At 37.8% G+C, this 288,358-nt stretch overlaps 2 protein-coding genes across 4 annotated transcripts; both read right to left on the bottom strand.

Annotated features, from left to right (window-relative positions):
• Positions 1–71,786: 71,786 nt before the first annotated feature.
• LOC131040062 (uncharacterized) lies at positions 71,787–222,070 on the bottom strand. Of its 3 annotated transcripts, none has more exons than XM_057972953.2 (7): positions 221,813–222,070; positions 160,913–161,103; positions 128,783–128,998; positions 128,518–128,674; positions 113,075–113,123; positions 112,890–112,949; positions 71,787–72,042 (listed from the first exon to the last, which is right to left on the bottom strand). In XM_057972953.2, the coding sequence occupies exons 2-7, from the start codon at positions 161,051–161,053 to the stop codon at positions 71,802–71,804; spliced, it is 864 nt and encodes a 287-aa protein (XP_057828936.2). In that variant the 5' UTR covers positions 161,054–161,103; positions 221,813–222,070; the 3' UTR covers positions 71,787–71,801. The 3 variants fall into 3 exon arrangements, with proteins under 3 accessions (XP_057828936.2, XP_057828937.2, XP_057828938.2); XM_057972954.2 differs by having other exon boundaries at positions 221,817–222,070; XM_057972955.2 differs by lacking the exon at positions 221,813–222,070 and adding an exon at positions 221,724–221,801.
• Positions 222,071–283,680: 61,610 nt separating this feature from the next.
• Positions 283,681–287,995, bottom strand: LOC131040058 (small ribosomal subunit protein eS8). Its single transcript, XM_057972945.2, has 5 exons — positions 287,774–287,995; positions 287,554–287,626; positions 287,101–287,434; positions 284,100–284,269; positions 283,681–283,982 (listed from the first exon to the last, which is right to left on the bottom strand). Exons 1-5 carry the CDS (start codon positions 287,775–287,777, stop codon positions 283,898–283,900), a joined length of 666 nt encoding a protein of 221 aa, XP_057828928.1. The 5' UTR covers positions 287,778–287,995; the 3' UTR covers positions 283,681–283,897.
• Between the last annotated feature and the right edge of the window lie 363 nt (positions 287,996–288,358).

The following is a 288,358-nucleotide window of genomic DNA, read 5'->3' as shown; positions in this document are numbered from 1 at the left end:
ACTTTCTGCATTTAACCGTTTACCCGAGAGGGCAAACATTTGGCGCCGTTGCCTAGACGTACTCGGGAACGGAAGACACGGATGGTGCACAGACACAATGGGCCTACCCGTTGGTGAAGTAAACCCGGAGGCCGACGACGCGTGGATAGAACTTTACACAGGAGAAGACACGGCAACGCGAGAATTTTCGATTCGGGAACGGGAGACACGGATGGCGCACAGACACAATGGGCCTACCCGTTGGTGAAGTAAACCCGGAGGCCGACGACGCGTGGACAGAACTTTACACAGGAGAAGACACGGCAACGCGATAATTTTCGATTTTGCTCCAGGTAGCCATTCAGACATACGTTCGACGAGAAGCGGCGGAGGCAGAAATCCCACCAAGTGCCGTGTGGACAGCGCTGGAGGTTAGCCCGGTAGTAAACCTGGTTAATGAACCACCTCCCCTGGCTGCTTGCACAGGCATCGCTGGCACGGCAGTAAACCGGTTAATGAACCACCTCCCCCGGTTGCTTGCACAGGCATCGCTGGCATAGCAAGCCCACCTGGAGGAGATTGCCCAGGAAGAGCGACAACAACAAATCCTGCAACGCTACGAAGAGAACAGCTGACGGGAAACGGAACGAGATGGCGCCAGGCCAGGAGGAAATTGAACCTTTGACTTATGCCCAATAGACTAAATAAGGACAAAAATAAAAAGATACAGAGTGACGAATGGGAAGTGGCACAAACCGCATTGAATCTCAGACAGCAGATAGAATGAAGGCGTAGGCTAAGGCAGCTTGCCGAGGGACGACCGGCCGAGGGGTTGCCCGAAGGGAACCCAGGAAGAGCGACGACAACAAATCCTGCAACGCTACGAAGAGAACAGCTGACGGGAAACGGAACGAGATGGCGCCAGGCCAGGAGGAAATTGAACCTTTGACTTATGCCCAATAGACTAAATAAGGACAAAAATAAAAAGATACAGAGTGACGAATGGGAAGTGGCACAAACCGCATTGAATCTCAGACAGCAGATAGAATGAAGGCGTAGGCTAAGGCAGCTTGCCGAGGGACGACCGGCCGAGGGGTTGCCCGAAGGGAACCCAGGAGGTGTCACGGAGGTTGCGGAGGCAGAGATAAATGGAGAGAACTACACTGTCTACACTGTTGTAGGGCTGCCAGAAGGAGTCACGGAGGGTGCCGAAGGAGAACTCTATAGTTCGCCAGAATACCACCGTAGGGTAAGAAGCCGCGAAGAGTTGGTGGAACAAACAAGGCGAAGTCTAAACCTGATCAACGCTACCAGAGACTTGCTAAAGAATTTGTCCATTTCAGAGGACAACCGGAGGGAGACAACCAACCGGAGGGAGACACCGGAAGGTGACGGTACGACCGAAGGTGCCGAGGGAGCACAAGGGTACCGTACGGGAGGCAATTTGGTTGGTTCGGTGTCAGCAACTTTTTCCAGAGGACCCACGAGTGGAGGTTCAGTTGCAGGAGGCGGAGGATCGCCAGGTACAAGTACACAAGGAATTAGAGGAGCAAGACCCAGCGGTGGGATGGCGAGTAAACAAAAATTGCCAAAGTTCACAGGGGAGGGCAAGGAAGACCCCTTACGGCACTACCGTACATGTGAAACCATTTGGTCCGCCAACGGAGTAACAGACCAGGATGACTGGGTACAGCAGTTCCCAGCCACGTTACGAGGAGTTGCCATAGATTGGTACTCCGATGTGGACAAGCAAAAAGTGGTCACGTGGGCCAATCTACAGAAGGAATTCACGGGGGAGTTTCGGTTGCTCCGTGATGACAATGAACTTGTAACGGAGATATACAGTCCCAAACAAGGTACTAGGGAGACAGTACGGGCATACACTCGGAGGCTGAAAGAACTCTTGGGTAAAATGGAAAGCCAACCCGCATATGGATTGAAGAAACGATGGTTCGTTGAAGAGTTGAAATCCTCCCTACGGAGGAAGATGAAAATTGTACCCCCAACGTCATATGATGACGCTTATAATAGGGTGATGGACCTGGAGAGCGAACACAAAACATCAAAGAAGAAGAAAAGTAATAAATCCTCATCTGAGGACGATGACTCTTCACAGGAAAGCAGCAGTGACGACGAGGCTGGCAAACGGGTGCAAGAGCTCCAGAAAGACATGGAGCGAATGAGAAAGGAATTCAAAATAATGAGAAGCACTAGTTGGAACGAAGGGGACATATGGTGCACTGAGTGCAAAGAGGAAGGGCACACAAAGGGTACTTGCCAAAAGAAGGCATTCTGTGAGATTTGCCAAGTGATGGGACACTCCACCAAGGAGTGCCCATACAACATGAAAACTCGAGGTACGCAAATGAACCAGGTGTTGTTCACGGAGCAGGCCACAACATCCGCACCAGCGGGTACCGGCCAACATACTAACACAACAGCATCATCTGGAGGATACCGGGACAACAGACGCGGCGGCGGAAGGAATAGCAACAATAACAATAACGGAAGCCGTATCCAGTATGACGCCAAGGGCCGGCCAATTATCCAATGTAGGGCCTGTAATCAGTGGGGGCACTTCGCCCGTGATTGCACGAAGGAAGCCACCCCTCAGCACCTCTGCCGTTGGTGTGGGCCAGGCGACCACGAGGACGCAAATTGCCCGCAGGCAAGGGTTAATCTCCTCAACATTGAGAAGGCTGAGAAGACTGGTGAGAAAGAAGTGCTGGCTATCACCCGCGCCCAGACGAAAAAAGCCACTTATCCCGACCCCCGTACGGAGGAGAGATTACGAGAGGCAAAGGCCAATATTGAACGTGAGATGACGACCAAACGACGGGACAACGAGGTGGCGAGTACATCATCCCGTAGGGAAGCGGAAAATAACATCATTGGGCAAATCTTGCAGATGGAGGTGCCAATAAAGGTAAAAGACCTTCTAGACTCTATGCCACAATTGAGGACTGCCATCCTCACCAATGTGCAAAGCATCGCATCGTCGAGTACACCACAGGTAGGGGTTCCCGCCACCGCAGTGTCGAGTGCACCACAGGTAGGGGTTCCCGCCACCGCTTCGAAGAGTACACCACAGGTGGAGGTTTCCATCAGCCCTTCGACTGACCCGATGTTACTAGCCTTGAGCAGTGGTAGACACCCAGCTATGGTAGAAATGGGTATCCGTGGGACCATTCTGAAGGACACCATTGTGGACGGTGGATCTGGGGTGAATGTACTACCAGAAGAAACATGGAAGCGGCTGGGGAAGCCCACCCTGTGGCCACCCACATTCAACCTGGTGGGAGCGGACCAACACGGCATTAAGCCACTCGGCCTGTTGATGGCCCAGCAAGTGACAATTGGTACGCAACCATTCTTGTTAGATTTCGTGGTTATTCCCTCGAAGAAGAAAGGCTATGATGCCATCCTGGGGAGAGCGTGGTTGATCAACGCAAGGGTAAACCACAACTGGAAGAAAAATACACTTTCCATGGAGAAGGGAGGGCGGAAATATACCATTGACCTACACACCCAAGATGTCGGCGAAGAGCTCGCCTCTTCAGACTCGGACTCAGAGGACTCTAATAAAGGGGAAGGGGGTCCCGATGAAAGCAAGGGCAAGAACGTGATGGAGCCGAACAGTGAAGGGGTGCTCGAATTGGAGGGATGTTCTGAAGATGAGGTATGCTCACTTAACGGGCTCTTCCACTGGCAAATGGAGGATTACGAAATGTTCCAAAGCTACAGGCTCGAAGTAGAGGAACCAGAGCAACCAACAGAGGTGTACCTGCCGGAATACAAAGAATATTGGAAGGGAGATGCCCCAAACCCTGGCAACGCAGATAATCCGAAGAGTGTTGGCAACGATTGGAACCCTGTGTGGAAGACCGCAGTCTTCAAAATCTTTATCATTCTTCTTCTTCTTATGTACGGGAAGGAGATCGTGGTCCCTATAGAATTTGTGGTTCCAGGTCTTCCTATGGCCATTGAAAATAGACTTGCCACCAACGGGTACAAATTGAAACCCTACCACGCGAAGCGCACAGGGGACCCGAGAGGCCGGACGGACACCCGAGAGCCCGGAGGGGGACCCGAGAGGATGGAAGGGGACCTAAGAGGCCGGGCAAGCGACTCGAGAGGCACGGGACAAAAGCAGGAGACTTTTGGGGGAGGACAACCGAGAAGGATGAAGAGCGATCCCAGAGACAGGGGACCCGAGCCGAAGACTCTCTAGACAACTTAATAAAAAAAATAAAAATAAAAAAAAAGAAAAAGAGAAAAAAATCGCACGGTCGTACGACAGCGACCGTATGGTCAAAAAAAAAAAAGAAAAAGAAAAAAAAGAAAGAAAAAAATCGCACGGTCGTACAATAGCGACCGTACGGTCAAAAAAAAAAGGAGAAAAAAAGGCCACCGCATGGTGGGGAAGAGAAAGTGGCCACAGTACGGTGGGCCCACCGAAGGTGGCATCACCGTACGATGGAACCACTGTGCAGTGAAACCACCGACGGTGGAACCATCGTGCGGTGGGACCACCGACGGTGGAGCCACCGTGCGGTGGAACCACCGACGGTGGCCCCACCGTGCGGTGGAATCAAAACCACCGACGGTGGAACCATCGTGCGGTGGGACCACCGACGGTGGCCCCACCGTGCGGTGGAATCACCGACGGTGACACCATCGTGCGGTGGTCACACCGTGCGGTGGGAGCCACCGAAGGCCGCGCAAAACGGATAAAACGCCGCACGAAGACACTGCCGCGCAAGGATAAAACGCCACGCAAGGGAAAAAAAGGAACGCCGCACACCGAGGATAGGAGGAAGCCACCACGCTGCACGAGGAAGTCACCACGCCGCAAGAAGAAGCCACCACGCCGCACACCGCACAGCACCGGACACCGCGAGGCGCGAAGGGTAAAGGAAAAGACCCCGCACACCGTCGAAGGCACATCACCAGCCAGGGAAAGGGACGCACCGCACAATCAACACGCACAGCAAGGGTTACGCACACCAACGCGCAGCAGCCGCAAAAGGAAAAAGAAAAAAAGAGACCAAGCCCGCACAATCCACACAGCCACGTAAGGGCAAAACGACCGCCACAGGTAGACCAAGCAGCCGCACGATTGGAGGTGTCAGTGTTGTTGTTGACCGGAGGTGTGTCCATACGATAAGGGTGTCGACCGCACGATTGGAGGTGCTAGTGCTGTTGTTGACCGTACAGGGAGGTTGTATGGCCGGGGTGCCATCGAGGACATTACAGTGCCAAAAAAAAAAAGACGACGACGGCCAGATTTAAAATGATTTGCTGAAGTCTGGAGCCTAGACACTGAAAATATTGGAGTGTAGAAGAAGGGTTTTGACATCATAAAATATCACAGAAATGATGCGCGCCATGGACTTTCGTGGGGTTCTGAAGGTTGTAAATTGGTGTTGGCGGCGGGGGCGCTGCCCCTCGACTCTGCCCTGTACTGCGACAGGGAGCGCACCTGGGGCGCTGCCCCAGGACCCCGCGAGGGGCACTGCCCCTCGACCCCGCTGGGGCGCTGCCCCAGACCCCGCGAGGGGCGCTGCCCCTCGACCCCGCTGGGGGCACTGCCCCCAGACCCCCAATTTATTTTGAGCTACAGAGTACCACGGGAAGTGTTGTGGTTGTTCGTACTGTGAGAAAGAAGCCTGCAGCTAAGCATTGGCGGGGAAGCCATAAGTCATAGAGGGAGACGGATTTGGAGGTTGGGAACAAACAGAGTTCGAGGGAAGGCATTGCAGGTCTGCGCAGTTGTATGACACCAGGGAGTTATTCAGTTCAGTTTTTAGCCTTTGGGGAGTGTGATGGAGGATTTGAGGTGTCTCTGTAATGTCCCAATTTTGCGAGCATTAGAGTTTGTAAGAATTAGCCTATCATTTGACCCTCGTAGGCTAATAATTATTGATAGAGGGCCTCGTGTGGCAGCTACTTGGTGATTTGAGACATTACTCTTCAACTGGATTCAGGTTTTGGCCTTTGCACAGGTTTTTTTGACTCAGATTGGCACACTTACTATTTATAGTAAGTTACTATTTTGGGAGAGTCAGGGTTCCTATTAATAGAAAGACACCTGATCAGAGCTTATTGGCAGTGTCGACCTTGATTGGGCCTTTGCAGCTATTTCTAGACTTAGTTCCACATACTTACTATTTATAGTAAGTCACTATTCAGGGTTTCTATTTTTAGACAGGCATCCAATCACATGGAGAACAGGGAGAGTCGACTCCTGGCTCAGACGGCTTAGCAATCAGACAAGTACATCAAGAGATATTAAAGTTTAAGTGACTTAAGTGATTTATTTAATATTTTAATATTATTATAAAGTTCTAAAGTAACTTTATAATAATAAAGTCACTTTAATATAATAAAGTGCGTTAAGTGAATAATTTAATGTGGGAATAAATCTTTTATCCCACATTGGCCAGGAAGGTGTTTGAGCTCTCTTAAGGAAAGAATAAAAGGAAAGGCAAGAGTTCATTCTCGGCATCCAGTTGATGAATAGTATTTTGATTGATTTTTATTGTGAAGCCTAGGGCTTTCGCAATTTTCTTCTTTGATCATAGGAAACGAAAACTTCCTATTGATAGCAATTTTGAAGGTGTGAAATAACATCTGAATTATTGCAGTTGTGGGAAAGAATACTTCGGTTCTTTCATTTGTGCAAATTGGTGAAGTTTTCTACAAGGGTTTGAAGTTTATTGTTGAAGAACATTTATAGTTGGTTGTGAATCATCCTTATTTGGCAACAAATTATTCAAGGTTTTAAGAGCAGATTGCAAGTTTGTTCTTGCTGCTACAGTGCGCATGAACAGTGCACGTGAACAGTGCGCATGAACAGTGCCGTGAACAGTGCGCTATAGTGCCATGAACAATGCGCATGAACAGTGCCATGAATAGTGCGCTACAGTGCCGTGAATAGTGCGCTACAGTGCCGTGAATAGTGCGCTACAGTGCCGTGAATAGTGCGCTACAGTGCCGTGAACAGTGCGCTATAGTAGTTGGAGTTCTATAGAAGGGGATTTAGAGAGGTTGAACAGCTATATATATGTGACAAGGGATTTGCATATGAGGAGAATCAAACCAATATATCAAGGCAGCCATTGAAATACCAGGTTTTCTATCTATGGTCATTGTATTAGAAAATCATTACTCCATTGCATCATTTTCTATTATGATTATATCATGAAATATTTGGAGGTTGCATATGTTTAATGGAGATATAATTTGCATATTCCACATTCAACATTGATCAGCCATTTAACTTTCATGCCAATTGTTTGCTTAAATGCCTAATGGCTGTAGGTGTACTTTCGGATGCATGACAAGTGTTTGTCTTAATGTCAACTAGCTGTACTAGTTAATTTCAGTCATTACATATGTGTGGAAAGGTCTAAAACAACTAGTATATCATTTCTATAACAACTTTGCATTGTTAGAAGCTTTCCATAACTTCATTTGCAGCCTACAAACCCAAAGAAGACAAATAAAGAATTCACTACAGCGGCTTCAAACGTTGTATGCCAAATGTTTGACAATATTCCTTGGTGTTCATATAAGCAAAACAGGGTCAGATTAGCCAAGGGATATTACAGTCTCCTAGCATTTGTGCCAGCGGATTGTGGCCACCTCCAGGCATGACTGGTACACTTTAAGGAACTCGGAGTATGTCTCGGTTGGACGTGAGGTTGCCTTGGTGGATGCACAGAGGGCTCGGGAGGAGCTGACCACCAAGTTGGAGGCAATAGTCGCATGAGACTTAGTTCAGCGTACCCAGGAGTTGGATGCCGAGAGAGCAGCACGGGTGGCCATCGAGGAAAAATTGGCTAGGGAGATAGTATCAATTGAGTAGCAGTTGGTGGAAGCTGAGACTGAAAAACGTGTTTTGCAGACAAGTTTGGGTTAGGCACAGGAGGACTGTGATGGCAAAGGAAGCAATATTGGTGAAATCCGCACTTGAACATCGGATGGTAGCAGAAAAGGGTTTTCAGGCGAGGACGCAGCAAGTGTATAAGATCCGGGCCCGACTGGCGTCAGTAGTTCCTGCCGTTCATCTCTATTTTGTATTAAGTCGTCGGAGTCGACTTCTTTTCTTGGGGGGGATGATGTTGACGGGAATAATCATTATGTTATGTTGTTATATTATGTTTATGTTGTCGTCGGTAATAATGGGTTACGGCGGTCAGTTAGTTAGCCGATGGGTAGGTAGTTGGAGTCGCGACGGTTGTATCATACCCCTTCGGGTATTATATATTTTGTACCTTTTCTTCGAAGTATGATCATGTTAGTCGTGTCAGATGTAATGTTATAAGCACTTATTGTACATGGACTGTTGAATTAATATAGAGACTGGTTATTTAATGTATTTCCATTATGTTCTGTGCATTTACTTTCTGCATTTAACCGTTTACCCGAGAGGGCAAACAGAGTTACCTCCGCTTGATGAGGAGGGTGAGTTGGTTTTGGTTCCTAAAGCTATCCTTGAATTCAGGGAACGATCTTTGAGAAGAAGCGTTATCAGGGAATACTTGATCAAATGGAAGAATCTACCAGCAGAGGATGCTACATGGGAAAATGAGGAGATTTTACTGCATCCAGCCTTACAGTTACTTGAGGACAAGCAATTTTGGGGAGGGCGGACTGTAATGTCCCCTTCTCATTGATGACCTTCCAGTGGTCCATTAGCCTATCCTTGAGACCCGTAGGCTAGGTGGAATGAAGAATGAGCGGTCCAGCATTGATGAAACAAGGACTTACTATTTTTAGTAAGTCAGGGAATGGCTATTCTGGTGATACTGTCCTACTGAGCTCTCCATGCTCTGTCTCTGAGCGCGAAGATCATGCTTTTCGGAGCATTAGTTCTTGACTTACTATTTTTAGTAAGTGACAATGTGGAATAATTCTACTTTTGGCAATGGACAGGGTCCTGATTCTGCAGCGGTACAGTGGTCTTCCTGGCTCAATTTCATCCTAGTTGTGATAATAATCAGTACGGGAGTCTTATGTGACACGATTAAATATTATTTCCTTATCCTAAGGTTTAATATTTAATTAATCTGATTATTGGTTGCTGATTATTGAATTTGGGATTAATGTCTATTTTTTCCTAAGTATTTGGCAAATTTCATATTAAATAAAGAGATGTTGAAATTATTGGAGGAGATATTATTTTATGACTTATCTCTAATGTGCCAAGTGAAGTTCGTGGGCCCATGCTTTTTGGCATGAGGGTTGTGTTGAGGATATGGCGCCACTCTTGGGGTCCACGTAGAGTGGAATGAAAGGCAAATGAGAGAAGTGAATTTGAGGGAATTTGCATTTGGATTTGAGGGTGTGAAGTTATAAATATGAGACTTGGGCTCCCATTTGCATTATCTTGAAAAATTGTAATGTTATGTTGCTGGTTTGGCAACAGAAGTAAGACTTCGGAGTGCATCTCCCTAGTGCTTCCCGGTTTCGTACTTGAAATACAGTACCTAGTTGTGCGTTGTATTCTTCTACATTCTCAGAGTTTGCTTAGGCATTTTTGGTGTTGAAGTGATGCTAGAGACTTGCTGGTTTGCCTGTGGCTGAAGTATCTTTTCGCTCATACCTCTCTGCTGAAGCGACTTACGATTATTGGTATCATCTCCTTCTTCCTTCCCAACACTTGCGATAAACTTTGTGAGTTTATAGCATGTTTGTTTGAGTTTTGAATTTGTTATGCTATATCGAAATTCCTAGGTATAACGTGGGTTTTTGTTTTTGCATTGGGATGCATGCAAAATAAATAAGGGGTTGTTTGAGTTGTAGTTTTGATTGGTTGTTGTTGTGAGTGATATATTGTGGGTTTGGGACTAGTTTGAATTGATTCGGATGTATAATGAGGGAGTTATGAGCATTTTGGCATTTCCATAGGCTACTGATTTGTAATTTCAGCCTGCAGATTGGTTGTAACAAAAATTTATGTTCTTATTGTGGAAATCTGCATTACTCTCCTTCTCTCATCTCTATTATTGTAAGGTTAGGTAGTAGTACTACTAACGAGTTCTATTTTTGTAACTCTCATCCCACTAAATAAGTGGAAGAGGCTGGCTTGCTTCCTAACATTCAGCAATTTTGTAACTTTCAGTCCTCCCACTGAATAAGTGGTCGAGTGATAGCTTGTGTAATGGTCCTCCCGCTGCATAAGCAGTCGAGTTGAGGTTATTATGTAATTGCAGTCCTCCCGCTGAAATATTGCGGTTGAGTGATTCTTATTTTGTGTATCTCACTTGGCTGGTTTACCGCCAAGTTTCCTTGTTCTCCTGCTGGATAAGCGGAAGGAGCTGTCTTGCCGCCCAAGCATTGCATTATGTTTCAGTTTCTTATACTAATGATTCCCTCAACACCGTATGCTCTCACCTTCCCACATTGGGCACTTGGTGGTCAGAAAGTGGAAGGGTTACTTTCCAGTATGGTTTCAGTTATGTTTTCTAACCTTAATGGGTTAATTCCTTGTTGATGTTATTGTCGGCCTTGAAAATTCAAAAAATAATTACTGGGATATTACAATTTAATTGCACTTTTAAATATTATTACATTATAATTAAAGTGCACACTTGACATCATACATATAATCTCCTTATCTCACCATAAAATCTTGTAGACATTAAATGTGAAGCCACCAATATCTACCAAGTCGACCCCCTAATCAATCCCCTTGGCCTACAAGGGTCAAGTAATAGGCCAAACTCCTCTGCAGAGTGATCCTCATGAAAATGGGGACATTACACTAGATTCATTATGTTTGTAAGATTTGACAAGATAGGAACATTTGGCGTTGGTGTTTAAAATGAATGAAGTATCTTAGAATTAGTAATTGTGCTATATCTCATGGTTATTATTTCTATGGTTTAAAATGAGTACGTTCTTATGCTATGTGTATTGATTAGACATTAGTTTAAGTAGGGATGTTTCATGTATCTTTATATTTGATGCATTGTCAGTAATGACATTAGGATACCTTAGAGGACGTAGATATAATATCATGAGTTTATTTCCGCTGGTGCATTGATGTTACGTAATCATGTTAGTGTAAATGTATGAATTTCCTTTAAGAATAATGTGATCTTGCATCTCTTTTTTAAAAAAATTATCTCTAAGATGTTTAGTTAGGTTGTTAGTTGGCTTAATTCTCTCTAGGGTTTCTTGGTGGGCATTACAGCCATATACACCATGCATTCCATTATGAAAATCCACACATGCTAAATACATCGAGCATCATGTTTGAAATCTCAACTATGCTACTACGATTTATGAGAATCTTAATGCAATTCCATAAAATACTAGTGTATAGAGATGTGTTAATTTTTCCCTTCATATGAGAGTTGATAAAAATCCTATGCTACCCCGAGTTTCTAGAACAAGGACGACAGGGGACGGGGGTACATGTTTCCAGGACAGTGATTTTTTTTGCCAATTTTGGGGACAGCTAGGGGACGGCAAAGGGGAGGACTATATAAAAATAGCAAAAATTAAAATATATAGAGAAATTTAAAATATTCATATGAAAACATGGATAAAGCATTGACATATACATTAAAGAACCTTAACATATAAGAACTAGCAGAGTTCTCATGCCAAATTTGTGTTAAATTGAGAGTCAAAGTCAAATTGCTTATAGAATTCATTGTCAAAATTCACTATCAAGATGTAAAATTTATGGGGACGTCCCCTAAGAGTCCACTGTCCTCAGGACGGGGACACCTGAAAAAAAAATAGGAGATGTGTCCCCTGGTAACGTAGTAAAAATCCCAATTGCTTTTAGGAATTAAGCATGTGCTTGTCCGCATACATTCAACCTATTTCTTATGCTCCCTTCGGTGTCCAAGATGGTGAATTAATTGTAGTAACTGGAAATATGCAACCATAGAATGCAAGAAAGCTCCAAAAGAGTGAAACATGCTACTTATACCCACTATGTTCTTTGCATTTTTACAAGCTTACTGCCTTATTGAGGCCTTTAAGGATACAAAATTTCTTCAATAGCATCCTAACACTTGCAAATGTTCTCTGCAATCTACAATGGATAACTTGCGCTCTCAAAAAACTTGACTACTGTTGGTTGAAAATTTTGTAGACTTGGGGAAATATAGAAAATTGTGGTTTCAACCACAATGTGAGTATGATACTCTCCTAATTAAGGGAAGGCTCCCCCTATCTATCTAATACTAAAACTAAAATGGGATGGAACAACAGTCTTTCTTCTTTTTTCAAGAAAGCCAATATCCTTTTCTCTCCATAGAAAAGTGATAGCAATTTAACGTAAAACAGCAGTAACAACTTTTGAAATGAAATGAGAGAAAGGAAATAAAGTTTCTTGAAAGCTCAAAGACTGTCATCACTTCCTTCGGGACGGGACAGCAATATCAAGCTCAAAGTCTTGAATATGTGAAGTCCTATCTAACCTTTTCTATACTAATAATAACAAGAACAAAATATGACAGCACAAAGTCTGAAATAACTTATTCCTTTCTACATAAGACAACAAGAACTAGTGTGAGCTCAAAGTCTCACGGCTATTTCCTATTATAAAATTTACTTCTAATCTCTCTCTCAAGAATAAGTGTGAGCACAAAGACTTACAACTCTTTCCAAGAGAATATTTACTCTAATTTATAATAACCTCCAATACTTGCAGCACAAAGACTACAAATCAAATTCGATTAAGCTCTTTAAGAAACACTTGCAAGAAAGATAATATAAAATACAAACTCAAGAATGTAGCACAAAGACTCAACACTTGAGTAATCTTCTTCTATTTCTTTCAATTCTTCAATTTACACATCAAAGCTCAAAGACTTATTTGCTGCAAATTTGGCAGAGTTTTTGCTTGCTTTCCAAAAAGATAAGAAAAATACAATAGACCCCCTCAAGTATTTATAGGAGATTAATCTTGAGAAAAAAGTGGGAGGATCCTAACTAACTTGAGAAATTCTCTCAACCACCAAGACTTTTTCAATAACTAACTTTGACTTATTCAAAGTTACAAGTCCTATTCTAAATTGACTTGTAACTCATCTACTTGTAATTGCAAAAGTGCAAGTAATGACTTGACTTGCAATTTACAAAATAGTTTTACAAGTAAACATGTCAAAAGAGAAATTACAACTAAGAGATTACAATTCTGAAAATGCAACTAAGTTTTGAAAAACAATTAGGTTACAGCATGTGTAGACATGAATCCTTCAAACTTCTGGATGATTATTTGCAGCTCATCAGGATTCGGTTCATGGGTATTCTTTGCCACGATCATGGTTTTCACACTAACATTCGCTGCAACAAAGGATTGTGGCATTATTCTTCTCAAAGGAAGACTGAATTTCTTGTAAGAAGACTTGGTATGTAACCAAAGCCTAAATAGATGCAGCTGAAAATGGTTCACTCTTCCACTCATGATGAATCTTCAACTGTAGATCTGAGAGAACCCTTTCTTCTAATAATAATTCTCCATTCTGATTCATGATATTACAAGAAACTTTCTCACAACGAGAAACAATATCTTGAAATACTTCCACTCGCAATCTCATGGCATCATCAATGTCTTCAACAATTGACTTGAGAACAAGGGCTTTGTTCTCCAAAAGCTCCTCGTATTCTAGATACACAACCCTCGAAGGAATCACCTGATGTTCTAGAAGAACACTCAACTTTGTTGAGGAATCTTGAGCCATGTTGTCAAGCTATCTTCTACCTTTCCCAAGTTTTGTTTGAAAGTGTTAGAAACCTGGTTCAATTGTTCCTCAATGGTCTTCAATTTGACTATCATTTGAAAAACGTCCTTCAAGACCTGTGCACATAAATCATGAAGTTTATCTACCCAAGATTCCAATGCTTGTACCTTTTGAGCAGCTCTCTCAACTCCTTTGTTTATTGCTACAACTGGTAAATTAAATACATGAAATAATAATGTACATGACAATGCATACCAAACACGGCAGTAAAATATATCTTTATTTGCACATTCAATTATTACAGAGAAGAGACCAAAGATGGTTGGCCAAAGATTACAATAGATCCAACAATACCATGCCACTTCCTTGACCTTACACGACATATTTAAAGGACCCGACGGTTGCCAAGACGTACACAACAGTCAACCAACCAACACATAACTACCTGAGACTGACAACCCACTAAATACAATTAATTAATACCTTCTTGGATAACAAATATTATCAAACATAACAATAGGCAATTTATGCCGACAACATCATCTCCCCAAAAGAAAAAGTTGTCTTCCAGACGACAAGCAAACATCAAGTAATGTTCGGGAAGACTAACAACAAACAACGACTTCGACTGGACAACCCCAACTTGTAGTGTACCTGCCAAACCACATGGAGGTTTGGGGACAATGCCTCCAGCGGGGGTCTAGGGGCAGCGCCCCCAGTAGGGTCAAGGGGCAGCGCAACCTTCAAAACCACACGGAACTCCATAGCGCACATGATTTTCGTGATTTTTTAAGACGCCAAAAAAGAGCTTTAACCAACATCTGCAACATGTCGTGAAGAAACCACTTTGATGTACGGAATGATGGCATTGAGAGGATTGTACCATATATGACACAATAAGAACTCCACACGCAGCCTGAGGTTGATGATGTACGGCTGATTGGTGTTCCCGTACAGGATGCAACCATTGTTGTACGATGTGAAAGAAATGCTATGGCCGTACGGTGTCAACAATAGGCATTGTCCGTACGAGATGAAGTATCCTCCGTATGGTGTGGGCAATATGATCTATCTGTACGTGACGGAATTGAGGTACAGCAATAACTCCTTGGAACTTCAAAATGTGCGTTGGCAGTAGCGAACGATGCACTAGGTGTCGTACGGAAGGAATGCACATGTGATACCGTACGAGATGAATGAACTTGCCATGCCGTACAAAATGAGCTAAAAGTCGTACAATACAAAGCAATGACCGTCGTGAAGTCCATACGATTATTCCACAATTATGTCATACAGTTGGAAGTACGGTTCTGAGGTGATGTACGTGGCAAGGAGGTGGTCGTACGGTGGTGATTCCCTCATGGGGGTTTGATGTCCGTTCGGTGATTCCCTCTTGGCAGTTTGATGTCCGTACGGTGGTAATTTCCTCCTGGAAGTTTGATGTGATGTCGTCTTGGTCTTTACTTGCCTTCGTGTCTCCTTCCATACGGACTCCTTCGTACGGGTTGAGCCTTATTCCCTTCGTCCAACCTTGGACCATGCCAATGTACGGTTTGTCTATGTGGCTTTTCTGAATTTCACCTCTGTACAGATTTGTGGTACGGAACTCTTCTTGGGTAGTATTCAACAGGGTGTACGGATCCTTTCGAGGTAAATGGTGTGCTTCCAAATTCCGTACGGATGATGTGCTTTCAACTTGTACAGCCTTCTCTCATACAACCCCTCTATAGCATACAGATGACGTGCTTCATTATTCCTGCAACTTTTTTTCTTCTTCTCATACGGCCTAACCCCATACAATTCCTTCGAGCCTGTTGGACTTTGCACTTCCTCAATTTCACCAATCTGTAGCATGTTACAGTCGAGGTGGAAGACTTCATAATCCTCCATCTGCCAGTGAAATAATCCATTAAGAGAACTCGTCTCATCCTCAAAGCATTCTTCTAGTTCGAGGACCGCTTCATCGTTGGGTTTCATGCCTTTCCTCCCTCTGTCCATACTTAACTCTCCACCCTCAGACTCAAAGTCCGAGCATGCCAATTCTTCACTCACCGCCTGGTTCCTCAAGTCAATGATGTGCTTCCTCCCATCACTCTCAATCGAGAGTGTGTTTCGCTTCCAATTATGATTCGCCTTGGTAGTAATCAACCATCCCCTCCCGAGGAGTGCATCGATGCCTTCTTCTATAACCGGATGACTACAAAGTCCAAGAAAAATTGTTGTGACCCAATCATTACTTTTTGTGCCATCAATGTTCCCAATGGTTGGATGTCGTGTTGGTCGACACCTACCAAGTGGAAGGTTGGCAGCCAAAGCTTTGGCTTCCCCGGACATTTCCATCTATCTTCTGGTAGTACATTTACTCCCGAGCCTCCATCGACAATGGTGTTTGTCAACTTCTTCCCCATTATTTCCATCTCGATGATCGCCAGCTTCCACCCGATGCTCACCATCAACAACATTGGATCACTGGACTCATTCCCTTCGGCTGATGGTTTTCCCGTCAGTTCCTCCTCGTGTGGCTTACATTGTTTCTGGATAACTGTGTCGTCACTGACTGTGTTGGCAATTGCCATTCTCAGTTGCGGCATAGTTTGAAGAAGGTCTGCCACCTTGATGGGTACGATTGTTTGTAGCACCTATTAGACTATGTTCTTCTCTGACTCCCGCAATGACATACTTACAGTTCCATTGGAAGTTACTTGTTCCTTCGCCAACACTTGTTCTACTTCGGCTTGTTCCTTTTTCCGTACCAGAGTTTGAATACATCGCCTTCTTTGTTTGTGCTCTTGTGATTGCCAAAACTACGTCCTCTTGTTCCTCCATGTCCAGCATATGAATACCCTTCTGATTCGGCCTGTTGGTGTCTTCATGGTCACCTGGTCCACACCATTTGCACAATAATTGTATGTTGTCATTCTTGTTATGGCAGTCTCTCGCAAAGTGTCCACATTCACTACATTGTCAACACTGTATGATAGGACGTCCTCTGGAGTCGTATTTTATTTGGTTTCACCCTCATTGATTTCCATAACCACTTGGCGATACATTCTGTGATTTCAATGGGCTAGACTCTCCCTGTGTGAAGAGTACTTGTGTACTTCTCATCTTCAAACTATATGGGCACTCCTTGATTGAATGCCCCAACACTTGGCAAATTTCACAAAACATATTTCTAGGACAATTACCTTTCGTGTGCCCCTCCCTTTTGCACTCAATACACCATAGTTCATTACCTTCATTGCTGGTTCCTTTCTCAGCCTTCAATTCTTTCATCATTTTCAACATATCCCGTCAAAGGGCTCGTACGGTTTTGGATTCTTCGTCACTGCTACCTTCGGTGCTCTCATCATCATCGGTCTTCCTCTTCTCTCAAGAGGAGGTTTTATTTTCACTCTTGATGTCCATAGCTCAATTGTACGCATCGGCGTATGAGGACGAAGGCACTACTTTCATCTTCTTGCGCAGTGAGGGTATTGTTGACGTGTATTTTGTACACAATCATACACAGAATAAAATACCCAAGGGTACCTTATCCTCTCTTGAATAAAGTCTCTGATTGCTGAAGATGTCGCAAAAAGGATCAATCAGGGTGACTCCAATGTTCTTTTATGTAGGGTCTCTACGTGTGGATAAGCTCTTTGTGGTATGATGTGATTTGCTGGAATCACAAGGGGACTTACATTTGATGCCTGAACTTCTGATTTGCTTTGAATATTGCTGGAACACAGGATTTTCACTAGCTTAGATTTGAAAAAATGGAAAAAGGATGAGGGCGAAGAGAGGATCTAATCCTAATACTAAGAATGTAGGAGCAATGATTGATCTTTGATGAAACTCTAACTAGGTCTTGTTTTGACATCGCAGGACCATCTCCACAAGGCTAGTGCGATCTTCGAAGGGAAGCTTTATGATGTTCAAATCATCACTGCAGGCATAGACACCATCAGGTTGATGCATATCAATGAAGAAGCGACAATTGAAGTTAGGCTTAAGCTGAATGATTCCAGTTGACTACGCAAGGCAAGTCTGCAATCAACAAACTGCTAGTAGTATGGATGTACGAATTCCACCATCAATCAAGCACATTTCTTCCACTCATCTAATAACATGAAATCAAATACGAGAAGTATAAAGACCATGCAAATTGTCGAATCGACCCATAAATTTCACCATTTCTTCAATGAAGTTACAAGTCTTTTACAACAACCTCTTGGCAACAATCTTTGCCTTCTCTCTCTACTCTACTCTAATTGCTATTCTATTTCTATCTTCTAACTATTCCAACTATCTTCTAACTCTCTAGCTATTATCTAACTATTGCTAATTAGCCTTTACAAATGAAATGCCAGGGCTTATATAGTGCCCTCAATACAATTTGATGGCTTAGATCAATTCGAGATCAATGGCCAAGATTTTACAATGAAAACCCTAATTAGGGTTTGTTACAACCATTACATAACATTTAATACTTGACCAATGATAAAATTGTATTGCTTGGACACATGTCCTCTCTAGAAAAATCGACCAATGGATAGCCGGGGTAGGTACATCGGAGTTTGTGCCACCTTCCATGAGTTAGGTACATTGAATCTGGACATGCTGAGGTGGACCACACTGACTGGAGGAGTGATGACTGGGATGCCACCTCATCTGACACTTGTAGCTTGCTAGATATTCAATTTGATGTCGTTGAGAGGCTATCTTTAATTAACTCTTGTTCTAACTCCTTTTGTCCTTGATGTGCAAGACGATTGATGTACCTTGCCTTGGAATGCTGGATTTGGAAGAGGTCGCCCTTGATGACGTTAGTCCAAAGAAGGCCGTCCTTGTCGATGCTAGGCTGGAGGAGGTCGCCCTTGATCTGGCTTGATTTTCCTTGAGAAGATCTCCATTTGATGCCTACACAACATTTCAAAATTAGAAACATGATTTTGCAATATATAACATAGATTAGATTAATTTTTAGGAAACTTCATAATAAATCCTTGAGTTATTATTTCCTAAAAAACGATTGAGCTATTACAATTCAAAATTCAAAATTCAAAATTTGAAGGCTATGACGATCAACAATCAAAATCAAAACAATAAATCCATATCGCCATACCTCACTTGAGAGCTAACTCTAGAATGCAAAACAAGGAATTTGCCTAGGCAAAATTTGAAATTAGATGGCTTTGACGTGATCTTCAATGTCTTTGGCAAGCTTGCCTTAACTCTAACCAAGGTCCGCACGTACTCTCCTTTTGATAATGCTTCGCACCACCATGCTTTAATGAAATTCGCACTCTCTAAACACAATTCGCACTTCTCCTTCCAAGATCGCATGTGAGATGATAAAATGATAATGTGAAAATAACAATTTTCACCCTCCCTTTATAAGCGCTCACCTCATATTCACTTTAAGGCCGACTTGGTAATTAAAAGCAAATTTTAAATAAAATAAAAGACCGACTTTTGTAAAATAAACAAATAAATACCAAGCGCTCCATTTGATTTTAATTAAATTAATAATCAATTAATTAAATGCCTTTGTTTTTTAAATTAATAAACTCGATTTTAAAAGGCAAAAAATCAATTAATTAATGTCCAAGCGCAATTTTAAATGCTAATTAATTGAATTTTTTGAATTTGTCGATTTTAGCATTTAAAATAAATTCAAAAAAAAATTGCCTTAGCGCCAAAAAATTGGAGAAGTGGAAAAGTACAAACCTCATCGCCCTGGTCCCTGACTGAGGGACAGGAGCGATCTACCATTTTAGCCTGGAATCTCGTGCTTTTGACGTTCAAAATCTTCATCCTTACGTTGAAATTGGCATTTTCGTTGGGAAATTCGAGCTTGATTGACTTGCTTGTGCGAATGAGTGCCTCTTGAGGTGATATCGCCCTGGTCCCTTGGAGAGGGACAGGAGCAATCTTGGTGTTTTCTCCTTGATCTTGCTTGTTCGATCTTCAATCTTCACTATATGGCAAGTAATAACATTGTTTCTTCATTCCACTTTTACTTCACTTGGCATCTACAAGGCATTTTGATGTTTAAATAGATTATCGCCCTGGTCCCTTGGAGAGGGACAGGAGCGATCCTGAAGTTCTAGCCAAAATTTGCTATCTTTCAACCTTTGTTCTTTGTTCATTGCTTCCTAAATGATGTCCTTGATCTTGTGTATCCTTGTACAACCTTGACTTGGCGTGAATTTTGAATGAATTAGCAAATATAGTAAATATCACCCTGGTCCCTGACTGAGGGACAGGAGCGAACTTCAATGTCCTGGGCTCATGCTTGCTTTCATCAACTTGCCATTGCTTTCATCGTGTAAAATGAAGTCTCTTGATCCCCCTTGGACACTTGATACTTGATAAACCTTCAAAATTTAGGCCTTCATGAAAATTTCGCTCTGGTCCCTGACTGAGGGACAGGAGCGAACTTGGGTATATAATGAAAATTTTCCATCATCTTAACTTGTAATTGTCTTCAAAGTGCAAAACGATGTCCTTTACTCCCTTTCAAACATTCAAAATGTGAATAGCAACCCAAATTTGGCCTTATTTGAACACTTTCGCTCTGGTCCCTGACTGAGGGACAGGAGCGAACTGGGACATTTGGTGTAATTCTTTCAATATTGGCGACTTTTGATACTTCGTTCTTCATTGAGACGCTTCAAAACGTCCTTGCCACCTTTCACCTTGACTTGGAGAGGTTAAAACTTAGAGGAAAGGCAACATAACCATCATATCGCCCTCATCCCTGGCTGAGGGACAGGAGCAAATTTGTACTTATAGGCTCCATCACACTTTGCTAACTTCAAAAATTATCTTCAATAGACTCGTTGTGTCCCCTTTCATTCATCCTTGGCCGGGAGTTTGTTCAAACTTGGCGAGAAATTGGCCTAAGGCAAAAATCGCTCTGGTCCCTGACTGAGGGACAGGAGCGCCTAGGCCAATATGGGTCTCATCATGCATCTTGCAATCTTCAATTTGTCTTCAACGGGTTCATTTCACCCTCCTTTCTTGCTTCAAACTCAAAACTTGCTCAATCTTCACTCAAAGTTTGCCCTATGAGGAATTTCGCTCTGGTCCCTGGGAGAGGGACGGGAGCAACACTGAATTTCGCCCTGGTCCCTTGGTGAGGGACAAGAGCGATTTTGCTTCTAGGGTCAATTTTCCTCATGATTGCGCTTTCAAGTTATATTCAACTGATAAAATGCATCTCCTTTGATCTTCTCAATTCGCGAAATCGTTCAAATCTTTCAAGGACAAGGCAATTCTGGATTTCAAGCTCCGGTCCTTCAGTGAGGGACAGGAGCGATTTTTGTCCTCCAGGCCCAAATGCTTCACTTTTCACCATGAAATGTCTTTGCTAGGGAAGATATCATCCTGCTTCATGCTATGAATAAAAGTTAATGTCCAAACAAAGTCTAAAAATGTGCATATGAATAAAATCGCTCTGGTCCTTCAGTGAGGGACAGGAGCAAATTTGACCTTCTAGGCAAAAACTTCATCATTTCATTGCTTTTGATCAAGTCTGGATGCTCCATCATGCTCATTTTGCCCTTCACCATGCCTTTGATGTCTCAATTCGTCCAAACAAGGTCAGGAATGGCTCAAATAAGTATTATCGCCCTGGTCCCTTGGTGAGGGACAGGAGCGCTTCGCCTTGGTCCTCCTAGGAGGGACAGGAGCGAAATTCGCTCTGGATCCTCAGTGAAGGACAGGAGCGAAATTTGAATTTTTGAACTCTCTATCAGGATAACTTTTATGGAATATAACATTTAAGTATAAGTTTAAGTTATATTCCATATATACTTTCAGGATGTTTGAGAGTGGTTTCAGACCTCTAGGAGTTATATTGCAAAATCTAGTTTTTTGAGGTTTTTCAGTTTCCAGACTTAGTCAAATTTCAGGATCAGGACATTCCAGACTTAGCCAAATTTCAGGATCAGGAATTTCAGACTTAGCCAAATTTTCAGGACATTCCAGACTTAGCCAAATTTTCAGGACCTGCTATCCTATTGATCTCCCCGACAACACTCAAAATGCAAAGGCTAACTAACAAAACCCTAAAAGACCTAGAAAACAAACCCTAAAAAGCAAAAAAACATGGGTCCCCATTTGCAATGGGGCGATGTGTGAAAACGTCACAACAGGTATCAATCCCTCCGTGAACCACCTCTTCTTCAACTCGTCGGCTGGCTGGTTTTCCATCTTGTTCAACAGTTCTTTGAGCCTACGGTTGTAAGCGCGTACACTCTCATTTTTCCCTTCCTTAGTATTATAGATTTCGGCCACAATCTCATTATCATCCCTCAAGAGTTTGAATTCCTCCTAGAACGCCCTCTTCAGATCACTCCATCTCGTCTTGTGTTGGGCGTCGAGGTCTGTGTACCAATCAATGGCGATCCCCCGAAGGGTGGTGGGAAATGCCTTCAGCCAGTAGTCCCTGTCATCTTGGCCATTTGCCTTCCAAATGGTTATGCATGTTTTGCAATGCCGTACCGGGTCCTCAGACCCGTCCCCTGTGAACTTTGACAGTTTCTGCTTCTCCTGAGTGTTCAACATTGTTTTCACTCGGATGGTACGTGTGTATTCGCCTTGTGTGCCGGACTTGGGTGGACTGTTTCGACCACTACGTTCCAGTGCTTTCCCTGCACTCTCGGCCACGTAGGCATCCTCTACACGTCCACCTTCAACGTCCCCAACACTCCGAGTATTTCCAGGTGTGTCGGACCTGAGTGAACTATTACGACCGCTACGTTCCGGTGCTTTCCTTGCGCTCTTATACATGCGCGCGTCCTCTACACGTCCACCAACAGCGTCCCAACACTCTGAGTACTTTCAGGCTTTGACTCGTCTCTGTGCTCCCTCCTGTCGAGGGTTGGCAGATCACCTAATCGCTTGGTCCAGGGCCTCTTCTCACCTTTGATGGGATCTATGGACATGAATCACTCAAGACTGACCCGATTTCTTTTAGGCAACGACGCCAAAATGTTTACCGCTACAACTGGTAAATTAAATACAAGAAATAATAATGTACATGACGATGCATACCAAACACGGCAGTAAAATATATCTTTATTCGCACATTCAATTATTACAAAGAAGAAACCAAAGATGGTCGGCCAAGGATTACAATAGATCCAAAAATACCATGCCACTTCCTTGACAGTACACGACATATTTAAAGGACCCGACAGTTGCCGAGAGCTACACAACCGTCAACCAACCAACACATAACTACCCGAGACTGACAACCCACTCAATACAATTAATTAATACCTTCTTGGATAACAAATATTATCAAACATAACAATAGGCAATTTATGCCGACAACATCCTTGAATTGATTCTTATGGACCGGAAGAACTTGAAGGATTGCTCCCTTCACTAGTGGATTTGGTGATCTTTTGAACAACTGCAACAAGTTGCCTATTCTCCTCTTCTAGCTCATCCTTCTTGGCTAAAAGCTCATCATATTGTTGTTCTTGTGAAGCTACGGACTGCTGGGCATCATGCTCGACTACTTCATGTGTTTGCTTACCCAACCCTACCCTTGTGACCCTGTAATCAGCAACTAACATCTCCTCATGTGGCTTGTCTACAAGAGTTTCAACAATTTCAGCCACCTTCATCTTGTTGTTGTCAACTATTACCCTTGAGATTGTCTTGGCTCTTTTAGCAACCTTAGGCCTAGATTACTTAAGTTGCTGATAATCAAAGACATCAGGAGAAATTTCCTGCTTCTTTCTCTTGGGAGTGAAAGAACTAAGCCATGGAGGTAAAGCCATTAGCTCTCCTTTAGTAGCAGCTAAAAGCAGAGGAGAAGCAGTTTTTGTTTGAACAACCATGGTCATCCTGGGGGAAGTATCTATCTGGATGGCAACCATGGCTTGCTCGGTAACCAAAGGACATGAAGATTGTCTCATAAACTCCTCAAAGCCAGAAGTAGAGGTATCAATTTCTAACAACTGGATACCTGCAGGAGTATCCTTGAAGATTTCTAGCAAACTCTCTTATGGATGATCAAGAGGTGGCTCAACTGTTGAAATGGGAATGACGTTTTGAGGAGACTCGTCCACTACTATAGGAACATCATGAATAGTGGAAGAAGCATCCACAACTGTGTCAGGAGGAGATAAAGGTAGCTCCATGGGGATTGAGGAAGGAACCTCATGAGGTGACTCCGAAGCTGGTGACTTAGGAGCATCATTTGACTATTGTTCTTCCTCTGGATTTTCAAGATCAATCACATGAATTGAAGTTGGGATTTCTCCTTCCCACGAACTGTCACCTCTTTAGGAGGAAGTACCATTGCCCGACTCACCCGCAACTTAATTCTTGTGCCCGAAGATGATGCACCTTCCTTTTTATCTATCTAAATCTCAAACCTGTGACCAAGGGGTCCTATAGAGTCATCTTCCTTACCAATTTTGATCTTGATAAGTTTAACACCATTACCTTTGAGCCAAGTGTTGGTGTTAGCTAGGATAGGCTGAAATCTCTCAAGAATGGATAAGCATTCTTTGTGTGACCATTGAATTAATGAGAGTGGGGATTCATCAACTCTTTGTGAAACATAGTCCGGATCAAGCACATTCCCATCATCAATCTTTCCTTGCCGAATGTCCACCAGGTTCAAATCAATAATCTGCTCAAGGGTGAGCCTGCAATAATCGATCTTATGAACCTCCTTTTCTGTACGAAGATCCGCCAAAATGACTTCTATCCGATGCACATGTATAAAGGATTTTTTGATCCTTTCTTTCATGCCTTGTTAGTCAAAATCTGCCCTTGATTTGAACCTTTTGAGTTTTATCCCTTGCATTTCGGTCTCCATACCTTTGGCTTTGGTGGATGTAATGAGGGAGTATCGGCCAATCTTCAATGGGTTAGTTGTAGAAATCCCCATCCCAACCTTATGCCTAACAAATTGATGTGCATGAACGGCCATGATCTGTCTTCCCAATTCCATAAGAATAATCTTATCAATTGGGAATCTAGGAAGCATGTACGGCTGCCTACTGTAACATCCAACTCTCATGTATGTGAAAGTTGAGAACTGAAGGAACAAACAGCCATACTCATTCACCTTCTCCCATGCTTCGTTTGACACTCTTCTATTCTTTAGTGTCTTGTCAAATTGACAATAAAATAACCAAAGAATGCATCCTGAACCCTCCTGTAATACAATCTGCTGGATCTCAAAGGCAGCTGATCATAGTACTCCCACACAGGTATAAGCAAGCGATCACCCTTGGTAGAAAGACCAGGGAAGTGTCTAAGTGATGCTGCTAGATACACAAGATATGAGTTCATATAGAACGTCATGGTGATAGGAATTGCCGCAAGTTGTTCACACATAGCGTCACTAATGATTTCACCCCATGAGATGTGATGGGACTGCCTTATAAACATGATAAACTGATACATCCAGGTTTCAAAAACATTAGAATTCTCTAGACCCAACATTCTATTGAGGAGAGTAATGATGTCTCCAATTTCCCACTTGACGTCACAACAATATAACTTAGCCCATCTTGTGAAAGCAGCTCGTGGCTCATGGATCCACCTGTTAATGTGGTGTTTGCAATCCTTTTCCCTCTTGACACAGTAATCAGTTGCACTACCTTTGGAAATCTGCATATACACAGGGGCTGACAGTATTCTGAAAACTTTCTCAATGGTGTCCGTGTCAAGACGGATTATGGCTTCTCCATCATCATTCTTGATAGTTCTTGTCTCTTTATCAAAATGGTGAGCACAAGCAAGAACGAACTCGGGTTCTAGGGCAGCTACTAGAAAAGAAGAAGCATGGTGAATGTGGCTGTCCAACAATCGCTGCATATTGCTATCCTGCGGATCCTCCACGCTTTTGATGAAATCTAACATGTCAACATGCCATATTTTTGTATCCTTGATATGATCCATAGGAGAGGAAACTTGTGAAGGGGAAACCTCATTCTGGTACTTATCAAATTTATATTTCACCTTCTTTGGAACGAAAGATGATGGTAAATCTGACATTGAAGAACAACCTGATATGCTGCAATGAAGACTCAAAAGTGTCAAAGCAACATCAAGATCAGCTGCAACTATCATCTTTCCTCTTCAAATGGGAAAAATTCTAACTCTCGCACTTCAAAACTTTGTGAGGGGAAGATGGGAAATAAATAAGGATGCTTGGAACTTGGCTTTTCACCAATTTCAGATCTTGGGGAACGTTTTACAAGTATACAAGTGGGGAAGAACACACATGCAATCGGGTTTTTAAAACCCAAATGCAAGTATACTTGTAAAAAGGAGAATGGAGTAGTGAGTGAAAAATGAAATTTTGACATGTAGGAAATGGTGGGAATGGTATGTACGGATGAAGGCAATGAATATGAGTGAAAATGTAAAGGTTTTGGGAAGATCATTTTTATAAAAATGGGAAGAACTTTCAGCTTGTAATCAAGTTTTAAAAACCCGATTTTGAAAGGATGAGCATTTTCCAATTTTGAAACTTGGAATCTCAATCAAAGATGGTTAAGGTTTTTCAACCAAAGGGGTAGATCAACTATTTTCATCTCACTTGCAATCAGGATTTTAAATCTCGAATGCAAGCAAAGAGGGAAAATGGGGAAAGACAATGCAATTCAATAATTGCTTTGCAAACTTGGAACAAAGGGGAAAATCTCTCACAAAACCGATTTTAGGCAAGAACAAAACAAAACTAACATATATACAAATTGATGAAGAAAACCAAAACAAACTAAAATAAGAAAAGAAAACAAGAACAAGGGAAGAAAGCATACCTTGATCAACAAAACGACCTCCCAAGAACAAGAAGCAATCCTTGAAAGAAGAAAAAGAATCTCTTAAATAGACAACAAACTAAACTCCAAACCCTAGCCATGTTTTTGAAAAAACGCCATATGTAGCAAAACGCCTATCAAATGCATGAAGAATTGGTCAAATAATGCATTCAATTTCCACGCCTAGGTACAAGAAGCCAAAACGACTTAGGAGAATCAAGATTCGTGGCACTTCATGAAGAAAATCATGGCATTTCATGAAACACGTGTTTGCTGTTTGAATGCCATTAAATCAGCAAAACATCTTCTGAATGGCACAAAAAGAGTTTCAAAATGCATGAGAATAGTTATGAAGTCAAAACGCCTTCCTCCTCCTTGAATTTCTCCACAAAAATCGTTGTAATCTTTCAACAAATCCAACTTCTATAACAAGTCACGTTCTTGGTGAAGGCCAACAAATTTAAAATTGCAAAAAACATAAAATCAGGTTTCTAAAACCCATTTGCAAGTTTAAAAATGTTCACTTTTCATGCATTAAGGCAAAATCTGGTTTGTGAGAGCAAACTACAAGTTTAAATACATGTAAACGGGAAATAAAACTCCCTTTACAAGTTTTAAACAACTCAACAAAAGACAAGAAAAGGGAAAATAAAATTCCTTTTACAAGTCACAAAAATAACTTAAAAATAAAACTTGTAATAGGAAAATAAAATCCCTATTACAACTTAAAGTGACTTTATAAAACTTGCAATGGAGGAGAAAAAACCCTACCATAACTTAAAATCACTTAAGTAGAACTTTTTAAATGTATTACAAGTTTTGTTTTAACTTTAAAATTTAAAGTTCACTTGTAATATGTTCAATAAGTTCCTACAATGACTAAAAAGCCAAAAAGCAACAAGAGGGAAATAAAAAGTAAGTTACAAGTTCTATTTTTCATAAAGTGAACTTGTAATTAACTTAAAATTTCCCTACAACACTAAAACAAAGGAAAAATTAAAACTTGCAACTCAAGGAAAATGTCCCACCTGCAATCACGGAGAAAAAACCCGAAATTAAAAGAAAAACAAAAAAAACAAACTTGAAACGCAATGAAATTTGAAACGTGGTTTGAGGATGGACTGGGGATTAGTCCAATCCAGGTGTAGAGAAAAATTCTACCTCGAGAAGTGTGCCTTAGAGTAAAATTTTCATTTTTTGACAAAAATTTCAATGTAATAGTCCATATTTTTGAAAACAAAAATGAGGACAACAACTACCATCCTCCATCTTCAATGTGTAGTATTCGCCATATTTTCTCAAAACTTAGTTATGAATTGTATTGCATACATTACATTTTTTTACCTTCATAAGATATTCGGCATACTTACAACATGCTTTAGGGTAAAAAAAAAAGCTCAAAAGTCCAATACGTGAAGACAAAATGTCCATAGGCTATTCCTTATCACATATGCAATCATTGGAAACGAAATCACTGCATTAAGAAAGTGATGAAAATGAACATAGGTGAAGGAAGCAAAACCACCTCCTTTTGCAAAAGGATTGTTTTGTGCAAAGTTACAAATCCATCTCTTTATGTAGGTGTAAAAAATGAAACTGCCATTGATGGGGAAAAAATAATAATTGCCACTTACCTATTCTAAAATTCCTACCAACTTACAAAAAAGGCCATAACTTTTGCATATAAACATGAAAGGAGGCATCATTTATTTTTGAATGGCATGAACTTTTCAAGCAGAATCCAAATATGTGATGAAATTCCATTTAAATATCTCCCTTCTACTAGTTTTGTGCCTAAAACACACCTGTATTTATGACCCCATAACATGTTGAAAAGATGCATCAAGCACCATTCATGCAACACCAAGATCATGTTGCACATTCGTGCAGGACTCCTCAACCATGTGACACCTGTGAAGTGCCAAGGACCATGTGACACAACCCATTAAGAGGCCCTACAACTCTTGCACTACCCTTTGCATCATGTTCCACTCCTGCAATGGCAAGGAGGTTGCACAACTTCATAGACAATTCTATCTGATATTCACACGACACTTACATCTTTGTTCACTACCATGGATAGATTTAAACTCAACACAAGAACCTTGCACAGCATTTCAATTCATACAAGAAACAACTTTATGCAAAGTTTGGACCCATTTCATAACAAGACATCTATTAAAACAATGAGCAACTGGAAGTCAAAGTGTAAAAAGACAAGGTTTTATACATGGGAGTTCAATTTTCATCCACACTTCGCCACCTAAGTTGATTTCAGTGGGAATTTCTTTTGGCAATGCCACTAGAATTGTGTGCTTGTTATGAAGTTCGTTCTTATTTTTCCTTAGGCACACTTCACTTGGACCTTTGACACTTATTCTATGCTTGCAAGGGACCTCCTAGTGGCTTTGCCACTCCAAAATAGCAGCCAACTTCAGTGACTACTTCTTGCCCTTATGTGCACTTTTCCAAGCTCTCTTCCACACTTTAAACTTGTTGAGCAGAAAAGACTCTTTCAAGCCTTGGGCATGATTTGACCATGATTTTGCCATTTTTTGTTGACTATCTAGCATGACTTCTGAATAGTTTTTCCCCAAAGAAAGTGCACCTAACTCAATTTTGCTTTTCTAAGGTGCCAAGTGCAAATTTATCTTGTTCATATCCTTGTTCTACTCCTTTGCCCTTGAACAACAACTTTGTTGTTTACTCCCTATCAAACTTGGGGTGATCATCTTTACACTGCAAAAAGCATTAGTAGGAAAGATGAGGACACTTGCAGACTAACAAGGGAGCACTAGCACTGACAATGACTTGACACAAAAATGATGATAAAACAATGAAAAAAACAAACACTTAGTAGCAATACTACAATCATTGAGTTTCATAAGGGTACCAAGAAGTTCATCATGTATAACAATTACATTTCAGAGATTACTATATAATCCCCAGTTGATTGTTTACAATTGTGTGAAATTGGATCTCAGAAATAAATTCTCAAAAAGGGGTTTCCATGGTTACCTCTAAATATAGATGAGAATTTAAATTTACTCTTACCTTAAGTTTAGCTTATTATGGAGCATGCAAATGATTGCATTGACAACAAATGGTTCATAACAGTTTACTTACTGTAATATCCCTTGGCTAATTTGACCCCGTTTCGCTTATTTGAACCCCAAGGAATATTGTCAAACACTTGGCATACAATGTTTGAAGCCGCTTTAGTGAATTCTTTATTTGTCTTCTTTGGGTTTGTAGGCTGCAAATGAAGTTATGGAAAGCTTCTAACAATGCAAAGTTGTTATAGAAATGATATACTAGCTGTTTTAGACCTTTCCACACATATGTAATGATTGAAATTAACTAGTACAGCTAGTTGACATTAAGACAAACACTTGTCATGCATCCCAATGTATACCTACAGCCATTAGGCATTTAAGCAAACAATTGGCATGAAAGCTAAGTGGTTGATCAATGTTGAATGTTACCATGAATGTGGAATATGCAAATTATATCTCCATTAAACATATGCAACCTCCAAGTATTTCATGATATAATCATAATAGAAAATGATGCAATGAAGTAATGATTTTCTAATACAATGACCATAGATAGAAAACCTGGTATTTCAATGGCTGCCTTGATATATTGGTTTGATTCTCCTCATATGCAAATCCCTTGTCAAATATATATAGCTGTTCAACCTTTCTAAATCCCCTTCTATAGAAATCAAACTATTGTAGCGCACTGTTCACGGCACTGTTCATGCGCACTGTTCACGGCACCGTTTATGCGCACTGTTCATGGCACTGTAGTGCACTGTTCATGGCACTGTAGCGCACTGTTCACGGCACTGTAGCGCAATGTAGTCTCTTTCAATCTGCAAACAAACTCTGAAATAAACCCTCCAATCAGCTCAATATTGACTTCTGAATGAAGCCAACTCTCACAAGCATAATCAGATGATATTGCACACCCTCTATATGCTGTTACAATGAAGAAGCCACGCTCTCCAATGCCGACAAGCCTTGAATCCTGCAAAAACCCTTGGTATTCTACACTTCAATGCTCCAGAGAAACTTCAATCAAAAACTCCAATCACATAATCAATCCCCCTTCTCTTCTTTTCAAAAGCCTTATATATATTTCCCATGAAGGTTTGATTTCTCCAATAAGGCATTAAATCAATTAATGATATTAAATGACATTTAATGATATAATATTTTCACTTTGTCATTTAATATTTCACCTTGGTAAAAGAACCACAATTAATTAATTAAGTGGTCCCCTTTAATGATACTTGGACCCTCATTTAAGTGCTTTATAATATAAAGTTATATTATAACTTAATAATATAAGCTCAAAACATTAATGTTTATTTAAACTAAATAAACATTAATATCTCCATTAATATTCAACATTTTTTAATGCCGTCTGAACTGGGAGCTGACATGATGAAGCTGCATATGACCATACCCCCCTTTACTAAAAATAGCAGGGGTCCATCTCTAACATCCCAAGACTTACTAAAAATAGGAAGTAGAGCAAATGATGTCCGAATGATGCCAAACAAAGACCAAACTGAAGCACTCTAAACACTGGAGATGATACCAATCCTCAAAAGCCCCTCTATCCAACACATTAGCCTACGAGGGTTAGGATAATAGGCTAATCTCACAAAATCCAAGTCTGCTAAAATGGGGACATTACAGTCCGCCCCTCCTGAAATTGCTTGTCCCCAAGCAATATCGACTGCAAAGAAACTCCTCCACCTGGATCCCAAATGAAGACCTGTGTAATGTCCCTGGTATTACCAAGCAACTCCTGTAATGCCCACACCAAGGGCACAACTAACAAGACCTGCCAAACTAAATTAACCTCAACAGCAGGTGTGACAAGAACATGAACATCAAGTGGAAGCAACTCTGAAAATTGACAATGTTTGCTTCCCAAAACAGGGAACATTAACCGGAACTCGGATGCACACAAAGGATCCCTCAACATACTTGCTAGTGTCCCACATAGTATACCTGGATTCCAAATCCAGGGTAGAAATCTGCCATGTAAACCTCCCTCAGACTTTCGCTGCTCAACACTGATCGCCACTTCACCATGCGAGATCTGGTGAAGCCAACCCATGAGACCTATCCAAACTGCAACACTAACTCTGTCATCACCTGGATCCCAGTGCAATCTATACACACATCCATCTGTACTGTGAAGATAGGAGTACCTGGAAACATCTGCTATGCAACATCTCTCCACAACCTTTGCTAAACCCTCATGGATGTGATATCCAACCAAACCATCATGCCCATTGTCACCATAGTCTCTCTGAAGCCATGTATCCAAAGATAGCCTCTGTGTCATAGGAGTAACAATCTCCACCGGATACACATCAACATGATGGGAAACTGAACACTGCTCGAGCAAGTAGCCACCAACAATCAACTGAGTCTGGTACTTGCAACTACTAGTTCCATTTACTGAAAATGGTAACTCTCCATCCCACAATGGATGGTATAATCCTGAAGCCAATCCACATCGATGCATCATCAAGTCCTCCACGTGTGGATCAAAAGAAAAGTGATGAGCACTCCTCACTATGTAGTTGCGATAAAACGCTCCAACCTCGGTCAAGGGCTCATCTCTAACAATACTGGAATCATGAGATGGCTCCAATCTCTGACCCCGAACAGTTGATTGGGTAGGGACTCTGGTAACCCTCTCTGCAAACCCAATCACAAAATCTCTATTAGGAAGCATTGTAGTCAGAGTATCAATAATTACTCCCACGCCTGATGGCGATAGAACCTCGGATGAGAGTATCCTTGGTGGCTCCAAACGGACCCTCTCGAAACTCAGGACTTTCAAGAAGGTACTCAATAAATGAATCTGTGCAGTAAAAACAATATAAGGCTGAGTCAACCTTATCCTCTAAGACCTGCAGCTGATCACTCTGACTCTGAGAAACAACAAGTTGGCGTCCAAAATCAGCTGTATGGGATGAAGTAACAAATTTGCTTCAAGGAGAGGGAAACAAATCTACATGAGAGCCATACTCCCAACCAGATGACACTATGCGAATTCCATGTGAAGTGGATGGAATAACGTCGCGTACTAACACACAACTCTTTGGAGAGTCCACCACTACCACACAAGAGCTATCAACAATCTGAACTATATCATTTGTCATAGCACTAACCTCGGGAGAACCTGATGCAACAAGTGGTTCTCTGCTACTCTCAACCCAAATACTCATCCCAGCTAAGTCACCTGTACCTGCATCAATGACGGATGTAACAACATCCTCAACATACCCATCACTACAACCCGTGGGTGTAAACTCATCACCAAGTGATGCTATAGGAAACTCAACTGTATCCACAGATGGTGAAGACTGTGCTAAACTCAACGCCATGGTAAGTTCCTCAACCTGTGACTATGACTGACGAAGGGCTGACTGAGCGCTCTCCAACGAGTCCATAGTCACCTCAAGCTCATGGGTGAGCTCATCAACCTCCTCCTCCTTTCCCTTCAGTGCATCGTAGCAAGTGCAATCCCACTCAAGAAGATAATCCCTATCAGCAAGTAACTGCAAGTAATTTTGTTTCATTATCCCAATAGCTGCTCGGAGTGCATGGAACTTTGCTAGGGAAAGGCTACTATCACCGTGCTCATATGTCTCAGGAATACTCCAACCAAAGGTCGCCAACATTTGTCGAGCGACATCAAAATGCTCCAAAGCTGTAGCAATCATATCATCATTAACCTTCAACTGCCCAACCAGATGATGATACCCCTGTGACTCATTCTTTCCACCCAAATCTGCACTATGGTATGAAACTGAATCAACATCACTCACCTCGTGATCAACAACATCATGTGTGCAATCAATTGTGCACACATCAATATCTAAGGTACTGCTGCTATGTACCCCGTAGGATGGCTCAACTGGCAAGGTAGAAGTTGTTGTTATGACAATATCTTCACACACTTCCACTTCCAATGTAACTACATGGCCATCCAACTCATGATTCTGGGATCCTATGCCAAAGCATGAATCTTCAAACTTGTTTTCTAAGGTCTGATCTGAAAAATCAGACTCTAAATGACATGAATCCACATCACACATTACCCCATTAGTACCCAAATCTCGAGTACCTTTATGCGGCAACTTAATAGAAGCATCTTGCACATGTGTAGTCACTGCTCTCTCATGCTGATGCAAAATTTCATCACTGTTGTCATGTAGATCAGAACTCTTATGAGCCAAAATTCCCATGCAATCCTCATTCTTGACACTTGTATCACGAGTGCCAATACTCAAGGTCACTCCCACAACACTTTCTGAACTTTCCATGACTTTCAAATCATCATTACGCTCAAGTGCAAGGCTGCTGTCATGAAAATCAGACTTGTTATCATGACTGTTAACAACTTCTTGAGTGCCAATAATCACCACATTCTCTTCAAGTTTCACCCTTTTATCCTTAAAAATAGATGTCATATACCGAGCAATTCTATCAAGTTTTGCAGGGTGTGAAATCAATTCATCCAGCTTCTTCTGGTTTTGTTTTAACTTTTCCAATGAGGAATACACTTGCTTCATATTCTGGTCCCATTGATTCTGGGTACTTGAAGTAACCATGATTAACTAGCTGAACCAATCTACCCAACAAGTTGGCAGGAAACCGTTCTGATACCACTGTAATATCCCTTGGCTAATCTGACCCCGTTTTGCTTATTTGAACCCCAAGGAATATTGTCAAACACTTGGCATACAATGTTTGAAGCCGCTGTAGTGAATTCTTTATTTGTCTTCTTTGGGTTTGTAGGCTGCAAATGAAGTTATGGAAAGCTTCTAACAATGCAAAGTTGTTATAGAAATGATATACTAGCTGTTTTAGACCTTTCCACACATATGTAATGATTGAAATTAACTAGTACAGCTAGTTGACATTAAGGCAAACACTTGTCATGCATCCCAATGTATACCTACAGCCATTAGGCATTTAAGCAAACAATTGGCATGAAAGCTAAGTGGCTGATCAATGTTGAATGTTACCATGAATGTGGAATATGCAAATTATATCTCCATTAAACATATGCAACCTCCAAGTATTTCATGATATAATCATAATAGAAAATGATGCAATGAAGTAATGATTTTCTAATACAATGACCATAGATAGAAAACCTGGTATTTCAATGGCTGCCTTGATATATTGGTTTGATTCTCCTGATATGCAAATCCCTTGTCAAATATATATAGCTGTTCAACCTTTCTAAATCCCCTTCTATAGAACTCAAACTACTGTAGCGCACTGTTCATGGCACTGTAGCACACTGTTCATGTGCACTGTTCACGGCACTGTTCATGCGCACTGTTCATGGCACTGTAGCGCACTGTAGTCTCTTTAAATCTGCAAACAAACTCTGAAATAAACCCTCCAATCAGCTCAATATTGACTTCTGAATGAAGCCAACTCTCACAAGCATAATCAGATGATATTGCACACCCTCTATATGTTGTTACAATGAAGAAGCCACGCTCTCCAATGCCAACAAGCCTTGAATCCTGCAGAAACCCTTGGTATTCTACACTTCAATGCTTCAGAGAAACTTCAATCAAAAACTCCAATCACATAATCAATCCCCCTTCTCTTCTTTTCAAAAGCTTTATATATATTTCCCATGAAGGTTTGATTTCTCCAATAAGGCATTAAATCAATTAATGATATTAAATGACATTTAATGATATAATATTTTCACTTTGTCATTTAATATTTCACCTTGGTAAAAGAGCCACAATTAATTAATCAAATGGTCCCCTTTAATGATACTTGGACCCTCATTTAAGTGCTTTATAATATAAAGTTATATTATAACTTAATAATATAAGCTCAAAACATTAATGTTTATTTAAACTAAATAAACATTAATATCTCCATTAATATTCAACATTTTTGAACGTCGTCTGAACTGGGAGCTGACATGATGAAGTTGCATATGACCATACCCCCTTTACTAAAAATAGTAGGGGTCCATCTCTAACATCCCAAGACTTACTAAAAATAGGAAGTAGAGCAAATGATGTCCGAATGATGCCAAACGAAGACCAAACTGAAGCACTCTGAACACTGGAGATGATACCAATCCTCAAAAGCCCCTCTATCCAACACATTAGCCTACGAGGGTTAGGATAATAGGCTAATCTCACAAAATCCAAGTCTGCTAAAATGGGGACATTACACTTACCTTCTTTCCTCGGCAAAGCCTCCCTCTCTTTCTCTCAATTCCCACAATGCCCTTTTATTTCCTCTCCAATTGCACTAAAACCAGTTCTGTAAATCTGAATGTGGTTTGGTACAATTAGTTGTGTTGCATGGTTTCTTCTTGGCCATATCCATAATGGTTTTAAAAAAATCATGTTTTTATTTGTTATTAGATGTCAAGATGGTTTTATGTTAATGGGTTTAGGCAGTATGCATTCACTTTGCATGTGGCATTTCATTGGCAGTCACAACAAATATTGGTGATTGAGTCAATGTGAAATGTTTCCGATTAATATGCATTTGCAGACAGCATTGGGATGGTGGAGAACCAAAGATTTTTCAACGATCTCCAATAGGCCCCGATCACTACACCATCCAACACAAAGAAACTATATGCCAGATCAGACAGCCCTTTATAGCCATGAGAAGTAGAAAGCTGCAAACAGGATTGAAAAGCATTTGTAATTGTCTATTTAAGCTATACACTCCAGTTGAAGAGAAAATGTCTCTACTAATTGGGTTTTCCATCCTTTATCTTCTGTTGTGTTGCTTCTTTTGATTTCAATGCTTCAATTCTTGTTAACAACTCTGTAATTCCTTCCAGGAAGTTGAATTTCCAAGTAGAATGGTAATTTATCTGCTTGATTCCCTAGTTTCTAACTAAATTTAGTGGAAATTATGCATCATTTTCGTTTGAGTCTTCTTCTTGCTTAGAATTTTTTTGATGAGCTATTTCAAAAATTGTAGAAAACATTAATCTTTTGAGATCAGTGTATGCATTGGTGAGCATAGATAAGCAACACGCAGCAATCTCAACCACCCATTGACTCATATAAGCTATTTCAAAATGGGTTAGATGTAAGCCTCACAACTTTCACTGCTTAACAATTGTGTTTACCTTTTTTTGGTCAACAATAATAAGAAGACTTGCTGACTAGAGATTGCAAAGTGAATTCATCAGCCAGCATTCAGAAGGTGCATTTGGTGGTTGGCCAAAGGTCATGAACTAGGTCCGATAATACACTTCCAGGATTAATGTGTTATGCCATCACCAGTAATAGGTGTCATGTTTGATAGTGAACAGTCATTATATTTGTTGGTGAATATCACTTGTGTTTCTCCCTATCTAAATTTTCTTCTTTATTATCAATATAGCATCGTTATTAGTGTTACAGGACTCACCCAAACTCAATGAGTCCTGAGGCGCACTAAGGCAAAAGTGTCCTAGGGACTCGATACTCAGGTCTGAGGCGAGTCTGCAAGACTCACTAGACCCGCCGAGTCCTGCTGGAAAGATTTGGCCATGATAGCTGGGTCTAAAATGCAATTGAAAAAATAAAAATAAACGCTTAAAACTCAAAACAAAAACGCTTAAAGTCTAAGTTACCGGTACTTCAAGTTTTGCCCCCAAATCCGGATACGATACATATCGGATTCAGATTCGCCCCGGAATCCCTGTGGATTCGGACAGGGTACTGATTTTTGCCTCCTGAAATGTATCTGTTTTTGGAGTCACGATTCCAGACGCATCCGATGTAGACGTGGCGATTCCATAGGGTTTTTTTGACGAATCCGCATCGGTCACAAATTTCAAGGGTTTTTTTACGGGTTGAATCATGTCTTTTCACGTTTTAAACCCTAAAGCAAAGCTAAAAGTTAAAAAATGCGAAACCATTCCACGCGAAATAGTGAAAGGAAAACCGAAAAACGCAGGTGAGAGAGGAGGTGCAACAACAGAGGTGAGAGGAGGCGCTAGGGCAGGAGGCGCGACGACGACACAGAGAGGCGAGACGGGAGGTGCCAGGCAGGAGGCGCGACGGCACAGAGGTGCGACGACAGCACAGAGAGGCGAGACGGGAGGTGCCAGGCAGGAGGGCGACGGCCAACGACCAACGCCCATTCTTTCCAGCGCATCCTCCATTTTTTCGGGCGCTGCAGGTTTTAAATTTTAAATTTTATTAAAGTTTGTTAAAATAATTATCATAGTTTGTTAAATAATTAAATTTTATTATAGTTTTTAAAAAAATTTATTAGTTTGTTAAATATTATTATAGTTTATTTAATAGTTTATATAAAATTAAATTTAATAATTTATTTAAAATGAAAGTAATTAAATTTTAATTTTTAATTACAAAATTTATTATAGACTATAGTTTGTTTAATAGTTTGTTAAATTGTTTGTTTTCATTTAACAAACAATTTAACAAACTTTTAAACAAACTATAGTCTATAATAAATTTTGTAATTAAAAATTAAAATTTAATTACTTTCATTTTAAATAAATTATTAAATTTAATTTTATATATTTAACATTTATAATCTATTGTTTACTATTAATTTATTAAATATTAATAATTATTTTTTAATTTCTTGTAGAAATCATAATGGCAACGACTACTAGCTCTACTCCTCAACGGACTTTCAAAACTGACCCAAATTCACCTTTATGGAAATATGTCAAAATAATAGACCAAGTAAAAGGTGGTGGAACATTTTTATGGATATGCAACTTCTATAGTACGAAAAAAACTAGCTCCTACAGTCGTGTCAAAGCCCATTTTTATGCCATTCCCCAACAAGGAATCAAACCATGTCTAGGAAAGGATGGAAATGGGATGTCACCTCAAGAAATAGCAGGATATATTAGAGAGCAAGAGGAAGCAGATGTAAGAGTTGGTCGTGCCTCAAACCATCCTTTGTTGACAGGAAGAGGAAGTAAATCAAAGAGGCCCCCTACTTCTCCATCTTATAGCGATTTTCCTGATATCGTGGTAGAGAGCCACCCATTCTTGGACCCAATTAGTGAAGAACCTGTTATTGTGAAGAGAAGCAGGGGACCATTAGAGAGAGCATTTAAGAATGATGCTAGAGAGATTACAGATCAATCCGTTGGAAGATGTCTATATGCAAACGATTTGTCATTTAATGTGGTACAATCACCATATTGGAGGATATGTTGAGAAAGGTAAATGAGGCTCCACAAGGGTACACAGGGTCAAGTTATGAGAAGGTGCGTAGAACCTTACTAGCAAAGGAGGTAAAAAGCATAGACAATGCATTGGCTCCCATTAGAAATTCATGGAAACAAACAGGGGTGTCCATCATTTCAGATGGATGGAAGGATACTAAAAATCGGCCATTAATTAATGTAATTGCAGTGTGCCCTAAAGGGGCAATGTTTCTGAAAGCTGTGGATTGTGAGGGACAGGTGAAGGATGCACAATTTATTGCTAACATCCTTATACAATGCATTCAGAATGTGGGACCTCAAAATGTTGTCCAAGTAATAACGGACAATGCAAAGAATTGTAGAGTTGCAGGTATGTTGATTGAGACACGGTTTGAACACATATTTTGGACACCTTGTGCTGTCCACTCTCTCAACCTCATGCTACAAAAGATAGGCAAGAAAATACATTGGATCAAACAAATTTATGTTGAGGCTGAAGAGATCCAATTGTTCATCACAAACCATAACATGTCACAGGCCATTTTCAGATCATTTTCACAGTTGGAGTTGCTAAAGGTAATTGAAACACTTCAATTTTTAAAATCTACATTTCACTTTGATGGTTACTTAATTTTTATTTTTTTATCATGTCTTCTTTGTATTCGAATTTTTATTTTTAATTTTTTAATAGGTTGCCGAGACTCGATTTGCATCCAACACAATCATCTTGAGGCGACTTGTGAAGGTGTGACAGCCACTTGCTAGCATGGTAATTAGTCAAAGTTGGTCCCTATGGAGGCAATCCAATACTGAAAGGGCAGCAAATGTAAAGCGCATGATCCTAGATGACACTTGGTGGGATCGAGTGGAATATCTTTTGAGTTTCACTGAGCCCATCATGAGTATGATCCGTTATACTGACATGGATCACCCATGTTTGGGAGAGGTATATGATGGCATTGACTCGATGATTGAGAAAATGAAAGCCATCATCAATGCAAAAGAGCAAGATCTCGAAGAAACTTTCTTCAAAGAGGTTCAATCAATTTGTGTTGGGCGGTGGAACAAAATGACCACCCCACTACATCTTCTTGCATTTGCATTGACTCCCAAATTTTATAGTGATGAAATGCTTGCTAAGGCATCAAGGGTACCACCATATAGAGATTCAGAAGTCAGTGAAGGGTGTAGGACAGCACTTACTAAACTCTTCCCCGATTTTGAAATGGAGGATTTAATGACAAGTGAGTTTGCTGATTTTGTAGCCTCCAATGGTCAAAGTGTTTCCGCTCTCCGTGACAAGTATAAAAAGGATTCTCATGCTTGGTGGTACCTCAATGGCCATACATCACCAAACCTTCAAACTCTTGCAATCAAAGTTTTATCGCAAGTAAGTTTCTTAATTTTTATTGCTCTCTAAATTTAGATTTTTTACTATTTTATAATTGTCACCCTCTCACTTTGTGTCAATTATTCAATAGGTTGCTAGTTCCTCTTCATCTGAGCGAAATTGGAGCACATACTCCTTTATCCACTCAGTGAAACGCAACCGACTGGCAGCAAGTAAAGCGGAAGAGCTCGTTTATGTGCATTCAAACTTGCGCCTTCTTACTCATAAACAAAATGAGTATAAGGATGGGAGCACAAAGTTTTGGGATGTAGATCCAGAGCGAACTGATTTGGATTTTTCGGCTGCCACACAATCTTTATTTTCTGGGGAGTCTAATAGCCAATGTGCTGCTAGTGCAAGTGGCAGTGAGGCTGCATGTGGTTCCAGCACTCTACCTACATCATCTAATGTCAATGATGATGTTGATCTTGATCTTCCTAGTGACCCATATGATGCTATTGCTGATTATTAGTTGTGTTATTTTATTGTTGAACGGTTGAGCCAATGAACAATGAATTCAATATCTATCATAACATTCAAAGTTTGACGAATGGATATTTCATATTAGATTAGACTTATAGTAAATTTGTAATTTTGTTATAGTTATATCAATATGAATCATATATGATAGTTCCAAGTTTTGTTTAGCATATGAATGATATGTGGGATTCTAAATTTAATTTTTGTTTCTACTTATTAGACTGTATATATGTATATATTTATGATTTTTACATTTTTTTGTACGGACGTACCCAGCCCCCCCTTAAAAAAATTGTCGTACCAGCGTACCGTACCCACGTACCCGTGCCCGTACCCGTACCAGCAACTTAGCTTAAAGTTATCTCCTCCACCCCAAGAAGCCATTCATTTTGTTTTCAAACACAAGGAGAGAAAAACAACCTTTTAGCGAAAATTCTATGCCATTGGAGAGAAAACAAACAAATTGATTGAGGACAAAACAGTGAGTGGAGATCATTTAGGCAGGTTCGTAGCTTCCATTAACGTATCTAGAGGGGGAGCTTAAAAAGGATTTGGAAGAGGCCACCACCGATTTGGAGCTGCATTTCTTCATTTCGGAGAAAACTTGAAGAGATAAGTTAGTATTTTTTATTATTATTTGTTTTGTTTTTTTCAAATTTCCATTGTGTTCTACATTTGTTTAAGTTAATCAAAAAAACAAGAAACCCTACCTATCAAATAATCAAACCCTAGCTGTTTTTTATTTTTTCTTAAGTTTTTAGCTGCAAACCCTAATTGTTCTTAGTTTTTTCTTATTTTTTATTTTAAATTAATGAAGTGTAAATGTTAATTTTTCTTCATTTATAATTTATTGCAGCTTACTATTCATTTATAAATTGATCCAAATTTTCAAGCATAATGTCTACCCCAGTTAGAAAGGATCCTTGTTGGAAACATGTCATCCCTAGAAAAAGAGAGGTGAAGTAACATGTGTTCATTGCAAAACAAAATACAATGGGGGAAGTATTAATTAGTTAAATTATCACCTTGCACACATACCATGCCATCATGCTAAACCATGCATGGTAGCACTGCTTGAAGTTGTATGTGAAGTGCAAAGTCCACTAAAGACTTTTGGTCAGCAAAAAGATTTAAAAAGAGGCAAAGGGAAGAAATGGCAGCCATTGGTGGAGAGAGTTCTTCATTTCCTCCATTTCCTAGATCTAAGAGTAGTGAGAGTGGTAGTGGTGGCATAATTATTAGGCCTTGAATTCGTAAATCTCCGTCCAATATATATTCATGTTTTGATCCACACACTACTCCAGGTTCCCAACCATTACTTGAGAGCATGGGTTAGAACAAGTTCAAGCATGAAGCTACAAAAAGTGCAATTGGAGACTTTTGGTTCTGCTGCACTATTCCATTCCATGCAGCCAAGTAATTATTATTATTTTGGTTTTAAAATACATAGTTTGATTTCTCTGTCTATTGACTCTTTTGCTTTAAAGAGTATGTGGCATTGAAGATTTTAAAGTTAATACTTATTTTATTTATTTAATTTGTTTTAGATCTCTTTGTTGGCCAAATATGATAGATGTCATTACTATTTGGTGAGGGGTTCAAACCCCTAATGATGAGGAGATAAAAGGCTCTATTTTGACTCAAAAAGTGGGTGATGTGAAAGCCAAAATTGATGAGCAGCAAGACAAATGAAGGAAGAAGGATTGCACCATCATGACTGATGGTTGGACCGATAGAACATTGTCGAATTTTCTTGCTTTTTCCCCAAGTAATTGTACTTTATAAAATCCATAGATTAAATGATTAATGTAATGTCCCCTTCTCAACAATAATCAGTGTAGTTGACCGTTAGCCTATTCCGAAGACCCATATGCTAGTCGGAAGCAAAAATTAGGGTTTCCTACCTCTAGGAGGATATTTTTGCATTTTCGAAGGCTTGCATGTTTGAGTTTGTCAGTTTAGGTTTTGGATTCCTTCTGCGTTTTCAAAAAGCTTCACAATGAGGGTACATGCATAGCTAGTAATGGAGTTTGACTGACTTACTATTTTTAGTAAGTGGAGGCAAAAGCAAATAAGTTTTCTGAGTTTTTCTGGGTTTTCTGAGACCTCTGCGATGGTATAACATGCAAACCAATCTGAGAAATTTTTTGAAGGCTTACTATTTATAGTAAATTTGGCAGCTGCTCAAAATGTGGTAAAAATTACTTTGGAAACACTTACTATTTTTTGTAGTATGTTATTTATGGTAAGTACTATTTTTGGCAGTGCTAGTTTTGGTAGGGGTTCTGCAGTTCAGCGCAGTGGCAATTTTTGATAGTATTATTTTGGCAAGATCCTATGTTCACTCAGATGACTATTTTTAGCAGTTCAGATTTGGTGATTTCCAGGCTCCAGCACTTCAATCTCTAGCCCAATTTGGCAATAATCAGTATTTGAGGAGAAGGTATTTTTAATATATTAATATCTCAGGCATAAGTTTTTATATCTGATTATTTTATGGATGGATGACTTAGGAAAAGGAGAAAATGATAATTTTATCCCAAGTCTACTTGGGCGAATTATTTCACCCTCTTGTTGGATGCCAAAATGCAGTACATTATTATTATTTTATATACTTTATGTTATCTCCAAAAGTTCGATTTAAAGGGGGAATTTGAATTTGACTTTGGCTGTCGAAAATTATAAATACAGGCATTGGGCTCTCATTTTGGTAACCATTCTTGTTTGATAACGAAGTGTTCTTGAAATGATGTCAAACATTTTACTTCGAGGGATACTTACCTCCTAGTGCTTCAGTTTCGTGCTTGAGAGATAGTGCCTAGCTGAATCTGAGATTGTTTCTCATCCAAAAGAGCAGATTGGAGATCATTGAAGATGAAGTTTTATGGATTTCTGATTTTTGGGAGTGTTGTAGTGTGTTCCAAGTTGCTGTTTTCCAATGTAGCTGAAGCGTTTTTGTGTTTGTAGCTCCTTGTGTGTGTGTCAGCTGATTCTGGGTGTTTGTTTGATCAATCCCTTTGTCTTGGGTGATTCATCCTGTAAGTTTTTGTTGATTTCCTCAAAGTATTGGATTTCATATTGCAAATCGAACTTTTCTTCTGTAGACGCGCTTGCTGGGAGGTTTTTGGGGTTGCGTGTTATGCTGTTTCTGAATTGTTAGTGTCATTTTCTCAGTTCTGCATAATCGTTGAATGTCTTGGGTCTTGGGGGAAGTGATTAGAGTCGATTTGGGTGTGTTTGGAGTGAGATAGAAATGTTTCTGGGGGTTTTTATGTTGCTGGTCTGCATTTCCAGCCTTCTGTTCATTAAAATCAGATTTAGTTTCTGGAGTTTGAAGTGGGTTTTTGGGTGTGTGGAGAGAGGTCTTGGTGATTTGTTGCAGCTGTTGGTCAGGTTATTAGCACTTGAATATTCATTATGAATCATAATGTAATGTTGGTTAGTAGTACTAACAACAATTTCTCTTGATTTCTCTTAGTCCCACTGCATAAGTGGAAGAGGCTGGCTTTGCCGCCTAGTTTTGGACAGCGATTTCTAGTAATTCTGATAATCCATGTTTGCATTCTAAAGATGTTTAGTAGTACTAACAGCTATCTACTTGGATTGTTGCTCTTAGTCCCACTGCATAAGTGGAAGAGGCTGGCTTGCCGCCTTCTTATTTGTTGTAATGATGTCCTCCCATTGAACAAGCGGTTGAGTTGATTGTATTTTCATTTTCAGTCCTCCCACTGAATAAGTGGTCGGGTGATTGTTGTTCTTTCAATTTTGTAATCTTCTAATTGGTTGGTTGCACCGCCATACAGCTGTAGAAGTTCTTACACCCGCTCGATAAGCAGAAGTGGTTGGCTTGCCGCCCAATATTGTATTTGAGATTTCATTTCCAGCAGTTATTTGAGCTAACGATCCTCTTGACACCGTATGCTCTCACCCTCCCATACTGGGCTCTCGGTGATCAGAAAGTGAAAGGCTTACTTTCAGCATTTCCTTTCTGCACAAGTTTGATTATCCTAACCTTAACAGGTGAATCTTGTTGTGTTAAAGATCAAAAAAAAATTGAGGGGCATATTTTAATTAATTTTTTTAATTCTTAATTTACTTTGTTTTGGATCTCTTTGTTGGCAAAATATGATAGATGTCATTACTGTTTGTGGTGCGAGGTTCAAAGCATCTAATGATGACGAGATAAAGGGCTCTATTTTGACTCAAAAAGAGGGTGATGTGAAAGCCAAAATTGATGAGCAGCATGACATATGGAGGAAGAAGGGTTGCACCATCATGATTGATGGTGGGACAGATAGAACATTGTTGAATTTTCTTATTTCTTCCGTAGGTAATGTACTTTATAAAATCCATAGATTTAATGATTAAGATTTTTAATTTTTGATTTACTGAATCAATGATTTTTTTTCTTTTTTAGGTGGCACAGTGTTCTTTAAGTCAATCGATGCTTCAAGAAACACAAAAAAATGTTGAATTTCTTTGTGAGGCCTGTTGACGAGTGTTTTATGACCACATCAACACAAAATAAAATACCAAGGTATCTTATCCTCTCTTGAGCAAAATCATGTGTATGCTAAGATTGCGAAAGATCATATAGGTGACTCCAAGGTTCTTCTCTGTCAGGTCCTGATGTGTGGATAAGCTCAATGGTTGTTGTGATATTCCGGTAACACAAAGGAACTTACGTTTAAACCGTTCTTCACTTCTTTTGCAATGCTAGTGTTAAAGTTATATAGCTTCAGTCGGATCCTTCAGGCCAACATAAATGTCTAAGTGGCCTATCAGCCTTAGACATTTATGTGGATCGATTTAGACTTTCATATTTTTATATTGGCGATTTCATGAAGCAGTTTGTTAACAAAACATAACTAATTATAACCCGCCACCTTGGAAGTCGTGTTAGTGATAATGAAACCAATCTTTGATTGAGTCGTGTTATTTGGCATTGAATCAATTCTTGAAGAAGTAGTTATGATTAAAGAAGAGCCAACTTTTGGTAGAATTCGTGTTTCTGGAACAAGACGTGATTGGGTATTTAGTTCGGTTTCCTCTCTCTTCACACTACATCGAAAAACAATATACTTCAGCAGATCCTAGTCATCCATCAGCAGATCGGCATCCTTCAGCATATTGAACATACACCTTCAGTCGTTCGATAACCATTTACAGCAGATCAAACATTATCTCCCGCAGATTGTGATCATTAATTGGATTGTGTCATCAATTGGTTGAGTCTAGCTTCAAGGAGTGAAGCGAGCCTATTGTAAAGATAAGTTGTAAATATGATAAGAAACATTTATTGCTGGGTTTTTCACCTTCAACTTGGAAGGTTTTCCCAGGGTATATACTGTGCAATTGTGTTTGTATTATCTTCTATCTAATCTGATCATAAAATTTAACAACTAGCTGGAACTTCTTCATCAAATATTGCGATCTTGTGATGCTTCTTTTTTAAACGGACACAACTGAAATGAACTAAAATTAAAGGGGAAAGGGTTAGAAGGATCTAAATCTACTCCTAAGGACAATGATATCAATGGATAGGGCTCTAATAGACGAATTCCAAATAAACCAAGTTCTGCTTCGCCAAGATCAACTAAAACTCCACAAGAACCGGTGCAATCTTCCAAGGCTTTTGCAAAGAATTTTCATATCATGATGAACACCATCATAACGAAGAATGCACATTCAATGATTGAAGTTAACCATCCATATAAAAGGCTCAGACTAACTTTACACTGCAACTTATAATCAATAAGATGCCAAAAGTATGAGCCATGGAAATTCATCAAATACCATCGCATTCTCCATTAAAACCAAAGTAATTCATCTAACAATTGAGAAATTGGAAGAACACCATGCAACAAGTTGAAATAAACGATGAATCCACCATATCTTCAATGAAATCAAATTTCATTTCTCCAAGTCTTACAACAATGTCTTCTCCTTCTCCTACTCTACTTCTACTCTAAGCAGCAAGAGCTCTTCACTTCTAATGAGCTATCTATGAATTACAAATGAGAAGGTAGGGCCTTTTATAAAGCTCCTCCCACAAATGAACAGCCAAGATTGATTTGAAATCAAGGGCCGAGATTACAAGGTGGAATCCTAATTAGGGTTTTACTACCAATAGCCTCTATGGAACAGAAAAGTGGGGCCAAGTCAACCAATGAGAAAATTACATTTGGGGGTACTTGTCCTTCTTTCAAATATAAACCAATAATAAAATATTATCAGCACCTTCTAGAAGCTCTTTTGGATAAGTCAGATTCATTGAATCAGGTCATGTCGACTTGAATACACGTGATTGGCCAGTGAAGGTGAGTAGGCACCACATCAACATGTTGGGTGCCATTGTAGACTTGGTAACTCATCACGGGCAATATTCTCAAATTGTGTCATTTTGTGATCAAGGTTTTAACTTTGATTAACTTTTTCTGAAATTCTCTCCTTGATCATCTTCTTCCTTCCATGTACTTGTTGGGATTTCACCTTCTTGAAATGGATTGGACTCCCTTGTCGACAATTCCATCATTCTTGAAACCTTTCACACTTGAACTTTTTGACTTTTGATTTTGGATTCCCGAAGGAAATTCTTCCTTCTTCATTTGTACTTGAACTTTGATCTTTGAGGTTTTGAACCTTGAATGCCTTGAAATGGATTGTTTTAAATTAGACTTCTTCACATTGGGTCTCCATGCTTCCTAATGTCCTGATGTTTTCTTTGGATAGAATAGATGAATGATGTTTTATCATTTTCTGACTCATCAAGAATGCCATCTTTTATCAAAATATCTCCTTAGGAACTTCAATTTTATGTTTCCAATCACTTCTTTTCCATGGGCGCATTTGAGATAGCCAAAGAGATTATGTCTTTAGGTGTAAATCCACTTGACAAGGGAAATTGCGCTCCTAGGCGCAATTGAGCAGTGAAGAAGGATTTTTGAAGCTGGGCGAAAATCCTTGGCAATGAGGATTTTGCACCCCTAGGCGCAATTTGAGCAATGAAGGAGGATTTTTGAAACTGGAAGAAAATCCTTGGTAATGAGGGATTTGTGCCCCTAGGCACAATTTGAGCTGGGAGGAGAATTTTGAGATGAGGGAGGAATTCTTGATCATGATGAATTCCCTTTCCTTGGCACATCTGGGAGGCAGTGAAGTATTTTTGGATGGTTGTTGTGCCTTAGCCAAATTTCCTCACTTTAGTCCTTCACTTCAACTGACTTGGACTGGATATTCCCTATTCCTTCATTATCGACGTTCATTTGTAGCCCAAAAATAGGACTTACTAAAAATAGATACTACTAAAAATATTAAGTTTGACCAAACTCAAAATTAGGCCAAATGGAGACCCAGTGAAATTTACTAAAAATAGCCATTGCTAAAAAGTGTGTCCAAACTCCAAACTGGCCAAAACTAAGACACGCTAAAACTTACTAAAAATAGTAAGTGCTAAAATAGACTGCTAAAAATAGAAATTTTTCCAGAAGCCCTGAAAAACACCACCACCAATCCCCATGAAGGATTTGTCCTTGCCTTGGAACAAAAACCTCCTTCCTGCCTTGCACTGACACTTAGAGCGCAAATAAGACCCTACGGAGGATTTTGTCCTTGGGGTCAAAATCCTATTTATGTAATGAACTGCTTCCTTGGGCGCAATTTAGGGGTGGAGAAGGAATTTCTATCATGAGCGTAAATCCACCTTTGTGAAGGATTTTTCCCATACAGGCCTTTCAACACTTAGTCAAAATTCCATCAATTCATCCTTCTGCTAGTGAATTCCTTGTCCTACCATTGTATTCTCTTCCTAGACGATGATATCATCCACTCAACAAAGTCCTCTTCTCAGCATCCAAAGTCTTGTTCTCGCATAAGTCCTAAAAAGACAAGAAAACGTTGTAATCTTACAAGTATCAATCAAGTCACAAGTTAACAAATGCAAAGTTCAAAGGATAATCAATAAAAGCAATGCAATTCGAAAATATTTTGAAAGATCTAATTCTCAACTTGACGCAACTGTCAAGGCTCTATACTCTTTAAAATCCATTCCATACTTCGGCATTTCATCACCTCCAAAGGCCATAATCCAAATCAACAAGACCTTATAACTCATTCCTTAGGGTCAGGAAATGACACTGACCACAAAAGACTTGGTTTATTCAACGAGAAAGGGGATCCCCAATTGCAATAGGGTGATGTGTGAAAACTTCTCAACAAGGCCTTGGAGGCAATCTTGGCCGAGGTGGATGAAGAGAACATAGTACAAACTATTACAGATAATACAACAATTATGTTCCTACAAGTAGACTTCTTATGAATAGGCGCCCCTCCTTGTGTTGCTCATTGCCTTGACCTCATATTAGAGGAACTTGGCAAACTCCCCTAGATCAAAACATGTATAGAGAGTGCAAGAAATATTTGTAAATATATATATATATATATATAAAATCATACTTGGGTCCTCAACCTTATGAGGAAATTCACAAGAAAGAGTTGGCTCATCCAAGAATAAGCCTTCTTTGCAACCAATTTTATCATGTTGCAATCCTTGCTTCAGTCCAAGGCCACTTTGAGCCGCATGTTTGTAAGTGAGGAGCGGTCTATATCATCATATGCAAAGACCAATGCACGGGTTGACATGGTTGATTGGATTTTTTATTAGCAAAGTTTTTGGATACTGGCCAAGGAGATTGTAGAGGTAACTTTCCATTATATTTTTGTTCGTGTTTCCATTTCATTTTCTTATTTTTGTTCACACTTATTTAGGTTCATTGTTAATGTTTCACAATGATTGCAATTCACAAAGCCTTTAATTGTTCTCCAACAAGTTGTTGATGGAGAGAAGCCCAAATGGGAAAAAACATATGAGAGCATGGACGAGGCAAAGGAGGCTATTAGATCTATTTATTCAGGGGTTGAGGCTGAGTACTATTCTATAAGGGAGATCATTGATCAATGATGGCACGTTGAAATATCCCAGACCAATTTTTTCAATTTTTCAATTACAAAAAGTAATGCAACACACATCCGTTAGGGTTAGCACTTAAACCAAAACGATGTGGAATACAACTCTAACCAAGAATGTACACCAGGATCCCAGGTTGGGCAAGGCGTGAGCATATGGTCAGAGGGTCTTAAAGCATTCTGAAAGTAACTCTAACCAAGAATGTGCCCAAAATGGACTAACATATGGTTAGAGGATCTTAGTGCATGCTGAAAGCAACTCTAACCAAGAATGTGCCCAAGATGGACTAACATATGGTCAGAGGATCTTTACAATTACAACTACTGGAAGGAAAACTCGACACCAAGCATGCGCTTTCAAACCCAGGGTGGGAATGGAGCTACCATATGGCGGAGATGCTAAGAACTTAGAAATGGAATTAAATGTAAATAACAAGCGTGAAATAAAAATGAGAAGAAATGCTGCCAGTACTACTGTTCAGCTTACAATATGATAGTGAATGCTTGCCAAGATCATAAGATTAAGACTATACAATGCTACAACAATATAGAAGACTCTCCCGGGCTTAACAAAAATGATAAGTCCAAGAAATTCTACTCAAGGATCAATCTTAATATTCTGATTTACGACAGACCTGCACTTGAAATGCTTAATCAGCAACACATGGAATCACTAAAATGCTCATTACTCTCTCAATACTAGTCCGAATGACCCAAAACCAAAAGCAATGGCTTCTTATGGAGGAGACGAACAAACCAATACCAAGAAATCAGACATTAACCCAACAGATTATTTAACACGAACCCCAAGGCAATTCCCAGCAGTGACGCCAAGCAAGAATGGCGATTCTTCTCTATAAAATAAAACACTTCATATTAGAATCTGCAAATTTGCACAAAGAAGCGCCTAACCAAAACAAGAGGAAATATGCAATACCCAGACTGAATATGTTTTCATTTTGAATTATATGAGTGAAACTACGAATCTGCCCTGCTAACCGCAACTCCCGAAAATGAAATGAAATGCAAATAACTGAACTTCCACCACACATCAAGCTACAATGCAATCCTCACTACAAACTCTCACAACTACACTAAATCACCACTAGTTGCTATCTTTCAAGCAAGAAGCAATGCCAAGGCTAGGAGGCATTCATTCCTCAAAGCAACCCCAATACCATTCCGGCAGAGTAACACTTCAATAGACATCAGGTCCTAAAATGAAGGGAAGAGGCCTCCATTTATAAGTTTAACAAGGAATCTCTAGAGGCTTCTAGAAAGTGCGCCCTAATTTCACATTTGAATTTTCCTCCAAGAGATGGCGCCACTTTTAAAAGCTTTAATTAACCTTTATTTTAATTCCCTTCCCTTCATAAAGTTGGCACCCCTTTTCATAAGCAAGATTTTAGACCTTAGGAAATATTAAATCCCTTCCATGATGCGTCCACCCTTGAAGACCACCTTTTAAAACAACTTGAAGTGATGAAGCTAGGCCAAGGGGTCAACTTTAAAATATAACATTAAAACATAACATTATTTAAATGAAATGAACTTATCTCTCCAAAAACATCCCAAGGCCAAAAGTGACGAAGCCAACTGAACCAACTGTGCCGAAATAATTAAGACCACTGCCAAAAATAGAATTTACTAAAAATAGTAAATTCCAAAAAGTGCTCGAAACGCAAAGCCAGACATACCACTGCAAAGCCCTCTGAAAACCCAGAAAGAATCCGTGATCCAAACTCTAATTCACGAGCAACAAGAACCTCCAAAACTGGAAACCCTAGTTTCACCCATTGAGTAGCCTACAAGTCTCCGAAATAGGCCATCGGTCAACTGAAACATCACGCCTGAGAAGGGGACATTACACACGTTCATCTTCACAAGCCTTTACATGCAGTTGCCTACTTCCTTAATCCTACTCTCCAATTTCACTTAGATTTTAAGGTTGATGAAGACGTGTTGAGTGGGCTCTACACAGTTATAGAGCGAATGGCAGCTAATTAATTAGTTGGAGCGAAGATAGTCAATGAGATAGAGATCTTCACACTTGAACAAGAGATATGCAAGGCAAGTCGGACAACATTGCAACCAAGAAAAAATCTATCAAAGACAATTAAATTTAAAAATTAAACTTTTCTCTCTTTTACCATTTTACGTTAATAACTTAATATTCAAAGTGAAACTCAAAGTTACAAAATGGAATTGGTTTTTATTTTTTCTCATTTTAGATGTGCATGTTGGGAGATGGTTGGTGCTAAGATGCCAAATATTTAGAGGATTACAATTCGTGTCTTGAGCCAGCCATGTAGTGCTTTAGGATGTGAGCACAATTGGAGTATGTTTAATCACACTCTCCAAAAAGTATAATAGACTGTCAGCACAAGGGTTGAATAAGTGTGTGCATGTTCATGAGAACTTTTGCCTCCGTCAAATAGATCTTGGGCCTTGACTTGTCTCCTATCACTTTAGAGAAGGTTGATCCACAGTCAGAATGGAACACTAAGGTTGATGATCCCACCTTCAGCGATGATGATTTGGAATGGGTTAATCAGGTGGATTGAAAGGTAGAGGCAATAGCCATGGTAGAGGAGGAGGACAAAGCATGAAAAGACTCCTTCAATGTTGGTGTGGATGTCACTGAGTTTAAAAAATAGGTAGATATCATAGTTGCATCATCATCCAAGACCTATCTTAGACACCCACTCAGGAGGGCTGACCAGTCAAGTAATATAGGCTCCTTTAAGCCACAGATGTCTATAACTTCTGTTTTGATATTTGTTTCGAAATTTTGATGCTATCGATTTCATACTCAATGAGTTTCGTATAAATTTGACAATATTTATATATCTAAATGTTTTATTACCTTTAGCTAAAATTTGTGTTTATCCTTACGTGATCAATGTATACTTGTGTATGTGATAAATGTAGCTTCTATTTGATGAGATTATTGTGTCTTTAAGGTTTATTTATTAAAGGATGCATAAAACACATTTTAAATCATTAACAATATCTAAAAATCTTGGGTTTTTCAATTTGCCAAGTCTGGGCAAAAAGTCTAAGTCCGAGTCCACCGAACATTATACTTATTTTTAGTATAACTAAAATATGATTATGATTAAAAAAAATCAAAGGTACTGAATCAAAACAAATTAAAACATTAGCTAAGGAGTGCCTACAAGATATTTAGGGGCAAAATATCACCCTTTTGTATAAACAAAAACTCACAACATCAATGCTTATCTTACATAGGCAAAGCTTGGACAACCTGAACATTTTAATGACAGAGTTGTGCTTCATAATCAACTAAGACACATTATATCCTATTTATAGAAAATACGAGGGAGGCAAACTAGCAATGGACAAAGCAGATTTGATCACATGGATCACTAGAGATTAGACTATGATCATAGATTTCTTATAGATAGGTGGAAAACATTCCCATAGATCACTTATAAGTAAGTATAAACTATAACCATTGTTTATAACTCTGAACTTTGAATTGACATGAAAATATATACAATTACACTAACCGCCCTCCATAAGATTAACATGACGATGGGAATATAAATTGTCTTTTATAGCCAAGGCATTTTAAAATATTAATTTTGGTGGACATGTAACACTACAAATTTGTACTGAGGTCAAATCAAAATAGTGTTTTGTGACCATGATGATCAAATTACGGATTTAGCCATATATGATCAATGCAAGGATGCCCAAAGGAGAATCATAATGTGGCCTCTATTAATGGTCAATAATGAAACAAGTCTCACACAAGATATGCACACATGTTTTAGATCTCAAATTTCAGCTTTTGTTGACCTGTTTCACCCTAAACTGAGTTAAAAAGGCCTTGGTAGCAATTGAGAGAATAGGAAAACATTAGAAATGTCCAACTTGCCTCAAATATACCCAATTAAATTTGCTAAAACCCTTGGGACCTGTTGTGACCATTTCACACATCGCCCCATCGCAAATGGGGACCCCCTCTTTTTGCTTGTTTTTCGCTCGTTTTCGCTTTCGTTTTTAGGGTTTTGTTAGTCAGTTAGTTGTCTGGATTTAGGGCCAAGCCTTAGGGTTTTAAATTTTGCCTCTTCAAGCCAGAATCCAGTCGTTTTTTGAGAGCTTTTGAGCTTCTTTTCTAGAATGCAAATTTTGAATGCAATGATTTCGCCAAAATGGTCTAATTTTCAATTGGAATGTTCATGCAGAGCTTAAATTTGTCTAAGTGTTGACCGTCAATGTGAATTTTTGTCTGATTGAATATTTTGACCAAATTTTGACTTTTTTGAAATTTGATCCTGGGCATTGGAATTAATTTGTTTTCGCCTCGTGAAGTGTTAAAATGTGAAAAATCTTGTTATTTTGGCCTGTAGGAGCAAAATCGCTCCTGTCCCTCAGTGAAGGACGGGAGCTCAATTTCAAATATCTCATCATCCTTGCAGAGTCCAGACAAATTTTACGTTTGAAGTGATGGAGAACGGCGAGATCTTTCCATTGAATATAAATTGAAGATTTTCATGAGCACAGAAATGCCTCCAGGAGGAAAATCGCTCCTGTCCCTCAGTGAAGGACCGGAGCTACAATTCAAATTTCGCCTTGTCCTTGCAAGATTTCGAGAGCTTAATGATTTGAGGACGTCCGAAGGAAGATACTTTGCCAAATGAATATAATTTGATATGCAAAAACGAAGGAAAATGACCTATATTGACTAAATCGCTCCTGTCCCTCTCCAAGGGACCAGGGCGAAGTACCTGGTAGCTCTCGTCCCTCTCCCAGGGACCAGAGCGATTTCCTTCATTTTGCAAAATCCAGACAAGGGTCAAGGCAAGTTTACATTCAAAAACAAAGGAGAACATGAGATGAACACATTGAATATAAATTGAAGATTTTTGGGACGTCCATACCAGTGTTAAATGCCTAGTTCGCTCCTGTCCCTCAGGAAGGGACCAGAGCGATTTTTGATATAATTGCTTTTCTTGCAAAGTTACAAATGATGTCGAGGCATGGACGAATAGAGTAAAGAAGGACGAGTCCATTGAATATAAATTTGGGAGATGACAAAGTGAAATGAAGGCTACAAGAGAAAGTTCGCTCCTGTCCCTCTCCAAGGGACCAGGGCGATACAATGGTTGTATTGCTTCTTGTTCATGTTTAAACCGATCCAAGTCAAGACGAAGGGTGGCGAAGACATTTTAGGGCATTTCCATCAAGCGCAAGGTTGTAAAGGTCATCACATGGAAGGAATGTGCACTCTAAGACCCATATCGCTCCTGTCCCTCTCCAAGGGACCAGAGCGATATTTCCATTAAGGCATCGATTTCAAAGGACTAGCAAATATTAAGTTACCAAGAGGACTTAAAGGACGTCATTTCACGCAATGAAGATAATTGCAAGTTGGTAAAAACAAGAACAAGCTCGCAATGATGAACTTCGCTCCTGTCCCTCAGGAAGGGACCAGAGCGATGTTAGATGTATTGATCATTTTGAGCAAAATTTACGTAAGGACAAGATTTCGCAAAGTCTTAGAGGGTCCACGGAAGGGTAGAAAGGTGATGCATGAAGATTTCAAACGTTAAATAATCACCAAAATGGACCTAGGGATCATATCGCTCCTGTCCCTCTCCAAGGGACCAGGGCGATTTGCTTTGGATTCCTAGTTTGTTTCAAGTTCAAGCTAAGTCAAGACGTCCTAAGATTGCATATGGTCCAAGGCACCGTTTGAAGATAATTCGCAAGGGTTTTGAACGTTCAAACATCGCCAAATAGTGTAAAAGCTCCATATCGCTCCTGTCCTTTGGACAAGGACCAAGGCGATACTATCAAAACACTCACGTTCCTTCAAAGATCAAGGCGAAGTGAGGTTAGGAAGTGCGAAGGACGACGTTTGAAGGACATTGCAAAGGAGATCGAAGTTTAAAAGTTGCCAAGATCAAGGAGAAATAATGGATCGCTCCTGTCCCTCTCCAAGGGACAAGGGCGATGGTCCTTTTAATACGTCCAAACACATAATGAAGACAAATGGAATAAGCGCGAAAGGACATGAGCATAGAGGTTGTTCGCCCTACAATGGAAATTCGAAGATCAAAGATACAAGATGAACGTGAAGACATGGAGATCGCTCCTGTCCCTCTCCAAGGGACAAGGGCGATGTTAGGCAAAACACATGATATTCTTTGAAAATCACGTTAAGACAAAGACGCACAAGGTTTTAAATAGCATTTGGAAGATGATACAAGGAAAGGATCGTACCAAAATGGAGAATTTCAAGCAAAAACCTTAGGATCGCTCCTGTCCCTCTCCAAGGGACCAGGGCGATGATGGTCAGAAGATGCATTTGCTCGCACAAGAAAGAAATTCAAATTCGAAGGACCACCAGATGATCGATTTGGAACGTGGAAATGAAGGAGTTGAACGTTGAAAACGCAAGAATCAAGACCAAGATCATGGATCGCTCCTGTCCCTCTCCAAGGGACCAGAGCGATGAGGTACGTCCCTTTATTTTCATATTTTTGGCGCCAAATTAAACAATTCAAATTTCCTTAAATGCTAAATCGATTTAAAAATTGAAAATCCTATTTAAATTGGCATTTAATATGGCGTTAAACATTTATTAATTATTTCGCCTTGATTAAAATCGAAATTTGCAAATTAAAAAAAAAAAACGCAAGGCATTAATAGTTAATTAATTAATAAAAAATCGAATTGGAGCGCTCATATATGGAGGTCGGCCTTGTTATTTAATTTAAAACTCATTTATAAATCGTTTGAAATCGTTATATTTTATCAAGTCGGCCTAAGGGGGGAAGGATGAACGCGCTATATAAGGGGAGTGGAATTGTCATTTTCTACATCATTATTTTACCTTCCTTCATGCGAATTGAGAAGAGGCGAATATAGTGCGAGTTTCATTCATCCAAGGGTGGCGCGCTAAGTTATCAAAAGGTGGTGCGATTTCAAACCAAAGGTGGCGCTAGTATCATCTTGTGTGGAGTGCGAAGTGTGTTTGAAGAGGTGCGAATTCCATCCAAGGTGGCGTAAGCAATCAAAAGGTGGTGCGAATTTGAAGACCACACCAAGTGCGAGCTTGAGGATACATTAAGGCGAATTTGCTAAGGACTTGGAGACCACGCCAAAGTGCGAATTTGAAGATCCATTTGAGACCACGTCCAAGGCGATAATTGAAGATCACGTTCTCTCCAGAGGTGGCGAAGTCAATTTTGAGGAGATCATATTGAAGATTACTTTATACCTCAAATTTTGCCTAGGCAAATTTTGTTTTTGCATTCTAGAGTTAGCTCTCTATCGAGGTATGGCGATTTAATTGTTATTGTTTTATTCATTCATCGTCATATTTCAAAATTTTGAAATTTTGATTCTTGAATTTCTCTTAGCTCAATCGTTGTATTTTAGGAAATGATAACTCTAGAGACTTATCATGAGGTTTCCTAAAATTTTATCTCTCTTATTTACGTTATTTATTGCAAAATCTATTTCTTATAATGAAATGTTGTGTAGGTATGGCGACCCCAAAGGCGGGAGCATCCACCAGTCGCTCGGCTCTCATGAAAGAAGATCAGAAGACCGAAGAAGTGGAGACCAAGATCGTGTCCAAGTGGAGCAACATTGGAGATACCAACTTGGGGAACTTTAGCACAAAGAAGTTCCGAGAGGTCCCTTACATCGGCAAGCCATCACCTGTCGCCCGGAGAATAATAGAGAGTGGCATCATTAAGGCGGCCGGTTTTCCTCCAGCCATTCAGTGCCACGAGTTAATGATCGAGTGTGCCCGTCATTACAATCCACAGTCCAGGACAATTGTGTCCAATGAGGGAAACACTTTGGCGTACCTTTCAGAGGAAGCCATAAGTGAAGCCTTCCATCTTCCAGAGCACAGGGACATGATATACAAGAGCATTGAAGGAGCCAGATCAGTGTATGATGATGATCCAGATGCTTGCCTAAGCATAATCAACAAGAACTGGCTACTTAAGAGTCGTCCCCGTCTGAGCAAAGTACCGAACACACCACACAGGATTGATTTCCAAGAGGAGTACAGAGATTTAATTACCATGCTCAACAGAGTCACAGGAGCACCTCATGCCTTCTATTTTGAGAAATGGATGTTTTACTTCATCCAGGTGATTGTTCAAGGAAAGGGTACAATACATTGGGCTAGGATAATTAGCCATTGCTTGGACGTACAGTTGAGAAGACTCAGGGCTACTAAGTCCTTCCACATGAGTTCATACGTCATCTATGCCTTAATCAGGAGCGTTGAGTACGTAGGACTACCTCACAGAGGAGTGATTGGAAGAGGACCCGGCGAGGTCAGAGTTTGTGAATCCTATACCTACTTGCATCATCCACCAGGGAAGAACTACAAGTTAATCAATGATACTTTCACGATGAACATCACAAGAACGTTGCAAGGAGGGATTCACAACAGATTATCTCAGGATGCCCAGGAATTCATCAAGAGGTACGGTGCTTGGTTCATTCAGTTTCCCAAGTTCACTTACATTAGAGTGCATGGATGTCCTTTACCTCCATACATGTTGCCGAGGTACCCGACAGATAGAATTGTGTTACTTGAAGTAACAAGGCAGTTGGCAGCATATGTGAAGGCATTCAGACACAGACATCAGAATGGAGTTCAGGTACCTATTATTTTGGGTAATTCAGTTGAGGTATGTCCTAATGTCTTAGCCATGGATGACGCAGAGAAGGAGTTAGCCTTGTATCCTTTTCATCTTTTGCTTGGAGGAATAGTTTTGATCCACATGGACACTTAGAGGAGACGGTCGGTAGAAGATTTAGACATGAGTACCAAATTGAAGATTTTATGATGAATCTCCTAGATGATCTCGAAGTGAAACGAAAAATACATTCTAGATTGCCTTTGGATTTCATCAGGAAATGTAAGATTTACAGAGTAGCCGACCAACCTCAGGACAACGGCAGGCACATCCAATCTTCATATGATAGAGAAAGCAAGACAATAAGTTTGAATTGGAATGAGCCCGAGGCCGTGGATTTAGATGATTTGATGGCACCAGTCTTGTCTTGTACTCGCAGATGGGTAGACGTTCAGCATCAGAAGTTGAGAGAACAAGGCATAGCCATGTCTTTTACTTTGGAAGAGAAACCAGCCGAAGGTGGAGCCAGTGTTAGTGAAGGCAATCCTAATCCTAGGAATTCAGGTGAAGGTAACCTTCGATGTGCCAGTGAGGGCAATCTCCATTCGAGAGGTTCAAAGAGAAAGGAAAGATCAGAAAAGAAAGAGCCTTCCAAGAAAAAGCAAGGTGTCAACAAAGATCAAACACCAGGTACTTCTTCCAGGCCAGAGGATAGAACAGTTCGAGTGGAAGAGTCCATGGAGTCGATGGTACAGAATGACAGACAGGAGGAAAGACAGGCACAGCATGTTTCATCCGATGGATCTCTCCAAGACTATGATTTAGATAATGATAATGAAGTAACATCTCCTCCCAGACAAGAAGAAATAGTACACAAAGAAATTCAAGTTCAAGAGACAAGATCGAATATCCCAGATTGGTTGAAGGAAAGATTGACTAAGGTGATCGTAATTGAGGACGAGGACAGTGCAATTGATTTAGAAAGCCTCGTGGGACATTCACATGTGACAACAGAGAAAAAGAAGGCTACAAAGATATCCAAGATGATTCGAGATGAGACTGGATCTAGAAAACTGCAGATAGCTACACCGGCAGCAGACAAATATGAGGGTGAGATCCTAGCAGAAGACTACCATATACAGACTATTGAGTTAGGACCATCCACAGCAGAGCAGACTTTAGATGATGCCACCGACACATTTGAGGCATTGAAAGACAAGCTTAGAGAAGAAGTGGAAAAGAATAGAAAGCTTGAGAGAGAGAGAGGTGCATGGAGGACGTATTTCAGTCACATCAATGAACCTTTGGGACGTCAGGATCCAGTTAGATCACCATTGCAGGCATTGCCCCTTCAATCAATCAATGAAGCAGAAAGATTCAGGAACCTGGTCCAGCGTACATGTAGTTGGATGGATAGATCTCACACGGTGGCCATTGAGTTTGTTACAAGGATGTCGAAGATCACCCATCAGGCTATCCAAGTTCTTGGGATTATTCACAGATTGATGGCAACAGTAGCTGCATTTGCTCATACCAAGGACGTTGTCATCCCTGTCTTGAAAGTTATAAGACACACATCCAGAAGAATTTTAGCACAAGAGAGGATCTTAGAAGGTGATTCTCACAGTTTGTTTCAGTGGTCAACCTTACTCCATATAAAGAGTGTTCTCTTTGAGGACATCAGTGTTAGATGTGGTCAAGTTGAGGAGGTGATCAATCCGATCCAGGACAGAGTATTTGAGGTACTTCGTACCATTCTTGGCAGAAGGATCGAGGTCGAGACAGATGTGGATTTACAAGAATTTGAGGATAGAATCAAGATCATCTTTCGCAAGGACGCAGATGTTACAGATGAGCAGTATGATCAAATGTATGCCACCATGCTCCTGATTGATAGAACAAAAGAACTTGAACCTACTTGGGACACAGCTCTTCTAGATGCATTTGATCAGGTTATCCACTTAGAAGAGAGTATCAAGAATCTTCCCGAGATTCCAAGCACAGAAATCGAAGGAATCGTGACAAAATTCATTGCATATGCTAAGAAAGAGAATTGGAAAGGGAATAAGATTCTAGATGAAAGGTTGTTACAGATGACATGACATCTTATTTCTCATTGGTTGATACCTCCTAGATTTTTGTGCCAAATTTAATATTTGGCTATGTATTTAATGTTGTTCAGTAAAAAGGAGGTCATTTGTAACAAACCCTAATTAGGGTTTAGGTGTCATGATCTTGTCCATTGATTTATTTTCAATCTGGACCTTTCATTGTAACTGGGGATGCTATTTATACCCCCATTTTTCATTTCATTTGATAATAGAAAAATAGTGAATAAGTGTGAGAGATAATAGTTGATGTAATAGAGAGATTAGAGTTAGAAGCAATTTTTATTTTGTAGCAAGATTGAGTCTTGAAGAGAGAAATTCAAGCAATTGTTGTATATGATGACTTGGAAATCAATAAAATATTGAAGTTATGGTGTTTTGTTGCAAATTTCTTAAGTTATCTTCATGGTTGTTGGATGTACTTGAATCACGCTCAATCAAAGTAGTTTGTTAATTTGAAAGGCTAAGTGTGAGATTTGATATTTGGTAGGATTCGCAATCCAAACCACTAGCTTCTTGCTGATTGTAGGAACGCCTTGCGTGGTCGACTGGAAAACATTTTGAGTCCTTAACCTTCAAGCATTTTCGCATCTAGGATATGTACCTTCGTAGTAGTGTCCTTGGTCTTTGATGCATTGAATACCATTATTACCTTAGAAGATCGCACTAATTTCAATTGAGTTGTTATCTTATGGCAAAATTGAAGTTGGTTGAGTCTTGCCAAATCTCATTCATGCTAAGTCGTTCATAGGGTTAGGCTAGATTAGACTTACTTAAACCCTGTCCTTTTTCCATTTTTTGAAAGTTCCTTTTAGTTTAGTAAAATCTTCGAGCTTTTGAATCCGTAAGACGCCTTGAAGGAAACAGCAAATCACATCATACCACTAAAAAGCTTGTCCACACGTGGAGACCCCACTAAAAGAACCTTGGAGTCCATCTAACTGATCCTTTTTGCAGATCTTCAGCAGTTAGAGACTATTTTCTCAAGAGAGGATAAGATGCCTGTCGGTATTTTATTCTGTGTATGATTGTGTACAAAATACACGTCAACAGGACCTTGAAGTGACTAGTTTAAAATATAGAGTCTATCAAAAATAAACCTTGATGTCTGCTAGCTTTAGTCAAAAGAAAGGGAAGTGTGATACCACACTCTAGTAGTTCATTTTTCCATAACAAACAAGCCAGCACACACTATAGTCTATCTCTTTTGGAACATCCATTTCTTGAGTAAATTTGGCAATGAAACTCTCCATTATAACTCAAATTTTGGGGGATAATGCAAAAAACAACTCAAAGAGAGAAAATTCAGCTCAAAGTAGTAATCAAAACTAAAACCCATAAGCTTCATTGAGTTCAACTGAATGTTTCAAATTGTCTAGATCATTGACCATAAAATCTATGCATAGGACTCAAGTATTAAATTTTCTGCTCTATTGAATAAGTTGCGAATAGCTTAATCCTCTATTTGCCTTAGTTATCACCAACACCTTCAACTATAAAGGGAGAGCATTGATTCACTCAACACACTAATTCATGTTGAGATACACATGGATACCCAACCAAGTCTATCCTACAAAGATCTTCTTTTCTCAAACACTAAATGCTCATGGTTGAGATTACAAGATTCAATAGTAATATCATGCTATCGTATCTTTCATAACAAGGCCTGCATTTCTCAAGTTGTGCATCGAGAAGCTTCTTAAATCTGCTTTGGGAGTAGTCTAGAGTACATGTTAGTGAAGCTCTTGTTTCATAGAAGATTGAACATGTGACTTTTCTCAACTGTTCAATGGAACACCCCACTGTCACTAATGAGCTATACTTTGTCACTTCTATGAAGAATAGCTGACATAAGACCCACACACTCATCAAAGTGTGAGAGTACACGAAGCTATCTTAAGGCCACCACCACCTTTTCCCTATCAAGCAATGGTAGATCCCAGGACATTTATACATTTCTTGGTTTATCTCCTTGCATTTTCAGTTTAAAAGAGATATGTTATTTATTTCCTTAAATAAAGCTTTCTTATCTTGCATGCAATTAGTTAGCTTTTCTTTCCATGTTTAACACTTGATCTCAATAAGAATCCCTCCTAGAATATTGAGCATGTTTATCAACCCAAGGGTGTTTGATTTGGGAGGTTCATCTTGCATCTAGCACCAAAATTTGGTGAGCCATTGCAGATAGCAGTGACAGAGTAAATGCACACTGATTGTTATAACTTCCTACTCATGAAAACAGGAAACACATAATATTAGAATAATGATATCATAGAGTATATTTACACTTGTATGTAATAAATAAGTTTGTTGCAGCTCATTGATTAGGTTTTTGAACTTCCACTAATGTGGTAGTTGTAACGGTAAATTTCTAGATATATATATTGTTTTGCTTTCTCCATGAGGAGTCAATCTTTTTGTTTCATCTATTTTCCTTGTTCATACTAACATTTGTATGAGAACCACTATTTAGTCTTGTCGAAGAAGTCAAAAGAGAAAATCATGGGTAGCTAACAAGGCATCTTCAGAAAATCATAGAGAAGAATCGAGGCATTTCTTGTACTTTTAGAGATTGCGGTCATTAGGGCACAGTTTTTACACAATTGCAAACATGTCAGAAACAATTTAAAGGTCACACAAGTCATATTTTTCTCTTTAGACATAGATCAAGCACAGAAAATCACGAGTATTAAGGATTGAAAATTTGCAAGCAAAAAGTTGTGTAATCATTCTCAAAGGAAGCACAAAGATCACAATCACAAGGGTAGGCGAGAATCACAAAAAAGGGTTAAAGTTTAATCAATGCATAGCTAACGCACACAAACAGTGCCAACAAGTTCAAAGTATTTCCATATTTTATTATCTGCCCTAAGTCTAATTTTTGTGTAAAAATCCAAACTTTGTCAATAAAAACTTAAAGGATTTCTATGTCTGAATGGGTTTTGCAAAAGGATTAGGGTATTGGAAAAAGTTTATTTTCTAAGGTACTATGTAAATGGACAATATACAAACTTTAGTACTGCCAAAAGCATAGAAACTTACCAAGAAAATTAATATCTAGTGTAACAAGATACTATCATTAAGCATTGGATGGGTAAAGATCCTAGGCATTGAAAATAGGCTTGGCAACAACCTACTTGATATTGACAAGCGTCATAGGGAAGCTGTATTATTAGTACAGTTATCCATGTCAAATGATTTAATCCCCTAAGTCTATAATGCTACATCTGCATTTACATTATGAGATAATCTGAAAAAGAAAAACTTATTTATTACAAACACGTGTAAATTCACTTTATTATATCATTATTCTAATATATTCTAATACATAATTAATAGTAAATAATCAACTGAGAAACATCGCCATAGAGCCACTATCTTACCCTAAAGAAGTATTAAAGATGGTTACCATATGTCCTTATCAAGAGATCTCTATAAATAAGAAAAGGTAGCACAAAAAGAGATCATTCACTCTTCAAGAGAAGATATGTAATGTCCCCTTCTCAAGAATGAACAAATTAATTGAAGACCCGCAGCTATTTTATTTCCCATAGGCTAAAGGTCATAATAAGGGAAATAGTAATTAAAAGCATTGTAAGTTGGGCTAAATCATCTTCTCATAAGGGCAATTTCAAAGTTATTGTACAAATGAAAGTCCGCATTGTTGTGACCTAATCACACATGACCCCATTCCAAATGGGGACCCCCTACTTTTTAGGTCCTCTTGGTCTTTTGGTTTTGGTTTTGTGGGTCTTTTTCGCGGTAGTCTCTTTGGTCTCCTCGGTTTGCAAGTGTTTTGGGTGAATTTGATCAAATCTGCAAGTTGTTTGGGTAAATTTGACTAAGTCGAACTCATTTGGTCCATTTTAGGATTTTGCCTTTCACACTTAGATTTGAGGTCTTTTCGTTAGGGTTTTGAAAAAAACTGAACATTGCATTGGAATCAGGACCCTTCAACGAAGCAACTAGTGAAATTTGAGCAAATTCTAACCAACTTTCTATTTTTTGAAAGTTCCTATTTTTTAGGGAATTTCACTACCTCCCGGATTGTCTATATTTTGCCAAAATTCAAACTTACTATTTTTAGTAAGTTTCTATTTTTGGTAAGTGTCATACTGTCTTGATTTGCCCTAATTTTGATGTTTTTAAGTACTTACTATTTTTAGTAAGTCTATTTTTGTTAGGTTCTCCATAGGCAGGGGTCCCAACACTGAAGGCAAAACATTCCTGAGAATATTCGTCTAAATCTGGAAAATTGAAAAAGCAGACGGTTGATCAAAAAAATGGCTGTGTGGAATTCTTTCCTGAAGTGGAAAGCATTGAAAATCTCCTAAGGTAGAGAAAATCCACTTCAATCCCAAATGGCATCCAAATCTGGAAAATGAGCAAAAATTGGCCAAGTCTGGTGAACAATCAATGTGGGTTCCAAAATGGATGGGTGCCAAATTTTCCTCCAAGACAAGGAATGCTTCAATATGTCATTTCAGCACCAAAGTCCAAGAGTAGAGCGCTAGATTGGGGTTGTGAGGAATTTTCCTCCCACCCCAAAATTCCTTCACTATGTGGTTTTGGCGCTCATGACTGGGTATACAACACCAAAATGGGGTTATGGAGGAATTCTCCCCTCGAGCAAATTCCTACAGACCATGAAATCCACACCTAAGCGTGGAGGGTGGGCGTTAAAGTGAGGATTTTTCCTCCACAAGTAAAAATTCCTGCATACCATGAATTCAGCACCCAAGGTCAGGTGGATGGTGTCAAACAAGGGTAAAGGAGGATTCTTCCTCCATATGAAAATTGCTCCATGGCATAGAAATGGCACCCAAGGTTGAACTGGAATGATTGATCAAGGAAGAAAACAAAATTCCTCTCCCACACATGGAAATTCACCAAAGAATGAAGAAATTTCAAGACGAGAAGAAAAATTGGTCAAGTGAGAGAAGTTTTCTCTCTCCTGAATTCTAGAGCTAAAAATGGAAAATTTCGTTAAAAAAATAGGAATAGTAATGAATTGATGAGAAATCTCCCTCCGAACAAGATAAATTCAAAAAATGCGAAAAAATTCTTCCCGGATAAAATTCTCTCTCCAAGAATTCTCTCTCCAAAAAGCCCAACAAACATGATTTCTTTCCAAGTGGATAAACTTTTCAAAATTCTAAGTGGAAAGGCAAAATCTTTCAAGATATCCTTTTGAACTGGAAATGGAAAGATTTTCACAATCGGCGAGTTGGCAACATGCAAAAGGAATATTCTGAATTTATGACGCATGACTTAAGGAATTATGGAAATTTCCATTTTTGAACTCAATGATAACGGCAAGACCCGTTTGCATGGTGAGTTGTCAAGGAAAGTATGACGCATTTTTAAATGCAGCTGCCAAGTTTAACCTCTCGCCAACTTAGCAAATTGGTGAGGAGAAATTCTATTTAAACGATGAACCTCAATTCATTTCTCACACGCGATTTGGAGGAATTTGAAGTTAGAGAGGTGGAAAAAATAAGATTCGAAGAATTTATTTATTGTCCAGAAATTCTTGTTCACGGAGGTTCTATTTTATTCCACATTGGGAATTTACATGCTGGAATTTCTTCTCCATCATTTTATCTTAATTCCTTACAACAATTTTAATGTTAATTTATTTTGTTTTGTAGGAATGGCGAAACTCAGCAAGGGTGCGGCTACTTCCTGGCAGGTGCAAATTAAAAACGAGATGAAAGGATTCCTTCCAGAATCCAAGATTATTTCTAAGTGGAAGGAGATCAGCGATACCAACCTAGAAACTTTCCCGCTAGGAGCTTTCCGGAACAAGATTTTTGGAACAGTTGGACGTTCTCCGTTAGCCACTGCTATCAAATTTATTAAGAGCGGAATCGTCTCAGCCGGTGGTTTCCCTCTAGTCGTCCAATGCTCAGAGTTGATCTTAGAATGTGCAAAGCATTGTAATCCTGAAAGAAGAACAATTCTAACATCAGACAACAAGCTTCTAGCCAATCTGACCGGGAGGCAATTGGAGAAACGTTTGGAATTCCAGCATTCCATTCCATGACATACAAAACCAAAGATAGGGCGGCAGTGGTATATGAGACTAGTGTTGAAAGATGTCGGGATTATTAACAAAACCTAGATGGTGAAGTCAAGGCCCCATATTACGAAAATGCCCAAGCAGATCACTAGTTTTGATTTCAATCAAGAATATGTCGACCTGATGATGAAGTTGAATAGGATTATGGGATGTTTGCATGCCTTCACATTTGAAACTTGGATGTTCTTCTTCATCGGTGAGGTTATGAATGCCAACGGGATAGTGGATTGGGCAAGATTGATCAGTCATTATGTGCATGAACAATTGAACTATTTGAAGGAGAAGCAGACCCAATACTTTTACATGAGCTCGTATGTGATTTATTTGTTGGCAAGGAGGGGGAACTTTGATGGCTTGCCAAGAAAGGAGCACATGGGATGTGGGCTAGAACGATTCAAAGTCCACGAATGCTATCTCCAATTGCACTTGTACAACACTGATTCTTTCAAGCTGGTGAATGATACGTTCACAATGTATTTAACCAGACTGTTGCAAGGTGAACTTCACACTAGCTTGTCGCCAAAAGCCAGGGCCCTGATACAAAAAATTGGAGCCTGGTATATCCAGTTTCCAAAGTTTATTTACATCCAAATCCAAGGATTTTCCTTCCAAACGCACAAGCTACCAAGGTATCCAACAAACAAAATGGTATTGTTGGAGCTCACTAGGCAGTTGACTGCTTACGACAAGATTTAGAAGAGGAAAGGGAAGCTATCCATTGAATTCCCTATTGTCCTAGGTGACTATGTGGAAATGTGTCCGACATTGGCAACGGCTAAAAAGTCCCTTGAAGAGTTGGCATTTTATCACTTGACATTCCATATGACCAGATCATACTTTGATCCATATGATAAAATCAAGATGGTCACCGGAATGAAATTCAAACACAGATTTCACCTGGAAGACTTTTGGGCTAATGCCAAGGATGATCTTGATATCAAGAAAAGAATGTTTTCCAGATTGCCCCTTGACATGATCAGAATTGGTTAAATTATTCAGGTACCAGATCAAGTGAAGGAAGATCCAGATGTGATTCAGCCATAATTTGAAAAGTTAAAGGATAAGCCTATTCAGGGCCCGAATTGGTCAAAACTATAAATTGATGATCTAGATGTATTGGCTAGACCAGTTTTGAAATTCACAAGGTATTGGAATCATCTACACATCAAGACGCTGAAGGAAGGGAATGTTCGCCTGAGCTACCAACTAATGGGAAATATGGATTCCCATAGTGATGCCACAAAGGATTCATCACTGGCCCATGCTGAGGAAGGTGAAATCCAGCAAGAATTGACTAAGCATAGTAAAGGAAAGAATGTTCCCAAGAAATCAAGAACAACGAAGAGGAAGGAAGTTCAACTAGAGGAGCCTCAGTAGAAAAGGCCAAGAGTAGAAGAAGCGCAATCGCCAACCAATTCATCCAACATACAAGAGGTTGAGATGTTTGAACAGGAAGCTCTAAGAGGTCAATCTCAGGATAATATTTTTGTTAAGGCACCAGCACAAGATGTGCTCAGCTTCAGTGCTTCTCACAAACCTGTCCAGCCAGCAGCTCGAAGGCAAGAGGTTCCTTCACATCAAGAAGAGAAAGACCAAGATGGCTTCATTGAAATCATTCTCAAAGACATGGAGGAAGTTTCACAGGAGCAAGTACACATTGAGGTTCAGGATCAGCCAATGGCCACTCCTAGTTGGCTTAGGGAAAGAATGAGAAGAGAGACGGAAGAGGAAATGGATCCCGCACAGGAATTGGAGAGACTTCTGAGCAGGATGGATAAACCAACTGAAAAGAAGGCAGCTAGAAAATTTTCTAAGATCACACGGGATGAATCTGGATCCAAGAACACTTGGCCGAGCCTATAGTAGACAAAGATAGAAGTGAGATCATGCCTGATGAATATGTGATCAAGGAAGTCAATTTGGGTTGTGCATCCACAACACAGGTAGTGGAAGATTTTGAAGAATCTTCCTTGGCCAAGAAGGAGAAAATGAAGAAGATGAAAGAAAAGATTAAAAAGCTTAAGAGTGAAAATAAGGTGTTATGTGAATATGTATGGGGTTTTAAGCACCCACTCAAAGAGGAAGATCCATTCTTTGTACTACCCTCCTCTCTTCCTAAGGAATCTATTGATGACATTGAAGAAGTCAGGAAAAGAGCTCAATACTCTAAGGAGTGGGTAGAAGATGTTTTCGCTTCAGCTGGAAAGTTTGTTGATGACCTGGTTCGTTCTCATTCTAGAATTCTTTCTATCTTGAACAGGTTGCAAGTTGCGGATAGTTCATGGGACGATGTGCACATTTAATAAGACTTAATTATTCTACGACTCAAAGCATTAATGAAAATTCCCAAGTTGACATTGATTGACGGCAAAGTTGTCCAAGAGAATGATGTTTACGACTTCCCGCAATGGTGTTCTGTCGTTTGCACTGGAAAGGGATCTTTTGAGAGATTCAGCAATGAGTCTGCTTCTTTGAAGGACTCAATAAGGAAAGTACAAGGAGAAGTTCTTAAGGCTGTTGAAACATTATTTGCGAGAAGATTGACTGAGGAGGCATTGACAGTTGACTTCCTGAGGGACCGGTTGCATGAATATTCCTTTGTGGAATCATTTTCCAAGGCACATCTGGAAAATGTTTCCTTGTTCTCCAGCACGATGCAAAGGATTCAAGAAGCGACGGCGGATTGGGAGAAGTTTTTCTCCAAGTGCGAAGAGGAAATTTTCTTGCTAGAATTTTCGATGGAGAATGTGCCAAGTGTCTCCATAGGAGAATTGGAGGTCGTCATCACCAGATTCATCACATATGCCATTAATGAGTGGGATCTTTTGACTATATGACATAGTGGCACATTCATGACAGGAATCCTTGACCAAGTGGCGGCTGAGTTAATGCATGTTGAAGTAGTGGAGCAACTTTTGCATGTAACCATTGTGTTTTAAGAAACGATGGGGCATTTATGACATTATGGACGAACTTGATAGATAATGGTGCATTTAATGCATAGTGGATGCCATTTTTAACCGGCAGAAATTTATTGTAAATGGGTATGACGGGCATTTAATGTTTATTCCCACCTTGTTTCATCATGTGTGTGGAATCTTTTGGGTCAAACCCTAATTAGGGGTTGCATGTAATCAAGGCTGGAGGCCTAAATAAAGGGGTTATCCCCTCATTTGTAAAGGAAGGAAAGATTGTCTGAGATTGTTGCGATAAGCTTTGAAGTAGTAAACAGTAATACATTGTTCTTTGATGGTGTATACTTGTCCTATTTCACAGCTTGCATGGTCTTGCTTTCCTCACTTAAAAGTAGATTTATTTCAAGCATTTTAGCGAACAAAGTTGATTGCATTGTTCTAAGGTGGATCATTTGCTCATACCTTTTGTTAATAGCTGATTGTTATTAACAGTGCAAGGTTGGACTGAGCTATTTGATGTGTGCATTTAATCCAAATCATTGAATGGATATTGTTCTCTGATGGTATTCGTTGGTGATTTGAAATCTTTTAAACACAGCCCTTGAAGATTGCACCCGCTTCATGTAGTTGTCTCAACATGGCGAAGTGAAGTACGGTTGATCCTACCCCAAGCATTGTTGTCTGTCGAGTTCTTAGTTTTAGTATAGATTTCCTAAATCCTTCCTATTTTATTTTCGGCATATTTCAATCAAAAAGTCCTAAAAATTGAACCATTCATTGCCAAATCATTCGAAAATTTCCTTGAAGTTATAAACTTGCTAAAATCTTCTTTAAGTGTGTGTAAGTCCCCTTGGATTACCGGCATATCACATCAAGCCAACTGAGTCACATCCATTGCATAATCGAAACCTTGGGGTCAATTGTTTGAACTTATCGCAATCTTAGCATACAATTGAACTTTGATCAAGAGAGAATAAAGTGACCATTGGAAAACTTTATTCTGTGTTGGTGTGTATAGTCACAAAACACATGTCAACTCACATGAGATATAAGACCTATGTAATACTTTATTTTAAAAGTTCTTTTAAAGCACTTCAAGGGAGAAAAGTAAAAATTAAATGTAATTAAGGGCCAAAAGGAGGCACCTATAAAGGAGAGACAAACACTTGAGGCAAATCATCTATTGTCATTATTTTGAATTCAGTTTTCAGATTCAATCATTCAAGGATGAAACCCCTTGGTGTGTGAAATACGAAGAATGAAAACCATCGTAGTTTCTAATTCGGGCCTAAGGACGAATTCCGAGGAAAACCCTCATGCTCTTTGGTGGCAATTCTATTCATAATTCAGGGATCACATTGAAGTTCATTGCAGCAATTTATTCCAGCTAGAGACGATTCACATTTGTATGAAAAACAGAATATTATCATTTTTTGGCAATTTCAGCAGGGTTTAAGCACTGTATAGACACCACCCTACATGTTAAAGGGCTACCATACAATCCTAAGTCACTGCCCTTGGCAGTCGTCATACCGATTCAGATATTTAGTAACTACTGCAAATTTACCTATATCCTGTGCCAGATCCCTACAGCAGCATTGTCCAACAGCTGGTCTGATCTGTACAGTCTGAGTGTACTGCTAATATTACATGAAATAAACTGTCATTTTCGGTGCCCAATTTCAGAATTGTTTGCTGCTGCTAAATTAATGTTTAGTCGCTAAAATTTGTCCTTATTAATTGCTTTCACCAACATAACATATGAAGAATATCTTAGGGATTTCTATACTGATTTATCTCTGGTTTACTCATGTGCTGTTCAAGGGTTAATGCTAACAATTTTAGTTGTTACTACCAATCATTATCATTAGCAACCAGGTCTGAAGGTTTTCATGATACCTGATTCGCTGGTTAATCTCTGTCATTTCAATGCAAGAATATTTGAACCAAATTCTGAAAAATTATTCTTGACATATTTATTGGAATCCTCAGTTTGCATCATCATAAAATACCATAAAATTACTTAGGGTTTAGGGCATATTCAGTATTTCATTTGAGTCTTCTATTAATCAAATAAAATTCAAATTACAAAGAGTTAGCATTCATTTTCATCTTCTCTCATAACATAAAATACTTAGGTTTTAGTTACATAGTTCAGCATTTACTTCCAGCATTTGTTTTTTGTCTTTTCCATAACCATAAAATACAAACAAAAAAAGTAATATCTATTTCCAGGGTTCTCAATAGGGGGTACCACAAGATACTAAATACATGTAGAAAATTCACCATGTGAATTATTTCATAAAAACTAAACAGTATATAATCCACCTATAACAAGCCAATAAATCCTAAACAAGATATAACAAACTTCTAAGGACATGCAAAAGGTTTATTGGCAATCAAAGACTTATTATCGTATTAAATGTTTGAATGTTTCTATATTTTCAAAAGCTGTTGAATCTTTATGTACGCATAAGATTATTGTAACATATATCCATTGCACAAAAAATGTTAGATCAAGACAAGTTACAAAGAAAAACCTTTGGAATTTGCAAGACTGAAACTTTGGAGAATATATCTCTTGGAACATTTGCCAATTCATTCACCAAGAATTTGTCAAGTTCTCCCCATATAACAGTCACTGGAATATTTAATTTGACTTGAGGTTTCTTTCTGAGCCAATATCCCCAGAATATTGCTCGATAATAGTTCATACTAGAAGTGACTGATCCAGGTACCGACCATGCTTGCACATACCTGAATTCACATCAAAATAGCAATTATACAAAAATACAAACTACATTTATATTACTGTAAGAGTTATGAGCATCCTTCAAAATTTTAATTTTTAAATTATATTGTTCTTTAGATATGCACCACAAAGCCCAATGTATGCATTTCTACTTAGCTTCATATGGGTTTTACAAGATATCCTTTGGAAAGAAACTCTCTACACTCGCTCTTACAGAAAAAAAGCTATCTAGTTAGCTGTTCATTGTGGTTGCAGGCTGTGGGAGAGCAATATGGCTATAATATCAACCCCAATAAGTTTTCCATGTCACACAATTCCACGATGCAAGCTTTTATTGGGTATTTCACCTATATTTATTATGCCTTCTACACTTTTTATAAACTTTTTTGTAGAAGTATATTTCTCAATGTTAATGAATATAATCAAAAGATAAGTTTTTTCTATTACCAACGTAATTTTCTTTATTTTTATTATTTTTAAACAAGTGCTTCATAAAAAACTTCCGAGGAATAGAAAATTACACCATTGCTAAATGGTTTTAGCATCTAGAAAATATTTAACTTCTCATACAACACATAGACTTATCATGTTAGTAAACAATTTGTTTGATAATTAGAATGTTAGGTCATTCTTTGAAGGTTGATCCATAGTTCTGGACAAGTTACTAGCTATTCACCATGGTGGTGGAGCCTATTAAATATTTAGCTGATTGTAAACTCAGTTACAATGAATCACCTAAGATGTTAGAGAAAGTTTTTGTAAAGGGAGTTTTTCCAAATACCTATTATACAATAAACTCAATTTTCCTTTTCGTTGAGTTGCATCTCTTTCTTCATAAATAATCAAAATTCCTTAAAATTACTACGTATTGTGAACTTCTGGAAATTGATTAATATCTTGTAAACCACAAATGTATCCCTTATATCAGGATAACAATTATTTGTTAGATTATTTCTAGGTCAATTAAGAAATTGATTGGTTGAACCACACACTTCTTATGATTATGGAGATTGCCAAAACACAATTGGCTAGTAAATCAAACCCTAATTGTGTTTGATTCATGCCTTTGTCAAATATGATAATATCTGACTTTGCAATGTTTTCTTCAATATCAAAAGTTCTATTTTAAAAATTTGCAATTGATAATGAGGGTTGGGTTTTCTTACTCTATCAAAGGAGGCAAAGAAGGCAATTAACTTCCAAGGCTAGCTAATTTTAAGCAAGCTTATAAATCCCTTAAAGGATATGCAGTGAGAAAGAAAGATAAAACACATTAATGATTATTACTAGTTGAAGTAGATTGATTCATATGCCGTTACAATAGTTAATTAGAACTTCTCAAAAGGAACTCCACCTAGTCTAAATAAAATATATAAAACTAAATCTAGGAAAATTTTGAACTCAATATCAAACAAGTTAATTCACTCAAAACACCAAATACAAATAAATCATTTGAAATGGTGGTACACGGGAACAAGTCCCCGGGGGGTTTAGCCCCTATCCCCGGTCCAAGGACATCCCATGGACGGAAACGTGTTAGGAGTCCCCAAAAACATTTGCATGGGAAATGTCATGGGGATGGCCCCAAGACACATTGGGGACTTCTAAGACAACCATCTGTCCCCCTTTTTTCATTTTTGCTTCACCCAGCACCCCCTCAATTGTTGGGTTTTTCTCACATCTAACACCTCATGCATCTTATCATTGTTGCCCCTCGAACTTTTGGGCTATCGAGTCAAGTCCAAGTCTGAGTCATCAAACTTTGCTTTTCATCATTATGTTTAAAGTTTTTGACATTTGTAGTGCAAACTTGTAGACTTTGGGCATTTTGCTGTATGCAGTACTCCTATTTTTCATATGCACATTGACATGAATTATGGAAGCAATTAAGTATTACTATTAATTTGTCCAACTCTCATGTGAACTCTATTGTTGTGTTTTACTTTTGATTCTATAATGTATATGTCAATATGATTACATATGCAACCTTATCAATGTTATAAATTATCATATGAATATCTGAAATTTCTCTCATATTTTTATAATATATATATATAGCCGTCCCCTATCATCCCCAAAATGGCCTAAAAATATTCCATCCCCAAAACACGTCCCCCTATCCTAGACACTTGGTAGAACATAGATTTGAAATGATAGCCCCTAGGCAAAAGAAACAATAGATCCGAGGGAAAGAACTAATGAAGAGAAAAAATGCTATTTGAAATGAACTTTTACCAAAAGAATGGCCAGCATCTTCATGGATCACCATCAAAGGGAAAATACAAAGCTAAATGATATCCCTTGGAGAATATCCTCACAAAAAATACCCTAGTTGAGCAACTTCAAGAGGAAGCAAGGCATAGGATACCTAATAGGTGCATCGTAAATAGAATATATTTACATGCTGAAATGTAAAATTTATAACAGTCATGTAAATGTAAGGACTACCTTTGAAAAATGTATGTTGAGTGTGTTACCATGGTTTTTCACCCCATGTTCAAAACCATTGCCTTGCTCATTTATGTCAGCTAAATGAATGCCTAGAAGTCTCAAGTTCTCAAGTAATATGCCTTTGTTCTTAAGAAGTCCTTGTAAAAATTCAACACTTAGTTATATTTGTGTTTAGTTGGACATTGCACACGGTTTCAAAAACATAGTCAAACTCCGACGCAGTTTTCACAACCCGTTTGGAGCCTAACAAAGTTGTGTCTTCACCTTTGCTTTCTTTCAAAACTTTTAAAGGATCTTCGTCGCCTTTTACATTCAATTTTAAAAGTGTTGTCGGACTACAACGGGGTTTCCACAACTTGCTCGGAGCCCGACGAAGCCTTTGTCTTAGTCTCATCTCATCTTTTCAAAGCTTTTAAGTCTTCATCGGCTTTTGTCAATGATTTTGAAACCACTGTCAAAACCCGACAGGGTTCTCACAACTCATCTAAGACCCAACGAGTCTTTGTTCTCTGAAGGCATTCAAAACAATGAAAGTTCTTTTCTTTCCTAAAGTGGCGGATATAACATGAGTTTTGAAAAATTGGTTGGAGGTCGTTGAGGTTTTCAAAACCAAGTGTTTTTCCGAAAGCTTTCTTCATTATAAAATTTTTAAAGCGAGGGAAAGAAGGAGTTTCCAAACCAATGTTGAAGGCCGACACGGTTTCCACAACCTTGTCATATTCAATGAGAAACTCAAGTGAAAAGGAAACAAAGAAGAAAAAGAAATAAACAAGGAAAAAGCAAAGAAAAGGCAAAGAAGGAGAAAAGATGCAGAGAACTCCCTTGTTCCTTATGGGCAGGTGATGTGACCACAAACTCCAATATCATTGTGTTTCACAGGAGCCTTCTCCTTTGTGGCAGACTAGCAAAGATTGCTTATGTGTTCGATACCTGATTTGTTGGCAATGTTTTGCGGGAGGTTTTTTCTTCACTAGAGTTTCTTTCAGGCTTCTGTGAACTACCAAAAAAGATATATGCATCCAACCTAGACATTGACCTCGGGGCACAAAGTGTCACGAGAGCCTCCACCTTTGCTAGAACCTTTTGGTAGCCCTCACAAGGACTTGAAGAAGGAAACATGGATGATGTGTATGCCTCTTTCCTTTTTCGGTGGTGCACAAAGCTGACACCTGGCAGCCTCCACGTGAGCCAAAAGACAAATAGTATTATAAAGCTGACAATTTCCCGACATGTCCAAAAAAATCTATGGCTCAAGATCTTTGCACAGTTGCACAATATTAAAAAGGTGACCAAGTTGCATTTTGTGCACTCGTGCACAAGGGGTTTAATTGACAAGAGGGTACAAAGAGATCGACGATCTACATTCATTGCGCAATTGTGCATGCTCAAAAAGGAGATGAAGTTGCATCTCGTGCTCAAAGCCGAGGTGAACCACATGTCAAGCACATGCAAATTCTACCGAGCCCAGAGGCTCAAATTTGCAGTGTGGTGCCACGATGCCACGTAGCAGCCTCCATGTAAGCAAATACAAAGTGACTATGTGCCCACTAGTTTTTCTCAAATCAACAATCGTTATTCATTGCGCAAATGCACAAAATCAGAATTCTTCCAAAGCCGCATGATGCGCACCCACGCACAAAGCAAATATCAGAAATGCTTGCCTTCTCCCGAAGAGGCGCGAGCTTGACACATGGAAGCTTCCACATCGCAAAGGAATTATAAAGTCCATGTTTATTATTTCAAATGTATTTTTAGGACTTTATTTAAATGATTCTTTCAAAGGAATCAATTTCAAGAACGTTGGGCAGTTACATATCTGGACATTATATGTGTATGGTTAACGGACTATTGAAGGGTTTGAATTTTTGATCCCCATTACACTGTGATGTAAGAGTGAGAATCATCAGAAGGAAGATCAATAAAATTTTGTTGTCCTAGAATGAATCTTATTGTCTATTTGCATTAAGCGTTGAGTTTTTGCTTTACCATTCATATAAAATTTGTGAGTTTTTGCTCTACTATTCATATTAAATTTGTGGGTTTAAGTGAATATATGAATCTCGATACTTCTTTATAACTGAAGTATTCATTTAAAGCAATACTTGTTTCCTTTTGGAGTGCAGTAAAATCTGTTTTGATCCCAAGTTACCTGCTTGTGTTGATATTTCTATCTGTGCGTTGGTATCAATAGTGGTTTATTTCAGAAGATTGAAGGTCTTTGAGCCTTGAAGTTTAGTAGTTTGTTTTCGTTACTTCATTTCAGTTTTATTATTCACATTTGTTACATAATGATGCGCAAGTGTTAAATACCTTTCCTACTTTCTAGTTAAAAGTATACCCATTTTTAATATTCTTAAAAACAAAAATATTCAATCTTACTAAGGGAGTTGTATCTTTACAAAAAATTTAGAGGGAAACTAATTCATACTTTACCCAACTGTTGTTAGCATTTTTGTCTCCATTTTTGGGCAAACAAGAGTTAGTTTATCTATTATTTCTATAGAGATAAATCTATTAACCAACAGAGTGTATGGGCATCTAGTGTTTGATTAGCAAATATAACAACTCACGGCTATTTTATATGGGCTTCAACAATAACAGTGAGGAAACAAATAAAGCTGGAAATGATCAGACTATTGGAAGTTTTCTTGTTAATAAGTCATGTAACAATTTTTCCACGATGAGATGTGATTGGTTCATGTTGAATGTAAAAATACTTGCAAACCATTTCACACCTACAAAGAATTTTACAAATCTCATATTTGTAAATCTAATGGAACTGTCTCCTTGGTGTTATTTGTTGCTCCTCGCACTATAGATTCTAGACACGATTCAATACTCCTGAAAGAATTTAGTTTTTTAATTCCTCATTCTATACTATTATGACCAAGGATGAGAAGCCCCCAAAAAATCTCTTAGGGGATATTCCAATCAGAATGGATGTGGACTCTAAAGACTTAGTCCTTCTCGAGGAGAACTTCAACCAATTTTTCATTGCGCAAAAAAGTTGTTCTTTGGTTTGCAATTTTTTAGAAAAGACAACTTCAATTCAAGAGATCTACAATTGGATGGAGATTGTTTAGGGCAATGTTGCTTGCCCTTCTCTAGTGTTAACATCAAAGGGCTTATTTTTGGTGTAGTTTCAATCAAGCAATAATCCCAAATTTGTTAGGACAAATGGACCTTGGTTTTTTATACCCATGGAAATCGTTTATTGATACAGGTAAGGATAATAATGCCAAGGCTCACATTGGTATTCACCTTTATAGACTACCTTTCAACCTAGAAAATTCTAAAATGTTTACATCGATGACTGGAGTAATTGGAGAACTTGTTAAATTCGAAATAGAGGAAGCTGAGTTTTAGATTTTTTAAGGGTGTGTGCTATTGTTGATGTTTATAAACCTTTATACCACTCCATTTGGGTTATTCCTATGCTTAGATCTTGACTTCAACTTGTAAATTATAAAGGTAGAATTAAACAAGATTGTGACATTTGTCTTAATCCTATACAATGAGACAACAAACTTAACAATTATTAAATGACCTAGGACTCAAGAATTAAATGCTAAAAGATAAAATAAGATCTAATTGACAACTAAGACTTCTAGAAAGATTCTTAAGACCTAAGTAAACTTAACATGTAAATAGGACCTACTAGTGAACTAGATAGGCAAAATACCTTATTCACACCAACACCACCCCTTAAGTGCAACGTAGGGAGTAGTAGACATATGAAAATGATGCAAAACATGAAGATTATTATGGGTCTCGTCTACTAGGCCATGCTAGGTACCCATTTATAATGCAACATCTTACAAGCAAAGGAAAGGAGAAAACCCTGTGAGAGAAAACTCCTCTCCAAAAGAAAGAAAAGATACAAACTTGAACAAGTCATAAAAGAGTGATGAATGCAAGACTCAATGATAACCCCAAGGACTACATCTATCACAAAATAGTAAAATACACTCAGTTATCCCTCCATAGGAAGGAAAGGGAGAAACTATTTAGCCCCCAACAATGTGTAATGTCCAACAAAAATGAAGGCTTAAGGCAAAACATGATCCAAGGCCTACAAACAATATTTCTCCCTTTGGGTAGAAGATAGAACAAGTACAAATGTAGAAATGCTTCCCATTCCGCATAGGAATTAGTAGGTAGAAGAATCCAAACATACAAAGATTGTCTCTCTATAAATTTGCTTATGTGTCACCAAGTTCTTGGTAGATGATGCCCCAATTAAATTAGGTGCATGCCCAATCAACAAAGAATGTGATGAACCAGGATCAAGTGCTAAATGTTGAGCTAGATCCAAAGACAAAGAATATGATATGACAACAGTTGTGTCGTGATTGTCATCAAAGAGGAGATAAACCCTCAAATTGTTCCTCTAAATCTGAAATGTGAAACTCCACAAACAAGTCTAAGATCCATGACAAGTATTCATTCCACAATATTGAATTTGAAAGGCTATGATTTACCTACAGAAAAGAATCTCTAGACACTGATGTAGCAAAAGAAGATGGATGCATGATCTCATTTGGAGGAGTTAAAGTTGCAAGAGATGTCTCTTGATCATTAAGACGCTCAAGTGCTGGATCATATTCGAGATCCTCTAAGATATCATCATCAAAGTGTAGATTGTTAACATCAAGTGGAATGAGGCAATTTGATGCAGGATCATTTGGGAATGGAGGATTACATGGATCTCTCCCAAATTTTGGTCCAAACTATGTGTGAGCACTTGATTCCTAAGATATGATTGTAGGGTTCCTAAAAGATGCTTGCATTAATGCTTCTGCCAATCAACCCTATGATATGATCATTTGTATTACCCCAAACTGATTTCTTTCATTTAGTCTCTAGCTCAAGAATGAATCCATAAAGATAAGGCAAAATATTGAGCCACCTACAATGTGTCAAGTTGCCTTTTTGCCAAGACTCATAATTGGCCTTAGTCAAAATTATTATAGAAGGATGAGTTGCATTACCCATAACAACAATGATAGACTTCTCAAATGATTAAATCAAAGATCAATACATGAAATGGGGCTGAAATGAAGTAATTTGATCAAAACAACACCCTCCTAAGTGTCAACATGTCCAAGTAATCCTCCAAAATGAAAATATGGCAAAAATTAAATAAAACGTACTTGGGGCTGAATCTTGAAAAAGTGCATAGATGGCTTGATAAAGATCCTAGAGGTCTTTCCAACAATGCAAGAATAGCGAAAATTGGAGATAGTGGCAAAAATTTATGAGCTCGAGAGCTAAACAGCTAGATCTCAATTCAAATAGAAAATCATTGCACCTACAAAAAAAATTAGCAAAAATGGCCTACACCATTGCGAAGTGCTCAGAACCAGCTTTATGTCGATATCTCATTTGCAAAATTTTGACACTTAGGCAGGAAGTTACGGAAAAATGAAAAAAAAAGCCTATTTATGCACCTAGGGGGCCAAAATAATTGGCCTTGGGGGCTAAAAACCCAATCATCTTGCGCTCCCCATATGATTGTCTATGGTGATCTGGATTTTAAAAAATCCTACCACCTATGTTGGCGGATTGGCAATTAGACATGCAATAGTAAACGTGCAACCCACTTAATACTCATTGCTTGATTATTAATAGAACCGGAACCAAAAATAAAAGACACTAACTTTTAAAAACAATGAAATGAAATATTAATCATTTTTTACACAGTGATTAAAAAAATTTGTCGGTCATACCATAATGGTGTTAGCTAACAACAATACTCTACAGACGCAAAGCTGGCACAAAGCATGACAAAGGGAATCCTAAGAAAATGCGGTGCAAGTAGTGACAAATGTGGCATATTTGTGCAATGTTGAAAGGAAAATGGTTGAGAAAGCTTACATGCATATTTTAGTGGACTCATGGTTGTATGCATACCATGAATAATGCACTTAAGAACATGGGAAAAATCAATGGAATCAACGAGGTGGTTAATGATGTTAGAGAAGCACAAATATGTATTTGCAACCACTGTACTTCACATGTACTCTCTAGACCTTCTCTAAGAAATTTTTGAACTTGTAAAGACTAGATATGCATCATACTTCATTCTTCTAAAGAGGATTCTTGAGTTGCAAGAACCATTACAGCTCCTAATCATGATTGTAGAGTGGAATTGGCAACATAACTTTAAGTCAGAGTAGGGAAGGGTGGTAAAGGAGGTGGTGAAAAGTAACACTTATGGGGCTGATGGAAGATACATCATTGCCATCATCACTCTAAACTTCAAATTTATTTAATATAAGGATGCTAATACACCTAGCCTTGGAGAGGCGTATGAGTGCATTGACAATATGCTTGGCCAAATGAAGGCCATTGTACAAGAGAAAGACTCCACATTACAATTCTACAATAAGCATATTCAACTAGTCATTTATCACCAACGAGAGAAGCTAGCACTTCCTTACACATGGCTACCTATGCATTGAGCCCAAAGAAGCATGTGCAAAATCCTAACAAAGTCACCCCTATACAACATGATAAGATGAATGCCGCATTCATGACGGATACTCAAAAGATGTATGATTCTAAAAAAGCCAACATCGTTCATATTGAACAAACAAATTTTGCCACTCTCAGAAATATCTGAGTTGTCAAAAAAAGTTAACTTTATATTAAAAGACGACATACTAATTATTTAAAGTAGAAAAATAAATAATTAAATTAAGTTGTTGAATAGTAAAAATTTAAAAACAACTTATACTATTTTAAAAAGTTTTTAAAAATATTTTTTCAAATTATCTTATTTTCTCAAGAAAATTTATAAATAAGAGGAATATTTTTGAAAAGGGTGCTCATACTTTTTGAAACAATCTCATTCTTTTATGAATGAATGTGTGTTCGTCTTCTTCTACTCTTGAGGATGAAAAGCCTTTGGATTTGTAAAGTTTTGAGGATGAAAAACCCTCATAGTTTTCAATGCTCTTCCATACAGGGATTGCAACTGTTCTTGAATCAAAAGAGATTTCCAATTTTCAATTTGGTAGTTTCCAAATTTTGGTCGGAGGTTTCAAGCTCTGCAATTGCTTGTTTTGATGTGATGTTTCATAAGAATGAAGATAATTAAATTAATATTTTGGTTTGAAAACAATGTCTATTTGATGACATGATGTTGCAAATTACAATGATGTAAAAAGCCGTACCAATTTGCAATTTTTGAGTGCAACCCTTTTAGATTCCATGATGGCTACACCTTTGTTCAAACAAGTTGTACCTTGTTGGAATTATATTTAAAAATTTCTTAATGTATTCAAATTGTTGAGTGCTAACATTGTTCTTTGTAATAATTAATTGCTCGTCTCCAAGAAAGTCATACACTTGCAATTTTATCTAAGGATCTGCTCTTCATGTCCACCATTAAGACACTCTTCAAGTCCAATTGATGGACTTTCCAACCAAATTGTGCTAATATAAGTCTCCACATAGTCAATACCTTCTCTGTGTGAGAACCCTTTAGCCACCAACAATGTTTTGTACTTGTCAAGTGTACCATCAACTTTCTACTTGACATTTTAAACCTGTTTGCAATAAATGGGTTTCTTCCTTGCTGGAAGATTTGAAAGAACCCAAGTCTTATTTTTCATAAGACTAATATTCGGTTTCCATGGGCTTTTCCCATTCGGGTTTACCTTTTGCTTCCTCAAACACCTAAGATTCATAAACTTCATGAATGTTAGCCATACGAGAAAAGTTAATTGTGTTTTTGCTCTTGCCCATAGATGATCTCCCATTAATCATTTCATCATCCCAAACATCACCAACAAATTTTTCCCACCACTTAAGTCGCTTTGTAGAAACCTCTCCATCCAAATCAACTTGGCCATCATGACTTGGGCTGCTTGGTACTATATCATCTGGATGCTAATTCAAGTTCTCCTAAAGAAAATCTTCTAGCATTGAAATGGGTACAGAACTAGGAGATTCCACTTGTTCAAAACCATAAGAGTCCTCCCCTTTAACCATAGCTCATGGCAGTTGGACACCTAAATCTTTAGCCTTCAGAGGCTAATCTTCAGTACTCTTGATTTCAGAAGAAAGCTGAAAGGGCCCAATTTCTTCATCAATCACAACATCCCTACTAAATGTCAAGCAATCATTGTCCACATCAATCAGCCTCTATGCTTTAGGATTGTCACTACACCCTATGAGCATCAACTTGTGACTCTTTGAGTCCAACTCAATGGTTCTCGTTGCATCTAGAATCCAAACATATGCAATAGAACCGAAAAGCTTAAGATAGTTCACTCTTGGTTTCCTCCCAGACCAAGCTTCATCTAGGGTCTTCTCCTTCACTACCTGCATTAGCGACCTATTGAATGAATGAATGAATGTTTTTAATCACGTCCACGAGACCAAGAAGCCTATGGGACCCACAAATAGCCAGCGAAGAAAACCTGTCCATCTAAAACACAACACCTATATTTCCTTTTCTTTCTGCATCTTGGATCTTCTACTGTGTATCTTGACCAAAAAATCTACAACCCTTATTATCTTCTCTTCTTCGAACAACACCTATATTGAGAACATAAACTACCTCTGCCCAAAACATATTGGGAACACGCCTATTCTCCAACATATACCGGGTCATCTTTGTAATAGTACAGTTCCTTCTTTCAAAAATGTAATGTCCCTTACTAGATGTAGGCCTTTTTAACAACAATTACATAATTTCAATCTACTTATGACTTCAATTAATTTGCTTGATTAGGAGACAATTTCCATTCTTAACTTGCTATCAGTATATCTGAAACAAATATTCATCACAATACTGAATGTAATTATCCTTGAATCTAATATTCTACTACAATCAAGAATTCATAAATTTATAAATCAGAAATAGGGCTTGAGACTTACCTTGTATTAGAGGAGTGGAGACTTATAAAGATAACCTGCACACACAAGGAAAGGCATACACCTACAAGCATATCCATTCTTAATGTCATAATCTATTCTAAGGTAACGATAGAAAGAGTGGGTATATGAGACATGAAAGGGTTGCTTGGGTCCATTGTCTACCAAGTTCAAGGAATGGTTGCTTCTAACCTCCTTGCTAGACTTGGCGGCCCATGTTGTTGTCCCTTCCAAGCCCATTACCTATACACTAAGACATGAAAGGGTTGCTTGGGTCCATTGTCTACCAAGTCCAAGGAATTGTTGCTTCTAACCTCCTTGCTAGACTTGGCGGCCCATGTTACTTGCCCTTCAAGTCCATTACCCATACAAGTCTTACCTTGTGGGTTTGGCATAGAGGGTGCAATCTGGCTCCTTGACTCCAAGGGTCCTTATGACCACTTGTGAGCCCCTCGTTGCCACTGGATTACACCTCTATCCATCCCTCACAAGATGCACAAACAAAACTTATTCATTACATATGAAACCAATCTTTATATCATCAACAGTTACAGTCTAATATGGTTCATATTACAGACTTGTTTCCTTATGGCTAATTCATATTCTAGTGGATTAACAGAGATACCATTCAATAGAATTTACATTTAAATTATTATGTCTTCATTCAGATATGCACAGTAAAGCAACAGCATATTGCTCAGTAAATATCTATTTCTAACATCTGAACATACCTTAGTTTTTATGCAATAAAGGCAGGGTGGGAGAAGTAGATTCTCACAGTTGTGAGTATGCTGAATAGGCTCTTCCAACTGAGCCTATTGAAAGATCCCTGATAGATCTTTGCTGTTAACCTGCTGTAATTTTTTTATTTTTAATTCTGTTTTCCTGTTTATTTAAGTTTTTCTTACAGAACTAGACAGAAGTGCAGAAAGGGTTGTTTACTTTTGTGTTTTTGATTGTTTTATAGCATAGGAAGGAATAGATAACAGCAAATATGAAGCCATACTGAAATAAATGAGTTATACAGCAAAAGTCAGAATTATTGCAAATCGTACCAGGCAGATTTGTCTGAATTACAAAGCCAAACAATGAATCCAATGTATTTCCCAAGCTCTCATACAAATTCGAAGTCAAACTGGAAGATGAAGAATGTTCTCCAAACCCACATACACTGGAAGTGAATACAAGCAATACCCTATACACCACGTGGTGTATTTGCTGCAAATGGCATTCCTCCAGCTGCAATGAACCACGTCTCCACTGGAAAGATGGTAGGCTACGCTGAAACCCTACTGAGAATTGATGCCTCTGTCCTTAATCACCACGCACAATGCCTTATAAGTCCGGTGCCAAAGATTGCTGAGGGCTACGTCCCAGCCAATCCTAATCCTGGGGTTTGCGTCCCAGTCTAGAAATCGCTCTCCAGAGCAAATTCATACAAGTTGTCAAATATGCAAAAGATGATCATAGAATGAAGCTCCTATCCCCTTATAACCCCTCTCAATTGCAAATCGAACCCTAATTATCTCCAAGTGGCATGGTCTAGTGGAAATGTTATAATTTCTTATTTTAAAGTGGTCATGTTACTAGAAAATGACCTTTTTCCTCATAGACAGAAATCCGCTCACTGAATTGCCCTGAGACCAAAGAGAAAGATTTAAAGAATTTCAAGATCTTTCCAACGAGCTATCACACAATAGGGTGCGCATCCAGATGAGGCCAAAAATCCCCTTATTACTCCAAAATGGCTAACAACTTAGCCTTATTTAATTATTAAACGCTAACTTAGGAAATATTAAAAATATAACCCAAATAGCCATAAAATGCCCAACTGACATTACAAACCCTAAAATCATCCTGTCACCTGTCTGTGACTGAAGTCGGAAATCAAGGATTCACTGGTAGTCTCATCCCTAAAATCTAGGGATGCTCCTAAAATTTAGGAAACAAGCCCGATCTCTCTGAAACTGAACCCAAAGAGGCATCTCATGGAGACCCAACCTTGGGCATGATCAAACCTCCTAAAAAGTAGGAACTGCCTCCTAAAAACAAGGAATGTCTCCCAATTGATCAATAACTGCTAGAACACCAAGTCTCCAACACTGAATAACCATACCGGGTCTCTGTCCAACCCTGTCAGCCTACACGACCCCATAATAAGCTGACTCACATGTCTCTGCTAGACAGAGCTAAAGAGGGGACATGACACCTATGCTGTTGTAGTATTTCTTCCCTCCTTGGACTTGTTTCTGCCTTCTTTCTTTCCTTCTTTTTATGTCTTCAGCGATTTCCACTTTCTTTATTTTCTCTACTATATCCTTGTGTTTCTTCGGTGCTTACTGATTGTTGCCTTATTTAATTTGTTGTCCCTTGTGTTGCTCTTAATATATTATTGTTGCTGTTCATTGCTTACTGCCCTTAGGATTTATCTCTGCTTATGTCTGCTCTTCCATCCTAGGATATTTTATTCCATTCCTTTATATATCTCAATGTGAGGGAGAGGTCACACCTTCTCATCATGTATGCCCTTTGGCAAGAGGCACACCCTTTCACCATTAGCACCCTTTGAAAGAGTGCAACTCTTCATTATTTATGCCCTTTGAAAGGGACACAACCTTTCACAATTCAGATCTGAACTTCTTATTTAAATCAGATCTGCACTTCTGGTTGTAGATTCAAGTTGTTATTTCAAATGAAGTTCTCTTCTCCTTTTTATACCTTATGTTTGAGGGAGTCAACTTTTCATTTCATGCCTTTTAACCATTCATTAAACTTAACTAAATTTTAATTATTTTAATTTTATTTTTATATTTTAATTTTATTATTAGTATTTATTATTAAATCTTATTTCAAAATGGGGACATTACAAAAAAACTCCATTCCACTATGAAGGATGTTGTTGATTGATGTTTGCTACCGTGTTTAGCACAAACGTCTATGAATTTGTGTGAACAAAATTCATCTCAATTATTAAACCTAAGAGCTATGATTGAACGACCAAACTCTTTATTCTAATGACTTGAGCTTCTAAAATTCTTTAAACAATTGTGATTTTTCTTTTAGGAAAAACACCCACATTTTCCTACTGAAATCATCTACAAACAAGAGAAAATACCAAGCACCAATGACCAATGTTGTATTCATTTGTCCACAAACATTTGCATGAACCAAGTGAAGGACCTATGCCATCCAAGCCTATCCTTTGGAAACAAAGTTCTTTGCTACTTCCCGCTTGGCAAGCTTCGCAAATACCTTGTATTCACTGCTAAATTTAAAGTAATATCCAACCATATTCTCTCATGCCAACTGAGAGAGATAAGATAGGTTGAGATGCTCATAACACTGATGCCAAAGAGTATTGATAGAAGAACTCTTGGTTATCAATGCACACTCCTAAGCCTCTCCCATATCAACAAGCCAATACAAACCATGATCTTCTATGCCAAGTGCAATGGTTTTCTTGGACTACTTATCAACAATATAGCACTTGTATGTGTTGAAAATTATGTCCAATTTGGCACATAATCTGACTCACTAAAAGCAAATTGAGCTCCATGCCTGAAACATAGTATATGTTGAGAAAAATAAGATTTTTCCCTTCAAAGGTTATTTGAATGGTGTCTTTGTTAAAACCAATATACTCCTAACCACCACCAAATATCATTGAATTGGAGCAAGACGTATACTCTATGAACCAATCCTTCTTGTGAGTAAAATGTCAAGACAATTCAAAATCAATATATCACACAGAAGACTTTGCTTGATTTGTTGGTTTCTTGTCCATGAAAGCATAGAAGGTTGACTCCTGCTCAGAATGCTCTATGACATGAGCCTTTGTTTAGAGCCTCTCTAGTTGGATTTCTGATCAATCAACATTTTTTTGCAGTGCTTCTTCATGTGATCAAGTTCACCACAACAATGACATGTGACATCTTCAAATTCTTCAAAGTATCATTAGAATTTCCGTGACCTTTCTTCTAAGGCCACTGGCTTAAATGCCCTTATCCTTGGCTGCAAAGCTTGTCTCGCACTAGGTGAATCACTAATACTACCAAACTACTTCCATCTAGCTTGTTGCAAGAGGGTGTTGCATAAATCATCAAACATCAAGTCAACATTAGTAGATATGATATTGAGTGTTTCTATGAGTATTATATGTCCATAGCAATCTCATCTTATTCTTCCATATTGCAATCAATAGCTACCAACTAATTGTGAATGTCCTTGATTTTCGTCAAATGTTTCAAGAAGAAGGCCCTACCTTTATGCGATGTCTCTTGTGAATCTTGCAAGTTTCTCCAAATCTCCATAGAGATTTTGCCTAAAGGAACTTCCAAAGCATGTCATATCTTGCTAATAATTTAATGAGCATAACAGCTTTACAATTACTCTCATCAAACTTGTCTTGGTCTTTAATTGCAACCATTGGCAGAGTTTCAGTACCATGGACGATCTTGTCAAGACATTTGTACTTGAAGACCGTGAGCATTTGTTGTTTCCAAGTGTTAATTCTTGCCAATAAATAGTTGACTACCTTCCAACATTATGTTGGGCAATGAAGCCATCCCTCCACGATGTGAAATCACGAAAAACAAAAAGCTCGTTGCTTCTAAAAGAAAACCATAGAAATTTTTAGAAAAAAAATTGGCAAAATCCTAGCAACAAACAACACCCACGATTTTATAAAAAATCAATAGCAAAAATGCTTGAAAATGTTTGTACAATCAATTGAAACCCTAGCCACTAGTAAAAACCCACAATTTTGTAAAACAATCCACCAAAAATTGCAAAAAAAAGACCCATAAATTTATTGAAAAAATTCACCAAAAACCCTTGTACAAATCCATACAGCTTCCCTTGGCACAATCCTCTGCGTGTTTTGCACACAATTCGTCACTACCACAAATTGTGGAAATCACACACTCACCAGTCCCAAGAATTTTCAAAACCTGAGCTCTAATACCATATTATTCAAAGCAATGATACAGAGAATGATTACCAAGATGTTTGATATTAACAAAAGAGCAAAAGTCTCCTTAAATAAGACTTACAAATGATTTATCCGATAAGGATAAGATCAACAACTAAGAAAGCAAAGCATGAGAGCTTATTAATAAGGATAAAGGAATATTACTACAACTTAATTGACCATTATAAACTAATATAACAATATTACTTTAATATCATCTTCCTCATTTGTTAGCTTAGATGTTTCTGCAGATTATGCCAACCAAGAGTAGTTCCAAGAAATACCAATGTTGTATTAATCAATAATAAGGCTGAAAAAAAGGTACACAAATATTTAAAACATCTCTTTCACCCTTCATTCCATATTTCAGCCCCTTTAATCCTTCTCATCAGCTCTATCTTCTATCAAATTATGCCTTTGATGATTACCCTCTTGGACCTGGAACCCCTAACCTTGGAAACATCCAAATCTACTTGCTATTCTTCATGAGATCTCCAAAGCTATTCGGAATCAAAGCAAGAATCTAAAGGATGCCTGCAGTCAGAAGTTACAACAAATTGAGGGAAACAATCCTTTTAAAGATTTTGCAGGTGGTGCACAAGCAACAGGAGCACATTGAAACAACGAATAACAATATATCTAGCTGAGTACAATCACTAAGAGCCATGAAAATATGCTGCAAGTAATCAACTCCTTGCTCTTTCAAAGAACACATAGCACCAAATTATGGAAATAATTTGAACTCCCCAACTTCCTTGCAAAATGTCAACATTTTTTGACAACAACATTGCAATAATCCAGCAAAATAGAACCAATTTGGTAGCAAGTCCCTGTTGGGGGCACATTGAGACAATGAAAAATTCTAAAGATAACCTAAATGCATTCACTAAAAACCACGAATATACTTTACAAGAAATCAACTTATTGCATCTTTCCGAAAATACATGCACCAAATTATAGAAATCATCCAAAATTAGGTTGCCCTCTCCCCCACCAACCCACCCCCCGCCACCTCCCCAACCAAACATAACATTTTACATAATGGCCTAGGCAAGACAAATAGCTCAAATCCATTAAATTTTAACAATCAACTCAAATCTCAACAATTTCTAATCACCAAGATCTCAATGTGGGCAAGGTGAGAGCATACAAAGACTAGAATGAGGATAATGAACACATGCAACTTATTGGCAACTGGCTGACCAAATTACAAAAAATATCAAACTAACAGAATCAATCAATGCCAAAATAGTAGATAATAAAATGCAAATTATGATGAATACTGTAATATCCCACTAATTTTTTTTTTGTTTTTAGGCCAATAACAATGCATCCACAACAAGTAACTCGTTAAGGTTAGAGAAATAAACCCAAACAACTGAAAGGGAACCCTTCCACCTTTTGTTCACCGAGAACCCAGACTGGGAGGGTGAGAGCATATGGTGTTCCGGGGATCGTCAGCAGCAATAATCAAACTGAAAATTACAATGCATGGGCGGCAAGCCAGCCCTTTCTGTTTATCCAATAGGATAGAAACCAAACTCTTGGCGGTAAACCGACCAAGGAGAAACCACAAGGAATTGAAGTAGGATCACTCTACCGCGTATTTCAGCGGGAGGACATTACATTAAACAATCACTCTACCGCATATTCCAGCGGGAGGACATTACATTAAACAATCACTCCACCGCATATTCCAGCGGGAGGACTGAAAATTACAAATTTGTTGCATATCAGGCGGCAAGCTAACCTCTTCCACTTATTCAGCGGGATGAGAATTACAAAGATAGAACTAATTAGTAGTACTACTACCTAACCTTACAATAATGGAAATGATAGAAGGAGAGTAATGCAGATTTCTACAATAAAGATATAAATTTCTGTTACAACCAATCTGCAGGCTGGAAACACAGACCAGCAGCCTAGAGAAATGCCAAAATATTCATAACTACCTCATTTTACATCCAAATCAGCTCAAACCAGTCCCAAACCCACCATACATCATATGCAATGGCAACCGAACAAAACAACACCCCAAACATACCCTTATTTAATCTGCACGCATCCCAATGCAAGGTAGAAAACCCATGCCTAGCCTAGGAATTTCGATTTGGCATAATAAATTCAAAACTTAAACAAACATGCTATAAACTTACAAAGTTTATCGCCAGTGCTGGGAAGGAAGATAGGAATGATACCCATAACTGTCAGTCACTCCAGCAGAGAGGTGTGAGCAAAAATGTGCTTCAGCCACAGGTGAAACCAGCAAGTTTCCAGGATCACTTCAACACCAAAATGTCTATGGCAAACTCTGAGAATGTAGAAGAATACAATGCACAGCTAGGTACTGTATTTCAAGTATGAAACCGGGTAGCACTAGGGAGACGCACTCCGAAGCCTCAAGTTCTGTCGCCAATCCGGCAGCATAACATTACAAATTTTCAAGATATCCCAAATGAGAGCCCAAGGCTCTTATTTATAACTTCTCACCATTCAAATTCAAATGCAAATTCCACTTCCTATTTGCATCGCACTTCATCTTCATGTGGACCCAACGTAGCACCCAATGCAAGAGTCAAACCCCACGCCCAAGACTTGGACCCACGTTAACCAATTTTGGCGAAATTAGAGATAAGTTATAAAAAAAAACATAAGATCTTCCTCAATATTTCGATATCTCTCTAATAAAAATGAATTTGCCAAGAACTTAGGAAAAATAGGCATTAATCCCCATTTATAATAAATCAGTCGTCAATAATCAAATTAATTAAATATTAACCTTAGGATAAGGAATTAATATTCAATTATTTCGCATATGGCTCTGGTACTGATTATTAACACTGCTAGGATGAAACTGAGTTGGGACAACCACCAAACTGCTGCAGAATCAAAACCCTGTCTACTGCCAGAAATAGAATTGTGCCAAACTGCCACTTACTAAAAATAGTAAGTCAAGAATTAATGCTCAGAAAAGCATGATCATCGCGTCCAGAGGCAAAACATGGAGAACTCAGTAGGACAGTAACACCAGAATGGTCATCCCCTGACTTACTAAAAATAGTAAGTCCTTGTTTCATCAATGCCTAACCCTCATTCTTCATTCCACCTAGCCTACGGGTCTCAAGAATAGGCTAATGGACCACTGAAAGAGCATCAATGAGAAGGGGACATTACAAATACAAAACTAGCTGATAACAAGCAAAAATGCATCAATGCAAAAATGGTAGACTATATCATCCAATAATGATTCAATGCCACATTGGCAAATAAAAATATACAATCTAAAATGGATGAGGGAGTAAATTATCCAGGATCTTTTTACAATACCATGGATTTAGTGGTGAAACATCCAAGATCTTTTTACAAAAACAATGCTTATACTAACTAGCAGTAAATCGTCCACTTTATTGCAAATTTGAAAAACAAGCAATTATTTCACTTCAATAATTAAATCCAGGGATTCTATCAAACAATTGTCCAACAAATTGAAAGTACATATTTTGTCAAACAGCTGGAATGTAAACTAAAAACAAATAAAATGAATACCCAAATTGAAATAATATAAATGAGAGATGAACAAGTGTTGTAGATAATCTGAATATCTAATAAACTATTGATGAATTCAACCCAAACTGCTATAGAAAATAATCAAAGTTGTTGTAGGATCATCCACTTGTAATTAACTTTAGACATTTCGTCAAATAAATGGAACATAAACTAAAAACTGAGTATTGCAGCTGAATACAAATCTTAAACCCAAAGATAGTACTAAATGATAATCAACAATTAATGTCTACAACAAAAAAATATTACTCACAAAAATTCACCAAGTCTGATGTATATGAAGATATATGGCAATTAGAGAATCCTGCTATGATACGGCAAGCTGAAACTCAATGAAAAGTTATAGTTGATAAATATTATTGATTCCAAATGAAATATTAAATTCTAAACGGTTGTGGTCAGGCCTAAAGGACAGCAGATAACAATCTCTTATGGCACAGTTCCACTCAGTAAGCAGCATACTCTATTTTATTGCCTTCAAAGGCATCAACCCAAATACTACCCAAAGATGAACACCTCAAGAAAGTGTATGGCCAACTTACTAAAATTTTCAAAACATATTCCAATGTCCAATCATTTCATGGTATACCAAATTAACTCCCAAGAGCTACGATAAAGAATGTTTTGCCACTTTTAATTTCTACGGAACGTCGGAACTTTTTAGCTTTAATCTGCAGAAATAATAATATAATATATGACTGGTATCAAAACAAATAACTAGACAACCCGCAAATGGTACAGCCAGTAGTGGAAATTGTATGGCCAAAAAATGAATTCAAAATTATCACCACAATAAATTAAAATATAATAGACAAAATGAGAATCCCCTTATTCATCAAAATCTGAAATGAGTTTTCAGTTTTATCAAACACACAACTCCATAGCATCAAACTCTAAAATCTGTAAGCATTCACCACTCTATTGTTCTCTAGATGAAATCAGTCATATGGTTAAGGGAGTTTTTACCCTAAACTATCATGCCAAAAGGGTTTTCATCCTCAAGATAATATGAGCAACAGAAGTCCTTTTTAACAAAACCAATCCTCCTTATATAACTTTTTCAAGGGACCACGATATAATTATATATTCATTTATTTTATTTTTTATTTAAATTTTTAAAATAGAAGTGTCATTTTAAACAATCACTTTAGCACATTGAGTTCAACGGTACTTTTTAAGCTCACTTATAACCAAGGTTGGAGGACTCGGACTCACCAGCCCAAAATAGGACTCAAACTCAGGACACAGTGTAGACTCACAAAAATATCAGCTAGGACTCCGCCAAAAAAAAAGGTGGTTTTACAAAATAAAAAATAAAATTTAACGAATTTAGAGAACATAAAAGCCTAATTTGATTATCATTTGTCATAATTCAAACCATAGTTTGCAAACTTTGCGAGTACTATTAGAGTTGCCAAGTGCTCTCTATTTTTGTAGACGCAAGAAAAACGTGTGTAAAAATGTTGATGTAGGTAAAATGTTGGTTAAAACGTGTCTTTCACATGTTGCTTTTGCTATAAAACCATGTATTCTCTTTTAAGAAGTCAATTTTTATTTTAATACATTTTGTAATTGAATTTTGCATATTCACAATTTTGCATAATGAATATGTCTCTTTAAGAGATTTTCATTTTTAGTACTTTTCATGTTGTTGAGTTTTTGCTGAGTTTTTATCGAGTTTTTGGCCAGTTGAAAATGTTGGGCTTGCTGAGTACTCTTTGAGTCCGAGTCTAAGAACTAAGATTTAAACATTACACGTCATATGATTTTCAAACACTCAATATAAGAAATTTTGTAATATCCCCTTGTTCAAATAGGATTTATTAATAAAAAATAATAATAAATTATAATATTAAAAAATAAAAATAAAAATTAATATAATTAAAATTTAGTTAGGTTTAATGAATGGTCAAAAGGCATCAAATGAAAAGTTGTGACTCCCTCAAACATGAGATATAAAAGGGAGAAAGAGAACCTCATTTGGAGAGAAAAGGGATAAGAAAGGAAGAAGGGAGCAAAGGAATTAAGGAAGCATTAATGGGAAGAAGATAAGGAAGTGACTCTTTCAAAGGGGCAGCAATGATGAAGGGTTGTGACCCTTTTGAAAGGGTGGTGATTGTGAAAGGTTGTGACCATTATGAAGAGGTGTGACTCTCCCTCACATTGGAGGATATAAAGGGGAGAAATTTTCATTTGAGGAGAAAAAAAAAGGGGAGATCAATTTGGAGAATAATATATTATTCTCAAGGGAAGCAATGCAAAGTGGTGACTCAATTCTTATGAAAGGTGGTGACCCTTCCACCAATAAAGCATAAAGGAGAATTCATTCAATGCATTGAAGGGGACTTATCAATCAATGGAGAAAATCAATACAATTAACATCATTTCTCTGAAGAAAGCAAAGAATCTTCAGCAATCAAATACAGATCAACCATTCGGCAATAGCACTCATCCAAGAGGGCACCATTCAGCTTTTAAAGAGGGAAACAACATTGAATTGAATCTGTCTAAATTACCACAACAGACTGAAAATACATCACCTGCAATAATTTTGCAAGTATAGTGGGCAAGATATAGTGTCCTCCCTAAAGGAGACATTACAAATGGTATCAGAGCATGATTCTGCTTGCCTATGGGGCAAACATACTTTGACAATCATTCTCTTAAGGCCAACAATGCATTTCTATATGTTTAATGTGTGTTGAGTATGCTTATGCCATGTGTATTTTATATGCATGCTTTTCTCATGTATGATTTGTGTTACTTCAGATCTGATATGTTTTTAGCATGTATGCCTTGTGACTTATGTGTATTTATGTGTTCGCCTTGCAATTGATGTGTCTTCAGCATGTTTACTCCATGAGTAGCTTTCTAATGTATACTTTATAATTTATGCATGTATGCTGCATGCTTTATACATGTATACAAGTGTGTGATTCATGCCTTGCGTGTATTGAAGTGTGTGAAACATGCCTGCATGTATTCAAGTGTGTGATTCATGCCTTGTGTGTCTTCATGTGCATGATATTCATGTGTATAATTAATGTCTTACATGTATTCATGTGTATGATTCATGCCTTACATATGTTCATGTGTACACTTCATGCTTTATGCCTTATGTGTATTCATTCTTTATGCCTTATGATTCATATCTTACGTGTATTTGTGTGTGCACTTCATGCTTTATGTCTCCTATGTATTTGTGTGTATGACTCGTGCCTTGTGCATATTCATGTGTATTACATGCACTCGGGCTTCATGCCTTATTACCTTACGTGTATTGCTACATGTAAATTTTTCATGCCTTGCATATGTCTATGTTGTTATGGATATGCTTGTATCTCATGTGAACTTATATGCTTGCTTCATGTACAATGTGTCTTCAACATGAATACTTCATGGGTATTTTGCATGTGTACCTTTCTCATGTATGTATATTGTATGTATGCTTCATAATTTACACTTATTTATGTGTTTGACCTATGTCTATCATGTTTTCAGCATGCTTAATTCACGTGTGTGTGTGCCTTCCTTTAATATGCTTAGTTATCCCATGAGTCTATTTCATGATACTTATAAATGTTTTAAGAGCTATACTCTTACATCCCATCTAAAATGAGGTGTATGTTTTAGATCACTAAGGCCCTCCTTCTGCAAAGATGAGTCCTATACTCATAATAACATGGGGAGGACAACCTAGGGATTATTGAACATGACGATACTATGAAAACCCATAGGAAGGAAGAATGTGTGAGAGTACAATTGCTCAAACTGCAAAAAGTGTAATGTCCCCTTCTCACTGATGTGCATTCAATGGTCCATTGGCCTATTCCAGAGACCCGTAGGCTATGTGGAAAGGAGAATTTAGGATTTCCAACTTTTGTGGAGAATATCATTAAAATATAACTATTTAAATCATTTTGAAATAAAATAAAACAATTTATTTTTTGCATAGATTTTATATTAAATTTTATTTTATTTAAAAATATTTTATTTTTATTTTATTTTACATATATTGTTCATTTTATTATTTGTGAAGAACTATTTTTGTTTACTAAGAGCTATTTATCCATTTCGATATTATTTAATTTTAATTTAAAATTATTCAAATATTATTTAATTGGTAATAAAATTTATTTTGATTTATAATGTTGAATATTTTCAATTTTTTTAAATATAAAAAATTAATACTAATTAAAAATATAATGTATCTCAATTTATAGATATTAGTAAATATTATAAATTTTAATTAATTGGATGTTATGTTAAAAGTTACAAATCTTATTTTATATCCATCAAAATAAATAGTTAATTGAGTAGTTTAGAAAAAATAGAAAGTTATATTTTAACTCACTCTATATGCTTTTTATAAAGGACAAAAATTTTATTTCATTTTCATATATTTTATTAATTAAATAAATGTTAAATATTATGATTATTATACTTCACACTCCTCATTAAACAAGACATCTAAAAAATAATAGAATAATTCTACAATAAAATAAAATAACTTTTTGTAAATAACATAATTATAAACAAGTCCAAGTCCCTGTCTTTAGTATTGTAAAAAAAAAAATTGTTCTAATTTATAATTATTATAATTTTTCATTATTATTCTAATATAATTTTGATTATATTTTTCTAATATTAACCATAATTCAGTTCAATAAAATAATATTAATGATTATAATAAATATAAACATTATAGTGAAATTATAAATTTTCGGCTCTAAGGTTTTTCGGCGCTCTGGATTCACGGGTGTGCTGACTGGATGCAAGTGGGCTGACTGGTGTGCTAGCGACCCCATCTGCGGACCGTTCCCAAGGCGTTGGCGTGGTTTTGGAGGAGGCTTCCCTCCTCCACTTGGTTTGCGCTATCTCTTCCTTCTTTATTCTGCATTAATTCTTCCGTAGGCATTTATTTCATTTGCCCTTGCTGCCCCCAGTTTTTCGGCGCTCTGGATTCGCGGGTGTGCTGACTGGATGCAAGTGGGCTGACTGGTGTGCTAGCGACCCCATCTGCGGACCGTTCCCAAGGCGTTGGCGTGGTTTTGGAGGAGGCTTCCCTCCTCCACTTGGTTTGCGCTATCTCTTCCTTCTTTATTCTGCATTAATTCTTCCGTAGGCATTTATTTCATTTGCCCTTGCTGCCCCCAGTTGGGCATTCGCTAGCCTGGCCTTTAATGGAGGCTGAGACTGAGGATGAACCACATTCCCAAACCTCGCCGCCCTCCTCCCAACCCCCTCTGCAATCGAAATCCTTCTGCGAGGCCGTAGGTGGAGGTTCGAGCTCCATCGCGAAGGACGCTAGGTTCGTAGCTGCTTCAAACGACAATGGAGCGGGTACGCAAGGTAAGGACCCTGGCTTCGGCCACAATCCTTTCTCCATTTCCCCGAATGAAGCCATGACTAATGAAATAACCTTGGAAAAAAATAGGTTAAAAGACTCTGCTATTTTCTTTGCCTGTGTGGACGTTGATAAATGTCCTCCGCGAAAATTCATGGATGACTGGTTTTACAATTACTGGAACCTAAAATTAGGGCTTCGCTTTTCTTTCTGTAGACAAGTTCAAAAGGGGCTGTGTATCATATTTTTTAATTCGCATGAAATGCAATCAAAAGTTCTTAATAAAATATACTGGAATGTGGGTAAAACGGCCTTTCGTGCCCTAAGTTGGTCCCCTGAAGCTAATCCTGAAGAAATTTTGGCTCTCTCGAGCCCTAGATGGGTAATTCTTAAAAATATTCCGCCGTTTTTATGGAAATTCATCCCCCAAATCGTCGAACCTCTAGGTAAATTCATTCGCATGGATGAAAACCCACGTCTTGTTCCCCATATGGATGCCAAAGTGCTCATCTCCATTCTTCCTGGAATTAATTTGCCCAACTCCCTTCAGCTAAATATCGCAGAGGACGTGTTATCTTGCTCGCTGGAATTCCTGGGAGGGTGTTGTGACCATTTCACACATCGCCCCATTAGAATGGGGACCCCCTCTTTTTTGCTTTTGTTTTGCTTTCTCTCTGCTTGTTCTTCTCTCTGCTTTTAGGGTTTTGAGTGAGTGAGTGGTCTGTCTAAACTAGGGCTAAACCTTAAGGGTTCTTTTTGGCATCATTCAAGCTAAGTCCAGTCAAATTTTTGAAAATTGTTAAGTGTCTTCTTGAAGAGTTGAGATTGTTGAAATGAGGTAAGCCTTTTAGGGGAGTCAAATAGGTCTCAGGTTAGGTCTAATAAGGGTTTTTTGGGTAAAGTCCAGTTTGTTTCTAAGTCGGAGTCAGTTAAGCATGGTCAGTGAAGAAAGTAAGTCTAGTGGGCTAAAGTTAAAAGGGTAAAGAAATAGATCAAGAGCCTGATAAGTGTAAATTCGCTCCTGACCCTTGCTGAGGGTCTAGGGCGAAATTCCTTGTAGATTGGATTTGCTTCACAATTTTGACTAAGTATTGACATGCTTGAGGGTGAAATTGTGTGTTCTTACCGGGAGAAGTTTTGATCAATTTTTGGAAAGTAAGATGATGCCTAAAATGCCAGATTCGCTCCTGACCCTTGCTGAGGGTCCAGGGCGAATTTCATCATAAACACAATTTCTTGTTTTGAGAGGACTTGCTAACTGGTTCCTGGCCTTGAGAATGACCTAACTTTGCCTTGTGAAGTGGTTTGAGACTCAAATTTTGAACAGTTTAGCCTAAAAGGGTAATTTCGCTCCTGACCCTTGCTGAGGGTCCAAGGCAAAAATGTTGTTTAAGCTTATTTATCACTGACTTTGGCTAACTTGTTTTGTGCAGGGTCTCCCGGAACGAGGATTGGACGTCCCTTAAGGCAATTGAAGGTTTGAAGACATGAAAAATGATGAATTTTAGAAACTAAGGACAAAATCGCTCCTGACCCTCTCTGAAGGCCCAGGGCGAAATTTTGATTTTCCTCATTTTGCAATGAAAAGGGATCAAGTTTTGAGCATGAATGGAAAATGAACAACTCCCTTTACCCACCTGGAAGAGTTTTAACTTGAAATGATGAAGGACTTTGTTGAAAATCTCAAAATCGCTCCTGACCCTTGCTGAGGGTCCAGGGCGAAAATTCTTATTGGAGTCGTTCCTGGCCTTGTTTGGTCAAATTGAGATGTCAAAGGCATGGTGGAGGGTGAAATGAGCATGATAAAGTATCCAGACTTGATTGAAGATGAAGAGATGAAGGAGTTTTGCCCAGGAAAGGCAATTTCGCTCCTGACCCTTGCTGAGGGTCCAGGGCGAAATTCCTTTCAAACTCATTTTTTGACCTCTCTTGGGCGTGAAATCCTATTCATAGCATGAAACAAGATGACATCCTCCTTAGCAAAAAGTTTCAAGGTGAAAAGTGAAGCATTCTAGTCACAATTACAAAAAATCGCTCCTAACCCTTGCTGAGGGTCCAAGGCGAAATTCTAAAAAGCACATTTTTCTTGGAAAGTCAAAATGATTTTTATGGTTGGAATGGATGAAAGGAGGCATGTTTTACCCATTGAAGATAATTTGGATGGTCAGCAAAGAAGCAATCAGGCTAAATAGGGAAAATCGCTCCTGACCCTTGCTGAGGGCCCAGGGCAAAAAACCTAATATTGGACCTTTTCCTCCAAGTTTGAGCGAAGCAAAGCCTAGGCACGAGTTTGAAATGATGTTCAAATTGCCTTGAAGTGAAAACGGATCGTTGAGAGTCAGGATTTTGAAGGCAATTATAAAAATCGCTCCTGACCCTTGCTAAGGGTCCAGAGCGAATTTCCAAGGTTCTCTCCTTGTTTTGAAGAATTAAGACAAAATCTTGCTTGGATAGGAGGAGGCCGTGGTGTGTTATGCCTTAGAGGCGATTTGAAGTCTAAAGAATGAAGGGATATGTCTAAAACCAAAAAGTCGCTCCTGACCCTTGGAGAGGGTCCAGGGTGAAAATCATAAAACTAAAATGTTCCCTTCAAAATGGTGCTAAGGCAAGGTTAGGCTAAGGTAGAAAGGACCTCCAAAAACATGACAAATGATGATTTGCCTCAAAAACTTGTTGATTCTAAGCCAGGAAAGGAAAATCACTCCTGACCCTTGCTGAGGGTCCAGGGCGAAAAACTGGAAAGAGGATTTTCTTGCTTAGTTTGGAGGCATAAACATGATCTTTCTTGGTGGAGAAGTTCTTGGATGAGGAAGTGAAGATTTTTATTCAAAATTGCAAAAATCGCTCCTGACCCTTGCTGAGGGTCCAGGGGGAAAAACACCAAAAATGCACTTTTTCTCCTAAGTTGGATAGAGCAAAGTCTGGAATTCAATGAGGAGATCTATTTGAGATGCCTTGAAGAGATTTTAAGCTTTCAAAAATGCTAACTTTGAGCCAAATTTGGAAAATCGCTCCTGACCCTTGGAGAGGGTCCACGGCGAAATTCTTCTAAAAGCATCATTTCCTTCAAAATTTTTGATGAAGTAACTTGGTAGTGCAAGGAAATGGATCTTGGAAGTTGCGTTGAGGGTTCAACAATCAAATTTAGGTGGATTTTAAGCCTAAAAATGGAAAAATCGCTCCTAACCCTTGGAGAGGGTCCAAGGCGAAATACACACTTCCACCTAAATTCCTCATGCATAATGCCAAAATTTGAAATGCAACACCTTAACTGGATATGAATTTACCCTCCAAGAGATTTTGGAGTCAAGATGCGAAATATTCAAGGCTAAAATTGGAAAATCGCTCCTGACCCTTGGAGAGGATCCAGGGCGAAATCATCATGAAGTTTCATTAAGCCTTGTTTAGACATGGATGTTCCCCAATTTGCACTAGATTGCCAAAATTGCTAAATTTGAGGCGTGTGGAAAATTAAATTTAAATTCGCATTAATTTCAAAGCACTTTACATTTAATAAATTAATCTTAAGCCTTGAAAAAATCGAAATTTTACTTTGGAGGCATCTAAAATTAATTTTTATTAAATTAAAATTTATTAATGAGCGCTCAAGGCATTATTTTGCCTTTATTTTGCAAGTCGGCCACCCTTTTTGGAGATTTTATTTATTTTTTCACCTCTTTTTTGCCAAGTCGGCCTAGGGGAAGCAAGGGGTAAGCGCTCTATATAATGGGGATGCTTTGTTCAAGTTTAATCATTCATTCATCCCTTCCTAAGTGCGAAATTGGAAGAGCGAAATATAGCTTGTTTGGAGCGAATTTCTTCTAAGTGTTTAAGGCTAAAGAGGTTGGAGTTTATTCCTTTTGAAGCTAGAAGAGGCGCAATTCATCCAAGAGAGGGCTATGATTTAAACTTTGCCTAGCAAAATCCATTTTCCTTGCATCATTTTTTAGAGTTAGTACTCAAGAGGAGGTATGGCCAAATTATCTTAACATTCTTGTTCAAGACTTGATTTTTAGACACTTTTTCTAGAAAAGTCTAAGTGTTGATTAGTAATTAGGAAATGATAACTCTAGATTTAACATGAAGTTTCCTAATTAATATCTTGAATCTCCCCTTTGAGAAATCTTAATTTCTACACTTTAAGATATAATGCTCAAGGACTAATTTTGAAATGTTGTGTAGGTGTCAAGATGGCGACTCCAAAGGCAGGAGCATCTACTAGTCGCCCGGCTCTCATCAAGGAAAATCAGAAGAATGACGAATTGGAGACCAATATCATGTCCAAGTGGAGTAATATCAGAGACACCAACTTGAGATTGGGAAACTTCAATGTGAAGAAGTTTCGAGAGGTCCCCTACATTGGCAAGCCATCACCTGTTGCGAAGAAGATAATTGAAAGTGGCATCATCAAGGCGGCAGGTTTCCCTCCAGCAGTCAAATGTCATGAGCTGATGATCGAGTGTGCCCGCCACTATGACTCACAATCAAGGTCGATCATATCCAAGGAAGGGAACACCTTAGCTTACCTTTCAGAGGAAGCTATAAGTGAAGCTCTTCATCTTCCAGAGCATAAAGATATGATTTACAAAAGCCTAGAAGGAGCCAGATCAATGTATGAAGATGATCCCGATACTTGTCTAAATCTCATCAATAAGATTTGGTTGCTCAAAAGTCGGCCTCACCTGAACAAGATTCCCAACACACCGCATAGGATCGACTTCCAGGAGGAGTACAAAGATTTGATAACTTTTCTCAATTGAGTTACAGGGGCTCCCCAAGCCTTCTACTTCGAAAAGTGGATGTTCTTCTTCATTCAAGTGATAGTCCAAGGAAAAGGAATGCTTCATTGGACCAGAATTATTAGCAATAGTCTGGATGTGCAGTTGAGAAGGCTAAGACCTACCAAATCATTCCATATGAGCTCATATGTTATATATGCCTTGATCAGGAGTTTCGAGTATGCAGGGCTACCTCACAGAGGAGTGATCGGAAGAGGACCCGAAGAAGTGAGAGTTTGTGACTCTTATGTTCATCTACATCATCCGCCTAGAAGTGACTACAAGTTAGTCAATGATACCTTCACGATGAACATCACTAGGATATTGCAAGGTGGGATTCATAATCGACTATCTCTGGATGCACAAGAACTTGTGAAGAAGTATGGTGCATGGTTCATCCAGTTTCAAAAGTTTACATACATCAGAGTTCATGGGTGTCCTTCACCTCCCTACATGTTGCCAAAATATCCGACAAACAGGATAGTGCTACTTGAGGTGACCAAACAGTTGGCAGCTTATGCGAAGGCATCCAGACACAAGCATGGAAATGGACTTCCCGTGCCCATCATATTGGGGAATTCAGTTGAGGTATGTCCTAACACTCAAGCCTCGGAAGATGCAAAGAAGGAATTATCTTTATATTCATTCACATCCTTTGCCTTGCGGGAGAATTTTGATCCTTACGATTATATGGAGGAGACAGTCGGTAAGAAGTACAGACATGAGTTTCAAGTGGAGGACTTTTGGATGAATCTCTTGAGTGATTTAGAAGTTAAAAGAAAGATGCATTCCAGGCTACCTTTAGATTTCATCAGGAAATGCAAAGTTTATAGAGTAGCTGATCAAGCCCAAGATAATGGCAGATACCTCCAGTCGTCCTATGACAAAGAAGATAAAAGACTGAAGATAGATTGGGATGAGCCCAAGGTTTTAGACTTGAGAGCTTTGATAGCTCCTGTTTTATCATGTACTCGCAGATGGGTGGATGTACAACATCAGAAGTTGAGAGAGCAGAACGTACCAATGACTTTTACTTTAGAGGCAAGACTAGAAGAAGGAGAAGCAAGCGTGAGTGAGAACAGTTCTCATCCTAGAGGCGCAAAGAGGAAAGAAAGACCTGAGAAAAGAGAATCTTCCAAGAAGAAGCAAGAGGCCAGTCGAGATCACCCATCAAGCACATCTTCTCCACATGAAAAGAGGGCAAGCCAAGGGGAAGGTCAAGAAAAGATGGTACCTGAAGTTGATGAATCTATGGAATCTATGGTACAAAATGACAAGCCGGAGAAGAGGCAGACGCCTCAACATTCATCAAGCCAATCTCCCCAAGTTGATGCTAATGAGCTACATGAAGAGAAGAATGATGATGAAGCGACATCTCCTCTTCGAGAAGAAGAACCACTACCTAAAGAGATACAAGTAAGAGAAACAAGATCCGCCATCCCAGATTGGTTGAAAGAGAGACTGACAAGGGTAATTGTGGTTGAAGAGGAAGAAGATGTATTTGATTTAGAAAGCCTTATAGGAAATTCTCAAGAGGTAATGGAAAAGAAGAAGGCCACAAAGATGTCCAAGGTGATAAGGGATGAGACAGGATCCAAGAAATTGCAAATAGCTACACCAGTAGTAGACAAGTATGAAGGTGAGATTCTTGCAGATGAGTATGACTTAGAAACATTTGAGCTTGGTCCACTCACTACTGAACAAGCAATGGAAGAGGCAACCGATTCATTTGAAGCACTTAAGGACAAACTTAAGGAAGAAATGGAGAAGAATAGGAAACTTGAGAGAGAGAGAGAGAGGTGCTTGGAGAGGCTATTTTAGTCATCTCAATCAGCCCTTAAGACGTCAGGATCCAGCAGTATCTCCTTTACAAGTACTTCCTCTCGAATCAGTTGGCGAAGCAGAAAGGGTCAAAAGCTTGGTTCAGCTTATGAGCTCTTGGATTGATAAATCCCACACGGTAGCTATTGAATTTGCAACAAGAATGATGAAGACAATTCATCGAGCTATCCAGGTCCTTGAGATTATTCATAATCTAATGATAACTGTAGCCGCTTTCGCTCACACTAGAGATGTTATCATTCCTGTCTTGCAAGTAATAAGGCAAACACCAAGACGGATCCTGGCACAAGAAAAGATAATGGATGGAGGAACTCATAACCTACTACAGTGGTCAGCTCTGCTCCAGATGAAAGAGGTCCTTTTTGAAGACATCAACACCAAATGCAGTCAAGTTGAAGGTATCATCCATCCAATTCAAGATAAAGTGTTTGAAGTATTGTGTACCATTCTTGGCAGGCGGATCGAGATTGAGACAGATGTGGACATCCAAGAGTTGGAAGAAAGAGTCAAGGTCATTTTTTGCAAAGAGGAGAATGTCATCACAGATGAGCAACAAGATCTGATGTTCACTACCATGCTCCTGATTGAGAAGATCAAAGAACTTGAACCTGGATGGGAGACTGCTCTTCTCACTGCTTTTGATCAGGTCATTCACTTGGAAGAACAGATGAAGAATCTTCCTGAGATTCCCATTGCTGAGATCGAAGGAATTGTGTCCAGATTCGTTGGATATGCTAAGAAAGAGCATAGGAAAGGAAACAAAATTCTAGAAGAAAAGTTGTTATAGGATGATGTGGCAGCTCAATTCCTATTGGTCTATGTTTCCTCGATATTTGTGCCAATTAAATATTGGCTATGCATTTAATAATGTTTATCTAAATGGGGATCTTTTTTGTAACAAACCCTAATTAGGGTTTAGGTGTCAGAATCTTAGCCACTGATCTTCTTTCGATCTGGGCCATTCATTGTATTTGAGGATGCTATATATACCCTCACTCATTTTCATTTTGATAATAGAGATAGGAGATGATAGATAATAGTTAGAGCTTAGAGAGAAGAAAGTTATTGTGTAGCAAGATTGAGTAGTGAAGAAAGAATTTTGAACAATTGTTGTCTATTTGGCTTTGAGATCAATAAAATATTGAAGTTATGGTGTTTTATTGCAATTCTTGTGGCTATCTTCATGATTGTTTATCTTCTTGAATCATTCTCAGTCGAAGTAGTATTTAAGTCTGAAGGACTAAGTGTTGTGCTTGATCTTTGGTGAGATTCATATCCAAACCACTAGCTTCTTACTGATTGTAAGGACACCTTGTGTGGTCAATTGGAGATATTGAGATTGCTTAAACATTCAATCATTGTTGAAACATTGATATGTATCTTTATGATAGTATCTATAATCCTTGATGATTTGAAAATCACTAATCACCTTAGAAGATCGCATCAATTCCAGTAGAGTTGTAATTCCTTGGCAATACTGAAATTGGTAGAATCTTGCCAAGTCCAGCCTACATTGAGTCATTCTTAGGATTAAATTGGCATTCATTCCTTGAAACCCTTATCTTTTGATCTTTTTGAGAATCTGTTAGTATTAGGAAAATCTTGTTCCTGTAGTCAAACGAGAGTAACACGGACCAGCTTTCTCAGAAAGTGCGTAAGACCCCTTGAAGAAACAGCATTTACAACGACCACTAGTTCTTATCCACGCGTAGAGATCCTACAACGAAGAACCTTGAAGTCACCCTGATTGATCCTTTTCGCAATATCTTCAGCATTTAGAGGCTTTAATCAATAGAGGATAAGGTACCATTTAGGTATTTCATTCTGTGTTTGGTTGTGTACAAAATACACGTCAACAGAGGGTTAAACGCGTGCTTCCTCTGTAAACATGAGGGTCATGTAAGGAAAAATTGCCCCATTCTGAAGAAGAATGACTCTGTCGCGGATACCTCCAAACCAAATTCTGCATCCAATAGCCACTCCGTCCCGTCCACTCAGCCCGCAATGAAGTTCGCCCCTGCCTCTCACCCTGAATCTCCCGCCTCGATCCCCCTACCCCGTCCCTCCGTCGTGGCTCCGCCTCCCCAACCTTCGAACACCGCCTCCCCTGCCGTTTCAGAAGATGGGTATCAAGTTGTGATGAACTCCAAAAAGCGTAGGAGAAAGAATGCACAGCAATTAGTCTTGAATAAGGGGGGAGCTTCCATCAAGCCTCCCCTGCTCAATTTGCCTCACACCCCCTCTAAGGTTAAAAGCATTATTAATAGTTTTGAATCCCCCCGTGGATGCCCTGGCAGTGCCGTTATTGGTGATGGCTCTACTAGCATCTCTGAGAAGATCGAAGTCACCCTCTGTAATGATAGTGCTAGTGGCTCCAATAAGGATTTACCCGCATGCTCTTCCATGGCTCAAGTTACCAGTGCTGGCACTAGTGTTGCTAGGAACTTTGTTTTTTGCTCCTCTAACATGCTCCCCCTGCAAGAGCCTTGTTTGGAGGTAACTCCATCATCTGCAGAACTAGAAGAACCTCTACCAGGAAATATCTGTCTAGAGGAAGATGCGCCTGGTGATGACTTTGAAATACAAACAGATGGCACCTCTAAACCTACTAGAAGGGGAAGGCCCATGGGATCTAAAAATAAAAATAACACTACTAAGAAAAAGCACAAGGATTCCCCTGCCTGTAATAGCAACTTCTTGGCTGCTGAAGGTCTATAAGTACCCCATCTGGTTTACCATGAAAGTCATCTCATGGAATGTGAGAGGTCTGGAGGCTCCAGATAGGAAAAGAATTGTTAAACATTTTCTGGATTCCCACAAAGATCTGGACTTCCTAATGCTCCAGGAATTAAAATCTGTTAATTTTACACTAGAAACCAATCTAAATGTCATTTGGAAAGACTCTATCAAGTTCTGCTCCAGCCATCTCAAGGGTGGGGGGGGAGTTGGTTTGCTCATTAGCACCAAATGGGCGAACTGCATCACTAGTAATGGTTGCTCCCCCTGCAATAGGGCTGTTTGGGCCTCGGTAAGTATTAACAATACCTCCTTGGGATTTGTAATATCTATGCATCTAATGATTATAATGAAAGGATTGCCCTTTGGGATTGGATCGCCTCCCTCCCCGACATACCCTGGATCGTAGGGGGTGACTTTAACATGGTAGAACATGGTGAGGACAAAATGGAAGGCTCATCCTTCTGCTAGAAGGGGGCGGAGAAATCCCATTGGGATAAAATGAAACATATCAAAAACCTTTTTGACCCACTGCTTGGCAAAAGGGCGAATCCAAGGAACTACGGAACACATGGTGCAATTCCCAATTAGGTCCCAACAGAATCTATTGCAGGCTTGACCGCCTTTATGCCAATAAGGACCTCTTCTCCTTTGCCCCTAACGCTTATAATAACCCTGTCATGGTTTGCCCCTTTACTCTTTCTGATCATCACCCCATCTCTGCCCGTATCAAATTAGCTGCCCCTCCCCCCGCCAATAGGGTAGGGCCAAAGAAGTTCATTCTCAATACTCACCTCCTCAAAGATGTGGATGTTCTCTCTGCCATCAACATCATCAGACTGATTAATAAGAATAACAAAGATCTCACGTCACAAATTGACAGATGGAACTTAAATATTAACTCTTGGCATAAACTCCTACAAACTATTGGTCAGAAAAGGGCCAAAGACTACAGATTTGAGGAAAGCATCCTCAGTAACAACCTCTCCCGGGTGGAGCATGAAATCCAGTCAGACCCCTCTAACCCTAAACTTGCTACTAAGGTGGCTAGTGCTAGAGATGCACTAAGACGACACCAGCAAACCAAGATCAAGGGGGCCATGATTAGGGCCTGCACCCAGTGGCTGCAGTTTGGTGACAGAGGCTCCAAATTTTTCTTCAACCTCCTCAGGCAAAAACACAACCGGGAAGCAATTGATAGAATCATCATTGATAATGATGAGATCTCGGACCTGAGTAAGATAAAAGAGGCCTTTACTCTCTTCTATCAAAAGCTATTCACCTCTGAGGAGTCTGGGGAGGATAGGACCCTGAGAATCAAATTTCAAGCCATCATCCCCAAAAGGATCTCTGAGGAAGATGCCTGCCTCCTGAAACAGCATTTCTCCTTTAATGAAATTCAATGTGCCATTAACTCCCTCCATGACGGTAAAGCTCCTGGGCCTGATGGGCTCCCTATTGAATTTTACAAGGCTAATAGTGATTGGATCTGCATAGACCTTCTAGAAGTGTACAATGAGGCTATTCTCAAAGGCTCTCTTGGAAGCTCTATAAATAAGGGCACTATCAAGCTCATACCGAAGGATGGGGATAAGGCCCTCATCAAAAACTGGAGGCCCATTACTCTTCTCAATGTATCCTATAAAATCATGGCCAAAATGCTTTCTATGAGGCTGGAAAAAATCCTTCCTAGATTCATATGCTCTACTCAGACCGGGTTCATTAAAGGTCGCTATATTCTGGAAAATCTCATCACCAGCTGGGAAACTATGGATTGGGCTAAAGTCTCTGGGCAAGATGCTGCTATGTTTCTCCTAGACTTCGAAAAAGCATATGATAGGGTAGAATGGGGGTTTATTCTCCTTATGCTTGAATCCTTCGGCTTTCCTACCGAATTTTGCTCCCTTGTGAGAGTCCTTCTATAGGATGCTTCCGCACAGATTGATGTCAATGGCTCCCTCTCACCTCCTATCTTGTTGTCCCGCTCCATTCGCCAGGGGTGCCCTCTGGCCCTTGCCCTATTCGTCATTGCCTCAGATGCACTATACTAACTCTTTAGAGATAGCTCACTCTCCCCCAAGGTAAACGGAGTTAGGCTCCCTGATGACAATGAACTTATCAACTTGGAATTTGCTGATGATACAACCCTATTTGTGGAACTTACCAAATCTAACATCGAGCACCTTAATCACAAACTTCAACTGTTTGGCTCCATCTCGGGAGCCCGGATCTCTAAAGCCAAGTCAACATTCCTTAGCTGGAAGGAGTGCCCTCCGGACTGGTTTGAGAATTTTGAATATCAATGGGGGGGCCCAGCCAAGCTTGTCAAATACCTTGGAGTTCCCTTCTCTATATCCATCTCTCTGAAGGATATGTGGCTATGGGTCAAAGAGAAAATTGACAAGAAGCTGAACAAATGGAACAATAGATTCCTCTCCCTCGCTGGTAGAGTTCAAGTTTGCCAAAAAATCCTCTCATCTTATAATATCTACTATTCCTCTACTTGGATGTTTAGCAATTATCAGATCCTCGATATTCAAAAGTCTATTAGACGGTTTCTCTGGTCGGATGGTAAAGGCAATAGGAAAATACATGCTGTTAATTGGAAGTGGTGTCACACTGAGAAAACTCTTTGTGGCCTCGGGTTAAAAGATCTTAGGACCCAAGGTATTGCCCTCGCGGCTAAGTGGATCTTCCATGCCCTGGAAGGGCAGGAGCCCTAGAAAGTCCTAATCAGAAGCAATATTGAGAGGGCTGTTCCAAAGAAGGCCAACACCTGGAAAGGGTTACCCTTTGCCGATCTCGTGGCTGGTAACTTCCCTATCTTTGTCCAAGGCTCCTGTGTGTTTAGGTCTATTTGGAAGGCCTGGGAACATGTTAGAAGATTTCTAGGGAACACTAGTGCCAATAGTGGTGACCTTACCATGGTGAGAGGTCTATTTGGTGGAACCTGTATCATGCGGGCAAACCTCTGGCTTTCACACAGGGGTACTCGGCTAGGACCTGGGCCAGCAAAGGCATTAAACTCTTCATTGATCTTCTTGAGCATGGGAATATTCCTTCGTGGGAAGAACTCAGCTTGAAATTCAACCTTCCCCCTTCTCATAAAAGAACCTACCTCTTGGTCAAGTGGGCCTGTGCGGATCTTGGATTACCTACGGAGTGTTGTGTGGATTCGCATAGTTTCCTTTCATTTAAATGGTCTGATGATATTCCCTTGGCTAAAATTAAGGCACAAAATGTATATGCTAAACTGAACTCTAACCCCTCCATTATCAACCATGCTAATATGATATGGTACCCTAATCTTTCTGATCTACAGTGGCAGAAAATCTTTAGCAGGCTTTGGAAAAGTCCGATTGAGCCCAAACTCAAGTGTTTTAAATGGTTGTTGCTGCTTAATAGGCTCCCTTTAAAAAGGAACGGTGAAGCTTTTGACCTTTGTTCTATTTGTAAACTCCCTGATACTGGCAAGCATATCTTCTTTGACTGCTCCATTGCTATGGAGATCTGGTTAATGTTTGGTTTCTCTATCCCTGACCTCATAAACACAATGGAAGTTATTTCTAGTTATATTCATGGCTTAAAAAAAGATGCTAATATGATCTGGTTTATCTTATCTGCTAATATTCTCTTTTATATTTGGAAGGTTAGAAATGCTGACAGGTTTGATGCTCAATCCAGGGCCCTTACTAAATCTTTTCGAAGACTCACTTTTTTTAAAATTGCTACGCAGGTTACTCTTTCCATGAACATTGAAAGGAATAAGCTGCTAAGATTCCTTAAGGACGGGCACGCAACCATGTTCGTGTATGAAATGAAAGATGGGTACGAATGGAGACGCAACATGGATAACCTCTCATCCTTCGAAGAGGCACTCAAGAAGCTGAACAATGAAGTCAGAGACAACAGGAACCCTCCCTACGACTAAGTGGAAATGTTATCTCACACCCTGAGCCATAAGAGCATAGTCTGGATGGAAGGACCTCAGGGGTGGACGGCTTGGGTGGAGGCCATTGATGACATCCTGTCTTAGATGGAAGCTTGTCTCCCATGTACTATCCCTGCTGTATATTTTCGGCCTTTTATTTTGTTTGGGGTCTTGAACTATGGCGTAGTCTCAGACTTTCATACTAGTGTAAATTTTGCTCCTTCTGTCAGGTGGCAATGACAGCTATTTTTTTTGTACTGTTCTCCCTCGATTTTTAATATAAAAAAATTATACATTTTTCTTAAGAATATAATCTTAATTTAATTATAAAATCTATATAATTATAATTATAATAATAAGATTATTCTTAAACTTAATTATTAATCATTAGTTTAAGACTATATATTATTTTAATTATATTTATATAATATTAATTGTAAATGAAGTTAATAAATAACTATTAATAATTATTAAATTATATAATATAAACAATAAAATGAAATAGGTATATTTTAATGTTTAAATTTATGATTAAACATTATAAAATGATTAAAAAGAAAATTATGATTTTCAAAAATATTTAAACAAAATAGAATGATTTTTTTTAATAGAAATATTTGTTGTGTAAAAAAAATTTTAATTATTTATATAAATTTTTATTTTATTTTATTTAAATTGTGTGAATCAAATCGCTATAAAAAAAAATCTCTTTATTTACAATATTTTCATTAAAAAATGAAAAAAAAAATTTAAATAAACATTTTTTCAAATATAAAAAAATCTAAAAAAAAGCCCATAAAATCTATCATTCTTATGTTATGAATTTTCTTTGTCGTTTAAAAATATAAATCTCAACTTTATAAAACTCAAGTTTATTTTCAAAACAAAAATAAGTGAATTGGGATTAATAAATTTTATAATTGAATTAAGATTATATTATACTATAATTATTAATATTATTTTATTAAAGTGAGAGTTATAATTAATATTAAAAAATATAATTACCCCCAACGACATATTAATACTCACATAATAGAGTGAAGAGTTTAATAGAAATATAAAAAATATTAAAATATAGTAATATCTTCTTTACCTATATTTTTTGTAAAGATAAATATACTAGTTAAAATAATATATTGTTATAATAAAAATAATAAAAAATTACAATAATTTTTATATTAATATTCAAGAAAATAGTAAGTTAATTGATTTTCCCAATATCTTTTTTATAGTTTCTATTTTGAACCTCAAGGCTACATAATTTCTTTTCCTATTATTCACAATTCATTAATTTAATAATAATATTATTTATTAATTATATCAAATTGAACTCTATCCTTATAATAATATAATTTAAATATTTATATAAATTTTTATTATATTTTATTTAAATGATGTAAATCAAATTCTTATTAAATAATTAATCGATTTTATTACTTATATTTTTAAAAAATGAAAAAACATTATTAAAATATTAAATATATCTATGAAAAAAACATTTTATTTACAAGATTATCAATAAAAAATGAAAAAGATTATTTAAAATACAACAAAGTTTAAAAATCTATCATTGTTACTATAACACCAAAAAATTTCATTCAATCATATAAATAATTTCTAGTTTAAAAATACAAATACAACTTTATTTTGAAATAAAAAATAATAATCACTTTTGATTATTTAGATTGATGAAAAAATTAATTAATTAATTAAACTCAATAATGCCAACGGCATAATAACTCTAAAATTATTGTTAGCTGTAAACAAATAATAATAATAGAAGCAAATAAAAAATAATTTTACAACCAATTTATAAATTTTGCCGTAATACACCATTTAACTTCAGAAAGTAGAACAGTGGGTATTTCGAATAAAATGAAACGTATTGGGTTCACGTCATGTTTTTTATGCAGAGGCGTAAACCCCTAAAAAAACGTTGAAATAATGCGTCAATTCTATTGTGCAGAAGAAACCAACGAAAATCGTGTTTAATCACAAGCATTTTGAGTTAAAAACCTGCCAAAATCGCGACTTTAACAGGGAAAAAATCGGCAAACATGATAATCCGCAATCATTACCATATAATTGCCATTTTTTCGCGATTTTTGCTTCCTTTTTGTTTTAAAAAAAATCCACCACAAGAGGCTTGCAGTGCATATTGCTTTCTCTGAATCGAAACCATGCTACAGTTTATCAAATTCCTGATGTTACTGATTTTTGGGAGATAATAGACCTAGTCATTCATCTATGTAATAACAGTTTGACATTCATTCTACAATTAATATTATGTTTTATTTTCAGGCCAAAAAATGAATAGCATACAATTGAACTTCAATTCCATTCCTTACCTTTCTACATCATCTTCTGGCAATCCGTTCTGTTCAAGAGCCTTTTTAAGTTTTTCAAATCTGGTACACAAATACGTTTCATATAAAATTCAGATTCAAAAAGGTTAAACTAAAGTACTTTTGAAATTGCACAAAAATTCAATTTTCATTTCAAATATTGATAGAGAAGCAAAATTTTACTTTACCCATTTTTGCTGAAAACCCTTTCAGGAAGCCAAGGAAGCTGAAAGAAAACTGCAAAACAGATAAAGAACACTTTTATTGAAATATTATTTTTTCACCTCAGTCATCACAATAGATTGGTTTTCACTAAAACAACTCATTCACTCAACGAAATCATCAGTTTCCCATCGAGCTTAATTAACACCTTATGACATTCTATCTCTATTTATCCTTTCTTTCCTTATAGGCACACCCTCCTTTAGTCATCTCATACACAATCTTCTTTCCATCCTATTCTTTTTGCATTAGAAATTGCAATATCATCGTATAATATTTGACTAATAATTTGTTGTTGTTTTTAAACCTCTGCTCGAACTGTATACAAATTATTATTTTGAAAATTCTCTGTTTACCATCCATCAAAATTAAAACATTATAGAGGGCTTGGTTTTAACTAGTAATTGAAAATAAACTATGAAGATTTCTCCTGTTTGAAATGCAGAGGATAAGTGCCACAAAAGAATCTGGACGGAAAGCAACCAAGAGATTGAACAGACATATAATAGCAAGAAGACCAAGATACTAACATAATTAAATAGATTGAATTACTCAGTTTCAAAACGGTAGATAAATTGAGAAGAGAAAAAGAGCACGTTATAGCCAAACTACAAGCATCAATGTACGATGACTATCAAATCAAAGCCCAGAGTATATTTAAAGCGGAAAGGAACCTTGTACAATACGAGAAATAAAAAACCTAGAAATGAAATGAAACTCTGTTAATGTTCACAAATGAGCAAAAGTAGAAACTAGGAGTTTACAGCATGTGCCATTACAACAGAAATATAATAGGTTAAGAATTTCAGTTCCTGAGGAGTAACTAGAAACTGAAGCACTGTAAAACTTGAACATGTACATATGGCTAGGGCATGAGCCCAGGCAGTTAACCCCTAAACTAGCACTACAAGTACAAAGTAAAGGACAGACAACTCAAAGAAGCACAAAGCTAACAAATGGTACTTCATCTTACAGTTTAGATCTATTACAAATAGAGATACGCATATGTATTGTCATGTTACATATATTTATGGCCTCCTTGTTAAACAGTACTTCAACTAAATGCATGAAATTTCCAGTCCATGATAAATTGTCTTGATGGCTTTTGGATATGTGTGATCGAATTTTGCATCAATGTTTCGGATCATGCTCCATGATCTATCATCAGGATGAGAGAGCTTGAAAAGTGAAATGAAAATAGCAGCAGATCAAGGTGACTAAAATGAGAAGGGTGGGGAAGAAGATGCATGATATCCAAGGGATCCAAGGGAAGGAAAAAAGAAAAAGGGAAAATTATCAAACCAAGAGAGGGCCAAGGAAAGGGAAAATAAAATAAAACAAACAACATACACAATATAGAAGAAAAAAAAGAAGGAATAACAAGACTAAAATTACAATATGTGTCTACTTCAAGTTACATATAATTATATATGTTGTAATTTCAACTAAAATATGAACACATTGGAATTTGAATATAAGCATCAAAAAAAATACAAAGCACATACAAATGCTAGAAATACACAGAACTTAAAAAACCTACAGATAAAAGCAAACCAAATAATAATAATACAAATAAGAAACACACAAATACTAACAAAACAACCAAGGAACTCAAACAATACTAACCATGTATGGACTACTCGGCGAGTTTTTGGCTCAGATGAGTAATTTTGCCACTGACTCGCCACAAAAACTCACCGAGTTTTTGGCAAATTTTTCACAAAAACTGGGCGAGTATCAAGAGATATTCATAAAGATTCAAAGACTTCTTTGTCATAAAGGAGAAATTTTAAAGATAAGCATGTTGATGCGGCGCCCAATCATCATCAACCAATTAGGAGATGCCACCTTGACATGTCCAAGTTCAATGTACCTAACTCATCAACAACTACATATGTGGAAGGCACCAAATTCAATGTACCTAACCTCATTTCTCATTGGTCTGAATTCAAAGGAAGGATGTGTCCACAATATTGTAATGATCTCATTGGTCAAATATTAAATGTAAGGTGGTGGTTGTTGTAACCATAGTTTTAAAACTCACGGACTCGCGAGTCCTTGGGAGCTGCGACTCGACTCACCAAGGACTCGCGAGGCGGGTCCAGGCGAGTCCCTGCGAAAGACTTGCGAGTCTTTCGCAAAGACTCGCGAGATTCTTTTGCTCGGACTCGCGAGTCTTTCGCAGGGACTCGCGGGCCCAAAAAATACGCCCGTAAAGGGTTAAAACAAAGTTTTTTTTTTATTTTTCACTTCATTATTTTTTTTCTTTGGTTATAGCAGGTTTGTAGGGTTTGAAGGAGTAGAGGAAAGAAAAAAAAATCAACAAGAGAGATCTAGGTAAGGATTTTTTCTCTTTCTTTTTTTTTCATTTGAATTATTTCAATGTTTTGAAACTCAAAAAAATCTTGAAAAACAAGGGGATATGCTGCCAAATTTTTTTCTATTTTCTTTCCTAAGTTATTTCCTCATTTTTTTTTCTTGTTTTTGAATGCTATTTTTCCCAAATGGTTCATTGTCATTTTTTTTGTTGATTTTCCATAAAACCCTGCTGATTTTTTTTTTCATGTTAAATCAGCAATAGCAAGTTCAACTCCAAGGGCAACCCCAAGGTCAGGAAGACAAAGAGATAAAGCATGGAAATATGGGATTGCAGGAAGCAAAAAGGGGGAGGTCACTTGCACCGAATGTACAAAATGGATGACTGGTGGAATCAATAGATTAAAATACCACCTTGCACAAATACCTGGATATGGCGTGGAGGCATGCCCCAAATCAACTCCTGAAATTATTAGAGAGATGAAGGCCATTCTTGCTAAGAATGATATGCATAAGGAAGAAAGGAAAAAAACAAGAGAAGCCATGGCAGCTGCAATGAATCCCACATTGTCCACTTCGGGTCCCATTGGTCACACTCGGGGTCGTCAGTCACTTTCAGCTTTTGGTGACAATGAGGGTGAGGCTAGTGGCACTCCTATTAGATCAAACCCTAATTTTTTCTCCAGGTGCACAACCTTCACTTGAAGGTACAAGATGGAATAAAGAGAAGCATGAACAAGCACGGATAGCAGCTTCAAACTTTTGGTTTTACAATAATCTATCCTTCAATGCAGAAAACAATGTGTATTGGGAAGGTTTTGTTAATGCAGTAACAGTTGCGAGTAAGGGGTTTAAGGCCCCAACAGGTTAGGACTTCAGTGGGCCATTGCTAGAGAAAGCTGCACAAAATACACAAGGTGTGGTTGATGATCAGAAAAGGTATTGGAAGACAAAAGGATGCAGCATTTTATCTGATGGATGGACAGATGGACGGAATAGGACTCTTCTCAACTTCTTGGTGGCTTCAAATGGTGCAATGGTATTCATAAAGTCTGTTGATGCCTCAAATGAAATAAAAAATGCAAAGACTTTGTGTAATCTGTTGGATGGTGTGGTTTAGGAAGTTGGAGTTGAGAATGTTGTCCAAATTATCACGGACAACGCAGCTGCATATGTATCCTGCAGGTAGAATGCTTATGGAGAGGCATCCTTCGATTACATGGAGTCCTTGTGCTGCACATTGCTTGGACTTGATGCTAGAGGACATTGGGAAGATTGGATGGGTGAAGAAGGTGGTTGAAGATGCAAGAAGTGTCACCAAATTCATCTACAACCATGCTTGGGTGCTTGCTTTGATGAGAAAACACACAAATGCTATGATGTCCCCTTCTAGCTAGTGACATCATGCTAGCCAATGATTAGCCTATAATTGGACCCTCATAGGCTAATGTGGATGGTTAGAGGGTCTTCTGAGGATTGATTCTTCTCCAACATTCAGGGAATTGGCCTTTGTTCGATATCATTTGGACTCCATTTGCCATACTTACTATGTATAGTAAGTCAGGGGTAATAGAGATGGACCCTTTCTATTTTTAGAAAGTGTGTTTGGTCACATGGGGAATTATGGGGAGAGATTCCTATTTCAGATGGCATAGCAATCTGACAAGTATTTCAAGAGATATTAAAGTTTAAGTGACTTAAGTGATTTATTTAAATATTTTAATGTTATTATAAAGTTATAAGGTAACTTATAACAATAAAGTCACTTTAATATTATAAGGTGCAAATATAAGAAAATCTTTTATCCCACATTGGGAAGAAAAGTAAGTGAGCTCCTACAAGGAAAGAATAAATTAACATGAGAGGTTCTTTCTTATCATCGAATTATTGTCAATTGCATTTGATATGAAATTGGGAGAAGAAGCCAAGGGTTTCTGATTTCAATTAGCCATTGGAGAACGTCGATTCTTCAGTGTTGCAACCATTTGAGGTGGTGAAATATCCACTGAATTTGGCATTTCAAGAGAGCTTCACTCTGGAGTTCTATTTGTGCTTAAAGTAAAGGAATAACAGAAAGGGTTTGAAGAATATTGAGGACTATCGAGTGCAGACCTGAAGATTCATTGGCAGCCATTAGTAATTGTTCTTTTAAAAGTTTGTTCTTGCTGCTACAGTATGCATGAACAGTACGCGTGAACAGTGCGCGGGAACAGTGCTGTGCTACAGTATTTGTGCTTGATTCCGATTGCAACTTTCATCTCCATCATCGAGCATCACTATTATCAGGTTCCTCTTGCAACTATTAGTAGCTAGTATTGAAATCTTAGGCATATAATTTTGCTGTTGTAAGTGATAACTTAGAATCAGTTTTGGCATTGCTGTAGTCTTTTTGTAAGCCAATTAGTCTTGGCAAATCCATAGCAGCATTGTACTTAGGAATGAATTCAATAAAGAAGATATATGCTGCATACCATTTGTTTGACAAAATGTCCTTTTAATAGCATATATGATCAACATAATAGTTGCATGCCAGTTGTTTGTCGAAATGTCAGTTGGCTGTAGGTATGCAATCCATATCTAATTTTCATGTAAATGCATTGAAAATACCAAAAAGAACTGCACTCGCATACTAGTTCATTGTAAGAGGTATTGTCAACATCATTGGTGAACTTCCTAAATTTCTTGGCAACTTTCAAAGTGTATCAAACAATCTGAAATACAAAAATCAGAATAGAGAAAGACAGCATACAAAGTGTTTGACAATATTCCTTGAGCCAAAATCAGTCAGTTTGGGCAAGGGATATTACAAATGGCAAGGACCTTGTGCGACCTGGAGTGACACGATTTGCTAGCCACTTCATCACTTTGCAAAGCTAATTTCCTGCCATCCTGAGGGTTACAAAATTTACATGCAGCAGAAAGAAGTTGGTTCTCACAGGTATTACACACGCAGAAAGGCACTGTTGGAAGGAGAACTAGTAGACAGGCTACCAGACGCCATGGGTGAGAGGCAGTCAAATAGCCCACCCAGAGGCCACAGGAATAATGATGATCAAGAGACTAGAGAATTTTTCAAAGTTATGACTACTGGGCAGCAGCAGATGGCTCAGACATTACAGGCACTAACCACCATGATTGAGCGCATGAACCCACAAGACAAACAGAATCAGGAGCAAGGGGATAACAGGAGTGCAGTGGAGTCACCTAGAGCTCATAGGACTCATTCCAGGACAGCAGACAGGCCTACACATCCTACCTTCATTAGAGATGAGCATGAGGTAGAACCTACAGAAGAACCAGGAGAGGAGACGTTCACAGATATCCTCATGGCTGTGAATGACGAATGGGATTTATTAACTCCACAGGTGCGAGAGAGGATGATATTCGAGAGGTTTGTTAATCAGAGGAGAGAGCATTACAGGTCACTCAGACAGGATAGGAGGGCTAGAGGTCAAAATAGTGAGCTGAATAGGGTTACAGGCAAGCTTACTATGCCTACATTTGATGGGAGTGGTAAGATGACAGCTCAAGCTTGGATTCATAAGCTTGACACATTTTTGGCACTAAGGCCAATGACAAACATTGAAGCTATTAAATACGCCACTTTGCATTTGGAGGGAGTAGCATATGATTGGTGGTACCATGGTATGGTAACACTTCAGCATAATCAGGTGACAAAGTATCAGGACTTCGTGGATAGGTTGGTTGAAAGATTTGACAAGAAAGATCCAGAGGTTTACTTCCGGGACTTAGCACAGCTAAAACAAACAAGCAACTTGGAGTATTTCATTGGTGAATTTCAGCGGTTGGCAGTCATGGTGCCAAACATTTCAGAGCGTAGATTGATAGTTCTTTTCATTGAGGGCCTATCCGAACCACTGAGAGGTTGGATAAAGGCATTTGATCCTATTTCTTTACAGGAAGCTATGAAAAAGGCAAGAAGTATGGAACATGCAATCCCAACAAACAAATTTCAATCCAAAGGAGCATCTTCGAGTAAGGATAACAAACCATTTTATAAAAAACCAGAGAGGACTGATTTTAAAAATGATTCTAAAGATAAAACTCCAGCACCTTTTGACAGGGAAACATTAAATGATTTGAGGAAGAAAAAATTATATTTCTACTGTAAGGGACCCTATGATGCAAACCATGATTGTCCTCTTAGACCAAAGGGCAAAGCTAACAGAGTTATGTGGGCATACTATGAGGAATCAGAATCAGATAATTCAGACCAGCAGTCTGATATAGAGGAAATAGATGGTGAAAAAGAGGAAGACAAGGCTGAAAACTTGTCTAAAATGGAGTCCAAGGATGGGGAAGGAGATGGGCAACTTAGGGAAGCTCGTCTCACTAGTATTAGGCAGGAAGGGTCATTCCGGATGAGAGGAGTGCTTGCTGGACAGCGAGTTATAACTTTGGTTGATACAGGTGCCACTCATAATTTCATTGATGCTAGGATGGTGGAGAAGCGTGGCATACAAACAGAGGAGTTTGGGGGAATTAGAGTGAGGGTAGCTGATGGCTATGTCCTCAAATGTGATCGTAAGATCACTGGACTTCCATTGAAAGTTAATAATTATGACTTTAAGGCAGATTTCTATGTTGTGCCTATGGGAGATACAGATATAGTCCTTGGGATGAGTTGGTTGCATGATATTGGGGAGTTCACTCTTAACCTCAAGGAGATGGAGATGAGGTTTAAAGTGAATGGGAAGACACATATTCTTAAGGCAATCAGGGACGGTGATCTCACAATGGTTTCTTTCCGGAGGATGGCTAGATTGATTCGACATGATCGGGTAGAGTGGGCAGCAGAGTGCATGTTGATGCCATCACAGGAGGGACAGCAGAAGACTGAATATCCTCCTGATATTCAAGAGCTTAGAGTTAAACACTCTAAGGTGTTCAGTGACATTCCACCAGGTAGACCACCAGACAGGGGTATTGAGCACATCATTGAGTTAGAAGAGGGGGCTAAGCCCATCATGATTACACCTTACAGGCATCCAAAGAGGTTGAAGGATGAAATTGAGAAAACCGTAAAGGAGTTACTTGCTATGGGCCACATTAGACCAAGTAAGTCTCCTTTCGCTTCTTTAGTGGTCTTAGTGAAGAAGAAGGATGGGACACTGAGGATGTGCATTGATTACAGGGTGCTTAATAGGAAGACAATTAAAAACAGGTACCCCATTCCTAGGATCGATGAGTTGATAGATGAGCTTCATGGAGCTTGCTTCTTCTCAAAGATAGATTTGAGATCAGGTTATCACCAGATCAGAGTTAGAGAGTAGGACATTGAGAAGACAGTCTTTAGATGTCATTGTGGCCATTTTGAGTTTGTAGTTATGCCATTTGGGCTAACTAACGCACCGGCTACCTTTCAGGCAACAATGAATCGGGTTTTCCATCCTCAATTGAGGAAATTTGTACTTGTCTTCTTCGATGATATCTTGGTGTACAGTAGATCTTGGGAGGAGCACTTGGTTCACCTTGACACGGTGTTGGATATATTGGGCAGAGAGTCATTGTATGCAAAGGAGTCGAAGTGTGATTTGGTCATGACAGAGTTGTTGTACTTGGGTCACATCATCAGTGCAGAGGGCGTATGCATGGATCCTGAAAAGATTCGTGCCTTTGTGGAGTGGCCTTCACCGGTGAACCTTACACAGTTGAGGGGCTTTCTGGGATTATGTGGTTTCTACAAGAGATTTGTGGATGGATATTCCAGGCATGCAGCACCCTTGACAGATTTGATGAGAAAGGGAGCTTTCTTGTGGACTCCTGAGGCACAGGAGTGTTTTGAGAAATTTAAGGAGTTGATGACTTCTTGTCCAGTGTTAGCATTACCAGATTTCAGCAAACCTTTTGAGCTACATTGTGATGCTTCCAGAGAGGGCATTGGAGCGGTGCTTATGCAGGAGAAGCACCCTATTGCTTATGAGAGCAGGAAATTGAGAGGGCCAGAGCGGAGCTTCAACATATATGATAAGGAGATGTTAGCCATTATGCATGCTCTGGCTAAATTCAGGCAATATTTGGTAGGTAGCAAATTTTGTATCAAAACCGACCATAATAGCCTAAAACACTTTTTGGGGCAGCGAGATCTCAATGATAGGCAGCAGAAGTGGGTGAGCAAGTTACAATCCTATGACTTTGACATTACATATTTTAAGGGGACACAGAATGTAGTTGCTGATGCCTTATCACGTAGGCCCCATTTGAGCTTATTGACAGACATATCGGAGGATTGGAGACACTTGATCCTTGCAGAGTATGCAAAGGATACTTGGGCAGCTGGATTCACGGATGGGACTATTCAAGACAGCAGATACACCCTTGTGAATGAGCTCATCATTTACAAAGGGCGAATATTTTTGGTTCCAGGATCAGCAGTGAGGAGGATGGTTCTGAAATCTTTTCATGATTCACCTATGGCAGGACATCCTGGTTTCTACAAGACATACCGGCAGATTAGAGAGCGCTTCACATGGAAAGGGCTCAAAGCAGAGGTACTTCAGTATGTTAGGGAGTGTCCCACCTGCCAGCAGAATAAGCAAGAACACTCCTATCCAGCTGGTTTACTTCAGCCACTTCCGATTCCTGATAGGAAGTGGGAGTGTTTGTCTATGGACTTCATCACAGGACTGCCTAGAGCCCAAGGCGGGGACTGCATATATGTGGTTGTGGATCACCTTACAAAGTTTGCACACTTTTTTCCGATCACTGCTACGCAGGTGGCAGAGTTGTTCTTCAAGGAGATATTCAAATTGCATGGCTTACCTCAGAGCATTGTGAGTGACAGGGACAACAGGTTTATGAGTCACTTTTGGCAGGAGCTATTCAGGTTGTGTGCAACAGAGCTCACTCCGAGTACTAGCTACCACCCTCAGACAGATGGTCAAACGGAGATAGTGAGCAAATGGGTGGAGGGATATCTCAGAAATTATATAGCAGGGCAACAGAAGGCATGGGTAAAGTGGATTTATCTCTGTGAGTATTGCTACAATACCACTTATCACATGTCTATTCAGATGTCACCCTTTATGGCCCTGTATGGGTATGAGGCACCCAATTTTATGGATCTTCTTTTGAGTGACAGTAGAGTGCCCAGTGCAGGTGATTTGTTACAGGAGAGTCAAGACATTGTTAAGACTCTCAAGGATAATATAACTAAGGCACAAAATCAGCAGAAGCAGTATGCAGATCAAAAGAGGACTGAGCGGACTTTTGAGGTTGGAGATATGGTGTATCTTATGTTGCAGCCTTACCGTCAATCCACTCTCAAGAAGAGTGGTGCCGAGAAACTTAAGCCACGATACTATGGTCCATTTAGGATTATCAGGAAAGTGGGAGAGGTGGCTTATGAGTTAGATTTGCCGGCGGAGAGCAAGGTGCACAACGTTTTTCATGTGTCACGCCTCAAGAAGGCGCTAGGACATCATATTGTGCCCTCTATAGTACTACCACCCCTGGATGATGAGGGAAAACTTGTTTTGATACTGGAGGCTATCATTGATTTCAGAGAAAGGAACTTGAGGAGACGTACCATCCGGGAGTACTTGGTGAAATGGAAGGATATGCCAGTTGAGGATGCTACTTGGGAGAGCGAGGAGATTTTACAGCATCCAAAGTTGAGATTGCTTGAGGACAAGCAATTTCAGGAAGGGCGGACTGTGATGTCCCCTTCTAGCTAGTGACATCATGCTAGCCAATGATTAGCCTATAATTGGACCCTCGTAGGCTAATGTGGATGGTTAGAGGGTCTTCTGAGGATTGATTCTTCTCCAACATTCAGAGAATTGGCCTTTGTTCAATATCATTTGGACTCCATTTGCCATACTTACTATGTATAGTAAGTCAGGGGTAATAGAGATGGACCCTTTCTATTTTTAGAAAGTGTGTTTGGTCACATGGGGAATTATGAGGAGAGATTCCTATTTCAGACGGCATAGCAATCTGACAAGTATTTCAAGAGATATTAAAGTTTAAGTGACTTAAGTGATTTATTTAAATATTTTAATGTTATTATAAAGTTATAAGGTAACTTATAATAATAAAGTCACTTTAATATTATAAGGTGCAAATATAAGAAAATCTTTTATCCCACATTGGGAAGAAAAGTAAGTGAGCTCCTACAAGGAAAGAATAAATTAACATGAGAGGTTCTTTCTTATCATCGCATTATTGTCAATTGCATTTGATATGAAATTGGGAGAAGAAGCCAAGGGTTTCTGATTTCAGTTAGCCATTGGAGAACGTCAATTCTTCAGTGTTGCAACCATTTGAGGTGGTGAAATATCCACTGAATTTGGCATTTCAGGAGAGCTTCACTCTGGAGTTCTATTTGTGCTTAAAGTAAAGGAATAACAGAAAGGGTTTGAAGAATATTGAGGACTATCGAGTGCAGACCTGAAGATTCATTGGCAGCCATTAGTAATAGTTCTTTTAAAAGTTTGTTCTTGCTGCTACAGTATGCATGAACAGTGCGCATGAACAATGCCGCGCTACAGTATTTGTGCTTGATTCTGATTGCAACTTTCATCTCCATCATCGAGCATCACTATTATCAGGTTCCTCTTGCAACTATTAGTAGCTAGTATTGAAATCTTAGGCATATAATTTTGCTGTTGTAAGTGATAACTTAGAATCAGTTTTGGCATTGCTGTAGTCTTTTTGTAAGCCAATTAGTCTTGGCAAATCCATAGCAGCATTGTACTTAGGAATGAATTCAATAAAGAAGATATATGTTGCATACCATTTGTTTGACGAAATGTCCTTTTAATAGCATATATGATCAGCATAATAGTTGCATGCCAGTTGTTTGTCGAAATGTCAGTTGGCTGTAGGTATGCAATCCATATCTAATTTTCATGTAAATGCATTGAAAATACCAAAAAGAACTGCACTCGCATACTAGTTCATTGTAAGAGGTATTGTCAACATCATTGGTGAACTTCCTAAATTTCTTGGCAACTTTCAAAGTGTATCAAACAATCTGAAATACAAAAATCAAAATAGAGAAAGACAGCATACAAAGTGTTTGACAATATTCCTTCAGCGAAAATCAGTCAGTTTGGGCAAGGGATATTACAAATGGCAAGGACCTTGTGCGACCTGGAGTGACACGATTTGCTAGCCACTTCATCACTTTGCAGAGCATTCTTAGTGCCATTCCTCATCTTAAGCAGATGTTTGTGTCAAATGCTTGGTTGGGGTCTGCATACTCCAAAAGACCTGAAGCAGAGAAGATTGTGAGCATTGTTTTTGATGAAGGGTTCAATAAAAGTGGAGAGGAGTTGACTGCGGTAAGTAACAAACACTAAAGTAAAGTTTATACAATCTTGTCTATTTGCTGATTTTATTTTTTAGGGGTTGATTTTGTACTAATTTAAATTTGTTTTCATTTTTTTAGGTGACAGAACCTTTGGTAAGGGTTCTTCGTATGGTAGATGGAGAGGGCATGCCAATGGGTTTCATTTATGAGGCCATGGATAGGGCCAAAGAGGCCATTTCACATTACTATCGTGGAAATACAAGAAAATGTGAAATCCTTTGGCGCATCATTGATCGTAGGTAGACAAACCAACTCCACCAACCGATACATGCCTTCGCCTACTTTTTGAACCCGAAATTCTACTTCTCTGATTCATTTAGGGCTGATGAGGAGGTCATGGCAGGTGTTATTACATGCATTGATAACATGACACCTGATCCTGAGTTGAGAGACAAGGTTCTTGATGAGTTGGAGGTGAGAGATTTGACATTTGCAATTGCTCTATCTTTATTTATGAATTCGGAAATGTTCATTATTGAATTTGAGTTTGACACTTTGACTATCTATTTCTGAAGTTGGAAATGTTCATTGTTCAAGATCTACAAAAGTGCAGAGGGGAGACTCTTCTCATCACAACTAGCAATTGATAGGAGAGGAAAACAACAACCAGGTAAAAAATTTAGTAACTTAGTTCAATAGTGCAAAAAAAAACCTACAAACTTGATTGTTATATTTTTTTCTCAATTCTAATATTTCTAAATGTTTTTTGTAGATTTATGGTGGGAGAATTATGGTGCTGGCAAGCCTAATCTTCAAAAGATAGCTATCTGTGTTTTGTCTCAGCCATGCAGTGCTTCTGGGTGTGAACGAAATTGGAGTGTATTTGAGAGCATTCACACCAAGAAGAGAAATAGATTGTCACAAAAGCGGCTCAATGATCTAGTATTTGTTCGGTACAACCTTCGCCTTCGAGTTAGACAGGTGGAGGGCGTTTCACATGAGGCCATTGACTTGGATGAAATTTCGGCGATTGAAGGTATAATGGGAAAATGTGAAAAAGGCATTTAAACACTTAAAACATGAGGGCTTGGATTATCAGCATTTTAAAAGAAAAATGAAAGTGTGAAATGAATGCACTTTGTTTTATTTAAATGCCCCCTCGACTTTACAATACGAACCTGATGCTAAATGACCCCCCAATACGACACTTAAGTCTTTCGGTGCCTTTTCAGCATTTTAAAACACTATAGGGGAAAGGCAATTTTAAAATTTAAAACATAAGAACTTGCTCCCTTCTATTGGTATTTTCATCAATGATTTGAGGCGTAATAAGGCCCTTTGTGATTTTTGAAACATACCAATTTTCTCTCAGAACCCGACTTTGGCACTTTTCGATATATTTCTCGGCTCATTAAAGGCTCGATGAGGAAAAGGCATTTTGATTTTAAAACATTTACGTTTTATTAACCTAACCCTTTCCTTTATGTGATTGGTATTTTATTCGGGCTTTCACGGCAAATACAAGAAAATCCAAACCTTATATTCGCGTCTAGCATCCAACTCTCAGTATTCTCACGGAAAGAGGTTCGAAGGAAGACTCACGATTCCAATATGTTCTTCATGTTTTCTTATGGAAGCCCGAATTTCATAATCGCTTGGCCTTATGAATTTGTTTGGCCTCTCTAGGGATTTTCTTGGGTTTGTGAGGCCCGATGTCTATCTGCTTGGTCGTTAAGCATAGGCAATTTCATAAAATAAAAGCTAAAACTTTTACTTGCGTCTTAACCCTATGCGTTTGTTCTGAATCATTAGCATCATCTGGTTTATTGGCGGGAGTCAGGACTATGATCAGCACTTTCATAGGCGGGGGAGGCACACAAAACACGCGACCCATGAATATGAATTTGGGAGTTCCTCGGCGATTTGGAGGGCTTGTGCTAGTGATTTCACCTTCTATGTCTGAAACCTCAAGGATTTTCGGGTTCTAGTGAACTGGCGTGCTCACAGGGAAATCTTCGGTAATTTGGAGGGCTTTGCAAGTGGTTTGAGCAAAAGCGATTCATTTGAAAAGACCCAAACTTATTTTATCTTTTCATTTCAAACTTTGCCTTGACATTTTCAAGGTTCCTATCAGCATTTTCATGGGCGTCTAAGAAATACAACTCCAATGAACTTTGGCCCTGCAAAGTTTCGGGATTTTTTCGGTGATTGCAAAGAGTGTGATTTATCTTAGCTACAGTGATAGAAAATGAAATGCTCAAACTTTCTTTTCACCATTGGCGTAAGGAGACGTTTTTTGCAGACGATGTCAAGCTAGACCTTGATCAAGGTTCTCCCTCTCTCGCTGCAGGCCAAACGGGGGTCCCTGTCATAAAAGACAGGGTGTGGTGTGAACACAACACGCTTACTATAAATAGTAGTTTTCTCTAAGGACCAAAGAGAACAAACCTAAAAAATCCCAAAAAGATTAATGCTATGGGATTAATGCTAGGCAAGAACTTACTATATATAGCAGTGTTCTCCAAGGACCAAAGAGAACAAACCCAAAAAAATCAGTGCCATAGACGCATTTATAATATAAATAGCAACTATTGTCGAAACCCATTGAAACTGATAACTAAGCTCGCCAAGAACATTGGAACCTTCCCAATGCATCTAGAAACCTATGGAAACCCTGAAAACTAGCCAATGCTCAACAAACAAGATGGCATAAAGATGGGGAAATTACAAGAGAATTAAAAAGTCCATCAATAAGAAGCTTCTCTAGAATCAATATAGCTATAATGTACTACAGCACTGTAAACCTAAAAATTAAATCATTGAACATGAACTGATCTACCAACATCACTCAAACTGTAGCATGTCATAACAAAAATGGTTGTTCTGCCACCATCAATTAAATTTGACTTATGAGCAAGCATTAAAGGTGAACAACTATATCTAGCTAGATTCACCTCTTAATGAGCTATCTTGAAAACTTCATTACAAATTATAAAAATGAGGTGAGCCTCCAAACGAAATGATCTCACATCAAAACATTACCACCCATACACAATCTGCATGTTCAAGCTTTGAAATATAATCAATATAATAATTTTACCAGAAATTACAAAAGGATATAAATAATCATTGTTAGAAAAATTTTAATTTTTATCAAATGAACAAAAATTAACTTCTATCAAATGGAAAAAAAATTAGAAGATGCCCATGCAAAATAATGAGAATATGTCCAAGGTATTCAGAAAGTACAATAAATTAGAAAAGAGAAGTATTAGGTTTAAAGACCCTAGATTATAAAAAGCAATGAAATACAAACTACGGAGTAAAGATGAACAAAAGCAAGAGGTGCTAAATCTAAAGTTGTTAAATCCCAAGCAATAAGACATGGTACAAGCCGACAAACATTTCAAAGAAACAAAGAAATTATATTAATGACCACAAATAACCAGAATAGGTCAAAGGGATTCAGGCATACAATCAATTAAAAAGGAGAAGTACTAATGTTTAAAGACCCTGGATTATGAAGAGCAACTAAAAATAAAGTTGAAAATGAAGATGAACAAAAGCTAAAGAGGACAAACCTAAATTGTTAAAACTTCAAGCCACAAGACATGGTACAAGAATGAATAGCATCATCATCTATCAAAATAGAAATTTAAAATGTATTTTAATGACACATTTTCAGAAGCAGTAATTTATTTCACCCAAAGTTCATATTCATGTGATGCTATAATCAAAGGCCATAATTCTGTTCAAACAGATAGTACAGATTCAAAGAAGACAAAAGTTCAAGTATGATAGAGAAATATGCCTTACATATGTACCAACTACGATATAACTGATGGATGTTGGTAAGGATAACATGGAGCATGATTTTTGGATGAGGTCCATTTACAACAATTAATCTGCGGACCACATCAGGAGCATCTTCAGCCAGAGATAAAGCCACAATTACACCCCAATCATGCCCAACCTGTATCGTTCATGAATTATTACACCAATCTTCTCAGAAGCATGAGATGCACCTAAAGAAAGCCTTGGGAATAAAAATCTGGGTCTATATGGGCAATGAATTTCTTACAATATTTGTAGGTTTGCCTGCATTAAAACACTCAATTAAGCAAATTATGTCTGATAAAACTTCTGCACGACCATAGTTTCTAATTCCTTGTGGCTTTGATGATGTATTGTAGCCTCTCAAATCAGGAGCAACAATGTGGTAACCCATGTCATGTAGGGGCTTGAACTGATTCTTCCAAACATACCAAAAATTTGGAAACCCATGCAATAACAACACCTGGAAATCAGAAAAATTACAAGATTAGGCCAAGCCAAATTTTATCATTATTATAAAACGAAGGAATAATTATCCAGATCCTCAAAACAAAAATAAACTCAAATTAGTGGTTCCTAGATAAAAGGATGTAAACAAAATGTTTATAACAGATAATTAAGGGTGGATCTCAATTCTATTAACTTATCTCGACTTTGGAGCTTATGGGGAAATTAAACATAAATATTTTGTAGTTTTGTGGATTACTATTCTTCTTATAAAGAACAGAAAAATTCTTGTATTCATTCTTCTACTTTCCCACAACTATTTATTTCCCCCATTTTTAATCGATTTGGAAATTAAATAATTTAATTTCCTAGGCTTAAAAGTACTTAAGGAGGATTAAATTCTTTAAAATTATGATTCAAAGTTTAATTAAAATTATATTAAATAACTAATGTCATGTCCCCTAAATAAATGATTGACGTATGTTAAAAAAAATTAATTATTTTATATGAACCTTCCCATTCATTTATATAAATAATTAATATTACATGTGTTATGGTTAAAAGGCATGTTCTTAATTACATGTATTATTGTTTAATACCGTAAATAGTTTTAAATATTACGGGATTTATAACCAACTTGGTGGTAATAAAAGAATGGGTACCAGTGATGGAGGGATATCGGAGATTATGAAATAAAACATTGCTTGGAAGAAACGTTTGATAGTCTGCGAGATGTCAAACAAATGAAATAATTCCTTTTGCCAGCCTGCATCTGGCCTATTGGAACTATGAAGTATCGTAACCCCAGGAGAAACCTTACGGTGTGAGTAGTGTTTGCAAGTCTGGTGAAGCCTATCAGAATCTCGATGAGAAGGCCCGCATCTCTGTACATTGCCGCATGTTCCAGAAACCCAACAGCAAGAGTATTGTTTGGTCCGCAAGCTCCATTCATTGATATCGAACATAGCACCTGGCACGTAAACTTCCTTCATCAATATTGGGAAAGAGGCATCAAGCATGCATAATCCATCAATTCCATGGTGTATCAGAAAACCCGATATCGGGTATGTTCCCAAATTAAGCTTGCAAATGCGAAGGATCCAGATTCATCACGTAAATCCGAATGCATTTGACGTGGAAGGTTGTCGCTATCACGTTTCACGGTAAATTCACGAAGTCACTTCAATGACCGTCAACCATATGAATGGATATCAATAGCCACGGCAATCAACAGGTGCATCATTTTACATCTTGAATACTGTAAATGTCTATTCCATAAATATTGTGAATACCAATAAACATGAATGTAACTTGGGGCTGCACGGGTTATACACATAAATGAAATTATGGGCATTTCAATGATCAATCGGTTAAGTAAATATTACATCTCTGTATAAATTGGTTATATATATTTATTTGCAATCAGTTTCTAGTGAGGAATTTTACAGTGGTATCAGAGCTCTTGAATCCTGTCAGCCTGTAAGGTGTTTGAAACTTCATGAAAACTTAATGCACAGTTGAGTATGCACCAGGGAAATTATAATTTCCGAAGTACTAAGGCCCGTCAAAACAGATTTCAAAACTCTCCTTTAGCACAGAGTAGTTCATCTATTCCGTTTGAAATTGAGGATAGTCACACCGAAACTGACGAGGAATTTATTTTTGAAACCAACATGGGAGACCCGGATAACAATAGGGACCTATTGGCTGCATTAATCAGAAGCCAGCAAGATATGCAAGATAATGTTAACAGAATGACCAACTTGATGACCCAATTTATGGCTAATAATATAAATCAGCACCAAAATAATGGAAGACAAAATAATCAACATCAAAATAATGGGGGAAACAATGGGGGTAGAGATGAACAGTCGGTTAATAATCAGCCAGAAAGAACACGAACAGCTAGACCATTTATGCCTACATTTACTGCTAGAAACCAGTCGCCTGAAAATGAACCTACAATAAGAGAAATACAAGAAGAAATACATCAAGATTGGTTGGGTTCTGGAGACGAATTCAGATCAACAATGACATTTAGAGAATATTTAGATGTCAGAATGAAACATAGGCCAAGAGGACAGCGAGGAAACAACAGTGAATTGCAAAGGAAAATTGGAAAATTGTCCATTCCTTATTTTGATGGAACAAGTAAGACAACTACTCGGGCTTGGGTGCAAAAATTAGACACATACTTCCAATTAAACCCTATGTTGGAAGAGGAGGCAATTAAATATGCTGCATTACATCTTGACAGTGTAGCACATGAATGGTGGCATCATGGGCAAATAACCTTGGGTCATTATTTGATAGGTACTTATGTTGAGTTCACTGAGAAACTTATTGATAGGTTTGATTCTAAAGATCCTGAATTACATCTTATGGATTTGACTCAGCTTAAGCAAACTGGAACTATTGAACAATATATTTCTGAATTTGAAAAAATGGTAGTCTTAGTTACTGAAATTTCAGAAAGACACAAGATTGTAATATTTATAGATGGATTGTCTGATTCCCTCAAAGGTTGGGTTAAGTCCTTAAACCCTCTTACCTTACAAATAGCTGTCAAAAGAGCAAGAGAATTAGAACCATCTTCAAAAGGAAAAAATTTTAATAAAGGACCACCTCCTAAACCAGAAAAAGACAAACAACCTTTCAACACAGATAATTTCCCTAAAAACAGGTTAGATAAAGAGGAAAGGGAAGAGCTCAGAAGGAAAAAACTATGTTTCAGTTGTAGGGAAGCATGGCAACCTGGACATAGATGTTTAGGGAAGGAAAAAATTCATTATATTGAAGTTATGTCTGATAGTGAGGATGAACAGAATGTTGATCCTAACATAGAACGAGCATCACAAAACACAGAGTCAGAAACAAGTACTAAACAAGGAGAAGGAGTAATAGCATCCATGACAGGAACTCCACATTATAATATTTTTAGAGTTAGAGGAGTTTTGAATGGACAACATGTAATTGTTATACTTGACAGTGGTTCTACTCATAATTTTATAGATGTAGCACTTGTGGAAAGACGTGGTTTGCAGACTGAAAAACATGAGGGATTTGATGTTAGAGTAGCAAGTGGAACTAATTTATCTAGTACTCATAAAGTTCCTAAATTAAATATTACACTTGGCAATTACACTGTTACTGATGATTTTTATGTGATTGATTTGGTTGACACTAATGTTGTCTTGGGCATACAGTGGATGGAAACATTAGATGAATATATACAGAGTTTTAAAAGAATGGAATTCTCTTTTAAAATTGATGATAAGAAGGTAGTCCTTCGTGGTATGTCTAACAGTGGTCCCAGGATTGTCAGTGCTAAAAGAATGGAGGCTATTTTCAGACATGGGGATGTGGCATGGTCAGCACAATGTTTAATCTCCAACAAGGTATCAGGCTTTGAATCTAAATCTTATCAAGATGATTTGTTAACAGTATTAGATTCATATCATTTGGTTTTTAGTGATATTCCTCAAGGAGTCCCACCTAATAGAGGATTTGAACATACTATTGAATTAGAAGAAGGTGTTAAACCAGTTATCACTACTCCTTATAGACACCCTAAAACATTCAGGGATGAAATAGAAAAGGCAATTAAGGAATTATTGGCTATGGGGCATATCAGACCTAGTTCTAATCCTTTTGCATCATCTGTAGTGTTGGTAAAAAAAAAGGATGGAACTCTTCGTATGTGTATTGATTACAGAGAACTTAACAAGAAAACAATCAAAAATAGGTATCCAATTCCTCGAATTGATGAATTGTTAGATGAATTGCATGGTGTTGTTTATTTTTCTAAAATTGATTTGAGATCACGATATGATCAAATTAAGCTAAGAGATCGAGATATTCATAAAACTGCTTTTCGCTGTCATTATGGTCATTATGAATTCTTGGTTATGCCATTCTCCGGCAACATTTCAGTCCTGTATGAATCATATCTTTAACAAACAGTTAAGGAAGTGTTTGCTAGTTTTCTTTGATGATATATTGATTTACAGCAAAACTTGGGAGGAGCATTTGAAACATATTGATATAGTTCTTGGCATTATGGAATCTCAATCACTGTATACAAAGGCTTCTAAATGTGAATTTGGAATGAATGAAATCTTGTATTTAGGGCATATGATCAATGCAACAAGGGTACAGGTGCATCAAGAAAAGATAAGAGCCATTTTGGATTGGCCACCACCATGGAATCTTACAGAATTAAAGGGGATTCTTTGGATTATGCAGTTATTATAGATGGTTTGTCAGAGGTTTTTCACAGCTCGGGGCACCGTTGACAAATCCTACCAAAAAAGGGGCATTCCATTGAACTGAGGAGGCACAGCAAGCTTTCGGGAAACTGAAAGAGGTAATGAGCTCTTGTCCAGTACTTGCACTCCCAGATTTTAATCAGCCTTTTGTTTTGGAATGTGATGCATCTGGTGATGGAATAGGAGTAGTTTTAATGAAAAATAAACAACCTATAGCATATGAAAGCAGGAAACTTAATAATCTAGAGAGATTGTATTCTATTTATGACAAAGAAATGTTGGCAATCATGCACGCATTGGCAAAATTTAGGCAGTATTTGGTTGGTGGCAAATTTGTAATAAAAACTAACCATAACAGTTTGAGATATTTCTTGGGACAGAAAGACTTGAATGAATGGCAGCAAAATGGATGAGTAAGATCCAAGTTTATGATTTCGAAATTGAATATGTAAAAGGTAAAAACAATGTTGTTGCAGATGCACTATCCAGAAGGCCTGAAATAAATGCATTATCTGTAATAACAACTGATTGGAAATCTTTATTGTTGGTGGAATATTCTAAGGATTTTTTTGCTTGTGATTTGTTAGATGGTAATACACAACATGATAAATATAAGGTTGTAAATGATATCATCTATTACAAAGACAAAAAAATTTTGATTCCAAGATCGAAGCTAAAAGAGAAAATCCTCCAATCAGTGCATGATATTCCTTTAGCAGGGCATCCAGGCTACTTCAACACTTACCGGCAGATAAGAGAAAGACTGTGATATCCCCATCGCATCGCATAATATACGGTTGCTTTTTATAAAATATATATATATAAATAAAAGACAAAATCAATTATCTAATGAGGTCATAATGTTAACATTGATATTTAATTAATGTAATTTAATTAAAAGTTTAAGGTGTATTAATGTATATATTCCATTTAATATTTTAAATGATTAAGGATTAAGAAATTAAATAATTAGTATTTCATTTATTATATTTAAAAGTTTATTATTAATGTTAATGCACTATGTAACGCACTTTTATAAAGTGCATGGTAAGGCCCACCCCCCAAGCAGGGAAACAGTGGGACGGGAAACGCAGCCCAGGCTGCGTCTACCGCCACACCCCTTCCTTTGGAAGGGAAATGGTGTGACGGTAGCCGCAGCTTAGGCTGCAAACCGTCACCCCGTTCCCCATGGGAGGGTATTTAACCCACCCAATGCAGGTTGCCGAAGGGAAGGAAGAAAAGGAGGGAGCACAGGGGTGACGAGGGACTCCAAAGGAGGTTACGTGCAGACAGGTAAGGAGTTGAATATAATAATGGTTTTTGCATTAAGATATATAAATGCTATTCTATATGTATTATATAGGATAATAGGGATAGGATGTAATAATGAATGTAGAGATATAAGATAGGTAATGAATTATTATAATTAATATATATACATTAATAAGTACAAATGCATAAATATAGATAGGGACATTATATATATACGTCAATACATAGAGAAATAGTTTATATATATATATATATAGGAAGAACTTGTTGTAAGCATATATGATGAATGAATCTTAAATAGTAAAGAATGATGGAAAAATACATATCAGAGTAATAGGAATGTATGTAAGGAATACATGTGAGTAATGGTTAATGACATTTTATGAATATAGGTAATGAATACAAACTATGTACATGTGAATTATGAAATAGGAAATAGTAAATGAAAATGCAAAGGAATGTATTATAAATAAAATCACACAAGTGAGGCTATAGGGAGGAAACTCTCATAGTCTAAGAAGGGATTATAATAATCCCAAGGGCAGTATATACTGAAGGTTGATATGCATATATAGGGCATAGTTGACTAAACATCAACTAAGAAGAGACGGATCTGGCCGGTCCCCTCTGAGGACTTGGATGATGAAGGCATCACCCAAGGCAAGGAATAGACAAGGGTCTTCTAATAGTTCTGATACTTAGTATAAGTACAGATCCAATAGCCAACAAGATGAGAAGGGGGGGGGGGGGGGGGGGGTGAATCATACAAACTTAATCATCAATGAAAACATCAGATTCAACCTCGGTAACACATATCAGTCATAGAATAAAACTGTCAAACATGCAAACTCAAAAGCATATGAACTATATAAACCTCATAACACCAGATTTAATGTGGAAACCCAAATAGGGAAAAACCACTATGAGATTTCGGACCCACTAAGAAATATACTCTTCTAGAGTATGCTCGGTTAAAAGCCAATCCTGTTAAAGATTACAAAACACATTGCTAGATGTGACCCGGTTAAGAGATTTCCCTCAGATCTGTTAGGATCTTCACTTTGTTAGAAGTGACCTTGTCAAAGGATTTCAAACACTCATTTAGAATGTCACCTTCTTAGAGGATTTACTTATAAGACTGTTAAGTCCACTCGGTTAAGAGATTTCCTGTTACTTTCACAAGCTAACAGTAATACAATCTATCTGCAACTTTACATCTAAAATGCTAAAGCAGATTCTTATTTGTTCAATCACAATCTAGACATAGAACTAATCTTGTCTATCTGTTGGGCATCAATAATCTGTTATTCCAACAGATCTTCAAGCTTTTGTGCTCGGTGATCACTATGTAGCATCCCTGTGCATACACTTGCCCGCATACATTGTTTATCAACAGTTCTTTATTTATAAACAATCTTCTAACCGCTTAATCTCCTTGATCACATTTCCCATGATCAATCATAGCCATCAGATCTTCAATCTTGTCCAGGTTCATTGTATCTTACAATCTGAAAAATGTTTTACCCTGCCTCGGAACTTGCACAATCATCTTGGAACTTGTGTTAGGGTAATGCAGTTCAATCTGAGCTATAGATCTTCTTGCCGACTTTCCATTGCCTTAGATTTGTTAACAAACTTCTTCCACGGCTTGCCAATCATTGATCCGCTCCAGCTCATCAGCTTCATTCATTAAATATCACATGTAAACATTTAATGCATTCTGTTATAGCTCGGTTACAACTCGGTGAATACTAAACTTTACTCGGTAGACATTCTATCTTCATTAACCGATTGCGATAACCTTAGGGTTTACCGACTAGGTTCCTTACGATTTACCGACTAGGTTCTTTGCCTGATATCATTGTGTAGTATTAACCTTTACATTTTACAACATATGTATGATGTTAAAACAATCTAAAACATCAAGATCTCATCATTGTCTGACTCGGTAGAGTTGCCCATTGAATAACTTATCCCCTTATTTATCATATTCTTTCCTGTGTCTTTACCGACTTCTTTATGATCTTCATATCATGTTTCTTAAGATATGGCAACATCATACCGAATTAGAAAATCAATTTCTTGACATCAATGACAAAATAATAATATCAAGACAGTAAAACATCTTTAATCAGTTATGTCCATAATCATCAACAACCTTCTCAATATCCTTGTTACATTGCCAACAATCTCCCCCTTTGGCATTGATGGCAAAACCAATTGATTTGATCATTAAGAATTCAGATTGCTATGATTCTGAAATGCTGAAATGCTCTCCCCCATAGATCAGACTTCTCTTCTGGTTTTCTCTCAATCTTCTCAGGTCTTCTCCTCCGTTAGTCTTCTCCCCCTCCATTAGTCTTCTCCCCCTTTGACAACAATGCCAAAAAGAAAATAACTTAAAACATAAGTTGGTTCTGTAAGAAGTTATTCCCTGCTGTTGTGTATCAACTAAGTCTCGGTCAGAGCATTTGTTTACAATTCCTGTCCCCTGTATCATTGTCTGTATTATCTCAATATTGTTCCAGTACACTTTCAGAAAAACATTCTTAAAGTGTATCACTCCAGCATCAGCTCCCTAAAAGATATTCAATAGATTCATCGAAGTGATGCTTTCACCGAACTCGGTCAGTGAGTAAGATATAGGGGTAGTGTTGACGTGTATTTTATACACAATCATACACAGAATAAAATACCAATAGGTATCTTATCCTCTCTTGAGAAAATAGTCTCTAACTGCTGAAGATCTGCGAAAGGATCAGTTAGGTGGACTCCAAGGTTCTTTTAGTGGGGTCTCCACGTGTGGACAAGCTTTTTAGTGGTATGATGTGATTTGCTGTTTCCTCCAAGGGGTCTTACGCTTTCGAAGCTCGAAGATTTTACTAAACTAAAGGAACTTTTTTTAAAAAAAATCAAAAGGATAGGGTTTAAGAGGTCTAATCTAGCCTAACCCTATGAATGACTTAGCATGGACAAGATTTGGCAAGACTCAACCAACTTCAATTTTGCCATAAGATAACAACTCAATTGAAATTAATGCGATCTTCTAAGGTAATAATGATGTTCAATGCATCAAAGACCAAGGACACTACTACAAAGGTACATATCCTAGATACGAGAATGCTTGAAGGTTAAGGACTCAAAATGTTCTCCAGTCGACCACGCAAGGCGTTCCTACAATCAGCAAGAAGCTAGTGGTTTGGATTGCGAATCCCACCAAATATCAAATCCCACACTTAGTCTTTCAAATTAACAAACTACTTTGATTGAGCATGATTCAAGTACATCCAACAACCATGAAGATAACTTAAGAAATTTGCAACAAAACACCATAACTTCAATATTTTATTGATTTCCAAGTCATCATATACAACAATTGCTTGAATTTCTCTCTTCAAGACTCAATCTTGCTACAAAATAAAATTGCTTACAACTCTAATCTCTCTATTTTACTCTTATCTGACTATTCGACTATTAACTATTCACTATTACTAAATGAAATGAAAAATGGGGGTATAAATAGCATCCCCAGTTACAATGAAAGGTCCAGATTGAAAGTAAATCAACGGACAAGATCATGACACCTAAACCCTAATTAGGGTTTGTTACAAATGACCTCCTTTTTATTGAACAATATTAAATGCATAGCCAAATATTAAATTCGGCACAAAAATCTAGGAGGTATCAACCAATGAGAAACAAGATGTCATGTCATCTGTAACAACCTTTCATCTAGAATCTTATTCCCTTTCCAATTCTCTTTCTTAGCATATGCAATGAATTTTGTCACGATTCTTTCGATTTCTGTGATTGGAATCTCGGGAAGATTCTTGATACTCTCTTCTAAGTGGATGACCTGATCGAATGCATCTAGAAGAGCTGCGTCCCAAGTAGGTTCAAGTTCCTTCGTTCTATCAATCAGGAGCATGGTGGCATACATCTGATCATACTGCTCATCTGTAACATCTGCGTCCTTGCGAAAGATGATCTTGATTCTATCCTCAAATTCTCGTATATCCACATCTGTCTCGACCTCGATCCTTCTGCCAAGAATGGTACGAAGTACCTCAAATACTCTGTCCTGGATCGGATTGATCACCTCCTCAACTTGACCACATCTAACACTGATGTCCTCGAAGAGAACACTCTTTATATGGAGTAAGGTTGACCACTGAAACAAACTGTGAGAATCACCTTCCAAGATCCTCTCCTGCGCTAAAATTCTTCTGGATGTATGTCTTATTACTTTCAAGACAGGGATGACAACGTCCTTGGTATGGGCAAATGCAGCTACTGTTGCCATCAATCTGTAGATAATCTCAAGAACTTGGATAGCCTGATGAATGATCTTCGACATCCTTGTAACAAATTCTATAGCCACTGTGTGAGATCTATCCATCCAACTACATGTACGCTGGACCAGGTTCCTGAATCTTTCTGCTTCATTGATCGACTGAAGGGGCAATGCCTGCACTGGTGATCTAACTGGATCCTGACGTCCCAAAGGTTCATTGATGTGACTGAAATATGTCCTGCATGCACCGACCTCTCTCTCAAGCTTTCTATTCTTTTCCACTTCTTCTCTAAGCTTGTCCTTTAATGCCTCAAATGTGTCGGTAGCATCATCCATTGTCTGCTCTGCAGTGGATGGTCCTAACTCAATAGTTTGTATATGATAGTCTTCTGCTAGGATCTCACCCTCATATTTATCTGCTGCCGGTGTAGCAATCTGCAGTTTTCTAGACCCAGTCTCATCTCGAATCATCTTGGACATCTTTGTAGCCTTCTTCTTCTCTGTTATCACATGTGAATGTCCAACAAGGCTCTCTAAATCAATTGCATTGTCCTCGTCCTCAATTACGATCACCTTGGTTAATCTTTCCTTCAACCAATTTGGGATATTCGATCTTGTTTCTTGAACTTGAATTTCTTTATGTACTATTTCTTCTTGTCTGGGAGGAGATGTTACTTCATTATCTTCTTCTAAATCATAGTCTTGGAGAGATCCATCTGACGAAATATGTTGTGCCTGTCCTTCCTCCTGCCTGTCATTTTGTACCATCGACTCCATGGACTCTTCCACTCGAACTGTTCTATCCTCTGGTCTGGAAGAAGTACCTGGTGTTTGATCTTTGTTGGCACCTTGTTTTTTCTTGGAAGACTCCTTCTTTTCTGATCTTTCCTTTCTCTTTGAACCTCTCGAATGGAGATTGCCCTCACTGGCACATCGAAGGTTACCTTCACCTGAATTCCTAGGATTAGGATTGCCTTCACTAACACTTGCTCCACCTTCGGCTGGCTTTTCTTCCAAAGTAAAAGACATAGCTATGCCTTGCTCTCTCAACTTCTGATGCTGAACGTCTACCCATCTGCGAGTACAAGACAAGACTGGTGCCATCAAATCATCTAAATCCACGGCCTCGGGCTCATTCCAATTCAAACTTATTGTTTTGCTTTCTCTATCATATGAAGATTGGATGTGCCTGCCGTTGTCCTGAGCTTGGTCGGCTACTCTGTAAATCTTACATTTCCTGATGAAATCCAAAGGCAATCTAGAATGTATTTTTCGTTTCACTTCGAGATCATCTAGGAGATTCATCATAAAATCTTCAATTTGGTACTCATGTCTAAATCTTCTACCGACCGTCTCCTCTAAGTGTCCATGTGGATCAAAACTATTCCTCCAAGCAAAAGATGAAAAAGGATACAAGGCTAACTCCTTCTCTGCGTCATCCATGGCTAAGACATTAGGACATACCTCAACTGAATTACCCAAAATAATAGGTACCTGAACTCCATTCTGATGTCTGTGTCTGAATGCCTTCACATATGCTGCCAACTGCCTTGTTACTTCAAGTAACACAATTCTATCTGTCGGGTACCTCGGCAACATGTATGGAGGTAAAGGACATCCATGCACTCTAATGTAAGTGAACTTGGGAAACTGAATGAACCAAGCACCGTACCTCTTGATGAATTCCTGGGCATCCTGAGATAATCTGTTGTGAATCCCTCCTTGCAACGTTCTTGTGATGTTCATCGTGAAAGTATCATTGATTAACTTGTAGTTCTTTCCTGGCGGATGATGCAAGTAGGTATAGGATTCACAAGCTCTGACCTCGCCGGGTCCTCTTCCAATCACTCCTCTGTGAGGTAGTCCTGTGTACTCAACGCTCCTGATTAAGGCATAGATGACGTATGAACTCATGTGGAAGGACTTAGTAGCCCTGAGTCTTCTCAACTGTACGTCCAAGCAATGGCTAATTATCCTAGCCCAATGTATCGTACCCTTTCCTTGAACAATCACCTGGATGAAGTAAAACATCCATTTTTCAAAATAAAAGGCATGAGGTGCTCCTGTAACTCTGTTGAGCATGGTAATCAAATCTCTATATTCCTCCTGGAAATCAATCCTATGCGGTGTGTTCGATACTTTGCTCAGACGGGGACGACTCTTGAGTAGCCAGTTCTTGTTGATTATGCTTAGGCAAGCATCTGGATCATCATCGTACATTGATCTGGCTCCTTCAATGCTCTTGTATATCATGTCCCTGTGCTCTGGAAGATGGAAAGCTTCACTTATGGCTTCCTCTGGAAGGTACGCCAAAGTGTTTCCCTCATTGGACACAATTGTCCTGGACTGTGGATTGTAGTGACGGGCACACTCGATCATCTACTCGTGGCACTGAATAGCTGGAGGAAAACCGGCCGCCTTAATGATGCCACTCTCTATTATTCTCCGAGCGACAGGTGATGGCTTGCCGATGTAAGGGACCTCTCGAAACTTCTTCGTGCTAAAGTTCCCCAAGCTTGTATCTCCAATGTTGCTCCACTTCGACACGATCTTGGTCTCCACTTCTTCGGTCTTCTGATCTTCTTTCATGAGAGCTGAGCGACTGGTGGATGCTCCCGCCTTTGGGGTCGCCATACCTACACAACATTTCATTATAAGAACTCGATTTTGCAATAAATAACATTGATTTAGAGAGATAAAGTTTTTAGGAAACCTCATGATAAGTCTTTAGAGTTATCATTTCCTAAAAAACAATGATTGAGCTAAGAGATTCAAAATTCAAAATTTCAAAATTTGAAATATGACGATGAATGAATAAAGCAATAATAATTAAATCGCCATACCTCGATAGAGAGCTAACTCTAGAATGCAAAAACAAAATTCGCCTAGGCAAAATTGAGGTATAAAATAATCTTCAATATGATCTCCTCAAAATTGACTTCGCCACCTTTGGAGTGAACGTGATCTTCAAGTATCGCCTTAGACGTGGTCTTAAATGATCTTCAAATTTTTCCTTGACAAATCACTCAAACAAATCCTCCAAGTCTTTAGCAAAATTCGCCTTAATGTATCCTCAAGTTCGCATTTGGTGTGGTCTTCAAATTCGCACCACCCTTGATGTATAAAGCGCCACCCTTGGTTTGAATTCGCACCACCCTTGGAGTGTCTACGCCACCTTCGATAATATTCGCACTATCTTCACTTCTCCTCAATTCGCATGAAAAAATGATTATGTAAAAATGAAATCTCTCGCCCTTCATATATAGCGCGCTCATCCTTTCACCCCTTAGGCCGACTTGCTTAAATAAAACCATTTTTTAAATGATTTTCAATGATTTGCAATAAAATAACAAGGCCGACTTGCTTAATTGGGCGCTTCAAATCGATTTTTATATTAATTAATTAATTAATTATTAATGCCTTACGTTTTTTTATTTGCAAATTTCGATTTTAATAAAGGCAAAAAATAATTAATAAAAGATAACGCCATATTAAATGCTCAATAAAAATGGATTTTCAATTTTTTAATCGATTTAGCATTTAAGGAAATTTAAATTTGTTTATTTGGCGCCAAAAATTGGAAAAAGGAAGGGACGTACCTCATCGCTCTGGTCCCTTGGAGAGGGACAGGAGCGATCCATCAACTTTGTCATGACTCTTGCAATTTTTACGTCCAAGGTCCTCATCTCCACGTTGATTTTGCGATGTTTGTTGGGTCCTTCAAGCTTGAATCTCTTTCTTGTGCGAACAAGTGCATCTCATGACCATTATCGCCCTGGTCCCTTGGAGAGGGACAGGAGCGATCCTAAGGTTTTCGCTTGAAATTCTCCATTTTGATACGATCCTTTCCTTGTATCATCTTCCAAATGCCATTTAAAACCTTGTGCATCTTTGTCTTAACGTGATTTTCAAAGAATATCATGTGTTTTGCCTAACATCGCCCTTGTCCCTTGGAGAGGGACAGGAGCGATCTCCATGTCTTCACGTTCATCTTGTATCTTTGACCTTCGAACTTCCATTGTAAGGCAAATAATATCATTGCTTGTCCATTCCACGCACGTCCCACTTGTCTTCATTATGTGTTTGGACGTATTAAAGGGATCATCGCCCTTGTCCCTTGGAGAGGGACAGGAGCGATCCACGTTTTCTCCTTGACCTTGGCAACTTCCAACTTCGATCCTTGTTGTGATGTCCTTCAAACGATGTCCCTTGCCTTGCTTATCCTCGCCTAGCTTTGATCTTGAAGGAATACGCGTGCTTTTGATAAGATCGCTCTGGTCCTTGTCCAAAGGACAGGAGCGATGTGAGGCTTTTACATTGTTTGGCAATGTTTGGACGTTCAACACTCTTGCGAATTATCTTCATACGATGCCTTGGACCTTGCATAACCTTGTGAATCTTTAACTTAGCACGCACTTGGAATAAAACGAGGAATCCAAAGCAAATCGCCCTGGTCCCTTGGAGAGGGACAGGAGCGATATGGTCCATATGTTCATTTTGGTGATTACTTTACGTTTGAAATCTTCATGCATCACCTTTCTATCTATCCATGGACCCTCTAAGACGTTGCGAACCCTTGATCTTACGTAAATCTTGCATAAAATGGCCAATATATCCAACATCGCCCTGGTCCCTTCCTGAGGGACAGGAGCGATCTAGGTCTTAGAATGCGAATTTCATCATTGTGACGACCTTTTAATGTTTGTGCTTGCTAAAGACGTCTTGAAGTGTCCCTCGCCACCTTGTCTTGACTTGGATCGACCTTGAACTTTGAAGGAACGATCTTGAACTTGCATAAGAAGTAGCATCACCATTGTATCGCCCTGGTCCCTTGGAGAGGGACAGGAGCGATCCTTCCCTTGTAGCCTTCATCTCACTTTGCCAGGTTCCAAGTCTATATTCAACGGACTCGTCTTTCTTCACTCCATTCGTTCATGCCTTGACATTGTTCGTAACTTTGCAAGAAAATCAATTATATCAAAAATCGCTCTGGTTCCTTCCTGAGGGACAGGAGCGAACTAGGCATTTAGCATTGTTATGGACGTCCCAAAAATCTTCAATTTATATTCAACGCATTTATCTCATGTTTTTCCTTGTTTTTGAACGTAAACTTGCCTTGACCTTTGTCTGGATTTTGCATAATGAAGGAAATCGCTCTGGTCCCTGGGAGAGGGACGGGAGCTACAAGGTACCTCGCCCTGGTCCCTTGGAGAGGGACAGGAGCGATTTGGTCAATATAGGTCATTCTCCTTCGTTTTTGCATCTCAAATTATATTCATTTGGCAAAGCATCTTCTTTTGGACGTCCTCAAATCATTAAATAATCAAAATCTTGCAAGGACAAGGCGGAATTTGAATTGTAGCTCCAGTCCTTCACTGAGGGACAGGAGCGATTTTCCTCCTGGAGGCATTTTTGTGCTCATGAAAATCTTCAATTTATATTCAATGGAAAGATATCGCCGTTCTCCATCACTTCCAACTTGAAATTTGTCTGGACTCTGCGGGGATGATGAGATATTTGAAAATGAGCTCCCGTCCTTCACTGAGGGACAGGAGCGATTTTGCTCCTACAGGCCAAAATAACAAGATTTTTCACATTTTAACACTTCACGAGGTGAAAACAAATCAATTCCAATGCTCAGGATCAAAATCAAAAAAAGTCAAAATTTGGTCAAAATATTCAATCAGACAAAAATTCACATTTGACTGTCAACACTTAGACAAATTTAAAGCTCTGCATCAACATTCCAATTGAAAATTAGACCATTTTGGCGAACTCATTGCATTCAAAATTGGCATCCTAGAAAAGGAAGCTCGAAAGCTCTCAAAAACGACTGGATTTTGGCTTGAAAAGACAAAATTTAAAACCCTAAGGCTTGACCCTAAATCCAGACAACCAACTGACTAACAAAATCCTAAAAACGAAAGCGAAAGACAAGCAAAAAGAGGGGGTCCCCATTTGCGATGGGGCGATGTGTGAAATGGTCACAACAGGTAGGACCCCTAACTTACTTCTGAGATATTCAAAAATGTCCTTTGGTAGTGGCTTGGTGAAGATATCAGCTATTTGTTCTTTAGTGTTAACATATTCCAACACCACTTTCTTTTCATGAGCTTCTTCTCTAAGATAATGATATTTGATAGATATGTGCTTTGTCTTAGAGTGCATAACAAGGTTCTTTGAAATATTAATGGCACTAGTATTGTCACAAAATATAGTTACTGGCTCGGTAACTTTCTCATTTATACCTTCCAACAATTGTTTGATCCATGCAATGTTGGTACAATTCAGTGTTGCAGCAACATATTCAGCTTCGGCTGTTGACTGAGAAATGCATCTTTGTTTCTTGCTAAGCCAACTCACTAGTCTTTCTCCTAAGACGAAAGCTCCTCCACTTGTGCTTTTCCTGTCATCAATGTTGCCTGCCCAATCAGCATCAGTATAGACTTTCAAATCAAAATTACTTCCTTTCTGATATACTAAGCCATAAGCTTCAGTGCCTTTCAAGTATCTGAAAATTCTTTTGATTGCTGTCATGTGTGTTTCCTTAGGATCTGCAAAGAATCTTGCAACAATACCAACTGCATGTGCTATATCAGGCCTGCTGTGAACAACATATTGTAGTTTTCTAATCATGGATCAGTAGAGTGTCTCATCAACAGATGCAGATTCATCATTCTTTGATAGTTTGCAGTTTGTAGTCATAGGAGTACTTACTGGCTTTGAATCCTCCATTCCAAATTTCTTCAAGATTTCCTTTATGTATTTGGATTGAGTAATGAAAATTTCATTTTTCATTTGCAGTATCTGTAAGCCTATAAAATACTTTATCTCACCGATTAATGACATCTCAAATTCTTTGCTCATTTCATTACCAAAGTTTTTGCATAAAGAGTCATTTCCACAAAATATAATATCATCAACAAATATGGCTGAGATTAGTATTCCATTTTCATCATTCTTCATGTACATGTTGTTGTTCTCACTTGTCCTTATAAAACCAATCTTAATGAAATAAGAGTGCAGTCTTTCATACCATGCTCTAGGTGCTTGTTTCAAACCATATAAAGCTTTGTTCAATTTACATACCTAATCTTTATTATTGTCTTCAACAAATCCTTCAGGTTGTTCAATGAAAACTTCTTCTTCTAATATTCCATTCAGAAATGCAGATTTGACATCCATTTGATATACCTTGAAGTTTTTGAAAGCAGCATATGCCAACAATGTTCTAACTCCTTCAAGTCTGGCAACAGGTGCAAAAGTTTCACTATAATCAATTCCTTCTTCTTGTGCATAACCTTTGCAAACCAATCTTGCTTTGTTCCGAATGACCTCTCCTTTCTCATTTAGCTTGTTTCTGAAGATGCACTTTGTACCGATTACATTTTTGTCCTTAGGTCTTGGGACTAATGTCCATGTGTCATTCTTCTTGATTTGATCAATCTCTTCAGTCATAGCATTTATCCAATCTTCACTGTTAAATGCCTCTTTTACTATTCTCGGTTCAAATTCAGATATCAAACATGTGTTCTGTCTCAATTTGTTCCTCGTCATCACTGGATCATCCTTATCTCCTATAATCTGACTTGGTGCATGATGTCTTCTGACATATTTGGCTAATACAGGCTCGGTAGGCTCTGTATGATCCTCTTCATCATTCGGTAACTGGATATCTTCCTCATTTCTTTCAACAGTTATCTCGGTAGGACTTTTCGGTTGCACATAGACAAATTCATCATCGTCTTCTGGTTCTTTGGAATCCCTATCATTAGTTCTTTCTACAAATTCATCAATTTTCACATTTGCACTTTCTACTATTTTGTTAGATGATTTGATCAGACATTTAAATGCTTTGCTTCTAGAGGAATATCCTATAAATGTTCCTTCTTCACTTTTCTAATCAAACTTGACATTTCTATCATCTTTATGAACATAGCATTTGCTTCCAAAGATCTTAAAATAACTTATATTAGGTTTCTTGCCATACCAGATTTCATAAGGTGTCTTCAAAGTACCTTTCTTCAATTGAACTCGGTTCAAGGTGTAAACAGCTGTGCTTATTGCTTCTCTCCAAAATGTTTGTGGAACCTTCTTCTCAATCATCAGTGTTCTAGCACAATCCACAATAGATCTGTTTCTTCTTTCAGCTATTCCATTATGCTGTGGAGTCCTTGGTGCGAAGACTTGTCTTTTAATACCATGATCATTGCAAAATAGATTGAACTCATCAGATGTGAACTCTCCTCCTCTATCTGATCTAAGACATTTTAGTTGTCTTCCTATTTCATTTTAAACTCTAGCCTTGTACCATTTAAACATTTGAAAAGCTTCTGATTTTTCTTTTAAAAACATTACTGACATCATCCTTGAATAATCATCCACAAATAATATGAAGTATTTGTCACCATAATAACTTTGAACTTTCATAGGACCACAAAGATCAGTGTGCACAAGATCTAAAATTCCCTTAGAAGTGTAGGACTTACTTGTAAAGCTGGATCTTGTCATCTTGCCCATTTGGCATCCTCGGCATATAGCATTCTCAGGTTTTTCAAGACTCGGTAGACCTCTTACTTTGTGCTTCTTACTTATCTTGATCAGATTGTCAAAATTAACATGACAAAACCTTTTATGCCATAACCAGGTGTTATCAATCTTTGCATGCAAGCACTTGTTGTGAGTAGAGTCAAGGTGAAATGTATTACCTTTTGTGTGTGTCCCGGTAGCAGCTAACTTTCCATTTTTGTCATGAACTTTGACAATTCCTTCCTGAAATTCTATTCGGTAACCTGTGTTGTTTAGCTATGCTACACTCAACAAATTATATTTCAAACCTTCAACCCAATAAACATCATTGCATCTTGCTTTATCAATAAGTGGTATGGATCCTTTACCTCTTACCGGACATGGTGCATCATTACCAAATCTAACATAGCCTCCATCATAATCTTCTAACATAACAAACTTGTGTTTATCTCCTGTCATATGATGTGAACATCCACTATCTATAATCCAAGAATCATTAGTGTTTATGTGAGATATTAGGGCTTTTTCTTCATACCTTTCTTCATCTGATCCATCCTTGATAGCCACATAAACAACTTCCTCTGTATCAGTCTCATCTAATTTATCATCTTCAGATTCCTCATCGGCAATTAAGAAGGTCTTTCTATCTCTTCTTCTGAAGTCTCGGTGACCTCTGTAATGATTATGTTTTTGTCTGTCATCTCGGTAATCTCTCTTTTCAGTGAAATCTTTGTCAAGACAGTTAGAAGCCATATGTCCAATCTTATCACAATTGAAAAATTTCAAGGGTAGTTTTCCCTTATACTTACCTTTGCCTCTTGGTAGCCTTTTGGCCAATAGTGCTTCAAACTCTTCTTGCTTTTTGATTTCTTCATACAGTTTGTGTACCTCCTCCATGTTCTTCCGAAATCTTTCACTTGCTCCACTATGATCTCCTCCAGAGTACTTATACTTTCTTTCATTGTAATCATTAGATTCATTCAAATGAAAAGAACTAAATGCAGATTCAACTTTATTTACCGATGACCCACTGTTATCAAAATTACTTAACTCAAATGCATGTAGCTTACAAATAGTAGCATCCAAGGAAACTGGCATATTTGGTATAGACCTTAATTCACTGATTGCAGAGACTCGGATTCCATAAGCAGGTAGAAGGGTTCTTAACAACTTACTTGTCACATCCTTTTCTTCAATAGTTCCTCCTGCTCCCTTGATTTGATTTACAATCTCCTTTGGTCTTGTACTGTACTGGGTTATGTTCTCACCTTCATTCATCCTCATAGATTCAAGTTGTCCTCTTAGACTATCAACTTTTGCTCTTTGAACATGTTCATCTCCTCCATATACACATATGAGCTTAGTCCACATAGCCTTTGCATCATTGCAGCCTTCTAGATCATTAAACTCAGAATCGGTCAATGCAGATGTTATTTCAATCATTGCTTGAATGTGTTCTTGCTTTGCCTTTATCTCTTCCATAGTCAATGGATAGGTGCTCGATGTAACAAAATCATTTTCCAGATAGTATATAGCATATTCTCCAACTCCTGATAGATGTAGCTTCATCCTTTTCTTCCATGTAGAGAAACCTGACTTATTTAGCTTGGGTGCATCCCTCTTATACATCTTTGGATCTTTTAACTCAAGTGCCTTTAAACTTTCCTTTCGGAGTCCAAAGCTCTGATACCAATTGATAGTTTTGATACTTAGTATAAGTACAGATCCGATAGCCAACAAGATGAGAGGGGGGGGGGGGGTGAATCATACAAACTTAATCATCAATGAAAACATCAGATTCAACCTCGGTAACACATATCAGTCATAGAATAAAACTGTCAAACATGCAAACTCAAAAGCATATGAACTATATAAACCTCATAACACCAGATTTAATGTGGAAACCCAAATAGGGAAAAACCACTATGAGATTTCGGACCCACTAAGAAATATACTCTTCTAGAGTATGCTCGGTTAAAAGCCAATCCTGTTAAAGATTACAAAACACATTGCTAGATGTGACCCGGTTAAGAGATTTCCCTCAGATCTGTTAGGATCTTCACTTTGTTAGAAGTGACCTTGTCAAAGGATTTCAAACACTCATTTAGAATGTCACCTTCTTAGAGGATTTACTTATAAGACTGTTAAGTCCACTTGGTTAAGAGATTTCCTATTACTTTCACAAGCTAACAGTAATACAATCTATCTGCAACTTTACATCTAAAATGCTAAAGCAGATTCTTATTTGTTCAATCACAATCTAGACATAGAACTAATCTTGTCTATCTGTTGGGCATCAATACTCTGTTATTCCAATAGATCTTCAAGCTTTTGTGCTCGGTGATCACTATGTAGCATCCCTGTGCATACACTTGCCCGCATACATTGTTTATCAACAGTTCTTTATTTATAAACAATCTTCTAACCGCTTAATCTCCTTGATCACATTTCCCATGATCAATCATAGCCATCAGATCTTCAATCTTGTCCAGGTTCATTGTATCTTACAATCTGAAAAATGTTTTACCCTGCCTCGGAACTTGCACAATTATCTTGGAACTTGTGTTAAGGTAATGCGGTTCAATCTGAGCTATAGATCTTCTTGCCGACTTTCCATTGCCTTAGATTTGTTAACAAACTTCTTCCACGGCTTGCCAATCATTGATCCGCTCTAGCTCATCAGCTTCTTTCATTAAATATCACATGTAAACATTTAATGCATTCTGTTATAGCTCGGTTACAACTCCATGAATACTAAACTTTACTCAGTAGACATTCTGTCTTCATTAACCGACTGCGATAACCTTAGGGTTTACCGACTAGGTTCCTTACGGTTTACCGACTAGGTTCTTTGCCTGATATCATTGTGTAGTATTGACCTTTACATTTTACAACATATGTATGATGTTAAAACAATCTAAAACATCAAGATCTCATCATTGTCTGACTCCGTAGAGTTGCCCATTGAATAACTTATCCCCTTATTTATCATATTCTTTCCTATGTCTTTACCGACTTCTTTATGATCTTCATATCATGTTTCTTAAGATATGGCAACATCATACTGAATTAGAAAATCAATTTCTTGACATCAATGACAAAATAATAATATCAAGACAGTAAATCTTTAATCAGTTATGTCCATAATCATCAACAACCTTCTCAATATCCTTGTTATATTGCCAACATCTTCCTTGAAGGGCTTGGGTGTAAGAGGTTACACCCAAGATAGGATTCGAACGCAACTTTGATTTCCTGAAGGGCTTGGAACCAAGGGGTTCCAAGAAGGCGAGCTTCATAGCCGCCTAAGGACATACTTTCGTATGGCATTCGTATCCTTTTTTAGATAAAAATTACGAACATGCTAATTCAATGTTAAAAATAGATTGTGAATTAAAATGGTTTATTTATATATATATCTATATGTTGTGTTCTAACAATCTGTTTTGCAGGTTAATGATCTCTAAATAGTAGGGACATTACAGTGGTATGAAAGCATAATCCTACCATCCTGTGGGAAAGGATCTTAGTTTATGATCACCTATCAGAGGAAGAAAGGAGCAAAAGCGATGGCTGATCAATTGGCCAAACAGTTCCAGATCTTCATGGAACAAACCAATGAGAAGTTTGAAAGGATGAGCCAGTTAATCCTCCAAAGCACCAACAGCAACAATAGAGATATGACAAACCCTAGAAGAGAAACACACTCTAATCACGCAGACAACGAATGATCACCTCAGAGTTCTAGACAAACAATTCCCGAATTTCTCCCTAGGGAAGAACATGAGAGGGAGGAGGAGGAACCAGCCACACTTGGGGTAGAAGAAATCGCCCAAATTTATGCTAGATTGGAACCAGAAGTTCAGAGGGTGGTATCCTTCAGGGACTTCTGTGAGTCCAAGACTAATGAAAGTAGGAAAAGGAAACCCATGGGTAAAGACCTTAGAGCTAAAGTCAACAAAATGTCCCTACCCTGTATTGACGGATCAGGGAAGGATGTTGCTCAAGCCTGGGTACATAAACTAGACACCTACCTTTCGTACAGTCCCATGACCGAAGAAGATGCCATAAAATTTGCCATACTACACTTAACCGAAACTGCCCATAATTGGTGGCATAACGGTCTCATCACCCTAGGACATAAAAAGGTCTCCACTTACAATGAGTTTACCCAAAGCCTCATCAGCCGTTTCGACCAAAAAGACTCTGAATGGTACTTCCAAGAGCTAACACACCTCAAGCAAGCAGGGACCATCGAAGATTATATAGATCAATTCCAAAACTTGTCACTAATGGTCCCCGACCTATCCCAGAAAAGACTTACCTACATGTTCTTAGAAGGCCTAAAGGACCCCATTAGGAATTTTGTTAAACCCCTGGAACCACAAAACTTAGGGGAAGCCATTAAGAAAACTAGGATGGTTGAATTTAGTGCCCCCAAGAATACCTCAACCAAAACTCCCCATAGGAATGAGGGACCCCAGAGGGACCGCCGGGAAAAGCCTTGTCACTTGTGCAAAAAACCCTGGAGTTATAATCACCAATGCAAGGAAAGAGATGAACTCAGGGAGAAAGGGCTATGTTTCAAATGCAAGACCCCATGGGTGAGAGGCCATGAGTGTAAAAGAGGACAGATAAATAACACCGAGGAAATGCAGGATGAAGGAAAACCCTATAAAAGAACCAGGTTTGAAAACAACATACCCAATACCCTGGCAGTCATCCCTCAAGGAAATGAGAATAGATGTTTCAAACTCAAAGGGATTATCAAGGGACAGAAAGTAATCGCATTAATAGACACCGGAGCTTCACATGATTTTATTAGCAAACATTTAGCAGCAAAGAGAAGACTAAAAACCCAAGAGTTTGGAGGTTTTTAAGTGATCATGGGCAACGGGGTCATAGACAAATGCACTAAAGTTATACCCCAATTGGAAGTCACCCTAGGAGGACATACCATCACAAGAAACTTCTTTGTGGTAAACCTGGAGAATGACATCATTTTGGGCATGCCATGGATAAACTCGTTGGAACGATTTACCATGGATAGTCCAAATCGGGAGATATGCTTCCAACATGAAGGGAGAGAAATAATATTTAAGGGAATTCCTGACGGCTCTCCAAAAATAGTATCATGCAACAAAATGGAGAAAATTCTTAGACACGATCAAGGAGAGTGGGTCGCACAATGCATGGTCCTGGATAAATCCCCAATCGAAGACCAAATCATTCAGAATGATATACAACCTATCCTGAGAAGACACAAAAAGGTCTTTGAGGATATTCCCCTGGGATTACCCCCAAAAAGGGGATTTGAGCACTCCATTGAATTAGAGGACGGAGCAAAACCCGTCATTACCACTCCTTACCGCCACCCCCACAAGTTCAAAGAGGAGATTGAAAAAACCATAAAAGAGTTATTAGAGATGGGACACATCCAACCCAGCAGCAGCCCTTTTGCCTCATCGGTAGTATTGGTCAAAAAAAAAGATGGGACACTGAGAATGTGCATAGACTACCGAGCCTTGAATAAAAAGACTATAAAAAATAGATACCCAATTCCGAGGATCGATGAACTAATGGATGAACTCCATGGAGCAAAATACTTCTCCAAGATCGATCTAAGGTCAGGTATCATCAGATCTGAATGAGGGAAGAGGATATTCCCAAAACAGCATTCAGATGTCACTATGGACATTTCGAGTTCCTGGTTATGCCATTTGGTCTCACTAACGCCCCGGCCACTTTTCAGTCATGCATGAATCATACATTCAGACAACAATTGAGGAAGTTCCTTCTAATATTCTTTGATGATATACTCATTTACAGCAAAACATGGGAAGAGCATCTCTTGCACATCGAAGAGGTATTGAGTATTCTGGAGTCAAAATCATTGTACGCTAAAGCCTCCAAGTGTGAATTTGGGATGAGAGAAATCATCTACTTAGGGCACAAAATTAGTGAGGCAAGAGTAAGTGTGGACGAAGAAAAGATCAAAGCCATCAAGGAATGGCCCACCCCTAGAACCTTAACCCAATTAAGGGGATTCGTGGGGCTATGCAGCTACTATAGGTGCTTTGTAAAAGGGTTCTCCAAAATTGCAGCACCCCTCACCGACCTAACCAAGAAAGAGGCTTTCACGTGGAATGACCAAGCCCAAGGGGCCTTTGAACAACTTAAGACAACCATGAGCTCTTGTCCAGTATTGGCTATTCCCGATTTCTCTATTCCTTTCGAACTACAGTGTGATGCATCAGGGGAAGGAATTGGGGCCGTACTTATGCAAAAGAAACATCCCATAGCTTTTGAGAGCCGAAAACTCACCGACACAGAAAGACACTACTCTGTCTATGACAAGGAGATCTAGCCATAATGCACGCATTAGCTAAATTTAATACCTGGTCTGTGGTAGGTTCGGTGTAAAGACTGATCATAATAGTCTACGCTTCTTTTTGAGCCAAAAGGATCTAAATGACAGGCAACAAAAATGGGTGAGCAGAATACAAGCCTACGATTTTGATATAGAATATGTGAAAGGGGTGAACAACGGGGCAGCAGATGCACTATCCAGGAGAGCCCATATCAACACCATTACCAGTATCTCAAAGGACTGGAGGGAAGAGATCCTTAATGAATATGACCAGGATCCCCAGACAAAGGAAATTTTAGCCGGGAATCTACCCAATGAAGATTTCAGGATTAAAGGAGACCTCATTTTGTATAAAGGGAGGATATACCTGACCCCTCAGACCAAATTCAAAGACAAAATTCTCAAGGAATTTCATGATAACCCCCTTGCAGGACACCCAGGATACTACAAAACATATAAGCATATTAGGGAACGATATGCATGGAGGAAGCAAAAGAGGGATATCCAAAAATATGTCCAAGAATGCTTAACATGTCAATGCAACAAAACTGAACTTACCCACCTAGCTGGATTGCTTCAACCATTACCTATTCCTAATCAAAAGTGGGAGAGTATTTCTATGGATTTCATAACAGGGTTGCCAAAGATACAAGGATAGCATTTTCGTGGTAGTAGACAGACTTACAAAGTATGCCCACTTCCTCGCAGTCTCCACCGAATATAAAGCCCACCAGATAGCAGACCTATTCTTCAAAGAAATTTTCAGACTCCACGGCCTCCCTCTAAATATTATCAGTGACAGAGATAGCAAGTATATTAGCCAGTTTTGGCAAGAACTCTTCAGAATGGCGGGAACAGATTTAACCCCTAGTACTAGTTACCACCCTCAAACCGATGGGCAAACAAAGATAGTAAACAAATGGATAGAGGGCTATCTAAGGAATTATGTTACAGGACAACAGACTACTTGGATTAAGTGGTTACACCTAGGAGAACACTGTTACAACACGACTCACCACATGTCAATAGGGATGAATCCTTTCCAAGCCTTATACAGCTATGAGGCCACAAGCTTTGGGGAACTAACAAACCAAGAAAGCAAAAGTACCTAGAGCACAAGACTTTGTGCAATAGAGTAAAGACATCCTGAAGATCTTGAAAGAAAATTTACAACAAGCTCAAAATCAACAAAAGCTCTATGCCGATAGGAAACGTGTAGAACGGACATTTGAGGCCGGAGATCTAGTATTCCTAAGGTTACAACCATATAAGCAATCATCCCTCGAGAAGAATGGGACGGAGAAACTGAAACCTCGATTTTATGGGCCCTACCCAGTCATTCAAAGGATTGGGGAAGTAGCTTATGAGATTGAACTTCCCAAAAGCAGCAAAATACATAATGTGTTCCATGTTTCCCGACTTAAAAGGGTTCTCGGGCAACACGTAGTTCCTTGCAACGAACTACCTCCCCTAGATGATGAAGGGAACTTACACTATACCCAGAGATCATTCTGGACACATGGAAAAGAGAGCTCAAGAACCAAACTATCATTGAACATCTTATAAAATGGAGGAATCTTCCCAATGAGGATGCCACTTGGGAAAAAGAGGAGGACTTAAAGATGCTTGAGGACAAGCAAAGTTGAGACGGAGGCGCTGTGATATCCCCATCGCATCGCATAATATAAGGTTGCTTTTTATAAAATATATATATATATATATATAAAAGACAAAATCAATTATCTAATGAGGTCATAATGTTAACATTGAAATTTAATTAATGTAATTTAATTAAAAGTTTAAGGTGTATTAATTTATATATTCCATTTAATATTTTAAATGATTAAGGATTAAGAAATTAAATAATTAGTATTTCATTTATTATATTTAAAAGTTTATTATTAATATTAATGCACTATGTAACGCACTTTAATAAAGTGCATGGTAAGGCCCACCCCCCCGCAGGGAAATGATGGGACGGGAAACGCAGCCCAAGCTGCGTCTACCGCCACACCCCTTCCTTTGGAAGGGAAATGGTGTGACGGTAGCCGCAGCTTAGGCTGCAAACCGTCACCCCGTTCCCCACGGGAGGGTATTTAACCCACCCAATGCAGGGTGCCGAAGGGAAGGAAGAAAAGGAGGGAGCGCAGGGGTGACGAGGGACTGCAGAGGAGGTTACGTGCAGACAAGTAAGGAGTTGAATATAATAATGGTTTTTACATTAAGATATATAAATGCTATTCTATATGTATTATATAGGATAATAGGGATAGGATGTAATAATGAATGTAGAGATATAAGATAGGTAATGAATTATTATAATTAATATATATACATTAATAGGTACAAATGCATAAAGACAGATAGGGGCATTATATATATATATACGTCAATACATAGAGAAATAGTTAATATATATATATATATATTAATAAATAGGAAGAACTTGTTGTAAGCATATAGTAAAGAATGATAGGAAAAATACATATCAGGGTAATAGGAATGTATGTAAGGAATATATGTGAGTAATGGTTAATGACATTTTATAAATATAGGTAATGAATACAAACTATGTACATGTGAATTATGAAATAGGAAATAGTAAATGAAAATGCAAAGGAATGTATTATGAATGAAATCACACAAGGGAGGCTGTAGGGAGGAAACTCTCATAGTCTAAGGAGGGATTATAATAATCCCAATGGCAGTATATACTGATGATTGATATGCATATATAGGGCTTAGTTGACTAAACATCAACTAAGAAGAGACGGATCTGGCCGGTCCCCTCTGAGGACTTGGATGATGAAGGCATCACCCAAGGCAAGGAATAGACAAGGGTCTTCCTTGAAGGGCTTGGGTGTAAGAGGTTACACCCAAGACAGGATTCGAACGCAACTTCGATTTCCTGAAGGGCTTGGAACCAAGGGGTTCCAAGAAGGCGAGCTTCATAGCCGCCTAAGGACATACTTTCGTATGGCATTCGTATCCTTTTTTAGATAAAAATTATGAACATGCTAATTCAATGTTAAAAATAGATTGTCAATTAAAATGGTTTATTTATATATATATATATATCTATATGTTGTGTTCTAACAATCTGTTTTGCAGGTTAATGATCTCTAAATAGTAGGGACATTACAAAGATTCACTTGGAAAGGACTAAAGAATGATGTCCTTCGCTATGTCAAAGAATGCATCACTTGTCAACAAAATAAAGCAGAGCATACTTATCCAGCGGGTCTATTACAGCCTTTGCCTATATCGGAACAGAAATGGGAAAGTATATCTATGGATTTCATTACAGGTTTACCACGATCTCAAGGTAAAGATTGCATTTTTGTCGTGGTTGATAGATTAACTAAATTTGCACATTTCTTATCTATCACTACAAAATTCACAGTTGTTCAACTTGCAGAACTATTCTTTCGAGAGGTATTCCGTCTACATGGTTTACCAAAAAATATCATCAGTGACCGTGATAGCAGATTTTTGAGTATATTTTGGGGGGAACTTTTCAGATTGACAGGTACCGAGTTAAATCACAGCACAAGTTACCACCCACAAACCGATGGACAGACAGAAATAGTAAACAAGTGGATTGAGGGATACCTTCGCAATTATGTGTCTGGTCATCAGAAAGCATGGGTCCTTCGGTTGTATCTGGGTGAATACTGCTACAATACTACATACCATATATCTATCGATATGACACCTTTCAAAGCATTATATGGGTATGATGCACTATCCTTCATTGACCTTGCTTTCGATCAAAGAAATGTACCCAAATCTCGTGATATTCTCCAGGAATGCCAAGATATAATGAAAGCACTTAAGGAAAATTTGCAATGTGCACAAAATCAACAGAAAATGTATGCCGATAAAAAGTGTGTTGAGTGTCACTTTGAGATAGGAGATTTGGTGTATCTCAGATTACAACCCTATAGGCAGTCATCTCTCAAGTGTAGTGGGGCTGAAAAATTGAAGCCTCGGTTTTATGGGCCATACCAGGTAATTCGAAAAGTCGGTGTAGTGGCATATGAATTAGAGTTACTGGCCGAAAGCAAAATACATAATGTGTTCCACGTATCGTGTCTCAAAAGAGCTTTGGGCCAACAAGTGAAAGTTTCAGAAAATCTACTGCCACTGGATGAGGAACTGAAGTAATTTTGGAGACTCGCGACAAGCATTTGCGGAATAAGACAATCAGGGAATATCTCATTAAATGACAGAATTTACCATTAGATGATGCTACTTGGGAAAATGAGCAGATTCTTCAGCATCCGGAGCTACAGTTGCTTGTGGGAAAGCAACATTTGGGCAGGGGTGATTGTCATGTCCCCCAAATAAATGATTGACGTATGTTAAAAAATATTAATTATTTTATATGAACCTTCCCATTCATTTATATAAATAATTAATATTACATGTGCTATGGTTAAAAGGCATGTTCTTAATTACATGTATTATTGTTTAATACTGTAAATAGTTTTAACTATTACGGGATTTATAACCAACTTGGTGTTAATAAAAGAATGGGTACCAGCGATGGAGGGATATCCGAGATTATGAAATAAAACATTGCTAGGAAGAAATGTTTGATAGTCTGCGAGATGTCAAACATATGAAATAATTCCTTTCGCCAGCCTGCATCTGGCCTATTGGAACTATGAGGTATCGTAACCCCAGGAGAAACCTTACAGTGTGAGTAGTGTTTGCAAGTCTGGTGAAGCCTATCAGAATCTCAGCAAGAAGGCCCGCATGTCTTTACATTGTCGCATGTTCCAGAAACCCGACAGCAAGAGTATCGTTTGGTCCGCAAGCTCCATTCATTGATATCAAACATAGCACCTGGCACATAAACTTCCTTCATCAATATCGGGAAAGAGGCATCGGGCACGCATAATCCATCAATTTTGTGGTGTATCAGAAAACCTGATATCAGGTATGTTCCCAAATTGTGCTTGCAGACGCGAAGGATCCAGATTCATCACGTAAATCCGAATGCATTTGACGTGGAAGGTTGCCGCTATCACGTTTCACGGTAAATTCACGAAGTCACTCCAATGACCATCAGCCATATGAATGGATATCAACAGTCACGGCAATCAACAGGTGCATCATTTTACGTCTTGAATACTGTAAATGTCTATTCCGTAAATATTGTGAATACCAATAAACATGAAATGTAACTTGGGGATGCACGGGTTATACGCATAAATGAAATTTATGGGCATTTCAATGATCAATCAGTTAAGTAAATATTACATCTCTGTATAAACTGGTTATATATATTTATTTGCAATCAGTTTCTAGTGAGGAATTTTGCAATTATTAAGTGACTTTATGAAAACTCACTAATCAACAATGGGGTGGGAAAGTAACTGAACTGATTATTATTATTATTATTATAAGGACTTTGGGATTGCAGAACAGCTAACTCAATAATGCTTTGTTTACTCATTCAAGTAGAGTTAGCGAGTAAACAAAGTTATGAAAAATGGCAAGCACCATGAAGGTCCATGTTGCCTCAAAGACCTTAATTTCTGCTTGGATCTTGTGCTTTGGATCCCATTAGGGCCATTGCCCCTCAACCCCACTAGGAGTTGCCAACATGAGACCCTCACTTTGGTTTTAAAACCCAAAAGTAAACATTGTTTTGAGTTGCACCATATGCAAAAGCAACATTTTTTCCCTATTTCTATAAATATTTCAACATTTCCAGTTTCTATATTTTTTCCTAATTAAATTCATAGTAATTTGACTCCATTTATACTTTTGCCAATTCCAAGTAATGCTGCTCTCGTTACAATCAACTGATTTAGAAAGTAAATATAAAAATCTTAGTGAAGATGCCTAAAAACCCAAAAGTAAACATTGTTTTGAGTTGCACCATATGCAAAAGCAACATTTTTTCCCTATTTCTATAAATATTTTAACATTTCTAGTTTTTATATTTTTTCCTAATTAAATTCATAGTAATTTGACTCCATTTATACTTTTGCCAATTCCAAGTAATGCTGCTCTCGTTACAATCAACTGATTTGGAAAGTAAATATAAAAATCTTAGTGAAGATGCCTAAAAACCCAAAAGTAAACATTGTTTTGACTCTTGAGTTGCACCATATGCAAAAGCAACATTTTTTCCCTATTTCTATAAATATTTTAACATTTCCAGTTTTTTATATTTTTTCCTAATTAAATTCATAGTAATTTGACTCCATTTATACTTTTGCCAATTCCAAGTAATGCTGCTCTCGTTACAATCAACTGATATTAGTGAAGATGCCTAGATTTCTTTCACATGTACATTGCCACTGCAACTTGTTGTGGACCTTGGTCAACTGCACTCTTTTGAGGACTGCTTGTTTGAAGAGAGAAAAAATGTTACAGACTCAGTCAATTGAATGTATCAGGTTATGGAGTGGCTGAATTATAACATGTATGACCTATGTCTTGATCATTTGATAATTTATATACTTAATTACTATTAGTTTATAGCAGTCGCAAAATCGGGACTATGGAGTCACCATAGCCTAATTATGCTATAAATAGGAGGCAGTCATTTACTATTGATGATTGTATTTGTGAAATCTGATGTCCTTGTAAAGATTGTGGAGGTTGCCCTCAAAATGGTTCAATTTGATATTCAGCAGATTGTCATCTATTTCACTTATATTGCACGGCTCATAAAGTGTTACTGTTATTTTGTGCCCACAATTAGTAATTTCAGTACAATCAAACTGAATTCATATACTATCAATAAATTTGTAGTAAGACATCAAAATTGAATAGCTTGTTTCTATTTTGTGTTCTTCTATGTACAAGTGGAGGAGTTAACATAGGCAATGACTTAATTATCAAAGAAGTATGAATTTTCCATGGTTAATTGTAATAGTGAACACCTTGGAGAGATTCTCAACATCACAATGACTAAATATGAAAAAAAAAAATGTTTTACATTACTTAAAGCGAAACTTTAACATCAAAATAATTATTTTCATAAAATAAGTGCAGCAAACTGAATGCCTTGCAATCACAATAATGTATATGCAACAAAAACAGAAAGGAAAATATAAATGTATTGTTTGGCAAAAGCACTTACTAGTATAATTATTTAATACCAATAAAAATTATGAAAACATTTCCATAGTTAATGCAAATACTATCTTTATAGAGGAAGGTTGATTGACTAACAAGCTCTCCATCAGGATTCCCACATTCCACAAGGTGTATGGTAACATCTCGATGTGTAATCTCCTTGTGATGAACTTCACACCCATCGATAATTTCCGTGCAAGCACAGCTACTTAAATTCCATGCTTTGTGTTCTTCCATAATTAAATTGGAAAATATCTTCCACAAACAAGTTGAGAATCACTTTGAATCTATAAAAATACAAACATAATAAGTTAGACCATTGTATCTCTTCCATCTCCAACTGAAATTTAAAACATATTCTTTAAGTCCAGCTCTTCTTTTTTGTTTCTATTCTAGCTTTGTGCTCATTTTTTACATTCACATGCCCAACAAACATAGATCAATTTCAAAATTTATTTATTTATTGAAAAACAGAAAGTTATTTTCAAAGAACAAATTTATCAATCATTTTAAACCAACCTGTTGAACTATCTCTTCAGCCAAAAAGATAGGCCCATTAATTTGCATGGATTGGCAATCAATATAACAGTTAATAGCCCATTGCTTTAGATACTCATCCTTTATATTCTGTGTCATAAATGTATAACTAGAGCTAGAGCACTCATACTTCGACAATTTGCATGCTAGATGGCATTTCTTCATAGCTAGGACATTACACTAATAATATTTTCATTCTATTAAAACAGAGTAAATGAGATGTTATACAACTTACTTGGCTTTGTCTTCTGCATGTTGTCCTTGGTTCCTTGTAAATTTCCTGAACACCTATGAGTACTTTCGAGACATTATAAGATCTACCATAGGCTCTCTCACTCCAGATTGTCTTGCAAGAATTCCCTCATATTCATAACATTTGTACTTTATTTTTCAGCATAATTCTACCTAGTATTTTTCCCTGGAGCTCCTTTTATTCAAAAGTTATTTATGCTGGCTGTACTTTTGATTCCTGTTGATCTATTTGGTCATTTGTGAGCATCTTTGTTTCTTATGGTTTACAACATGAGAAACACAACTTACTTACCCATTTAAACCCTCATCATTATCAAATCACTTCACTCTTTTATATTTACTTCATTTGTTAAGCAACTAATAGATCTACAAAAACATAAGCTATGACAGTTGATCTCACTTATTTTTGGCTCACCTATTAGCCTTCTTTTTTAAATTTCTATATTTCTGTTTTCTATATCATAAAGAAATTCAAGCTTAGCTTGATAGCTATCAGTCCTCCATCCCTCTTCACTAAATAATTGTTGTTACGTAACTCGATTATCTTCCATATTTCAACTCTACAAGTATTCCATACTCATCATCATCTTGTTAAAACTCGAACCAGAATACAGAAAAACTGAGAAAATAAAATAAAGAATGAAACACAAATGCACAAGCCCTTATCCTGGGAAAACCCTCCACCTGAGGGTGAAAAAATGAACTTTATTATATCTCAGAAAAGAATACAACTGATGATAGTCTCAGATTACTATCAATCACAATAATATCAATTTGATTCTCTACAAATCAATCATAAGAATGAACTCAGATGATACATCTCGCATACAATCCAAAACCTTCATATATCTGAAAACTCTGTATGCAGAAGGGACACATAGTATCTCTGATTTGTTAGACACAATCACACGATTTTTATGAAAGAGAGAAGCCGATATTAAAACTGCCGAAGAAGAAGAAGACAAGACAAGGAAGAATAATCAATATAACATATTGGAATTTCCAATGAAGAGTCACACGAAGGAAGAGGGAAAGGCACAGACAGTTACATCTACACCGAGAGCCTCATCACCTTCACCGACAACAAACAAGGCAAGAAAAGAACAGAAGCTAAAGAGCCGATACTAGACAAAATAAATAAGGAACACTGCATTGATGATCTCTATCGTAGCTATATCTTCAACACTCCCTCTTAGCAAGAGAGAGATCTTCATTATGTCAACATATGACAAGTACACATACCTGCAACTCAGAAGATGTCAACAAAAAAACCATCACAGTTTTTATTCAATAAAGTTGTTATCTTAGTATAACAATATTCATCATAGCTATTCCTAGAGGATGAATAAAACCAAAAAATAAAAATCATAAAGTCATACACATGACTTCCACCATAGCTACTCCCAAAGGGTGGATCAAGGGATTTCACCTCGAAATTCTCTCGCTGAGAAGAACTCATTAATCAAGGGATTTCACCTCGAACTTCTCTCGCAAAGAAGAACTCATTAATCAAGGTATTTCACCTCAAACTTCTCTCACAGAGAAGAACTCATTAAACAAGGGATTTCACCTGGAACTTCTCTCACAGAGAAGAACTCATTATACACAGGCAATGTATCATTGAAGCTGAGACTCTCTGTCAGCAAGTGCATCATTCTCCATCATACCAAGCTTTTCTCGGAAGTAACAAAACTTCACTCTCGCAAGTGGCTTGGTGAGAATGTCTGCAGTCTGCTCCTCTGTAGAAATGTACTTGAGTTCAACTTCTTTTCGCTGAACCATGTCTCTCAAGTAATGATATTTAATTTTCACATGTTTGCTTCTATCATGAAATACTGGATTAACTAAAAGTTTCACACAGCTTTGATTATCACAAATAATAACAATAAGTTCCAAAGGCTGTCCAAACAAGCCTGAAAGTAATTTTCGAAGCCACATAGCTTCTCTTGCAGCCACACAAGCTGCAACATATTTTGCTTCAGCTGTACTTTGTGCAACACAAGATTGTTTCCTGCTGCACTAGGAAATCATAGCTGAACCTAGACTAAAACAGCAACCTAAAGTGCTTTTTCTGTCATGCACACAGCCTGCCAAGTCTGAATCAGAAAACCCCTGCAAGTTCAGCTCTACACACGAAGAAAAATTTAAGCCGTCCAATTGTACCATGTACATATCTCAATATATGTTTGGCTGCCACAAGATGAATATGCCTTGGTTCACACATGAACTAACTCAAGGTATTAACTGCAGAGCATATATCAGGCCTTGTGTTAACCAAGTACATTAAAGAGCCACTTAATTGTCTATACATAGTAGGCTCAACTAAATCTGAAGTAGCTGCATCCTCATGTAATTTCTTCAAATTTACTTCCATAGGAGTCACCATAGACTTACACTCTAACATGTCAAATCTTTTCAAAATATCAACTGCATATTTACCTTGACTCAATATGATTTCATTTGGTCTTTACCATACCTCAAGTCCAAGGAAATAATGTAACAAACCAAGATCCTTCATTTCAAATTCTAAAGGTAAATCCTTCTTACATTTGTCAATGAGATCATCATTACTAGTGAGGAATAAATCATCAACATTTAGTACTAAAATCAGCACCTTATCATCACATACCTTGAAGTATAAGTTTGGATCAGCATCATTTTTTAGAAAACCAAAGCTCAAAAGATAGTGGTCTATCCTTTCATACCAAGCACGAGGGGCTTATTTAAGACCATATAAGGCCTTTTTCAGTCTGCATACATGAGAGTTTCTATTGTGAATAATAAAGCCCTCTGGCTGCTCAATGTAAACCTCCTCTTCAATTTTACCATTCAAGAAGGCTATTTTCACATCCATTTGATGAAGTTTCCAACCTTTAACAGCTGCAACAACTATGATAGTTCTAATAGAAGTGTAACGTGCTACAGGTGCAAAGGTTTCTTCGAAATCTATACCTTCCTTTTGGGAAAAACCTCTAGCTACAAATCTGGCCTTGTACTTTTCTATACTCCCATCAGCTGCATGTTTGATTTTGAACAGCCACTTAGAAGAAACCACTGATTTTTTTTTAGGCCTTGGAACAATGTCCCATACATCATTTTTCATAATAGATTGATATTCCTCTATCATGGCATCCTTCCACACTTGCTGATTTAAAGCCTCTTCAACATCTGAAGGCTCGGATGCTAAGATATGACTCATCAAAGATACATAGCCAGCAAACTTGCGAGGTCTTTTGCTTTCTCTGAAAGTACCACGAGGGGCTGCATATTTTTCGGCATCTTCCATAGTATGTCTAGCCCACAAAGGTATTTTCTTGTTAGCTGAACTAATACTGTGACTTGTTGATGTAACTATAGAGTCAACTGGATCAACTGGATCAGCTGAATCAACAGGATATTCTAAATTTGTAAACTCCCTCTGAATGTCAAAAGATGGATTCGGATCAGCTGTATCTAAAACTTGAGGATGCCCAAATCTTCTTTATCAGATTCTATGCTAGATTCTTTGAATTTCATGCAAGCTATATCTTCATCAAAAGAAATATCTCTGCTGATCTCAATCTGTTTTTGTCCCGGAATGTAGATTCTATATGTTTTTGAAGATTCACTATAACCAACGAAGATGCCTTTCTTGCCTAAAGGTTCTAATTTCGATCTTTTCTCTTTAGGAACATGAATATAAACAGGGCATCCAAAGATTCTGAAATAACTTACATCTAGTTTGACACCTGTAAAAGCTTCTACTAGAGTCAAGTTGTTTAGAATCTGATGAGGACTACAATTCTGAATGTGAACAGTTGTCCTGCAAGCCTTGGCCCAAAGAAATGTTTGAAGACTTTGGTCATGAATCATAGCCTTTGTTGCTTCAACAATTGTCCTATTCTTTCTTTCAACCACACCGTTTTGTTGAGGATTATAAGGGACACAGAACTCCCTCTTAATCCCAGCTTCAACACAAAAGTTATGAAAAACACCAAAAACATATTCTCCTCCATTATCAGATCTAAGAATTTTTATTTTCTTGCTAGATAGATTTTCAACTAGAGCTTTGAACTCTTTAAATCTGAACAGCACTTCATCAGACTCTTTAGACTTAAGAAAGTAAATCCAGCACTTACGAGAAAAATCATCAATCAAGGTGACATAATACCAAAAACCACTAACAAAAGCAATTGACATGGGTCCACATAAATCAAAATGAATTAATTCTAGAGAATTTTTTGCCCTACTTTGACTACTATGAAAGGTGCTCTTAATGTTCTTACCTACAGCACACCCCTTGCAAACACCTTCATGGTTTTGATTCAGCTTAGGAAGACCAATGACAACCTTCTCCATTGAAGAGAAAGTTTTGAAATTTAAATGACCAAATATTTTATGCCATAGCTCACTTGAACTTGAAGAGTCATGAGCTAAGACTTGAATAGGATGAGTTGAAAGCAGAGAAACGGGACGCGCCCGGACTCGCCCAGACTCGGCGAGCCCGAGTCCGAGTCAGGCCTGCCGAGTCCCAAGGGCTCCAACTCGGACTCATCTGAGTCTGACGAGTAAACTCGCCAGACTCGCCGAGTTGGCGAGTTTGGCCCAAACTCGCCAAACTCGGCGAGTCCCGAGCCCTGGACTCGACCGGCGTGGGCATACTTTAAAACACAAAAAAAATTAGTTTGCAAAGTTTTTTTAAATCCGTTTTTTTATGTTAATTGTCTTCTAGCCCTAAAAGTGACTTTCATTTCATTCACTTGCAAAAAAGGGAAGAGTAAAGTGAGTTGGGAAGAAAAACAAGGGTGCATAGAAGAAAAACCAGCAAAGAGGAAGCTCAAGTTTTCTTCAATTTGTCACATTGGAGCTGCATTGTGTTTTGATTTGGTGCATCAAGAGTTGGATAGGAAGAGTTTGCAGCTCATTTCAAGCTTGTTGTAAGAGGTAAGATTTTTTTTTTGAACATTATTTTGTTTCTTATATGCAAAAATTCCATTTTCTATTCATTTATTTTGAAAGTTTTACATTTTCTTGTATGCAAGATCTTTTGAATGTTTGTAATTTGTATGTAGCATGTAGTATGTAGTTGTACTATGTAGGGTTGTATGTAGGGTTTGTAAATTTTTTTTTTTAAAAGTATGGTTTGACAAACCCTACAATTTTTTTTTAAAAAAATTACAAACCCTACTTTAGTTTTTTTGAATGTATGTATTAATTTTGTTTTGTATTTGTAATGTTTTATTGCAGCAAACTTCACTTTATTATTTGCCTCAACTTCAAGTTTCACAAAACTATCCTAAAATGTCTACTTCAGCTTCTAGACCCCCCATGAGAAAGGACCCTGCTTGGAAATATCATGAGGATTTTCCAGGGCAAGGAAAAGGGCAAACAAAATGTATGTTTTGCAAAACAATATTCCATGGAGCTATATATAGGCTGAAATACCATATTGTTGGTGTGCGTGGACATGATGCCGAACCATGCCTAAAAGCAGTCCTTGAGGCCGTACGTGATTGTTATGTAATGGTTGAGGAGATTAAAAGAAAAAAGAAACAAAAGGAGGATCGAGTGGCCATTGGGAGAGAGACAGTTTTAGGAAGAGGGACACAGTTAGGTTGTGTTGGATGCCCTTCTTCCTTACCTCCATATCATCCCACTCAGTTTGCTACTGCTGGTGCTTCCGTTTCTGCTTCTGATTCTATAAGTGGCAGTGCCACCGCCACTTCTCATGCTCCTACCACTAGTAGTTGTAGTGGGAATGTTACCATTGGACCTAGGATTCATAAATCTAGGTTGGATTCCTTCTTTGTGCCTCGCACTACTCCTGGGTCCCAACCGTCGCTTGAGGGCATGGGTTGGAACAAGGAGGTCCATGATGCTGCTAAAATGGCAGTTGGCAGGTTTTGGAGCTACCGCTGTATTCCATTCTTTGTAGCCAGGTGAATGTTTGACTAACTTTTATGTTTGATAACTTTGATTGTTTTAATTTTTATACTTATCTCATTGAATTTTTATACTTAACTTATCTCATTGAGTTTCTTTGCGACAGGTCTCCTTATTGGCAACAAATGGTTGATGCCATTACCATATGTGGGGCGGGGTTCAAAGCCCCCAGTGAGAGTGATTTGAGGGGACCCATTTTGTCTCAAATGGTGGATGATGTAAAAAAGGATTTAGATGAACAACACCACATATGGAGCACTAAAGGTTGCACCATCATGACTAATGGTTGGACGGATAGGAGAAATAGAACTCTCCTTAATTTTCTTGTTTCTTCCGCAAGTGATTGATTAATTTTAGTTTCATATAGTCTTTCATTTTTTATTTTTTATCTAATGGTTTATTGAATAATCATTGAACTAGCTTTATTTTTTTATTTCAAGGGGCACCATTTTCATCAAGTCCATTGATGCCTCCGCCCATTGCAAGAATGCCACCTACCTATGTGAGCAAATAGAGGAGGTGATTGAAGATGTGGGTGAGGAGAACGTGGTACAGGTGGTGACCGACAATGCAGCAAATTATGTTGTTGCAGGTAAACTTTTGATTACAAACTAATTTTGTTTGCAAATTAATTACTATCTTGTAGTTTGTACTTTGTACCTCCATTAATTACAATTTACAATGCAACAAATAATGTTGCTGCAGGTAGACTATTGATGGAGAGGCACCCATCTATAGTTTGGACTCCATGTGTTGCTCATTGCATTGACCTCATGTTGGAGGATATTGGAAAAATCCCATGGGTCAAGAAATGTGTAGAAAGGGCAAGAAATGTCTGCAAATTTGTATATAATCATTCATGGGTGTTGGCTCTTATGAGACAATACACAGAGCACAAGGAGTTGCATCGTCCAGGAATCACAAGATTTGCCACAAACTTCCTCACATTGCAGTCCATGCTTAGGTCTAAGTCTGCCTTGAGACGTATGATTGTTGGTGAGGAGTGGTCTTCCTCATCCTATGCTACCACCCCTGCAGGGATAGATATGGCAGACTGCATTTTTGATGAGCAAGGCTTTTGGGTCCTTGTGATGAGATAGTTAAGGTAATTTTTTTATAAATTCTACAATTTAACTTCATGTTTTATAACTTATTATATGTACTCTCTTATTTGCTCATTTTTCTAAATTACACAATATTTTCAATTTTGCAGTTTGTTAAGCCCTTGGTGGTTTTGTTGCGAGTTGCGGATGGAGATAAGCCCGCAATGGGCTATATATATGAGGGCATGGATAGGGCGAAGGAGGCCATCAGATTCATCTATGGAGCAGATGAGAGCAAGTATGGTCCCATTTGGGAGATCATTAATAGGAGATGGCATCATCAGCTTCATAGGCTCATCCATGCGGCAGCCTATTATCTGAATCCGGCATTCCGTTTTATCCCTTCTTTCAAGGCTGATGTGGAGGTCCTTAATGGGCTATATGCAATCATGGAAAAGATGGGACCTGCTGGTACTTCTCAGATAGACCTTTTTCGAGAGCTACAGATGTTCTCAGATGCACAAGGCGAGACCTTCTCTCGTCCTGTCGCCAAAGACGGTAGAACAACTATGATGCTAGGTAAAAATAAATTGTAAGGCTTAATTTTAGTTTTATTCAATACTATATTGTAACTTGTTAAATGAGTTCATGAGTGAGACTGATTTTTTTTTTTTTCTCATTTCAAACTCAGATCATTGGTGGAACTTTTTTGGCCCAGAGACACCAAATATTCAGAAATTGGCCATTCACATCTTGAGCCAACCATGCAGCGCATCAGGTTGTGAGCGCAATTGGAGTATGTTTGAGCACATACACTCCAAGAGGCGCAATAGATTATCTGTGGAGAAGATGAATGATCTCGTCTTTGTTCACTACAACCTCCGCCTGAGAATGAGAAAGAATGCAGTAGTTGACATGTCTCCTATCATTCTAGATGAGGTTGATCTTGAAGCAGAGTGGGCCAATGAAAGTCAGACAGCTCCTAGGACTCCTACAGCTGTATTTAGTGATGATGACATTGATTGGATTGACCAGGTAGATATAGAGGCTGAGGCTGTAGCCATGGCAGAGGAGGAGCAAAGAGCACGAGCAGAGACAGGAAATACTGAGACTCAAAGTGACACAGCTGTTCCTGATGTTGGCGAGCATGACACAGTTGTTCCTGATGTTGGTGAGCATGGCATGGTGTCACAGGGAGTGACTATGGCTGTTGAATCATCCAGGACCTACTTTAAACGCCTTCACAGGGGGCCAAGGCAAGATGGTGCACGGCCCTCTGAGCCATAGGCTTGTACACTTGTAGTTGTATTTAGTATTTACTATTTACCTTTGGTATTTGTATGAAACATTTGATGATGATCATATGATGACATGGATTTTTTATTCCATGAGTTTTGTAATATTGTATACATTTGACAATATTTATATATCTATGTTTGTTATTTTCTTCAGCTACAATTTGCCTTTATGCTTATGTGATTGATGTATACTTGTGTATGTAATCAAATGAGCCGAGTTTGATGATGTTTTTGTGTCTTTAAGGTGTATTCAATAAAGGGTGTCTGAAACAAGTTTTAAATCTCTAAAATTCTTGAGTTTTTCACTTTCCCGAGTCCAGCAGAGTCTGGAGCCGAGTCTGACGCCGAGTCCCGAGTCCGAGTCCGAGTCGGCCTTGCCGAGTCCGAGCCGAGTCCAAGTCCCGTTTCTTTGGTTGAAAGCTTGTAAAGACTATCATGACGAACACCAATAACATGAGTTGATTGAATACTAGAGTTCTTCCATGCAAGTACTTCTCCATCAGCAAAAGCAACATGATAAACTTTGTCTTCTAATGCAGAAATAGAAATCAGATTCCTCTTAATATCAGGAACAAATAGGACATCACTTAAATGAAGAGGAATACCAAAGTCCAACTGAAAAGAAGTATATCCAGCACCCTTCACAGAATAGCAAGCATCATCACCAATGATAACTTGAAGATGAGAGTCTTTTTCTTTCAAGTTTGAAAAGTGCTCACGAAAACTAATGATATAACGAGATGCTCCACTATCTATCAACCATGTATCACTATTAGTAGGAACATTACTAGAAAGTGCAGAAATAAATCAGAATCCTTCACAATTTTCACTTGACTCTCTTTGATGAGAAGGATACTCAACATTTGCAGCAGTTGCTTGAGGCTTAGATTTTGAAACACAATCTCTGGCAAAGTGACCAAATTTGTCACACCTAAAACACTGAATTCTAGAAAGGTCCTTCCACTTTTCTTGGCAACAGGGGCTAACTCATCATTCTTGTCTCTGAATCTTTTGAAGTTACCTTTCTTTCCTTTCCCCTTAGATGCATGGGCAATAAGCACATGATCATCTTCATGATGAGATTTGCGACCATAACCTCTTGCTTCTTGTTTGCATTCTTCCTGAATGCAATCTGCCCTCAACCTATCAAATTTAGGAAGATCATCTCTTCCACTGATGCCTTGAATGAAGGATTCCCAGGAGATGGGAAGTCCATTCATAGCTAACATAACCAATTCTTTATCAGCATAAGTATCTCCAATTGCACTGAGCTGATCTTTTAACTCAGAAATCTTCATGAAATAACAAGTAACAGATTCTCCTCTAGACATTTTCACATGCAGCAATTGACGCCTAAGGGATAAAGCTCTGTTGGTATTGTTGAATTCATAAAGATCCTTTAGAGTTTGAAACATTTCCTTAGTTGAATCCAACTTAGAGATGATAGGCACCAGATAATCCTTAACAGAATCAATCAGAATTCTCTTAGCCATGGTCTTATTCTTTCTCCATTGAACTTTCTCTGCATCAGCAGAAGGTTCTTCTACATCTTTCGAGACATAGTCAAGGAGATCATTCTCTTCTAGAGTGATCAGAATTCTAAACTTCCAAGAAGAGAAATTTGACGAACCATCTACTCTATCTTCTACTTTCAATCCGTTCACCATAATGAATGACTTAGGCAAACAACTGAAAGAAATAAAGAACTTAAAAATTCTAGTTCTGGATCGATCTTCTAGAACCACTCTGATACCATGTTAAAACTTGAACCAGAATATAGAAAAACTGAGAACAAAAAATAAAGAATGAAACACAAATGCACAAGCCCTTATCCTAGGAAAACCCTCCACTTGAGGGTGAAAAACTCAGCCCACTCAAACTGAACTTTATTATATCTCAAAAAAGAATACAACTAATGATAGTCTCAGATTACTATCAACCACAATAATATCAATTTGATTCTCTACAAATCAATCATAAGAATGAACTCAGATGATACATCTCGCATACAATCCAAAACCTTCAGATATCTTAAAACTCTGTATGCAGAAGGGACACATAATATCTCTAATCTGTCAAACACAATCACACGATTTTTATGAAAGAGAGAAGTCGATATTAAAACTACCGAAGAAGAAGAAGACGAGACAAGGAAGAATAATCAATATAACATATCGGAATTTCCAATGAAGAGTCACGCGAAGGAAGAGGCAAAGGCACAAACAGTTACATTTGCACCGACGGCCTCATCACCTTCACCAACAGCCTCATCACCTTCATTGACAGTCGTAGCAACATGAAGAGTCACCGACAACAAAAAAGGCAACAAAGGAATGGAAGATAAGGAGTCAATACTAGACGAAATAAAAAAGGAACACTGCATTGATGATCTCTATCGTAGCTATATCTTCAACACATCCACATACCATCATGAAGTTGCACTATTGCTAATCTATTGGTCACAATGGTCATATCATCTCCAACTCCTACTAGGACAGCTTTAGCAAGTGTACCTTCCAATATCTAGTAGTTGGCCTAGCAGCTTGTATTTCAGCCTTCCCATGATAGTCTGATTCAAAGCATTGGCTGAAAATATCAACTTAATAATTGATACTCTCTTACCAGTGGCAATGATGGCGATTGTTTTCAAGTCAACTTGTTGGCACTAAATGCACCTTTTTAAATCCTATACTTTTGTTGTTCCTTAGTGGCTTCCATTCCCATGAAGCATCAAGTTTGTGCGGTGATCCTCCCTCTGTCCATCCCCTTTTCTCTCCCTCCCTCTCTTTCTCCCTCCCTCTCTTATTTTGTTGCAATGCTTGCAAATGATGGAGTTGAGTGATTGGATGATCAAAAGGGTTAGAGCAGAGTAGTTGGATGAGCTAGATCAAGCACATAATTGAAACTAAAATATTTTGTAGAGCAACGTGTCATCCAGGAATGCAAGCTATATGTCAAATTTTACCAAATTGCTTAGATCATTGTAAAGGTCTTCAAAAATCATCAAAAGTTTTTTCTTTCTATTTTTCAAAATTTCACAATTCAACTCTTTGTTTTCGCAGTTGAAATCATTCATGTTTCTCCCTCAAAAAAAAACAGATTTGACTTGTCCTAAAGGGGAATATTCTAGAAAATGGGAGAAGGTGCTTAAGTCGAGCTTCGCCTATGGAGAAAAATTCAATGGGCCAGGGGGAGCTAAGCAGAAGCAAGGCAACAAATGGATGGTTGACCCACAGAAAGCAAAACGATTAAACCTAATTTACCCCTCGCCCCTTGCCCCCCGCGCAACCTCCCCACCCCTACCGCTTTAAACAAAAATTAAACCTAATTTACTTATCAAAACAACAAAAAGAAAAAACTCCCTCATTTTAATATTTGCAAACTTGTGTTGAGCCACAAGAGAAGAGTGGCAATTAAATGAAGAGAGAACAGCAATTGAAACGGGGGACTATGGCATCATATTCACTACTTTGGAGGTAAGTTCTTCATATTACATTTGTTTTTTCAATTTGTTTTGCATTATTTGAATTTTTTTTTAACACAGAGAGCGAGCATTGTGAGTTTATTTTTCTTTATTTGAAATTGCAGTTTTTTTTTTAAATTCTTAAACAAAAAAACATGAGCAGCACTGAGAGTAGTGATAGTGATGAGGTTGAACTTCAAATGCAAAAAAGTAGATCTAGAACACATAGAAATATGGCAGCCACTGGGGGTTCTTCAGTGAGAGGGAGTGTAGCAGAGCCAGCAAGTTCAAACCCATTTGACTGTCCTTCCGAACTCGTCAAAACCTATACAAAAGGCCTATTTAACACCAAGAAACATCTATTACAGTTTGCATCACAAGTTGATCAGGATAAGAAAAAAAAATCAAGGGGGAGTGAAGAATGGCATTGCCATTTATGCAAAAAAGAATAGAGGAGCAGCTATACGAGATTTTTTTGTCATGTTTTGTGGATAGGTGGTCAAAGAGTTAAAAAATGTGAAAAAATAACTCTAGTTGAGAAGAATGAGGCACCTAGATTTCATATGGTGAGGGAGGCAAGAGAGAAAGGAATTCCATTGGAGATTTCACAGCCTAGTGTTTCATTGCCTACAGGATCCGTGGATGTTGGATTTCATGGGGGACAAGGTTCTACTTCTACTAGGGGAAAGAAGAGAACTACCACTATTGCAAATATGTTTAATGTGCAATGAACGATGTGGTTAATTCCTTTATTGCTAAGTTTTTTTATACTCATGCCATACCATTTCATATGACACATTCACCATATTTTAAACAAATGTTCAAAGATGTGATGGTTGTCGATCCCTCATATTTTCTACAAAACATAAGCTATGCAACACCCTCCTTGATAGAGATATTCCAAGGTGAATGTTTTGATGGAGAAGATGACGCAAACTTGGATAAGGGATGGATGCTCCATCACCATGGATGGGTGGACCTATATAAAATATGGGCCACTCATCAATATTATTGTCACAATTTCAGCTAGCTCTTATTTTCTTAAAGCTATTGATTGTTCAAGGAAAACGAAGTATACAAACTTCCAATTTCAAAATTTGCAAGGTCATAGATGAGGTTGGAGCCCCTAATGTGGTAGAGGTAGTGACTAATTCAACTCGTGTGTGTAAGTTAGCTGGCTTGATGGTGGAGGGTACTTATAAGCACTTTTTTTAGAGCCCATGTTGTGTTCATGCATCAAACAATACCTTGAAGGACAAGGGGAAGATAGACTGGGTGAAGGTAGTGGTGTCAAATACTAGAGAAGCACAGATGTTCATTTGCAACCATCATACTTCACTTGCTTACTTTTTTTCAAGAAGGAATTCCTCAAGCCCATGGTTCCTAGATATGCCAACTACTTCATTTTGTTAGAGGATGGTTGAGGTCCAAGAGGATTTACAAATAATGGTAGTTAATTCAAAGTGTGGTAGATGGTCAATGGTAAGCACAGCGGAAGGAAGAAGTGTGAAACAAAATATCCTTGATGATGATTGCTGGTCCACAATGAGGTACAAATATTGTTAATTTTATTATTTAATTTTTAAAATGTTTATTTATCAATATTTCTAACTTGTAAAATATTTTCATTCTTATTGAAGATTTTAATTATTGTAACTTTTTTGCACCTGCAGATACATTTTCTCCTTCATTAAGCCTATCATGTGAGTAATAAGATATGTTGATGCTAACTCTCCTAGCCTTGGAGACATTTATGAAACTTTTGATAGCATGCTTGGGCAGATGAAGCAAGCAATTCATAATAGGGACCCTACTTTGGGATTTTATGAGGAGCATCTTAGGCTCATTATGATGCGACAACGGAACAATATGAACACCCCACTTCATATGGCATCCTATGTCTAAATCCCAAATGGTATGTAACTAAGCCTAGAAGAGTGTCTACATCTAATGATGAAGAGGTGAAAGAAGGGCTTATGAAGACCCTTCAAAAAAAGTGTACTGAAGAGGAATTTGCTTTACTTCGCACACAATGGCTTACATTTATCATTGATATGAGAGAAAAGAAGCTACGAAAAAAATTCATTCCAAAGTATTTGGTAAAGTGGAAAAATCTTTCTTTTGAGGACACTACATGAGAAGAGGTGGAGATATTTGAACATCCAAGTCTAAAATTGCTTAAGGACAAGCAATTTGGGGAAGGGGGGATTATCGTGTCCCTTTCCACTTAAGGTCGGCCCCAGCAAAAATAATAACTAAGGGTGTTTATTAACACCATAGATGGAAGACTTGCCCAGTCTTGAATTGACAAACTCGCAAGTTTTTCTGCTCAACAAGTATTTATGCCATAAACTTGCCGAATTTTTGGCTAGTTTTTCACAAAAACTTAGCAAGTCTGGCAAAAACTTATCTGCATAAAAAAAAAAGGCCCAAATACATCAAAAAATTATCTGATTTTTTTTTTCAAGTCAGACTCATTCTCTTCATCAGAATATATACATGAAATATAACATTTAAATATAAGTCACATTTCAATGTCTTTTTCCTTTCTTATACATTAAGTTATATTTCATGTATATATTGGCAGGATGTTTGAGAGTGCTTTCATATCTCTAGGAATTATAATGCGAATTCTAGGTTTTAGAAGATCTTTTCAATTTTTATACAGTCAAATTTCAGTAATCAATAGGCTCCTATCTGCAATCTCTCACTCTCTCTATCTCACTCACTTTATCTACCCCAAATTCTAGACCTATCTATCTCCCTATCACTGTTCCTCTATCTCCTCTCTCCACCACTCTCTATCTCATTCTATCCTCTCTCCCCTAAGATCTAGATCTGTCTCTCTACCTCTCTCTCTCTCACCCTCAAACCCCTACGAGCGGGCCTACCCTCAACCTCATTTTGGCAAGGTGGAGGAGCCACATTGGACTCCTCAAACTAGACCCTCTAGTTCTACCTCTCCCTTAGTTTACACTAGAGTTGGGAAGAGGAAGATGTAAAATGTTTTGATGTAGTATTACTTTTAGTTTTACAAAAACAATTTGGTATTTCGTTTTGTTCCAAACTATCAGCCATCAGCATTCCACATGAGGATGCCATTTTGTACCCAATTTGTACTTAAATCAATCAAATATATCTAGACTCAGCTTGTTTCTTTTATATACTCATTTATTGACTCATTGGGTGCATCTCATCATTGAATTTTTCAAAAAAAATGCATTTATAATTAAATTTAACCAAATTTTTAAGTTGTTGAGTTTTCGCCGAGTTTCTTCTTCGAGCCTTGGCCATTTTTTTCTTTTGGCAAGTAGTTCAACTATTATTAACACCACCCAAATATTATTGAGTAATAAAAATAATAAATATAAAATACAAATCATAAAATAATAAATAAATATAAAATAAAATTTATAATGCAAAATTCAAATTCTCGGTTTGGCAACCAATTTGGGGTCAAGGTTCCCAATCTAAAGCCAACTATTTAATCCAACCTATGTACAAGTTTGACAAGAGGAATTGAACCAATTATTTGAATTACTCCTAGAGTTTCATGCAATCTGCTTACAAGAACAAAATCACTTGCCTGCAATCCCAGAGGTAAAGACGGAATCACTTTCTTCTCAAATATTTGTAACTTGTTGAGTATACTGAATTATAGTGATTTGTTCAACCCTAACTCTGGTCAACGTGGAGATTAATAGGAATCATTGATTTCAGGCCATTCAAGCCAGGAACTAACCACTTCACTGTCATACCACCTTGAGGAGGGATTATGTGCATCAGTAGACAAACAGTAGTTGAAACTTGAAACAGCAAATAGAGCATGAGTTGCTCTTGCCATTCCATCACACATACGTATAAGCGAGTGAGGATATCCATATTTTTCACCAACTCTGGAGCACTGGCATGTCCCATCCACGCCACCCAATTGAGACGGTTCTTACCATAATTAAATAAGAGTTCTTTAACACTATATTTATATATAATATTAATTAGATAAGAGATTAAGTTTATTAATAAAAATTATGATGAAATTAAATTTTTAGTTTATTAATATTTAATTTTGGGCCAACCCTTTGGAATTTAATCTTGGACCGACCTGTTATCACAAAAGCTTGCACCCTTGCTTAGCTATCAACTCAGCAACCTTGTGAAACATGGAAACAACCCCGAGGTGTGGGACCTTGCGCAAGGGGGTTGAATCTCCGGACAAGGCCGGCTTCCTTCTCATTCCAAGTGAAGGTGTTGAACCAACTCAACACTTCAAAACTAACTCCTAAGCCTATCCTAACAACTTGCAAAGGTAAAGGGAAGAGAGATTTGCTTGAAATAAAGGCAGGTGATGCACCAAGAAGAGATGGATCCTCTCCCTACCTAAATGACACAAGTAATTAACTGAAACACCCTGAAGATGCACAACTTTCGGTTATATGAGTAACCCCAATGCATAGATGAAGGTTAGAATCCACTGAATACCAAGAGGGGAGAAGGATTCCCACAAGTCACACTCAGAAAACCAGTTAACATAGCATATATGAAGAGAAAGAGCCACAACATGCACCTATGATGAAGGTAAGAAAGCATACACAACATACATAGGTTGAAAGAAGGCAAGAATAGTGTTCTTCAATTAATCATACGGCCAAACGCCAATCTTACAGTTGCAGAAATGCAAAGATTACAAGTCTTCAAGAGAAGAGGAGAGCATAAGAAAACTCCAGGCAACAGGGAGAGAACCCTTTAAAATGAGGCTTAAAAGCCATTATATAGAAAATGGTCACAAGGGTGATCATGACCCCTGCATGTCAGTCTGGAAGTGTAGGGAAGTGCATGCACTTGGCTTGTACATGCAACCAACCTAGCCATACCTCCAAAGGCAATTCTGAGGAAGATAGATTGACTGACCTTCCAAAGTCAAACATGACATAAGTCACCTAGCATGGCCCCATACCTCCCTTGATGGAAATCCTGCCATAAACATTAAATGCACTCCTGTGGCTCCACTAAAAAAAGTGCATAAGTCACCAAGTTGTTGGAGCATTAAAAGACTTGAGTGTCGATCATGCCATTCGGAAGTGTCGCCTGGAGACTTCGGAAGCTCGAACTCCCGAAGTGAGGAAGACAAGGGAAGAACCTCAGAACCTTAGGATTCCGAAGTTCCGGAGGAACTAGAGAGAGAAAGCAAAAGGGGAAGGAACTCTGGAACCTTCCGGAGTTTCGGGGAGAAGAAGGAAGAAGGGGGAGGAGGGAACTCCAGAACCAGGTTCCGCAGTTCCAGGAAAGCAAGGAAGGGAACTTCGGAACCTCGAGGTTCCAGAGTTCCGGGAAAGGCAAGGAAGGGAACTTCGGAACCTCGAGGTTCTGAAGTTTCGGATGAGAACTGCACAAAGGGAACTTCAGAACCTCGGGGTTCCGGAGTTTTGGGCAAAGGAGAAACTTAAGAGAAGAGGCAAAGGAAAGGAAGGCTAGGAACTTCAAAACCTCAGGGTTTCGGAGTTTCGAAGAGGGAAGGAGAAAAGGGACAAGGAACCTCGGAACCCCGGAGTTCCGGGCAAAAGGAGAGAAAGGCGAGGGAAGGAAGGGAACTTCGGAACCTCGGGGTTCCGGAGTTCCGAAGAAGGAAAGAAAGTGGCTAAGGCAAAGAACTTTGGAACCTCGGGGTTCCGAAGTTCCGAGGAAGACGAAAAGGCCAAGGGAGGAACCTCCTCCAGACAAGGCAACACTTCACACTTCATGATTCTTCTCTCCTTGATCAACTGGGGCCGCACTGGTCCATGGAACATATCTCTGATCGGTTCTCATTGATGGACCAAGGGTGTCATAAAATGACAACATTTTTGGCGATTTCTGCGGGATGCTGGCCTGCTGAGCATGAAGTCCAAAAGCCTTAAGCATCCATTGGGCACTGAGTCATTGAAAGACCCAAACATGTGTGTGCCATCACTTGGAGGAAAACTAAAAGCTAGAGCACACACCCTCTTAAGGAGAATTTGGTATGTGCATAAGCACTTATGAAAGCAAAACAACCTCTAGTCTAATATTTACATAGTCATCAACACCCTCTTTAGAAGCAAGGCTTGAGATGAATCCCATTCACTGGGATTGGAAGAACTTCGCCATCAAGCTTGGAGAGATGAAATGCATTGGTCTCCTTACAACTAGTAATGACATATGGACCACTCCAGATAGCATCAAATTTGGAGTGTCACCCAGCTTTGGCTCTGTCTGCATCCCACTTGAGAACTAGATCTCCTTCTTTGAAGACCCTATTAGTCGCCTTTTTGTCAAAAACCTTCTTAACCTGCTCTTGATGAGTCTTAAGTGTATGCATAGCCTGACTTCTAACCTCCTCCAGCTCCATCAGCTCAACTAATCTTACTGTCATGGCATCATTCTCTGTTAATTCTAGCTGATGTGCTAGTTCAAGAGAGGGTAATTCTAAGGAAGTTGGGAGTCTTGCTTCCTTCCCATATGCTAGCATGAAAGGGGAGTTACCAATCGCCCTCTTGGGTGTGATCCTATCAGCCCATAAGGCTGTCTTCAACTTAATATGCCATGCCCTTTGATTGTCTCCAATTGTTCTTTTAACTATCCTGATGAGGTTCTTGTTGGAAGATTCAGCTAAGCCATTACCTTGAGGGTAATAGTTGGATGATGTCTTCAAATATATGCTATTCTTAACTACCCAAGAACTGATTTGGGTTCCAACAAATGCCCTGGCATTGTCTGATATGATGGTGGAGGGAACACCGAACCTTGTCACAATTCCCTCAAGGAATTCCAGCACTGAGGCCTTAGTGGCATCCCTTAATGCGACTGCCTCCGTCCACCTAGTGAAGTAATCCGGTGCGGCCAAGATCCATTTATGGCCAGCACTGGAAGGTGGATTTATCATGCCAGTGAAGTCTAAACCCCATTGGGTGAACGGTTGATCTGCTTGGATGGGGTGAAGAGGTAGGGCAGCTAAACTTTGCTTCCCAAAGAAGAGAGCACATTTCTTGCAATTCCTTACCCATCTATGTGAGTCAATGAATAAGGATGGCCAGTAATAACCAGCTCTCGTTATTTTGATAGCCGTAGTCCTTGCAGAGAAGTGCCCCCCTAAAGAGCCATCATGAAATTCCTCTAACAGTCTGCTGACTTGGTTTTGCTCGATACATCTTAGTAAGACTCCATTGGAGTCTTTTTGAAAAAGAGTGCCATTCACTAAGACATAGGGAATAGACTGCAACCTGAAATGTCTTCTTTTGGTCTGGTCCAAACCTTGGGGGTATCTATCTTCCATTAAGAAGGTGGTCATGTCACCTACCCAACTGAATTGAGTGTTGTTGTCAATTGGTTGATCTTCTTGTAACACAAGGGCGACCTCTGAAGTAGTCTCAAAGATGAGACAAGTTGTTCACATAGGCCCCTGCCTCTTACAAGCTTGGTGATCTTGATGTTGATGTCATACTCCATGACCTTGGTTATCCACCCAGCCCTCTTCTCACTGATATCCTTGTTTAGAAGGAAATCCTTGACACTTGCATGCGGAACCAAGAGCTGGATTCTACTATTGGACAACATGTGCCTGAACTTTTTTAATGCCCTTACAACAGTGAGGACTTGCTTCTCTACATAGCTATATCTAAGTTCATAGTCCTTTAGCCCTTCACTAAAGAAAGCAATGGGTTGCTCCAACTTGTCATCGTTCAGCTGTGTTAGGACAGCTGAAATGTTGGATTCTCCTCCGAAGGTATAGAGGATAAAATCCCTTTCATAATTAGGATTGACAAGGGTAGGGGCCTGAGCAATTGCTTGTTTGATCTCTTCGAAACCGACCCTTCCTTCCTTGGTCCAACTGAAAACCAAGTTTTTCTTCAACATGGAAGTGAGGGGTTTTACCATGGTGGCAAGGTTGGGAATGAACCTCCTCACAAAGTTGATCCTACCAAGGAAACTTTGCAATCCTTTCTTGTGACTGGGGAGTGGAAGAGAAAGAATAGCCTCCACTCGCTTTGGATCAATGGTCAAACCCTCCTTGGATACGATGTGTCCTAGCAATCTTCCTTGATCAGTAGCAAATACACACTTGTTGGGGTTCAAGGACACACCATACTCCCTGCATTTCATGAACACTTGCTCAAGATGACCAAGATGGTCAGCTGCATGCTTCGAATAAACAATTATGTCATCAAGGTATACAAGTACAAACTTTGCTAATACACCCTTGAAGGCCATGTCCATTGCTCTTTGGAACGTGGCACCTGCATTGGTTAGCCCAAAGGGCATTTTACAATAAGCATAGGTGCCCCACTTAGTAGTAAATGCAGTCTTGTATTGGTCTGATTCCTGGACCAAGATCTTATTGTAGCCTGAATACCCATCCAAGAATGAAAATCTTTCTAAGCCACGGACCTTTTGGAGAATTCGCTCCATAGAGGGAAGGGGATAGTGATCCTTGAGGGAGGCTCTATTGAGATCCCTAAAGTCTACACATAGTCTGATTTCCCCATTCTTCTTCCTTACAGGGACAAGGTTGGCCACCCAAGAGGAGTGCTTGATAGGGAAGCTGATATTGGCTTCTATTAGCTTGGTCAACTCCTTCCTCATTAGTGGCTCAATCTTGGGGTTTATTGGCCTTTGTTTCTGTCTTACTGGCTTTGCATCCGGGTTTAGCTCTATGGTATGCTGGGCTAAGCTAGGGTCAAAACCCTTCAAGTCTTCATAGGTCCAAGCAACTATGTCATCATACTCTTGGCAGAGCTTAACAAAGGCCTCCTACTCGGTTGAGGAACACACCTTGCCCAAGTTCAAGGACCTGCCCTCAACAACAACAACTGGCTTGTAATCACCCCTCTTTGCAGCCAAGTTCATTTTCTTCTTCAACTGATCATCCAAGTTGAATATGCCTTCTAAGGTAACTAGATCTTTAGGCAGTTTGTTGGAGTTGAGCTGCATGATTTGATCTCCATGCTGGTCTAACAGCTTGGACTGATTTTTAGCAGAAAACTCTGCTTTATTTTGCAAGAAGTTGACGATCTACTGATCGCTTTCAAACACTTGCCAATTCACTTGATTGTCCAGGACAGCAGACCTCACAACAAGCCTGATGTGCTGCTCCCTCTCACTTGCAACATGCGCTGGTACGTCGAACTAAGCACCAACCGCTACAAGCCTATCAGCATGCTTGTTCTGACCTCTAGGAATGCTCTGGATATTGAAGGCCTCAAATCCTTCAATCAAATCCCAAACCCTATGTTTGTATGATTTGAGTAGGTTGTTCTTTGCTACGCTTTGGGCTCGGATGTGATTAACAACCAGCTCACTATCTCCAAATACTTGCAGAGATCTGATCTTTCTGCTTTGTGCAAGTTGGAGACCTTGGATCAAGGCTTCATACTCAGCGACATTGTTAGTGCAACCAAATTGAAGCCTAAAGGAGAAGAAATATTTCTCCTACTTAGGAGAAACAAGCATCACACCGGCACCTGCACCATTCTTGTTTCTTGAACCATCAAAAAACATGCTCCATAACCCCTTTGAATCTCCTTGTGTCTTGATGAGGTTAGGGATAGGAGTATCCTCTTCATGGATACAATAGGTGCCAAACCCAGTCTCTTCGGTCTCAGCTAATGGATCAAACTGAAAAGCATTGGCCCATTCGTCCAGCAAGCAATCAGGAACCTCTTGCAAGAGAGTAGCAGGCTCACGGACAGCACACTCCTCCCCCTCTTCATGCAAAGTGCAATTCATGTTTATAGGGCTGGGGGTGTAGGGCTCAATGTGGTTTTGGGCAATGGGCTCTGCCCTTATGGTGACCTTGGTACCATACCTTGTTCGAAATAGCATGTGGGACCAACCAGAAGACAAGTACCCCCCTATCTTGGCAGTGAAATCTCTAGACAGGCAGATGGCAAAGAAGGAAGGGAGGTCGATGGTTGATATGTCTTGCAAGATAGTGCAACCAGGGCATGCATGCAAGGTTAACTTCAATTTTTTTACCACCCCTTTGGTCACAGGTTCGTATTCTATGCCAAGAAGATCAGCTACCTTCTTAGGCATGACTGAGCTACTAGCTCCTAAATCTATCATGCAGTTGTGAACCAAATTGTCTCCTATGATTAAGGAGAGATAAAAAGGGGGAGGCTTGCTGATCTTGCTTGAATCTTCTTCCTCCTTGGGTTACACCAAATTGGTGGAGACTATCTTTCCATTGACTGCTGCCTCATCACCTGACTGATTGACATCCTTTAATGCCTCTTTAAGCAAATCCCTTTGAGATGGGATTGAAAGGGCCTCCCACATAGTGACGTTGAGGTTGGCCTTCTTCATCTGATCAACTATGTTGAAAGGAACACCAACTGACTTTAGAGGGCCCTTTGAGGCTACAAGGTTTGCCTTTGCTCCTTGGACGACTTGGGTCTCCTCCTGCCTCTTGTTCCCTTGCATGGCACTTTGGCTTGTATCATGGATGGCTACATTGGGTGTTGGAGCTTGGACTGATGTTGAAGGTGAGGTAGCCTCCATGGCTCTCTTCTTTGACCTTGCATACTGCAGCATGGACTCACCATTTGTTTGGTTCAAACCACAAAATTCCGCCTCCTGCCAACTGACAAAGGTATAATCCCCTTGTAAGTGAGCTTGGGGACCACCACTAGGCTGATTTGGGTCATATTGTTGGCCAGAAGTGGTCGGCTCATCTTGCACTACTAAAGTTTGGACAAACCCTCCACTTTGGCATACACCTTGGTTGTGTGGCTGATTACATTGTTGACACCAATCTTGCTCTTGGACAAGGTTATTTTGCATTGGAACTATCATCTTTGAGTTGCTTGCGTTTGTGGGGTTCACACTATTCAAAGGCCTGGCATTGCTCCATTGGTTTTGCCCTTGTAAGGGGGACCTGTTTTGCTGATAATTTTGATTTTGTGCTTGGTAAGGTCTGCTATACTGAGTTTGCTGTCTTTTTAGTGCAACCAATTCATTGCCAAAGTTTTGTAATAGAGCCTTGACCTCATGGAGCTCATTCGAGGATGTAGATGGTGTGGATGGTTGACTTGCAAGTGCCATGGGAATAGGAGCCAAGGTTGGTTGTTGAGTAGGAGTTTCTAGGAAGAGAGGCATTGGAGGCCTTGGAGCTATCTTCCCAACCTGGATCAAACAATTTTCTGCTCTTATGGCTATGTCGTATGCACCCGGTAGAGAGGCTCCACCCATCGATTGTACCATGACAGCTATATCGCTGTTGACAGCTCTAAGATAATACAAGAAGGCATGATTTGGGGATGGCTTCACTAGAGCAGGAATCCTATTCCATGTCTTATGAAATCTGAAGTTGAAGTCTCCCATGAACTCGTGGGGTGCCCTCTTGATTGTAGTCGACTGCTCTACAAGTGATAGGTGATCACTTATGTCTTCAAAATGGTTGCACAATTTCTCCCCCAATTCGTCCCAATTGTGAATAGAGCTAGACGGCAACCCTCTATACCACTGAAAAGCTTTGCCTTTCAAAGATGTGGCTAAGAGTCCGACAGCAACATCATCCAGAGTGATCTTATGGACGGAGCAGATGTTTGCAATGTCTTGAATGTGCCCAATGGGTGTAGTAGTTGTTTCACCAGTGAAGTATGGTATACTCTTCAATGCAGCCACTGGTATGTCATTTCATTGAGTCAAAACAAGGGGACTCCCCCCATTGAAGGTAACAAAGACTTGATTTCTTGCCATGTGAAACAATGGTCTATTGATATGAGTGGTGGGAGCCCTTGATAGAAAAGGTCTTGTAAATGGAGGGGTAGAGCGAGACTTGGGAGATGAAGTGTTTACAACCTCGTCACCCCTAACTGGTGATAATGAAGGTCTACCTCTCCTCCTTCTAGAGCCTACAGACAGAAGCTCTATGAATTGGAAACTGCCCCTAGAAGATGCACTTGTGTGAATTCTGGGCATAAAATCTGCAACCGCCCTCGGGAGCTCAGAGGTCCGGAGTTGCGGAGTGCGGCCTATTCGGTACCCCGGGAGCTCAGATGTTCGGAGTCAGGAAGTTCAGGAGTTCCGAACCTGGGGGTTCCGAGATTCTGGGCTTAAGCACCTTGGAACCTGGGGGTTCTGGACTTACGGAGAGAAGCGGTTTACTGACCTCAGAACCTAGGAGTTCCGTATTTCCAGGGTAAGCAGAGTCACAATGACTTGGGAACCTGGGGGTTCCGGGGTTCCAGAGTTAGGAACTTCGTATGAACAAGAACTGGACTTGTTGACCAGAGTCGCCAAGTGCTTAGAGATGATTGCCTCTAAAGGCTGAGATGTCAAGAACAACACTGAATCCTTAGCATGTAAATCAAATGAAGTCCCACCGAGCGTGCCAAAAATTGTTATCATAAAAGCTTGCACCCTTGCTGAGCTGTCAACTCTGCAACCTTGTGAAACATGGAAACAACCCCGAGGTGTGGAACCTTGCGCAAGGGAGTTGAATCTCCGGAGAAGGCCGGCTCCTTCTCATTCCAGGTGCAGGTGTTGAACCAACTCAACACTTCAAAACTAACTCCTAAGCCTATCCTAACAACTTGCAGAGGTAAAGGGAAGAGAGAATTGCTTGAAATAAAGGGAGGTGATGCACCAAGAAGAGATAGATCCTCTCCCTACCTAAATGACACAAGTAATTAACTGAAACACCCTGAACATGCACAACTTTCAGTTATATGAGTAACCCCAATGCATAGATGAAGGTTAGAATCCACTGAATGCCAAGAGGGGAGAAGGATTCCCACAAGTCACACTCAGAAAACCAGTTAACACAGCATATATGAAGAGAAAGAGCCACAACATGCACCTATAATGAAGGTAAGAAAGCATACACAACATACATAGGTTGAAAGAAGGCAAGAATAGTGTTCTTCAATTAATCATAAGGCCAAACGCCAATCTTACAGTTGCAGAAATGCAAAGATTACAAGTCTTCAAGAGAAGAGGAGAGCGTAAGAAAACTCCAGGTAGCAGGGAGAGAACCCTTTACAATGAGGCTTAAAAGCCATTATATAGAAAATGGTCACAAGGGTGATCATGACCCCTGCATGTCAGTCTGGAAGTGCAGGGAAGTGCATGCACTTGGCTTGTACATGCAAGCAACCTAGCCATACCTCCAAAGGCAATTCTGAGGAAGATAGATTGACTGACCTTCCAAAGTCAAACATGACATAAGTCACCCAGCATGGCCCCGTATCTCCCTTGATGGAAATCCTGTCAAAAACATTAAATGCACCCCTGTGGCTCCACAAAAAAAAGTGCATAAGTCACCAAGCTGTCGGAGCCTTAAAATCCTTGAGTGTCGATCACGCCATCCGGAAGTGTCACCTGGAGACTTCGGAAGCTCGGACTCCCGAAGTGAGGAAGACAAGGGAAGAACCTCGGAACCTCGAGGTTCCGGAGTTCCGGAGGAAATAGAGAGAGAAAGCAAAAGGGGAAGGAACTTCGGAACCTCAGGGTTCTGAAGTTCCAAGGAGAAGAAGGAAGAAGGGGGAGGAGGGAACGTCAAAACCTCGGGGTTCCGGGAAAGGCAAGGAAAGGAACTTCGGAACCTCGAAGTTCCGGAGTTCCGGGAAAGGCAAGTAAGGGAACTTCGGAACCTCAGGGTTCCGGAGTTCCGGGAAAGGCAAGGAAGGGTACTTCGGAACCTCGGAGTTCCGGGCAAGGGTAGAAGAAAGGGCAAAGAGGAGAGGAACTTTGAAACCCCGAGGTTCCAGAGTTCCGGGCAAAAGGAGAGAAAGGCGAGGGGGGTTCCGGAGTTTCAAAGAAGGAAAGAAAGCGGCTAAGGCAAAGAACTCTGGAACCTCGCGGTTCCGGAGTTCCGGGGAAGACGAAAAGGCCAAGGGAGGAACCTCCTCCGGACAAGGCAACACTTCACACTTCATGATTCTTCTCTCCTTGATCAACTGGGGCCGCACTGGTCCATGGAACATATCTCTGATTGGTTCTCACTAATGGACCAAGGGTGTCATAAAATGACAACACGACCTTTCTGGAATTTGATTTTGGCCGACTTCTTGGAATCCTAGCATCCCAATTAAGGCTTGTATATAGGTGGGCATAGTTTTCCCTAGAAGGGCATGCAAATATGAATTACATATGATTCCCAGTCGATTTCTACATCAGTACTGTGAGGACAAAACCCCTCCACAGCAGATTCTCTCGTAAAGATGAAAACCTCTGACACTGGCTACATTTTAAAGCATTTATTTTCAGATTGCCCTCCCAGCACTGTGTTGAAGTCTAATTCCTAAATTTATTTCAGATCAGAAGAATTGTGGGAGTCAGGTAAGGAATGTGACACCAAACACCAACAGGGAGCAGATCAGATCAGAAGTTTGTTGCATCAAAATAACCCTCCATGTAGGGCAATCAGCACCTAATACCTGAGCAGGAGCTAGATCAAGGCATATATCACTCAGGAGGTTTATCACAGCAGGAGAGAATCCACAAATGGTGACTTTTAAAGCCACCATACAACATTTCCAGGGCCCTCATTGCATCTAGGTGTACAGACTAACTTGTACAACAACTCATTGGTCCATATAGTATGTACAAGTTGTCCTTCTAAGAACTACAATTTGCAGGTAACATTCACAGATCAGATTTGTTTGAGATGTATGTGCAACTATATCTTGTGGAACAATCATCTGTTGAACAATCCTCAGATGTATGTTGAATCAATTTGTATGTCGAATGACTAGTATGTTAAAGTTGAATGTGGAATAGTAGTTGTAAGGTATAAACATTTTGTATCAAAGTTGTCATTCTGAAACTGCACTCTTCTTTCTATCAAATTGTCTATAAGAGTTGTCATTTTATTTTTGTGTGGACTGTGAAAGTTTAGGTTTCATTTGCAATTATATAATTAGAAGTTTAGATTGCAGACCTAGGCTTTAATTCATCAAGCCAGATCTAATTGAAAACAAAAGGGGCAAACCCTAGTGTCATTACATTGGTATCAGAGCAAGTTGTCCTGCCATCCTAAGGGTGCTTTGAGTTGATGCAATTGAGTCAAAGGGACCTTTCAGTTGATGCAACTGAGTCAAAGGGCCCAGCGTGCCTTATAGAGAGAAGAAGATAGAGGCAGTCTCACAATAGATTGGAGTGGGAACTGGAGATAGAAGTAAGAAAAAAATGGCAGATCGGGATGAGGAATGGAGAGCCTTCTTGCAGGTACAACAGCAAACACCACAAAGACAAGCAATTAGCTAAATAGCAGGAGGAAACAACACAAATACTCCTTCAAATGCTGCACAACATGAATAATTCCAACAATTCTATCAGACCTGCACACAATAATGGATCAGAAGGTAGTAACTGAAATCATAACAGAAAGGTGCCTAGACCCACACAGCCCTCATTCTTGCCCAGAGTTGAATTCACACAAGAAGAGGAAGAGCTGAATCCAACAAACAATTATTTTAATGCTTGCATAGATGCCTATTCAAGAATTGATCCAGAAGTTAGGCATCAAATTCCATTTATGCAATTCCATAATTCTAGAAATGGATCAAAAGGGAGACAACCTATGGAGCAATTTAACAGAGATCTACAGCACGAGGTGAGTAAGTTGACTCTCCCAACTTTTGATGGCTCGAGAAAGGTCACTACACACGCTCGGGTTCAAAAATTAGACACATATCCGTCACTCAGCTGTATGACAGAAGATGAAGCTGTCAAGTTTGTTATTATTCATCCGGATGGTATAGCACATGGGTGCTGGCATCATGGGCTAATCACGAAAAGACATCGTAGTGTAGTGACATATGCTGATTTCAAACAAAGGCTCATAGATAGGTTTGTTAGGAAGGATCCCAAGGAGCACTTAAGAGAATTGACATGACTGAAGCAACATGGTTCAGTAGAGGAGTATATAACAGAATTTCAAAGGGTTTCAGTCAATGTGTCAGATGTTATAAAGATGAGACTTATGTTTTTGTTTAATGAGGGACTTTCAGAGTGTCATGTCCCCTTTTGTTAAAAACTGGATTTTGGTCAACATTAACCCATTTTATTCTTCCATGGGTTAATTGGAAAAGCTTAGGGAGAAAAATTAATTTAATATTTATGAATGTCCAAATATTCTCAATATCAAAAGGACATTTAAGTATTAAATTAAATATTTGGAAACACTTAGTGGGGCGTTGGACTTTGTGCCATAATGAGAAGTTTGAAATATTTCTAATTAATGACTTTCCCACCAAGAATGGATAGGGAAATTGAAATATTTCTAATTAATTACTTTCCCACCAAGAGCAAATTTGGCAAGGAAGAGTAGAGTGGGAAATTGTAATATTTCTAATAAATGATTTCCCCCCCCCTCGAGATCAAATTTGGCAGGCAAAAGGGGAGTGGAAAGTTGTCGCATGATGAATTTTATAAAGTTTCCACTGTTACAAGTGGAGAAGAATCTTTGACAACTCAATGATGACTTTTGGGCAACTTTCATAACAAAATTAGCAAGAATTCACGAGGAAGTTTGAATTTGGGTGCCTGAATGTTGCATGCGAGATGGACACAAATATTGTAATTTTGGTCATTTTGAGGGTATTCTTGATATCACTTTTTCTCTCATATTTGCAGGTTTGCAGTAAGATTCTTCAATGGATGAAACCCCATTGGAGTAGAAGGCTTGTGGACGAAAACCCATGAGCAGCAAGTGGTCAGAGGATGGAAACCCTTTGTTCATAGTGGGCAATCTCATCCAGAGTTTGCATTTGGGCTGAAGGAAGATGGGAGATTTGTTAGTTTCTTCATTTCAGTTTGTAAGAATTTAAGGGAGTTGTTTGGAGTGGCTTAATAAGCATAGATGTATGGTTGCTGTTGTTGTGAATTATTTGTGGGTGCATTGCAGCAGTATGTTGCTGCTATAATATTTGTAACAAACTATATATGTTGTATTTTCCATTTGGAAGTCAAACAGTGACATTTGTGGTGTTTTAAGTGATTCAAGTAAATTGTGGTGGTGATATTTTGTGGGTTTTGTTTAATATTTTGAAATTTGGGAGATTTTGTGTTGCTGTTGTTTGTGATTAAGCGCCAAACAGGTTTTGAGGGGCCCAAAACCCCTTACAACAAGTTTTGAAGGGACCTGAAACCCTCTGGATTAAGCAGGAATCTAGAACCCAAACATAGAGCGCTGATAAAAGATACACCAAAGACTACCAGCAGCCAACTTAAAGCCAAACATCAGCAACTAGGCATCAAAGAACCGGCCGAGACACTCACAAGGCCTAAGCCATCACACAAGAGATTAACAAAGGGTTTTGCAAGGCTCCCCTAACTTGGGTTTTGGCAAGGCTCCCATAACCTTAATCTCCAGTAACAAGAGGATATTACATAAAAAATACATTGGAATAGTGAGTTTTAAAAAGGTTCCCATAACCTTCAACAAGCTTTGAGGGGACCTATTGTGACGTTTTCACACATCACCCCATTGCAAATGGGAACCCCCACTTTTATCTGCTTTCTAGGTTAGTTTTGAGTCTTTTAGCTATTAGCCTTTCATTTGGAAGAAGTGTAGTATCCCAAGTGGCTAAGATGTAATCAAGACAAGTCCCTCACTTCAAGATGAAGTCGGGTACAGCATTGCCCTCGCCCAACCAAGCTTCTGACCTGCCTCTCCCAGCACTGCCAGTGGGTGCCCAAGCCCGATCGCTTCCCTCTCCATCATTCATCCCTTCCACTTCACCTTCTCCCATCCTCCTTCATCCTCCTTGCCATCCATCTTATTTTCCTTTCCATCTTTCACTCCCACCTCCTTCCTCCTTTTCTTCATCTCCTTCCACTCTTCCTCACTTCACCTTTCCATCCATACTTCCCTCCATTTCCACTCCCCACACTTTCTTACCTTCTATCTTTACTTCCTACCACTCCACTGCACCTTTCCATCCTACTCCCCTATCCTTCCACTTTACCTTCCCCATTTCCTAACTTCATCTACTTCCTCCCACCTACCACTCCCTACATCCTCTAACCTACATGTCATATTCTTTAACCCCGACCCCATCTTAACCTAGCTATCCTCTATTTACCCTACCTTCCTCTCACCCTCACTTCCTACCCCATCTTAACCTACTTGTCCTAACCTCATCCCATATCCCACATTCTCCTACCTCTTATACCTCCTAATTACTTATCCTGACCCACAATTTATTCCATTTATCCCCTTAACATACCCCCATCCCATCCTTTACTACCTTCTTACCTCCCACATCATCATGCTTACACCTCCCAAATTCCATTACATATACCCTAACTCATACCTTACATCTTAAACCTCCCTTATCACCCTACCCCCTACCCCATATCTTCCTTCAAATACATTTACCACATCCTATTTTCTCCCCTTTCTTCACCACACACCCCCTTCTAAACTCATTACCTTAATTTTCCCTCTTCACAACCTTGCCACGTAACATGCTTGGGCCCACAAATTTTAGCATGGAGACTTAAAAATGTATTTCTTAAAGCCATTGCATTTGCCTTCGACTCCCCTTTACTACCGTGGCATTGTATGGGCCCTCAAGCTCTTAACATGGAGACTAAGGAGGAGTTTTTTTTTTAAGGTATTAACATTGTTGGCCCCACAAAACACTACGAAGGAAATTTAAAAGGGTTTTAAGGTAGTGCATATGGTATTGTTTGGGCCCCACCAACTTTAGAGTAAGGAACAAAAATGTTTCCAAGGCATTGATCATGCCACTTGAGCATAGAGGTTAAACTGACACCGGCATTTCCTTTCGTTAAAAATATGAACTCAACCTTGTGATTCCTTTCAAATGCGATTTCCTTTTGACTATTCAAAGTACCGACATGATCTTTGCATGGCTAGATCACCGCCTTAAGACAAAACACATCCATCCTTTGTCAAGGTAAATCAGCATGCAATGAGCTTTTGTCTCTTTTGAGATAATCCAGCATGAGGTGAGCTAGAGTAATTCATCTCCAAAATCAAAAAACTTGGCTAAGGCAAGAAAATGATCTAGGTCGTCATTGCTTTGAACAACTTGTCATTGCTTTGAACACCTTTGCTTTAAGCACCTTGTCATTGCCTACAACACCTTGTCTTTGACTAAAACACCTTGTCTTTAACTGTGATGATCTACAAATGGAGGAATCTTTCGAACGGAATGAAGGAGGGAGAGCCACGCTTTGAACTCCAAACGATGCAAGTCATTTAATGAATGTGATGAACAATGAGATGATGGCATGCCTAGTTTGTGCAAGCTATTCATGTGAATAGGTGGACTTATTTGTGCAAGTGTGATGGTGCCACCCTAAGCTAAAACTCCCAAAAATGAAATTTGTATACCGCATTCAATATGAGTTTCAAGACTCAAGAGCAATTTTAAACAATGAATGTGATCCATTGGATGAAGGACACACAAGTGAGGGGCATTTACATTAATAACCACAACCTTGAATTGATCATAGCAAGTCGCCAAATTTGATGTAGCCGGCTGTCCATAACTAAAGTTCAAATTTTAAAAGTTCTGGACATGGCTACGAATGATGATTATGGCACATTTAATATGTGTGGTTACAAACTGGTTACAAGGCGATCTTAGCCACAAAATTTGAAGTTTTTGTTAATAACAACTGCATCGCATTTGATGCATGACGTTTTGCCTTTGTAAATCACTTGTGAGGTAATTATTGAAGAGCAATTCATATTGAATTCATTTCCCCAAGGCACCACAATTTTGAGTAAATTGCTTTCATTTAAAACTTGAAATGATAATTATAAATCATTGAATGAACACAATCAGATTGGCTTCTAGCTTTAATTGCAACACGTTAAATGAAAGTCATCAACAAGCTTGTGATAAAGGTACTAGGTCTTCCAAGCAATTATAAGTTTGAATTGATCAATTCAAAATCAATGTTGCCTTTGCTAAGAGCAGTGATTCAACTTCCACTTGCAATATCAGCAAATTTGACAAAGAGTTCATTAATTATTGATCACGATTTTGATCATGATCAGGTAAGTCAATCATCATTCAACACCGATTTGGCCCAAGCTGAAGCGACTTTGTCATCCAAGGTGCGATCTTGTGATTGTTCAACATAGGCAACTTCTATTTCCATCAATAACAGTTCAAGTTCGAAGTCATTTGGAAGGAATGATTTTGAGCCAGGTAGCGCCAAGATCATCAATGAGCTAATTCAGGACTAGCAGCGATTTGTATTCGGATCTTAACAATGTTGAGTCCATCTTCATTTGAGGCTGATTTTGAATAAGGTTATGATAAACGCATGAGAAGCCGATTCTGATTTTGATCCAGCAAACCTTGTTTCGATCATAGGAGACTTAGATTGTCATCAAGGCAAACTCGTCGAGAGGCTACAAATTCAATCAGCATCGGCGCTGAGTTTGTTATTGGAAGGACAGCAAGTGCACTCATTGTTGATAATTTATATTTTGGTCAGAGCAAAGTCATCAAGGTATCACAATCAATCATCATCCACGGATAATCCACCCCATTCAACCAGCAAGTTTGTCATAAAAGGGCAACGACATTGTGGATACAAACGAAGTTGATATTTGCGAATCCTTGACAAAGGACAATGGACAATTTTGTCCAAAAAAACTGATTATCAGTTCATTTTGGGTTAGTTGGAGGTCTGAAATAGAATATATTTCCTCAAGTTGAGATTGGATTGGGCCTTATCTATGTTTAATTTGGCCTCTCTTTATTAAGTTTTGTTTTAAGAGGGTTTGTTTAATGCATTTTGATCACCTTCGATCTTTTTATGAGGAGTTATCATTAGCTTAGGATGATCGTATTCGATTGAGGGCTAGAGATGCAACCTAGCCTTTTAGACTTATCGTTCTAAGGTTAGGAATTCCTAGTCTAGATGGTTAAGTTTTATTTGCAAATAGAATATCATTTCACAAAACTAATTTGAACAACTCTTACAGGCAAAGGATGGTCGGAACACGACAAACTTTCATCAAGGAAGACATTGCACTTCAAGGCGTTCTAGGCTAGAACAAGGCGTCCTAGCCAAGAACAAGATTCGTCCTAGCCAAGAACAAGGTGTCCAGGGCAATAACACCATATGTCCTAGACAAAAACAAGGCATCCAAGGCAATGGCACCATACGTCCTAAGCAAAGACAAGGACCAAGAACGTGATCAGCATGATGATTCATTGCAACACTTCAAGTCTTAGAAGAATACAAGGAAGTTGCTCGAAAGGAAAGGATTTCACAAAGCACACTTCAATTGAGGAGCAACTTTCGACATCAAACACTAAGGTGGAAATTTTGACAATCTTGAATTTCCATTGGAAATCCAAGAATCATTGTCAGTATAGCCAAATGGAAGTTCAAGAATGCAAATGATCAAGACAAGAGATAGTTTCAAAATCAAAGTTAGAAGATCAACATGAGCAAAGTCATCATCACATCGAGAGCTTGAAATGTTGAGTATTAAGAGATATGCCTCATTCATTTACAACCACAACTTGTGATGAGTTACAAAGATGAAGCATGTTGAGGTGGCGCCTAGTCATCACTTATCCAGTCATATCATTTCAAGATAAGGTCTCCAAATTCAATGTACCTAACTCATCCATCAAAGAAGATAACTACCACATGTGGGCTCAAAGTTCAATGTACCTACCGTCATCATCTATTGGTTGAATTTTTAAAGGGCATGTGTCCCATCAAATGTAATTGTATCATTGGTCAAGCATTAAATGCTTTGCAATGAGTTTCTATCTTGTAATGTTGGGCATTGATTGTGAATCAATTTGAGCCACTAAATTGTAATGAGAGCACTATATAAGGCTCCACATCTTCATTTGTAAAAGTTAATAATGAATAGTTGATCAGTAAGTAGCAGATAGCAATTAGAGTAGAGTAGGAAGAGAAGGCAAAGATTGTTGCCAAGATATTGTTGCAAAAGGCATGTAAACTTCATTGAAGATATGGTTAAATTGATATGTTGATTCAACAATTTGCATGATATCTACATCTCGTTTAATTTTCATGTTGTTTAGATGAATGGAAGACTTTGTGTATGATCAACGGTGAAATTCATATATCCATACTACTAACACCTTGTCGATGGTAAAGTGCCTTGCGTAGTCAACTGGATCCATCTTAGCCAAAGCTTAACTTCAAATATCATTCCTTCATTGATATGCATCAACTTGATGGTGTCTATGCTTGTGGTGGTGATTTGAAAATCATAAAGCTACCCTTAGGAGATTGCACTAGCCTTGTGAAGATGTTCATAGCATGTCAAAGCACGACTTAGTTGGATTTCACCAAAGATTGTCCTTCATTCTTACATTCCTAGAGTTAGATTAGCTTCCTAAACCCTTATCCTTTTTCCTTTTTTTATATTAAGTGAAATCCCACATTCCAGCATCATTCGAGCATTCAATGTAAGTCCACCTTGTGATCCCAACAATATCACAACATATACAACTGAGTCTATCCAAGAGAACGTCAAACCTGACATTCGAGAACCTTGGAGTCATTCCATTTGATCACGTAGCTTAGCATTTGGGAGTCTTTGTTCAAGAGAGGATAGAATACTTAGTATTTTATTCTGTGTTGCATAGTGCGTAAAAACACCATCAACAGGACCCGAAACCCCAAACATGGGGTTTTGACAAGAACCCCAAACCAACAACAGCCCCCTTGTAGTAGCATCGAACCTCTCCCACATAGACAAACTCCGCCTCAGTAGGAGAAAGACCCACCCCAATAGGATAGGTAGGAAAGGACACCAACTGAAGAAGATCCAAACTCTCAACCAAACCCACAAAAAAGGTCTCCACCTCAATAGGAAACTCATGAGGAAAAGCTAAGGAAGTCACAAAGATAGCCCTCAATAGAAAATCCATAATAGAAGAACAAAGGGCACTCTTAGCATCGGCAAAATCAGACTTCTCTTCCACAACCATAGAGGAGACCCTTAACCAAAAACACCACAAAGCCAAAGAAGTGCCCCTAACTACTTAGGGGCAACATGCAAAAACTTGAAACCAAACCCAAAATCTATCCAAACAGCATATTTGCAACATTTATCCACGAAAATGAGAGACAAGAACCCAAGTCTGCAGCTCCAAAGGCAACAAAAGCAGCAAACAGAGATATTGCCAAAAACAAAACTGGGTCTATGAAAATAAACATTACCAGCATGAAGATCCACTGCAAAAACTCGCCAACACCTACAGTATAGGAAAACTAGCTCCCCCAAACATAAGTAAAGGAGCCACCCATAGAATGGGCCATCCCAGTCGACGCAGTCACCCAGGCAGAAGAACCACCAGCCAAAAAACCAAAGGGAAACAAGACATCAACCTCTTCCAACACACCGCCTTCCTCCAAACTGGCAAAGAGAGACGCCAAACCAGGATAACTCAATACCACATAAAGAAAAGCCCTCAATGCCAAAAAAAACAAAAAAGCCCACTTTGCAAACAAGCCAACCACACGCTTTCATGCTCCCCCCACTCCCGCTCATGTTTTCAGAAAAGCGGGAGAAAAAGACAACAAGAATAGGGCCACCAAGGGTAGAAAGCCCCTCCCAATGTAGGGCCAGAGAAGCCAAAAAAGTAGCTCCATCGGACACCACCTCCAAACCGAGAAGCCACTCACCACACCTGCAATCATCAACGACCAACAACACCATGGCAAAGACAAGAGCGAAGCCCTAATAGGCAAGGAGATCCGACACAGCCACACTACTAACCGGCCATAGAAAGAGCACCGACCAGATAGCAACACCACCCAACTCTTCACAAGGGCATGAGAGCCGCACTACAACCAGCACCCCACCATCATCTGAATCTGTCTCGGACTCCCCATCCCCTTATGCAACACCATTGCCTCCTCCCAAAACCCTATCGCCTCTCATTCCACCGCTCTTGCGCTCCATAAAGAAGAATTTGTTTTGCTATAATCAATACCTTGTGTTGTTGTTGTTGTTGTTAATCAGTTTTAGACCTGATTATATGATGCTCATATAAGAAGAATCAGTTTCAATAACATTCTCTAAGTTTTCATTTAAATTTGGTTCTTCGGTGCAAGACTAGCTACCTAGTTTAGATAATTTTGATATTATTTGCAGAATATATTGTAAGTTTATTTGCAAATCTAAAATTATTAATAAGTATTGGATTGAGGACATTACAATGGTATCAAAGCATGGTCTTGCCAGCTTACTCGATATTGGATGATTGATGTGAATCATGGGTTTGTTTGAAGCAATGTTTAAGAGAATGAGACAAAATGGCAATGCAAGAACAATTTCTGATTGGTATGTGGAATACCTGGTTATTAAAGAATATACAACTTTTCAAGAATATTTAGAATGGATGGGAAGGACTGTGCCTCAAGATGAAGAGATTATTAGAATCTTTGCAGAGTACCAAGGTAAGCCTGAAGCATTCAAAAGGGTAATGTCTTTTGACAAATACTTTGTGAGGGATAGAGAGGAAGAAGAGCAACTGAGAAAGGATAAAGAAATACATGAAAAGAATCAAAACAAGGAGATCCAAGATCATGAAGTAAAGGAAATGTCACTACAGAAAGTATAATGTCCCTTACTAGGATGCTGACAATTTCCTAATAATCAACACCCATTACTTAATATTATCATGCCTTAAATTAACTTATTAAACTAGATAACCATATTTATTCATAGTACAATTGATAGTGGCTATATTCAAGCCCCAATTCTTACTTCCTTTCTAATCCTCAACCTTGGATGGGGATTTACTTGCCTAGGGCGTGCTGACACCACCTCCATAATTGGGCCAAAGTTTCAGGAACATCTGTCCAGACCACCCTTGGGGCTCACCTAATTTGGGATGGATTTACTCCGCCTCTCCCTAACAACACCACGCCTCTCCTTATGAGGGGGGCAACAGAAATGATTAATTAATTGGGCTATGTATATGCTAATATCTTTTGTATTATGAATATATATGTCAACAATGGAAATTAAGAAAATTGTTATAAACTTAATTAACCAATATAGATCTTATTATTTCTGTTATATGTACAAAAAATAAGAACAAATGTAACTGTTGTGCTGTAGTATTCAGATATAATATAGTTGTAAATTAATATTTGATTCATACGTAAGACACAGCATACCAATCGGATGTCCCAGTAATGATTGCGATAATCTACCTGTGAATAAATACCTTCTGCAAAGAATCTGATCTTCCAATCAAATAATTATCCTTCGATGATATGATCTGAAGATATAGATATTCGAATTGTTATCTTATATTTATATTTATTAATTAATTCCTTCTACCTCCTCTCCTGATCGCTAAGTTTTTTTCCTTTGTATTCCTCCATCAGTATGTAGGGTGGTGACCTTTCTTAAAGTGGTAACTTTGGGAAGAGAAGTGTCCTTTTGTTAATTCGCTTGCCTCCACATAACCGCTTCCTTAGAATAGTGTCCATCATTCTAACTAATTCCTACATGTGTCTTAAAGGAGATCGCGTATCTCTAAGGGAATAGGAAGCAGATAATTATCTCTAAATATATCACGTCTACAATCATTGTCGAGCCTAGAGATTATAATTCTAGCATGGGTACGACAATTTCGTCCTAGTGTCTAATGTCATGGCAGGGGCATGACAGAAAGATGAAAAATCAGAGCCAAAGATTGAAGGAACAACCATTGAGATTCTAGGCAATGAAAATAAGAAGGTAGAACAAGAAGACTTTCAAGCTAATTTTTCAAAGGTTTCAAAAGAGGAGCATGCTGACTTTGGGAACAAAGTCGAGAAGGATTTGGATGAATCTTTCTCTATTAATAAATTTCATTTCAAATATGAGGGTGTTGCTACAAATATTGAGGATGATGACATCATCAATGGATGGCAAAAGCATCAATTGTTTCTTTGATTATATTTCAAGTAAATAATTTAACAAAGGTGATAATAGTAGAGAAGAGTTAATACATCAATTGGTTCCACACCATTACACATGTTTAATCATCATCAAAAGCATTCTAATAATGAAGACAAGATGAAGGGTGTAAAGTGGAAGGGAAATACTTTCCCTCGACTTCAAAATATTTCATGGATAATGTTGTGGGAACTTGGTGCTTTAGCTAAATCCAATAGATAGGTCGCAAGTAAAAATCATTTGGTAATAGAAAGAGTTTTATTAACTCTTAATGATGGTATGTGTTAGCAAAACAATGATAAAGTCAAGGAAGAAAGAGGTTTACTTGTTAGATTTGAGGAGTTCAAAATGAAAGAATGTGCCCTATCCTCTATACTCTCCAAGGGTGATCCATTGATTGAATCTCATACTAGTAGCATGGATAGACATGCATTTAAAGAAAATGTTTTAAGTTATAAGGATATAAATGTTGAGGGTATTCCTACCCCATCGAAGGAGGTTGAGTCACTGTAGGCAACCCAAGGTATGCAACTAATGTTCAAATTTCATATCCATTGCTTCCTCTTATGTCATCACAGAATTCTAGTCATCATGGAAAGCATGCTAACAAGCGTGATAGAGTAAGGATTATAACTCTCAGTATAGGGTATGATGATTCTTTGATTCAAATTCGGTATTGTTTTCACATATGAGATCCTAGTGATCATTTAAGGTTCGAAATGGACACATGCCTCAATGTTATTATTGAGTTCTCCATCTCTCACATCTGGAGTGAAAGAAAATTTATGGAATTTGTTGTGCATTCTAATTGCCTTGTGAAGAGTCAATGTTCACAACTTACTAGATAACTTATGGGAACCAAGTACCACAATTGAGGAAAAAACTATGAATGATAGCCAAAGCGAGATAGTCACATCGAGGGTTTTGATTCTAGATGATGGTAAGAATAAGAGGTATTCTTACATGGGACAAATTGTTGGGGCAGAAAATTGCTTAATCTTGGAGAATATGCATACCATTTCAGGTTGTAGTGAGAAATACAATATTTGATTTGATTTTAAAATGCTTCAAAATCAGCATAGTATGGTGTTCAAAAATATGTTCTCAGGACCATTATCAAGTAGGGAATGTCAGCATACCATAAGATCTGAAATTAGTTGTGAGCTTGTGAATCTTGTTCTTTATTTCTCGAAGACTAACTTGAAATCAAGTTATCATCAAAACTTTGTTTACATGGGTTATCGACAGAAGATAACCGTCAGATGCCTTATTGGATACATTGAGTTCTTGGTCATGCCATCTAATATGATTAATGCATCAGCCACTTTTCTATCCATGGTGAATCAAGTATATAGTGATCAGTTGGAGCAATTTATTTTGATATATTTTGATATATTTTGATGATTTTATGATGTTTTGAAAGGAAAAGGAAATGATTTGACACCAAAAATTAATCACTGGGATTCTAGACAATATGAGAAATGCAGGGGCTTTTATATGGATGGATAGAACTCATGAATATTGTGATAAGCTTCAAGAGGTAATCATCTCATATTTCATATTTTTCACTTCAAATTTCTCACAACCATTGGTTATAGAATGTGATGCATCAAGAAGGAGATATGCGGGAAATGTTTGTCATATTGAGGAAGCACATGGCACCATAAGAAAATATCAAGAAAGTAATCAGTATAGATAAAATTAGAGTTGCATAATCCTAGAGTAATGTATTCCAAAGGCGGTAAACATGTCATAATCAAAAAGGGATATGAGTTCACCATAGTTCCTAATGGTAATAAAAAGATGTCTTCATATTGAGCTACTGCAATCGTCTACATGCAATTGAACAAACATTTCCAAGGATGATGATCTTGAAGGGTTTGAGAAGTATGAAGATGCTTTTGAAGACAATTTCATTTTTTGCATAGCTAGCCACCAATTTTACATTGATCATATTGATGATTATTACACAACTTTCCCAATTTTGCATTTGTTACATCAATTGTATGTTGCTGATTTTGATGACTTTAGTTTTCAACAACTATATCCTGTTGCATTTGGGATGATGTCCTTGCAGAATGAGATTAGAAGAAAATCATCATTGTTAGTGTCAAATACTCCAGCACTCATTACTTTAATTTGGAGGAGATTCAAGGAGGTTGTCCCAATGGTGCAATATGTATGTGTTGCCTGCAGGTTTTCAGTGAAATTGTGTCAAGGTTTGTGGGTGTTGTGTAATATGGAGTATGTTGATGGTCTAGATCATTTTGATGCTAATATAGACCATTTCATATTTATATTTTCTAGGTTCACATCAGCTTCAAAATTTTGGTTTAGCGATTCAGTTTGATGCAGTACAGTGTTTTGCAAAATAGTTGGATTTGGATATTTGGTTCAGTTTTTGGAGAATTGAGGATTTTAAGTTGCTATTGTATGGTGCTATTTTCTACTCCTCTACTGAATTATTTCCCTTATAGATCAGTCCATGAAGCTGCAAGTAACATCTCTCAAGTTGAAGTTAAGTATGGGCCTATTGTTATAAATTTCTGCGATGTATATTTCAGCATTGTGGAGGTAAACAAAGTGGCTATTTCCAAACTTCACATTTTCTGTATTAGAGAGTATATTGACTCGTATAACAGTCCAGTATAAAAAATCAGATATATATCATTGGGATAAGTTACAAGAGTTTCAGGTTATACTTGTCTCATGCTAGCGCATATACACAACTAGAAAAGCAAGTTGCAAAAGGAAGGACGATGGACGAAATTACATTTGGTAAATTTCTTTGGGAAGATGTGGTTCAGATTTGGAATTGGAGTGAATGTATAAAAGGTTTGCATGGATACCTTTGTCGGTTTCATGACAGTTTCACACAAGAATTTGATAGTGTCTCTTGGCGTAAGATGCTACTCCACACAGGAAAAGGATGAAGATTTAATATACAATTTTTCACGAAAAAACATTGTGGCATTAGGACCTTGGAGCTCCATGTTTGTAATTGCTTGAGGGCATTTTGGGAGGGAGGACTTGTCATGTCCCCTTTTGTTAAAAACTGGATTTTGGTCAATATTAACCCATTTTATTCTTTTGTGGGTTAATTGGACAAGCATAGGGAGAAAAATTAATTTAATATTTATGAATGTCCAGATATTCTCAATATTAAAAGGACATTTAAATATTAAATTAAATATTTGGAAACACTTAGTGGGGTGTTGGACTTTGTACCGTAATGAGAAGTGTGAAATATTTCTAATTAATGACTTTCCCACCAAGAGTGGAGAGGGAAATTGAAATATTTCTAATTAATTATTTTCCCGCTAAGAGCAAATTTCACAGGGAAGAGTAGAGTGGGAAATTGAAATATTTCTAATAAATGATTTTCCTACCAAGAGCAAATTTGGCAAGCAAAAGGGGAGTGGAAAGTTGTTGCATGATGAATTATAAAAATTTTCCACCGTTACAAGTGGAGAAGAACCTTTAACAACTCAATGATGACTTTTGGGCAACTATCATAACCAAAATAGCAAGAATTCCCAAGGAAGTTTGAATTTGGGCGCCCAAATGTTTCATGCAAGATGGATACAAATATTGTTATTTTGGTCATTTTGAGGGTATTCTTGATATCACTTTTTCTCTCATATTTGCAGATTTGTAGGAAGATTCTTCAATGGACAAAACCCCGTTGGAGTAGAATGCTTATAGACAAAAACCCATGAGCAGCATGTGGTCAAAGGACAGAAACCCTTTGTACATAGTGGGCAATCTCATCCAGAGTTTGCATTTGGGCTGAAGGAAGATAGGAGATTTGTAAATTTCTTCATTTCAATTTGCAGGACTTTAATGGAGTTGTTTGGAGTCGCTTAATGAGCATAGATGTGTGTTTGTTGTTGTTGTGAGTTATTTGTGGGTGCATTACAGCAGTATGTTGCTGTTATAATATTTGTAACAAACTACATATTCTATAATTGTTGGCTAGTCGGTCAGCACCTCCTTGGGATTCGGGACATGGCTTCCTTCTGCCTCCTGTGGATCCTTGTCTCTGGCCGCTCTCCCATTCACTGGCAGCTCGAGCTTTTGGTGTAATGGCAGCGGTGATTCAAACAATTGGTATCAGAGCACTGGGTTATAGGTTCGAATCCTAGGAGGTCACCCTGTGGTCTCCTTAAAAGAAGTTCGCGGAACCCCAATCGGTGCTTAGGGGGGGATTGTTGGCTAGTCGGTCAGCACCTCCTTGGGATTCGCGACATGGCTTCCTCCCACCTCTCGTGGATCCTTGTCTCTAGCGGCTCTCCCGTTCACTGACAGCTCGAGCTTTTGGTGTAACGGCAGCGGTGATTCTAACAATAATTTCCATTTGGAAGTCAAACAATGACATTTGTGGTGTTTTAAGTGATTAGGGTAAATTGTGGGGGTGATAGTTTGTGGGTTTTGTTTAATATTTTGGAATTTGGGAGATTTTGTGTTGCTGTTGTTACTAATCAGTTTCAGACCTAATTATATGATGCTCATATCAGAAAAATCAGTTTCAATAACATTCTCTAAAGTTTCATTTAAATTGGCCTTTTCGGTGCAAGACTGGCTACCTAGTTTAGGTAGTTTTCGATGTTATTTGCCAAATATATTGTAAGTTTATGTGCAAATCTAAAATTATTAATAAATATTGGGGTTGAGAAAATTACAGTCACACAAGGGTTAGTGAGAGCCTTTGAGTCGAACTCATTACAAGATGCTAATCGAAGGGCTTAGAAACTAGAATATTCAGCAGCCAAGAACAAATTCTACTCCAAGAGAGCATCATCAAAGCAGCATACAAAACCCTTCCAAAAGTATACTCCTCAACTGATAGCATTACCTCCAAAACCAAACAAGGTTGAAGAAACTAAGAATGAGCTTCAAAGGAAGAAGTGTTTTTCTTGCAGAGAGCCATGGGAGCTAGGCCATTGATGCTTGGGGAAGGAGCAAATATATTACACAAAGGTCCCTCCCGAAGAGGATTCAAAATCTAAAGAAAACGAGCCTAAGACAATGACTGATTAGATAGAATTCAGGAGCAACATACAGGAAGAGATTCCAAGAGGCACTCTTGTTGCTCTTTTCGGGGCACTTGGGTACCATGCTTTGAGAGTTTGAGGACTCTTGCAAGGTCACAAAGTGATAGTGTTGATCAATAGTGGAGACACTCATAATTTTCTAGATGCAAATTTGGTTTTCAATGTCATGCCCCACCTGAGATCTGGACTGCAGCCCCAAATAATAAAAACATAATCCATTGAATTTATAAGAAATGGCCAACCTAAATTAGAAAGTATTAAACTAGGTTATGAATATTTTGGAGATGGTCAAATAAAACTAAATTAAATTACGGTTGAGAGGTCGACTAGTCTAAGGACAATTAGGAGCAACATTCGAATGATAATAATCCCTTCTAAGGAGACGACCTAAAACCTGTTAAGTCAAGTGCTCAATCTGAAGAGACACAATTCTTGCCAAGAGAAAAGGGATGTTGTGAAGAGATATGACCCTACCCAAACGAAAGATATAAAAAGAAGATAAATTCCTCCAAGGAATGGCATGGAATGGAATGAATGGAAATAAGCATTTGATCTATAATCAGAAAAACAGATCTGACTTTGATAATAAGGCTGGGATCAGGAGACGTGATCCCTTAAATGGATATCTCTTTTCAAAGAGATGGATCTCCTCAATGAGATATGAAGGTATAAAGGGAATAAGAAATTAATATGCAAGACATGGAATGTGAATAAGAACAGATCAGCACTTCAGATCATTAATAAAGGATCAATCAAGAGGATTGTCCAATGAATCAGGAAAGAGTGAAAAATAACCAACAATATACATATACATGTATAGTTCTAGCAAGTTTCTAAAGAATCCTTAATAAGTTTATTCAAGGGATTGATTGCAAATCAATCAAGAAATATAGGATAAATAATTGACTACCTAATGTCCATCAGCAACCATTTTTGGTATCAATGTGAAAAGTGTGATAGGGAGATGCAGGAGTACAGGTTCCCTCAATTAAGTAGACCACCCATTGAGTTGGACTGCTTGTGGGCCAAGGGGTCAAATTGACTTGCTTGGTTGTTTGGCGCCACTTCGGCGCTCTTAGGCTTAGTTGTGGAGGACAGTTTCCTAGTGCCCTACTGTGATTCCCCTCAAGTTTATTGTGTGGTTGGTTATTAGAAATAAGTTATAGTGTGCATGTTTACAATAAAAATCTTCATTAACATTTTGTTTGATGTTAACTGATTATTTTCCTAGATTCAATTGCTATCATGTAATTTAGTGAGAGAATACTCTTGTGAATAAATTGTATTATTGGATTTGCTATTTTTGGGGAAAAAATCAGATACTCCCTCAACAAAAGTTTGATGGGTTTAAAGCTATGCTTGAAAATGGCCACATTATTCCTTGTAAGGGTTGTGTAGGTTGAAAATTTTGTACACTCGTGAAAGCAAACAAAATTGTGGCTTCAACCACAGTGTGTGAATATGAAACTCTCATAATTAAGGGAAGGCTCCCCCTATCTAACTAAAACTGAAATAAAAATAGGATGGGACAGCAGTCTTCCTTCTTTCTTCAAGAAAGACAATTATCCTTTTCTCTTCACAGAAAAGGATAGCGATTGAATATGAACAACAGTAATCTCTTTTAAGTAAAATGATAGAAAGGAAATGAAGTTTCCTGAAAGCGCAAAGACTTTCGTCACTTCCTTCGGGACGGGACAGCAATATCAAGCTCAAAGACTTGACTATCGACAGTCCTATCTACCCTTTGCTATACTAAATTTTACAATGAATAAAAAACAACAGCCCAAAGACTGGAATAATCTATTCTTTCAACACAAAGACAAGAACTAATGCAAGCTCAAAGACTTGCTGCTATTTCTTATTAAACAGTAATTTTTCCTCAAGAATAGACGCAAGCTCAAAGACTTGCTGCTCCTTCTAGAGATTTCCTATTTTAATTAATCTTCTCTACTTGCAGCTCAAAGACTTCAAATCATATTGGAATAAGCTCCTTTAGAAACACTTTGCATAGAATAAATAAAAAGAATCAAACTCAAACTTGTAGCTCAAAGACTCAAAACTTGAGTAATCCTTCTTTATTATTCTTCAAAACCTTCAATTCACATACATAAGCTCAAAGACTTCTTGCTGTAAATTTGGCAAAGTTTTTGCTTGCTTTCCCAAAAGATAAAGATTACAAAGGACCCTCTCTTCTATTTATAGGAGAGGAGCCTTGAAAAAAAGGTGGGAGGATCCTAACTAACTTGAGAAATTCCCTCAGCCACCAAGACCTACTCAACAACTAATTATGACTTCATTAACTAACTACAGCTTATTCCAACTACAGTCCTAATTGGACACAACTTGTAGTTGCCTTACAAGTAATTACAAAAATGCAAGTGATGACAACTTGCAATTACAAAAATTCTTTTTACTAGTAAACTTGCCGAAAGGGAAACTACAATTCTGAAATTACAATTTTGAATTTTACAATTAAGTGTTAAAAACACTTAAGTTGCACCTCTTGAAAATATGAACAATTCGAACTTCTGAATAACTTTCTGCAATTCATCAGGATCTGGTTCATGACTGTTCATAGCCACCACCCTAGTCTTTACGATGACATCATGGCATTGGCATAGCGTGGAATTGCCCTTTTCCAATGCTGACCGGATTTCCTGCAACTCAGTTTGATACTTAATCAATATTCGAATGGAAGCGACTAAGAATTGCTCATTTCTCCATTCATCTTGAATTTTGAGTTGCAAATATGCAAGAACTTCTTCCTCGGGCAGCAACTCATCATTCTGATTTAAAATGTCACAAGATGCCTTTTTACAACGGGAGGTAACATCTTGAAAGACTGCTTCACGCAACTTTAAGGTCTCATCAATTTCTTCAATGAGTGATTTGAGAACAAGAGATTTGTTCTCCAGAAGTTCCTCATATTCAATGTATATAACTCTAGAAGGAATTACGTCATGCACCTGAAGAACGTCCAACTGACGTTGAGGCATCTTTCGCCAAGAAACTAAATTTCTCTCAACCTTCTCCAAATTTAGTTTGAAAGCACCCAAGATTTGATTCAACTTATCTTCAATGATCTCCAATTTAACCATTGTTTCAAATGCCTGTCTTATGACTTGTGAACATAAGTCATGCAGTTGATCAACCCAGGTGTCTAAGGCTTGAACCTTTTGGGCAGCTCTCTCAATACCTTGGATTGGTTCACTGACCCTGGAGGAAATAGGTACTTGGCCTTCTCCACTTGAAGGTTGAGTAATACTTTGGATGGCTGCCATGAGTCTTTGATTCTCTACTTCCAATTGATCTTTCTTGGTCAACACCTCATCATACCATTGTACCAATGTAGCCACTGTTTGTTGAGCATCATGCTTGACAACTTCATGAGTCTGCTTACCCAGTTGCACTTCGGTGATCCGATAATCAACTGCTTGCATTTCTTCAACTGGTTTATCTGATATTGGTTCAGCAATTTCTGCCACTCTCATCCGATTTTCATCAACGGTCACCCTTGAAACTGTCTTTGCCCTCTTAACAGCTTTAGGTTTTGATTGTTTCAACTGTTGGTAGTCAAAGGCATCAGGTGAGATCACCTGCTTCTTCCTCTTTGCAGTGAAGGAACTGAGACATGGAGGTAAAGCCATTAACTATGATTCTGGGATAGAGGGAGAAGCAGTTTCTGTTTGAATAACTGTGGTGACCTTGGGAGAAGTGTCCGTCTGGATAGCCACCATAGTCTGCTAAGTGACGACAGGATGTGATGAAGATGTCATGAACTCATCAAAACAGGTCATAGAAGTATCAATATCAGACACAGGTACATATGAAGGATCATTTGAAAAGATATTCAACAAATTTTCCTGAGAACGACCTTGAGATGGTTCAGCTACTGAAAGTGGAAGGACGTTCTGCAGAGATTCTGAAACTGAAGGGGCAGATTGAGAGCTCACATCTATCACAGGAGGAAACATGGGTACCTCAATAGGAAGTGAAGAAAGAGAATTATGTGGGGACTCTGTAGAAAGCGACTGAGGAGCATTATCAAATTGAGTTTCTTCCTCTGAAGCTTTAGGATCAATCACATGAATTTCCAACTGTGGCTTCTCCTTGCCTTGAACTGTTATTTCCTGAGGAGGAAGCACCATTGCACGGCTGACTCGCAATTTAATCCTCGTACTAGAAGAGGATGCACCTTCTTTGTTGTCTAGTTGAATTTCAGACTTCCGCCCAAGAGGACCTGTAGAATCATCTTCTTTCCCAACCTTAATCTTAATGAGCTTGACACCATTATTCTTAAGCCAGATATTGGTATTGGCAAGAACTGACTGAAATCTATCCAGGATAGAAGTGCCTTCCTTATGGGACCAGTGGATAGAAGGAAGTGGAGCCTCATCAACATTCTGATTAACAAACTCAAGATCAAGAACATTGCCATCATCAATCATACCTTGTGGCACATTCACGAGGTTTAGATCCAAAATCTGTTCTGCAGTGAGTCGGCAGTAATCCATCTTGCGAATCTCCTTTTCAGTACAGAGATCAACCCAGATATCTTCTATCCGATGTACATGGATGAAGGTCTTCTTGATCTTCTCCTTGATGCCTCGGTAATCGAAATCAGCTCTAGGTTTGAATCTTTTGAGTCTAATTTCCTGCAGCTTAGTCTCCATAGCCCTGGCCTTGATTGAAGTCATTAGAGAATATTGACCAATCTTCAATGGGTTGTTGGAAGAAATACCCATGGCAACCTTGTGCTTGACTGATTGATGTGTATGCACAGCCATGTTCTGCCTCCCCAATTCCATGAGAATAATCTTATCTGTTGGGTATCGTGGGAGCATGTAAGGCTGCCCGCCATAGCATCCAACTCTCATGTAGGTAAAAGTTGGAAACTGGAGAAACAAACAACCATATTCTTTCACCTTTTCCCATGCTTCATCTGAGACTCTTTTGTTCTTCAGGTTCTTGTCAAATTGACACAAATAATGACCAAAAAAAGCGTCCTGAACCCTTCTGAAATGAGACCTACTAGATCTTAGAGGCAACTGATCATAGTATTCCCAAACCGGTACAAGCATGCGGTCACCCTTGGTGGAAAGACCTAGGAAATGTCTAAGTGAAGCAGCAATATACACGAGATATGAATTCATGTAGAAGGTGAAAGTAGTAGAGACGACTGCAAGTTGTTCACACAAAGCATCACTGATGATCTCACCCCAACAGATGTGCTGAGACTGCCTTATTAACATAATAAATTGGTACATCCAAGGTTCAAAAACATTGGAATGTTCCAATCCCATCATACGACTCAGAAGAGTAATAGTATCACCGATCTCATTCTTGAAATCAAATCGATATAACTTTGCCCATCTGGTAAGCGCAGTGTGAGGTTCATGAATCCATTTGTTGATATGACGCTTACAGTCTTTCTCCCTTTTGGCAAAGTATTCAGCTGCACTTTGCTTGGAGATCTCTATATAAATGGTTTCAGAAGGTATTTTGAAAACCCTCTCTATAGCTTCTGCATCCAGGCGAATGATCACTTCTCCATCATCATTTTTAATAACTCATGTCTCTTTGTCAAAATGATGAGCACATGCTAGAATAAATTCCGGTTCTAGGGCAGCAACCGGAAAGGATGCGGCATGATGGATATGGCTGTCCAGCAATCGTTGCATATCCCCCTCCTTCGGATCTTCAATCCTTTGTATGAATTCGGACATGTCAACATGCCCTATCTCAGTATCCTTGATATGATCAAGGGAGGAGGAAACCTGTGACTGCGGAACTTCATTTTGGTATTTATCATACCTATATTTCATCTTTTTTGGAGTGGGAGATGATGATACATCTGTCATCTGGAAACAACTAGGAATGCTACAATGTAAATCCAAGAGTATCAAGGCAACATCAAAGTCAGTATCTTTAGACATTTTCACTCCTCCAAATGGGAAAGTTCAACTTTCGTACTTTGGCTTTGTGAGAGGAAATATAAGAGGTGGAAAAATAAGCTTTTGACTTATTTCGGGTTTTGAAACATGTTTTGCAAGTACACAAGAGGGAAGTACAAACGTACAATCGGGTTTTAAATTCTGAATGCAATTATACTTGCAAAACACGAAGCATGAATAAATGGAAGGAGAATGAGTTTTCAGTTTGGAAGTTGGGAAGAACACATTTGCAATTGGTTTTCTAAATCCAAATGCAAACTTATTTACAAACTGAAAATTGAAGGAATGGACGAAAAAAAAGGTATTTAGGCATGCGGGAAATGACGAAGATGATAAGTATGGATAAGGGAATTGGAAGCAGATAGGTAAAAATGAATTTCGGGAAGATCACTTGGAACTTTGTCATGCCAAAATGGGAAGAACTTTCAACTTGCAATCCGGATTTCAAAACCCGAAATTGGGAAGAACTTGATTTTTTCGTCATTGAAACTTGATTTTTGGACTAAAGAAGGTTAAGTCTTTGTCCAAAAAGGAAGAACACATTTTGAGGTAGAACTTTTCACACTTGCAAATTTCTTTGCAAATTGGGAAGAACACATTGGGAAGAACACATCTTTCTTGTTTTGAAACTTGATCTTTTGGACTAAAGAAGGTTAAGTCTTTGTCCAAAAAGGGAAGAACACAAATTTTCCTCTTACTTGCAATCGGGTTTTTAAAACCCGAATGCAAGTAAAGAAAGATAATTGCAAAGGGGAAGAACAACTTTACTTTACAAATTTCTTTGTAAAATGGGGAATTTCCTCTCATAAACCCATTATGAACATGAACAAAACTAAAACTAAACAAGAAAATGCAAGGAAAGAAATAAGAAAGAAATACAAAAAATAAAAATTACCTTGCAAGGTTGAGAAGAAATCCAAACTTGGAGAATCAACCCAACATGGAAGATGATGCCCTTTAAATAGAATTTACACAAAGGAAGAAACTTAGCCACGCATGGTGACCAAAGAAAAACCAATTTGCTATAAAAATGCCATGAAAAATGCCAAGGAAGTAGTTCGAAACTGATTTGATTCATCATCAAATACAAGACAAAGCAAAAACGATTTAGGATTGAAAGCATACCTTAAATGAGAAAGGTGCGAAATCTTGCAAAAAACGTGACTGGTTTTTAGGGCCTTTTTGGCAAATTCGAAACCAAAAATGCGCATAAAATAGCTTGAATGAAGTTTAGAATCCAACGTTTCTATTGAAGAGCCAAAAACGCCTTGGAAATAGGTGGATTCCAATCCTTAAACCATAACCAAACGCATAAATGCGTGATTCAAACAAAAACACTTCAAGAGGACAAATGGCGAAGAACGAATTGGATAAATGCATAGAAAAAGGGTTTGAATCCTTCAAAGTTGCAGCAAATCTACACTTGGAAGGAATTCCTATATTTCCTCCAAAAAATTCGAACCCAAATCAGCTTGCAGAGGCATGGAAGAAATTTCGGGTTTTAGGAACAAAACAACAAGTTTTCAAAATGTTCATATTTTTGCCTCTAAGGCAAATTTCGGGTTTTAGAAAAGGAATTACAAGTAACATTACTTGTAATAGGGAAATAGAATTCCCTTTACAAGTGATTTTACTTAAAACATGCAAAGGGGTTTTAAAATCCCATTTACAAGTTTTATTTTAACATTATAAAAATAACTTTAAGTTACAAAGACATGCAAAGGGGTTTTAAAATCCCATTTACAAGTTTTATTTTAACATTATAAAAATAACTTTAAGTTACAAAGACATGCAAAGGGGTTTTAAAATCCCATTTAAAAGTTTTATTTTAACTTAAAGTCAAACTACTTGTAATGGGGGTTTTAAAACCCCCATTACAAGTTTTTATAAAAACTTGCAATTAGAGAAAAATTCCCCTACAAGCCTAAAAGCTTCAAGGGGGTTTTGAAAAACAAATTACCAGTTACTGGTAATCATTGAAAAATTCTCCTACATTGAAGCAAAAACATAGCAAATGGACTCGAAACGCGACGAAATTCGAAATGTAGCTTGGGGATGGATCAACGATCGATCCAGTCCAAGGATGGGGCAAATTTATGCCTCAAGAAGCGTGCCATAGAGTAAAATTTTTCATTTTTTAATAAAAATTTCTATGTGATAGTCCAATTTTTTAAATCAAAAATTGAGGACAACAGGTTGGACACACCAGCCCAACTTACTTTTGGGAAGGTATCAATTTATCAACTATCAAGTTAAGGATGATTTCTTAATTGTGAGATTGGGCAAAACAGACATAGTCTTGGGCGTGCAATGGTTGCACACACTTGGAGAAGTTACTCAAAACTACCAAACAATGGGGTTGAAATTCAAAGCAAATGGGAAGGAAGTGATACTTAGAGGCATTTTGAATGAAGCTCCTAGCACAGATGAAATGAAAAGGATGGATAATTGCATGCAAGAATACCAAAATACTCCATGCATGTAGACATACCAAGAAACCCTACAAGGTAAGATACTCAACTATGAGGATGTTTGGTCCATTTTAAATGTGTTCATGGAAGCATGCAAAAGATGGCCACTGTATAAGCCATTGGTGCAAAAGGGAAACTTGTGGGAGAGTGATCATCCTAGCATGGCTGTTCGAAATCTCAAAGGTAAGAATTATGATACATAGATCTTTATGTGTGCCATTTTCCACCTCCATCTTGTTGTTTTGCATTTTCCGTTAGCCCTTGTCATGTCCCCATTCAAGACCTAAAGACAATAAGAGTCGATATACAATTAAATAAGTTTGAATTAAAGATTTAAATTTATTGACGGCTAGTCATACTTTTATATATGATAATCATACTAATATCATCACCTCACAACAACTATACTCCCTATCAACAATGATGGAATAAATAAGATATATAGAGCTAATGAAGACTTGACTCAGCAATCAAACTACAACCTTTGATTCATCTATTTGCCAATCTTAATAATTATGATTGATACTATATTCAAGTGAAAATATAGGTGTTGATTAAGGTGATGAAGTCAAAAGAGCATGGTTGGCACTAACTTGCATGGTTGCCACCCTAGCGATGAAGTTCCACATGGAGTCTGATAACCAACCAATATAATTGTTTGTATTACATCACTTATGATAACCAAGGCTATTGATTAAGAAAAGAGTGATTACGTTAATTGTTAAGTAAAAAGCAATTTTATAATTATGGATTGCAATGCACTAGTTAATATGAAATTAGTGGTCAAAAGGAGATTATATTGATCTTAAATCTTTAAGTAATGAGAAGAAGGGAGAAGACAAATATTGACAACAATTACCTTAAGGCGGTCAAACATACGATTTGCTATGGAAAGGTGCGCTATGAAGGAAGAGTAATCATTGACAAGGGATATGACTATTCACCATAAGTTGCAACTGTTTCGTGCAAAGGATATTTAAAGAAGATTGAATTCATTCCACCAAGGGGGGAGAATGAGAATCAAGAAGGAAAACGGAATCTATCATTATGAAGTGTGTGAATCTATCATAAGGAGAATAATATATACTTGAAGAAACATCAATAAAACAAAGCGTGAAATCAACACTGCTACAAAAGCCTTAGCAACATTGATCAGATGATTTTGAAGCCTACTTACATAGTCATATGATAGTTGACCAACAACACGGGCAGTATAAGTAATAGGAGTTACAACGTATGCCAACTAACAACAAACCTCAAGGTAATTCATGACAAAGATTCGTTGACTCCTTTAGAGGACAAAAAGATTATCACGGTTAGAAATAGGATATATAATGATGGTAGCGTTTTGATTGATGAAGGAAGCAATGGTTATAAATAACGATAAGTAATTAAGACTGCTTAACATCAATTCAATGGAAGGACAAATAGCGATAATCAAGAGGAGACAATATTTATGGAATGAAGTAACAAGGAGAATTGAAGATCAGCGATGACATCACTAAAGCTATCTGAGACATTAGTCAATATATAACTAAAGGCAACCATATAAAGGGTTTGATTATATCAAATGCTGTGATCAATGAAAGAAGAATAGTTTGGTTAAGCATCAGTTAGGAAAAGGATGCAAGATACAAGTAATCCATTTCGAAAGGAAGCAATCTTGTTAAAGAAACAAAACTTCTTATGATCGATTCATAATCCAAGTACAAAGTGTGATCTATGCTTAAGGAAATGGTTTAGTTAAGCAGCAGCGGTGTATAACATTGAGGCATATATCTCAAGTATACAATTCAAAACAAGTTATCAAGATAAGTTCTATTCTTTGAACTATTCTTAAAATTTAAGTTAAATATTGTAATTAAAAGTCTTCGGATTTGATGAAATTATATTTATAAATGCATTACAATTCTTACTTTAAATCAGAAATGTCGTCTCAGGACTAAATTGAGGTAAACCCCAAGTGGGGACATTACAGCCTTACCCCTTTGGGACAGCCACCAAGCAAAGGTTGATTCCATAGAAGGTATGTTTCCCATCTTTTGTCTCCAAAGAGGTACATGATACTTTTGCCTGGAGATTTCCATCTTTATTTCTGACCAAAGAGGTACATGATACTTTTGCCTAGAGATTTCCATCTTTATTTCTGACCAAAGAGAGGCAAGGTGACAGCCATAACAAGATGCTACAGATGATTGTATCATGTTGGGACAAAGTTAAAAGAGAAAATGCCGAGGTGTTTACTGGGTCTAATGAATGGACAACAAGGAATAGCACAGTTAGAATTCTGAAATACCCCGATAATCTTCATAAGACCAATCTGGGAGAGGCGATTATACAGGAAGCTTACACATATGCTGATAAAGACAATAAGAAAGTACGAGCCAACACGAAGCAATGATGGGTGAGTACTACGACTAAAAAGGATAGTTTATTGGTGAATCTACAAGAGTGGCACCCAGGATCAAGGAGCATTATTGGCATGAAGTGGACAGTGATTATAAGGTGATCATTGCTTGAGGACAAGCAATATTTGGGGTGGGAGGACCGGCATGTCCCATCCACGCTACCCAACTGAGATGGTTTTTCCCATAAATAAATAAATGTTCTTTAACACTATATATATATATACAAAGTGGGCCTCACTCCAATCTTTCCTCTTGAGCTAGAAAGTGGGCCTAACCCCAATCTTTCTACTCCTATTCCAATTTGAGCCAAAAAGTGGGCCTAACCCCAATCCTTCTGCTCCCAATCCATTCCATGTCAGAAAGTGGGCCTAACCCCAACCCTTCTGCTCCCAATCCATTTCAAGCTAGAAAGTGGACCTAACCCCAATCCTTTTGCTCCCAATACATTTCGATTCAGAAAGTGGGCCTAACCCCAATCGTTCTCTCCTAATCCATTTCGAGTCAGAAAATGGGCCTTGTTGGTTGAAAATTTTGTACACTTGGGGAAATATACAAAATTGTGGTTTCAACCACAGTGTGTGAATAAAACTCTCCTAATTAAAGGAAGGCTCCCCCTATCTATCTAATACTAAAACTAAAATAAGATGGAACAACAGTCTTTCTTCTTTTTTCAAGAAAGCCAATATCCTTTTCTCTCCACGGAAAAGTGATAGCAATTTAACATAAAACAGCAGTAACAACTTTTGAAATAAAATGAGAGAAAGGAAATGAAGTTTCCTGAAAGATCAAAGGCTTATGTCACTTCCTTCGGGATGGGACAACAATATCAAGCTCAAAGTCTTGAATATGTGAAGACCTATCTACCTTTTTCTATACTAATGATATCAAGAACAAATTATAGGAGCACAAAGTCTGAAATACCTTATTCTCTTTTAAATGAAACAATAAGAACTAATATGAGCTCAAAGACTCACAACTAATTCTTATCACAAAATATATTTCTAAACTCTCTTAAGAACAAGTGTAAGCACAAAGTCTTACAACTCTTCCCAAAAGAATATTTACTCTAATTGATATTAACCTCCAATACTTGCAGCACAAAGACTGCAAATCAAATTTGATTAAGCTCTTTATGAAACACTTGCAAAAAAGATAATATGGAACACAAACTCAAGAATGTAGCAAAAGACTCAAAGCATGAGCAATTTTCTTCTATTCAGAATCTGATAAAGGAGATTCGGGAGAAACATGGTGGAGGTTTAGCTGGACATTTTGGTATTGACAAAACACTAGCATTGGTGAGTGAGCAGTACTTTTGGCCCCAGATTCATAAGGATGTTAAGAGATATGTGCAGAGTTGTAGAGTTTGTCAAGTTGCAAAGGGTAGTAGTCAAAATGTGGGATTGTATAAACCTTTGATAGTACCGATAAGACCTTGGGAGGATATAAGCATGGATTTTGTACTTGGATTGCCTAAAACACAAAGAGGGAATGATTCTATATTTGTGATAGTGGATAGATTCTCGAAGATGGCTCATTTCATACCTTATAAAAAGACATCAGATGCATTGCATGTAGTAGACCTATTTTTCAAGGAAGTAGTGAGATTACATGGATTACCTAAGAGAATAGTTTCAGACAGAGACACTAAGTTTGTTGGCTATTTTTGGAGAACACTTTGGAAGAAGATGAAGACAGATTTGAAGTTCGGTTCTACTTTTCATCCACAGACTGATGGACAGACAGAAGTAGTTAACCGGAGCTTGGGAAACTTGTTGAGATGTTTAGTTGGAGATAAAACCGGAAGTTAGGATTTGATCCTTGCACAAGCAGAGTTTACCTACAACAATTCAGTGAATAGGAGTACCGGAAGAACACCTTTTGAGATAGTTACCGGAGTGCATCCTAGAGGTATATCATAATTGAGAGACATTAGCAGTGAAGACCGGAGAAGTTCAGAAGCAAAAGACTTTGCAGATCACATGGCAGCCTTGCATATTCAAGTTAAGCAGCTTTTGGAAGACATGAACAGCAAGTATAAGGAGTATCTTGTGAAGAGGAAGGACAGACCAATTGAAGATTCATCTTGGATTTCTCAGGCAGAGGTAGATTGCCTTGGTTTTCCTCTGACGCCAACAAAGTGAGAGTCTCACTTTTTCAATAACCCCGAATGTCTGATGCAGGAGTATCCCCGGTTCATAGCAATCTTGCATCAACCAAAAACATTTTCTTTCTGTTTTGTTTTATGTTTGCAGTTTCAGCTTTTCTTTCTGTGTCCCGGTTTTGGCTCACCGGATCCTATAGAGTTGGATTCTTCTTGAAGACTTGATCATCTTTCTTATTTCCAACCGCATCGCATTTGGATCATTTTCCGGCAAGATATCGCTATCGGTTTCCTTGACAGTTTCTTGTTACCGGTTGATAGTTCTTGTTACCAGTTGCCTGGAACTATTTTGGTGATCTACCGGAACCCCTTCCGAAGCTTGCGGAGCCTTGGGCGTTGATTCCGATGTTCCTTGGCATGTGGCCAACCTTTTCCCGTGATCTATGTTTCATCCTTTGTATTTTCCGAAGGAATCTCTTGGCGGAGGCCGACCTTGTTTATTTTACACGTTAGGTCTTGTTCTTCGGGTTTTGATCCCTTTTGGGCCAACTGGATCCTTTGGATCGATATATATAATTGTAATTGTGCATTAGAATGTAATTAACAGAAGAATCAAGTAGCGATACTGTGCATAGAAGATAGATCTTAAGATTCAAGGTCCCGGTTGTGACCTATTCTGCATGTTCTACCAGGCCTGAGAGTCGATTATGCTATAACCCGGTTGTTACCGATTGGTTGTAATCGATTTTCATGAAATAAACAATTTGTTCTGCATTGCCTCCATCATATCTTTGTGTTTCCGTTGTGTTTACTCTTGCTGACCAGTCCGAATTGATCTCTTTGAGATCCCTCCTCACCGATGACTACTTCACTCTCCCTTTTATATCTCATGTTTGAGGGAGTCACAACTTTTCATTTCATGCCTTTTGACCATTCATTAAACTTAACTAAATTTTATTTATATTAATTTTTATTTTTATTCTTTTATATTTTAATCCATTATTATTATTTATTAATAAATCCTATTTCAACAAGGGGACATTACAGTTGACCAAATACCTCCATTGTTATATGCCAGTTCCATTGACTATTTTCCCTCTAATATGATATGCGTGCATGCACATGGTTTTTGCTTGATAATTATTGTTGCAAATTAATGGAAGTTACATTTTATTGGCAAGATAAATGAAAATATCAATTGAACTTCAATATTATGTGTTAAGGTTATATGATGTGATGATTGCCTAATGAATGTTATCATATGAATATTTGAAATTTTTTATATTTTTTAAATTTTTCCAATTTTTTTAATAGTCGTCCCTTGTCATCCCCCAAAAAATGCCTCCCTCCTATCCCCATCCTCAAAACACATTCCCCCATACCTGCTCTACCCCATACCCAAAACGTGGGGTAACATAGCATTGGATTCAACTTTGTTCTAGGAAATAACAAGCCCATCTCTTTAAAACCCTTTACAATTTGCTTTTCTTTTCTTCAAATCGTTACAGTAGGTTTTCTTTAATTTCCCTTTTACTTTCATCTCTCTTACTGCAGATAAAGGCTTGTTCATGAGTGTTCAAGGCAATATTTTATTTGTTTATAAATATTTATTATGTTATTCTCTAAAGTAAACATGTTTGTTGGCCTTAAGTAGATTAATATGGTTTTTCATGTGTTCATTTAATTTGTTGTTTCAATAAATATGAGCTTCAACCTAACCTTGTGATACACCTCTTAGGTTCCTACAAGACGACCACTTGTTAAATTATTCTCAATACACCACATAGTTATCTTGCAACACTAAGACCTTGGGAAGATTCTAATGTCTCTTTTCAAGAGAAAAGTTGGCCTATGCAATTTTGGTGCTAGGACAGTAAATTGGAATTCCATCCTAGACATACATCATCAAGTTCTAAGATTTCACTCAAGCCTTTTGATTCTAAAGTATTCACTAGTGACTCTCATGATCAAGGCAACTCCTTTTGATCCCTGTGGTTTGTTTATTTTCTTGTGAAACGACCCTAGAAATTAAATTGTTAATCTATTGGCAGACCGTCAACTTGTCACATTTAACTATGCTCGGCCATCAAACCATGACACCTCAATTTCAAGGGACGGCTATTGTAATGGTGTAATTTGGAACTAGGGTTTCACCAAGTAGGATAAGGCTACTAATTAACCATATTAGCCAATACATTGAAAGAAGAGTGAACCTAATAGATCCAATTTCAATCCATATAAGGAAAGGGCTGAAATTCTGATTAGATTCACTGGTTAGGGTTTGCTACCCTTTTTCTAGATTGAAATGGATTGTAAATTGTGAAATTAGAGCAAAACCATGGATACTTGAAATAAACTGGTAGAAACAATAAGCTACAAATGTCCCACATAGCCACCAACTAAGATCTGGGCAAAAAAAAATGTTTAGAACCTGTTCCCAGAGGTTCGGCCTGATTTTTTGAGACTAGGTAGCAAAACAGATCCGCCCTAGTCCTCCGAATTTTTCTTCGTCCAAAGCTGACCCATTCGTCACTGTTGACTCTACCGGAATTCCCAAGTATAGCTCCTAAGCCTGTTTCCTACACATAGAAAGAGAAAGAAAGATGTTGTGTATAGGGGTTTGCCTAAGTCAAACCCCAGTTTAGGAATTAGCCTTGAATGAAATAATGCAAATACTGAAATAAATGTTAAGGAAATATATCTCAGATCTACAATTATTGATGATGATGCAATGCTCTTTGAATGTAATCACAAATGTTGAATGTAATGGCATGACAAACACATGAACATGAAAAACCTTGATCACACATATGCTTGCATAAAGATTGATGTCACTTTGCTCCATAATGCTTGAAGGATGAATATGTAGCCTTCAAACTCTAAAAATGCTTGATGATGAATACTTCACGGATGCACGAATACTTTAGGTATGTAATGGATGTCAAAATGAATTGATAGGATGTCTTTATATAGGGTTCCCTTGGTAAATTATCGAGTAGGCCAACACCCAACGATCATGTGTAACCCCAGGAATTAAATGCTATCGGGGAGATATAGATCCTACCCCATTTCAAATTGGGGCCCCTTTGAGAGGGACCAGGGTGTCCCACACCTTGGTCCTTCTACAAACAGGACCAAAATAAGCAACTAGGGGGGAGGGTATCACATAGTAGGACCCACCAAAGGATGTACATGACATCAAAATTGGAAAATAGGTTCAAACAGGACCTAGAGAGGGGATGGAGATAGGACATGCTAAAGTGGGAGCACAAACATGAGGTGTAAATTGGACCGGTTACAATTTACGATGCTAAAGCTACAAACCCACCTTTATGGCATTGGATAACAATCCCTCTGAGTGTTCCCAAACAAATCGACAACTTGCCCAAGAACCCACATATATTTACACACAAAATTCAATTTAATGGAACACGTACAACTGAGGAACACATATATGTATATAATGATGCATCCATTCAAGCTCAAATACACAAAAAGACGTAGGTTGCCATATGTTCCCATATACACTCGATAGATCCGTGTATGACTGGTATCTTACTTTACCTGCTAGATCACTTACGTCATGGCTTGAATTGGAAAACTCTTTCCTTAATCGTTTTCAGCTTCCACAGACCCCACTGTGATATAACCAATTCGCTTACTGTAGAAGGGAATATAAACGAGCCTTTAAGTATTTTTAACAGGATATTTCATATGCCGTACACCAAAATTAAAATCCCTAATAAACCGGCTGAACCAACCACCATCCACATGTACTTGGTAGCCCTTGATCCTCTCGCCTCCATGTTTGTGAAGGGTCATGCCCTTGCTCGATCAACTCTCTCTCAAGCCTATTCTAAAGCCATGATCATTGAAAGGCAGTTAATGTCCTAAGGTTAAGGAGTCAAATCACTTCCTCCCCTTGGCCAACCAAATACCAATGCTAAATCAAGCTGTTATACAGCATATGCTGCCCCTTAACCCAATTCCTAGCACCTCTTCCCAAGCTCAAACTCAGGCCTATAATCAAAATCAAGTCTACAATATGAACCGAACTGTGAATATTGCGCCAATCAGTCAGGAAATGTCTAGCACCCAATTACTTACACTCCCTTATCTAAATTATCAAACACTCGAGGCTATACAAGTGAACATTTTAAACCTGGTATTCAAGTGAACATTGAGCTGTACCTTAACATTCGAAACGTAAGCTGAAACATAAACATGATACGCAATCATTTTCCCAAGAATGTGTGCATCACAACATAAACATGGTATCATTAATAGTTTGTCCCTTCCGAAATACAACGAGGCTTCAAATATTGCACACAAAACCAGTTTCCATTAAAAAGACATCCACAAAAAAAGTCATTATAATATTTTGCTGATTCCACTGCTTCTGATTGCTCAAAACCTTTTTGCATTCAAAAGGACATCACAAAAATATATACACACAAAGCTTTTGTAAAAGAATACTAAGAAGGAGATGGGATGAAACCATTTGAAATCGGCAATGCAAGCGAAACTTGGACTGTCTCTGAACATTTGAAAAAAAAAGGTAAGAAAAAATAAGCTGAAACAACTCACTTGCCTGGATATGCAGTTGTTTTTCCCAGCATACGTTCATCACAGCATTCACATGATACGACGTAAGATTATTTATCCCTACCTATCTATGTAATTTGTCCATTTAAAAATATAAAGAAGCTTCAAATATTACTGTGCGGAGATTTCAAACCCCTAGGATCAGAGGGACCCATGTGATCCACGTGACGACGGGCGCACGTATAGGGTGCACCATCGTTGGCCCCTAACGTATGGAACAGACATACATTTTGGTCTAGTGGGAAGTTAAAAAAACAATCAATCCAATTCATTGCCCAGATCCACGTGAATAATAGGACTTCTTTTACATTCATTACTTACTACGCATTGGTCGAGTGCAATTAATTTCGATAGATTTGATCAGTTGGCAATCCGAATTTTAAAAATAGGTCAACTTATATTTTTATTATTTTTGTTTTTGTTTTTTATTGAGTATATTGAGCGAGATCAAATATCAAAATAATTAACATTCATAAATATGAATAAATCACCAGATTTATTGGGTTCTTCCCATAGTGTGGTGATGATGTTATTGTGGCCACCAAGATTGAATGAATGAATGTTTTTAATAACGTCCACGAGGCCAAATAGCCTATGGGACACACGGATAGCTAGCAAATAAGGCATGCAAAGCCCGAACAAATCCAAACTATTAAACCTCTCTATCCTTCTCCTTCTGCATCTTGGATCTTCTGTTGTGTAACTTGATTAGGAAATCTGCAACTCTTGGTATCTTTTCTTCGTCAAATAGACTACTTAAGGTGTTCACATTTAGTGTCTCAACATACTTACTCTGGATGTCACTATAGGCTAGGCACTCCATGATGTAATGTCATTCAGTCTCCACCACCCCTTGCGTGCAATATCTACACCTTCTATCTTCCCATTCCTCTTTGGGTATCATCCATCTCCCAGTTTCGCATCTAAGTTGATGTGAGTTGGTCCTTATTTGAGCAATTAGCATTTTTGCCTTCCACTTTATGTCAATTCCTATGTAGTTCTTTTGTGTATGGTCATGTATAGGATTGAAGTGTTTGATATAGTATTCTTTTTTCCTCCCCAACTGACCTACCTACATGTTTTCTTTGATTTTTTCTTATACGCATTTATTTATTTCTCCATTGTTATGCGGGCAATCTTGTAGGTTAATACTCCATTTATTCATCCATGTGCTCTTCCTTTTGTCTAACTTCTCCCCTGCTGCCATTTTTGGCCAGCGATGTATCTCCATGTTTTCTAACCTCCTTAAGTAGCTTATCAATCGGAACATAGCTAATGCCTCAATAGGGAAAGCCCCCGCCTCCGCTAGGACAATTTCATATGGGATAGATGATATAATCTTGAGACTAGTTGTAATTAAATGCTTTTGTAATCTCTCTATTTGTCTCTATTTCCTTGTTGAAGTGATGTTGCCCCATACCTCACATCCGTACAATACCACCGGAACCACAGGAAGCCCAAAAAGAGTTTTCTTAGTTTTCCAATCCCATAGTTATGCTCTTCTGCATCTATTTTGGAGTGAGTATAAGGCTTTCCATCCTCCTTGGATCCTTTTTGTTCTACATGTTTAACAACAGAGTTTATTGTGGAAATCTAGGCCAAGGTACTTATATTCATTGACCACTTGTAAGATGTTTCCCTCAAAGACAAATTCTCTATGGACCTTCTTTCTTTTCAGGGTAAAGATCATGACCTTGGTTTTGCTAGTGTTCACCTGCATCCCCGCCTCTTGGCAAAATTGTTCTAGAGCCTTCAAGTGTTCTTTCAAATCTTGTGTTGTTTTTGTCATTAAAACAAGGTCATCAGCATATAAAAGCAGCTTGATTACATAGTTGGTCAGATGAACTCCCCCCACCCCCAAACTTGTCTATCCATTCCTCTAACTTGTCAATGTATAGCCCAAATAGGGTAGGAGATAATGGGCAGCCCTGCTTGACCCCAATGTCACTTCTAAAACATTCTGATAGTCCATGTTTTGTTTGTAACTTAGATTCAACTCTCTATTGGGCCATTGTGATCGTAGACTTATGTCTTTGCTAATCTAATGTGCTCATAGGTTTGAGCCTCAGCTTTGATAAATGAAGATGGCATCCTCCATTATGACCTCACCGGTTCATAGCTTTAGGTCAAGATCAAATGCATTTCACGAAAAATAAAAGAATATGATAGCATCAAGTTTACCATAAATAAAGAATATGATAGCATCAACATTGATTAAGCAAACAAAAAGAGATTAATCTTCAACTTTAGAGCTGACAATTAAAGACAATATATCTTTATCAAAATTACAATTTACAATGAAATCTAAAGATTCATTAACTTTGTGACAGTAATAGCATTAAGAAAACATTATATTAAACTCTAATTGAGTTTTTAGTTGGCAATAAAAGCCTTCTTTATTGTTGAGATAACGAATCGGTGCTTGCTTTTGCTTTTGTTTGTTTTGGTTGAAAATTATTAAACAAATAATTATTTGGCCCACAAATGTATAAATCAATGAAGATTTTTAATGATGTCCACAAGACCAAGGAATCTATGGGACCCAAAGCAACAAACAAACGAATGAATATCTTTAATGATGTCCACAAGATGAAGGAGTCTATGGGACCCAAAGCAAAGAACAACCAATGATCGTTAAAGAACCAATTAACAAAATAAGAAGCAAACAAAAGATAGGATCATTTTGAACTTAGTGTTAGGATTAAGCATATGAATAATAGGACTTCTTAAATTTATTAGTTCCTAATGTCTATATTTTTTCAAATTTATTTCAAAATACACAAATTGTTTTATCTCTATTGGATAATAGTATTCTACAGTGTTATTAGTATGATGTAAGCATTTGGCTATTAATTGAATCTTTTTTTGGCATTTTCTTACAATAATATTTGATAATAATATTTTACTAAAGTACCACTATTACATAATAATATTAGCTTATTTGTCATATTTCTTTTGACAATGCAATAATTGATAAAGCCATTTGTTTTTTTTATCCATAAAGTGAATTGATTTTTAATAATAACTTTAAAAATATCAAACATATTATAAAATTAGATGTATAGTTGTAATTAATCCATTAATATAATGATGAGATAATAATTTCTTATATAATATTATATAAAAATAAAACTATTAGATACTGATATAATAGTTAAAAATAATGTAATATAATTTATACATGTTAATAAAATAATTATAATATATTTTTTTGAATCTTAAAAATATCTACAAATTTTCGCAATATGCAGGAGGGGAGATGAGGCGGTCGCAGATCCCCGCCACCTGTGGGTCCGTTTGGGTAGCATACGGGCCACGTTCCCCAGTGGGTATTTCGTGGTGGGCAGTGGGTGGACATGGCCGTAAAACATGATGGTCAACATGTTGATGAGGGTTTCCATCGGTCGGATGTTCAGCGAAGGGATTTCCGTTATCATCTTGTTTCTAGTTATTTCTGAGGTTTCTTTAGGCAGAGGGGAAAGCATGTTCAGAAGGCTGCAAATAAGGTTCTTGTTGTTTGGCAGTAGGGTTTTAGTGGAGTTGATAAACTTAGGGCTTTCAATGTTGTTAATGTGACTAAGCTTAATTTGAATGTCATGCACAATGTTGGGGCTAGGGTTTCCTCCACTAAACAAGCCTCGATGGAGTTGCAGTCGACGGCAAACCCTAATCTTTCCTCACCAAGGGAGATTTCAGTTGGTGCTTTCGGTGATGATTGTCCTTTGGTTGTTAATCAAAATATGGGCATTGCAAAGCCACAGACAGTTTGGCTCCTGGTGCCTTCAATTGATGCCTCTATTAATCCGTTGGGTAAGAAATCTCGAGACCTTCAAGCGCTTGCAATTATCATTCAGGTTTGGGGTGATGTTATTTGTCATGTCCCCTCTTTAGTATGACATGACACTTTACGTGGATTTGCCTATTCCAGACTCTCGTAGGCAGATGGTTGTGATGAGAGAGTCATTTTGGCATTTATTTGGTGATTGGATGGCTCATTATGCTCTTGGAGACATTATATTTATTATATTTTATTATTACTTTTTATTTGGGGCCAAAATGTTATTGAGGTGCACTTTTTATTTTATGAAGTTACTTTTTATGTAAAAAGTGCAATGAGGTTTTAAAAGACTATTATGGATACTTCTAGAAAGCTAAGAGGCTTCTAGAAGATTCTATTATGGATACTTCTAGAAAGTCATGGATACTTCTAGAAAGACTAAGAGGCTTCTAGAAGATTCTATTATGGATACTTCTAGAAAGTTATGGATACTTCTAGAGGAAGATTCTAAAAAGTGTATAAATAGACCCCATGGGTCTCTCATTTGGCATTGAAGTCTATTTTCTCTAGTGCATCTACTTGAGCATTTGTGGAGCTTGAAGGTCTGCAAATATCATTGATCTTTGGGAATGATAACTCCCTTAGATTAGCATAACTGAGGAAGTGAAATATCTTCTAAAGGGTTGCGTTATTGGAGATGGTACTCAGCCATTTCATGTTGGATTTCAATTGAAGGTTGATTTGAGGGCTTGTATTTAGTGAATAAGGGTTTTGAATTCATCCCAGCTCAAAATTTGGTACTACAGCCGCACAGTACGACCCAGGTACGGCCTGCAGCAGGGACAGTACGGTAGTGACAGCAGGGCATTCTTGGGACAGTCCAGTCCTCCTTTCATCAGCATTTCATAATCGGAGTTCAAGGAGCGATTTCCAGGTTCCATTGCATGGTTTTGTTGTCAATTTTTATGATAGAAGTGCACAGTTGTAACAGTCATATATGTATTCAGAAAATAATCCATTGTAATCAGACATTGCTATCTTGTAGTTGGATTGATATAGTAGAGAAGGTGCATTGCAAGGTCATTGTTCATGTGTGATAGTTTATACATTCTCTTGTCATAAATTCAGTGCTCATGTGTAAGAGTTTGTAACAGTCATACATTTTTAGAAAATTAGTCTACTGAACAATGCAATCAGAATTTGGGAAATTCATGATATATTAGCATTGAAGTCCTTGCATGAATATTTAGAGTTTCATTATTGTTCATTGTGTTACATTTCAATATTGGTATTGTTATCTCAATTGTACTTGATGCTCAAAACAACTATCATACTGAAACACTACATCACAAACAAAACAAATCAGTGCATGCCAAGTGTTTGACAAATTGTCTCAGTTCAGATTTGGGGTTTATTAGTGGCCTTTATAGTAAGGGTCATTACATTATTCCCCTTTTTAAAATTGCAGTATAGGATTCATTCGCACTAGTATGGCACTTTATATTTCCAAGTCTTGTCTGCTAGTTCTTTCATTGTTGTTTTTGACTCACCTGAAGCTAGAGATAAGGCTTTGGAAGTTCTTTTTTTCTGGTTGGGAAGGAATTTAATTTTTGTGGAGGTTTGGAAACCCCTCTTTGAGCCTTCTTGGGTCTCCTCCAAATAGGTCCCACTCTGGTTTAAGCTCCCTCAGTTGCCTTCTGAATTTGTTGATTCTGATATCTTGCAAAAAATTGCAAATTCTTTTGGAAAGTTCTTATTATCTCACTCGGTGTTTGAGGATGATTTGTTCCTTGCTAAAATTTGTGTGTTAGTTAATTCAATCATATCTCCTCCTCATACTTGCAATATTAGGTCTACTGCTGGTATTTGGTGTCAAAACATTGTTAGGGATTCTGATGGTTTTGGTCGCTCCTGTATATATATGGATTCTGCTTTATTTTTTTATATGAAAAGGGTGTTGTCTAAATTTGCTTCTAAAGAACTCTAATCCTCTGCTGGGAGGGATTTTACTAACTTGGATTCATTCTCTTGGGATAAAATGCATAATATTTTAAAGGATTCTAATATCCCTTCTTTTATCCCACCTTCACATCCCTTGGGAATGAATGCCTCATCTGGGGTTGGTATTATTCTGGATAAGACTAATTGCTCCATTCCTGTAAATTCTTTGGTTACTGATAAGGTTAATTGTTCGGTCCCCCCGAATTCTTTACCTATTGTTTTTGTTAATCCTTCTTCAAAATCTAATAATCTGGTTAAACCTTCTCATGAACAAGGCAAAATAGGTTCCCTTCCTAAATCTTCTCATAAGGTTTTGGATAGTCCTCTTATTATTCCAGATGATCATCTCATTGCTCAAGTGCAAAATATTGTTAACATGAAAAATATTTCCCTTAACTCTGATATAGTAGACAGAGTGATTACCTTGATTGATAATGATTTAGTTAAGTTGGATAAAGATTTATCTGCATTTCTTACAACTAATCATTTTGAGGTGTTTGATCCGGATAAGGATATGAATCCTTTTTTCCTAAATGTTCCTTTGGGTAGCAATGGTTATGAGGTTCTAGATCAAGATAAGGATAGGCTTCTTGGTGGACCTGATCCTTTAGGTACCACTGGTAGATTGCCCTTGATTCAGTCTCCACTTTCTCCTGCCTCTCCATTTAATACCCTTTTAAAGAGGGGTCGTAAACCTAAGCATGTTAAGATCCAACTGGAAATTGATGTGGGTATTCAATCAACTCTTCTTTCTCCAATGGATTCTTCCAAAAGGAAGAGGAAGAAGAAGCCTTTTAGTCTGCCTATTACAAGGGCCTTGGCTTCTAAAAGGTGTCTTAAGAAGGACTTTTCTAAGGGAATGATCTCTCAAACTTCCATTTGTGAAAAGAGGGGAGCCTTTGCCTCCCCTCTAGGTCAATGAGGATCATATCCTGGAATGTTAGGGGCTTAAATGCCCCTAACAAAAGATGCTTGATTAAGCCCCAGTTGGACTTAATGAAGTGTGATATTGTGATGGTGCAAGAAACTAAGTTAAATTTGTCTTTTGTAGAGTTTTTGTTTTCTTCTTGGAAGCCCTAGAAATTTTGTATTTCTTCTTCTGTGGGGGCTTCAGGAGGGCTTTCTTTCCTTTGGAATGCTTTTTGTGTGGATCTCTCTTTGGTTGCTTCGTCCTCCAATTGGATGCTTGGTTTAGTGAAGAGTATATTTTCCAATGATAAATTTTGGCTTTTCAATATATATGGTCCTATTAGTATTGTTGAGAAATTGAAACTTTGGGAAAGTTTAGTTGTGATTGCTTCTCCATTGATGGGTGCCTTTTTGGTTTTTGGGTGTGACTTCAATGCTATCTCAAGTCTTGATGAGAAAGCGGGGGGTATCATTCCAAACAAGCATATTATTGGTGATTTTTGTCATTTTATTAAGGAATTGAACCTAGTTGATTGTAAAACTCAAAATGGCCCTTTTACTTGGACTAATATGAGAAAGGATTTGTGTCAAATTGTTGAAAGGTTGATCATTTTTTGGTGTCTAAAAGTTGGTTTAGTTCAGATTGGGATTTCTTTTCCTTAGTTATTCCTTATACTGGCTCGGATCATTTTCCTATTTTATTTTCTATTCTTGAGGATAGGGCCCCTAGGAAGCTTCATTTCAAATTTGAACCGATGTAGTGTAGGGATCAATGTTTTTTGCCCTTGCTAAAAATGTGGTGGTTGTCTGCTCCTCATGTCAGTGGATCTAGGATGTATTAGATTGTTAAGAAGTTGGCCTTTCTTAAAGTTAAGATTAGAGAATGGAATTCTTTGCATTTTAAGAATATTTTTGGGAAAAAGGCTAGGATTCAGGAGGAAATTGAGTAGATGAATGAGGTTATTTTAAATTTTGGTATGGATTATTTGTCCTTCAATAGGCTTAAATGTTTGAAAGCCCAGCTTGAGGAAGTTTTGGCTCGGGAAGAATCTTATTGGAGGCAGAAATATAGGGACTTATGGTTATCAGAAGGTGATAGGAATACTAAGTTTTTTCATTCTTCAACCAAACTAAAGAGGCAACGTAATAGGATATCTTGCATCCATGATTCCAATGGGAATTATCTGACAGATGATGGTGCCATCGCTTCAAAGACTATTAAATTTTTTAAGTCCTTGCTTTATGTTGAGTTAATCACTTCGGATAATAGCTTTGTTAATTCAATCCCTCCACCTGTTATGGAGGACGATAATAAGATGCTCATGGCTCCTTTTACTAATCTTGAGTTAAGAGAGGTAGTATTTTCCATGTCTCCAAAGAAGGCTCCGAGACCGGATGGTTTCACAGCTTTGTTTTTTCAAAAATGTTGGGATTTTGTGGGGAATGATGTCTTACTAGCCCTTGATGAGTCTAGGCGAAATAGAACTATTTTGAAGGAGCTTAACACTACTCTTATTGCCATTATTCCTAAGGTGGACAATCCTAATTCTTTTTCTGATTTTCGTCTTATTGCTTTAAGTAATACCTTGTATAAAATCATTACTAAGGCAATCTCAATTAGGTTGGCTAAACTCATTCCCAGGATTGTGTCTATTGATCAGGGTGGTTTTGTTCCTAGGAGGGAAACTTCAGAGGGTGATATTGTTGCACATGAGATCTTGCATTCCATCCAACTTCAGAAGATTCTGGCTATGATCCTTAAACTTGATATGCTTAAAGCGTATGATCAAGTAGATTGGCATTCGTTAGTTTTTGTTCTGAATCGCTTTGGTTTTGCTCATAGTTGGGTTAAATGGGTTTTTTCCTGCATTTCTTCTACTCATTTTTCATTTTTGCTTAATGGTTCCCCTTCTGGCTTTTTCTCTTCCTCTCGAGGTGTTAGGCAAGGGGATCCTCTCTCCCCCTTTCTATTTATTCTTTTAGCTGAAGCTTTTAGTAGGGCCATTTCTGCTTCTAGATCTTCAAGCCTTTGGAATGGTATTAAAATTGATGGGTATTCGATTTCACAATCCCATTATCTTTTTGCGGATGATACTCTCCTGTTTGGTTCAGCCTCACTGGCAGAGGCCAGAGTTATCAAGAAAATTATTGCTAACTACTCTTCTTTTTCTGGGAAGAAAGTTAATAGTCTTAAATCAAAGGTGTTTTTTTCTGAATGTTTCCCCTTTAGTTCAGAGTAGATTGACTCATTTTGGGGGTTTTCAAGTGGGTTCTTTCCCTTGTAAGTATTTAGGCATTCCTTTTTTTGTTGGATCGGATAAGGCAATGTTTTGGGATAAAGTGGTTCATGCAGTATCTTCCAAAATTTCTTCTTGGAATCATAAATGGCTTTCTTTAGCGGGTAAGATTCTTCTGATTAAGTCAGTTCTTAATGCCATTCCTATTTATTTAATGTCTATTTTGAAAACTCCTCCCAAGGTTGTTCATGAACTTAAGGTGTCTTTAATATCCTTTCTTTGGAATGACAATATTGGGGGTAAGAAGAAGATCCCTCTATTAGCTTGGGATAGGGTATGTCTTCTTAAGGAGATGGGGGGTTCGGGTATCAGAGACTTAGTTGCTCAAAATAAAGCTTTGGGGGATAAACTTGTTTCGAAGCTATATATGGACTCTTCAAGTAAATGGGCTTTCCTTATGTTTACTAAGTATCTGAGGGGGGCTCCTAGAGAACGGTTATTCATAGCTTCATCTCTCTCGAATGGATCAGCTTTTTGGAATTTTATTGTTAGTTGTAGATCGCTTATCCTTCCTCACCTCTCTTGGGTAATTCATAATGGGAGAAAGGCTCCTTTTTTGGGATGAAGTTTGGAATGGTCATGCTGCCTTGTCTTCCATTTGGGATTGGTCTCCTTTATCTGATATCCTCACTGATCTTTGGGGTGTTTTTGTTGTTGATTATTGTGTTGTTGATACTTCAAGTCCCTATCCTATTTTTCATTGGAAATCCATTGATTCTGTATTGATAAGTCAAGAACTCAAAGACGCTTATTTATAGGAACTTGAGAAGAGATTGCTAGTATTTCAGGATAGGGAGGATGTCTTGATTTGGACTAAGAATGCTTCAGGTTCTTATACAGTAAAGGAGAGGTACAAGGTCTTATCTCATTCCTCTTCTATCCCCTCTTGGCCTTGTCGGCTCTTTTGGCATTCAGCTTGTCTTCCTAAAGCTGGTTCGTTTGCCTAGCTTGCAATTCAAGATAGAGTTCTTACAGGGATGAGATTAGATAGGCTTGGAATTACAGTGGTGTTTCCTTGTGTGTTTTGTGGCTTCTTCATGGAATCCATGGATCATGTGTTTTTGCATTGTCCATTTGTTTTGGGTTGTTGGTATGCTTGGATGGTCTTCTGCTATTGGTCCTAATTTATTATCTCACTTTTTGGCTTGGCCTTTGTTGTACTTGTCTTCATTTTACTCTTGTCTCTAGATTGTGGCTTCGTCTATTGTTATTTGCAATATCTGGCTTAAGAGGAACTCTAGGATTTTTAAGCTTAAATCTGTTTCATTGATGGATGTGCTTGATAGGATTCAATCTTCCATTTTTGAAGTGGTGCTTTCTTATATTTATAAAAATTTGGAACATTAGTGTTCCTTTTCCCACTGGGATAATTGGGTGACATGGAAATGGGAGGCTCTTCGAGTCATTCCATCTCATGGGGTTGTATCATTAGGTTTATCATCTCTTGTCAAGCATAGGCTTGCTAAATGGTCTCCTCCTCTGCAATATTCTTTTAAGTTAATTTTTGATGGGACTACCAAGGGTAATCCGGGTAAATCTGGGATCGGAGCTGTCCTTTTTTATCATAATTCAAAGATTGTCAAAGCTGCTTGTAAATTTATTGGTGTTGGTTCCAACAATTCTACTTAATTCCATGCTTTATCATTCAGTTTAGATTTAGCTATTTCTCTGAGCATTAAGGATATTGTCATTGAAGGGGATTTAATGTTGGTTTTTCATTCGGTCTCCAATAAGAAATGTGTCTCCTGGCACTTACAATACCTTTTAGACTGAATTCTTTCTCAATTAAAGTGTTTTTGTTCCTTTACTATTTCTCATTGCTATAAGGAAATTAATTGTATTGTTGATTTTCTTGCTAATAAGGCTACAGTTGAGGGCGTGGAATATTTGGAAGTCTTCCCTATGGATATTCCCTCTTCTTGCATTAGCATTCTCTTTTAGTCTTCTATGGTAGACAATTTGGGTTCAAGGCCCTCTTGTTTGATTAGGTCTGGCATGTGTTTTCTTGTTCTTCTCGATGTATAATCTGATCTTTGCCCGGTTGATTCATTTCTTTGGATTGGTGGTATCATATGTTGGTTTGCGGTCTGATACTTTCATCACATACCCAGTTCGATGTGGACATTCTTGTGTGTATTCCATTAGGGAGGGTGTTGTCTCATCTTTTGGTAACACTTTTGTTGATGGCATACATGGTAAGTATTTTCTCTACGAACGGGGATGGTGATGGAGTTTCATTCGCGTGATATGTCTCTTGTCTAACAGCTCAGGCTTATTTGGTCATTTACTGGTTTATGATGTTCTCACGCACTCTTTTTCAGTCGATCATTATTGTTCTTTGGCATTACTCTTTATCATGATCTGCAATTTGGATGATTGACTTGGTAATCATGTTGGGATGTGCTCTTTATCCTTTTTTGATTGATCATTGTTCGTGAGCTGCTTCGCTCCATTCTTTTTTTAGTCAATCATTATTGTTTCTCTGGCATTTATCTTTATCATGGTTCGCAACTTGGTCGCTTGATTGGGTAATTATGTTTGGATGTGCTTTTCAGCTTTGTTGATTGATCATTCCTTCGGATCGTGGGCTTGGTAATTATTTTTGGGTGAGCTGGTTATTGCAGTTTTTATGCAATGTCGTGCTTCGCTTCATGGTGTTGTTGTTATGATGTTCTCTCTCACCTGGCTTGGGTTATATACGGGCTTTGTTTCTCTCTATTCTTATTATTGGTTGTCTTACACATTTGTTAAGATGAGATTTGTGGGTGGGGATGCAATCTGCTTCATGCGAATGATTATTTTGAGGCTTGGAAGGTGGTGGTTGTCTTCGGGTTCTTGGAAATTGCAGATTATTTGGTATGTGTTGTGGTTTCTTGTTTCTCTTTTGTTTGCTTGGCTCTATTTATGGGTGATCTTTTGGTTTGGCCTCATTTTGGTTCCATCGGGTTTCCAGCATCATGTTCTCCTTCTTATCTAGATTATCCTTTGTTTGCTCACGGTTTTCATTTTGGCAGGCTCACTTGCAATGATCTCATTTCTTATTCTCTGTCTCATACTAATAAATGGTTTGGAGAATCGTTCTTTGTAGCTAGGGGTGGTTCGAGGATGTCATTTTTGCTATTCTATAGTGTAATTGGTTGTTGTTCTTCACATTGATCTAAAAGGAAGATTATGATGTTGTTATCTTCTTGTATGCCTTTTTTGGCAGCTTCTTTTGTATCTAATGGAAAGATTATGTAATAAGGGGTTGGGTATTGTGGAATGTGCCCAGGTGGCCACTTTGTAATGGGTAGGTAGGCTTTGTGATATTTGGAGCAATACTGAAGGGTTTTCTTATTGGTTCTTTCCCTTAAGTGCTCATTGAACCAGACACCTTGTAAAAGATTAAAAAATATTAATATAATTTAGTGGTATATCCACTTTTATCAAAATAAAATAAAATAATAATAATTATAATATATTAATTATATATAAATTAAATAAATATACTTAAATAATTAATAATTATTATTATGTATACTATTAATGTTAAATAATATAATAATTATTATAAGTATATAATTATACATGATGTTAGTTATTATTATTATTATTATGGTTTTCAATTAAAATAATAGCTATATAGTTATTATAATTATGTATTAATTAATTTTAATTTAATGATTAAAAAATATTGTGAATAAAGCTTTAATTTTAGTTCCGCACAAAATCTCTACAACAAATCTAGTTTTTTAACACATCATAAACAATGACAAGAATCAAATGTAATGCTTTTTTGTGAAATATATTTCTTTTATATTAATTTTGTTGTACATTATCTTATCATGCAAAAAATTAAAAAATAATTTTAAATTTTTATTATTATTTTTGCATAAAAGGGGTAAAAAATTATTAATCACAAAAGAAAATTACAAAACAGCAATGGCCAATGACCCAAGAGAGAAGAACCAATTGCTTGAACATGCAAGATAAATCCAAAGGTAAATGACCTCTATCTGCAACATTCCAACCCTATAATCGTTTTAATGCACATTTGACTAGCCAATTTGCAACTCTATTCCACTCTGGAGGAATGTGAAACAAGGAAATAGAGTCAAAACACCTACATAGGCTAAGAATCTACCTAATAACCATAACTAAATTTTAATATTATTACTAAAAATTACCGTAGTTCCAATTTTAATACAAAAATATTATGGCAGGAACTTGACGCAAATGCATCTCTTGTTGTTAAAAAGATTCACAAGGAATAATGATTTTTTTCCATTTCATGTTCTTTCTATTATAGTTAGAAGAAGGTTTTTTAAAGGGTTCAAATATGTACATATACAATTCATGAGTTCTAGGTATAGTATTTTTTTTTAACTAATGAGTTATAGTGATAGTATTTTATTTTATATAATATTTTTACACTTCTTTCTATTTTGAAATACTTAGCACGTTTAACATGTTTTAAAAACTTTTAACTATTATAAGGATGATTGCATTTAATATATTTTAAAAACTTTTAACTATTCTAAGGATGATTGGATTATTTTTTTAAAGTGTTTATTCTTTCAAGGTTAAGTTTGTTTGAATCATTATATAATTTCTTGTTCTCATCCATGTATATCTATGTTATTAGAACAAATCAGTTGTAGAGATCAAGGTTTTAGCCTCTAAAATCTCTTTGGAATGGGTTGTGTAATATCCCCTTCTCAGTAAGGAGTAATCAATGGTCCATTGGCCTATTTCGGAGACTCGTAGGCTGATTGGAATGAGAATTAGGGCTTCCTATTTTTGTGGAGTTCTACACGAGCCATTTGAGGACTGTTTGGTGGGAATTCTACATTTATGTTCGTGGGTTCCTTCTGGGTTTTTTGGGAGTTTCACGGTGGTATAGCATGCATTCAGTTCTAAGGAGATGTCTGAACTTACTGTTTTAGTAAGTGGGTGTTGGGTTGAATTGATAGTATAGTTTTTCTAGGTTTTTCAAGCTCTCTCACAAGGTTTGACGAGCATGTCTTTAGGAGGTGTTTTCATGACTTACTATTTTTAGTAAGTGTCAGTTTAGGCAGTGCTCTTTTTGGCAGTCTTGGGCAAAGCTCCAATCAAGTTCAGATTAGTGTTTCCTGCACCTTCGTTTGCATGGTTGATTTGGCAGCAATCAGTGGTTGATTTATAATTGTTTAATTAAATATTATTATTTTATTCTAAAGCTTAATATTTAATTATTTTTATTGATTATTTTGGAGCTATGACTTAGGAAGGAGAACATTAAATTATTTGTCCTAAGTCACAAGTTTATTTCCCTAAGTTATGGCATAAAAAATGAATGACTTTTATGCATTGTAATGTCAATGTTATAACTTGGCGATTTTCCTTGGAAAAGTACGACTAGGAAGATGGGAAAGTGGACACCATACTTGATGAGGAACATGAAATGAAATAAAGTGGATTTCAAATGATTTTGAGCACCATTTGCATTTGAATTTCGGATGGAGAAATCTATATATACAAGGGATGGGCTCCTCATTTGGTTATCTTGAGAATTTACACCGTTATGCTACCGGAATGGTCAGTGACTAAATTTGAAGTGGAAGAGCTTCCTAGTTGCTTCAGTTTCGTACTTGAGACACAGTTCCTAGCTGGATAGTTGATTCTAGTGACATTTTTTTGGACTGCTTGATTCAGTTTCAGTGTGTGTTTTGGAGTTTCTATGTTGTTGTTGTGTTTTTGGTGTGTGTTGGGCATATAGTGGCTGAAATCATATTATGATCGTACCTTCTTGCTTGATGTGCATTTCTACATGGGTATTGGCTCTGAAGTTCTTCTTCATATAGGCAATGATGTCCTCAAAAGGGGAAAGGTTGGTTCGCTGAATTGAATTATTTATTGTTGATCGAACTTTCCAGCTTTAGTGCCCCTTTCCATAGTTGCCTTGGGATGTGTGTCATTGATCTTTGGACTTAAGTTGTAGGTTTGAATTTCTATAATGTTCGCCTAAGTTGCATTGTTCATTTTATTTTGATTTGGTGTGATTCTGTGTAGATTAGAATGAGTTATGAACATTTTGGTGTTTCCGGTAGTGGCTGGTTTGCGCATTGTTAAGTGTCAGAAATAAGAACAACAGTAGTGTTTATGCTTGAGGTGGTTTTGATAGTATTTATCAATTGTGAACAACATTGTTCTTCTATTCTGATCTCTTCTCTCTATTTTGTAAGGTTGAATAGTAGTATTATCAACCACTTCTAGATTGTAAAGCATACCCCGTTGAAAACTGGAAGAGGTTGGCTTGCCACCTATATTTGATATTTGTAATTCAGTCATCCCGCTGCATAAGCAGTCGAGTGATATCTATTTGTAATGGTCCTCTCGTTGCATAAGCAGTTGAGTGATATTTGTTGTAATGATACTCTCACTACACAAGCAGTTGAGTTGAGATTTGTTATCTGTGTCCAGTCCTCCCTCAATATTACGGTAGAGTGATTCATTCTTGGGAGTGTTTGTTCACTTGACTGGTTTACCGCCAAGTTTCCTTGTTTACTCGTTGGATAAATAGAAGGGTTGACTTGCCACCCATTATTATAATAATCAGTACTTTCAACAGTTTGTGACTAACAATCTCTTGCTACTGTATGCTCTCACCCTCCCAATTTAGGCTCTCGGTGATCAAAAGGTGTAGGGTTCTTTGCAGTCGGTTTGGATTCCATTTCTCTAACCCTAACTAGTGTTGTTGTGCTTCTAATCTTCTTGAAAAAAAAATTTACAAAATTAAGAGGGATATTACAGTGGTATCAGAGTTGGTTTTCCTGCCAGCCTGTGAGTTCGGTTTGATCAAAGTTCTCCATGAGTGATAGACACATCCGCTACTACAATAGAGAACAAAGAAGACAACAATATCATATTCCGCAATGCTAGTGGAAGAAACCTTTTCAGAGGTTTTGAAAAACAGAGATAAGGAAGTTGATTCAGTAGATTCAATGAATTCAATGGGAGAAAGAATATTCGGTCATAATGATGCATCTGTGGCTATGGAGAAAATGGAGAAAAAATTGATACTATGATGGACATGATGTCCTAGATGATAGCCACTTTTAGACACAATGCTAGAGGAGGACATAATCAAACCATAATCAAAATACTAGTGAAAATAATGCCAACACTTCCAACAACTTGGGTGGTAATGGGAATGGCAAGAACAATAGTGGAATGCATGTAAGATCAGTGACAAGACCTTTGCAACCAGTTTTCCTTCCAAGGGAAACATCACCTCCTGAAGTCAAAATCCCTGTGGCTGATGAGATTCGAGCTAGTTTTATGGAGTAAGCATCACTTCCCCAACAGATCCAAAATATCTTGTCTCTTGACTAGTACATGAATCAGAAGAAGAGGAGGGGAGGAAGGTATGATAATCAATACTCCACTCCAAGAGATTATCAACAAGCTCTTGGGAAGATTACTCTAGTGCATTTTGATGGAAGCAATAAGAGTACAGCTGGAGCGTGGGTGCAGAAGTTGGACAATTATTTGTCCTTGAGACCTATCCCCGAAGAAGAAGCCATCAAGTTCGCTACCTTGCACTTGGATGGAGTTGCTCACGAATGGTGGTACCATGGGTTGGTCACCCTTGGTCATAACTTGATAACTACCTATGTTGAATTCACCAACAAGTTGATTGAAATGTTTGATTCTAAGGATCCGGAGGTGAAATTCAAAGAGCTTGCTCAACTCAAACAGCAAGGCTCCTTGGATAATTACATAACTGAATTCCAAAATCTCTCAGTTATGTTCTGCAGCATTTCAAAGAAGAGACTGCTTGTTCTTTTCACATAAGGTATTGAAGAGCCCTTGAAAGATGGGTCAAAGCATTTGATCCACCTACTTTAGTTGAAGCCATCAAGAAATCAAAGAGTGTGGAGTTGGCTTCCCCAAAGAGTAAATTTAAGTTCAAGCCTTTTTCCTTTCTAGAAGGATAAGAAGTTTTCAAATTAAACCAAGAAGTTCCCTTCTCGAATGGACAATGAGCTATGTCAAGAGCTCCGAAGGAAGAATCTTTGACCAAATGGAGTCCTATTCAGCTAATGGATCAGATTCTAAAATTTCATAACAGCAGACTGAAAATGAGGACATCAAGTATGAAGAGGCTCTAGAAGGGCTTGAAAGTGAGCCAAAAGATAGAGGAGTAGTTGTTCAACTCTCGAGCATTCACAAAAATGAGTCTTTTAGAGTTTGGGGAGAGATAGAAGAACATCATGTCATTGCTCTCATTAACACAAGAGCGACTAATAATTTCATTGATGAGAGAATTGTTGTGAAGAGGGGGCTAGTGGTTGAGGAAGTAGAAGGCTTCAAAGTCATGGTAGTTGATGGCTCCACTAAATCCTGCAACCAAAAAATTTCCAACATGTCTCTGAAGTTGGGAAATCATGAAATTAGAGATGACTTCTTTGTGGTTAGCGTTGGAGGGATTGATGATGCAGTCCTTGGGATTCAGTGGCTGAGATCACATTCAATCTGCAAACCATGGAGCTGAAATTCATGTCTGATGGAAGAAGGTGGTATTGAGAGGAATGTCCAATGGTGGTCTTAGAGTTGTTTCATTAAAGAGGATGTAGAGGCTGATCTGCAATAACCAAGTGGATTGGGCAGCAAAGTGTTTGATAATGTCATCAAGTCCACTTGAAGACAAGGGAAGCTACTCTACAGAAATTCAAGCACTAATAAAAAATAAGAGTAAGGTCCTTGGGAAACCACCTCTTGGTAGATCTCCTGAGTGTATGATCATGTCATCTAATTCACCTGAAGAGAAAATAAGTCATCCTAATGGCATTGAAGATTTTCTTACAAAAAGGAGTAAGATGTTTGTGAATCCACCTCCTGGTAGACCACCTAAACATGGTACTAAACACATCATTGAGTTAGAAGAAGGCACTAAGCCTGTTATGACTACTTCTTATCGATACCCCAACAAGCAGAAGGATGAGATTGAGAAAACCATTAAGGAGCTATTGGACGTTAGTTACATTAGGCCAAGCAAGATTCATTTTGCTTTAGTTGTTGTATTGGTGAAAAAGAAGGATGGGACCATGCATATGTGCGTAGATTACCGAGCACTAAATCAAAAAACCATAAAGAATCAGTACCCTGCTCTAAGAATTGATGAGCTACATGGTGTCGTGTACTTCTCAAAGATAGATCTCAGATCAGGTTACCATCAAATCAGAATGAGAGCATCTGATATTGAGAAGACTGCTTTCATATGCCACTTTGGGCATTTCAAATTTCTAGTCATGCCTTTTGGCTTGACTAACGCTCCTGCCACATTCCATTCTTGCATGAACAAGATCTTCCAAAAGCAGTTGAGGAAGTTTGTGCTCATATTTTTTTATGACAACCTCATTTTCAGCAAGTCTTGGAAGGAGCACTTGCAACACTTGGATGGAGTGCTCAGCATACTGGAGTGTGAATCCCTATTTTCTAAGGAGTCCAAGTATGAATTTGGAATGAGATAGATGCTCTATCTTGGTCACATCATCAGTGCAAAAGGCATGAAGGTAGATCCTGAAAAGATTAGAGAAATCATTGATTGGCCACCACCTCAGAACATAACACACTTGAATGGATTCTTGGGTCTATGTGGTTTTTACAGAAGGTTTGTGAAGGGATATTCTCAATTGGCCGCCCCCCTCACGGATCTCACTAGGAAAGGAGATTTTGAGTGGTCAAAAAAGACACAAACAGTGTTTGATCGGTTCATGGAGATTATGAGTTAATGCCATGTTTTGGCCTTACCAAATTTCACCAAGCACTTCAAGCTACAGTGTGATGCATCAGGAGAAGGTGTTGGTGCAGTCCTTATGCAATACAAGCATCCTATTGTCTTTGAAAGTAGGAAGTTGAGAGGACCTACAAGATTGTATTTAATATATGATAAAGAGATGTTTGCCATAATGCATGCTCTTGCAAAGTTCAGGTAGTATCTCATGGGGGGTAAGTTTGTTGTTAAGACTGATCATAACAGTCTTAAGCACTTCATGCACTAGATAGATCTGAATGAGAGGCAGCAAAAGTGGGTTAGTAAGCTTCAGGCTTACGACTTTGACATTGAGTATGTCAAAGGGAAAAATAACATAGTGGCAGATGCACTTTCATAGAGACCACATATGAGCTCTTTATGTGAGCTCACTACTGATTGAAGAGACTTGTTGCTGGTTAATTATGCCAAAAGTCAGTTTGCAACCAACCTTATTGAGGGTAATTTTCATGATGAAAAGTATAGTTTTGTGGATGGTTTGATAATGTATAAGGGTAGAATCCTTCTCCCACCAAAATCTAAGTTGAAGGAGAAGGTTAAACTTTTCATGACATACCCCTTGCTGGTCATCAAGGGTTTTTCAAGACTTACAGGCAGATCCGAGAGAAATTCTTTTGGAAAGGGTTGAAAAAAGATGTATTGAAGTACATCAAGGAATTCCATGCTTATCAGAAGAACAAGGATGAGTAGACTGCACCCGCTGGTTTTTTGCAACCATTGTTGATTCCCAATCAGAAATGGGAAAGTATCTCTATAGACTTCATCACTGGGTTGCCTAGAGCTAGTGGGAAGGATTGTATCTATGTGGTGGTAGATAGATTAACAAAATTTGCTCATTTTTTTGCTATCACCGGCTTGTTTATAGCAACACAGGTTATTGATGTGTTCTTCCATGAGGTGTTTAGGTTGCATGGGCTGCCTAAAAACATTGTAAGTGATAGGGACAACAAGTTCCTAAGCACATTCTGGCAGCAGATTTTCTGATTGTGTGGTATCATGCTTACCCTGAGCACGAGTTATCACCCTCAAAATGACGGACAAACAAAGATAGTAAACAAATGGTTGGAAGGCTATCTCAGAAACTACGCTTCAAAGCAGCAAAAAGCATGGGTGAGATCATTGCACCTGGGTGAATATTGCTATAATTCCACCTATCGCATGTCCATTAGGATGTCACCATTCATGGCATTGTATGGCTATGAGGCTCCTAGCTTTGCTAATTTGGTTTTTGGTGATAGTTGAGCCCCTCAAACTAAGGACATGGTTCGACATTGTCAAGATATGCTGAAGGCATTGAAGGACAACCTTCAGATTTCGCAAAGCTAGAAAAAGTTGTATGTTGACCAGTAGAGAGTTGAGTGTTCATTCGAGGTTGAAGATATGGTTACTTGACACTACAACCTTTCAAACAATCTACTCTTAAGAAGAGTGGAGCGGAGAAACTCAAACCACATTTTTATGGTTCATTCAGGGTCATCAAGAGAGTTGGAGTTGTGGCTTATGAGTTGGAGCTACTAGTGAGTAGTCGAATACATAATGTCTTCCACATGTCACACCACAAAAAGGCACTTGGACACAATGTCATGGTCTCCACAGATTTGCCTCCTTTGGATGAAGAGGGAGAATTGGTGCTCATTCCAAAGGAAATCCTTGATGTCAGAGAATGATTTTTTAGGAGCAGAACCATCAGAGAGTACTTAGTGAAATGGAAGAACTTACCAGTTGAGGATGCTACTCGGGAGAATGAGGATATTCTGCAGCATCCAGGCTTGTGATTGCTTGAGGGCAATCAATCTTGGGGAGGGTGGACTGTAATGTCCCATTCTCATGAAGGAGTAATCAGTGGTCCATTGGCCTATTTCAGAGACCCGTAGGCTGATTAGAATGGAGAATTAGGGTTTCCTATTTTTGTGGAGTTCTGCACAAGCCATTTGAGGACTGTCCAATGGGAATTCTACATTTTTGTTGATGGATTCCTTCTGGGTTTTTTGGGAGTTTCGCAGTGGTATAACATGCATTCAATTCTAAGGAGATGTCTGAACTTACTATTTTAGTAAGTGGGTGTTGGGTTGAATGGATAGTATAGTTTTTCTAGGTTTTTCAAGCTCTCTCACAAGGTCTGACAAGCATGCATTTAGGAGGTGTTTTCACTACTTACTATTTTTGGTAAGTGTCAGTTTAGGTAGTGCTATTTTTGGCAGTCTTGAGCAAAGCTCCAATCCAGTTTAGATTAGTGTTTCGTGCACCTCCGTTCACATTATTGATTTGGCAACAATCAGTGGTTGATTTATAATTGTTTAATTAAATATTATTACTTTATTCTAAAGCTTAATATTTAATTATTTTTATTGATTATTTTGGAGCTATGACTTAGGAAGGAGAACATTAAATTATTTGTCCTAAGTCACAAGTTTATTTCCCTAAGTTATGGCATAAAAAATGAATGACTTTTATGCCTTGTAATGTCAATGTTATAACTTGGCGATTTTCCTTGAAAAAGTACGACTAAGAAGATGGGAAAGTGGACACCATACTTGATGAGGAACATGAAATGAAATAAAGTGGATTTCAAATGAATTTGGGCACCATTTGCATTTAAATTTCAGATGGAGAAATCTATGAATACAAGGGATGGGCTCCTCATTTGGTTATCTTGAGAATTTACACTGTTATGCTACCGGAATGGTCAGTGACTGAATTTTGAAGTGGAAGAGCTTCCTAGTTGCTTCAGTTTCGTACTTGAGACACAGTACCTAGCTGGATAGTTGATTCTAGTGACATTTTTTGGACTGCTTGATTCAGTTTCAGTGTGTGTTTTGGAGTTTCTATGTTGATGTTGTGTTTTTGGTGTGTGTTGGGCGTATAGTGGCTGAATCATATTATAATCATACCTTCTTGCCTGATGTGCATTTCTACATGGGTATTGGCTCTGAAGTTCTTCTTCCTATAGGCGATGATGTCCTCAAAAGGGGAGATGTTGGTTCACTGAATTGAATTATTTATTGTTGATCGAACTTTCTAGCTTTAGCGCCCCTTTCCATAGCTGCCTTGGGATGTGTGTCATTGACCTATGGACTTAAATTGTAGGTTTGAAGTTCTATAATGTTTTCCTAAGTTGCATTTTTCATTTGCTTTTTATTTGGTGTGATTTTGAGTAGATTAGAATGAGTTATGAACATTTTGGTTTTTCTAGTAGTGGTTGGTTTGCGCATTGTTAAGTGTCAGAAATAAGAACAACAGTAGTGTTTATGCTTGAGTTGGTTTTGATAGTAGTTTTCAATTGTGATCAGCATTGTTCTTCTATTCCAATATATCCTCTCTATTTTGTAAGGTTGAATAGTAGTACTATCAACCACTTATGGATTGTAAAGCATACCCCGCTGAAAAAGTGGAAGAGGTTGGCTTGCCACCTACATTTGATATTTGTAATTTAGTCCTCCCGCTGCATAAGCGATCGAGTGATATATGTTCACAATGTTCCTCCCGCTGCATAAGTGGTTGAGTGATATTTGTTGTAATGATCCTCCTACTACACAAGCAGTTGAGTTGAGCTTTGTTATGTGTGTTCAATCCTCCTGCTGAAATATTGCGGTAGAGTGATTCGTGCTTGGGAGTGTTTGTTCACTTGGCTAGTTTACCACCAAGTTTCCTTGTTTACCCGCTGGAGAAGCGGAAGGGGCTATTTTGCCACCCATTATTGTAATAATCAATACTTTCAGCAGTTTGTGACTAATGTTCCCTTGCTACCGTATGCTCTCACCCTCCCAGTTTGGGCTCTCGGTGATCAAAAGGTGTAGGGTTCTTTCTGGTTGGTTTGGATTTCATTTCTCTAGCCCTAACGGGTGTTGTTGTACTTCTAATCTTGTTGAAAAATTCAAAAAAAAAATTAATGGGGATATTATAGGTTGTAAAGGAAAAAAATAACTATATATGGAGAGAGTCGTAAAGCTTCAAAATGGATCGCATAGCTCTTGAAGAAGTATGTTGTGCCATTGAATTTTGAGCTTGAATATCTCCAATTTCTTGTCCAAGATCAATTTTTCCTTATTTCAAAAAAAAAGTGACCACTTAAGACCCAGTTTTTCTCCCTTATTTCCATGCACTTACCCCTCACTATCTATATATGTCTCTACCTCTATTCTCATATCCCTCTATATCTCTTTATATTTGTTAGAGTCAGACAAAGACTAACCTCCCAAGATCACTTGCAAAAATCAAAATAGCCTTCTATAAAACAAAAAAGCCAAAGCATAAATTTGCAATAATGGATGCAAAATATATTAGATGAATATAATAAATGGTGTGCATATGTAATCTATGCAATACAGTGAAATGTACATGTGAGACCTTGTTTATATAAATGATGTTGAGCGATAGGACTAATTATGACAGGGCAAGTGTCTTAATTCTATGTGATATGACAACAAGGGCTAAGATTACATGTCACCTAAGACCTTCTACAAAGACTCATATCTCATTATGTAAACTTAAAATACGTGAAAGGGTCCTAACTAAGAACAAGATATGAGACAAGATAGTTTGCTTTGGTGATGAGTTATTAAACAATTCATTACCTAGCCCATAAAGAATGGGATATTTTCAATTGAATGTAAACATATGAATAATGGCAATTCTCATTTTCATTGTTAGAAATATTCATAATGAATAATAAAAAGAAAATCATTTCTGTTTTTTAGTTAGAAGTGAAAGAAGGTTTTTGAAAGGGTTTATATGTACATATACAAGTGATGAGTTTTAGTGATGGTGTTTTACTTCTATATAATATTGTTACAATTTGGTAATGTCCACCCCAAATTGAAATCAATTCCAACTGTAAGAATTTTTCAAAAATAGTCAATATCAATAGCTCAATGAAAAACACATATAAGAGAGACAAAATATTGATAAGAACAAACTATATTCTCATCAAGATGCAAAATATCATCAACTAATTAACAAAATTACATACAATCAAAATGATCCTACTTATAAAGGCAAGGCTATAAGAGAACACAATCATGACATGTGGCTCAATGAGATACAAGTGTAGGTGAGGGTAGGTAGGAGAAATAATAGAATATTCCACAAGAGTTCGATCACCCACCAAAGGTGGAATGTAACAGCAAGATAAGACCACAAAAGGTGGAATTTCTCCTACAAACATGTTCCCTAGATGCACACTTTCCTAAGTGTATCATATGAAAATTATAATGAATGCATTATCTTAAGTCAACTTAAGTAAAGTGTAATTATGAGATATAATTTACACCAACATGCCCCCTCAAGTGCAACTTATGGGAATGTAGACTCAAGCTAACAATGCAAAATGGGTCCTGGCTATGAGGCCATCTTAGGTACCCATGTACAAATACAAATGCAAGAAATGCAATGCAATCTCTCACAAACGGAGAAAGAGAGAAAAACGCAATGGGAAAAAACTCTCCCCCCCAAAAAAAGAGAGATGAAAGCACACAATTCTCTCGAAGATGAATGAAAAGAACAAAACCTTATGTGAGGAAAATGTCCCCCCCATAAGAGAGAAGAAGAGAGACCAAGTAGCCACCCCTCAATGTAGAATGTGCACCAATGGCAGAAGCTCGAAACCGACATGGGATACTCCCAAATTGGGTTGCTCCCCATATCTAAAAAATTAATCCTCCAAGATCTCTCCAAAAAGACTACTCAATGAAACCCTGATGGCTCAAATACCATGTAAGAATTTGTCAAAAATAGCCAAGGTCAAGAGCTCAATTAATAGCACATATAAGAGAGACAAAATATTGATTAGACCAGACTGTATTCTCGTCGAGATGCAAAATACCATCAACTAATTAACAAGATTACATACAATGAAGATGAGACTACTTATAAAGACAAGTCTAGAGAGCGCACAATCATGACATGGGCCTAATAGATACAAGGATAGGTGAGGGTATGTAAGATAACAAACTACAATGAATGCATTATCCTAAGTCAACTTAAGTAAAGTGTAAATATGAGATATAATTTACACCAACATCAACACCCACAATTTTTTCTATCTTCTATCATGTAGGCATTTTGTCAAACAATTTGTACTTGATTGAATTTCAATGCATTCTCAATGTGTTTTGGTATAGGACATTCAAAGTGCATTTTGTGACAATATTGGTTCAATAAGTAAATCCACAATGATATAGAGATATCATAGACATTTCAACAAACACTTAAATCCATGCATAAATATTCAGCAACAACACACTTAGTTGGATCATAAGAATGAGGCTACACTATAGAGAGCATATCCATCTAACTTGGGAGTCTTCATTGGATGTATTACAGAGAGATCACAACTATGTATCAAATTATAGCTTCAAAGTGATGTAACTTCTTCAATGGTAACTATTGTCAAATTAAACACTCAATTGTAGCATCCCAAAATTTAACCTATATCTAATTATACTAAAAAATGTCTATGAGGTCCATCCAAATTGTTTAAAAAGTGCCCCTAACAACAAAGCTTACTATCGTGACTTCAACTCTTTTTCTAACATTAAGTTCTCAGCATCTAGATAGTGTTGTGTTCCACCATTTTTACCCTCAACAATCTCGTCATTATAATCACAATCTTCTCTTGACCCCCATGCAAGTCTCTTATACCACGAACTTCATATATTTCAACAACAGAGGATTTGAAACAAGCAATCAATCTTCCTTCAATCAAAACATGACTCCACTAAGGAGTACGATTTTATTTAACATTCAAACAAGCTTAAGTTTAGCATTCTCATTTCAACGAGCAATTATACCAAGGTGCTCTAAAAAATGCTTTTAAAAAAAATTTAAACAACCTTAGTAGAATAATTAAAATGAATTCATTAATACACCTAAGATGTAGAAACTGTCAAAAAGCATCGAAATCAAAAATTGATTGCACAAGAGTGATATCGATAATGAATAATGAGAATTGATCCTAATTGGGTAAGATGTTATAAATAGACTTTCTTTGCAATAATCTTGGAAACACACCAAAAGCAAAAAATACTTCAGAAATATACATAAGTGTCCTCAAGGTAAACTATGCTCACTTACAACATCAAATAATCTCTGAAATAAATCTAGCACTTGCTAAGAAGGTCCTCGAGCTTATTGGAGTGCTAGAGAAACAAAAAATGGGGACATTACAATCCTCCCTCCCCAAAGATTACTTCTTCTCAACCAATGTCTACATAACATCAAAATCACCAGACTGATCTGAACTTCAACCAAATTTCATCCTATTCCCCAAGTCAACCTACAAAGAACCATCATATTGACATGTCACTCTAATTATAACTAAAAATCCATTATACTAAATTTGCACCCTCCCCTCTTGTAACCCAATGATGTGAACAACCTCAAAACCCAAACTAAAATGTTGGTAAGGGTTGAAACATATACCATGGAATATCTCTTACCAAAGCATCTCAATAAGGTCCACATCTATAATACCATTGTTAGACATAGCTGGATAACAAAAACAATTGCTCAACTGGAAAAAATTGTCAACATATCTCATCATGGTGTACCTAAAATGAACTAGATAAATCCCTAAAAAGTGGTAGGTATAGAAGATGACAACAGTATCAAGCCTAAAATTAGTTGTCTTGAGAATACCTCCATGGTTATAAACTAATAACACCTCATCAACACTTAATCTTTAAATGTCAAAAAGGTGATTTTGAGCACACCGAATTACCCAACCAACTGCAATCATCAAAGCATCATCTAAAGAAATATATACTAGCATCATGAAATTACTATGGTAACTATCACTAACCAATGTGGAAGTTGGAGTTAACTAAAACATATCTAAAAACTCTCATAACTTGTCATAAAACCTACAAGTACTCAAAATCAATCTGCCCATTTATTGATTCTCCCCAAATCAACGTACAAATACTGAAGTATCAATTGGCATAAATAATTACTCATCTATACATAGGAGTTGTGAGAGTGGAATTGGCTGAAATGACTTCTCCAGTGACCAAATCACCTTCACCATCAAACTCCAAACAAAAAATGCTCCACTTTTTTATTGGAAATACTAGTCAATCCTTCTTTGTGAAAGAAATCAAAGTCTTGTGTTAGTTTATTAGAAGGTGGACAACAATATAAACTCTATAATCTAGGTGGACAACAATACAAACTCTATAATATTTTCCACATATCCAACCCTAATTCAATACCTCACCACTAGAAATTTCACCTAGATCCCAAATCATGTGATTAACAACAACTATCACACTATCCAAAAGTGAGCCTTCATCACCTAACTCAAAAATTAGATTTTCAAAAGTAGATTCAAAAGCCACCTCAAACAATGGATTATCAACCAACTAAATAAAACCTTTGTCCTCATGCTCAACCCAATCCTAATAATGATTCAAATTTTCATTTTTTGATTTCTTTGGGAAAAGAACTAGATAAAAATCTTCCTAAATGTTGTCAAGCTCTTCAATTACCTACTTAATCTCCTTGGCCCTTTCTTCATTCTCATGTTCCTTAAAAAAATTACCAAATTAAACTGGCTTTCTACTTCAATTAATGCTCTTTGGGTGTTGTCCAATATGTCTCTAGTTGACCTAAGCTCAACAGTGAGCTCTTCAAACTTAAGTTTTGTTTCCTTTGGATAAAAGTAAAGCCTCATTTGCAATTTGGTAGCCACATCTCTATCATGGATCATATATGAAAGTATGCTAATTTTATTTATCTATTGTGCTCTTAATCATTTGCAAATCAACGTGAGAAACAAGTTTGTCATAGTGATTTCTTTCTATATTTTGGATGTAATTCTTCACAAGACTCTTCATGCCATCAAATTGGATAAATTTTACACTTCCATTTAAGCTGACATCAAAAATTTATTCTTTCAACTTCCCCAAAAAAATTAAGATCATGCAAATTTAGTGAATTAATTTTATGATGCATATAAAAATAACAATTAGTTTCATGCCTTTCAATGGTGTCACCATTGCTACCCCAAGTCTCATATACTTCTCCTTCAAATATTGTGTGTATCATCTTCAGTGGTCTCTATAGTTTCCCTTTCTTCCTTCCACCTTCCTTCATGAATGGAAGATGATCCTTTAAATTACATGATTCATTAGGCCTTAGATTAAAATCAACTCCATTCATTAAATTTTCTGTATTTTTCCTACAAGATTATGTGCCTCAAAATCAACTCCTCCTATGGAATCTTCTTTGTATAATTTGGGTTCAAATGTTAGCACAACACTTTGGTCAAAAAGAAAATCATCACAAACTAGTTCTTCGTCATATTTAGGTGCCAAAACACTTGGATTCCATGGACTTAAGAGCTGGCTAATTATTTTCAGAGAAAATATGTTCATTGTGTACCTCATGCGTGATTGTCTTCTCAAATAAATTGTTCTCCAAATCAAAAGGATTGAAACTATTATGAATAATCCTCTCCATATCCTTTGCTTCAAAATCACAAGAGGAGGTAAGAGATCACCATCATTGGTAGATTTGGAGACTTCAAAATATTAACCTTCAACCTACTCTTTTTTTGAAAAAGCATTAGTAATCTCAACTATCTCAACATTTGTACTAGTTTCATTAATAAGTCCAATAGTCGCAAAAATCTCATTTGATAAAAATCTGAACTTGTAACCAAGTGTGTTGTTTTTTTCCCTTATGTGCAATCTCATCATAGTAGTTGCATGCATGCCTAAGAGGTCATCCTTGGTTATTTATTTCCCTAGTGCTCCTCATTAGCCAAAAAAGGTTTCAACTTCTTTTCACAATGAGTAATCACCATTTTAGCTAGAACCTATTTAATCGATAAGATTCTTTTCACAATGAGTAATCACCATTTTAGCTAGAACCTATTTAATCAATAAGATTCATTGATCATCCTTCCTCCTAGTTGTTGATAGGATAAAGAAAAGTGATTGTGGCACATCATCTCTTTCATTAATAACTAGGCATAATGGTTTTCATGGTTGCAATAACATTATCGACATGATACTTTATAATGATAGCAAGGAAATGTTGAGACACTTTATGAATAAAATCATCCAATCCCAAATCTAGCACAATGTTTCCCAATCTAGGTTTTGCAAATATTTCTAGAATGGAAAACTTTTTGGAAAATGAGAACTTGTGATTTCATCAATATCCTGGAAACTATGAACCAATAGTTAAAGTATCCCTTTCATTGTTTTATCATTGTAAGGAGCTTTAGGTGTTGAAATTCTCATGATTTCACTCAAACATGAAGTAACAATAAGTCTTATCTCATTGCTTGTGTGTTTCAACCACTTGTGCGTACTTAAAGAGGTCACTTTATGAATTAAAATTTGCTTGCAACAATTAAGAGAGTGACTATTCCACCATGAGAAAGCAAGTGTTCTTCCACTTCTTTCAAGGAATTGAGAATAACATCTCTTAGTTGAGATAAGTATTTAAGTTTACCATCTACAACTAATACTTTATTGACGAACTCTTTTTTACCTTTTGGTGTCATGCTTCGCAACCTGAACAGGTTGGTAGGAGAGACCAACTTTGATACCACTATAATGTTAACCCAAATTGAAGCCATTTTTTTCAACATCCACAATTTTTTCTATCTTCTATCACGAATTGTATTTTGTCAAACACTTTGTATTTGATTGAAGTTAAATGTATTTTCAATGTGTTTTGGTATGGGATCATTCAAAGTGCAATTTGTGACAGTATTGGTTAAATGAGTAAAGGCATAATGCATTGAGATATCATAGACATTTTAATAAACACTTTGCATGCACATAAAAATTCAACAACAATACACTTAGTTGTCATCAGAATGAGGTTAAAATATAGAGAAATCGGTCCATGTTGGATTTATCAACATTATTTATTATAGCCAATGGGTTTCACAACTATTAATTGTGCCTAAAAATAATGTAAAATGACATTTGTATTGACTATAGGGAGTTAAATAAAGAAACTATAAAGGATTATTTTCCTCTCTCTTTTTATGCATCAAGTTCTAGATGATTTGTTTGGTGGTCGTTACTTCTCCTTCCTAGATCTCATCAACTATAATAATTAGATCTAGGTAGCTTTGGAGGATTGGGACAAAGCTACAATCACTTGTCCATAGGGAGCCTATGCCTATAAAGACTTATCTTATGTACTATGTAATGCCTCAACTACCTTCTAATATGTTGTCCTAGCAATCTTCGAAAACTTGACTATCACCAATGTTGAAGTATACATGGATGATTTCATAGTCCGTGCTAAAATATTTGAGGAAGCCCTACAAAGTCTAATCCAAGTTCTTGAATGGTGTAAGGAACATTTATTATATTTGAACCATGAAAAACATCTGTAATAATGGGTGAGGAATTGTCTCAAGACATCATATCTCTTATAAAAAGATTAAGGTAGCATATATTGGAACTCAACTTTGTTTTGCCCTTTTTCGATCCAATTCCTTTCATTGTGTATGCCTATAAAATATAACGTCACATCAATACATGATCTAAGAATTTTGTATACTAGTCATCATATTGTGTTGTTCTCTTGGTTGTGTTATTTTCCATTATCTTTAGCTTATTTCCTCCTTTGGAAAAATAATAAATAAGGTGGTCAGAGATCCCATAAGAACTAGGAACCATTGGATCTAGGTTCCCATAGAACCCCCAATATAGGAATGTGGTGGAGTTGTTGAAGGTGAAGGGAGAAAAAAAGGCATTGACAAGGGAAGTTTGTAGGCATGATTAAGGTTCTTGATGGGATTTTCCTACACTTATAATTAAGCTTGCTTAGGATTAATGATGTGAGTATTAGTATGAGTGGGAGCAAGGTGTTGAAATCTTCCATGGGACTTACACTTTTCTATTGCTATTGTATTGGTCATATTTGCCACCTCTCCCATCTCTTATTTTCTATATATACTCACCAACTAGCTAGCCTCGGCATTCGATTTTATTGTATTGTAATTGCATTATGTAACTATTTGCTCTTGTATTCTCATAATGCTATTTTTCCTTTGTAGCATTTGCATTTATCTCTTGGAGACTAACTCTATGTTGCTATTGTGATCTTGTATCATTTGCATTCACAATTTTATTTATATTCATTTGCACAAGGTATTTTGGGTTATTCATCTTTTCAGATTATCACGTGGTAAATATGCAACAAGCATATAAATGCCTTGATTTTATTAATAATTTAGGAAATGATTTGGCTGCAAAATCACCAAGAATTAAAGTTGTTGTTTGTGAGCCGGTTGATGAAGATAGTGATATCATGGAGATGGAATTAAGTAGAAGTGCAATATCAAATGATGATTGTATTTGTAGATTAGTAAAAGGTTCTAGTGCATTTTATGATAGCAATATAGATGAAGATGAAAATGTGTGCACCTACCTTCAACTGGATCAATCATTGGTGGATGATAGTAATGATCAGATTAATAATGATATCCATCTTGAGAATGAGGTGGATTACCTTGTTGTTTGTTGCAACAATGTGGACAATGAAGAAGATGTGCATGCAAATAATTCATTAGATGATTTATTACCTTCTTTTGTCCATGTTTCTAATTTTGAAGTTGTTACTAATTGTTTGTATGAGGACAACATGGCTGCAATTGTACATGAAAATGAAAATGAAAATGTAAGTGTCTGTACAACTAATGATATCAATTTTGATGAGTTTGCACTTGACTAATAAGATGTTGGTAATCATGTGGACACATGAGATCCTATTTATTTAGTGTGTGACATGTTGTCTTCCTCATGCACTATGCACTTCAAAAGGGTCATATGAAAGTGGTGTTGTAAAGTTGAGCATAGGAGAGGAAGTATGTCACAGAATTGGATTTTGTGGCACGTGTAACAATCGATTGCCAAGAGGTGACTAAAATGGAGGGGCAATTTGAAGAGTGCAACTCTTCACATGAAGTTTCTCACGATCTATGTGGTTGTGTTAATGAAATTTTCATTAGCATAAGTGATTCCAAGATATGTTTTCCTATTATCCCTTAGGTCAGTGAAAGTGAATATGAGGCTTTCTTTGCCAAGAAAGTGTAGGTTCTTGTAATGGGGGCAATGGTGTGCTTGAATTTGAGTGCTTCACTTGGGCACAAAATATGTCTTGTGATTGTGATGAGAAGTAATAACTTCTTTAGGTTGATAATAACTTGCTCAAATTTGTTGTATAGTTGAGTGTCAATTTTTTTTGTTTGATTTGTTAGAGGGTGATCATCTTGTTGTAGAATAGTTTAGTGAAGACACACATTTTTATTTGCACTATGAATTGGAGGGATTCTCTTTTTGCCTTAATTCACTTGTGGAGGTCAACAAATATGAATATACCATGTTTTCTTTTGGTGTTGACCTAAGCTTTCAACTTTTGCATCCTACAACTTAAAAAAAAAATATGTCATCTATGAAAGTGTGGTGGTCTATGTTTTGTGGTTACCATATAGTGGCAAGGTCAATGGTGAAGTATGCCTTCACTTGTTTGATGGTAATCATAGGTTCATGCTTGAAAGGAGAAGGTTGCACTTATTGTAGTTATGTGAAGGAAAAAATTGTGGATTGAGTGAAATTAGTTACTTCAACAAGATGGTGTTTGACTAAGGTAAATTATTTCATCTATCGTTTGTAGGAATGGCCCATTGTGTGTTAAAATTTTGTGTTATGGCCATACATGTGTTGTTTTTTTATCTTGTTGATTGGTTGGGATCCCATCATGTACATACATTTGTTGTTCCTCAATAGCCAGTCCCATTTTTTGTTGATCTCTTTTGGTCTACTTGGAGATCCAGATTTTTATTATTCCCACAAGAGGAACATCCCCAACTAAAGCCATTATTGGAACTCAACTTTGTGTTGCCCTTTTCTCTATAGTTTGAAATATAACCCCTCAAATTTGTATATGGGTCATCATATTGTGTTTTGCTCTTGGTTATCTGGTTTTCCCTTGTCTTTGACTTGTTTCCCCAATAAAAATAGAATAAATAAGGTGATCAAAGATTCCATATTAACTAGGAATCATAGGTTCTAAGTTCCCATGGAATCCCCAGTAGAGAAATGTGGTGGCGTCATTGAAGGTGTTGGGGGAAAAGAAGGCACCGACAAGGGAAGTGTGCAGGAATGGTGGAGATTCCTAATGAGAGTGTAAATCTTGACAAGTTACTAAAGTGTGCTAAACCATTTCTAAGGAAAAGGAAGAGTTTCATGCGTGTTGTGGTGGTACCCGCTGAAGGTGAAATCATCAAGAAGGTAAAGAAACATAGCCACAATGCTTGTTTGCTACGTGTAAAAGTGGCTTGACAACATGACTTATCCTCCACCCACTCCACCGTCTCGCAACATGACTACGTTACACACAACTACCAAAAATTAATTGAAATTTGTCCTTCCATTTCCAACATCCATTTTGGATGCATTTCTCCCAAGTCGCCATTGTATTTTGAATCGCTACAGTGCAAAAATTACAGTTTGACACCTTTCAGGCATACATACTTGTTTTTGACTCATTTAAAGGGAGTTGGTCATGGTGTGGTTCTGTATACGTTAAGGATGTTGTAGGGGAACCATTGATACTAGGTCCAATTCATTTTGGTGATTAATACTATCGTGGATTCGAAGAAGACTATTATTGCATGTGGGTTTGATTATAAAAGGTTTCAATGATTTTGAGTTTGTATTAAAGAATATTCATAATGGGAGTTTTCCCTTGTCACATTGTGGACACAAATGTAATGCTGAGTAAAAATATGTGACAACACTTGAAAACATTGCAAACCTTGTAATAATATTTCTCTTTTTTTATATGAGTAAATGTTGTTCTATTATGGATAAATAAGCATGTTTGTGTTATATTCATCATCATCACTGTATGTAATTACATGACTACATGGTCTTTTCATGTTTGTTATCTTCTCAATATTTCGGGATTTTTTTTTCTTATAGGCATGGTCTGGAACACCAATTAATCTCAGACCTTCAAATCAATATCATAGAAGTAGTAATTACTTGTGCATTTGTAATTTAGTGATAAAATTGGGGGAAAACATCTTCAGTCAATTGTTAATTGATTCTTATTTTGTGGGTCGTAAGTGCACATTCCTATCAGCTATGTAGGAGTTGTCAAGGCATCAAATTGTTCTTAGTCTAATGATAGTCTTTTGGGCTAAGTCAATCAGTTTGATTTGATTCTTGTTACTTTGTAGTTGTTCATTTTATGTGATCTCAATACCTATTAAGGTATAACTCTAGGAATACCCTTCCAAATCTAAGTTGAGCTCAAAGCGTAAGAGATCTAACTCACTCTCGCAGAGTTGGCCATCAACCCTCCACAATCTGTTGATGAGCTAATTTCATTTCCACGATGACAACCTTGACCTTGTGAGTGAGATTTGGTTCCAAAAAGTGGAGCAGCAAATTTGAGAACCAATAGACGCCTAAGAAAATTGAAACTATTTTGTGCATCCTTGCATCATAGACTCAAACAGAAGTAAGAAGTTATTGGGTTCATGTTAGCTACTATAGATGGTTTATTGGAGGCTTTAGTGAGCTAGTAGACCCATTAGTCACCCTATTAAAGAAAGACTTTAAATTTACCAACACTAGTGAATGCCAATAGTCCTTTGAGTTCATCAAGAAGTCCTTGATTAGATCACATGTTATCGAAGGACCAAATTGGATGTTGCAAATGGGTGTTGACTCCATCAAGAAAATCTTAAATGTGTGCTTATCTATCAAATATATTTTTTTTCTATAACGGAATCCACTCTAAAAATTTGCAAGGATTGAAAATATCATCAAAGTTTTGGATCATTTGGAAGACTCCTTTTATTTTAGTATGATAAACTAAATGTTACTAGAGAACTTTATTTATATAGACTATTAGGTAGCAAATTGAATTTTCTACATCGGTGAACATTAATATTCTTGAATTTTTTGTCTTACTTCCTTGCAAGGATCCAAAGTTCCATGCTAGACGCAACGATGAGTCTAACCATGTTAGAGGATGATTTTACCAACAATCTTGATGTTGTATGATCAATCAAGGGATCATCTCCATTTAAATTTAAGTCATTTCTTTCTCTTGGTGATAGTTAAATTAAGTCCCTTTAGGATAACAATATGATATTGCCTTTGAATTTTTCAAAATTTAATATATATTTAAAATAATTTAAGAATATTTTTAGGTGCAGAGAATACAAAGAATGGAGATCCTCAAGGTAAAAATTTGCACCTTCAATGTCTCTCCTTTCCATACTGATCAAATTTTCATGCTCATTCTTTTCAAATCATCTTTGGAACACCCATGTAACCAAGTAATAAAAATTTACATGCAATTTCTTTGCACCAAAGTTGATAGTTTAGATATTCATACATTTCTTCCAACTTCAAAGGCAAGCAATCATCTTGGACTTTAGATGATAGTTTCTCGGTTGATGTTGCTTGAATTTGTTTCTCATGAGATGTTGATGTGGGGAAGCCAATTAAAATTTCATGTGCACAAGTATAAGTCTCCTATCATCTTATTTTTAAAGATTTGATGTTTTGGCTAGAATTCTTGATAATTTAATAGACGAAGAAATATAATTATACCAATTTTAATGCAACTACACATTGTCTTAACTTTGGATATCTACAAGAGTAACTTTTTTAAGACTACAAAAGCCTATAAGCCTTGGCAACCATCATATACCAAATTGGGTTGCTACAATTGCAACTAGAACTTTTATTGTTTAGAATCTAGATACACATACATGTGCATATATACATGCATGTGTGTGTGTGCGCTTGCGCGTGTGTGTGTGTGTGTGTGTCTGTATATATATATATTTCTCATGACACATTTTTTTGAGGAGGTTAAGATACAGTGTTCCAATTACATCTGAATAATGCTCTTAGTATGGATGGTTTTCCAGCCTATTTTTTTCAAGAAATGCTTGGGCATCATTGGTAGATATGTTTGGAATGTTTTCAAGGATTCATGAGATCCAAGAAGGTACTACAAGATATTAGCAACACAATTATTACTCTAATCACCAAAAAATAGATTGTTTCACCTTTGCTAACTCTCACCACATCTACCCACACAACACTATATACAAAATCATATCCAATGCAATGGCATATAGGTTAAATTTGTTTCTCCAACTCATCATTTCAACCAAATAGAGTGGCTTCAAATTTAGGAGAAATATTGTTAACATTATCATAGTTTCCCAGTAGCCATCCACTCAATTGTCAACTCTAAATAGAAATGCATGTTAATGAAACTGTAGAAAGAAAAGATTATAATCAAGGAGTTAGTTGTTCTTATAAGAGATTTAGAAAAAAATAGTTTTGAAAAAGTATGGCTTGAATGGGCTTTTAGTTATATCTCTACTCCTTAATCATAGGCAATGGCAATCCTTGCAAAATTTATTAAGGTGCTCATGGGCTAGATAAGGAGACCGTATCTCCCCTTTTCTTTTTGTAATCATCGTTGAAGCTCCTAGGAAAGCAATTAGACAAAAGATCACATAGGTGTCTTGGTCTATAGTTCAAATTGCTCAAAACTTGGATCCAATTGCTTAACAATAGATTGTGGACGGTACCATCTTATTTGAGGAGGCAAGGTGAGAGGAGTCCTTAAGAAATTTTTATTTTATCTTAGGTTATTATATCTCTTCATTAAGACAATTGATGGGCAATGACCAAACAAAATCTTGTTTCTTTCACACAAAGCAGCTAACATAAAGGAGGATACATACTTTTCTTAGCTACAATATAGATTCTATCCCAAAAAAATACTTGGGGTTCTCATTTCTTAAAGGAGATATAAGGATAGGTCTTTAGGATGACACTATTGGAGCTTGTAAAGCCAAATCAAAATCCTAGAAGAGTTCTTGGCTAACCTTGGCTGGCAAAATTCTGATGTTTGAGGTATTTCGACTATCCCCACCTATATGATGTCATGTATGTAATTAGTGAAAAATTCACACATGACATCGATGGATTCTTAAAATTCTTCCTTTGGAAGGCTCCAACAAAGTCAAAAGAATCATGAGTTAAACAGTAGATGGTCAATACAAGTAAACTTGAAGATGACACTAGTATTTGGATTCCTTTGACTCTTACTCTTTCTCTTGGGACAAAATTAATTTGGTGAATGTTTAAGGATCTCTCAAAACTCTAGTGCAATATTATTCAAAAAAAATACTTGGACAATGGGAATCAAACATAATTCTTACCACGATCAACCTCTTGAAAGGCTCCCTCATATAGAGCTTAATATGCAAATGTAGACAATTATCACCAATCATTAGACTTGGATAATTATTGATGAACACTCAACAAATCTTGGTTCTTACTTGAGACAAGTTCAGGCCCCTTACTAATTTTCCTTAATTAGAAGAATGTAAGGATATTATGGAGGATATTTGAGGGGATGCGGTAGTAAGCTATATCTCTAACTTTATTGATGAGAATAGGCTTTGATTATATGGAAATATTTTGGTGTGTCTCACATCTTTGTATATGTGAAAGGTAGACTTGTAGAGGAACTAGGAAGTGAAGACATTCCAACCCCATGTGACTACTATGCTAATGTCTCTTTAAATATATAACTCAAATCATATTTTTTTTAAAGATGTAAATGCTTTTGACATGGAGCTAAGAACCCATGAGGACACAAACATGGGACCTCATTCCCATTTAAATATTCAACAATAGTACCTAAGTGGGGTTTGAACCTTGATAGAAAGAACAACAATGCCACAACTTAACCATCACAATATGCCAATACTAACATAGCTCAAATCATAAATTATTTATCATAAATTATTTAACAACAAAAAAATAAAAATTTAAACATTAAAAGTATCATAGAAAATAGTTGAAGTTACAAATATAGGAGTGTAAAGTAGGTACATGAATATTTAAACCTTCAAATCAATCTTTGGTTCCTCCAAAAAAATTACAAGGAAACCTCTACAAATTGTTCAACTAACAGCTAACAAAAATTCACTATAAATTACTCCTATCTTTATACTATTCAACTAAAAATCTTATCTTCGAAAAACATCCTTATCTTTTACAAGAAATGAATTGAAAGATAATTCTAAGTTGTCTCTATTATTTGATCCTTAAAAAAGTAAAATTCAAAATAGAATAACTCAAACCACTGAAATTACTTTCCAACACATTCACATTGAACCTGCACAAAAGTTCCTATATGGACTAATAACTCAACAGGAAGAATTTGTGATAGTTCTTGAGAAAAATGAAATCATTTAGTGTGGTGCATCATCGAGTAATTATTCACTAAGGCTTAATTATCGAATTCAACCTTTTAATCAATTAACTTGTCTTGGTCATTGGATATCATAGGTGAATTTTTTTGCGTGGAAAATCATACAATAGCAGATTCTAACTAGAGATAGATTAAAAACTCTTGGCATTCACGATCCCCCTCAAAATGTTTGTTGTGTTTACATGTGAAATAAACTATTAACTATGGATTTTAGGATGCTCATTTTCCTTGAAAGTTGGTGTTTGCATCTTTGTCATTTAGAGTGGAGTGGCTTTCTCTAAAAGGATATTTTTAGAAACTTTGTTGTCAGTGGATGCACCTTTACAATAAATTTTCTTGGTTTAGGTTGTGGATTGTAGATCTTTTGTGATCATTTGATATCTTTAGTAGGAAATGAATTCAAGTGTAGATGTGATGGAAAATATCGAAGTAGAAATTTGTGAATTCCTTAACATGAAAATTTTAAATTCTAATCAAATGAAATTCACCAATTGAAACAAAAGAATCATGAAGGTTTGGATCTTACTAAAAATTCCATCTATTCTTTCTTTCAATGTTTCTAAGGTTAGTTATGCTAAAAAAAGAAGAGTCGAAGTGGATGGCCCCCTCGTAGGTAGATATCGAAATGGATTGACATGATCGAGCCTCTATTATAATGCATGGATTTCTCAATCAAGCATATTTTTCAAGAGTCAAACATGTTAGTCAACATCCTAGCCAACCATGCAATTAAGCAAAACAATGTGACTTTTATGACTAGTCATTGCAAAATATGACCTAAACTTGGCAGCATTATCATTTTAGACCAATTCAGTTATCCATGTATCGCAATCTAAAGGCTTTAGTTTTCATGGACATCACAAGAAGAGTTTTTCTTATCTTTAGCAATCTATACAAGATCACAAAATCTCGTGGTAATTGGGAGGCATGTTTTAAACAAAGGGAGATTGCTCACTTACCACTATGACGTAATAGAGTTTTTCTTATGCAAGACCACAATTACTTTCAAGGATAAATTGAATATCTAAATTGACTTCCAAACAGGCCTGGAATTTGACAGGCTAAATGGCCGTTTTTTCACTTTTGAACCGTATTTGACAGCTTAAAAAATTATTTGAACGTATGCATTGACATGTTATTTTTTTCTAAAACTGTATAGATGACGCTTCAAATTATAAATAAACCGTAAAAAAATATAGTAGGTAATATATATCATAGGATATTATAATTTATAATATTGATATATATTAATTTAGAATGTTTATTATAAAAATATAATTTATTTAGAATATTTTGAAATGGAAGGATGTAGTTGTTTCTAATTTTATAATATTTTTATATGATTTTTTATAATTGTTCTATTTTTTCATATGAATTTAGAAACTTGTCATAATTGAAATGATAGAATATAATTGATAAAATATTTTAATATGAATTTTTACAATATATTTTATATATATATATATATATGAATTTAGAAACTTAGTCAATTTAATTTTTTAAATATATTTAATAAGATTGTCATAGAAACATGTCATAATATATATCATTTTAAAATTTTAATATTTATTATTACTAAATTAGTAATTATTAATTGGTTATCATTTAATGTTAATATATAATATATATTAGTGTATTAATTTAGAAACTTATTTAGTAAATTTAAGATTTTTACATATATTGTTCATTTCTTCCCAAGAAAGATGTGCATTGCATTTTGGTGTGGCTTCAATCTTCTACATTTATATTTTTTGACAGTTAATACTTTTCTTAAAACGTCAAATGAAAGGCATTGAAATAACTAAACCGTCATAAAAAAATCATATCACAGGTAGGGGTGACCATCAAATTTCAAGCCTGCTTCCAAATATATTAAGCATGAGACTCAAAAAAAATGAAAAAAGTGAGTTAAGCCTTTTATGTATATGTATTTAAGATATCTACACTAACTATATATTATTTGACCCCCACTATGTAGACCATTGGTTCAAAAATGTCTTCGATGGGGGGGAGGGGGGAGGTGTTTGTTTTCTTTTTGTTTTTTTCGCCTAGTATTGTCTTTGTTTGGGTTTTTGGTGTTTGGCTTTTTGGTACCAGTTGGGTTTTGTTCATTTTTGTCAATTGGTTCTCTAGTTTGGGGTTCTTACTCCTTGTGAAACTCATGATTTCTTCGCTTTAGCGGTTATGTAATGGTTTGGGTCTCTCCCGATTTAATCTAATCAGAACTATATATTAGTTGACCTCTATTTGAACAAAGTAATCAAATTAAATAAAATACAGGTTTGTACCATAACTCTTTAATGCAAACAATTTATTTGCATAGAACATATTATTTGACCTCTCTTTTCACAAGGTAATCAAATTAAATTAAATACAGGTTTGAACAATAACTCTTTAATGAAAATAATTTATTTGCATAGAGTAAGAAGGATGTGAAGACTCACAAAAAGTAACTATGGACCCTTCATGACTAAATTATGCACTTCATTTTTTTAAAAAAATTAAGTAGAATATATTTGTTGTTGTAAATGAGGTGACTTTATTTTCCACTCTTATTAAATGGATAGCTTGTCATATAAAGCAAAAACCAGTTTTATGACTAGGAAAGCATCTTGTTGAATTCAACACTAAATCATTTACAACTTATTTATAACCCTCAACATTTTTTAAATGTTTTGAATTTTCAATGTTATTGTGGCAATATTAGACTACAGGCCGAAGTGCTTGGAGAGTTTTTCTATGTATTATTTAGGTCAAATCATGTATCCTCTAGAATAAGGTAAGATCACAAAAGTGTTTTGTTGTAACGCCCCGCTATGAGGCCTAGAGGACTAAACAAATAAAACAATGAAAATATGAAATAAATTAATTAATTAATTAATTAAACCATACAAATGTAAGGAGTAAACATGATGCTACTAAATAAGGATAAGATATACAATTAATAACTAAATATGGTCCTCAAGGCCTCACAACGATGTTACTAAAGAATAATATTATGCAAATATACAAGAGCATGAGAAATCTCATAAGAAGTATGATAACATTGTCCTTTACAAAGGATCATGATCCATAATACATTGCCATGAGAATATACATATGATCATTGGTTACATTACAAGGTATCTGTAAGGAGATAATCTCCATGAGTACAACAATGGAGTGAATACATAAATCTAGTACATAAAGAAGGTCTTCAATCTCCTCACGAGCCATTACAATCAGGATGCAGGACGAACCAAAACTCAATGGGTGTGAATGGCACTCCACCCAACCATGTGGTACCATCAGGTCCACCCCTCGTGCTAGAAGGTATCAACTAGACCCAAGAGATGCAAGGAAATACAAGATGATACAAAAGACTCTCAAGAGGCTCACAAGACTACAGTCACAAAAGATTCACGAGGCTAAATTCAAAGGAACTCAAAAGTAAAACAACCAACTTCTAGAGGCCCAAGCAATCCATAGAAGGACAAAACCACGAGAGGCCACTAGGTATGCAATAGGGAAGAGTGTCATCATTAGGTTGTCATGAGTTACCCTGGTGATTCTTCACTAGGTCCCGACCCCCTTCCTGGGTTACCTTGGTGACGACCTCTACTGATCCCCGACCCCAATACAAAGTCTAGTGGACCACGCCAACCTTTCATAGGGACAAGATTGATGGACGCCATTCCAGGCCTTCTCAACTTACCCTTAACCTATACAAGCATTCAAAAGTATGAGAGACAACAAATTAATCTTTATTAATGTGAGCTAGCTACCCACCCCAGTTCATTATTTTAAATTTTCACTTGATTACAGAACTCTCATTGAGTTACCCTGGCGGCCACTTTGGGTCCCGACCCACAATGAAAGTCACTCCCCCTTGACTTGCACCTAGAAATTCAAAATTCAAACACATTGTCTACAACACCCAAAAACATCAAGAGTCTAGGCCCCTCTACCATAGCAAGGTTGACTGACTTGCTAGAACAGGACTACAAACAAGGAGGTTCAATGCAACACGAAAAGATTTACTAGTGTAGAAGTCAAGCAAGACACTAATCACAATGTACAAAAGAAGAAGAGCAACCATACACAAATAGAAACTCTAACGTTGTCCTAGCCTCTGAAACATAAATGCAACATAACCATGTATTCCACAATGATAGACAAAAATCAAACAATTACTAGGTCTCATAATGCCAAGCATAAAAAGAATGCAATCGTAATATAATATCAAGAGACCAAATTAACTTCTATACATCCATTATTTTCCAATAATCCAAATTTAAGCCATTTATCTCACTATATTCCTATTAATTTGCTCAATTAAACTAACATTTCAACAAGCAATTAATTAAGATAACATAATACATTATTACCATATTGCTATGATGATTCGATCATCAACAGATTAAAAGGAGGAATCCAAAGTGTGTGTGTGTGTGTGTGTGTGTGTGTAAACAAACAAAATATTACGCAGACCACATATTGGAAACCCCGACTGAAGTACGACAAATAGTAGAGAGGGGAAGTCGTGGGGGAAACTATCCACTACTGTGGGAAGGCTCCCCACATATGTGGGTAGAACCGCCTATAGACGTGGGTGGGCTCCCCACAATCGTGGGTCAAGCCACCCACGACGTGGGTGAGCTCCCACGGTGCCCACAAACACACAAAAAAATTAAATATACATAGAAACAAAATTAAAACAAGAAATAACATTTTCAATCATATCAGTATACATACATACATACATACATACATACATACATACATACATACATACATACATACATACATACATACATACATACATACATACATACATACATACATACATACATACATATATATATATATATATATATATATATATATATATATATATATATCAAAACAACAATCAGAAAATTTCTTCAAAAAGAATAATATAAACTTTTTGAATCCAAATGCACAAATTCACCAATAAATTTCTTCTAACCCCCAAAAAATTCAAATTTTCTTTTAAACAAAGATCATTCAAGAATTTGCAAAACAAGATCATAATTTGAATCTTTTCCATATATCGAATTTAAACCTGGAATTAACGTTCAGAAATCTATAAACCCCAAATGATTTCAAAATAAAATTCTAGATCATTATAACCTTAATTTCCAGAGATAAACATACAATATTTAAAATTTAAAAAAATTGATCAAAGCAAAATCCAGATTTCTTTCAAAACTTTCAATGAAATTCTCAAGGGAAAAAAAGATCAAATTTCCTACCTCTATATGCTATCCCGGAACCAATATAGAGATGGAACAAAATCCCCAAAAGAAAATCCACGGCTTCGCCAAACCCAACCAGCACAGATCCAGAAAACTCCAAGAAAATCTTCCAAATTCTTTCCCCTATATTCTATTGTGAATTTTTTTCCCAATCTCTTATTTTCAAACCGGTTATTTCCAAATTTGTTTCAAAACCCCATTTCCCGAAAATTCATGCGCATAGAAAACTTCACAGAAAGCCCAAAGCTTTTCTTACCCTAAAAATAACTCTTAAAAAGTATGCAAAATTCCTCTCATTGATTTCATTAATTAATTTTATTTTTTTTGTAACTCCCACATATGCAAATTTTTAAATTTTTTTTTTAAAACAACTAAATATGAATTCTTTAAAATTAATTTTCCATGAGCACAATAAAATCCCAATAATGAATATTTAATTCCCTTCTAATTAATTATTTTCAAAAAAATAGTAGATTAGATTAAATCACTTAACTTATGTAATTAACTAAATATAATAATGTGCAATTTTTAATTATATTAATTAATTAATCATTAATATTCAATTACTTTTGTAAATATTAATATTAATACTTTCTCGCTAAAAAAAAACCATTAAACTAAACACAAGGGTAAGGGACTGAGACCAACAATGTGAAATGCCAATAGGACTAACACTGACATGACTGGCAAACAATGAATAAGGAGTACCTGACATGGGTCTTGTTCCTGTAGGAACGATGGTACGACAAGGGTCTGACTGATAACTCCAATTTTCCACTTTACCATTGGGTCATAGAGCACTCTCAAACCTGAAGGTTCGGGTGGAGTTGATGCTCGGTACTTGTAGCTACGTAAGCAAACTATCGAACATGTACATATAACCATATAATATCATATCATGAAAAGGAAATGGAAGCCACGTAGCTTGCCCATAAAGAGTAGTGTGACGCTTTTCCCTTTCACCCAAGCACATCAAAGATAAAGCACAGTGTATATCAATATATATAATGACTAAATCCTAACATCACATACGTAATTCATCTCATTAATTATCTAACTATCAGAGAATGAATAACATCAAATAATCACATCATAGTCAACAACATGAAATCATCATTATTCCAACGATCTACAGAGCATAGAGTATGAATATCACATAAGAATCCAAAAGACATAGACAAAATCAAATCCAAAACAAAATCGACCAACATCAAAAAGGTCGAAACCACATAGAAAGCTCAAAACCACAAAATCTGTCAAGCTAAAAGAGAGAGGGCACTACATTTGTAGAGTATTGATTGGAGGTTTTGAGCCTTGCACTGGGCAACTTCTATTGTTACATGATTGATGGCCATGTACTTTGCAAAATTATCTAAGTTTTATTAAGAGAGACGAGATCTAATAGGGTTATAATGTTTGGCATAGTTTGGATTCTAGGGTTATAGAATTCTATTATGTATACAAGAAAAATGGATAAATTCATTCTATTGTAAAAATACCACCTACTTGTTCATTGTATTGTGGCTTACCATAATTTCTAAAATACAAATCTAGGAGTCATCTCACAACTAGTGCCCTCTAGCTCACACTCTAAGACAGCTACCAAAGGTTAGCCAATAAAACAATTACATGCCCACCACTAGGGCCTATGGTTTTCAATCTACACCAGCTATGAATGATATTTTGTAGCAGTTGAAAACAAAGCTTCTACTCAAGGTGTTACATTTCCTCCCTAAGCTCTTGTGAGTGAAATCAAAATACTAACAACAGTGATAGTTGTTGTCGATTGTAGCAGTGGGAGTAATCTTGTAATGACTACGATCAAATATGCAATTAGCCTTGTGGCTTTACATATTAGTATGGGATGTTTAATATTATCACTCTGTTAATAAAGTATTTTATTATTAAGTGGGTTGACTTGGAAAGTCCACCACCCTTGAGGAAAGACGTATGGGTTTGGATAGAGCCGACCCATTAGTGAAGAGTCACCCACGTATGGGTATAAACAAGATCGGTTCCCTCTCCACAATTATTTGAAAGAGAAAACACAGCAGTGTGATGACACACAGCAGATCGAACATACACAATTCTATGGTTGGGAGGGCAAATCATTGCTCGTGGTTAATCGAGCAAACCCCTAACAACATGGTATCGGAGCTTTAGCGATTATGTGTCGTGATGTAGAGAGATTATTGGCAGGAACTAAGGCTTCTCATTATAGTTTGAGAATAAGATTAAAAGCCACAAATGGCAAAAACGGCCTGTGTAAAATGTCTGTGGAAGCAATTTCGAGCTATTTGTAAGGAACCGGTTCCCAGGGTTGTGGCTCTCCCGACATGGCATTATGTATTAGTAGGAGTTAAGGACATGAGCATATGTGGTCGGATTGTGACTATTCCTACGATCATGTTTGCCATCATAATCTAGTTATGGATCATCAATACCTTTCATTCAGCAATCTGTGGTGGATCTAACTGGTGTTGACATCTCTCTTCTTCGTTGAACAGATCTTATCAAGAACCACGCATGTTGAGTGTCCTTGCAACATGTATTGTCTAGTGCATGGCGGTTTTGATTGTCGGTGTGAGAAAACTTCAATTGTTTTGTGGTGACGCAATATTGGTGGCAATGAAATGCAACTCTTTCCCTTTGTGATAGGCATTCAACATTGCTTGGCTATGTAGATCTATGAACCAATGGTCAACAAATTTCGAACTAACTCGATCACCACTAGTATCGTTGAATGCTCGGGCAAGTATGGGTCGCGGGTATTGCAAAGTGTTGATGATATTGATCGGTGATTGCCAGTATGTCGTGATCTCAGGTGAATAGTATCACAATCTCATAATGTTGTTGTGAAATGTATGTCTGATTGTAGTGCCACAATGCCACCCCAAGAGTATAAACCTCTGGTATAGATGGAATGTTGAGGCTTATATATGTGTGTGTGTGTGTGTGTGTGTCGCAGATGTCATAAATATCATTGCCTTGTTATCTCAAAGATGTCCACTCGATATGATATGCGATCAAAATGTGATAATCTCTGCCACCACCTCCAATGATGCCATGATCAGATTATACTGGTTATCGCGGTGGTATGTAAGCGATATGATCTCCAAGGATGTCATGAACAGTGATAAGGATGATATTGATTTCGTTGATGCTGAAGATGGGTGTCGATCCTAGCATGAAATGGTATCGCTGATTAATTCGATCTACAAGGCCAGAAAGAACAAGACATTGACTTAAACCAAGACGCTCTCTTTGCAAAACATTATACCATTGCACAAGTGTGCTTTTTGTGTCAAGAACATTGTGATCTGCCTAAGGGCCCCCTAAACCTACTGGTTCATCATGATTGAGTTACTTAATAATTTTGAATATTGAAGGGATGATTGTATTCATTGGAGAGAGAGAGGGGGGCCTTCCGCTGTTGTCCTTAAGGACCGAGTTGAGACATCTCTCGAAGAGGAAGAGTCTATACAGTTTGTGATCAGGTTCTTTGAAGACGAGGATTTAATATTCAAAGGGAGTTTGACAAACAATTTCAGGCAACCTTGGATGAGGAGCTCAGAAGGTTGATATCAGATTCAAAGGGAGCCACATCATCATAAAGATTTGTTAATGCATTCTTCTCTACGAGAAAAGTTTAAGGTGAAAGCCCTTGTTAATGCATTCTTCTTTGTGAGAGAAGTTTGAGATGCAAGCCCTTGTTAACGCATTCTTCTCTGCGAGAGAAGTTTGAGGTGAAAGCCCTTGTTCCACCCTCTGGGAGTAGCCATGGTAGATGTCATGTGAGAGACTCGATGACTCATCACTTGTGTTTGTTCACCCTCCGGGAGCAGCCATGGTGACCGTCATGATGAGATGACGACATCACGTTGAGTGACTCCGTGATGGGCACTTGTGTAAATATTCATTTCCATTCATGGGAGTAGCCATGATGGATGTCATCATGTTGAGTGCCTTCGTGATGAACTATGTATCACCCTCTGGGAGTAGCCATGGTGAATGTCATTTCATGACATAGATATCAAGAAGGATTCCTCCCTAGCTAAGAGGGAGTGTTGTTGATTGTAGCAGCGAGAGTAATCCTTAGCCGACTACGATCAAATATGTAATTAGACTTTCGACTTTCCATATTTGTATGGGTCATTTAATATTATCGCTTTGTTAATAAAGTATTTTATTTTTAAGTGGGCCAACTTGGAAAGTCTGCCACCCTAGAGGAAAGACGTGTGGGTTTGGATAGAGCCGACCCATTGGTGAAGAGTCACCCACGTATGAGTATAAACAAGATCGGTTCCCTCTCCACAATTATTCGAAAGAGAAAACACAACAATGTGATAACACACAGTAGATCGAACATACACAATTCTACGGCAGACTGAATTTAGAAGAGAAGTGCTTAGGGGAGATAATCGGGTATTGCCTATGGTTGGAAGGGCAAATCATTGCATGTGGTTAATCGAGCAAACCCCTAACAACACTAGTAAACCACAAATAGACATAGACATGGTTTTACTTCAACAAGACTAATGGATGCAAGTTTATATTGCACAAAAACAATTGTTGAATGAACTAGGCAACGTAAACAAAAATAACCTTCAGAATGAAGGTTAATGCTCTTCTATATATGTAGCATTCATGTAGAAGAATCTATTGCATTCAAAGAAAGCATCATGCATGTTATTCTAAATTTCTCATCACAATGTCACTCAATTGACTTTTGATCAAGTCTTGACAAGTTTCCTTCAATTTGCCATGTCTAATTGTATTGCATGATAACGATATGTATATCAAGATTGATTTTTGTGCTCTTCCTAGGCCAAATGTGACACTAAAAAAATTGTTGCATGTATTTTTTATAAAGTCTATATGTCACCATGCATCATATCCTTGACATTTAAATTAGTATGCATGCATATCAAAGAGGCTTAAATGCGGTACTCCATTTCCTCTAATATTTGAACTCTCAAAATAATTGCAAAAAAAATGATGTTTACATATTTGTATTGAAGGCTTATGAACAATTAACTTTCAAAGAGAAAAACTATTCATTATTTGTCGTGACACAATATGTGATTTGATTTGTTGGTGGTGAAAATCATTAAGCCTATTTGGCTCATTAGCTATTCAAGCATCCATTTTGCCATTAATGTTCATCCACCAATCAACAGAACTAAGTTTAAGACATTGGAAACTAAGAAAAAAAAGTCATATAATTGTTTGTTAAAGACCAATGACAAATTTGATGAATGGTACATATGCTTGATTCAACATTCATCTTCCCTTCCAAGAGAAGGTTCAATAAATTATAATTAACATAAAACTGGTATTATAGACTAAACAAGAAACGTGAAGGATAATGAAAGGCAAGTATTTTGATAAAAGACAAAGAAAAGACTTGATGTTACTAACATAACGTCACAAGAATCAATGCCAACCACAAAATGGATTGTTTGGGTCGAAGCTATTCTGGGTCCAAAACAAACCTTTCGTACAGCGTGTTAGTGACAGGTTAGTCAATCACAGCCGTTAATTGCAAAATCTACGGTGTAAAACATGCGACTAACACACGTATTAGTCAATCCGTACTGTCGCTTTGGAGCCAGAATAGACGCATCCGATTGTTTGCACTAACAATGATGATGCCCTAGAAAAACTAAAAAACAAACATTGTGAAAACAATCACACAAAACAAACACTAAAGGTTCCTTTAAGTTTTATAATATGTTTGACAAAGCAAAAAGACAAGTGTAAAGATTTAATGATTCTCATCAGGCAAATTTTCACACCTAGAAGACAATCAAGCAAGCACACCAAACTAGAATGGAAGCACTTGTTAAGAGTTGGTTCTTTTCCAATTTTCTAGACAAAATGAAAAATATTTTGAATTTCAAGGATAGTCCATCATATCGAAAGATATGTAGGAATGGATAAACAAATTTACTCACTGCTTGCATGTTTACTCCTCTAAAGTGTTTTTTCTAAAATGCATATAGAGTTTTTGAGGCATATTCAAAGAGACTAAAGATCAACTAATAGCAATCTTTCTTTAACGCAACTAATATTCTAAATGATGATTATGGAAAGTTTCATATTTTTGATCAACTAAGTGATGAATTGGTACTGAAGACCTTGCTTAGGTGCCCATGTATATAAGATTGGAAGGTAAAAATGCTCTAAATAAGAAGTATTGAGTTAATTACTTCTCCATTATACCTCGACAATTAAGATAAAATTGAATAAGCTAGGGCTGTCAATGTAATGCCACCTTAAAATTAAAACTAAGTGCCCATTATAACATTCTCAAGGATCTTGAGAGTTTGACATGTACTACAATAAGCTAGGGCTGTCAATGTAATGCCACCTTAAAATTAAAACGAAGTGCCCATTATAACATCCTCAAGGATCTAGGGAGTTTGACATGTACTTCAATTATAGCTAAATGAGGATCCATGATAAACAAAATTGATCCAGAATAATAAAAGTGGTGTGTTGGGCGGTAATAAATATTAATGAACACCTATCAAATTATTATGGTAACCTAATATGAAGTTTATATAGCCCTAGCAGTTTGTGGTGACCTTAATTAAGGTGACTTCTAAACACAAGAAAAGTGTGACATCCAACAAGATTAATATAAAATAAAAATTATAATTAAATTTATTTTCAATCAAGGGAAATTTTAAGTACATCTATTGGGGGAAAATTCTATTTAAAGGAGGCCAAGTATAGAGAAAGAATCGCCATTAAAAAATATATTTTATATCTAATTTTCAATCCTTGTTGGAATGTAGCACATGTTTTTGCAAATAGAGGACAAAACCCCTCAACAAAATTTATCTGGACAAGTGGATGAAACCATAATAATTTAAGAAACACTTCAAATTATTCTAGATGTCAAAATTGTATCAAAACTTCAAACGTGAAGTTTCTACTATCAAAATTATGAGTTCAAAGTTATATTGATATTTGTAATTCATTATGCAAGTATTATTATGAGTGTGAAATATTTATTTAAGGTAAATACAGGAAAATTATAGAAAATGGGCATTAAACACAGACATTACCTCCATCAAATGACACCAAGAAGAGACAACGTTGTACCTTTCATGGTGAAAAGCAGCTAATTCCTTTAGGGATGCATAAAAAGCAGATTATAGGAGAATCTTCATGTGCCTTGCAATGAAAAACAATACCAGGAGAAGAAATCTGGATGATTAGAGGCCAAAAGAACAAATGCCAAAATATGCATTTTTAGCATGCAACTAAAATAGGGGTGCATAAAAAGCAGATTATAGGAGACTGTGTGCCTTGTAATGGAAAACAACACCAAGAGAAGAAATCTGTATGATTGGAGACCACAATGAACGAATGTCAAACGGTGCAATTTTTTTTGCATATAGAAGAGACTTGAATCAGATTTCTTGAGAGATAATTTGTAATGGACACCCCGGAATGCCCAAAAACCATACCAATTGCTGCTAGGAATTTTTTCAAACAGTTTGCATCCAACTCTTTATTTCTCCGTTTAATGTTTTAAATTCCCTTATAGCTCCGGAAATGAAATGTTGGTTTGTTTTACATGGAATTGAAATCACGGAATATGGACAAGAATGAAACTACAATAATATGCAAACTAAAAATTGAACTGCTGCTGATAAGATGTTATTTTCAGATTTTAATAAAATCAAATACATGGCAGATTATCAACTCACTAATTATTCCAGCATTATTGACATAATACTCCAGCAATCATTTTCAATCTTGTTGCTACAGTGACATGAATAGTACCCGTGTGAATAGTAATCGCGTAAATAGTACCCACGTGAATAGTAACTACGTGAATAGTACCCACGTGAATAGTGTTGCAGCAATATTAATTTGTCTTCAACATGTCCAATATCTTCATAAAATCATATCCTCAAAATGGCATAAGCATCGGACAAGTAGGGAAGAAGATATGAACAAACATTAAATCTGTCTGTAGTTGGAAATGCACCCAATCTGCCTGATAATGAAGCTGATAGCAATAGATTCCAAAGGCCAAACCCTAGGGGAATGACGTCTAGAATGTCACAAGAGAAGATAGACGTCCTCTAATGTCAAGAACGGATCTGCAACTCACACATACCAATTCTTCTCATATTCAACATATCTTATGAAACCACAAACGCTTTCTTTTATTCTTTTTCCAAGGGTCCACTCACCTCTCATGGGCAATGTGGGATAAAAGATGAGCAATATAAAACATATATTAAAATATTCACTTATGTCTCCCTTGGGTACAGATCCCCATAAAATAAATATTAGAGTAACACTTTAATATTTTACAATTAAATTAAATGTTACTTTAATAAAACTTCAGGCATTAGAATGTATTAGCAATCGGACTCCGAATAATGCGAGTGATAGCTCGTCGGAAAGCTCTCACCGAGGAGTATCAAATCCAAACACCAAAATTGGCCTCCACTATGTCCTGCTGACTTACTAAAAATAGTAAGTATGCCTGAAACTGAGTAAATCAACTTCGTTTTGGCCCAAACTGGAAATGACTAGGCCAAAACACTCCAAGATCCCCTTAAACCCTTCGTTAGCCCTCGGGACCATGTAGAACAAGGCTAACACACACACACTTGGTCAACTGCTAAAGTGGGGACATTACAGTCCGCCCCCCTTGAAATTGTTTGTCCTCAAGCAATCTCAGTCCAGCCTGCTGAAAAACCTGCTCACTCTCCCATGTAGAATCTTCCTCCGGCAGGTCTCTCCATCTAACCAAATACTCCTTCACTATCCTGTTTCTAAGCTTCCTCTCTCTGGTGTCCAGAATAGCCTCGGGTACTAACACAAGCTTCCCCTCCTCATCCAAAGGGGGTGAATCTACAGAAGGCACTACACTTTGACCAATGACTTTCTTAAGCCTAAACACATGAAACACATTGTGCACCCGACTGCCCTCTGGAAGCTCAAGCTCATAGGAGACTTCGCCCACTCTGCGAATCACCCTATAAAGACCATAAAATCTAGGCTTCAACTTTTCAGCTCCACTCTTCTTGAGTGATGACTGTCTATATGGTTGTAGCCTCAAGTAAACCATATCCCCTACCTCGAAACTGCGCTCTATTCGGTGCTGATCAGCGTACAATTTATGTTGATTATGGGCTTGTTGTATATTCTCCTTGAGCACTTTCAGGATGCCCTGACTATCCTGCAATAAGTTTTTGGCTTTGGGCACTCTGTTGTCCCCCAAAACTAAATCCATGAAGCTAGGTGCGTCATAACCATAGAGTGCCATGAAAGGAGTCATCCTGATGGACATATGATAATTGGTGTTATAACAATACTCTCCCATATGCAACCATCTGACCCAAGCCTTTTGTTGTGCAGTTACATAGTTCCTCAAATATCCCTCCACCCATTTATTCACAATCTCTGTTTGCCCATCTGTATGCGGATGATAACTAATGCTAGGTGTAAGATCTGTACCACACAACCTAAACAACTCCTGCCAAAAAACACTCATAAACTTACTATCCCGATCACTGACAATGAATCTGGGCAACCCATGTAACCTGAATATCTCTCTAAAGAAAAGATCTGCCACCTGTGTTGCTGTGTAAATGGACGGAATAGCAAAAAAGTGAGCGAACTTCGTCAAGTGGTCCACCACCACATAGATGCAATCCCTTCCCTACACTCGTGGTAAACCAATGATGAAGTCCATCGAAATACTTTCCCATTTCCTATCAGGAATAGGCAAGGGCTGTAATAAACCTGCAGGAAATGTGTGCTCTCCCTTATTCTGTTGACAAACCGCACACTCCCTGACATACCTCTGAACATCATCCTTGAGCCCTCTCGATGAGAACCGCTCTCGGATCTGCCTGTAGGTCTTGAAGATCCCCGGATGCCCAGCTATGGGTGCATCATGAAATGTCTTCAGTATCACCTCTCTCAAATGTGATGAAGGAATCAAATAAACCCTGTCCTGAACTCTGATCAATCCATCTATCACCTCATAGTGATCATTCTGTATAGTACCTGAAATCAATCCAGAAGCCCAAGCATCTCCGACATACTCTGCTATAATCCGATCTTTCCAATCTCCTGAAATCTCTACCAGAGCAGATAAGTGAGGTCTCCGAGATAAGGCATCAGCGACCACGTTTTTCTTACCTTTGACAAATTCTATGTCAAAGTCATAAGCCTGCAATTTAGTAACCCATTTTTGTTGTCGGTCATTAAGATCACACTGGTTCATGAAGTATTTAATACTGTTGTGATCAGTTTTGATCACAAAACACCTACCTACCAAATATGATCGGAATTTGGCCAATGCATGCATTATGGCCAACATCTCCCGGTCATAGATAGAATAACTCCTCTCAACTCCCCGGAGCTTCCTACTCTCGAATGCAATGGGATGCTTCTCCTGCATCAATACTGCTCAAATCCCATCACCCGATGCATCACAATGAAGCTCAAAAGGCTTCGTGAAATCTGGTAGAGCTAGAATTGGACATGAAGACATTACCTGCTTGAAATGCTCAAAACACCTCTGTGCTGCCCCTGTCCACACGAAGGCCCCCTTCTTGGTGAGATCTGTCAAAGGCGCTGCCATCTGTGAGAAACCCTTAACAAACCTTCTGTAAAATCCGCAAAGACCAAAGAATCCTTTAAGCTGTGTGAGGTTCATAGGAGTAGGCCAATCAACTATAGCTCTAATCTTTTCAGGGTCTACTCGAACTCCATCTGCACTAATAATATGCCCAAGGTATAGTAATTATGTCATACCAAACTCACATTCAGACTCCTTGGCATACAAAGACTCTCTCTAGGATAGATAATACCTCCTCCAAATGCTGTGAATGTTCCTCCCAGGTCTTACTGAAGACCAAGATGTCATCAAAGAAGATCAAGACAAATCTCCTCAACTGCTCCCTGAATACTTGGTTCATACAACTCTGAAATGTAGCGGGTGCATTGGTTAGTCCAAATGGCATAACCATAAACTCAAAGTGGCCATAGTGACATCGGAAGGCAGTTTTCTCAATGTCCTTTGCCCTCATCCTGATTTGATGGTATCCAAACCGTAAATCTATTTTGGTGAAAAAGCATGCTCCATGCAATTCATCAATCAACTCATCAATCCGAGGAATGGGATATCTGTTTTTTATTGTTTTCTTATTCAATGCCCTATAATCGATGCACATGCGCATTGTCCTATCCTTCTTCTTGACCAGAACTACAGCTGAAGCAAAGGGGCTTTTGCTAGGCCTGATGTGCCCCATTTCCAACAACTCCTTAATTGTCTTCTCTATCTCATCTTTATGTTTCTTAGGATGACGATAGGGAGTGATCATCACTGGTTTGGCTCCCTCCTCGAGCTCAATAACATGCTCTACACCCCTGTCAAGAGGAACCCCGTGAGGAATATCACTGAATACCTTGGCATGTCTGTCAAGAGTCTCCTGTATATCTGGTGGATGACTCTTCACTCGAGGCTCCGGTGAAGTTGGCATAACTAAGCACTCTGTTGCCCACTCTATGTCATTATGCTGAAAAAGTCTCTCCATTCTCCTCAAAGAGACTACCCTGCAACTCCCATCCTGCAACTCCCATTTGAAAGTCCCCTGAGAACAACAGTTCTACCCTCATGCTGAAACCTCATTTCCAACTTCGCTAGGTTGAAAGTGAACTCAACCAGCAATGCCATCCATGTCATACCAAGGATGACGTCGTAATCTCCCATGTCCACAACATAGAAACCATCCTCCAACTCAAAGCCATCTCCAAATCTGATGTGACGATTTGAAACCTTCTGAGTACATAATAGCTTTTGGCCATTAGCCACCATGACTCTAAAACCATCATGCTCCTCTGTCTGTAAGCCTCTCCTGGCTACCAACTGTGTATCTATAAAGTTATGTGTAGCCCTAGTGTTAATGAGAGATATCACTTTCTGCCCCTGGATAGTACCCCTGACCTTAAATGTGATTGTCTTTTGGGCCCTATCAAGCGTGCGTGCCAACGATCTATCATCCTTAGGAATGTTGCTCTCCTCTATCGTGTTACCCTCATCTGAATCGGAGTGCTGATCCTCCCCCTCTGACTCTGACTCCTCTGTTGAAAAGTACTCCATTTGATTTGTCTTAGCTTTAAGAGGGCATTTATGAGATAAGTCCCAAGGCTCTCTACACTGGAAGCACAGTTTCTTCTTTCGAAGTTCATTCAAGGTTTCACTGTCTAGTCCTTTTGATCCTTCTTTGGTTTTGTTATACTCTTTCTGAAATGGTTTTTTGTCTTTGTCCTTGCGGTAGGAAGAATCTGTTGAATGGTATTTTCCTTTGTATACCGAAGGGGCTAAATCTCGTGCCTTTTTAGTTGCTTCTGCTAAAGTGAGTGGATCATGTCCCTTCACCCAACCACATAATGGATCAGCAAGCCCATCACAAAATAACACCACCAATCTCCTAGGAGAGATATCAGTAACAAGTACAGACAAACTCTGAAACTCGGCGATAGAAGCATCCACAGAACCTGACTGTTTTAACTGTGCTAGCTCCTTGAAATGTAACTCGGGATCCCTAGTGTCAAATCTCTCAATCAATCTTTTTGTGAATTCCTCATAGGATGTAATCTGATTATGCCCCAGAGTCACCATGCCATGATGCCACCATTCATGCGCAACGTCGTCCAAATGCATAGCCGCATACTTGATAGCCTCCTCCTCAAGCATAGGATTTAGCTGCAAATATGTATCTACCTTCTGCACCCAAGCTCGTGCGATCATCTTCCCTGAAGCATCATAATAAGGCAAGGAAAGTTTTCCAACTTTCTTTCTCAGCTCAAAATTCTGATTCCTCCCTCCTGCTCTAGGCATATGTCTCATCCTCAAGTCCATATAATCTCTGAGGGAAATATTAGCCTGAAACTCGGGTCCACTAGCCTCCCAGTCCCTCCTGAACTGACCCTGTAACTTAGTAATCTGCGGTTCGTTCACTGGTTGAACCGGATCCCTAGGTGGAAAGGTGGGTAGAAGAGGTCTCGAACTCACTTCTTGTTGCCTCGACCTCCATTATTATCATTGCCCCTATTGTTATCGTTTCCCCCATTGTTATTGTTTCCATTGTTGGCATCACCTGGATTAATATTGATGCCCATCTGTCTAGCCATAAGCTGCAACATCATGTCCATTCACCTATTCTGCTCCTGCTGCATATGCTGCCCTTGCTCTAACATACCCAGTAACTGTCTAAACATTACCTCCCCCTGATCTGGACCGATATTCCTATCATCTCGGTCACCCATATTGTTGTCCCGATCAAAGAATATCTCCTCTATGTCTGTATGACTGGATTCTATGTCCACCTGCACGGATGAACTAGACTGCTCGCTCTGTGAGTTCAAATTTCTATTTTGTCTTGCTTTGGTATGGCGGAAGTTATAAGGCCCCTGTTGCATGCTTAAACATACATGCTTAGCATGTTTTTTAATTCATTAATTTTTTATTTTAGTGTTTTGATATTTCGTGAAACACTTTTCCCTCTATCCGGCTGTTCCAAAGTCTCTGTAAGATCTCCACAGGATGGCAGGACTTATAGCTCTGATACCACTATAATGGACACCCCGGAATGCCTAAAAACCATACCAGTTGCTGCTAGGAATTTTATCAAACAGTTTGCATCCAACTCCTTATTTCTCCGTTTAATGTTTTAAATTCCCTTATGGTTCCGGAAATGAAATGTTGGTTTGTTTTACATGGAATTGAAATCACAGAATATGGACAAGAATGAAACTACAATAATATGCAAACTGAAAATTGAACTATTGCTGATAAGATGTTATTTTCATATTTTAATAAAATCAAATACATGGCAAATTATCAACTCACTAATTATTCCAGCATTATTGACATAATACTCCAACAATCATTTTCAATCTTGCTGCTACAGTGACATGAATAGTACCCACGTGAATAGTAACCACGTGAATAGTACCCGCATGAATAGTGTTGCAGCAATATTAATTTGTCTTCAACGGGTCCAATATCTTCATAAAATCATCTCCTCAAAATGGCATAAGCATCGGACAAGTAGAGAAGAAGATATGAACAAACATTAAATCTGCCTGTAACTGGAAATGCACCCAATCTGCCTAATAATGAAGCTGATAGCAATGGATTCCAAAAACCAAACCCCAGGGGAATGATATCTAAAATGTCACAAGAGAGGATAGACGTCCTCTAATGCCAAGAACGGATCTGCAACTCACACATACCAATTCTTCTCATGTTCAACATATATAATGAAGCCACAAACGTTTTCTTTTATTCTTTTTCCAAAGGTCCACTCAACTCTCATGGGCAATGTGGGATAAAAGATGAGCAATATAAAACATATATTAAAATATTCACTTATGTCTCTCTTGGATACAAATCTCCATAAAATAAATATTAGAGTAACACTTTAATATTTTACAATTAAATTAAATGCTACTTAAATAAAACTTCAAGCATTAAAATGTATTAGCAATCGGACTTCGAATAATGCGAGTGATAGCTCATCGAAAAGCTCTCACCGAGGAGTATCAAATCCAAACACCAAAACTGGCTTCCAATATGTCCTACTGACTTACTAAAAATAGTAAATATGCCTGAAACTGAGTAAATCAACTTCGTTTTGACCCAAACTGAGAATGACTAGACCAAAACACTCCAGGATCCCCTTAAACCCTTCGTTAGCCCTCGGGACCATGTAGAAAGGCTAACGCACACACACTTGGTCAACTGCTAAAGTGGGGACATTACATAATTCTTCTTTCTATTTAAAAAAGAATCAACCTGCAAGACACAATGGTGTCTAGAGTTGCTTCTTAAAGGATGTTGAAGCAGATGCAAATTGAGTCTTAACCAAATAACCAACCATCAGTGAGGATGTGCCCATCCGGAAAACCCAGCTGCTTATCACTTAATCAACACGAGCTTTTAAAAAAAAAGTCATTTTGTGTCGGTATTTAAAGTAACGCGCCAGTACAATGGCCAAACGAGTGTTTTAAGTTTTGTGAAAAAGATTGCCATAAGTTTAACAAAGGAAGATGACCCAATCTCTAGTACTCATTCTCTGAAAATAGCTCTTGAACCATTGTATTTACAGTATCAGCTGTAACTCGTATCCATCTGGTACTAAATAATTATGTTGAAAGAAACAATCACACAAAATCCGGTAAACAAGAAAAACAAAATTCACAAAAATTTAAAACCACTAAATAAAATATAAAATTCATTTCACAATTAAAAATATCTCTATCTGAAGAAACAAATAGGGATCTAACAGTAAGAATTACACGAATATCATATATGAAAACAGCCATAAAAAAAACCACAAAACCAATGCCTTCAGTTAACTGAAGGAAACAGATTTTTTTTAGGATGAAATAAAATTCAAAAAATATTGATCCAGCCGCATACAGGTTCCACAAACGACACTCAATGAAACCACGGCAAATGACTTACCTCAGATTCTGCACAAATTCTATCGTGCTGTAAAAAAAGCCAATGAGAAAAAATTGGGTAGATTTCGCAGGAAAAAAAAATTGTGAAACCCTACTAAAGCAGAAATATTATTTAGACATGAGACGAACCAAAACTAATATTACTACATCTGCTGATTCAATCTTATACCTATAAATGAAAAGGAGATCTAAAAGTATTAGAATTTGAAAAACTACCACAGGTTTTTCGGCTGAAGACAAGATATTTGCAGCCTTCTAAACAAAAAATATTGGTTGCAAATTAAAAATTGTTTTCAAAAGAGAGGCAAGGAATGTTTCAACTGCTTGAAAGTTGTTTCTTCCGGCATGAGACAACTTTCCCAGTGAGAAAGGTGTTACAAAATATAGCCTATCGGCTACTAATAAAATATATAACATTAAATACGTTATATTACAATGTAATTAATATTTAATCTTAATAACCCTTACATGCCTCTACTGTATCATAACCAGAAGAATTTAAGTATAAATCAGAATAATAATTCAGGGATTGAGGTAAAAAAAATCCATATTAACTTCCCAAACACAAATCTTCAATCTTTTCTTTCTCATATGATTTTCTTAAAAAAGACAGCTCCTTTTTTGGGGAAAACCACAAAAATGTAGCAAACACTGTTTAGTAAAAAGTCTTCACTGCATTTTTTCAGTTTCAGACAGGCACAATGTCATGGCTGCCTCAAAAATGCCGTCATGCATATCATCTCCAATTTAACGTATAAAGGGACAAGGACCAGATCGATCCGCAAGATTTTACTGTCCAAAGAAGACCAATTTTGTTTGGTGAGTATAATTATACCCGAAAAGTTCCTAAAAAAAATCACCTTTGTTTTATTTGACTTGTCTTGCTGGTGAAAATCTTGTGTTCCATTGCTCCAGGGGATAGGACTATAAAAGGATTACATTCCATTCCAGGTTCATGTATTAGAAAGTAACTACTGAACAACATTATACCACCTGGACAAAAACTTCACTAAATACTTCATTAAAATGGGGCACGATGTTGGGAGACAATTCTACCATCCATATGAGTAAATTTCAAATTAGCCTTCAATAGATCAATAAGCATATACCTGCATAAAAATAAAATGAACAGGAAAATGATGCTATCCAATATATCAAATTTCATAGTATGAGCAATGATAATAAAATACAGACCAAGAGGCTTGTTGCAATGGTTATAATAATGGAATACAGACCAAAAGGCTTGTTGCAATGATCAAAATGTTTGTTGTCTGCTCTGATATAGGCATAATATGTGCCAAGTTCTACTCTGTAGCATAGGAAAAGCATTAAAATCAATTGAGTTCAACCTCAAGAACACTGAGAATAGGAGAATCAATCTACAATTCACAGCATAGTAAGAATGCAAACTGAAAGAAATAAGTAATGTCTCCCACCAGTCGTGTTGCTGGGCCTGCACTTCAACCTACACAATATGCAGTCACTTCTTCATTTGCAAGCCAGTAAAGCTAAGCAGTGTCATCTGCTATGCCAAGTTCTGGCAAGATAGCATCGTTTGGTAGTTTTGTCCAAATTTGTCAGTTCCAATTTCACATGCCATTTCTCATCTCATTCCTCTAGCACTACTAGGGCTTTGGTCCAGTCTATTTCTTTTGTTTTCATATGCCTCCTTCCAGTATATATACTAAGATGTATGGAGGTTTCTTCTCCAAATTTGTCTGTTCCAATCTTCATGCGCCCACTTCCCATCACATTCCTCTCCTGCTTTCACTTCCTGCCAGTTTATTTATGTTGTCTTCGTATGTCTCTTTCCAGTTTGCTAAGGTGAGAAAGGGTGTATCACCTACACCTTTATTACTTTGCAAGAATCACCTGCTGCTTTGTCTTTTGCTTTTGTAGAGAAGGCGGCTCTCAAGACAAATGGTAACCCAGTTCATGTATGCAGGCACCAAAAAGAGTGCTTGCACACTAATATCAAAACTTGTTTGCAAGCATGTCTGCAGCACTAGAAATGCATGCTAATAGCTAACTCCATTTTATCCTCAAGGAATTAAGAGAGAATGATTTAAAATGTTGATGTGACCAATCAAAAGATAAATAAGATAAATTAATAGAACTCTAAGCAGGAATAGAGATGGAGCTTGAAAGCCATGGAAAATAGAACTTTGAAAATGATGGGACTGGAGTAGTCCTTCATTCATAGGATAGCATTTTTCTTCATAGTAGATCTGTTTCTTCCTTGGGCGCAAGTCAAACAATACACACATTTGATTGCAATAAATACAATTAAAAAGAAAATCATTAGCGACCAGCATTGACAATACACGGGAGAAAATACTCTGCCGCAACTAAAGTATAGAAATCCACAAAACAGTGTTTGATCTTTCATACACAGTAGGCACAAGATAAAATTGCATTTTGAGGAGCGCATAAAAGCAGAGATGTGTTCATTCATTTGAAGACAACAAGAATATAAAATTACATTTTGCATAACCACATATTATATTAGTAGACTTTAATCTAACTGAACATGGATACAAAAAGAAAGATGAGCATGCTATTCATTAACAGAGCTGCACAATAGCAAGCTTAACAAACGCTTCAGAGCACCATGAAAAAACGAGTGAAGATCAACTGTTACCAGCTTGAGAAAAATTTTACCATTGTGCCAATGTTTCTTAACCAGAGTTTCATTACAACAAAAACTGTAAAAGGAATTACATATACCAAACTTTTTAACATTCATGTATGACCATTCAGCAAATACTAGAAAGAAGATAAGACAATACATAGATAACAGGAATAAAAACGTATGCAAACCCTTAAAGGGGTAAGGGTCAATAGATTCTAACCCTTAAAAAAGAGTAAAAGCCAATAAATTCAAACCCTACACTAAATTTTTTAAATAATTCAGGCTCGTAACATTGCTTCTTAGCTAAAATAGGATTAATCTAAGATGCTGCCAATATTATCCAATAACAGAAATCAAAACAGCATTGTCTTTGAATGTGACATTTTAATTCTAATGCTAGAAATAAGAGCATCCATTCATCTCTCAAATTTGAGGTATTTTACACCAAATGTTGGTAATATGACTAGCAAAAGCAAATTCATCATTGTCCATTACCAGAAGTTGTCACCCAAAATCTGACTCAAAAATTGTTTACCAGAAAACAAACTTTAATGAAATCCTCAAGAAGCCAAAATTAATTCTTAGGCAGCACCAGCGCCACCCTTTCCTTTCTTCCTCTGCAACTTTTTCACGTAGAATTCTAGCTCTTTACCCTCGAGAATGTACCTGAAGAAAATCATATAGCTCACCCATAGTCATTAAAAGCAAAACAAACATCTTGCCCAAGTTTTCAATAAGCATATTGTTTTTAAATTTCAACCAATGCAAAAACTGTAAACATACCCATCCGCGCGCCCACATTGTCCAGGGCGAGAAGAAATGCATGCCATCAATTTGCCACCAGCAAACTGCTCTTCCATGTGTGGATCAAGTTTGTGATCTTCACACCGCTTCTCTATCTTTCTTAAAACATGTTTGCTTCTACTCTTCTCTTCTACAGCAGCTTCACCCTCCTGCATAAGTACAATAAAGACACAAACATACTGATCAAAGCTCAAAAAAATGAATTAAATACTTCAAGTTAACAGTTAATGGGCATCTGTTATTTTTTTATCCATTAATAGATGTGCAAAGATTGTTAAATTGTTAATTTTCGTCTTCAAACTTCCAGTGGCCAGTGTCGTGGCAGTCCAGCTGCCAAACATTGTCTTCTCCGGAGAGCCAGAGAACACATTCAACAATTCAATATTGTAGACACCAAGGAAATTTTAAAATTTAATTGGCTTTATGGAACTCCTGGTGCACAGAGTTGGCAAAAAGATTTTCTGGACTTAATGATGAATGTAACACACTGAATAGAATATTTGATCTTCTCCATATTTGATTAAATTCAACTTAATGAATTTCATCAATTAACCAGACAAATCAGAAGTGAAATCAGGATCTGATTTTATGCAATCGTGAGTAATGGCAGTAAGCCACATAAATCAGTACTCCTATTGAAAGATAGGGACAAGTACAGGAAAATCCACAGATTAACAATAAACACTATTTGATATAATATAGAAAACTAAGAAAAGAACTCAATCTGAGTGCAGGATTCTACCAGCAATATTAAATATTTGTTTATTTGAAGTTTAGAACACAGGCTATTACCATGATACTCATGCAATCCCTGGATGAGATTGCCGCAATTTTGAATCAGGGGGTTTTGTCCGCTAATTTAGCAAAGGAAACGAGGGGATTTTTCGTCCTCCAATTCCAGACATCAAGGGTTTCCATCAATAGACATACTTTTGAAAATGTGCCTTGATTAAAAATAAACATTAATTATAATTCCAATTTCCAATTTATGATATAAATTAACATTATCAACATTTGACTGTGTAAGATTTATTTATCCACATTTCAGGTTACAATCCATGATTTATCATTAGGATAAACTATATATGTTAATGGTTGTAGCTGCAGGAGACTTCATTTTATCTGCAATGGTTGTATTACTGTCTTCATTATTCGTCCTTGTTGTATTCTGTCGGTTCTTTATTTGATTTGATATAGCTGTATATGTAACGGGTTCTTTGTTTACCATCACCGACCTGGGTGCTAGCTGGAAAAGCGTTCTTTTTCTCTCTTCGTATCTTATCCATTGAGAGAGTCAGTTTTTCGTTGCCTTTGTGGCTCGGATGATATTGGCTTATGAAACATATTACTATGTAACTGCCGCTTTTGGGTATTGTTGTACACAAAAAGTGTTGGCTCTTAGTCTACCTTTGCGATATTCATATTTGGGTCTTGCTTTGTCATTATTGAGTATTGCAGATTGTATTTGGGAGACATGTGAAGTTCAGAAGAAAGGTTATAATTATTCATATGCAGGGGTGATCATCGGCATGTGTAAAGATTTTCGTTTCATATCTTCTTCAGCAACTCTATTTGCTAGCAGATTTGTAGAAGCCTTCAGTTTTCTGAGATATTGTTGGCTTCTTCTCTTGTTTGTTAAGTGCTGTCAATCATGATTAGATGATTGATTGTTAAGCTTGAGAGCTCTGTATTTAAATTTGTGGCTTCAATAAGATTTAATTTTTGGTGTGGCTGGGTTTTTCACCCTCAGGTGGAGGGTTTTCCCAGGATAAAAAAATTTGTGTATCTTGTTCTTATAAGATTTCTAGTTTCAGATTTTGAGATTTATCTTTCTGGCTCAATCTTAACAATAGATAGAGAAGAGAATGGAAGAATGGTAGTAGCCCAAGATACCTAAATTAATAAGGGGAAGGTGGCATAAGATTCAATAAATTAGAAGGGCAAGGAGAGTAACCAATTCAACTAATTAACCCAGAGAGACAAGGTATTCCAATTTTGTTTCTCTCCTCCCCCTCTTTTTGGGATAATTAGTTGAATTGGACCCTTTCCTTGCCCTTTTAACTTATTGGATTTTGTGTCCCCTTGCCCTCATCTATTTAGCTATCTTGGTCTGCTACTATTCTTCCATTCTCCTATCTGATGGATCATGGAGTATTATACAAAATGTTGATGATATGTTCCACAGTCAAAATCCAGATATCACTCTTTTGATATCATGCACTGTGGAAGTTTCATGTTTTTAACCATTATGATTGTTGGCTGCCCACTTCCTTCTCCTTGCATTAATTAGTGTGTTTTCACTGAGCAGCTAAACGTAATGTTTAAGATGTGCCCCATGTATACATTGTTTCCAGTGGATATTACACCGAACAATCGGCATGCATCCTACTTGCCTTCGTAATACAAAGGAATTATTCCTTTGGCAACCTACAATCTCCTTTATTCATCTTAAGCAGTGGCTTCTCCTTGTCTGTGGACGACCTAATGCAAATTACTACATTTTTATTGAATTCCAAGTGTTTCCTTTTACGGAGGGTTTATTTAACATTCCTGCAAATGGTTGTTTCCGGAGGCTTTATATCATCCAACAAAAAACAAAATCTTCGAATCTCCCAAATAGTCCCCAATACCCATGTATAATGAAGGGCATTAAGTTTTTCCGGGTTCAATTTCGAAGGGAGCATTACAGTGAACAAAGTTGCCAAACTAAAACCACCCAGAATAAACAAACACCAAATTCAAAAACAAAAGTCAGTCATAGCACTCAAGTACCTATTCTGCAATAAATATATAAATGCCAATCTACATAAGCTAGATAATCTCTAATTACATAATAAGCAGAATATTTGACATAGATCTTGCAAAAAAATTGATTTAGTGAATTTTAATTTATAATGTTCGGAACAATATCTGTGTTTTCACCACATCTTTTCCTTCTATTGAGAAAAAATAGTCAAATGACAAGTTATTGGCTGCATACCTCGGTTTCTTTTTTAACGGCAGCAGGAGCCTTCTTCTTCCTGCCAATGTCCTGGCCATAGTGCTGCTGATACCAGATACGGAAAGGAGCAGCATCAACCTGAACAATAGCACTCTTGACCAGAGTTTGCGTCCTGACAAGCTCGTTATTGGATGCATTGTAAACCACATCCAATATACGTGATTTCCTAGTAACAGCCTCTGAACCCCACGAGTAGTTACCAGTATCCAGCCTCAGAGCTCTCCATTTCACATTTCCTCCTCTCACGCGTACTCTTCTAACTGTCTTGTTGCTTGACAGCTTTGTCATTGCAGGCTGCCTTCCCAACTCATACCTAAATCCCCAAACAAAAACTAAGGCTTACAATTCTAACAAAAATCCAATAATATCGAAATATTCCATGTTTCCACATGCAAACACGAGGAACTTTTACAAAAAAAACACGACACTTACTTTCGCTTCTTTCTCCATTGCTTCTTCTTTCCTCCCGTGGCACGTTTCTTGTGCATCGAATCTCGTGAGATACCTGCATCGACGCATCATCACATCTCAGATTTGGGTCCATTAACAACAGAAAAAGCTAATAAGAGGAAAATTTTCGACCAAAGAAATCCAGAATCAACACCAAAAAATACAGAAACGGTAAAAGCGGCGATTAAGGGTTTTTTGTTACCCATGATGGCCGAGTAGATCCCTCCGCCTGCAGATCCCTGAAATGAAACCCTCCCTCACCCTCAATAGGTTAGAAAGTGGGCAAACAAAGGGTTTATAAGTATACTGTTAAAAACCCTAAAGTGAAGCCGGGAGGGTTTTTTCACGATAGCGATTGTTTTTTAATTTTTTTTTGGTTTGGGCAAAAAATTGTGAAATCAATTGGTAAATGAAATGTGTGAGATCAAATTAGCGGTAAATTTGAATCATTCATCTATTAACATTATTTTTTCTCTTACACGTTATAATTTTCAAAGATTTAATTTGCATGTAGTTTCTCTATGTTGCAACATCCTTTGAATGTAAAATTAGCAATCGTACCTTGGTGTGTAATGGGTGTGTTGAAGAGGTGTCAATTACAAAAAAAAATTGTTCTATTCTTTTCATACGTGTGTGTAATACATGAGGTCAACTTGTAGGTCATTTAGCAAATGATGTTGTTTAGGAGACAAAGGTATCAGTGGAGAAGTGATAGCATAATTTGAATCGATTTATAGGAATCCAAACATGACTGAAATGAAACCTCTAAATCAAGAAGATAATCAAA

Source organism: Cryptomeria japonica, chromosome 10 (genome assembly GCF_030272615.1).
Source record: "Cryptomeria japonica chromosome 10, Sugi_1.0, whole genome shotgun sequence".
Taxonomy (NCBI): domain Eukaryota; kingdom Viridiplantae; phylum Streptophyta; class Pinopsida; order Cupressales; family Cupressaceae; genus Cryptomeria; species Cryptomeria japonica.
The sequence above is the reverse complement of the archived record's forward strand: the minus strand, read 5'-3'. Positions and strand labels throughout refer to the sequence as shown.

Excerpts from the sequence above, each read along its gene's own strand:
- LOC131040062 (XM_057972953.2), bottom strand. The coding sequence starts at position 161,053 with ATGGAAGAACACAAAGCATGGAATTTAAGTAGCTGTGCTTGCACGGAA. Across the intron at positions 128,675-128,782 it reads CAGGCAAACCTACAAATATT|GTTGGGCATGATTGGGGTGT; the intron begins GTAAGAAATTCA and ends TGAACGATACAG. Across the intron at positions 112,950-113,074 it reads AGGGTTTTCAGCAAAAATGG|ATTTGAAAAACTTAAAAAGG; the intron begins GTAAAGTAAAAT and ends TTTGTGTACCAG.
- LOC131040058 (XM_057972945.2), bottom strand. Across the intron at positions 284,270-287,100 it reads CCGTTAAAAAAGAAACCGAG|GAGGGTGAAGCTGCTGTAGA; the intron begins GTATGCAGCCAA and ends GTACTTATGCAG. Across the intron at positions 283,983-284,099 it reads CAATGTGGGCGCGCGGATGG|GTACATTCTCGAGGGTAAAG; the intron begins GTATGTTTACAG and ends GATTTTCTTCAG.